This window comes from Rattus norvegicus, chromosome 11 (genome assembly GCF_021556685.1).
Source record: "Rattus norvegicus strain SHRSP/BbbUtx chromosome 11, alternate assembly SHRSP_T2T, whole genome shotgun sequence".
NCBI lineage: Eukaryota > Metazoa > Chordata > Mammalia > Rodentia > Muridae > Rattus > Rattus norvegicus.
Genome location: NC_141544.1, coordinates 25864168 through 26152525, shown reverse-complemented (window position 1 = coordinate 26152525; position 288358 = coordinate 25864168). Strand labels below are relative to the sequence as shown.

At 37.8% G+C, this 288358-nt stretch overlaps 1 protein-coding gene across 39 annotated transcripts in view; it reads left to right on the top strand.

Moving 5' to 3' along the window:
- Positions 1-12624, top strand: part of Robo2 (roundabout guidance receptor 2) — a 1571587-nt gene extending 1558963 nt beyond the window's left edge. For 12 of the 39 annotated variants that reach the window (XM_087577065.1, XM_087577057.1, XM_087577047.1 and 9 more), the window contains 3 exons: positions 5354-5626; positions 7496-7696; positions 8639-10113. In XM_087577065.1, coding sequence (XP_087433191.1) covers positions 5354-5626; positions 7496-7696; positions 8639-8640 — 476 coding nt within the window. In that variant the 3' untranslated portion in view covers positions 8641-10113. 39 annotated transcript variants of the gene reach the window in all.
- Positions 12625-288358: the final 275734 nt, after the last annotated feature.

Sequence of the window (288358 nt, the reverse complement as noted above, 5' to 3'; positions counted from 1 at the left end):
ATTATATTTTATTTTATTTTATTTTGAGAAGACAATGAAGTGATCAGCTAAGGTTTTGTGTTCATGAATTTTAGAACCAATAGGCATCCATAGTCTGTTGATATAAAGACTTTCTTTCTTCCAGGTACTGCAATATGTGATCACAATCTCATAAACAATAGAAAAATGAAAAAGAGAAATTTTATTTCTCAGTCTTAACGTCTAGGGAGTGCAACACTTGGTGCCAGTTAATAGGGTCCTTTATGGCTACAGGAGGTGGCTTCTTTTGGTAATCTCAAATGATGGAAGGAGTCTCTCTAGTGTTCTTTATAAGGGCCCTGAGCCAACATCATGATCTAATGTCCTCACAGTGGTTCACAACTCAAAATACTATACCAATAAACAATAGGATTAATTTCAGTATATGAATCCTATAGGCATAAAGATTCAATGCAAACGAAAGGCTCAATATTTGTTTGTTTTCTTTTACTTAAGGTCCAAAAATAAATACTTTTGACTTTGGGGAGCATAGGGCTTATGTTCTAAATCCATTCCTTGTCATGTGAGTATACGTATGGAGGAACAAATTTAAAACTGTAACTGCAGGTGTGTCTCAGTGTATAAAATGCTTGTCTACCATAGAAATGTAGCCATAGATTAGATAGCCAAAACTCCATAAACTGGGCTTGTTGGCACATGCATATAATCCAAATACTTGGGATGCTGAGTCAGCAATATAATAGTTCATCTTAGATGAGGTGGCTGAATGTGAGCAACAATGGTTTACGTAAATCATTTTATTTACACATAGCATCTAATCTTTGAGCATTTCACTAAATACTGCTCTCTTCAAGAAGCAATATTACTGAAAGACATACATGATCTGTGATGAGTCTATTTTATTATTCCTCTTAGTTCTAGTGTTTTTCAACTCACTTCTCATATTTTCTGAATATATAAAACTTCCCTTTCAATGCTCTGCAACTTAATATATCTTCATATTTCTTAAAGCTTTATAGGCAAAGAAAAATTTCTCCCTACTTCTCAAAAACACCTCCTTATGACCTCCCAAATTTATCATGAGATCAGTTTATTGAATATCAAGAGGATTAACCTAGCCAAGGTGAAGGTTAGAACCATTTGGCAATATCCTAAAACATGGCCTTCTGTGTCTGATGTAATTATCAGAAGTACAGTCGACTTTCTGTGCATTTCTGTAACTCATATTGGAAAACCTAGATCTAGTCCTTGGGCCTCAGAGTTAGTAGGATACGGTAAAACCTTAGTGGTAAAACATTATTGTTTTTTATTCTTATTTTTGCGAGAAGGAATCCAGCTGCCATCTTTGTACTTTCTGTGAATGCCAAGACTCAAAACATTGAACGTGTTTGTTTTAATGTACCTTGGGTTCATACTTTTTCCAGCTTTCTGTGTTTCTTTGGGAAGTGTTTCCATGAAATATGAATGTTAAGGGTACAGATGTTAACACAGTGTTTGTCCACTCTGAATTTCTAGCAAGCTCCAACTCTTGTTTGATCCTCCTAAGACTGGTATTGTAGGTGCTCACCATAGAACCTGCCTTTGTTTATATGTGGGTGCTGGAGGATTGAAATCAGGTATTAATGCTTGCAGAGAAGGCATATTACACACGCACGCATTCTCTCTAGCCCCAAGTCCCACTAGTTTTAAGACTGGGCTTTGTAGATTCTGAATATAGACTGACAGATTTTATTGTTGATGGTAGAATATCCTAGTACCAAGTGGCATATCCCACTTTTCAATCATTGTTATGATTACTGTATCCTTGTGTCAAGCTACTTTCTGAAGAAAGGGAGTAATTTTCTCTGTATCCACTGAGAAGAATTTGGAATAATGAGAAATGTCAGTTTTTCTCCCAAAAGCAATATAAAAAGTCCATACACATTCATAGACATACTTGTTTCTCTTATGGAATATCTCTTCTAAGCAGGGCTTGTTGAATCCAAGTCATGTATCCTTGAAAGAAATAGCCTGATCAATTCTGGACAAAAGATGGTAGACAGTTCCCCCTCTATGAGTTCTCCAGAGATTATCCTCTCTTGAACTGTACTGTCTTTGACCTCGTCATTAATTCCAAGTTAAGACAAAGATTTCTTCTCTGCCACAATATAGTTTTCTGAAAATTCATGAGCTCATTGGTTCCTTCATTTAAATATTTAGTGAGCATATATTATAGGTATTATCTCTCAGTCTCCTGTACCTTATATTCTAGTCAATAAACAGAGGTTCAGACCAATATGCATGCATAAATAATAACATAAATTATACTAATGGTGATTGTTGCCATGGAGAGAAACAACAGAAATTGTAAAGTATTTCAGAGGTAGAATTTTAATGTAGGGTTATCAAGGAAAGCTCAACAACAACACGAATATGATAAGAGGCAGGAAGAATATAAATAAAAGAACAATGTTGATGTTCAAGGAAAGGTTATCATAGGAGCTGATGTCAGCAATTAAAAGCCCAGTGTTTATTTGATATTTTTTAAAAGGAAAGTAAGACTATAACTAGAGCAGAGAGAAAAACAATATGGACTATGATGCCGGGCAGGTAAGAAAGGAGTAACATTGAGGGAGCTGTAAGCTGAGGATCTACTATGGGCTTTTATAGTGGAAATTTCCTGGAAGGATGTGTGTGTGTGTGTGTGTGTGTGTGTGTGTGTGTGTGTGTGTGTGTGTGTGTGTTTGAATTCATGTTAGTATATTTTGTATTTTTAAATTTGTATTTTTAAGGTAGGAGAGTGGCATAATCTTATACTTTTTATTTCCCAAATGTCAGTCTAGATTTTGTATAGGCAAGAATAAGTGGCCCTAATATAAAAATAGAGACAGTTGGAGGATCATAGAAACAATAAATGGGGGCGGGGTGCTTCATGGCATCCTCAGTGGATCAGTGAAAGCAATCAATAAGAAAGGTAAGATATTGGAGATGGAAGCAATGGGATTTGAAAATGTAAGTTAATATATGCCACAAAGAAAGGGATTCAAAGACAATGTCATAGCTTGGGCGAAGGTATAGAGTGGAACTGTAAAAGGAGAAACACGACAGTAAAAGCGTAAGTCTTTGTATGATGATGCAAAGCTATGTTTCAGTATTAAGCATAAACTTCTGAGCTGGCCTGGTTGCTGGGACACAATGGCATGAGTTGGGTCGTAACAAAAGAGAGATTCAACCTGGAGACGCTTGATTGCTCCGCCTTCATCCATCCCCATCGACCCCCATTCACTTACCTGAAACATAAATGAGAATAATAAGGTACCTATGACATTGGCCTGTCATCGATTGACAATAGCTAACCCCCAGCGGGCCAGGGAGATACTCTAGTGAATTGACTTACTTGAAATAATTCCACGAAGAATGGAATAATAAATTTAATTTAAGTAAATGCATTGGATTAAATAGTTTTATTTTTTCCACAGCCATTTGTAATTCCAACCCTTTCCAGTTTATTTCAATGTGCATGCAATATCCTTTATTCTTAGAAGATAAAATCTCCAAGGATATTATACAATTACCAAGCTATATAATTTCAAGTCAAATTAAATAGGCATCAGAATTTTAGCTGCCATAAGCAAATGCCATTTTGGCCATTCTAGAAATTAAACAGCTCAGATGGTGAATAAAAATCAATGACAAGATATGTTATTTTAGAATTCAGTACAATCCTTCCCCTCACTGACAGACTAAGCCCAATACTGAAATGAAATAATTAATTTGCATTCATAAAACACACATCAAAGGAAACCAGTATTAAAGGTAAAGGGAACACCAAGCCCATTAGATTACCATGCAAACAGATAGCATATTATTGCAGTAGATCTTCATTTTGAAAGAAGGGTTCCAAATGCATCCCTTTTCTCATCAATGATTAGCAGCTCTTAATCTAACATGAAGACACTCACAAGAGCTGAGAATACTACTTCAACTTGCAACGCCGAGAGCACATGCTCAACAAACCAGTAGCATCCTTCCAGTGGAAGGAAGTATTTTGCTTATAAAATAAAAGATAAAGCTTTAAAAAAACACAAACATTTTTAAAGGGGAATTGGCTTCTTGTGTACAAAACATTTGGTTCTCCCTTTCTAATTTAAAAAAAATATTATTAGAAAAAAACATGTTTATAAAAGTGGAATGAGAAATAATTGCCCACATTGAGTAGAATATCCTTAATTCATTTAATAAATGTATATTGCAGGATGTATAAGTTTTATAAATAAGGAATATAATTGTCTAATCTAAGGGCAAGCCATGAACTTCACAGTATCTCATAAGAAAAATCAGATGATAAAGACACAAATGAATGCTTAGAAGAATTGAAAGTCCTTAACCATGGCATTTTAGAAATCATATTAGAAAGATATAACAGGAAATGCAATCTCCTAATTAATGACATTCAAAATATAAAGATGACTATCTGAAGAGTTAGCAAGGGGAAATGAAAATTAGCTCATTTTCAATTTTTGTGTTTTCTTCATTTCCCAAGTTTAATTTTAAAAGCTCTTTCAAGATGAGTTAAACCACTCCGGACTTGTCGAATCACCTCTAAAAGTTCTTTCAAAAATGTATCCGGCCCATTTCAAATTTCCACAATGCACTGTCTGCATGACTCAGCACATAGCACATTCAATGCATGCTCTGGATATTAGTTATTACGTGTGAAAATTAATACAAGGGAAGATTATAATGTATTTAGTTGTAACTCATTAGGCGGGATCAGTTGTCAGACAAATGTTAATTGCATTTAATGATGTTAGCTTAACCCTGTGACCATTGCTCCGTGTGGCACACACTAGTACAGAGAGAGCCATATGCTATACAGGATGTGGCCTGTGGTCCCTTATTTACAGAGCGCGATCTCTCCCGAGGAGATCTTTAAGAACGCTATTGTTCTTGGTGGTGTTTACTAGCACAGCTGCTAGAATCTGTAGTGATTTTTCCCCCTCATAGTATTCTTACCTTGAAAAGATAGAATATTTATATAAACCACACACCATCCTTTACCTTGAATGCCAGCCCCTAGTTTGCTGTTGAAAATATGGTCCCTGTTGAAGAGATACATGAAAAAAGTCGATTTTATCTCAAAGATGAGATGGCAAGAAGGTAGAAGACAAATCAATACATGCATTTTGAATAGCCATTAATTGACTTGCACTTTCCACAACATTTTGCATGGGTGATACTTGTAAGGGGGCAAGGGTTTTTCAGTGTTGGGCCGGAGGGGTGGGATTGTTTTCGTTTTTTTTTTATTTTGCTCATTTTTTTTCAACTTGAACTTAAATTTGTATTTTTTTTTATTAAATCTTAGTCCATTCTAAACATTATTCAAAATTTTTAGATCTTCCCCCACCACCAGATCCCCCACCAGGTCAGGGTTTAAGGCAGCAGATAGGCCTGAGCCAACACTCTGGTAACGTGGAAAGCTCAACAGAGAGGAAAGGAAGCTCTCTAGAGAGACAACAAGCAGCCAACTTAGAAGACACAAAGAGCTCATTGGATTGTCCGGCTAAAACTACTGTAGAGTGGCAGCATCAAACCCAGGACTGGATAAACTCTACAGAGCGCCAAGAAGAAACACGGAAAGCCCCACACAAACCAGGGGTTGGATCAGGTGTGTGCTGCACAGTTCCAGAAAGTGTGACTGTACTCACTTTTTGTTTCCTACCGGGTATATTAGGAATGGCAACTGTTTAAGGGCATCTGGATTTGCCTCAAATAAGTTCAACCTGAAATTCTTCAGAGGAGTGTAACAGCACACTTCAGTAGAGGCCTATTCCACAAGTTGATCCGGTATGAGGTCTTTGCATTTAGAAACCTCCAGGTTTCATCTGGAGTGCTCAGAACACAGCTTAATGTTTTTAATCCTTTAATATCCATATTGAGTTTTTTTAAGAACACTAAACTTCTCATTTTATGTCAACTTAATATCAACTTGAAACTGATGGTTGAAGTAGGGAGTCATTTGAAAGGGAGTTAACATCTTTCAAAAAGGGAGAATTCTCCTTTTCACAGAACTGCAGAGATGAATAATCAGATATCCCAAAGTTAGAAAAGGAAGATTTGAGCTGGTATGTTGTTCTTCGTATGACTAAATGAAGTTCAGTGTTAACACTTGGATGGGAAGGTCACTTATTTATAAGAAATACTTTCCTTAAATAATATAAACTTCGTAATTCCTGCTTAGACATTATTTGGTGGAGGGGTAAATCTGTTGTAAAAACTATGGTTTGGGGGGGGCATTCACCCCTGCTTAGTGTCTACTGGACGTGAGCACACAGACACATTCAGAACAGTGTCCTTTTCTACTCTCTATTCATTTGTACTCAGTCATGTCTAGGTTTGTTCTCACTCCATGCATTTCTCTTAATTACCTCATGTCACCATGTGATGTTAAAGTCTTAGAAGGTTTATTTTGTCAAGGGACCAGAAATGACAATGGCAATATCTAGATCTACTGAGACATTTTGGAAGGTTACCAGCTGTTACAAAACACTATGTGCCCTGTCTCATTAAATACTATCTGAGGAGCAAACGGATAGATTCAATCAGTAGGTTTTATTCACTTAATCACGACGTATAGCCAGAAAATTGGAAGAAACAATAATGGATGTGGAGGGGACAGGACATGGTGAACAACTAGAATAAAGAGAAAAGCAGATCTGAGTATTAACATACGGATATAACACAATTTGGTTTTTTGGAGACACGATATCTAAAAGGAACATTAATATATTATAATGAGTGTTTTGTTCTCTTTTAATGAAATGCAGAACTTTTTACACAATGGATTTCTGACTCAAGAAATATCAAACGTTTAGGAAACTTATTTAATATATATTAATATAATATATATATTCTTATCTAATTCTATATCCACAACCTAAAACGATTTCTATATCTATTTCCATAATTTAAACTAAAAATAAAATCATTTTTCTTTGGTCTTACTGGGAAAAATTAAATTGAGCTTCACTGACTTCCAAAAAGATTTCTCAGACACTGTTTTTGTTATGCCAACTATGGTTCAATTCAGCAGCCCTCTATTACAATGACTTTAAACCTTGCAAATACTATGCTGCCCTTATCCCCAAATCTCTTTTGATTTAGTCCAGTCAGCATGCATTGTAGAAAAGTTGCCTGCATGTGGAAATTCCTCTAATATCCAGAACAAATTAAACTTTACCCCCATCCCTGAGCTCCCAGGGACTAAACCATCAACCAATGAGTCCATATGGAGCGGCCCATGGCTCCAGCTGGGGGAGGGAGGATGGAAAACGAGAAAAGGGGATAACATTTAAAATGTAAATAAATAAAATACCCAATAAGAATTGTAAAAAACAAACAACAACAGAAAATCAACTTCCCACTTCCCATTTTGCTGGAAAATGGAATAAGACAGTTGTCTTTGAGGACTGGGTTTGTGCTTGGCACCCGTGTTGCCGTTCAGTTCAGTCCTTTATGCTTGGTTTTCTTTTTTTAGAGGAGTCCCTGGTGCCCTACAGCAAGCCCAGCTTCCCATCTCCAGGCGGGCACAGCTCATCCGGAACAGCCTCCTCTAAAGGGTCCACTGGTCCTCGGAAGGCTGAGATTCTGAGGGGCAGCCACCAGCGGAATGCCAATGACCTTCTCGACATTGGATATGTGGGCTCAAATAGTCAAGGGCAGTTTACAGGTGAATTGTGTAAGTTTTTTGGTTCCTTTCAAAGGCCGTTGGGATCTCTGTATTAAATAAACTGAGTGATAAAAATTTATATCTGCTGAGAAAAACAAATTCAATTATTTCACCCAGGATTTGCTCTAAGTTTAAGGATAACTGTTTAGAACAGTCTATGATATAAGCATTTCATTGGCATCTCAAGTTGATTTAAAGTGTATAAAATTCTTTTAATGTAAGTAATTAGTCTTAATACTTACAAGTAACATATTTGGCAAAGGGCTCTTCACCCTTTAAAACTGGGTGAAATAAAGAAAAGGAAGCAAACTGCCCAGTTGAGAATTTTGGGTATTTATTGTGATTGGAGCTGAATGTACCGTCTATGTCTTAGTCCTGACATTAAAAAAAATTACATGTTCTTAGTACCTTTTATGAACCTTTTTAGAAGATCCTTCTACTCGAATTAGTTGTTATTTTATTCTTACATTTTAAAAATGAAACAAATGTAAATTCTTTGTAAATCTACATTCTTCCATGAAATGTCAGTTTACTAGTGGACTCGCATCAGTGTTGGGAACTAGTTCATCCTGTGAGGACTGCAAACTACCTAGAACACTGCAAAGTTCTACAGGAATCTGAGTTACCACCCACTGGCTACTGCTAAGTTTGCTACCATGGTTCATTTGTAACTTCTGTTTTGACTCACCTACATTTAGATTTTTTCGTAACTGACTTTGTGGTATCTGTAGCTGGTACATCCTCTAAGAAAACAAACATGTGCATCCCATGCCTGCAGGCTTCCATTTCCCCTCACGGCCTTCAAAGGAGATTATTTAAACTCACGAATGCAATACTTAGTTGAGAATCTTCCGTTACTCTCTACTTGCTTTGATTTTATTGATAGTCAGGATAGAGGAGTATTTAACACTCGAGAAAGCTATGCTTAGACCTTTTTCTTCTCTTTTGCAGAGTAACTGAGAGGAGACATACAAAGACGCTCTGAGGACCATCAGGTCCAAACTCATGGAAGTGATGACATTTAACAGTGCAATGAACAATTTCTTTATTTATGTACTATTAAAAAATACTGTAAATGCAATGTAAAGACACAGCCACACATATCCCACAGTTCTTTTCTTGTGTCCTTCTCTTACTTACACCACCCACCTTAACTCTTTCTTGTCAGGAGTATATAAGAAAAAGAAAGAAAGCAAAACTCGCCCTCCAGGAAGAAAAGGATTTTCCTCTGTACATAATTTCTTTGGTGCATTGCTATGCAAGCTCACTCTTTTTAACTCTGTTCGTATTATTGTCTGTTCTTATTGGTCTGTTGTACTATATGTGAATTAATGGGCTGTGGTACCATATATTAACTTTTAATTGTGTAACTTTTTATGTTTAAATTTTGCACTGCAATTTTATTTGGTGATAAGCACAAATCTCTCCTCCTCATAACATGAAGAAAAGATTGAATGTGAAGGGAGTGTTCTGTACTGTAAGCTAGGTGGACAATGCTGGTGTGACCAATCCTGTTAGACGGTTTTCAGTTGGGGGTGTAGAAATAGGAAGATGCGAAGGAATGATGGGTGTTGGCAAAGTCTTCTTGAACCATCAGATACTGAGTCAATTTTAAGAAGCAGAAAGATGGATGCTATTGACTATAGCAGGGGTCAAAAGAAGGGGCTTTGAGTCTAGACAGAATATGTAAGAAAGTATGGCGGTGGCAAAGATGTACTAACTTGCTTTAAAAATCTTATTAAAGTTTTATTTAGAATGAACTTCACTGGCCATTGTAATTAACCCATCTTAGAATTACAATGAGCAAAATAAAATCAAGGTGGTTCAAGAGATCTGTATTTATATATTCCAGCTTTAAAAAAAAACAGCAGTTTTGAATTACCATAATTAATCTCTCCAACTCATTAAGTCAGACTATAACATAGAGTTCCCCAAGGAAACAAAGAAAATGAACTCCAGAGATTCCAGCAAATAGTTAAAGGAGCCACTTATTGTCAGGGCACACTCGGCTGCTCTGGACTATAAGCTCAGTTGTAGTATTGTGTTCGTCTTTCTAATACACATACAGTACATAATAGAGGATGTAGTCACATCACTTCGGTTCATTTCTTTGCTTTTTTTAAAAGCAAACCAATGCATTCTACATACAATTTTGTGTTTCTTCTGATTAAAACGTGAAACCAATGCTACCACATGTATAGCTGAGTTATCAGTGCCTAAGGGCAGTGCTCGCAGTGTGTTCAGTTTCTGGTTAGTTGATTTACTGGGCTCAATATTTTCTGGTACAGTCTCAGAAATTGGCCACCAACTAAAACCTGTTTGACCCATTTTGAATGAGTAAATCGGAAAGAACAGTCAAAAGGGAGAAAAAAAATGCATGTTTATACACTTTTTAAATAAAACCAAATCTTGTACGTGGACATTAATGACAGTGTCCTGCCTCATTTGTTTTCACGACTTTGAGAACAAGGAGTTCCTGAACATCAATTATGTATGCTCAAGATAAATGTGACTTTGAAATGTATGTTAGCTACTGTACATGTATGTAAGTCAAGTAGATGATAGCCTTCCTAAAATTACCACTTATGATATTTTCCCATGTGCTCCTTACAGAGCTTAAGTTCTACTTCAGCCGGTAATTTTTATTATTTCTCTTATGATATATTCAATAGATGGTACCTTAAAAAATTCTCAGTGTGATGGGCAATATATTGAGTTTTCAAGTAGGGGATATTTATGTTGACAGTACATGCCTTGCATCATTGGCTCAGATGCCAATTCATGGGACATTATTGTAGGGAATGGATAATGTAAGTACACGGTCCTAAGGGTCCTTCTCCACGGGCAAGCATAGAATTTGAGGTTCTTCATGGGTTCCAACATTTTCTTAGTGCTCTATCCTTAACTTCACTGAAGTAACAAAAAATTCTGACACACCCTTTAACAACTTTCTACCATCAGTGCCTGAATTTTATTGAAGTTTCGTATCTCTGGTACAAAGAAATAGGAAAAACTGAACAGTTTCTGTGGGGAAAAAAAGATTTATGTAATTATTGTCAATTCTAAGTTGTGATGAATTTAACTTTTCGTTTATACAGTTCCTGATATCCTGACCTCTATTTAAAAGCATGGGATCTTTTAAAATACATATTTTACTTGTGTTTTCACTGTATGTTCACGAATAATATAATTTAGTGGAAAACTTCAGTATATCACATGTATGGCAACTGACATTTGCAGATTATTATCAAACCAAATCATATGAATTGATATCTGTAGATCACTTGATGACTTACAGAACAATTTCAGGTTTTAGCACCATGTCATTCTGATTGTTCTCAGTATATGATCATAATTATATTGTGTTTATACAGATTGCAGACTGTGATTAGTGCAAAATCTTGTATCTGATATCTACTGTAAAGGTGAACTAACATGCTCTGGTGATTTGAATTCAGGCATAAGCAAGCTAACAGCAATACAAAACTTTCCTCATCTAGGTATTGGACAAATCCATTCATCATCAACCATCAGATGGTTAACTGAGAAACATATACCTCTCCCCCCATGAAAACCCCATCTCTTTTCATCTTGTCGTTGATTGAATGTGATAGAAAATCTACTGAGTTTACTCTTCTGTGGGCCTGAGCAGAAACATGCATAAGCCATCAAGAAGGAAGTCTGGGTGGGAATGAACCCTCATCTTTTACTCATAGGCAATACTGCTGTGCTGTCATGGCAGACCCAAGCACAGCTTCTTTCAGAACAGGCAACATCTCCTTAGGGAATGTATATATCAGTGCTCAAACTCAGGTATGCCAGTATAAACAGTAAGGCTCCCTTACCCCCCCTTTTCATGCCCTTTGACATAAAGTAGGTTAGAAGACTATAAAGCTATGAAAACCCTCGATTCCTTCACAGGATTTGGAGCAAGTTTATGGAAGTATATGGGACAGTCAAGACCAATGTAAATACAACCGAAGTAAAGAAAAGCCTTGCAGAAACGCACACTTCCACTAGCAAAACAGATTTACCATGTTCTATGTGGTAGTTTAACGCTCTCCATGTTTAAATCCCATCGTCAATGGGATTTAAGTTGTAAGTTTATATGTGGTTTCACATCCAAGTTCTAACTTAATAAATTTATGCAATTTGTTTCATTGATGAAAACACAATATTCACATCAGTGAGCTCCCAACTGAGGATCGCTTTTCCGAAAAAAGCAATCCTGTCAGTATTAAAGATATGCAGAACCATAACATTCACTACTAATGTTATTTTGTTCAACTACTTCTGTATAGTGTGAAAAGGGGGTAGGGGCACAACCGTTTCCACATTATCTGAGAGGTAAAACTATTTTTGCGTTGCTTGGTCCTAATGGATACTTCAAATGAAACACCATACAATTTTAAATGACATGCAATTTATGAATATTTTTTACTCTTATAATTTTAAAACCATTTGTTGTGATTTTAAAGTGTTACAAGATAGGAGATTTTGTGGTTGTGGGTAGACTTTTTATACTTTGTTTTATAGCTGAATTTTTTTCACTGTAGTTTATTTGAGTGAACAAACACTATTCCAAATCTCGATGTGTTTCATTTGATATTGTTAGATGAGCAAAGAAATTGGCATAAAATTGATTCATAGTATTGTCAATGAATTGTGTATTGTGTATTCACTGGGAAAAATAAAAATATATTCACATTTCAATTTTGTAAAAAAAAAAAGCCATTTATGTAAAACCAATTTGTCTGTAGACAAACCAAAAATAGATCCTGTGTCACTTTCAGAATTCTGTGACTATTTTGTGGCCCAATATTCCTATTTCTTTTTTCTATTCAAATATGGATCAGAAGTGCTAAGTAGGAAATAATGTTGACTAGTTAGTCATGATTAAAAGACAGCAATAAAGACTGCAAGTATTTGAAATTATATATCCTACTCTGTCAGCACTGCTTTCCAGACCTACTGCCTGCACCACAATGAAGCTTAGATAGGCAGTAAACTGAAGGAAGTGATTTGAGAAGCAGGATTACTCTAAGTTATTTTGAAAGGTAAGTCAATGGGATTAGAAGCAAGCAGCCCTTATTTGTTTGTTTAAAAATGTTAAAGATGCATCTCTGTTAGAACATATATTTGTTATCTTTAAAATAATGACGAAACAACAGAGAGAGAGACAGACAGACAGACAGACAAACAGATGTATAGACAGACAGACGTATAGACAGACAGAGAAAAAAATCATTTAACCCTGAAATACTCACTTAAAAATACCTAAGGAGCACATAGTAAGAGGACCATGTAATTCAATTTCATTTATTTTATCTAAATAAGGAGAGAATTCAAAACTATGAGAATAATTATAAATAATGTATACAGTACAATGAAGTGATATATATATATATGTATATATATATGAAAATATACCAGTTGCCTGTCTGTCAAAGATGGAAGGATGGGAAAAATCACCATCGTGTTGTTGAATATTTACTGTGAAAAAAACTAAGACAAGGAAAATGTACAAGAGTATTGAAAGCGTACACACATGCTTTCTCTATTATTGTATGTACTAATTCAAGAAAATATATCCCAGAGCTACAAAAAAAGCACACACACAAACGATAATCTTGTATACCTTCAATTTGTGAAAATATACTTGTCTTCTTTATATTGAGAATAACAATCTCCAGTAAGATTTACTTTCCAGAAGAAATGGGAAGTAAACCAAATTCTAACCCCCCCAAATAGATTTTAAGCATTAGAAAGGAAAGAAAAGCTTAAAAGTTTAGCTAATAGGTTCAAAGTACACACACGCACACACGCTGTTAGTTTAGCTTTCTGCTCATCAACATTGAAAGCATTGGAAGATAGGTGTGTCATAGATGTATTTAGTGCTATAGCTTTATGCTTTATTTAACATGAATCAGGATTGTACTAATCCTTTTCCTTATCTAGTAAACACATTTTGGTTTTATAGTAGATGACTATTGAAAAACATGAGTGTGTGTGTGTGTGTGTGTGTGTGTGTATTAGTACACATACAATATTGTATATTTCCAAGATATATGTTATTACCTAGGTATCTGATGATATACTCGTACATATAATTTTTATATATATGCATAACTTGTATGTCACATATTTGAACATGTGCATTATATTACATAGAAAAATACTGCAGTCTATGGCCTTGAGCTAAAATTACCTCAGACCACTGCAACTGGTATTACCCCATGAGAGTAGCATGGCAGCACCCTTTGACTAAATGCCATGCCTTGCTACATAAAGCCTTTAGATAAGAGGCAACATCGGCTAGACAATTTATTCTGGTGTGTTTCTAGGCAATATTTTTCAATAATTTTCACCTGAGTAATCTGGTTCTTTGTTTACTCATTCAATTTGCAAACAGAAATAGTGGTTCAGAGCTTAAATTGAACATCCAGAGCACTTGAGAAAAAAAATACCTTTGTCTTCAGAAGTAAATTAATATCTTCTGTTAAATCTTGCCCTCATTTCTAGGAAATCATCATTTGATTAATGGTTTATGCTAAGAGAAAAGACCAATAAATAAAGCTTTCAGACACATTCCCAAGCAGTAAACTAGGCCAACTTTATTCACATCTCGCACTACCTTCATATTATCCATGTTTCTAGTCATTCCCAAAACAGCCTCTCCCACATTAGTAAAAATTTAAATATAAGGAACACAAGGAGTTGAAACTCCATGGTTGAACATGTGAAGATATTTCTATACTCCTTAACTTCTTTATGATGGCATTCAATGACAGCATGCAAATGTTTTTAAACAATAATTAAAAATTACATTTATTTATTTGTGTGTGTGCACACGTTGCATACATATGTGCAAATATGTATGTATGTATGCCCATGCCATGGCACATAAGTAGAGAACAGAAGACCTTGAAGAGTCAATTCTCCACTTCTACCATGTAGCTTCAAAGATCAAATTTGGGTTGTCAGATTTGACAGCAAGTTCTCATTTCCTACTGAGCCACCTCACCAGAGATGGGTTCATCTTCTCTGACAATGAATTCTTTTTCTTCAAGCACCTTATGACCTATGTGGAACACACTTTGAAAAATAATCACTTAGGAACTGCCTTATTGTTTATGGCCCTAGATATCACCCTAGAGTGTTGAAGATACCCATTTGTGGGTTTCCCTTCTTCCCAGGGTCATTGGCCACCAGTCCATGAAGAAGACGGAGCAGACTTGATGCTCAGGGTTTCAGAGTGCCCATGAGTACAGTAGAAATAAAAGACTTATCTCGAGGATCAGTTTCAGGGAGACATCAACTTTAATCAGAGTGAATCAAGGGTTTTTTTTGTTTGGGGAAGCGGGTAGGAATATCCAGGATGGGCTGAAAGCTAATGTTCTGAGATGGCTCAGTAGCATGGGGAGACATTCCAAAAATCTCAGGTGTTGGCTGAACAGGTTCTTATTTCGAGAGAGAAAGCTGAACCTGTAATCTAACCAATGCTATGTGACACTCCACAGTTAGAGGGAAAAAGAATTTAGAACTTCCCAGACAAGATCAAAGAAGAATACACTGGTAAAGGAGTCCTCCACTTTGCTCCAGGCTCAGAAGGCTGACAATGGCAGGCTTCTTCTACCTTGCTAGTTTTTGTTAAAGCAAACTCTAAGACATGAGAAGAAGAAAAGATGTAAATATCAGCTGTTCTGTGGAGATCGTGGAAAACCATATTCAGTGGGAAGATAATTCTTTAAGTTGTTTCTATGACTAAGACATCTGTTTACTGCTTTAACCAAAGGTAGGATGATGCCTTGTTCTTTGGGCATCTTGCATTCTTATGAGTACTATTGAGTTTTAAGTTCATTAGGCTGAAATTCAATCACTGAACTGCACCTATTATTTTTCACTAAGCTCAACTCACAGTTTCCCCAGAAGGATTTTATTTTTTTAAGACTAGTGTCTCATCATTCTCAGATTCTATGTCAAGTAGAACTTTGCTAAAAATAATAGTCTGCAGCATAAAATTTAGAACCAGAATGTTATCTCAGCAAAATAAATACAGCTAAGTCTCAATAAAATTTGAAAGAGGGCAATTTAGTAAAGGCAGACATCTGAATACTCAGACATTTGTAAAGGCAGATGCACAGAAGAGAAAATGGGGAGCTATAATTATATGGACTTTTACTGTCCATAAGTAATGGGTTAAGAAATAAAAGTAGAATTGCAGGTATAGTTACTTGAATTTACCAAAATTGTTATAATAAAAACAGATCAGTGAAAAATAGATTTAAATTATTCAAATGAGTATGATTTGAGGAAAAGGGGATACTGGACCATATTAGCCTGAAAAAATTATGGGTCATGGAAATGGACTCGGCATAAGGATAGAGATACATAGGAGGAACACGTCATAACCTCAAGAAAACAGAGACTCTGACTTTCTCAGTAAGTATGCAAGCACTCCCTTATGGATTTTAGCAAATGAAGGAAGAGCAGAGAATCTCCATGGTTCAAATGAAAAGGAGTTGAAATTTTACTTGAGCCCATTATAAATGTGGCTAAATTATACATGCTCTATTAATATGATATGTACTCAGGTTAGAATACCTTTGTGGTGTATTAGAAAGCACCTGTTCTAGTTTTCAGAATTCAAAAGAAAGTTTAAAATATACAATGAGGCTAAAGAGGTATTTTCTTCAATGATATCCAAATTGAAAACATGTTGTATATATTCTAATAATATTTAATGTAAAATAAACATAATCCTTACAAAGTATGACACAGTCAAGAAATAAAGTAGAAACAGAAATATTTACATTTGTGTACACACACACACACACACATGCACGCACGCACGCACACACACACTCCTATAGGAGAAAGGGCCAGAGCAAGCAGTGTTGGATGAGTCCAGTGAAACAGCACCTTCTGTAATTAACAGGTTCAATGTGCATATAGATCGACAGGAACTGAGACAATATGAGCAAGACTTGTAAAAGATGAAGCCAAACAAAATCCCCACACTGAGAAAAGGAAGTGTACACATATTTCTACTCCTATCTAAGAAAATATGTTCAATTTGTATATTCTGAGAGAGAGAAAAATAAAATGGAGTGACTGAATATATCAACCACATTGCAGGCAGGCCTCATGCTCAGTAATTGACCAACAGGTTTCGTGTGTGTGTGTGTGTGTGTGTGTGTGTGTGTGTGTGTGTGTGTGTCTGTGTGTGTGTGTGTGAGAGAGAGAGAGACAGAGACAGAGACAGAGAGACAGAGTCAGAGAGAGAGTGAGTGAAAGAGAGTGGGGGAGATGGAAAAGGAGAGGGAGAGGGAGAGAAGGAAAGAAAGAGAGGGAGAGGGAGAAAGGGAGAGGTAGGGGGAGAAAGTGTGTGTGTGTGTGTGTGTGTGTGTGTGTGTGTGTGTGTGTGTGTATCTGTCTGTCTGTCTATCTGTGTGTGTGTCTTTGGCTATGGATTTTTGGTTTTGTCCTTTTAGCTTTTGTTTTGTTTCTGGGGAACTTTGTTATGTTTGCATGTGGGCAGAAGGAGAGAGAAAGAGACAAAGTTGAATGGAGAGGCAGGTAGGCAGATTTAAGAAGGACTTGGGCAAGGGGAAAGAATGTGATCAAAATACATTATACAACAATGTTAAAATAAGTTTTACATGCAGTAAAATAGAGAAAAGAACTTTAAATCCTTCAAATTAGGATAAATATAATCTAGAGCATAATAAAAAGACACTTTCCAAAACCTATGGTGGTTAGAATAACTATCACAGAACAATTTATGTTTAAATAACCTGTTTATCATACATATACATACGCATGCATGTTTATACATGTACTTACACAAATATCACTATTTTACTGCTTAAATGACAAAACATTAATTTAAATAAACAAATATTTCACACAAAGTTTTATGTTTAGAGAAATATAATAGAGCATACTTAGACATATAACAATATCATGGTGTTGACATGAGTAGAAGAAAGTCAAGTAAAACATCTGAGATGACAGATGCTCCCAAAATAAATTTTGAGAGTCAATAAATGATTAAAGAAACAGAAAAGGACAGTATGGAGCCCAGCCCATGAATACAAAGAAGGTTGATATAACAGGTGAGAAATGTGTGTTACAATTGACTGGGCGCTAATCTTATTGAGTGTAAAGAACTGATAAGCAATGTCTCAGCACAGAGGAAGAAAATGCAATACAAAGTGTTAAACAGTAGTAAAATGAACTCTAGTGGGTAAGCTAGTTATTGGTGTCAGCCTTTGCTGTTTGGAGAATCTAACCTATGATAAATACATAATATGGTGCTCCACAGAGTAAGGAAAATAAGTATCTTACTCAGGATATGAGTCAAGTCAACATCTCAGACTGAACAATGTACTCAATGGAGTTATCTTTCTCCAGGATAAGAGAGTTAATGGAGGTTTAATATTCCCAATGTAAAAGCACCAATCCATGAGGTCAACTTGCATATTAAATACTGAATAAGTATAGAATAAAAAGTAGTAAATAAGAAACATAAAAATCCAATGGTAAAGAATGTTTATCAGATAACTGTGGAATATAGCAAGTTTACATGATAAGGGTCAGAGCTGAATGGACTATAGAGATGGTGCCATTAATGCCCAAAATGTCTAAACAACAGATGAGATTCAGATGTAGTTTGGCATATCTACCAGACTTGCTTCTTCTCATTTTCTGTGGAAAAAAAAAGAAAATCATCTTCATACTCAAAGGAGATGCTAATATTTGGAAAATAATCAATTCCATCAACTCCTACATAGTTAAACTTGCTATTCATGTGGCCAGATTCAAAAGAAAAAGTGCTATGAAAACCTAAATTTGTAAACAAAATAGCACTAATAAGATGACTGTGAAACATTTGGATGGAGGATAATTTCATAGAAACCTCTACAGGAAATGCCAGACAAAAGCATAATGTGACCGACTCGATGAGCACAAAGTCAGAGAGACTTTTTATACATGTGCTGTTGAATGCAACAGAGGCAAACCAGACCCTAAGGCTCAAATAGGAACTTCATTAGAGAAAATTAAGGACAAGAGACAATGCTTATAAATCTTGCAATAATCTGCCCACGGATCAAACACAAAAGGAACACAGACAAATAAAGCTAGATCCTGGAAAGAACAGCTGAAATGACAACAAAGATAACAGCAGATAATAAAACTTCAAGAGAAAAATGGCGTGGAAAAGAAAGTGTGGTCTTTCTTTCTCTGTCCCTTCTGTCACATCTCCCCAAAGACCATAATGAGTCATTGACTCTGTTATTAAAGACCAACAACAGAAAGGCTTGGAAACATGAAAAATAATTAGAGTTTATGAGTAAAATATGGGTAATTATGAAGTGGCAAGATATAATTAATCATCCATTCCCTGAAAATAATGCTACAGTTATAAAATGGACAAGATATGTACTTTTATAATATCTCTACACACTCTCAGACATGGAAATTAGATACACACACACACACACACACACACACACACACACACACACACACTCCACAAACAAAATTACTGGCCTATGGTATAAACTTCCTATAAATCTTAGGGGAATAGCCAACAAACCTTTGAACATGAGTTTGTTAGAATAGCTCTCCAGGTTAAAATTACACCTGTTAACCCTTCACTTGATTTCTCTATACATCATTACAGTAGTTTATTATTGGAGATTTCATTTTTCCATGTTGAAATTCTGTGGTTTTTAAAAGGGCTTTTTAAAATAAAGTCATGTCAATTTATTTTCCCAGACAGTAGAGTCTAGGAACGCTTTATAAATATTGTGTATTATTAAAAATGTACAGCACCTGAACCCCTGCCCGGCTCCCACTCCCATTCATTCTCCTACCTGGATCCATCCCTCCATCTACCTCCAAAACCTCTCAGCATCCTCTACTGGACTCTCCTAGTTATTTGATTTTTGGGGTCTGTGGCTTATACAGCATGGTTATCCTGTAGCCACCTGTAAGTGAGTATATACTATGCATCAGTCTCACTCAGGATGATTATTTTCTAGTTCTGTCATTTGCCTGCAGAAGTCATGATGCTCTCATTTTTAACAGTTAAGTAGAATACACTGTTAGTGGAATACACTGTGTAAATGGACCACATTTTCAGGCTATGACTGAAGTCTCAATAAATATTGCCCTATCCAATAAAATCATGAATAATTGAAGACTTAGTAACATATTTATATATTTTGCCTATAGAAGTTGATGTGTCTAAGGAGGGAGCAGACAGAGAGAGAGAATGAAGACTTTCTTGTGAGGATCTTCAGACACTCTTTTTTTGTGTGAGTTATGTATTCAATGGAAGAATAAATCTTTGACTTCAAAATTGTTCCTCATTGTGGTGGCACTAAAGAATTCCTTCCTAAAACAGTACAAATCAGAGTTGTTGACACATGCCTGTGTTCCTCGCCACTATGGAAAGATTATTTCTCAAAAATTTCCAACCAAGCCAGCCAAGCATTTGAGTCAGGCTGCGACAAGTATTTCAACAATGTGTTGAACTCGCCAGATGTTAACCAACATACTCATTAATTAATTAATTAATAATTAATAAAAACAACTTCTCAATTCAATGAGTGCATCTAAGACATGTGGAATGTATAATCTGAGATTATGAATAGTCTGGGGCTACCTCTGCCACACTAATGGAAACAAAACAAGCACATAGGTTGGAATATAGAAAGACTTTGGGCATGTTTTCCTATTGGAGAATGCCGCCCAAAATGGTTTGGAGTTCAACAGGCTCTTTTCTCATGCTCAAGACCAAGACTTTCTGACACTATTTCGGTAAGACACAGAATTCCCCAAAGGGTCACATACAGCTACACATCATCCTGCAGAGTCATGTGTAGTTAAACAAAGTAAATACATAGAATAGAATAGAATAGAATAGAATAGAATAGAATAGAATAGAATAGAATAGAATAGAATAGAATAGAATAAGAATGGAGGTTGTTCTGTCAAACTTAATAATCATTCATTGCTTCTCTTCTTTTGTCCTTCTTCTAAGAACAGGAGCATTGGCTGCTTGCTTTCCAGCCATTGCAATCTGAAAGCACACAACTTCTAATTCCATGGCTTCATGACTTGGGAGAGATTATACCTTAGGATATTTAAATGAAACTTAACGAGACTTTAAATTCTAGACTTTGAGTTCACTGACACCAACACCAGAATGGTGCTGGACTCTTTTGGCGGTTGGTTGGAAATGAATACATTTTCAATACATTTAAGACAGGAAAGGGAACCTGAGTTTGATCTTCAATACCAACAAACAACCAAACCTTGGCCACTCAGGCATGGTGACTTGAATTTATGATCCTAATGACAATGGGGGAACAAAGGTGAAAGTGTGCCTTGAAGGGCATGACCTTGGTGGAGACAGAATGATACAGTTCCTGCCCTTACAACAGGGCCAGCAGAAGTGGTCCTCCAAGAGAGAAGATAGCTGCCTTCGACATAAGACTTGCTTGTATAATAATGTATACATTTCATATTCCTCCAAGGAATGTCCTCTCTGTTAGTGTTAATGACTTCATGATAATCTGAGAGCATGAGTCCAAGAGGCAAAAGTATAGCTAATGTCTCAGCAAAATTGTAAAGGCTAGAACCTTCAGGATAACCCTTTAGGCTGCAGAAAGCACTCTTAAGAATTTGAGTTCAAAATACACTTAATTCTTTTCTATACAAAACATACAGATGCAATATGAATTATGAGAGGCTTCAAGAATCTAAAGGAACAAAGGCAACTGCATTAATCAGCCAGCTTCTCTGAAAGATACAAAGGCAGGCAGATTCCTGAGTTCAAGGTCAGCCCAGGTGTGATAGAAATGGTCGTTTCAGGACAGGCTCCCACCCAGCTAGTTTAGCACCTGTACATAGTGGAGGCAGGCAGATCTCTGAAATTTTTTGCAATGTTAAAAAGATGTGTGCTTGCTGCTTCCTAAGAATTGAGGGGCTGGGGTCATGGGATGCTGATTCATAGGATGATCAAAAGGAACCTGAAATAAATGAGTGGGCTTTTGGTCTGCCTGAGATGAGATAGCAGAAAGGCATCTTCTTTTTTTTTTTTTTTTTTTGTTCTTTTTTTCGGAGCTGGGGACCGAACCCAGGGCCTTGCGCTTCCTAGGCAAGCGCTCTACCACTGAGCTAAATCCCCAATCCCAGGCATCTTCTTTTTTAAATGTAATAATAATATTTATTCATCTTTAAATTAGTTTTATTTTTTATAGTCCAGTTCTTTACAATTTTCTCTGGAGAGAGCTAAGCTGTCTGGAGATTTCAGGAAAGCAAAAACAACTCTTCAAGAATTATTCAAACACGACTAGGTCAGAGGATCCAATAATTTTTTATAGTTGCTTTTCTGACTTTGTTCAGAAAACCCATGAGCTATCCAATAGCTTTTAGAATTTTTTTACTAGCCAAGAGAGTTGTGCCGACCAGAGGGGTTTTAGAATAGCAAGGAAAGCCACCTAGAATAGAGCACAGCGTACAGAGAGATCAGTCCAGAAAGCCATCTCACAGAACCTAGGCTGCCCGTTTGGACCCACAATTTGACTTTGAGTCATTTGTTTTTCTACTCCCAGTCACCCCTTCCCTCAGAACTCCTTTGAGGACCAGTGGAGGCTGGTCCTTGGCAGAAGTGGGGAAAGAGGTAGAAATGGGAAGAATCATGGGGACTCTGGCCTGCCACATTAGCTTACCTGGTGAGTTCCAGGCCAATGAGAGATTCTGTCACAATTAAACAACAACAGAAACAGCACATAAATAAATAAATAAATAAATAAATAAATAAATAAATAGGGGCTGAGGAATAACAATCAGGGTTGTCTTCTTGCCCCCATATGTGTCGCATGCATACACACACAAATGCACATACACTCACACAAACCAGTACACATAGGCACACACAAAGGCATGTGCGCACACAGACACACACAGGAACTATAAAGTTGTATCCTAAATTATGCTTTCTTAAACTCCTGTGTTGAAGCTATAAGCTTCAATATCCCTGGATTTGGAGACAGAGGCTCCAGGAGCTAATGAAGTTTAAATAAAGCAATGAGGATAGAACACTAATTAGATAAACTTATTATAAGAGGAGGAGACAGCCAGGAATGTGGTTGATGAGTAGAGCTCTTGTTTGTCTGGCACAGGGCCTGGGTTTGGTCTTGAGCTCCACAAAAATTACATGGAGAAAAATAAAGAAGAGGAGGAGAAAGAGGAAGAGGAGGAGAAGGAGGAGGAGGAGGAGGAAGAGAATCATATCTTTGGTTATTATGTTATGGCACAAATCAGAGGCTAATTGAGAGAACAGCAAGGCAGCAATGAGGAGGCAGAAATGGCCCTGTGGACTTTGATGTGACTCCTCCCTGGGATGGCGGTCTTCTGGTTTCATGTATGCAGTCAGTCTCCATTTATTTGCTTATTGCTTTTGTAAGGACAGTTTGAAAAGTTATATGTTAAAACTTAAATGGTGGACAAAGACATGGAAATGCCTTACCTCCTTATGCTTAACCCACCCAAGGTAGATTTTTGTTTTTATTTTATTGTTAATTGTCTCTTTTACCAGCTTAGGTCAGAATCCTGGGTTGGAGATTAGGAGGAATCATGAATAAAATCACACATTGCTTTGGCACTGCAGTGCACTCCTCTTCTTTAAGCCAGATGGCTAATGGCGCTATTGCAGGATGCTCAGTGAAGACTATTGTCACCATACGCATCATTTGGCAAGTAGCATACTTCCCAACCACCAGTTGCCAGGGCAACCCAAGTATTGATTGCCGTCATTTTGCTTCTGTTAGCTGCCTTTATTATCTGAGTTTGCTGAGATATATTTATAGGGGAGTATAATGTATGTGTATAGTGTGTGTGTGTGTGTGTGTGAGAGAGAGAGAGAGAGAGAGAGAGAGAGAGAGATTGAGATGCACATATGAAAGTGAAATAATTTTCTGTGCTCTAAACGTACCCTCTCCCTGTTTGCTTGTTTGTTCTCCTCATCACCGTGAGATCACAACAGATCACTAACTCCTAGATTTAGGAGACTATACACAAATCACATGCAGAGAAGGCAAACCTCCTCTTTCAAAATAGAAGTGCCAGATTTAGCTGGACAGAGACATTCTCATTTGGAAAAAAGATCGAGCCACTCAAATTCTCATTACCATTCCACTAAGGAGTAACGGAGTTGGAAGCCAAAGTCCAGTTCCCACACTCACAGTAACTAGTTGGGCAGCCAGGGACACTGCCACACTGCCTCTCACAGTCTATAAAGATCCTATAAAGTTATCATATAATTTTGGCCAATGATACACTATAGTCAAGTGCTGTACTGGGAGATGGAAAATGAAAATAAACAAATAAACCAACACAAAAACCAAGAGAATCAGAAGTTCCATGTTCTAGAAGAAAATTACAACTTTGTAAGGGGAGCGGATAAAAGAGAAGACATTGATGTCTCAAATGGCATTACTCAAACTGGGAATCAACGCCTGCCTACGTATAACGTGAGTGGTGTGTGGCCACTCCTCCAGGTATACACGTAATAAAGAAGTGGCTACATAGTTTATGGAAACATTAGAAACTAGCATCATTCCCTAGTACATCATTCTTGTAACTAGCATTCTTGATACAGAGACAGGAGGATTGCTGTCAATTTGAGGCTTACATGGTCAAGTATAGACCAATTGAGGCTATGTCGATAGATCCTGTCTCAAGAAAACACTGCAGACACACCCACAATGTAAAGAAGGTCTGTGGCCAGGAGACGATGAATAATAGGGAAGAAGAGTCAGACTGGAAACCATTGCAGGACTGGATCTGGTAGGCAATCAGAGGACACTGCACAATTGAGGATGGTGCTAGCCCTTGTGAGCAGAATGAAATTCTTTTCATCTCAGAGCTCTTTTAGTATTGGGCTGCCCTAGTTTTCTGAACCAAGAGCAAACAAAACATTATTCTCCCTGGAAGACAGAGATTTATGGGAAGCAGAGCCAACAAGAAGGATAATTCAATAAACGAAGACTGCGCATGTCAGCAGGAGTGGTATGAATTTAGGGTGGCCAAACCTACAGACAAGTTCTGTTAAATGTACTGTGCCCAAACTATTAGACTGATGGACGAGATAAATTGTTTTCCCAGAAATCATCTTTACAAATACAGAGGTAGGGAAATGAATGTTAGGATTATTAAAGCCTCAGAGTCTGTGAGGTCTGGATTGGGACATAACATTATATTATCAAGTGTTAACGAAATATAAAATAAATCTGAATATCATGCATATAGCTTGGAAAATGTGTAAACGTATGGGATCAATAACATAAAAATATAGGTTAAGTATATCCTTAAAGGTAAAGTAACTCACTTACTTATTGGAAAAGTGAAGCCAATTTTAATTGGTTAGAACATGAAAAAGCACAGAGAAATAAAAAGTATAACTGGTTGCAAAGAACAGAAGACATAAAGACAATAACTTAAACACAGATCTTTCTATTACACAAGAAAAAGGCTCACAAAAAGTTACTGTTGGAAATACATTCTTGAATATTCACACTGCTTCCTGGTAATGTGATAGTTACCACAGCTTGTTATAGGTCAACCAGAAAACAGAGGAAAACAAACAACATGAAAGACAAAGTGTTTTATCTGGAAAGGTAATTCTTTTCCAGAAACCCCCCTCCCCCATGATTTCCACAAGCGCTCACACTAGCACAGTATATCTTTCTTGTCATGTTCTAGCTGCCCACTCAATTCCAACAAAGGGAAAGGGGACACATGCACACAGTCTTTGGATATGGATGGTAGGAAGGGACATCAGAATGATTCTGAACGTTAGGCACTGTGCTTGAGGTCCTTAGATTTATTTATTTTACAATAGGATTGTTTTCCCTGTATGTATGTGTGCTTTGCCTGCAAATATATATGTGTGCTTTGTTTGTGCCTGGTGCCAGGAGACAGCTGGATGGGCCATGAGACCCTCCATAGCTGGAGTTATCGGTGGTTAGAAGCCAGCAGTTGGGTTCTGGGAACTGAACCCGGTCCTCTCCAAAAGCAATAATCACGGAGCTATTTCTCTAGGATATGAATTCTTGTGCTTTGAGCCTTAAAGGAAGAAGTAGATAAGTTTTCTTTTAACTTAATACCAGTACAGTCCCTTATTAGCAATGAACAATATGGTGTTTAACTAAAAACGGTCCCCATGGCTCCATAGGAAGTGGCACTATTAGGTGGTAGGGGTTAGTTGGAGTAAGTGCAGCTTATTGGAGGAAGTACATCACTAGGGTTAGGCTTTGAGGTCTTAGATGCACTCACTTCCTGTTTCCTGGTGATCAGGTTGTAGAACTCCTTTACCAGCCAGTGCTGGCACATTGCCATGCTTCCCACCATGACAGTAATGGACTAAACCTCTGAAACTGTAAGCAGGCCCAATTAAATGTTTTATTTTACAAGTGTTGCTGGGGTCATGGTGTCTCTTCATAGCACTAAAACTCTAATTAAGCCAAAAAACATTCCCTATCATCCTCACTTGAGAGATGGGCTCACCCACCCACCTCAAAAATATTAATCCAGAATTCTTCCCGTCAAAAGGAAATGTAGGGACAAAGATTGGAGTAGAGTCTGAAGAACAAGCCATCCAGAGATGGCCCCAGCTAAGGATCCATCCTATCTGCAGACACCAAACCTAGACATTCCTGCTGATGCCAAGAAGTACTTACTGACAAGAGCATGGTTTAGCTGTCCCCTGAGAGGCTCTGCCAGAACCTGACCAACACATATGCTAATCCACCCAGCCAAATGTTGGACTGAGCACAGGGACCCCAATGGAGAAGTTGGGGCAAGGACTGAAGTAGCTGAAGGGGATGGAACCTCACAGGAAGAACAACAATATCAACCAACCAGACCCCTCAGAACTCCCAGGCACTAAACCACCAACCAAAGAGTACACATAGAGCAACTCATGGCTCCAGCCACACATGTAGCATAGGGTGGCCTTATCTGATATCAATAGGAGGGGAGGCCCTTAGTCCTGTGGAGGCTCAATGACCCAGGGTAGGGTAATGCTAGGCTGCTGAGGCAGGAGTGGGGGTGGGTGGGTATGGGAGCACCCTCACAAAGGGAGGGGGATGGGGTTACAGGGTCAGGGGGTTTGTGGAGGGGAAACTGAGAAGGGGGATAACATTTAAAATTTAGATAAATAAATAATAAATAAATAAATAAATAAATAAATAAATAAATAAATAAAACAACCAATATGAAAAAAGACAAAAAAAGAAAGAGTATTTGTTGTAATCATAAACTTCTTATTTAACTATGCTTATCGTGGAACTTAGTATATCTGAAGCTTTTGTTTCCTCTTTCTTCACGGGTTTTGTTGGGGCTACTGTTACTTCTAGTGATGTATAAAGAAAGGCCTTAGCCTGGCACCTAGGACAGGGTACCTTGTGAGGAACATAAACAGTTACAAGTCCTGACGCTTAGACTCTGCGGCCTCAAGCTACTCCTCAAACAGGCTAATATCATTTAGAATAAGCAGAATAATAGTGTTTAGCCACTAAAATGATGGAGTCCCTCATAGTCATATGATTAATGATTAATTTATGTCCTTCCATCCCTCTCAGCATGCACTCATACCACAGCTATATTTTAAAAGATTGGCAGAATGGCATTTAATGGAAAAAAAATCAAGGCAAAAACAAGACTTCCTTTATTAGATATATAGATCCCTAACATGGCTAGATTTACAGTCCTTGTACATACAACAACATAACCATAATGGAATCCATTGGATAACCTTTCTCGGCCCCACTGGGAATCCTAAAACTACATGAATTCTGTCTATTTCACCATCAAGAGTTTTGAAGTCTTAGGTTGTTGGTCAATTCTCTTATTTCTTTCAGAGGACATGGCTGTTCATTAGGCTTGAAGGTACGGCCTTCATGTTTCGAGACAGTCACACATATCTTTAAATGTCATTCAGGCATGACTGTGTGTATAAGATTGAGGAGGTTTTTGCAATTGGGTTCAGGGAAATGATGACCTTGCTGTCATTTATCATCAATAAGCCTCGCATGATGGTTCGTGTCAACCTTCTACTGGACAGAGATGCTAAGCCAGACTGTTTTACCAACATTCAAACAGTGCTGCAGATTGCTCTTACCAGACAGTCTTCTCTCCTTAAGTTTGTTAAATGACTAAAGTTAAAGACTATATTTACTTCTATTGCGAGTGAGGACAAACAATTTGTTATGTGCACCAGTTCTGTGAATTCGGGAAATACTTCTCAGCTCTGGGGACTATAGACAGGAATGTTCACTGAAGAAGGAAATCTTTATTACTGTGAGAGCAGAGCAAGCTGTTGTACTGTAGAGTTGTGACATTTTTCTAACTGGATTGCATCTGCACATTGAAAAGACAGGCAACTAGACTGTTGCTGGAGATAATAGAATGGGGACTGAGAAGCCTTCATATTTTATTAGGGCTACATTGATCCCATTTCTTTAAGCCACTGGAGTGTTATTTCACATTCCAGTGTCTGCGTAACTGCATTTCCTTTGTTTCTCAGTTCCATTTAAAATTCCCTGGCACATCACGGCTAGTGAATGTCAGCAAAGATAACTATCAGCATACAAGTGTTTCCAACTACAGCAATGTGAGCTTGAAAGCCTTAACAGTCTCTCTGTAATAAGTGGGAACCAAGGGAGAACAAATGAGTTCCAACCGCTTGGTATCTATGCCAGGTTTTATTTGCAGTCCGACTGTGCACAGACATACACTAATATTTACTATAGATGGTCAAGGAATAGGAAGAGATTCTATAAACAAGGCCATCTAAACTAAACAAAGGAATGGTATCCGCTATACACATCACTGAAAACCTTTAACAAACCCCCAAATCATGCCAAAACTTGGAAAATGATGGAGACGCAACCACAGTCACATTCTGCAATGAGAGTTCAGTAACCTCATCAACATTCCTGTTTCTACTCTTGTACAAAAGGCTACGGCAAATGCGTCGGTTTTGAAAAAGTAACTCCTTACCTCTACTGAGCATGAGTTTCACATAAGATATAAACTACATCTGGAGACTCCCTAAGGTTTGAATAATTTAGTTTGCAGAATAGTTCTTTTCATCATCTCTCAACCATCTGCCTGAGATGACACAACCCCAGGCTCTCTAGGCATCTCCATGCTTATCGTATCATGGGGCTAGCTAGACTATATCAAGATGCTGGATTTCCCTGTAGCAAGGGTTTCTAAGTCAGTGAGGGGTAAGCATCTGTATGATACATTATGAAATACAAAGCAACATTATCTCTTTCACCAACTTTGTTGCCAATAAAACATAGGATCAGCCTAGAACTAAAGGAAGAGAATTATATAAGATCATGTAAATTGGACAACTAGATTATCTGAGTTCCATCTAACAGAAGAGCTGTAAGAATCTTGACAGTACTATAGCTCAAGGAATTGTTACAGTGTACGATGAGCTGGGTGCCATTCTATATCCGAAGCTTCTTTATCTATGATATAGGACATGATCCGCAGAAACATCACAGAATGCAGAAAACAAGCCAGTAGCATAGTGCACTATGGAACACGTGTTGTTTACTTTGTGGTTATGTGGTTCCCTGGGACACATGACTCAAGGTCACTGCCAACAAACCAGAAAATCATATGACCCATCACTAGCCTAGGAAAAGATAAAAACCCAGTATTTATCTTCATATTATAATGAATGTATCTTGACTACACACTTTCATAAACTGGAGGGTTTTTTTTTTTTTGAGTCAAGCCATTACAAAATGGTGGTGCCTTTATTTTCCTTACATGCTCACATTTAATCATAACAACAATCCACTGAGAGTTTCTTTATACATGACAAGTTCTATTAAATGAATGCACATTTTTACCACATGGCACTATTATAAGCAGTGGATAGAATTCTAAGATGGCCCTGGTGACCTCTGATGCACATTGTACCTTCCTTGACTGTTACATGACAAAAGGATTTTGTAGATTTAATTAAGGTTTCTAATTAGTTGACCTCAATATGGAGAGATTATCTAGGTGGACCTAGCCTAATCAAGCCTTTTAAAACCAGGGGATTTTCTCCACTGAGGACCAGAAGAGAAAGTGAGAGAGATTAAAAGCATACAAATGACTCAAGGAGCCACACTTGACTTTGAAGATAGAGGGGGTATGCAAATCACCACTGATGGCTGAACAGTTGGGAGTAACTATAGGACAGTGGCCAACAGGGAAACAGAGACTCCAGTGCTATCATTCCAACCCGTTTGAATGAACTTTGATAATAATTCATCCAGAGTTTTCAAGTATAAGCCTAACCAGGCAGACCTTTGATTTTGAATTTATGATATATAAGCAAAGATACATCTACAATTTCCTGGATTTCCAGCTGATACATTTGAGCTCAAAAGTGAGTATTTCTTTGACACTAAATGTGATAGTTACATAGTAATCGATTCAATATTTATGTAGGAATTTTCATGACCATACAGTCCTCTTATCTTTTGTATTTGTGTTTGTGTTACCATATCAAAAGACCACTGAGTGGGTGGTTTGTAAATAATAAAGATGTGTTTTCCACAGAAGCAGAGGCCAGCAAGCCCCAGTTTTAAGGTTCGTTTAGTTTTCTGTAAAATGTATATCTGTTAAAGAGAAGAACAGCGATCACATGTGCGACCATGTAACTACGGGAGAGTTGGCATCTTCATAAGGACCTTAGTATGGCTCATAAAGGAAAAAGGCTTATACCTTAATCACTTCTTAACAACTTCACCTTTTACTAACAATATATGGGCAACAGTTACGTTTTGGAAAAAAAAACATTCAGACCACTGCAAGGTCTATTCTCTCTCATTCATATTTCCCCCCTTTTTTTTTCTCCCAAAGGGGCTCATTCTAATAAATTCAGGTCATACAAGTTCTTATGTGAATTCTGTTTAGGCAAATTCAATCTGAGTTAACAGAGCTGGCTTTAGAAACTTGACAGATGGGATAGAATTCTGGAGTGGAGTAATTTAGCAGCCTGGTGGCAATGTGAATGAAATTGTTTATGGACATTATAATTCCTTGTACAGCGCTGTACACAGCCTTTGCTTGTGGCAAACTTCTATGGTACAAAGACACGAAGGGATGGTTTAGCTCATGTGATGTGTCATACACCTATGCAACATAGGGATAAGGCTTACTTTGGAGTTATGAGGATGATTGGTTTGTGTTAAGTATCACATGAAAATGACAAGCTCAGGTCATGATGTGAAAGAGAAATGACCTCGTTGGTGACACAGAGACTTACAGGCAGAGAGCAAACCAAATAGGGAAGCAGACTGAGAATGGGGTGGCGAAATTAGCGGAGTGAGAAGAATGCTAATTCAGAGAGGCAGTCTCTAAAATTAAAATCAAGGAAGTAACGATATTCTCACACCACACACAGAGATACTTGGGTGACTGTACTTGAATATATTGAATTAAAGATTATTTCTGTGTCATGGAAAAAGTAGCCAATTAATTCTGACTAAGTTTTTGTCTCCAGACTGTAGTGAGCCTTCCCCTAAAGTCACTCTCCCTAACAAAGACACTTACAGAGTCAAACCTTAAGATGTTCACCTAAAATATATGATCACAGGGAGAAGACAGAGATAATTTGCCATCAGGAACCAATAGGTCTTGGGCAGTATTCAACTGTTCAAATCAGGAAAAATATTTCTGGCCAGTGGAAGATGGTTGTTTCATCTTTGAGTTGGAAAGAGCAGAATAGGAATAGGTCCCTGGAAATGTTCAATTTATAGATCTTGGTATTTCGCATTATTTCACATTAGACAGCAATATACTGTCTAAAAAGTACTGAAGAAACAGAGACACAAGATGTCTCACTAGTCTAAATTCCCCTCTTTTGCACTTCTTGCCGGTCTTCACAGAGACCAGTTGAGTGTCCGTGGTAAAGGGGGTGCTGCCTAAGCCTAGCTCGAGAAGCATTGCTTGCCTCTAACCATGCTGATGCAGTGACTCTCTTTGCAAACTCTTTGACTTGTCAGCAGTAGAGATGGATGCTGTGTCTTTGCTATGTTATCAGCTCTCCAGGGGAATCAGCTACTTGGTGGCAAGTTGATTATATTGGACCCCCTCTTCCCTGGAGTGAATGATAATTTACAGATACGTTCCTATGGGTTTTCCTTATCTAACATTAATGGCTTGGTGTATTAGGTAATGCTTACCATATGTCTGAATGTCATTTTATCCTCTGTAATATTTCACTTAGACCAAGGTACACATTTTAGAGAGGACTAAGTGTAACGTTGAGCCCAAGAAATCAACAGCTGTAAAATTTTGGGCATCATCCAAAGCCTGGCAAACAAAAAGAACGGTGTAACGGCAACTGATAAGGTGAGGTAATGTTAGAAAACATGTGCTGATTTTGCAGACCGCCTGCTGGGGTATGTATATTGGTAACATTCTGCCGAGCTAGGGAAGATCTGCATACATGGATGAAAGCTGAATTGGTGTTGTCCATTGGTCCTGTGACTTCATTAGAGAAGGCTACATTTCCCTATCTTTTGTTCAAGGTCAATTATGCTCCCATGTTGAGTTTTTTTAGAGCTTATTCTAAAAGAGCCAAAAATACCATTGAAGAGATTTCAGTATTTTCCAGGGTACAAAGGCGGAAAGACAAATTCAGAGAGCTGAATTTGGGGGGAAAGGCTGATAACTTATAAGCATGTGATGGCCTGAGAATTTGGTCAACTGTGGATAGACTAGGGATCTACTGCTGACAGGTCTCAGATCCACTGATTTGTTTAAATCAGATTAAATGTGTTAATTTATTTGATTAATTTAAAGTGCCTAGAAAAAATAATGGAAGATGTAGAGACTTTCTTAGCCTTCAGCCTGGATTATTGGCACAAAAGTGTCATGCCTGGACACTGCCATGCTTCCTGCCATGATGATAATGGACTGAACCTCTGAACCTGTAAGCCAGCCAAATGGAATATTGTCCCTTCTAAGAGTTTCCTTGGTCACAGTGTGTCTTCACAGCAATAAAACCCAAACTAAGACAGTCCCTTAAAGAGAGAGAAAATTTGTATTCATATTTGGGTTTTGGCTTATTCTGGTTTGGAAATTATCACCACCACTATAGCTTTCCTGACACAGCTTTTAACCATCCTGGGTAGCAGGCATTTGGGATATTGCTCAGCAGGAGAATGCTTGCTTAGAATGCACGAGGCCTGGGGTTTGACTCCTGGCACCAGCAACATAATCTTATAACCCATGTATAAATTCAATGCTTTTCTTTTCCATTCCACAAGTTAATAAACGTCTGTCATATTTCTCTATTTGATAAAGTAGAGGTATGATTATCTTCTTGCAGTATTCTTCATGTATATAAAATCTTAATATAAATATGTGTTTAACTTTCTCGTTAGGCTCTGGCGAGTGACATCTCTCTTCTTAGCATCATATTCATTCTCTCTGTAGCAGTTGCTCTGATCAAAAACAATTAGTCAACAAGAATATAGTCAATATTGGTTGATCATCTGTCCCAGGCAAACTAATGTACCACTCCAGTTCTCCAAGTCAAGAGATATGCTCATGATGCCCACAGAGTATTTATTATTCACCTGTAGTTAAACTGTTTAAAATAGGTTTAGTGTCCATAATAATAAATCTGTTATTGCAAAATCTTATTGAAAGCAAAGCTTCATAATTCAGAATTGAAGAAGCTCACAGTTGGCAGAGTTGAGCCACGCAGCATATGTAGTTACCAATGCTGTCCTCTACTGTAGTTGCAGGTCAATCCGCAGGAATTGCAACATGGCAGCAGCCCTCTACATGCATATGCACTAAACTGGAGAAATCGCAGCATTTGTTTAGCAAAGAAGTAAACAATTCCTATCTGAGCAATTTTAATTTGACTTGTTTATTTTTAATTAGTTTTCATGCAGCAAAGTTTGCACTCATTTGTGTATGGAAAAATCCGTAAATTGTGGAGAAAACCTAGAACAAAGAAGTAATGATTACATATTGTCTATTTGAGACAATCATACATAACAGGATTATATTCTATTTGTTCTTATTTGTGTAACCTTCACTGTATGGTAGTCTTGGAGATTACTTAGCTTTTAAATGATCTCATTAGTAAAAAGACATTTAGGTGAATTCTAAACACAAACTTGGCATTATGATTTTTGCAAACACTACATAGTTCTGTACGTTAGGGATTATTGCCAGCATATGAGAACATCCATAAGTTAAGAAGTTATATTAATTAGGGCTTCTCATTGCAAGTAAGAGGATTCTCATTTGAATTAATGTGGTAAACTAGAAAGTCTTTTAACTCAAGGAACTGAGCAATATCCTACAAAGGACAGACGTAAGATTGAGACTAGGAAAACCTAAAAGTAAGGCTTAAAGGGTCCAGACTCTCACAGAATATAGAATTCAGCGACAATTCAGTTTTTAATTATTAACTGACACCATTTTCCCAAATATATAATGTTATAAATGTTGTTGCTCTATAGTGGAAATATGACTCTGGTTCTCTTCTTAAGACTTTAAGTATTTATAACTTTATCTTGATTAATCTCATATGGCCAAGTTGAGAAACCGGACTCCATCCTGTCTGTCTATCTACCCGCCTGCCTGCCTCTGTGTGTGCGTGCGTGTGTGTGTGTGTGTGTGTGTGTGTGTGTGTGTGTGTGTGTGTGTGTGATATCAAATATTTTACCAGGTGTGTCCATGTTCTCATACCTGGATGAATAGTGCTTAGAAAATGGGTTCCCCAACATGACCACTCTAGAGAAAATTACACATACAGGCAATTCTAGCAGCAAGTTAGACAAAACAAACAATAGAGAGCCAAGACTTGGGTATTCAGGTTCCAATGCAAATCTGGTAACCTTTTCCATATGGCTCAGAACAAACCTTGAGTCATAGCACTCACCTCCAAGCAGGGTCTGTGAGAGGTCGGACTGGTAAAGCATTACTGTCTTAGAGATGTTTATTCTCCTTTCTCACAAAACAGGCAATTTCGGTATTTACGACACAATAAAATGAAATCATCTATTTGCTCTGCACCAAACACAGTGTTAGGTATTAATTAACCCCTATTGTTGTTACAGAGACAATAACGAGACTTCTCTTTTATTACTGAGATTATAATTTAGCAGCATTTTTAGCCCTGAATTCCTTTGGCTAATAGGCAGTGACCTTTAACAAACAATTCCACACAACAATAACACTTTCCTCATCCTCACCATCTCGACTCAGTCTCCTCACTCGAGCTTACTAATCGCACTGGGTCACGCAGAGGACACATGCTAGATGTTTGGATTCCAGAACTTCAAGGCTCACAGTTAATGTGTATCTGCAGAAAGCAGACTTCTGTCTCAGACATTAGACACTCACCAGTATTCAGCCTGTCGACGACTTTACTGTTCATTTCACCATCCCACATAAACTTCCTCTGAAATCGCTTACATAAATTTCAGCAGTATACAAGTGGTACACTAGAGCCTCTCCTCACATCCCACGGTGGTACATTGTTTATGATTTGGAAACAAAGCATGATAAGATCTGATTGAATATTTAAGCCAGACATCTGTAGGGATAAAAGTAGAAGGGAAGGAAGGGAAAATCCAAGTATTTTATTTTGATAGGGATGGTAAGTCAGTAATACTGTCAAAATTCCTAGGTACAAATGTGACAGGATGGTGGAAGTGCTGTGTCTGGGTGAGGCTGCCCACTGTCTATATTACCTCAGACAGATAAACACACCTCTTATATAAAGTGTGTTTGCCTTCCCAGGTCCATTCTCTGATTTGTCGAACCAGCTAATGTGTTACTCCACATGCGAAGATTTATACTGGGATTTTTCTTTTTCTTTTTTCCTTTGGACCACAGGAGCTATTGAGCCTGATTAAACTCAGTCGCTCAATAAACAACTTTGCTATCTCCAAAAATACACCGTATTGAACAGCAAGATGTTTGGAAATGTTCCAAGAAAAAGGGGTGGGGGGAGAAGGAAGAAAAGAGCAAGGGGAAACCTGGCCAATAGAGAGAAGGGACCACAGTGTAAGGTATGCATTTCTCTCTGCAGTCTGGTCATAAATCATTAGCCACTGTGGCATTGATTAATTGGCCTTTCTCAAATCCTCCAGGATTCTTATGAAAATCCAAGGTAACGAACAATTCCACTCTGAGCTGCAGACAGAGAGAGATTCGTTTCAAAAATGTTGTCTGGAGATAACAGTCCAGATACAAAATTCTGTCACATGTGAAGTTGATCTCTCCTTATTTATATTTGGGGTTGATTTAGTTTCCTCTGCCAGAGTCTTCATTCACTCCTCTCTTATCTTTGGTCTACAAGAGAGGGGGAAAAGGTGAGGGGCCAACAGGCTAATATTCCACCCGCCGGCATAGCACCAGACCATCCTGGACCGTGGAAAATGTTCACGCTGCAATGTCTAATTCCTCAGAGTTCGTTACTAAGGATCAAGTTGTGCTTTGCTAATTGAATCTAGTACCTTACATAGAGAAGTGGGTCATGCCAGATGTTTGAATGTCACGTGTGGTCAGCCTCGTGGAGAACAATCTCACAATTCTAACAATAGTTTCATCTTGAGATTCAGTAAGCTTTTAATTTGACTGTGAGTGTTCTCTCTTTCCTACCTCCCTTTCTTCTGCTTCTCTGTGCCTCCCTTCACTCCTCAATGACTTCACTCTTTCCTTCTGTGCTTGTTGCTTTTAAGAAATGTCTGTTATCTCACTCCCCGTAGTACCATATAGTAATTGATATGTATTACTCATTAAAGAATGGCTTTACTGCATATTTGTAAAAATAAAAAGGCACACGGTGCTGGAGAGAGGACTCAGCCACTAGGACTACTTTCTGTTCTTCCAGAAAATCTAGGCTTAGCTTCAGATGTGTGGTACACACACATGGGCACTCACACACATACTTTGTACATGCGCACACACACAAACACACACTCCAAATAGAAATGAGTTCTTTGAAAAATTAAAAACTCACATGAAAAGAGAAAGACATAGATGAAGAGATCACATTTCAAAACCTAGCTACCAACTCTTATATAGAGATGCTAGATGTTTGACAGAGCTAATTCTGTATATGGACAAGTTAGCAGATGGTATTCAGAAGACTGGCTAATTATACAAACAATAAGAAATCTATATTCCTATTTTACAGTAAATGAAACTTCTATATTCAAGTGACATAAAGTAGGATTGAAATGTATATCTAATCTAATATCTAATAGCATATATCTAATGAAAATTTAGGACTAGACTTTTTCCTTCCAGACTGGTCCTTCATTCACCATGCTTAGGCCTTGGCACACATTAGCCCATCCCAGGAAATGACGTTCCATTAGGGTCACATCATGATCAGACACTCTTCTCATTAAACTTCAGAGAGGACTAAAAGTTCCTGGGACCTCAAAAGAAAAATGGGCAACTGAGGGAAATATTACATCTACTTATATTAAATTATTTAGGTAGATTGGATTTCAATGGTTGGATTCCAAAATTATGAACTTTTTATTGCTTTGTTCCAGTTTTGTTTCTGGGGTGTTTGTTCCTTTGTTTGTTTGTTTTTTTTGCTGGTGGGAGAGATGTTGTACTAGGTTACATGAGCACTTTTCCTGTCTTTGTTAAATAACTGCCCTTCTCGAAGCTAACAAGCAGAGTTAGTTCTCAGATTATGATTGAAAGTTTCCTAGGAAAATACTTTTCCATAAGCCATTCCTGTCAAAAGTATTTTCGTAATGATACCACGGCATCGTTTTTTCTTTGGTCTTCATTCTGACAAGTATAGATAGCCAAGTAACCTAAATCTTTTAGGAATCAATACCATTGTACAAAAATATTCTAGAGTTAAGGCTACAGTTGCCCTTTGGGTCTGAAATGGCGATGAATTTTGGATGTTCTGGTAGTCATTTAGTGAAGTATGTGCGAGGTGGGTTGACTTAAAAGATGAGTCAAAAAAGAAGAAAAACCTTTTTATAAGGAAGAAAGGAATGCAGATGTGCATTTCCAATGAGGGCAAACCTTTTTTATTCCACACATTTCAAGGGAAGACATGGGAGCTTCTATCAGGAAAGATAGAACTTGCACATCTTTCAGCTCCTTACCTCCAGATGGGTAAAATGCCTGAGAGAGAATCTGAGTCTGTTAGATGTTCTATAGGCAATGGGTTACATGGATACATAGAAACTTCAATCGGCTTAGAGCAGATGTGAGAATCCAGTCACCCGCCATAAATCCAGATGTTAAAGAAATTTGTAAAAAACATGAAACAAGACACCTTTTCTCACTATTATTAAATTGGTTACCATGTTTGTTCGACGCTTGTCCATGTTTTAGCATTCATGAAATTCAGCCCTCCCTTTTAAATAAAATGCTTCCTATAACCCCGGGTAGCTCTATACATTTGAGAATTTCACATCTTTTTTTTTTCTTTTTGCTAATCTACTTTTGTTGAGTTAATTCATAAGGCCCCAGTAAATAAAGATACAAGATGATCAGTTTTTTTCTTTTTAACAATTACTTATTCTCTTTATTCTTTTTAATAGCAATTGCATAGAGATTTGAAAGTGTATGCCGATTTTTCCCTATTTATTTAAAACCTATATATATATAATACTATGAACAATAGGAGGAATCCAAGATACTAAATTAATATATGTCCTCTGTGAACTACATGTGATATTAATTCTAAACCTCTTGAGATTGGAGTAAATGTTCATTACTCAATACTTGGAAGAATTCATGTTGTGGCTCTGTAAAAGCATGAGAGAGGACCGTGTGTGTGTGTGTGTGTGTGTGTGTGTGTGTGTGTGTGTATAGTGTGTATGTGTGTGTGTGTGTATAGTGTGTGTGTGTGTGTATAGTGTGTGTGTGTGTGTGTGTGTGTGTGTGTGTGTGTGTGTGTAACTTGGTGTCTCCTTCTCTCTTACCTTGTTTTTGGAGACAAGTTTTTTCAATGAATATGGAGTTCATTGATTCTCTAGTTAGCAGCAGGGACCCATCTGTTTTGCCCTCCACCCACCTTTTATGGGTAATGAGCATCACACCTCAAGTCCTTATGCTTGTGTAGCAAGCACTTTACACCAAGAGAACATTTTTACATTGTTTTTCAATGTCCATACTTTACAATCCTTTATATATTTGGTGTGTTTTATAAGATTAGTAATAAGTGATATATACATTTCATCCTGATTTTTGCAACTTTTTAATACTCATTTAAAACTCCATGCCAATTTTAATGATTATTTTGAGCACATAAAAATCTATTGAATACACTGGTCTTTTTTTGAGGCATAACTTTTCTGATTTAATCGCCACAGTCCTTGGCTTACTGAGGTTGCTGTACTTAGCTTTGATTATCTTATACCTGGGCCATTACATATTTGTTCATCTCCTGCTTTTCAGGACAATAGAACACTGCTTGGGCTCTGAAAGTAATGATTTTCAGATTCTCTCACTTTAAAAAATGCATATCCTTAGACTGAACCAGAAAATCTGTTTTCAGGTGAACGCCTGTCATTTTTATCCCAGCATTTTGCCACAGGCATTCTTGTTATTCCAGCCCTCCTCAGAGGTGTAGACATCCCACTCATTTAATCCTCATAAAGCCATCTTAGTCCTGTTTCACAGTGGTGGATACTGAAGAACTAACCCAAGGTCACGCAGCTAGTAATCTCCAGAGAAGAGAATAAAACTAAAAGCCTTGTTTGTTTTTCTCCCTCTTCATGTCTTACAGGCAAAATAAACACCTGAGGAGTACTGGGAGTAGCTTGATAACCAAAGTAACTCTCCTTGGCGCTGCTGCCTCAGAGTCTGAAGCCCTCAGTATTCTACAATTCTAAGCTTGTTCCATTAAGGCAGCTGTTTAAATGCAAATTATCTTTGGTAAGGGTGTCACATTAATAGCTACTACCAGCTATTAACTCCTAAACACAAATCAATGTTCTTATTCTCCAGTTCTCCAGACTAGACAGGACTCAAAAAAAAAAAAAAAAAAAAAAACAACCCGTGAGGACTAAGGAGATTTTTAAATTTGGAATGGATAAGGGTGTGAGTGTAAGGATGCTGTCATGGTAAGGGCCTTGGACAAATGACAGATCACAAGGGCTGGGCGATGGGCAGGACCTGACAACTGAGGCTACCAGGGAAACAGCCTAAAAGCACCATTAGAAGAGGCAAGGATCGCAAAGATTGCCTGCTTTGCATTTTCACATAGGACTGTTTCGAATTCTGGCATACATTGTGAGCGTGCTTCAATTTGTGTTCTGATAAAACTCAGGAAATTACTCTTCCCCTTGAGTGTACGGTGTATGCTAAAAGTGAAGAATTAAGCCAAGACTGCCAGGCCTGATTCACATAAGGTCCCAGCACCAGCTTATGTTAACATTTTTAACCTATGCCTGAATGTATGTAACAAATAAATGTCTTCTGTCCTTATGGGACAGTTGCCCCTTTTGTTTTCAGCATTGTGGGATATGTTGCCCAAGGATTTCATTTCATAAGAGAGTTCCTCATGCTACCTTGTTGGGAGAATCATAACTAACACCTTGATCCCAGGAAGGAAATACAGAAGCCGGAATAGGTTTACACTCCTTCCCATAGATGGGTGTTTAGCATAAGATTTCTCATACCATGAAGTGATTCTGAGACTGTATACGTTACTTACCTGTTTTTAAAAAGGGACCATTAGTTAGGCCACAGTAGTGACTGTTCGTGGCTAATACATTTGTTATAAAATGTTACAGGATTAAAAACAACAACAACAACAACAAAAAAAAAGGATCATCGCTGAGGATTGGATTAACAATAGAAAGAAAAGAGCTTGTCCCAAACCTCTAGGTGAACAATGGCTCTTGGAAAAGAAATACTGGCAAATTGCCTGTCTCCTGTGGGAAAAGCAGGAAGGAGGCGGCAGGATCTTTGTAAGCAATCATACCGCAGAAGGCAGGCTTCTTCCTGGGGCATTAACAACATCTCAACAGGATTCAGAGATTTTTGTCAAGAGCTACAATTTACACAATAATTACACTCATTGGAGGAAACACTGATCCCAAATTGCCTTGACTTCTTTTTCTCTCCCCAAATCAACCTTTCTGTCCATATCCCCAAGCTGTTTTATAAAGGATTCTTTTACTAGCATTTCCATTTTAACAAAGAGTATTTTGTGTCTGTGTGTTTTATTTTTTTCCCAAACACTTCATAGAGCTGATTTCTTTCTATTAATGGACTAAACGAGGAAAAAAAATAGAGAGTATCATTTCAGAAGCTTTTTGACATACCTAATCATACCTCTCCTGTATTCAGAAGGGAAATAGGTATTTCTTTTAAGTGTGGTTAGGCATGCTAATCATAATTTAGTAAGGAGTACAAACCCAACTGTGATGAAAGACAACCTAGATTTATGTGGAAATGACAAAGATTATATTGTGCATTTCACATGACAAAGGTAGTTTTTCCAGACTATTAGTTGCTGGTTTTGCAACGATAGCTGTAAAACTATCATTTTTCCCCCAGATGAATAGGACGAGGGAGAGAGGCACATTTACTGTGGCGAATGTTCATACACTTGCTGTGGATATTCACATTGTATTCACACGTCTGCTTGTCTTTATGACATGGGAATGCAGGGACCCTATGATCACCCTCTGCCTTCATGGTGCCATGAAAGGGAGGTGATTTTTGTCCACTACAGCTCAAACTTTTGATGTCTGGGCTCATTATGCATTATTACGTTCTCTCTGGTGTTGGGACAGCAAAGAGAGATCCTGTTAAGAAGCAGAGAGAGCCAAACAGGATCAGTGGGGGATTGTAATCAGGTGGAGAAGGAACTAAAGTGCCTGAGAAAAGATCTCCAGATGGTGATGAAAAAAAGATGACCTCCAATGGAGACGCTACACACACTCCTGTAGGGGAGCCCATGGCCACATGCTGGGAGTGGGGTTAAAGAAGAAGAAGAAAGAGCAGCCAATTTCCCCTTCTCGGTAGCTATCAGGGCAAAAGCTTCTATAGGGATAAAGGACAATCCCTTCCAGGGAAAGAAGTTTGTTATTATCTATGAGTGTCCATCATTCATGCACACTCCCCACTCCTGCCTGGCAAGAATTATGTGATATAATATATATTTGTGAAAATAGACTTGCATATGTAGTATGCATTAATTTTTTGAGTGCTGATGTTTCCATATGACTCGGCTGGGCTCTGCTGTTAGTTCAGTGCTCTGAAGAACTACATAGAAGTTACATTCCATTGTTTCTTATTGAATGTGTTTATCAGATAGGCTTTCTATTGCTGCCACTAGAGAAGCTCTAATGATATATAGTTTTGTGGTTATGACAACTTATAAGCATTCTTAATTGTATCCTCTCATGAGTTGATGAAAGGAAATAAGTTCAATTGAATTGACTGTTAAAGTGACATACAAATAAAAAACTTATTTTTTATGTTGTTGATGTGAAAAATGTATGAAGTAATCAATTAAGAAACAACCAAGTTATGTGAAATGATAAAGTAAAGTCTTAATATTGGATTCTTCCACTGTATTTGTCATTTCTAGTGCTGCAAAGAATAGATTCCATAACTATAAATCAGGCTAAAGTTTTAGGAGTAGTCAGAAGGGTTGAGATGAAATGATTGAAATTTGCCATCAATGCCACTGCCCCAACCCAAAGGAAACTATGAATAATAAGTAGAGGAATTTTAAGACATTCTTCAATAACATTGTTTTGTTCTGATCTTGCAATGTAACTGACCTTATTCAATTGCAAACAAATATACATTATATGCAAACTAAAACAAACAACTTAAAGTAAGTAGGATAAGTAGGCTTTAGCAGGAGATAGTTATAATCACAAGATTTAGAAACATGTATGTTCCGTGATAAGGATGTGTTTGTAAAATAATGATGTAAACACAGTCTTCTGATTTGTGAACTTGAACCACATTTGTAGAGGAACTTTAATCCAGCAACATGGCTACTCTGGCAAGGGATCATATTCAAAGACCTAGACCTGTGTAAACAGGCTGGAATACAGACACGTCCTTAAAACCTTTAATTCATCTGGCTGGAATACACACTTTAGCATACACCTTTAATCCCAACCAATAACTAATTAAGGGGAAGCCAAAGTGATAGAAACAGAGAAAGATCTGACAGAATGAGTCAAAGAAAGGCTATTCCAAAATATCATGAGAACTGGCAGGAAAGAGGCTACTTAAGAGCAATGCAGAAAGAGAGGTAGGGCCGAGATCAGCTGAGCTTAATGAAGTTCTATTGAGTGTAGTTCAGTTGAATTCAGGCTATGGTGTGGTGTTCAGTTGAGTTTAGTTCAGTGCAGTTCAGCAGAAAACAGTTGAGTTTGGTTAAGTTCAATTAAGAAACAGTTTTTACCAAAACAGTTTGCAAAGAGAACAAGCTAGACACAGGTGAAGATAGAATGAGCCAGAGAAAAAGGAGACAGAAGATTAGAACAGAGTAGAAACAATTGTTAGTTTGAGGCCAAACAAAGCATATACAGTGAGAAATAGAAAGAAGTCATAAAACCTACTTGAAAACCATTGTAATGCACCATGAAACAAAATAAGTGGAACCCTTATTACTCATACAATGTACACACTAATTCTGGGAAAAGGAGATTGTTTACAGAGATAGGAGAGGGCTAACAAGGTAGAAAAGGGAAAGGATACCAAAGGAAGAAGCATGTTGTAAATCTATTTTTGTCCATTACATTACAAAATCATCTCTGGGTAAATCAAACAGGTAAGAGGTGAAGGGATGTGAGCTGTGGAGATCCACAGCCTTTGGCAGTTTTTGTACAAATGCTTCACAGATGAAATCTGAGCTACATTTCACCTGGTATAGACGGAAGCTAAGGGATTCCATCACTCTACAAGTCAGCACGCCCTTTCCCTCCTTACAACTTAGTGCTTATTTTTATAGGAACATTGACTATGTCTTCCCTCAAATGTAAGAGACTATTGAATCACAAGTAAATAAAAAACAAAAAACAAAACAGATAACAAATGGCTTGCAGCAGGGCATGTATTTACAAAGACAAAACATATCTTGAAAAGAGAGCAGGCATAGCCATTAAAACAAGTCTAGATGATTGCCTAAACATTAAAGGAGAAATCTATGTTAGCAAATTTCACTAAGGAATCTTTATTTACCTTCCCACAGATTTTTTTTCCACCAACTCAAACACCTTTTCTTTTGTCTTGTCATTTCTCTAAAACATTTGGCATTCTTTGTTGAAGATATAGAGGTTACAATTCTAAGTAAAACTTATAATTGCTTACCGTCTAAGTATTTCCTATGTGTACATGGTGTCTGTTCACATATTTGCATCTGCTTTTCATTTCTTTAGATAAGCACCATTTCCCTGAAGAACTTAAGAAACTGATTCGTTTTCTCTCCCATCACCTTATGTGATTGATCCATATATGTTTATCCAATTATTAATTTATCAAGGCCAATTACTTTCTCGTCTCCAACCTCTGTTCTTAGCGCAGTACTTGGAAAGGCTGACTCTCAATAAATAGGGAAAGTAATGGTTGCTGGAAAGGATGAAGCCCAAACCTCGGGCTAGCATGTCATCCCTTGAGGATAGCAGACTCTCTCTCCCAGGACATAGAAAAGACCTTTCTTTATATCTCTGTGGGTAAGTGACTTTGTGGCAAATAAAGACAAGAGTTTGGAAATGTAAACCATGGCCTTGGTACAGAATTACCCCAGGCAACTGGCAAACGTCAGCTCTCGGGGGCCACCTCTTGTCTTAAGGGAAAGAGATGTGGAACTCAAGTCACTATGTCTTTAGTCTCCGCCATCTCTGACATAGGAAGGCTGTATTTGATTGAACAGAGGTTGAATGCAGAAAGGAATATTGATGTTTAACAATTCCATTAACAGAACTCTCATTAGGGTGGGAGCTAAAAATGAATCTCACCATTCCTTAATAACCAGAAGAAAAGAATCAGAAGTGAGTTTAATTTAATTTGACTTTAAGGGATTGCAGGGTTCTGCAGCAAGCTGTGAACAGTCTGCTTTAGATCACTGCAGAAGGTGCTGTGTATCCAAGCAGAGGAGAGAGTATCTGTGCTGCGTCTTCTGTGGGTTTTGGATCAGTGCGGTCATTAGCAAAGCTTTCTGCATGTGGCGGCTTTGCATTACAGAAGACTGCAAGGTCACGCGCTGAAGAGGCTCAAAATACAGCCCAGCAGAGCCATTCTAGAAACAGTTTGGGAGTTTCTCCTTGAACTCCTGTACTTTCTGTATTAGACTATTTACATTTGAAACACACTGTGTCAGTCAAGGGAAAGGAGATAGACATCAAGTGGCTTGAGGGCCCTAATACACCACTTAGAAGTGAGCCACCAGCTGTGGCTCTGACAGTGTGAGAGAAGAAGACAATCTTAAAAAAAAAAGAACTCCGAAACATAAAAGAAAAATTACAGTGTGCCTGTCTTGATTGTCTACTGTACAGAGGCAACTGACACTGACTAGAATCTGTGGCCTTGTAGCCCAGGAGCCTTCGAGATGATCTAAATTACTCAGGCTTGAAATGAGAAAACGTAGGCCTCGGCTTGTGTGTAGACAGACACAAATACTTTGTTTTTGTCAATCAAACTTGAATACTCGTCCTCTCTGCAAACCAGGATCTTAAAACCAACACAAAACAAGGTGACATGAAAAATATAATCTTCATTCTTGGTGAACATGGAGAGTTGAGAACTATAATCATAATATCCATAAAAAAAAGCATACTGTTATATCCCTCATGATCCTAATATTATCAATATTGAAGCTCAGTGCTGTCATTTTGATGGTTGACAGCGGGTGTTTGTAATCCTTTGGCAGAATTCTGATTTGCTGCTGCATATGATCAAGTGTTGCTGGCAGAACATTCCCGGAGGAGATGATCCCCCTCTCTCCTTCAGCCTTCAGCTAAGAGGAACATGTCTGCCTCATCCATTAAAAGCTGTTGCCAACTTTCCTAAAGAAATAAAATAACGCTGTTAATTTTGATTTTGACTGGGTGTGTGTCATTTATAAAATGAAAGTCCCCAGGCTTAGAGGCACATACCTTTAATCTCAGTACCCGAGAGACAGAGAAAGATTTCTGTGAGTTCAAGACAAGCCTGGTGTCGCTAGCAAGTTACAAGACAGCCAGAGATACACCGTAAGGCCATAACTCAAAAAAGATGAAAATTATTTGTGTACGCTTCCCCAACATAATAAATAAAAAATAACCCTTCCCAAAACCATAAAAACAAAAACATCAACATTTTTTTAAGGCAGGGGCTCATATTCCTCAGGCTGGTCCACAATGCCTCTCTGTAGGCTAAAAAGGCAGGGAAACACCTATTACATTCATTTTCTGAGTGTTGAAAAGGCAATTGAGGCTAGGAAACAATTCCCAGGCTTCGTTTGTATGAGAAGTAAGCACTCAACCAATTGAGCCAAATTCCCAAAACTTCCTAGGTAGTCTAAGTTCTGCTTACACCGTGGACTCTTCTACCTCCACAGCTTATACCAAGGCTTCAAAAGTAGTGTTTAAATGGGAGAAATTCTGTTTAGTTGAATTTGAATGTATGGAGAGTTGGTAACTAATCTTTGTGGAATGGTCCCCTGAAATCCTACTGGAGACCGGCTGCCAAGCATGCTTTTGTCCCTAGGGAGTGGATTAGGGTTAGGGTTGGGGTTGGGTTAGGGTTAGGGTTAGGGGCTAGGAGTTAGGGTTAAGGATAAGGGGTTAGGAGTTAGGGTTAGGGATAAGGGGTTAGGAGTTAGGATTAGGGATAAGGGGTTAGGAGTTAGGGTTAGGGTTAGGAATGACAACCACTCCCTAGGGCCAAACAGGTTCTGGGCCTCCTTCTATTTATAAAGTCAGAACTTCAAGAAGTGAGCCTGCATCTCTGTCAGGCAGACTGATCAATAGATACATAGAGGTGTATTCAGCTCAACACTCCATCCCTGGCTTATGATCTACAGTTTATTTAATTGTAGAATCTATCAGTATGGTGTTATGTCCTAGATCCATAAGCAAACTTAGTTTGTTTTCTTTATCTTAATCTCTAGCTTTATCTGATGTGTTTCTCATTTATCACTTTAGCATTTACACTTTAGTTTCTTAATCAGTAAAAACTAGCGAGAATAGTAAAATACTCTTTTTGTCTTTGAGAGCCCATATACCAACAGAACACAACTAATTCTTCAGGTTCTCTTTGAAAGTATTTCAGCATTTCAGCATTACATTGATCTGGGGCTGGTCAAGGTTAGCCCAGATCAAAATCAGGGACTGGCAAAATAAATAAATAAACAAAAATGGAATCACTATAGACCTATCAATGAATTGCATGGGAAATAAGATAACACCAAACCCCCAGTCTAGTAAAGATGAAAAAGACAGAGGGGTCAGGCCCTGGTCATTTCTACTGTCTTTTCCCAATTTAATGTTTAAAAAAAAGAAAAAAATGAAATTTTAAGTTTAATATTAAAAAAATGGAAGAATTTCACAAAAATGTATCTGCCCTCTTCCAAAATATATTCATTAAGCTGTCTGTACCTCAATAGTTTCAACTCTCAGGTTTACAGCTAATTTTTTTATTATGAATGAATTATTATTATATATGGAACCACTAAAGTTATTGTCAGGGAGATAGATGTGCAAGCTGCATTTATTAAAATTCTTGAACATTTTAGGTATCAAAACTCCACAACCGCCATTTAAGTATAAAGAATATTCTGGGGAAAATATTACTTTTGTAGTGTACCCATATATGTCCCTATTAGGACTTTATATATCATCTTTGCATGAATGGGGGAGGGAGCATTTATAGGTGTGGTAAAGACATTAGAATAATCCATATTCTTTAAAGTTATTCTCAATTTTGTTAGGATTTTTAAAAATAGTTTTAGAGTTTATTTTTCAACTGGCATCATATCAGATAGTGACACTATTTTTTGTTTTAAAAGAGTTTCAAACTAGATATTTGGCAGTCCATATCTGGGTTCTTTTCACACCTGTTCAGTCCCCTGTTGTATTATGTTTTTAGAGACCTAAAGCCATGCCCCAAGGGTAGATAAGGTGTGCCCTGGAAGCCACTGGCTTAGTAAATTCCCTAGAATCTGCAAACATTAATTGTTGGCTAAATTTAGACAGCTGAGGTGGGCGAGTCTTTGCTTTTTTATGTATTTTTTCCTGCATGTGGTTTCAGCCATAATTATAGGAAAGTAGATGGTATGTGACATTAATAACTGGGAATTCATTTTGGGGAAGTTTCACTTCTACTGTGTTCAAGAGGAAAAGTAGTAGTCTCTTTAATCAGTGATCATTGTAACTATCAAATAGACATAATTACTGTGTTAAATATCAATAATGATGCTATGTGAGTAAAAGAATTAAATACTAAAGTATACGCCTACATCCCTGAGTAATGTTGAGAAAGCTTTCAAGGTGTAATAGAGAGCAAGGGCTGGCAACTCTAACAGATGAAAAAACACTGCACACACATTTTTTAGGCATGAGCGGTAATTTGGTGCTGACTAAAAGTGAGATTTTAAGAGACAAATACCTGTAGAGGCAGACATATATTTTAGTGATACCAACACTCTTATTATCAGACATCAGGGCAACATGTCCTACAATTTTGGAGTACACAACACTTCAAAACTAGTTGTTATGAAAACAAATGAGTCCATGAAAAATTCCCTGCGTTTTTGTTTTTTAAGGCAGGGCTGATGCTTTGAAGAAGACAGGTTCTTCACATTCTGATCATCTGAGATAGGTTTCATCTGTTGGTTATTTATATTCTTTTAACAGATCTATTCGTTTCTTTCTACAATTATTTTTAATTGTATTTTGGCACACGGGAATGAATGAGTGTATGTGCATGCCCATGAAGGGGCCAAAGGCATTGGAAAAGACCTTTCCCTGGAGCTGGAGTTACCAGCAGTTGTTCACCACCAGATATGAGGTCTGGAAACCAAAGCCAGGTCCTCTTCAAGAGCAGTGCATGCTCTAAACCACTGAGCTATTTCTCCAACCCTAGAAGACACATTTTTCAAAAGTATTTTATTTATTTATTTATTTATTTATTTATTTATTTATTTATTTTTAATTGGATAGAGGAGACAGAACTGTGCAAGGAATGAGTTAAGGTATGGTTCGTGCAGTCTTCATAAGACACATGTCATGTCTCTCATTTTGCAGACTATACGCCTAAATCTTGAATGTAGTGGGCCAACTAGTCAAGGCTGTAAGTGGCAAGACTATTTGACACATTTTTGGAATGGGATTAAAAGGCAGAAGGAGTGGCACTGAAAATACCATACAACTTCACATAGTAGACTATTGTGTAACTAAATGGTACACACACACTCCTGATCCCACACATATTATCGGAGACAATTTTTTGGTAAGCTTTCAGGTTTTACATTATCGGCAACCAACACACAGAAATCTAAAAGGACCTTCATGGACCTAAACCGAATCAAAAAATAAAAAGTATAGGCTTAGACTCAGAATAGTGCAGATTAAGCAGCTGCAGAGTTTCTAATTCACTTTATGACTCAGTTCATTCTCTTTCTCAATTCTTGGAAAAGTGGCCTAATACACACAGAGGGACTCAAATCCTGTCAGATTACTTTTATGCTGTAGTAAAAGTGAACGAAGAGGAAACCCTTGAAAGTACAGTATTTTATCCGAGCATAACGATGTATCTAAATGAATACATATATGGTGGCCATCATAGAAATGGATTCTAAAGTTTAAAAAGGATTACGACATGAATAGATGAAACAGACAAGACCAAATATGCCTTGTTAGAATGATAAGAAGTTTCATGTTTATCTATGATAAATATTCTTTAACTTCAGTTTATAAGTTTTTGCCCAAATAATGCTCTGAGATTTAACATAGTCTATCAGCTTGAAATATTTTCAATATAAAATTCATTTCTTCTTGTCATTGTTTTACAAACAAAATCTTCCTTGGTCAATTCATATGAAGTTTATTTTTTGTTTATCTATTTTATTGCTTCGTTGACAGGTTTATAGCCTGCATTCATGATAGTAAAAAACAAAACAAGACAAACAAGCAAAACCCCAAAACAAAACAAAACAAAATAACATAACAAAATGAGACCTTTCCTAAACAGTATGTGCTTGTGGAAAGACAAACAGAAGCATAGTTGAAGCCTTGAGACAATCTCTTGTCTGGTAGAAGGGCAAAGAGCCAACTCATCTGGCTCCACTAGGTTGAGTTTCACTCAGAAAGAAGAGAATGTTGCCCTGCACTAGCTTTTCATGGTTTCCATGCATGGAGTGGCTGGCCTAGTGCTGTAGGATACTGTGGACACTGGGTACTTCGTCATTGTATAGCCTGACTAAGAGTGAGCTCTGCTTAGCTTTCCCTGCTTCTTTGGCTCGCATCTTGGAGTTCTAACGTCCACAGTAGAACTGAACTTAAACTCCACATCCCACCATATTTTAGAGTAGACAAACAACCAAGGATCACGTTCAGCTGTGTGACTCAATCAGCCATGAAGATATTTGTGTTTAGTATCAATAACTGGTTACAACAGTTTCTTAAACCAGAAAACATTTCTTAGGGAAGATAATCCACAAGAGTTCACAGATAATGGATTCAGGTGGAGTAAGATTTTCTAGGTACAGCTATTGGACAACTACAGGAATGACTCACAACCTTCAGTATTATTTTAGGAATTAGATCCTAAACACATAATCTAAGTCCTCTAGATAGATTTCTTTAACAAAAAATATCGTTAGAATCCATAGGAAATGCTATTGATTGTACCATATCTCCATTTCCCTTTTGGATCCTCAGGAGCTCTGATTACACACGGGGATTTTCACACAGGATCCAATTAGTGATTTTTCATGGAGAGTGAAAAAAAAAAACTCAGATAGTCTCAAAGTTAGCAGAGTTCCTGGCAGGAGAGAATTTTCTTTAGTGATTCAGTCATCTTTAGATTGCCCATAGTCCTATAAACTTCCTCTCTGCTGTGGCTCCTTTAAGTGATATCAGTTCCCCAATGAATACACTCATTTCTTTGACTGTTAGAGGGCCCTAGTCTGGGGTGAACACATGCTTCTTTATATAACCAGGAGTAGTTTATATAACACTTGGGGCCTGTCTTAATCAAAGTTGAGTTTGAGAAGACTACATGCATTGTTCCTGCTGTGTAGTACAAGATATGGAACCGACACTAAACAATTTGAAGGTTGAATATCCACTTTGGAACTAAAGATGTGGTGGTTTGAATAAAAATGGCCCCTATATCGCCCATCTAAGGGTTGTGATGATTTGTATGTGTGTAGCCCTGGGAGTGGCAATACCAGGAGGTGTGGCCTTGTTGAAATAGGTACATCACTGTGGGCATGGGCTTTAAGACCCTCATTCTAGCTGCCTGGAAGCCAGTGTTCTGCTAGCAGCCTTCAGATGAAGATGTAGAACTCTCAGCTCCTCCTGCACCGTGCCTGCCTGGATGCTGCCATGTTCCTGCCTTGATGACAATGGACTGAACCCCTGAACCTGTAAGTCAGCCCCAATTAAATGTCCTTATAAGAAAAAAATGGCCCCTATAGACTCATAGGGCTGATACTATTAGGAGGTAAGGCCTTGTTGGAGTAGTTGTGCCCTTTTTGGAAGAAGTGTGTCACTGGGGGTGGACTCTGAGGTTCCAAATGTTCAAGCTAGGCCCAATGTCTCTCTCTCTCTTCCTGCTGCCTGCCAATCCAGATGTATAACTCACAGCTACCTCGACAGACCATGTCTGGCCACATACCATGCTCCCACCATAATAATAGACTAAACCTTTGAACTATAAGCTAGCCCCAATTAAATGTTTTCCTTTATAAGAGTTACCATTATCATGGTGTCTCTTCACACAATAGAAACTCTAAAACACACGACATGGCTGGTATTCCTATGTGGTATGGAATGGCAAGCCTTTTTGCTACAGTGCCAGTTGGACTGTATTTTGTATGGGTAAGAAGACATGTAACTAAGTTTAACCTAGAAGTACTATAGGTACATTTCCAGAGATGCTGTGCTCCATTGTGTGGTGAGGATTAGCACATCTCCTCGATGAAGTGTGTCTGCTGTTTGACCATGGCGACATCCTTAAAAGGGCTGAGAGAATAGAGAATATTATTACAGTCCTTAAAAAGAGCATCCATGGTATGAGATAAGAAGGTTGCAGCATCAGTTACATGGCCCTTGCTTTGTACAATAAGACATTCAATTGATGCTCAGCTGTCTGCCCAGAAAGAACTCGCCTGGAGAAATTATGAGAAAAAGACACTATCCTACTCACAAGCCACTAAGTTGTCAGACAAAGAGGACAGAAAAATGGAGAATAAATGAGAGGGAAGTGGTGGCTTGTCATTTCTTGTAGTTGGGGAGAATAGGAGAAAGAGTAGACAAATTGGATTTCTGCTAAATAGCTCTTCCTGGGATGCCAAAACTTGGTACTGATGGAAAGAATCAGACAGTGAGAAGGACCAGAGTGAGCTACAAGGGATAGATGATACCCGTTAGGTCTGACCTTTAGTACAAAGGATGGGAAAAGTCCATGAGAAAGTATGCAGATGCAGCCTAATATAATGGCTCAGTATGGGAAATGATATTACACTTAGACTTCCAACTACTAGAATTGGAAATGACTTTTAAATAAGAGTGAAAGAACCTCTTATAGGCCTGTTCTTAAGCTTGTGAGACTTGAGGAAGGATAAAATCACTCTGCATGGTATGGAAGCCAAGAACTGAGCAGTATACACACTCTTTCTCTTAAGACAAAGGCTAAATAATCTGAGGTAGAATAAGGGAAGCAGTCCTCGATTGAGAGATTCCTATGGACCATTAGAGATACTTGACTTACACTTGCTGAGATCCTCATGGTTACCAGGTACAAGAAGACAGCAAAGGAGAGCCAGGCATTTCTGAAGGAACTGGGCATATGAAGGGAAATGTTTAATGATCAGCTCTCTACACCAGACTTGTATCTGTGTCCAAAGGAGAAAAAAGATAGGAGAGATGCTGGCTGATATGACTGCTTTAAACTGTGGTGTAAATTAATTTAACAAAGTGCTAGAAAATAAACAACGACACAATAATCACACAAGCTGAAAAGAAAAATACAAAGGGGTCTCTCTCAGTCACGTAAACACCCGCTATCTGTCAAGCAAGAATATCTATGGGGAAACATGATCAGAACACAGAATACTGTGTTTGTGAATCTCTGAAAGGCTTTAAGATCTGACCAGCAGTTTATGGAAGGGATCAACAATAAAACAGCGCAGGTAAAACAGACTAAGATTCTCCTTCTCCCAGAGCGGCCAATAAAAATAAAATGTTAAATTAAAAAAAAGAAAGAAAGAAAAAGGAGAACTGAGGGAGCCAGAGGAAGCAAGCCAGTACGCTGCTGCTGTTCCTCCAGCTTCCTGCCTTGGGTTCTTTCCCGGATTTCTCTCAATGACAGGGTGTCACCTGGGAATTGTAAGAGGAAATAAATCCTTTCTCCCTTGTGTTTCTTTTTGTAGTATTTTATAGCAACAGAAAATCAAAGCAGGACAACAATTTACTGTTTAATTTTATGATAAATAGTGGAGAGTTTGGCTAAGTATGGTTGGGCGAAGAGCCTTTTAATCTATTGACAATCACCTGATGGGAGCTTCACATGGACTTCTTGTTCTGATTATGTCTGCATCTCCTGGAGGTCTCATAATTGGAGAGCAAAGAATAGGAAAAAGGCAGAAAGTAACCACCAATATGCTTTTTTCTCATCTACCAAGGTGCTTATCTATTAATAAAATGTGTCCTGAATCCAGCTGTTGCACTCCAGACCTTGGGCGTGCATAAAAACAATTCTGGGCCACAGCAACTTTGAATATCGGTGAGCAGTGTTGAAAACAATGAAAACTATGAGGCTCAGACAGGGAGGAGGGTAGAGTGATCCTCATTTAACATGTGCTCACTGCTACTGACTATCTGGCATGTTTAAAAGTCAGATAATTAGTAAGGGATAAAAAAATAGAAACAAACCGTATCACTTGAATATTAATCACATTGTGGTTCCCCAAAATAGATCAGCTCTATATTTTCATATTTTATTTTTAGAATGATAGGCATACATCAGAGTGGGAAAACAACTTCTGTGTATTTATTTAAAATTCATGCTATTGATGGTTTGTGTGTGTATGAAATATATGAATTTAAAAATGTTAATCATTTGAACACTTTCAGCAAGAGGGCCTACATGGAAAGATTTTAAATTGTGAAATTATTTGTTTGAGCACAGTTTGTGTAGTTTAATGTCTTTTTTTTTTTTTTTGCTCTAAGGAGGAAGAAGGAGGAAGAAAATTGAGAGGTCATTTAATATATTCATGAGAGAGACTTTGATTTTTCCTAGCAGTGTAGTGAGCAGCAGTTGACAGTGGATGACTGTTGAAGAAGATAAAGTCACTTTTGGGTGAGATGGAGCCAAGAATAAATTCCCCATGCCCCACAAGAAGGCCCCGTGCCTATATGTATATGGTCAGGACAAACTGGACTCAGTGCCAACCACCACTGCTCCCATCAATAGTGATGATTGATGATGATGATGATGATGATGATGATGATGACAATGGTGACAATGGAGTGGGGAGGGAGATGGGTTGGTGAGTCCTGGGTGAGTTGGAAAGAAGTAATGAGAGTAGATGATTTTAGAACACATTGTATGGATATGAAGTTATTTAGATCACCCCTACCCTCCTTCTTTGTGCTATACCTCCTCATGTTCTCACATTCCCTCTTTTCTCTCCACACTGGTTTTGCATCACACGCATAAACGCATACCCCTGAAAGCATACTGAGCCCATTTATTGTTGTTTGTATGTAAATATGTTTAAGACTGATCACTTGGCATTAGATAATTTATTTGGGGGCTCCTCTCAGAAGACTGATTCTTCCCTTCTCTGCGGCCATTGATTGCCTATAATTCTTCATCTTGGTGGGGGGCCTTACAGTATCTCCTGTCTATAATGGTATATTAACTAGTGTTGTTATTCAGATCTTATTTGGGCAACCATAAGGTTGAGATTAAATGGGTACAGAATCTCGATCCTGACTAGAAGATGCAATCTAGGAACAGGCATCTGATCCCCTTTATGAGCTTTCCTCTCCTCTGTGATTTTACGTTGAGTCTTTAGTAGAGCAGTTACGTTGCCGATGTTCCAATTGGAGTGAAGAAGCCCTAGTCACTTACACTTTGACAAATCGTGGCATTCTGTCACTGCTATCGCCTGCTACACATGATTCTTTGATGAAGGGTAGGAACAACACTTACCTGTGCACGTAAGGAGTTGTACTTAGAATACTATTAGAAATTATATTTACTTTAGGAAAATAGCAGTAGTCATGTCTCCTCTAGAATCTATGACCTCTACAGCAACAGGTATAACAATACTAACTATAAGTTCCCTCTTATTAAACAGATCTTAAGTTCAATTAGATAGTACTTAGTTATCCTTTTATAGCTGTTGTTATGGTTCATAGATTTACAGCTGGTTAGCCTTGTTGTTTTGGGTATTTTGTTTTGTTTTCTTCCTTGGCCAATGACATAGTACCTTCTGGTGTTAGGAGAGTTATTCCTCAGGAAGGAGGCTTTCAATTCAATTCTGGATCCATTTTTCAAATTTCTCTGTCAAAAGTGTCATGACGTTTTCAGAAACTGTCTTGCCTTCGATTTCTAGGAAGCAACCAAGGGCCCTGGCAATATCGTACATTATTCTGCACATTTCTTGGATCCCACTAATCAGCAACATGAAGAGATGGTTCTCATATCTATCACTAAGATTCTTGCTAGTCTATTGCTTTTGCAGATTCAGGAGAGCATTAGTATACAATATATCATGATTTTAATTTAAAAACACATATGTAAAAATTATCTTAAGTCAGCTTATAAAATATTTTCTCCTATATGCCTTTGGTCAGCCTTGGAGTTTTTCTTTCCTTCCTTTTTCTCTCTGTGTACTCCCATGTAATTTTCTCCATTCTACCTCTGAGTCACCTGTGTCTATATTTTAAAGACAGAACGGCTCTCTTAAATAAAATGAATCATTTTTTTGTTTACTCAAAATGAGTTTGCTATTATATTTCTCAGGGACATGGTTTTATAATATGTTCATTTTTAATGAGTTTGTATCATAGTGAATACAAAGCCTATGATATAGACAATGCATATGAATAGAAAAAAAAACCTTACTAACTATAGCAAGAAAGGAGAACATGGGAGTTTTCCTAAAAGAGTGCCCTCTTTGAAAAGAAGCAGCTCATTAGTTGGTAGTTTAGTCCCTGGGAGTTCTGGCAGGGGCCGGGGTGGGGAGTCTGGTTGGTTGATATAGTTGTTCTTCTGTTCTTCCTATGGGGTTGCAAACCCCTTTAGCTCCTTCAGTCCTTTCTCTAACTCCTCCATTGGGGTCCCCTTGCTCAGCTCGATGGTTAGCTGCAAGCATCCTCATCTGTATAAGGCTCAGGCAGAGACTGTCAGGAGACATCCACATCAGGCTCCAGTCAGCAAGTTCTTCCTGGCATCAACCATAGTGACTGGGTTAGGTGGCTGCATATGGGATGGATCCCCAGATGGGGCAGTCTCTGGATGACATTTTCTTTATTCCCTATTCCACTCTTTGTCCTTGTATTTCCTCCCCTGAGTATTTTGTTCTCCATTCTAAGAAGAACTGAAGCATCCACATTTTGGTGTTCCTTCTTTTTGAGCTTCATATGGTCTATGAATTGTATCTTGGGTATTCTGAGCTTTTAGGCTAATATCCACTTATCAGTGAGTGCACAATGAGTATACATGGAGGGACCCATGACTCCAGCTACATGTGTAGCAGAGGATGGCATTGTCTGGTATCAGTAGGAGGAAAAGCCTTTGGTCCTATGAAGGCTTGTTTCCCCGTTTAGGGGAATGCCAGGGCACTGCGGTGGAGTGGGTGGGTGGGAGGGGAAGCATCTTCATTGAAGGGGGGAGGAGAAAGGGAAGGGGGAAAAAGTGATAACATTTGAAATGTAAATACATAAAATATGCAATAAAAATAAAATTAAAAAAAAGAAAAGGAGCAGCTTGGAGGTTTAATCCTTAGGATGTACATATCTTCAGTCAGGAAGGACTCTAGGGAACAGATACAGTTCAACTAAGAAGTATACTCCAAAGTATTCTTAGTCTAAGTCCATCAGTCAAGAAGTAACATGGTTGAAATAGTTGGGCATGCTTAGCTTAGAGCAGAAAGGCAATGGACAGGACCGGAAAGACTAAAAACAAACAAAATAAGGAATAATTCTTTATGGTTGGTTAATTTAATAATTGCTTTAGGGGAGGTGGCTGCTTTGTTTAGTCACTAATATCCTGTTCTTTCCAGACCTGTAGTATTTGTTCTCTAAGAAGACCTTTTCATCACGGCACTGTCACGTCTGTCCTTTTCATTTTCAAAATGCAAATTAAATCAAGGCAATAACGTCCATCCCTTTCTCATTCTGGTTTATTCCTTGGAGAACAGAGCAATGAGGCAGACTGTGGCACAAACTGTTTACACTGGGAAATTGCTAGATTTCATAATCATTTCTCCATTGACTCACACTTTTCTAATAATTTTGACATTCTTCAGTTAAGATCAACACTCATTTTTTGATGATATTTTTATAATTGAGAAGACACATACATATATCCATATGCATGGCTTTGTGTATGCAGTATTGTTTCCCTATAGTAGATGCTTGGGATCCAAATTTGACAATAGTGTTTTCTTAACTAGTCTAAATAGAATAAAGCTGACCCTTTTCATCTGATAGGTACATGAAAATAAAATAAACTGCAGACCCTTACCTAGTGGAAGAAAGGAAGAAGGAAATCTCTTCCTGAGCAGCAGCCATTTTGCTATGAAACAATTTCACTCACCAATAAGAATGACTGATAGTCTTGCAATGTTGATTTTGAATCTGCTATGAAAATTGCCTTCAATGCATTCTTTACTTACAAAGATCTGTGTCTTTTCAAGTCTCTTCTGAGAAAATAAAGAACAAAGGGAAAGCTTGACAATGGAGGATGAAGTTGGAGAATTAGACACAAGACCTGAAAAACAAAATTCCTTGAGGGACTCCAGTAGACATTAGAAAGGCACAAAAAGAAAAAAATAATTAAAGAAAAAGAAAGCTCCAGGAACACTAGGAGCACAGACTAAGAAAGTTTGTGCCGCACAGAGGCATTAATTAAGTTGTGTTAATCAGTAATTTCCCTATTTTTTCCTGACACTGACATACATTGAACATAATAAATAACTCTGACCATCATTTTGAATTTGACCACTTCATCCAAAGCCTGATAGAGTCAGAAGAGTCGATTTGTAAAAAATTTACCTGGGATTTCCTTCTGGCAGTAATGGTATAATAGAAGGAGTAAGATACCATTGAAAGCCCCTAAGGAGCCACATCCTACTGCAGAGGGATGATTTCAGTAACCATGGTAACTAAATAAGTACTTTGACCATGCGTTTAATGAGTGTATCTGAGAGGCACAAATATCTGTCTGGAGGTATCAAGTTTATACTGGAGAGTATAGTATTTGAACTGAGAGTTTTAAAGTTAAAAAAATCTTTGGTTAGACTCTCAAGAGAAGATAATCTTGGTCAGTGTATTAATGTTAGAGGGCAGAGGACCAAGATTTTCCTCTGGCAGTTACATGGAATTCAAATAAAGTGGGATTAAGCGATGGCGAATGGAAGATTGTGAAAGGCACAAACCCAGGATGGAGATTCTAACAAGATATCTTATGATGTATTAAGATTGTTTAGTTTCTTCCCTTGAAGATCTGTCAAGAAATAGCACTAAGAAGTCTCAAATGGAAAGAGCATGTAGGCATCTGCATTTTCTGTGGTAAGTGGATTGGAGAGACCCTGACACCTTTACTAGACTTCCATGGAGCACAAATCTTGTATGACTTTCCTCAGCATAACTGCATAGGCAAATACGTTTGAGGAAAACATGTTCTGCCAGCTTAAACTTTCAAGCTACACTGTGATTATCGTAAACTTTTCTAATTAAAGGGAAGGAAATGGCAGATTAAACCATGGCCTTACAAAGCTAATTTTATATCTCCTTGTTCAGTACTCTTTATCACAATAAAAGGAAGCCACCTTGGCCAATACAAACAGAAGAATGGTTATATAAAAGTACAAAGCAAATAATTGATTATCTCGGGATATGCAGGACAAAGAATATTTTCTATCTGCTCTCCTCAAAGTTTAATAATTGAACCTATGAGTTATAATTAAAATGTAATGATTAATTGTACACATACACACAGATGCTTACCAAGAAGGAGAGCAGAAGGAAGGCTAGTGAGTGATATCCCTTTACCCTCAAGCTTCAGAAAGGGATATAGAGGAGACTTCTGGCGAAAAGGTAACAGAACGCCATGGAAAAGAGAAGAGAAGAAAGTTCTGGTAAGTTAATATTGCAGCATTGGTTCAGGTAAAGCCCCTCAAAAACTAAAGTTCTCCTGAGCAAGGTGTCAGAATAGATGAACATGACAGAGTCCAAGTAAATGAACGAGAGGCATAGATGAAAACAGAGTGGTACAGTCCATCTTGCTGGAGACACCTATTATAACTGAATTGCCCTCTGGTGATACTAATTCTATGGCAGATGAAACCAATTCAATGGATGCTCTTCAGTGCAGAAAGAAGGGCCAGAGACAATGGGGCAGGTAAGCTCAGATCAAACTAGGTTCTGTGGTTACTTCACAGGCCATCTGGTCTTCAGTGCAAAGAACTCAGCTGGACCATCCATCCTACTTTGGGTCTCATTTCTGGCCACAATTCTAAATGCTGCGATGAGAATAAAGTAAATGAAATACAACCCAAGGTTTCATCATAATGCATCTCTTCATGAAGAACATGATCATCACTGCAACCGTCTACCTCAGGTCAGGTCAGTGTGAGCTGAAACTACATTGTTTCCTCAGGGAAACTTCATGTCCACTGCTAAGCTCTGTAAATAGTAAATCCTGTGGAATTTTTTCTACATCTAGTGAGAAGATCTTAGGTAAGTTCTACTATTCTTGATGCAAGGAAGACTAAAAAATTGAATTTAGACTTTGAGAACACAGTAATTAGATTGTAAAACATCTAAAATACAGATTATTTACATATATTAAGTAGCCATAATATAGCACATACCGAGACAGACAGATAGACCAATGGAATAGAATTGAAGACCCAGAAATGAACCCACACACCTATGGTCACTTGATTTTTGACAAAGGAGCCAAAACCATCCAATGGAAAAAAGATAGCATTTTCAGCAAATGGTGCTGGTTCAACTGGAGGTCAACATGTAGAAGAATACAGATCGATCCATGCTTATCACCCTGACAAAGCTTAAGTCCAAGTGGATCAAGGACCTCCACATCAAACCAGACACACTCAAACTAATAGAAGAAAAACTAGGGAAGCATCTGGAACACATAGGCACTGGAAAAAATTTCCTGAACAAAACACCAATGGCTTATGCTCTAAGATCAAGAATCGACAAATGGTACCTCATAAAACTGCAAAGCTTCTGTAAGGCAAAGGACACTGTGGTTAGGACAAAACGGCAACCAACAGATTGGGAAAAGATCTTTACCAATCCTACAACAGATAGAGGCCTTATATCCAAAATATACAAAGAACTCAAGAAGTTAGACCGCAGGGAAACAAATGACCCTATTAAAAAATGGGGTTCAGAGCTAAACAAAGAATTCACAGCTGAGGAATGCCGAATGGCTGAGAAACACCTAAAGAAATGTTCGACATCTTTAGTCATAAGGGAAATGCAAATCAAAACAACCCTGAGATTTCACCTCACACCAGTGAGAATGGCTAAGATCAAAAACTCAGGTGACAGCAGATGCTGGCGAGGATGTGGAGAAAGAGGAACACTCCTCCATTGTTGGTGGGATTGCAGACTGGTAAAACCATTCTGGAAATCAGTCTGGAGGTTCCTCAGAAAATTGGACATTGAACTGCCTGAGGATCCAGCTATACCTCTCTTGGGCATATACCCAAAAGATGCCTCAACATATAAAAGAGACACGTGCTCCACTATGTTCATTGCAGCCTTATTTATAATAGCCAGAAACTGGAAAGAACCCAGATGCCCTTCAACAGAGGAATGGATACAGAAAATGTGGTACATCTACACAATGGAATATTACTCAGCTATCAAAAACAACGAGTTTATGAAATTCGTAGGCAAACGGTTGGAACTGGAAAATATCATCCTGAGTGAGCTAACCCAATCACAGAAAGACATACATGGTATGTACTCATTGATAAGTGGCTATTAGCCCAAATGCTTGAATTACCCTAGATCCCTAGAACAAATGAAACTCAAGACGGATGATCAAAATGTGAATGCTTCACTCCTTCTTTAAATGAGGCAAAAGAATACCCTTGGCAGGGAAGGGAGAGGCAAAGATTAAAACAGAGACTGAAGGAACACCCATTCAGAGCCTGCCCCACATGTGGCCCATACATATACAGCCACCCAATTAGACAAGATGGATGAAGCAAAGAAGTGCAGACTGACAGGAGCCCCATGTAGATCGCTCCTGAGAGACACAGCCAGAATACAGCAAATACAGAGGCGAATGCCAGCAGCAAACCACTGAACTGAGAATAGGTCCCCCGTTGAAGGAATCAGAGAAAGAACTGGAAGAGCTTGAAGGGGCTCGAGACCCCAAAAGTACAACAATGTCAAGCAACCAGAGCTTCCAGGGACTAAGCCACTACCTAAAGACTATACATGGACTGACCCTGGACTCTGACCCCATAGGTAGCAATGAATATCCTAGTAAGAGGACCAGTGGAAGGGGAAGCCCTGGGTCCTGCTAAGACTGAACCCCCAGTGAACTAGACTATGGGGGGAGGGCGGCAATGGGGGGAGGGTTGGGAGGGGAACACCCATAAGGAAGGGGAGGGGGAGGGGGATGTTTGCCCGGAAACCGGGAAAGGGAATAACACTTGAAATGTATATAAGAAATACTCAAGTTAATAAAAAATATATATATATATATATATATATATAAATCACATACCCCAAAATAGGACTATAGACTCCCATTTCTATCAACTGTCTAATTTCTGTTTTTTATCAACTGTTTAATTTTTATACAATCATGCTTGGAACAAGTAATCCATTGAAAAACACTGAATCAGGTCAATGGAACGATTCAGAGGGCCATCAATGGACTGATCTACTTGGCTCTCAACAACTTATGCACGTTGACATTTTCTTCCTAATGAGATGTTTCCCCAGCCTGATGGTGTCTAGATAAATCAAAGACCATCACTGCATTCTATGTTATTACAACCATCTCAACAACCTCTTATGAGGTAAACTGACTGTGAAAGTATATGGAACAAAAGAGAATTTTAATTGAAAATAGAAATTTCTAAGTTTTAAAATTTCACAATGTAACACTAAATATCAATCATGTATAGACTGTGGCCTATCCACATTGAATCATGAAATTACCCACTGTTAGTGTAAGATTCTACAATAGTTGATGCCAGCAAACTTTGCAGAAAAGCCTAAGACATGTGGGGTTTGCTTACATAGGAAAATCTAGACAAGCATGGGACATATGCTGCAATCTCAGAACTTGGGAGGCAGAAGTACAAGGATTGCCGTGAGTTTGTTCCCATCCTGTTCTATATATTGAGCTTCAGGATAGCCAGTGATATGCAGCAAAATGAAATAGGACAATTAAAATAAATTAAAAACATATAAATTATAATAGATAAATATAAGGCCTGACATGGTGACAAGAGACAAGGAACCTCCATGAGCATGTGGTCTACAAGTAAGATTGGTTCCCTACTGAGACTCCTTTGGAGAAAACAATTTTCATTTGCAAGGGGTCTTCAGTTGACTGTAGCTTCTGTGTTCTAGCCCAGCATGGGGGCATGAGACTACCTCTCATTCCAACTTTAAGAGACTCTGTGCACGCTGTGCTGTCTCAGTCTCTGTGAGTTCAAATGTGCATTTCCTATTGAGTTAGATGACCCTGTTTCCTTGGGGTCCTCTATTTTCATGTGCTTTCTGTCTCCTCTCCTGTAGCATCTCCTAGGCTTGAGGTGGATTCTCTCTCCCATTCATTCATATTGTCTCCTCTCTCTCTCTCTCTCTCTCTCTCTCTCTCTCTCTCTCTCTCTCTCTCTCTCTCTCTCTGCCCAATAGGTCCTTTGCATACTTTGCATATACACTGTGATTTTCAGTTTGTATTTTTATGGAATTTCTGAGTGTCAGAGTCAGAATGAGTGGATCTCTTCATCTTTATCTGTTTCTTACGACTTTTCTTGGGTTCTTTTCCTTTTATTTGTTTTCCGTATTTTGATGTTCTAGTTTGGCTTATTTTCTTTTTCTTTTATTATTATATTATTGTTTATTATTTTATTATTTATTTTATTATATCCCTTAGAAATCTGTTTATTCTATAATGAGGAAAGGAGCGGGTCCAGATGAGAGAGGTGGTATGGAGGAACTAGGAGAAGCAGAGGGAGGGGAAATCTTAGTCAGGATATATTTTATGAGTTTAAAAGTATATCTTCACGACTGCCCAACAAGCAGCTGAAAGAGTCAGATGCAGATATTTACTCCCAACCAATGAACAAAAGCTGCTGACCCCTCTGGTTGAATTAGGGAAAAGCTGAAGAAGCTGAGAAGGAAGGCAACCCTATAGGAAGACCAGCAGTCTCAACTAACCAGTCCTGGGGATCTCTCGAACACTGAGCCATCAAAAAGGCAGTATACACCAGCTGATAGGAGGCCCCCAAGACATATGCAGTAGAGGACTGCTGGGTCTGGATTCAGTCAGAGAAGATGCACCTAACCCTCAAGAGACTTGGGGCCTGGTAGAGTGGGGGTGGGGGTAGGGACATCCTCTTGGAGACTGGAGAGGGTTGGGGGTGGTGTGGAGGAGGAGGTGTGGGATGTGGAACAGTCAGAGGGTGGACCGGGAGGGGAGTAAAGTCTGGATAGTAAAAAATGATTAATTAAATAATCATTTAAAAGTTAATAAATTTTTAAAAAGTATATTTTCAAAAAAAGAGGGAAAATTAGATAAGAGCGTCCGGAAAGCACCTTCCCCTTTCGCACTGATAATTGTAGGATGTCGGAGAAGATGACCCACCGTGCATTTTCAACCTGCAAATGATGTGCAGGAACTGACAGTCCGGCTTCTCAGAACCAAACTGACAGTATCAGTTTGAGGTCAGCACTTGCTTTCCACATAGCCTTCTAACTCTAACCTTTTCGAAAAAATAAATAAAACCTAGGGATTCTAAAAGCCACAGGAAGCTGACACTGTCTTTGCAAAGGACATGATAGCATCAGGAACTATGGTCAGATTATATTGAACCTAGAACATGACACCTGTGTCCTACTCAGCAGGACCAAGTTGCAGACCTTAGCACCAAGGACCTCTACCGGCAAGAACCAGATTTAGTGAGAATAATAATAATATACAACTGAGTAGTATCCTAGTTTTAATTCCAATTGTTTTTGACAAAAATACCCTAATATAAGCAGTTAGTGGAACAGGGGCACACTTTAGTTTATAATTTAAGGTTATAGTCCATGAGTACCAGAAAGTCGCTATATCAGGAAATTGAGCCAGATGCATTGAGACATTATATTCATAATTGAGAAGCAGAGAGGAAAGAGCTAACAGTGCAACATGCTAGTTCTAGCTCCTTCAGTTCCTGACCACCTTGTCAAATCCTGCTGCCACCTTTACTCATCCTTCAATTAATCCAGTTATAAAAATCCTTCATGGGACGCTCAAATGCTAACATCGTCTAGACAACTCCTTACTGAGACTCCTCAAAGTTCATTCTAGATTGGATGATATTGACAATAAAACCTCCTATGGCAAGCACCGAGTCTAACCTTCCCCAATGCTGATAAGATTGCTATCCAAATAAGATTTTATTTTTATTATAAGACACATATTTTCATCACTTTAGAAAATCTAAGTACTCAAGATGAATGGAGGTTCATGGCTGAGGTGTGCTATCTCCTTACATTTCAAATATCATATAAAGTATGTGGAGCATGATGAAATGCTGTCACAGAGAGCTGTTTCATCATATAAATAATATTCATTGTATATTTTGATCAATTAAAAACTAGAAAATATGTTGCATTATAAGAAAGCATTATTTTTTAAATATTGTTATAAGCATTAACTACATAAAATAATTTAAAATATACATGAAAAGATTGGAAGGACTTATTTAAATATTTTTAGTTGATCTTAAGTTTATTAGAGAGCTGCTGGTTACTGTCAAAGTATGCATGCCACTGTACCATGTTGGATGATGTTATCGTTCACAGACATAGATATGCTGGATTGTTTTCCCTCCTTTGGAAGCTAACATAGTACTTTGGTATGCTGAAAGCTAGTCTCCAAGGAAAAAGCATTCAGGTCAGATGCAAGCTGGTCTGAGTCCTGTGTCTGAAGTGCAGAGTATTTTCAGCAATAGGGACTTACTTTCCACTTTTTGAGGGAGGGCGTAGCAATCAAGTGCAATAGTCAACTACACAGGGCTAGAGGATTCATGGACCTTATAGGTAAACCTCCAATCACCACCTTAAAGAATCAGCATATTCCCTAAATATAAGTGTTTATTCTTAAACACATGCATAAGTGGATTTCTTTACATCTAGGAAATGACTCTTTGCAACAAATGGAAACAATTAAATAAAATCAAAAACCTACATTGTGGAGCCCAGTCCCAACTGCTACATCTACAACACAACTCTTGAACCTAAGAGTTTGAGGAATACCTTGATAGAAGCAATAAGTAGAGAAGGGGTATAGGTGTTAAGTTCAAGGAATATGAAAAAGATTGTAAGACCCCGAGGAGTAGGCAGCGCGCTCTGAGGTTGTATCTTGTAGAAATGTCTGAAGCGACACCTGTCTAGTATCAGCAAAATGTCTATTAACATCATCTGAAGAAGGATGACACTAACAGTCATGCTAACATCAAAGGTGGCAAGCTCAGGAGACTAACTCTACACAAAGAATTAGAAGCAACTAAGTAAAGGGAGGAACAGGAGAGGTAGCCTTCCCCAGGAAGGAGGACATTAACTAGTTGTCCAACGCTAAACAGTTAGCCCTAAAATATACATACAAACAACATTATATGGACTCCACAGGTTATACTTATGGATTATATCTATGTATGCAATAGAAACTAATGAAAAAAAACAGAGGCAATGGATTTGAAGAATTGTAGAGGAAACTATATGGGAGGGCTTGAAAGGAGGAAAAAGGCAGAAATTTTAGATTTAAATTATCTCGAAAAATAAACAAAACTAATTAAAAGGGAAAAACTACAGGCAGCTAAGTAATGCTGGGGAAGGGGGAGTCATGCTCAGGGAACGAAATATCGATTAGTTACCTAATACCAAATACCCTGACAATATATACATAATATATATGAATGAAAAAATTCATGAATTTTCAAGTTAATAGTTGATCCTTACACGGGAGGACTTGGGTGAAGGATTCCAAAGGCAGATATACCATAATTACATTATAATATAAAGAATAAATATATTTTTTAAAAAGCTGAAATGGAATTAATGTTTTCCATATTTTTTGGCCTACCTGAATTTCCATATGAACTAGTTGTGCATTGGAATTAAGAAGGGAAGATAGAAAAAGATTACTTTCTTCACATGCAATTATGGAGTTAATAAATTGTCCTACAACTTTAATTTCCAATCTCCTGGAAATCATTGTGTTTAATTGAGTCTTTGATTCCTATTGTATCTTGTGACTTGTTAACATCTAGGTGTGATCAAACCTTTTCCATTTTCTGATGAATATTCTAGCACCCTGCCCTTCGCTGGGATACTGCTGACCAGAGACAGCAATCGTAGACTATCTTCAGGTCAGTCTCTCCTGTCTTAGCAGCCTCAGACAGATGTACTGCCTGCCACAGGCTTTGCTTGGGATGAAGCTGGGTTTGAAGATTACTAAACCACAATCCCCTTTCAAAAAGGCTTTTGTTATGCCTAAAAATGCTTTCTACTTTTTAAGAGCACAATTTTAAGCTGTGTAAATCTTTGATTTAGTATACCTTCACATGTGTTTTATTTTCATAGCTGTTTCTTATATTAACGGATATTGCATTTTTTTTTCATTTTTATCTTAAGCTTCTGTTGAGAACATAGCCACATGATCTATTGTCCTCAGGAATGACTTCAAATTTTCCCATTACTACAAGACATTAAGTTGCCAAGATATGATTTACTTTAGTAAGTGTCTTTTATGTCATCTATGTTCAAGAGTTTTTTTGACTGTTATTTAAAATTCATTTCCCTTGTGTTCAGTCTCCTGTTGAAAACAAAGGACAGACTATGTGTTGGAATGGTGACGTATGTGAAATGCAGGCAGAAACCACCAAGGCAGACTCCACACTCAGCCCAGGAAACCAGAGTAGCCGCCTGGAAACTCAGTACAAGGACTGCTCTTTGGCACTTGCCGTTCCAAATATGTTCCTATCAGCTGCACACATTTCTGAATAGTGGAAGCAAAGAGAAGACCACAGAAGTGGAAAATTGGAAGGCAGGAAAAAAAATCCCCTTAGGCAAAGATTTAAAGTTAATTTTAAAGAATGTTAGGTGGAGAATGCGTGCTGGAATTTGATAAAGGCAAGGAGCACAATGCAAGGCATCTGTTTGGATGCTCAGGGACCGAGTGAACTGGCTGATAAGAAAATGAAATCGTGTAAACAAATTGAAAGCAACATGGAGGAGTTCAGTCCTGGGGAAGAATTGCTAAACAGAGCTCAGAAAACTGTCACCTTCTATCCAAGGAAGTGATGTTTTATATGTCTGCAACTACACATACACACACACACACACACACACACACACACACACACACATACACACACACGTATATATTTATATATGTGTGTGTGTGTATATATATATATATATATATACAAACACGTGTGTGTATGCATACATGAAATAGACACTGTCTCATTTAAATCATCACTGTGTATAGTGACAATATATTCCAGTATTTTTATGACATGCATTAAGCAACAGTGAGTGATTTAAAATGCAGGGTTATAGGAAATGTCTCAGAGAAGAGAAATAATGTATTTTATATATGCACAAGCTTAAAAGTTACTAAGATAATAGTCATATTTGGTAATAATGAGTGAGGCCATTCTTTTTTATCTCTTTGATTTATAATGTGCACTTAAATTTAAGGCCTCCAGGCACATGTAAATTGCAAAATCACAAATGATTTAAACAATGGCGTAAGTAACAATGGCACTTAAGAATAGCATTACCAGCACTCTCACTGTTACTCATATCTGCAGACTGGTTCTGTTACCTCAGAAATGGCGATTCTGAATTATTCTCATTCTTGTCATCATATATTCTAATTCAATAGCATTAACTTTAAAACCATTTAACGGTAAATCACAGAAGTTTTACAACTGTGTTTTCCAGAAAACTCTTTAATAATAATTTTATAGTGGCATCCGTTACTTCCTTTTTCTTTTACTCTGATGGTGGTGTTGCTTGTATTTAAAAATAAAGCAGGAAAACCTGGAGACGTGATCCAGTGATTAAGTGTTTAAAGCCCAGGTCCTTGGATTTGGTTTCCAGAACCCACGTGGTGGCTTTGAACTCTATTACCTGTAATTTCAGTTGCAGGAGGTTGCCCTCTGCTAACCTCTGTAGGCACTAGGCACATACATGGCTCATATATACTCATGAAGGCTCATGCAATTGAAAATAAAATTTTAAAATGACCCAAAGGAAGATCTTATGTGCTAGAATGAACACTTTACACATTAACAGTTCTATGGGATAAAATTATTTATATTTGTTTATATTTTAGGAGAAATCAAGAAGGAAAAGGTTTTTTTCCTTATGTCATATTGTTTACCTATTGCACAACAAAGTTCAAAACCAAGCTGCGTTGCTTTGAATGAGAATGGCCTCGATCAGCTCATGTACTTGAATGCGTGGTCCTCAGTTGCTGGACTGCTGGGAAGGAATAGGAAGTGTGTCCTTATTGGAGTAGGTGTGACCATGTTGGAATGAGTCACTGAGGGCTGACTTTCAGGTTGAAAAGCCTATGCTAGACACAGTCTCTTCCCCCCCCCTCTGTTTCTTCCCTTTCCCTTCTCTCTTCTTCCCCACCCCCTTCTTTCTTCTTCCCCACCCCCTTCTCTCTTCTCTCTTTCTCCACTTCAACCTTGTACCGTCTCCTCCTCTCCCTTTCCAAGCATTTGTGGTTAGACAAGAGAGAAAATTCAACCAAACAAAACCACGAGGCAGGAAATTGGGAAATGTCCTTGAAGCAGGCAAGCGAGTCAGAGTTGGTCACCCAAATGTGCTGCAAGTGAAGTGGCTGCAGGCTAATGACCTGGCAAGTGACCAGGGTGGATGGCAGAGACTCATACAGACACTAGCATGAGGAAGTTTTTTTAAGAAGCCTGAAGTTTTGGCCCTGTTTAGTGGTGGTGTGGTTTGAGAAAAATAGTACATCTGAATAGAAAAGGAGGATGAGGAGGAAGCCTATGGATCCTAGTAAGGCCTTGAGATTTGTAGCTTAGACTTTCCTAGAACAAGGACAAAGGAAACTCAAAACCACTCTTCTATTTTGCTAAAGGAATACCAACTTTCCAATGACCATAGAGACAATGTATCAGGAAACGTATAATCTGATGGAATCATTCCCAAAGATAGAGCCATATCAGAAAAGAATTGATGTCATTTTTGTTTGTGTTGTTTTGTTGTTTCATAATGTTTGCTTTTGTGTTTCATTCACATCTTGAACAGAGATTATCGAAATACTCTTTTGCAGAACTTAGTCATTTTTGAATACATGCATTCCGGCAAAGGAGTATTCACTTCCTCACTACTCAGAAGCAGAGAGAACAAGCCTAAACCACAGAGCAAATTCTCTTCTCTCCCCTCTCCTTGCCCATGTTCCCCTCAGTAGCTGGTGTGTGTGTGTGTGTGTGTGTGTGTGTGTGTGTGTGTGTGTGTGTGTGCGTGTGTGTGTGCAATCCTAAGTTTTGGGAGACCAACAATGCCAGCTCTGTTACATTACATTCATATTTTCTGTCACTTTTGGACTAGAGGTTTCCAAGCCAACAAAGAACAATTCTAAGAATAGGTATGCTTGAACAAATGAACCTTGCTGCCGCTGTGACAGTGGCATGTGTTAAACATGATTGAATTAGCCTTTGTTCAAGAGGCTTTGGAAAAGTAAATTTTGAATTCAACACCCTCAGTTACAATTTTCTGAGAGGCTGAAAGACAGGAAGTGAAAAAGATAAGTATATGCAAATGTTAAATATACCATAATTCAAAACCTTGTTAGTTCATTTACCCATAGTGATAGAGAATTAAGATTAGATGGTCTTTGCAAAATCATATAGAATTATATGTTGTGTTTACTTGAATTTAATGTCAAATATGTGATGAGATACACACATATGTATACATATACATACATAAGCATATACATATATAAATGTACACATACATATACATGTGTGTGTGTGTGTGTGTGTGTGTGTGTGTGTGTGTTGGGGGACAGAGAAGAGGAAGAAGAAAGGGAAACTTTTCTGTACCAATACGCTTTGTCTTAGTCAGGGTTTCTATTCACATGATCATCCATGACACTGGCATCTACAATACACTAGAGTCTTCCTCTGCAACTAGGCTTCACCAAAAGCCTCTCATAGTCTCGCTTCATGGTGACAGGCCTCAAATCCTTTGCATGAGCGCCTCAGTCCTGGACCTTCAACTGCAACTGAGGCTGCACCTTCACCAATGGCCTTCATGGCCTCTCACAGTGCAGAGCCTCAGCTGTTCTTCATGACCCCTCGTGCTGTCAAAACCAGTACCACCTGGGTGACTCTTACACATTACCAAGTACAGCTGCAGCAAGAGGCACAACCTTGGCTATCTCTGAAACATAGATCCTTTGTGCTCTCAGAAAACACTTCCCAGAAGATTTCACCTCAATGATACTGGTCTCTTTTTAATCACCACTAATTTCTTATCTCCAGCTAACCAGCATCAATAGTTAGTAACACAAAGAATTTACTTTAGTAGTTTTGGTACCTTGTTACCACAGCTGATCTTCAGCCCCACCTAAGCAAAACCACAAAATCTTCACAATTAAAATAACAACAGCCTTGACAAGAGTCTTTAATCTTCCCTCTGAAATTTCACAAGCCTGGCCTCCATCTTCTGCACTGTTCTCAAAATTATCTTCCAAGCTCCTACAGAACATCTCACAGAGCTCTTAAGATTCTAATGGCTCTTCTAGCTCAAAGTTCCAAAATCATTACACAGTCCTCCCCAAAACGTGGTCAGGTTGTCACAGGAATACCCCACTATGCTGGTACCAATTTGTCGTAGTCAGGGTTTCTATTCCTATACCAACATTATGACCAAGAAACAAGTTGGGAAGAAAAGTATTTATTCAACCCACATTGCTTCCACACTGCTGTTCATCACCAAAGGAAGTCAGGACAGGAACTCAAACAGGTCAGGAAGCAGGAGCAGATGCAGAGGCCATGGAGGGATGTTACTGACTGTCTTGCTTCCTTATAGAAACCAGGACTACCAGCCAAGGGATAACACCACCCACAATGGGCCATCCCACCCTTGATCACTAGTTGAGAAAATGCCTTATAGCTGGAGGTCATGGAGGCATTTCCTCAAGGGAGGTTACTTTCACTGTGATAACTCCAGCTTGTGTCAAGTTGACACAGAAAACCAGCCAGTACATGCTTTCAAACTCTGCCATTGTTTTAATCTATAAATTGGGATTTATCATGTATCATCTTTGTCTGAAACCCTGCCTTGACCCATGGACAGTAGTATTTCCTTTTGTTGTAAGTTTCCCTTTGCTTTGTGGACTGTTTGTACTGGGATTGTGGCACAAACTCTATGAGAATAAGTATTTTACAACCTTTTCTAAACCTATAATGAAATCCACCTCAGAGTCTAATAATGATTTGTTTAAAGCATCCCTGTTTACTGAAAAAGAGTGAAAAGAAGACGAAAGAACCTATCCTCATTATAAATCCCTGAGTAGACAGCAAGGGTGCAGCTGCAAGCGATTCATCACCTCAACACAGCTTTGTTTCTATTGACAGATCATTTTAATAACCACAATTCTCCAGTTGATGTAAAGTAGTCCCCATTTCTGAGCTGAAGCAATTTATTAAACTGCCTGTAACGGGAACTCTTATTTTCTACACTTCTTGGTAATTCTTCTTTACAGTATATTTTTTTCCTCTTAAAAGTACACCTGAATAACAGCACTTGCCTTTTCAGAAAATACTATCAGCAGTGAGCTAGCTAGACTTGATAACATTCAGAGTTATTTAAATAGGGAGACCCCGACTACATTGTATATTATTTGCTGTGATGGTTGGCCCTATTAACTGAGATCATCTGACTAAAATTGTGGAATATTCCAGCTGAACAACATTTTTAAAGGTGGAAAACTAACAGATAAATCAAGGCCAATATGCAGTGCTGGCTAGAATAAAGAGGCCAGCAAGCACCCAGTCAGTTCAGACTAACTGTCTATTTGCCGAAGTTCACTGCCAAGTCCTCTATCTATTCTGTTTAATGAGAAGTGAGAACTTGTGCTAACTCTTTTTATCATGGCTGGTCTAAGAATCAATACTGCTATGACATTATTTTTAACAGTAAGCCATCTCTCCCACCTCATCCTCTAAGTTAATGATCTGACAAGATCCCGGGAAAATACCGTCCAGCCTTACTTAGGACAACAAATAAAACTTGACTTGTCAACTTGCTTGCTTTATGTGTTGAGTGCTGAAGCTAGAAAAAAAAATAAAAACTTACCCATGTAATAAGAAAGCAGTGTTTTATGGTGATGAGCTTTTTCATGCCATTAACTAGATGAATAGAAACTCGTGGGAGAAGAGATAGATAAAGGTTATAATTTTAGCCTAAGAAAATATAAATGACAGTTCAAAAGGCTGCTTTCCCTACCTCTCATGACTTTGTTCTTCATTTCCTTTCCCTGTTTCTTGCCAAAGCTATTTTGCCAAAGGCTACAATATACTAAGAATTAGAACTAGTGGAGTGTAAGGAAGTCAGCTTTGATGCTAAGTGGCCAAACTGCTTCCCTCTGGCAAAAGAAAAAAAAGAAAAAGAAAAAGAAAAAGAAATCTCCTTATGATAAAGCAAGATTCCTTTATAATAGGTCTGGCGGTCTTCTAAGGACTGTCTAAGTGTCAGGCCCAGTTCAGAATGTATTTAGAACACCATTTTGAAGGAGAAAAATACCATGCTTGTTCAAGTAAGCCTTAAAAGTAATACACAGGCTTTTCTTGCTTTCATTTTCTCCTGCAGGAGTGGTGCAATAAAATTAGGGACAGCAAAGCCCCATGGTCAGCATCAGGGAGAGAGCTCATGACTAAGTGGTTACAATTTACAAAAGAATTGGTGAGACCTAACCATCTGAGCCTTTTACACAATCACGTGCCTTTTCCATATTAAGCTGCAGTGGCCTACAGACGGCATCTGTAGAGCTGAGGGAATCCCTTCTCTCTCACCACAGCTTCTCTCTCACCACAGCTTCTCTCCCTGTCATATTCTCAATACCCCTTAGAGCTTATTTTGAGCATTCAATCCCTTTTCCTGTCCTTGGGAAGTCTCATTAGAAGACTCCGTTTCTCAATCACCTTATTAAGAAGCAGGGAGAATTAAGACCCATCATGGATTATGTTTACTAGCAGAGTTTCTGCATTTTCCCAGCATTCCTTAGGGGCAACATCATGAGGAATCATAAACGAGTCACCTCCTTTGCTAGCAGGGATTGTTGTTTTGCTTCCAGTGTATGATTCTTTCCACTCATGGAGACATTAGTCCAATGAACAAGAAAAGTCGATAGTGTAAAGAGAATTCTCCACCAAATTGCCGTTCCCCACCCCGATCCCAGCAAAACCAAAATCTCAGGTAAAGATTATCACGATTCCATTTTAGGTATTTATTTTAGGTTAGTGAGCTTGGGAATAGCTCAGTGGTAGAATGCTTGTTTCACTTATACAAAGGCGTAAGCTCCATCTCTAACATCCCACACACAGAAAATCCAAACTTCCTACTTTTAAGGATGTTGTTTGGCTATCAATAAACCGATATTTGTGTAACTAAGCAGAATTATTTATCCCCATTCCAATCTAGTTCTCTGGTTTCCTTCTTGACTGATAGGCATATGTGAACTCTTTTGGAACAAGGCATTCATGCGGATTCTCCCTGAACTGATTCTGTGTGTGTAAAGGAAGGATCTCCTCAACTGTCTCTTCAAGCAGAAGAAAATATGTTGCAGGGGTCATGCTACATCCTTGAAATCTATACTGTTTGGCATGTCCAAGAGAGTTACTTTATTAAATGTAAAAAGGAAGTCGACATTCAAAGACACATATCCCTTAATTCATCTCCACTTAGTTTCTGTCTGTATCTTACGTATCTATCATTTAGCACTTCAAATTTAGCATCTTGATAACCAACATATGTACACTGCTGCTGGGTATAATTTTAGTTTGGAATTTTAGAGAGGAATAGTTTTACATTATTTAATACATATATTCATTATTTAATACATTATATAAAAGCATATAATTAATATATTCTCCTTATGAGATATCTTCACTGTTTCTGTTTTTATCATTTCTCTTTTGAAAACCTTCTTGATGGCAAATGTTATTCAGCATAAATATCAAATGGTAATTAAATAAATTCTAACTCTTAAAATGCTAGATGGTGTATTTAAAATTCATATTTTCTATTGATTTGCACCAACTGCTCAGTTTTGATTAAAATTTTTCTATCTATAAACAGACATTTAACGTGAACAAATACTTTTTCCTCAACATCAAGACTTGCAGGGAGAAGTCACTGGAGTGTTACATTCAGGTGCATAGTGGAATCAGAGTAGGAAAATGCATGCTAGTTTTCTTCTATGAAGGCTGTGGTTCAGCATAACTTCATAGTTTGCAATTTAATTTTTCTAACTGCTGTTTCTTTCAGAATAAGTAGCTGACTAGCACCCTTTCATACTTACAAAATGAAGCATTTTCACACACAGCAAACAACTTTCAATGTGTCCCTTTCCTCAGAATGCAGATAAAGTGGGATATTCAAAAGCCAATAAAAAATATTCTGCTTCCATTCACAAGTGAAGAACTCATATGCTTAGTGGGCTAACCTGTGGTTATTAAAGTAGCCTGCTAGGTGACCAAGTATTCTGCTAGACTTAGGAAATTTAGTTCCAAAGATCAATCAGCTGACAGCCATTGTTTGCCCAAGTCACGTGCACGTGGGTAGCAATGATTGAACACAGTGATTATCAAGGAAAAAGAGGACGTGAATTTTGGCAGGATACTTCAGGGTCTATAAGAAATTTGCTCTTTTATGGACTTCTAGTACAGGTCTTAAGTCATTGTTGTGGTTTAAATATGAGCTGCCCCCATAAAAGTTTACTGGTTGAAAACTCACCACTGCTGTGGCGCTGCTGTTGAGTGCTAGGTGTATCAAGATGTCCACACCTTCTGCAGTATTTAATGCATTGATAATTTATACTGGGCAAACTGTTCCAACATGGCTTCATACATAAGGTGTAGACCAATTCTGGATAGCTTTGGAAGTTACACTTTTCCCTGTCTCCTTCTTGTCTATCTTTCTCTACTTCTAGGCCAACATGACATGAGCCAGAGTTCTGCTGAGAAGAAAATAAAAGGAAGATTAAAGATTATTCAACCTTTTCTTCATGTCTATACTTCATGACTATTTTGACTTGCTTCTTCTGGAAGGAGGAGCACTATGCAGTTGTAGGGATTTATTAGGATAGAATAAGAGAAAAAGAAATTATAGACTCTAAGAGAAAACCACAAATAACATCCATTTTATTAAATGAGACAGAGAGATATGCAGAACTGCCATTTCTATTTAACATTTTATATAATCAGAACAATATTCTCCTTAGTTTTAAGTTTAAAAGCTACTGTTCTCTATTTAGAATGATATCCTCAATACAAAACAAAAATATCTCAAGGATATTTTAAGTCATATAAAATAAGTTTTTGCTGTAATAACTTTACCACAACATAGGAATGTGTTTGATTTATCCCAAGGAAATTAAAATTATTAATATGAATAATAATTTTATTTTGGGAAAATATTTTGTCCTACTGGAGTGATTTTCAAGATATTTTCTATTCATTAATGTCCTCACCATTGGGTGATGCTGAGAAAGAAATAGAATGAAAGAAAGTAATTTGGGCTAAAGGGGATGCTTGCATCTCAGCAGATGAGCTACAGGACTTGCTTAGTACAAGAATAATTCAAAGGCTCAAAAGCAGACAATGGTATATTTTTACCGATTTAATTTGTTTCAATTAAATTACATTTACTATAGCTTATCTTATTAGCCTTTTTAAGTATACTGAGATATTTGTGGGTCTATCACTAGATGATAACAAGTTACAAATATTCTGAATTTGATAACAACTTGGATCATAATTGTTTTGCATAGTCAAATTTTCAACTTTTCCCCATACAGTTACAAACTTTTGATGCAATTAGTTTAAATTCTGTAATGTTTCTATAATTATTAATTATTTTATGTATTTATTTTTGAAATTAATATTATATGAGTTAGTATAATTCCTGCCCCAGAAGTTAACATTGATAATAAAGAAAACAATAGTAATTCTTTTAAAGAGACATTTGTTGATTTCTTACATACAGCATTTCCAAGAAAGATTGAAATATATTTTCCCAAAATCTCTCTTTTGGAAAATAACACCAGCATGTCTCATTCTAGATCATAGCACCATTTTGCTATAGTAAAATCATTGTTGTATTCATCTCACTGTCTCTGATGTTGCCAAATTTTCCCTCATCCCTTGCACCTCTCTCTTTCATAGAATACATACAATCTCCAAACCATAGACATTTATCAATTACATCTTCATAATCATATTTTGATTATTTCCTTGTCTTCCCCATGTGGTCCAAACACAGAATTTATTATGCCTTGTCAAAAACCATCTTAGCACATTTCTTCTAGCAACCTCTAGTCCTACCAAGTTTTTGTTTCGTTTTTTATTATTTTTTCCTATCCATGCTACAAATTGAAGCCAATGTGAATGGCCTAATGTTGAGTTAGTGTGCTGTCTGTCTTTTTCTGGTAAACCTCAGGTCTTGACCCCACCATATGAGTCTGGACTCCTGACTGCAGGCTCAGAAATCAATCCTAGTTCTCCAGCAAGGAAAATTGAATGTAATTTCAGACTTAATGTGAGTCTGGAGTGCTCGATTTGAAAGATGCATGGGGAAGGTCAGTAAGGAAGGCTTTCCTGCAAGTACGATAACTGTATTTTAGCAGGAATGTATTGTCTAGGATATTGCTACTGGTGCTGCAGGGCACCATTAGTACATGAAGAGAAAGGGACATTTCCATTTAGCGTCTACAGTGGGAGAAGATGCAGGGTATCACAGAGAAAGCAAAGGCCAGGAAACTACAGAATAATTTCTATTATTATACACATTAACAATACTCAAACTCTTTTCTGAAATGTCTCTTTTCCCATTATGTGCATTGTCCTGTTTACTCAACTCAGTTTCTCAACTCACGATACTTTCACTCGAACCAGACTCATTCTTCTCTGTATGTCACTGTCTTTGGATTATATATGATTTCTGATGGCTCTCTGTCCATTAACCAATGTATACCAGTTACATTCCCCAGTTGGAACAACCCATAATGTCTACAGATATTGACCAATTTTTATAGGGAGTAAACTCATCCTAGGCTGAGGATACTAAGAGAAATAATTAAATGAGACTGGAATTCAAGACCAAGAATACTTGTGGGAACACTTGTGAAATTAAATGACCTTCTAAATTCATAGTGTCTAGTCAGTATGACTTTCTGGTTTTGGTCATTTAAACTTATCTCTATTCAGTGTGGTTTGAGAAAATCCTGGATGTGGGATACACACGTGCTATTTTTGCAAGTCGTTCTTGTCTGTGTTGTTCTCAGCAGTTGCTCGAATTCACTGTTTCTTTCTGTTTAGTTGTTTTGAATTTATTTTGGATAATTTTAATGGATGGATTTAGTGTGTTTTATTTTTCTTCTTACCTCAATTTTCCTCTCCCTGGACCTTTTCTATCCAGTAAGTATCCTCTCCACTTTCATATTTTTCTGTATGTTTTTGGCTTAGTTATTATTTTAATTAACAATTAGTTCCAGTAGGGTTTCTTGAATAAGCATGGTATGGAACATTTTGCTAGAGGATGGGTAATGTTGCCATGGCTACACCACTGAAGAAAACAACTCCTGTCCGCCTTTCCTGACTATCATCTGCCAAGAACTTCTCAGGGAGGGGTGTGGCCTCAGGAATGACTGCCCTATCTTTCCTTGATGGAGCGGTGATGGGCTCCATCTCCACTCTCTGAAGCTAACTGTAGCTGGTGTGCATTCTTAGCCCAACAACAGCATTTTTCATCTCATTTCCCCCAATCATTGCACTTCCCTTAACAAGCCAAAAGCCTTTTGAGAGACTCTTCTAATTTTCTACTAGATGAACTTTTTATACCACAGATAAACTCTGAACTCTCATGTGCTTTGGGCACAGCTATGTTTTTTACTAATAGGCAATTTTTTCTTGTTTCTTCCATTAAACTCTATATACGGAATACCTTTTATGTTAAATGAGGTTAGTACACCAATGGCTACTGGGAAGTGGTGTAGCTTTGATCCCACAGGTCTAGTAAGAAGTCATTTTATTGGATTCACACTATTGAAAGGGATATTGGGACCTCAGATGGGATGTGAGAAGCTTCGTCTGCCATATGTTGCATGGCTCTATATGCCTTGTAACCAACAAAACCAGTAAAGCTAAGTGATCATGAACTGGAAATCTTCTAATATACAATATGCAAAACAAACAAACAAACAAACAAAAACAACCTCTTCTACTTTATCTCAGCTACATAACCACAGTGAAAAGAGACTGTCTAAAAGAACTTCTCACCATGTAGAACTAGTTTTGGCCTCCTTTGAGAAAACACACTGTAGTGAGAAACAATGGTTCTTTCCTCCAATGTTCTAAAACTGTTTATGTCTACTCAGACACAAAATCTTAAACCAAACATTGGTTGACCACTGCCTCAAATTCTGAGCCACCATTCCCCAGCACACTTTGCTGCAGGAGAGATGATAGGTCTAGAGTTTTCCATAGCATGCATGGTACCCTCTCATGCCAAAGACACTAGAACAAATGAATGAAGCTGTATTCAGGCACCAGCTTAACCTCTCATTATTCAGTGAGCTGTGTGGTTATTCTTCTCAGCTCTTCTGTCCATTCAGAGAAGCTCCTACTGTGCTAACATCAGCCCAAATTGTTTGGGGATCTAGTATTTCAAAACATGATTATAGTAACAGACATACAGTAAATGCTAACTTCCTCTGTTTCTCCCTCTCCTGTTCTTGTAAAATTATAAAAAATATCTTTCATTTACTCCCACTAGATCCGGCACCACAGTGCCTCTGGTAGATATCTTGCCAGAAACATACATCTCAACTCCCTGCCGCCCAGTGTCTCTGCTGCCACATACTCTCCCAAACTCAATTGTCCACAAGAAAGAACACACAACACAATAACCTCTGATCCAATTTATAAGATGTAATTGCCCACCTAAACATACAAAGCCCTGTACACATCCATCCCTTAAGAATATTCATAACAACCTGAAAATACACAGAGTGAAATCTAATGTCAGCCTCCGTGTTCTCTCCACGGCTTCTCTTCCAGTCCCTCCAGTCTCCCATCCTTTTCATTCCAGACTTCTCTTCCCTCAAACTTTTTTCCTGCTCATCCTTCATTCTCATCCAATGACTGAGTCATCCAATGACTCATCCTCATTCTATCTTATACCGACCTACACCTGCGTGATGACATCATCCCACACTGTCCTCCTTGTTTTTATAACATTCTGAATATATTCCTTGATTGTCTATGCATTCAATTCTATATACATCCTGTTGTCTAAGTACATTACATTGCGGATGCCTGTATAGATTTGTCAACCCATCTGTTTCCCAGTTGATGAAAAATCCAAAGGAATTTTCGTTTTAGTAAACATTATTAAAGGCTGCTAAAATACAGAATAAATGACAAAGATGATATCCTAAATGTTTAGAAAAATTGAGAAAAATATATTATCAGCATAAATTTTACTCTGCACCTCTTTTTTTGATCTTAGGAATAGACAATTACTAGCAAATGTTAACTTATAAGCCAAGCAGAAAAGATAGCACCTCAGATAAGAGAATGTTCCATTTTTCCAGTGTTCTGTCTATGACCACTGACTTCTATTTCATGGTAAGTCTCCCACCATATTACCCAGGAGTGTTTTAACTCTTCTCTGGTTCTTTATGTATTCCCATAGATTTTACCATATAATTGGGCATATAACCACATAACCTTCTTGAGTCTATTTATAGTTGCATAGTCACCCACTGACATGATTGACTATTATATGAAGAAATACTTCTTTAAAAAAAAAAAACGAAGTCAGTGCTTCAAAGTCTGAGGAGTTCCTTCTAACTAATAACCCTGGGTCACCAGCCAGCTGGAGCTGAGGTGACCTGAGGGAATGTGAGCTGCTGATAAGCTGGGGGAGTTCAGGCAGTTGTCATTCAGAGATCAGATAAGCAAAAGGCATCAAGAAAACATCCACTCCAGTGGGCAGACAGAGAGAGCTTGCACAGAGTCCAGGTAAATAATTTGACACTGCTGCCAGGCAGCAAAAATAATGTGGAGAGGCAGGCTGGAGGGATAAAGAAGAAAGATAGCTGGTGTGGGAAGAGCGCTTAAGGAGAGCTTGACCCAGAGATGGGTTACTACCTCCCTCAGTTTTATATTCTCTGACTTCATAGCCCCTCACTTGGGCCAGACTCCATTGAATCTGTCTCCGAGCAAGGCCTTTGGTAACAACTAACAGGTGGCTTCCTGTCTCTGTGGCAGACACTGAATCTCTACTTGTTATAGTAGAGGGCAGATGTATTTCTCCAGCCTCGGCATTTCTCCGATGCTGGCGTTGAGATGAGACCACGCACTCTGCTCTGCCTAATGTCGTACACTTTGATCACTGTAGCATCATCACCCATTTCCTATTTGAAGGTTGACAGGCCCTTCAGCCCTTTCCCATGTGGAAATCCTTCTTCTCTTCAAATAAATTTAGGGTTGTTTATTTCAGTTCTCTACACCTCCTTCAATTCCAGTCTTCACTGAGATGAGTCAAGGATATATGAACCTCACCTTCCAGATGTGGATTCCCTACTGTTTAAAACAAGAGAAAATAATATATTCTACATGCCTATAAAATTCCTTTCTGATTTTAGCATGATGTTGGTATCAAATGCACACCCATTTATTAAGATGTTTCTTCCATTAATGTGCACCTGAATTACTAGGGGAAGTTGAGAAAGTCTAGATGCTAATTCAGTTGAGACGGAGTATCAGAACTGCACAACTAGCATGTAGACCACAAAGCCAGTAGTTACAGATTCGTGTGGGAGAGTGTATAGAGTGTAGACCATTCTCTGTGTCGGGAGAAAAACTTTTGAGGGTAAAATGTTCCTCTAATTCTATCTGTTCCCAAATTCCTTCATTTTCTATGTTTCAATACTGATATAAAGTTATACATTTTCCTATACAAATAAATCAGCCTTAAATTTACTTCAAGCATTTACTAATGTTTATCTGACATTAATTTTTCTAAATTTAAATTTTACATACATAATAGTTGCAAGAATTTATTACTTGTTGAAGATATTTTGATTTTCTTACATGTTTCTTATATATATTTTGAGGTTTGAATGTACATAGAATAAAGTTAGCAAAGAAGGATTATTAGTAAAATCTGTAGTATGGGATATTGTGGTTAAACATGATACTCGGGAGTCATGTGAGTAAACATGATGGCCAGAACAGAGTCATGTGAGTAAACATGATGCCCAGGACAGAGTCATGTGAGTAAACATGATGCCCAGGAGAGAGTCATGTGAGTAAACATGATGCCCAGGACAGAGTCATGTGAGTAAACATGATGCCCAGGACAGAGTCATGTGAGTAAACATGATGGCCAGAAGAGAGTCATGTAAGTATACATGGTACCCAGGAGAGAGTCATGTGAGTAAACATGATGCCCAGGACAGAGTCATGTGAGTAAACATGATGCCCAGGACAGAGTCATGTGAGTAAACATGATGGCCAGAAGAGAGTCATGTAAGTAAACATGGTACCCAGGAGAGAGTCATGGCACTAAAGATGAAGCTATCAGATGAAGTTCATGCTAGTCAATATCAACAGAGAGCAAGGAATTCAACTCTTTTTTATCATAGCTCCAGAAAACTCTGTAACAAGACAATGAGAAAAATGAATGGCATACCAGTAACACAAAGAAATGAAGGAGACAGTTTATATTTTAAAACAAAGACACTGAAAATGACAAGTAAGACTCATTATTACAACAAAAGTCCAAAACTAGAGTCTAAGCTAAACAAGTTCAGGACCATTTCCCTCAGCCCTCAGAAACAGAGAGGAGGGAATAGATAATGAGCTCTAACCTAGTATGACTGGGACAAATAAAAATCTTCATCAAAGTTATTTTAGTATTTTACAAATGTCTGTGCTTCCTTGGATCACTTTAAGGGACTGCAGAAAAAGCAACTGCTCTCTTGTATGAAACATCCTTAAAATAGGTTAACATATTGAGAGTTTGTTAGGAGAGACTAATATTGCTTTGGCCATTAGGACTCTTCATAATTAATATGACTATTTTCTATGTTCTTTTGTGCCCAATGTTAATGCTTTCTGACTTTTAACACGTTATTGGAAAAACCAAACCACTCAAGAATACTACTTTTTAATAACAAAATTAATTATAATTGAATTACAATTACTGTCCTCTTCCCCTTGCTCTATAAAGCCTTCCTTGTTTAGCTACCGTCCCTCGAAACCCTCTAATCCCTGCCTTCAAGTTGATTGGCATTTTTCTTTGATTATTGTTGGTCCATATTTTATATACACATATGCACACACTCCCCACACACAAACCTCTTGCTAATATTGGTGGTTTGTATATGGCTTCATAGTTGACTTCTCTGCATTTGACAACCAATAGACCACTTGCCCCTGCAAAAGAAAGACTAGCTGACTAGCTTTCCTTCGCCCAGTAGTAATCATTTCCTGTAGTTGGATTTTTTTTTTTTTATCTAGGAGTTCGAACCTATGAAATTTCCCCCATTCCATGTTAACGGGTCCATGGATACGGCTGTTTCTCTGGTCTTGTTTATGTACCCATTTTTTATGACAGACTGTCTCACAGATGTCTTGGCATTCTGTCTCTTATTTAAAAATTTCCCCTACTCTGTAATGTTCCCTAACTCCTAGACGCAAGAGATGTGATGTTATTGTTGGCTCCCCCATAATCTGTTGATCTTTGCATTGTGTCCAGTTGTGGTTCTCTTTGATGGGTTTCATTTAACAAAGAGAGGCTTCCTTGATAAAAAGGCAATAGCTACAGTCCTCTGCAGGTTTATGGGGAGGAATTCTAATATAGTAACGAATTATGCGGGTCTATCAAAATGGCTATAGCAGATTCATTTCTGAACTCCATAAACCCACTAGCCCCTGAAAGCTGACTGTATTTCATATAAAAGGCATAGTGTTCCTTGTGTTCAGTGGGTCTTGAGTCAAATTAGTCAGCTATAGGTTGCCACGGACATGTGGATGCCACTTATGTACCTACTCGGTATAGTAGAGAAGAACCATTTCTGTCTCGATATTTGAAGTTTCCTCCACCCAGTGTAGGATCCCATTAGTAAATGCACTTAACCTGCTCTCTTCCTTCTCCTTCATCTAATTGTATGGATTGGGAAAAAAATCTCAGCATGGGAACGTTGGCATTTCTGCTCTTTATAGAATACGCTGCTCAGGGAAGCCATGCCAACAAGTGAAAGATGAGGCTTTGAAAATGAAGGAAGGGTACAGAGGTCAAGGGCTTAGAAAATCTCTGGGGCGATGTCTTTCTGATTGAGGAATCAGTTATAGGAAGTGGATCAGCATATGTAAAGCAATGATTTCCATATAGAATGCAGTAAAGGTAAGAGTTTGTGTTGTCTGTGGGATATTTTGTCAGTATTGTTCTATTTAATAGGGATACCTTTGAATCCAAACATGACTTACCTTCATTCTCTATGACAACTTGAGAAAGCTTATTCTTACAGGAGACATGTTGATGATTATGTATGCATGTTTTACAATATGCATAAACAATTGTCTCAAAAAACAGTAAAAGGGGGAAGTTGACCCTGAAATTTCACAATCTCCAGCTTACTCTTTCTCATACTTGAGAACACAAAACCTCTGAACTTATACTACTCAAGCTTGAAAATTTGAATTATGATGTGTCCTTCCTGATAAAAGCAGCTAGAATTAAATCCATGTGACAATGGATTAGGAAGCATAAAACACATCAAAAAAGTCTGTCGGTACTGTCCTATGTCTATGAGTATATTTAACATTGTTTGATAAGGTATATTTGCTGAGCATAGTGGCAGAGGCTCAGAGTTCTAGAAATCAGGAAGCTGAGCAGGGAAATCACAATGAATTAGACTATAGTCTGGCCTAGACAGTGAGTTCAAAGCCATCTTGAGATACAAGGTAAAATTCTCTCTTAAACATCAAAACAAGGAAATAAAAGGAAGAAAGAAAGGAAGGAAAAGAGAGACAATAAAAATGAATTGTTTTCATGTACACGAATTGTGTCTTTTTATAGAAAAGTGGAATTTAAGTAATTTATACTATCCAGAAGCATTATTATCCTTTATTTACTGGGAAAATTCTTATTATATCTTACAATACACATTTTCTTCTGGAATAATAAATTTTGCCGTGTACACTAAGAATGGAGCGATTTTATATCTAAGTTCTGTGATTGGCTAAAAGTATGTGCTTGTCATATAAAGACCTTTAATTGTGAATTATATGCATATCACTTAGGGAGTTTATCTAATGATGTAAATATCACCTTTTGTTGTTGTTACACATTAAGAGATTTATTAATTTCAGTTATATGTAGTTTTGAATAACATTTGTTAGCCTATTTCAGTGAAAGCACCTTTAAAATGTCAAGCAAGCAGATGTTCTATCATAACCATGAATAAAAATGAGGGCATAGCAAGACTAAATATAGGGTAGTTTATTATGTTAATATTACTTAACATTCAGTAGCATTAAAATTGTATATAATTAATGAGATGACAAGGAAAGACTTCCAAGTTCATAATTTACAAAAAAGTTGGAATGCTGTTAATGATTTTTCAAAGTCAAGTGATTTGTTAGCTTTAAATAATTTTAAAATAAAGGTAAGCAGATGTTGTGAGTAACATTATTTAATAATGCCTGATCCTGATGACAGCCAATACCATCTCAAGTCTAATATTTCAGTCAGTGCTACTATACTTTTACTACAAAGATATTTTCCTCATCCACAGAGGACAAAATTTAAAATTCCCTCCAAATTTGTTAAGGTACAAATAGTGCTAAGACTTTACCTTACTTTCTCCTAGCTGTAATAAAATTATCCCGACAAGACAACTTCACGAAGAAAATTTATTTTTAACTTAATCTTGCAGGAAGATACAATATAGTTCATGATGGCAGAAATGCCCTGGCAGAGAACAGTGAAGGGAGACGTGCAGGTAATACCACCAGGTTAGAGACTCGCTTTGTATCTGTATTCAGGAGGCAGGAGTCACCAGTGCGCATACTCTGCTGGCTTTCCTTTTTTTCTACAGCAGCACAGGGAAGCATGTGTCCTACTTTTAAGCTGGGTCTATTATCTTCAGCCCTACTAAAATAATCTCTTATAGGCCTGGCTAGAAAGTTGTCTTCCAGCAGATTCTAGATTCTGTCAAGTTGACAAGTTAACCACTACAAATTTACATATGAGCTGGTGTAATGGTGCAGACCTTTAATACCAGCACTTGGCAGGTAGAGGTAGAGGCTATTTCTGTGAGCTCAAACTTCAGGGCTAGCTTGGTCTACACACTGAATTTTAGGGCAAACAGAACTACACAGAAGGAGACCAACCACACAACAACAACAACAACAACAACAACAACAACAACGAACTACTCACATATGTTCTTCATCGACATAAATAACTTTGGGATGTTCAATGAACAGATTAGGCACAGTAAAAAGGCAACAAACGCGTAACAATAACAAAAACACATTGTAATAAACTTGTGACTGTGTCTTCTGTTTCTAAAATTTCTATTTAATATTTTTAACTGTGGCTATCTGAACCCATGAAAAGTAAATCTGAGGCTAAGTGCTGTGTGTGTGTGTGTGTGTGTGTGTGTGTGTGTGTGTGTGTGACAGTCATGTCACTATTTGAATATCTGCTTATTATTTGGGAAATTGCTACTGGAATCTGTGAAAGTTTATCATATATAATCTTATATATGTTTTATATATTATATATTTGTTTTAAGTTAAACATAAATAAATTGACAATAATCTTAAACTATATCTCTCTAACTTAATATAGAAAATTCATAAAATGGTGCTTAAAGTGTTAATGAAAACTTCAGCAATATAGAGCAAAGAGTTCCGAGATTATTAATGACATGTATTCTTATGAATATTCATTATGAACTAAATATAACCGCTGCACATGGTACAGGCAACTTTTAAAGTTAGAAACTACATATATAGAAAGAAAAGTTCTATTCTAGACAATGTCTTATCTTTTCAGCTTAAATATCTGTAAATATCATGTTGACAGAATTCTTATCATCATGACCTGAAGGAGGCCTTGTTCAATTCTTTTTTAAAGTAATTTAAAACAAACCCTCTCTAATAAAATATGTAGGTATATATCAAAAAGATTTTTGTAAAATAAGAAACATCTATCCACAATTGTTACCAATTCATACAGAAAGGTTTCTTGTTATTCATTATAATGAAAACATTTTTGAATGATGAGAATATTACATCTATTTACATTATACCTGAAAACAAATCCTGATATAAATATCTCTTCTTTTCTCATACCTTGTCATACAAAGATTTAAAAATATTTAAATAATGGGAATATAAAATAAAAAGGTCAATGTGATAAAAGATTAACATTACTATTATTTCAGAATTTTGAAAGACGTCATTTTAGGCACATAGTTATCTCATAAATCAGGTTTCATCACCATCCTTCTATGGACATTTATAACATAAATATCAAAGAAGAAAGCAACATGCATGAGGCTTTGATCTAAATGAATATAGTGTGCTTAGAATTAAAAGGATAACCAAATTTTCATTCCAACAAGGGTGAAAATATGTCATGCAAGGCAAAAATGTCCTTTCTCACATCCTACCAACCTATAAAATTTTCCAGTGTGTTATATAAAAACAAATCTGTAAAATATATTAAAAGCTTTTTTCGGCATGTCTTCAGTAAAAGTAATACCTATCTTTAAAACATTTGGACAAATAACCAAATATTAACACCAGATTATAAATGGTTTTAAAACATATCGATTGACTTCTAATTGCTGTAGGAAAGCATCACTACCAACCTATTTGGCTAAAAAAATTTTTTAAAATGGTTCAAAGTACAAATTGATAGGAAAGTACAGAGATGGAAAGGAAATTTCCTGTAAGAAACACACACACACACACACACACACACACACACACACACACACACACGTTACGTTAAACCATCCCACTACTCTACCTCCGGCCCCAGCAGTCTCGCTGCCTCCAGGGCTAGCCCCACGCAGCAACTGCGCATGTTACAAACCCCTGTAACCAGGTAAAATCAAAACTCTAGAGGCTGGTAATTTATCAGTCAGGTTTGTATCTGTCAATTCTCACCCCACAAAATGCCCAAACACGGAACTCAGAGCCAATTGATATTGATATAAACTGCTCATCTAGATAAGACAAATTGTCTTGAAATAATCCACCCCTTATAAGATATTTATAGCTACCTGCAGCTGTTTAAAACCACACGAATCTGGGTTGTTCTTCTCTTCTTCCATATTCCCTCCTTTTCTCTTCTCTCCTATCTCTCCTGCCCCTCAAAAACCCTCATATATATGCACATGTCTCTATCTCTTTCTGTGAGTGTGTGTTATATGTGCATGCTTGAGTGTGCATTCTTGGATGTCAGAGTAGGGCACTGGTATCATCCTCTATCAAACCATACTTTATTCTTTTGATTCAGTGTCTCTCACTCAGCCTAAATCTGGGTTGACGACTAGCAAGCTCCACAGACCCTCTTACTCCTTCCTCCACAGAGCCTACCTGAGAAGGTTGAAGGATAGCTAAACCTTCTATTTAACCTCTTGACGTAATTAAATTCATGCTAGTGTATAAAAACATAACATGCTGAAATTAGGCGGACCAAAGTCGATACTTCTCAATGAGTGATATATTGAAATATGCATTCAATAGACAAAGTATAAGTTCCAGCATGACCTTCACAGCTTAAGTGATTTCTTACTACCAGAATTATTAGCAGATGTATTTGTGCTAATAATTTGAACAGAACGATATACACATTTTCTTTTATGTGCTTCGTAAATTTTTCCTCCATTCTTTTCTTGATACTAAATACAGATCCTAAATCTTCTTAGGTTATTTTTTGTAATAGCACTCCACCACCAGCTAGCGATACATTTGGATAGCTTCCATAGATGTTTCTAAGGAATTATGGCAGAATGTGTAACTTGAAAGATACCAAAAGTTTTTTTTTATAGTTCTGAATGTCGTAAGTTCCAAATAAGTCTGTTGCTAATGTCAGTGAATTTGGATGGATGATTCTTTCCACAGACTACAGGAAGTGTTTGTTCTTTGCCTCTTCTCACATCCACAGCAATCCCATTGCGTCTCCACTGTGGCCATCCTTTTCCACAAATGCCTGTTTGTCTCTTACTCAATAGCTCATTAGGACATTCTCTTCTTCTTTTCTTTTTTTTTTTATTTATCGGATAGTTTATGGATTTACATTTCAAATGGTATTCCCTTTCCCGGTTTCCCCCCTCTCCGATCCCTCCTCCCCTGCTTCTATGAAGATCCTCCCCTTCCCACCCACGCACTCCCACCTCAACACCCTGGCATTCCCCTGTTTTCCAGTGCACCCTGCCAGAAACGCTATCCCTACTTAGATAAGGGCCGTGAGTCCAGTACATCCCCAGTCTGGGATTAATTGCTTTTTTCCTTGTTTACTATTAACTAAGAAAGATAACGTCTTGTTTTTGAGGAAACCTGATGCGCTTGCTTTATATTTGCTCAACACTATGGCAACACCGATGGGGAGAAGTCAGAAAAAGTGTAAGAACCTACGCTAAATGCCAACAGGTAGTTAAAACACACACCTGATGCCACTCCAAAGCAAACCAGCTCACAAACTTAGTGATAAGCAGCAGTGGAATGATGGGTTCAGTTCTTCACTGAATCTTGGGACTTAAACCAAGTCTCACTTCTGTCCCAAGGGGAGCTTCACCACCACCAAAACTGCTTCATTTTAATTTAAGGCTTAATTGTTGGGATCAAATCAACAGCTACTAAACTAGTGTCCCCAGCAAGGAACTTTGGTAGAGCACTATTGTAGCTAATTGGCACTCAGTTTCCATTCCATTCTTTCCCACAACCACTAAACTAATTAATCCTGTGATTTTACGATTCATAACTATTCCGCAGGAGTGAGCTGGAGAGATGCGTCTTCATTTTTAGACAACTTGTTTCTCTTCCAAAAGATCTGGGCTCCTTGGGGCAACAGATAAGCAGGTGGTGAACAGACATTCATATTGAAAAGATAAATAAGCACACATACAGACAATACATTAGAAAACAAACATTTAAGTAAGATGCTACTTAGCTACCCTTTTCTTTTATGATAAGCTCACTTTATTATTTTTTTTTTGTGGTTCAATGCCTTTCTTTTTTTTTTTATTAACTTGAGTATTTCTTATATACATTTCGAGTGTTATTCCCTTTCCCGGTTTCCAGGCAAACATCCCCCTCCCCCCTCCCCTTCCTTATGGGTGTTCCCCTCCCAACCCTCCCCCCATTGCCGCCCTCCCCCCATAGACTAGTTCACTGGGGGTTCAGTCTTAGCAGGACCCAGGGCTTCCCCTTCCACTGGTGCTCTTACTAGGATATTCATTGCTACCTATGGGGTCAGAGTCCAGGGTCAGTCCATGTATAGTCTTTAGGTAGTGGATAAGCTCACTTTAAATTCACATCTTTCTTAGACAAAATGTAGTTTTCCTAATATGCTAATTGAGTCATGATCCTTTTCTAAATTAACAAAGCTTAGCAACATTTTACACAATAAGCTTAAGTTTAAATCCAAACTCTTTAACTCAGTTCCCACTGATATAAAAATGGTGCATGTCATTTCTTTTTATATCCTGTTTTCCTGATCACTTTAATGTAAGAAATAAGTGCCCCTCCCCCAACCTTCTCTGTTTAATACTTACCACAGTTCGTCTCTTTGGAGATAGTCAGGATTGCAAGCGATTTTTAAAAACTGATCTGATTTATTTATTGTTTTTGCTACTTTTTTCTTTGCTTCAACTACACTCAATAGATTGGCAGCCATTAAAAGCTAATTTGCAACATACCCAAATTGGCAGTAGTTTTAATTGTGTAAAAAATAAGGCACATATCACAAATCTAGTGACTTACTGAACGAGTTTTTCCTTGCTAGTTTTAATGTCTATACTTGTGGAACTCTACTGAAAAAAAAGAGTCATATTCTCAATGTCCCTAATTTGTCAACAGATCCTGATGTCTATAAAGCCTTCTTTGAATAAATTATGTATTTTTAGACTTTTAATTTGTTATTTAGATATTTTATACACGTAGATGTTATATTCTGATCACTCCCAATTTCCCAATTAGTCCTTTCCCATATTCATATCTCTTTGATACATTATAAGTCCAATTGAGTTTCAGTAGGGCCATCTGCTTTAACCGACCTAGAAACATTTACATCAGTGTTCATGGGCACTGTGTCTTGATTATGATTTCAATTGTTATGTTACTAAAACTCTTTCATGAAATTGCTTCCACCTAAGAATCTGAAACTGGGGATAACCTAAGAATGTGTTCCTAGGCTTAGGCACTCACATTTGACTTCAGTGTCAAAATAATAAACTATCTCTTGTCCCCTCAAAAGGGACAGTTATATTTTGTGTTCATGTTACTAAAAGCATCATGTTTTCATCTTAGCATTGTTCTCAGCCCTCTCTATGCTCAGTAGAGAAAGGAAAAGTGTCCATCATAATGACATACTATTCTTTCTAGAACACAGATATGCTTTCCTTTAACTCTTTTGGTCAATTACATCCTTTGAAATCTATTTTTCTCTGTCTAACAGCAGTGAGTTCTACAATTAGGTGTTGAAAGGGACGTTAGAGAAAGGCTAAAATCCAACAAGGGGAACCCAAGTACTAAGTCTATTGCTTAAGAAATGACATCAGCATATTTAGATATGGTACATAAACCTGATCACCACTATTTTCCCCCTAGTATCTACATTTTTAAATTACACAAATTTCACTAGCTATTTTATTATGCTTTGAGGAAATAGCCTGACTCAATTACAGATTTTATAATTTATAGCCCACTTCATGTTCAGTTGTGTGTATTTTAGAACATTAAGATGACAATAAAACTTACTAATACGTATAGAGGTAATATATATAGTCTTTCAATATAGGATTTCTCTTTCCTGGAACTTGCTTAGTAGACAAAGCAGACAAGGTGAGACTTGAACTCAGAGATGGTTTCCTCTGCCGACCAATGCTGGGATTTTAGGTGTGAGCCACCACTACTGTCTTAATAGCTGAGTATTTGTGAAGTGCTCTCATTGATTACCTACAAAGGTCAGAAAAATTTATTGGAGTAATCTCTAACAACAAAATGGGTTGTCAATACACAAGGGGAAAAATTTGTTGTTCTGCAGGAAAAGTCTGAGGAAATGTTCAGGTAAAATTGGGAGGAACTGTGGCTGTCTCAGTTTTTCTTTGTGTTTAGTACTGAAGCAGGGAGGTGAGTGAAGAACACAATGTCAGTTTACCTAAGGAAGGTAGACATTTTAGTCAGGCTCACGAGTCCAATATATTCTGTGTGGATTTTGTGCATAGAACTAGCACACTGTACAAAAAAATTAATAAAACCAAAGTAGAACCCAAAGAAGTTAAGCTCTCATATATAGTTGCAGAATAACATGATCTGCAGCTAGTTCTGGACTGGGAACAGTCTTGTAGGCTGGTTCTCTTCTGTGTAAGATGTTTCTTTATGCCCATGTGTTTGAACCATGTGTTCTATGTATTGCAGAAAATTAATCTTGTGATTTTTTGTATTTTACATAATATGCAATATTTATTTTATAGACAGACTTCTTTCCTAGAAAGGATTTTTGGCTAGAAAATAGAGAGGCTTATTCTCTTTGTGTTTCCTGTAAGTTGGTTTGCAATAAGAGTAACTGTAAAAGCGTGTGTTTATTATGACCCAGAAAATTTGGAACCGCACACAGAGAGTAACGGGATTAAAACTGGACACAACAAATTACTATGAAAAATTAATATTCGTTTTCACTGTTTAAAAACTTTCCTACTTTCCTACTTTCCTACTTTCCTCTATTTGCCATATCTCGGTGCCAACAACCATCCAGATGGTTGGTAGATCTTTGGGACTTGACATTATTTAAAAGGTCACAGAGGAAAATGACAACGGGCACCTTGTTCTTATCAGAGACCGAACATCTGTGTTCTCGCTCCAGTTTTGAGTCATCAGTGGACCAGGTTCCCAGAGCAGCTCTTTCCAACTTTCTTTCTATATGAACTATGTACACTACTTGACTTTTCTCTTTAAAACCGTCACGTACACGACATGTACCACAATGCACAAAACATGCTGTCACTTACATTTTGCATTAAGTGAAATGAGCCTTTCAACTTAGAAACATGACATAGATTCATATCATGGTGTCAACATTTGAGCAGTGTCCCTGTAGAAGGTCTAATCTTTTGCCTATACCAACACTATAGCTTAGATTTACTGTGGTGCCTTAAGAGTATAAGCTAATAGATAAACAAGCTGTCCTGTTTGCACTACTGCTTAATGGTTAAGTTCTGTGGCTCAAAGGCTCTTTTCGTATTCAACTTTAGAACATAAAAATGCTTTAAAATTATTAGTCCAATAGACAATTTTACTATCCTCCAGGATTCTTGCCTCTATTTGCACACCTCTAATTTTTTCTCTTGTACGTAGGCATTTTTAAATGTAGATGCTATGGGGAGGCATATATTGGGGAAAGGAAATCTTTCTTTTCATCATCTAGACATTTGCTGTCTCTGCCAAGGCAATAAGACCTAGGGCTAATATTGAACAGTCAGCGGCCATTAATTAGGAAAGAAAGTCTATGTTATGCTTATAGATGTTTTATATTTAGTGAATTGCATTATTTTCTTCTTTCCATATATCTATTCCAATAATTACAGAAACCATATTCATCAGTAGGATCTTGTGCTTAACTTTTTCCTCACATTTAATGTCTAGATTCCTGGCTTAGTTTGTGTTAATTAACTCTCCCACAACTTGTGAAAATATGCCAATATTTACTTAGGCTCTTGTCCCGTTAGTATGCTTCCTTGATACAGGCAGTTTATCTACTTGACATTTGAGGATAATTCATATTCTGTGTATCTTTTGGGGTAAGTACTTTAAAATTAAACCTTGGCATTCTCAAGTGTCTTTAACTGTTTCTTGATTGGAATTGAGAGATCTCTAGTGTCAGAAATGTTGAGAGAAGATACCAATTAGTTTGAACGTATGAAGGACTAAGTTACCATTGAGCCTTTGTTCATGTGGATATGGGAAAAGGCTAATGGGGGTGTATATGACTTACACTGCAGTTGTTATATTAACTCGTATGTATTTGTGTATTACCATAATAAATATAACCTCTAAATGTACTCAGGAAAAGATAACCAAGAGGATTTTTTATAAGAATAATTGACTTCCAAGTTTAAGGATATGAATGAATACTTGATACAGAAATCTAAACTTATAAGAATGTTATTAGAATAACACATGCCTGTCTACCTCAAGTGGCAAATTACTATTTAGAATCAGGAGATAGCTTGATTCATTAACATATGATTTGTAACTCAACTAATTTTTTTGAAAATGTCTTTATAAAATTAACTGTATAACAAAACGCAGAATGGTCACTTTTTTTTTCTTTTGAAATTACCCAACTCATAACCCTTTTTTTCTTTTTGAATAAGTTAATTGCGTGTGTGTGTGTGTGTATATGTGTGTGTGTATTGTTCGAGTGTATCATTTCGTGTATGTGTACATATAAATGCAAATGGATTTATAAATGCAGAGTAGGAAGGCAGGTCTATTTTTCTATCATTCTTCACCTCATTTTCTTGGATAAGATCTTCTTGTGAACCCGGTGCGAGTCTGGTACCCTCAAAGCTCAACTGATCCTTTCATCTCTGACCCTTACAGCATTAGGATTACAGAAACATTTCCAGCTTTTAAATGTGTCTTAGGGATATGAACTCAGGTCTTCATGCTAGTCCAGCAAGGGCTCTTACCACCTGAGCTATTTCAATATATATCTTAGTTACTTTTGTAATACAACCTCTAATATAAATGCATACCTGTCTATAAGACTGAGCTATACTAGTCAGCCCTTACTTTTATGCTCAAGTTTGGTGATCATTGATAACCATGTTCCAAGTTAGCTAATCAAATTCTTTTTCTTAGATGCATAGACTTGGGGTTTTGAGACACATTGCATCACTGTGGGAGTTTTACCAGATAGAAATATGTCTCATCCAGAAAGAATGAAAAACAATGTTCCTAGAAAGAAAAGGCTAGAAAAGAAAGCAAAGAGTAGGTGTCACTTGTCACCGAGAGGAAGAAGACAAACAATGAAAGCTACCCAAGTCTTCTCTCTAGTTGAGAAAGTTTGCTTACTGTCATTTTTATGGATTTTTGTAATAGATGTTCAGCTTTTATTCTAATTACTTCAAATTGAGTTGTATTTCCTGCAAACTATGACTCTGAATAATAATAATCTTGTGCAAATTCTTTTCTGTTTCCAGCTATAAGTCCTCTAGAGCCCTTTTATGGCTTCTTTTACAGGAATGCCATTGAAGACATCATATCTTTTTTACATTTTGCCAGGTATGTCATTATGCATTTCTACAAATACCACCTTCAAACTTGATCATGAGATTAATTAAGTTTTCTCCAGGCTTTCTAGTAAACTACCATTATTAATTACTCAAACATCATCATTTAATATGGTAAAATTTTTGTATTTCTTTAATTGTGACTGTAGACACATTTATGCATGTATGTGTGTTGGTACATTGTGCGAATGTGCTTGGAGAGTCTGTTAAACAGTATTCCTTAGGAACATTGTCCATCTCCTTTGACATAGAGATATTCCATTGAACTGGTATTCAACAATCAGGCTAGACCAAAAGCTCCGGGGATTCTCCTATCTCTGCCTCAGTGATAGGATTACTAAATCGTGCTTTAGCCTTTATGTGAATTCTGGGGATCCTACTCAGATGGTCATGCGTGCCAGGCAGAAGCTTTACCAACTGATCCATTCCATGAGCCCCAAAGTCAACTTAATGCATGTCAATAGCAAAGTTTACCATTTTGGAAATCATCTGTATATACTTTACCAAGGCATATTTGTCCAGAGAAGAGTTTGATGTCCATTTTTAATGGGGCAGTTTTTATTGGTTACTTTTTCTCATACACTATAACCAGAAGATATCTTAAGGAACAAAGGTTCATTTTGGCTGTTTCAATGACATCCATTCTATCATGACCTGGAAGACGTGATGTTTGCATAATGAAGCAAAAGGTGATGTATATTTCTCCTCCACTCACTATCTCTTTTGTATCTCTCCAGAACTGTAGCTCATGAAATAGTGGTAACAATAACTGAAGGGGGTGATCTCCCCTCTTCATTTAGTCTTTTTTAGAAGCACCCCCAGAGACACATCCAGAAATACGTATCCTTGGTAATTCTTAACCCAACCAAGCTGTAAATAATCATTAACTATCACCCAGTCTGAAATAGTCTCATTTGAGAGCCATTATTAACCCCTCCTAAAGTACAAGCTCAGTAAGTGACATACAGAGAAAAAAGGGCTTTGCTGATATGTAGCGACCTATCATTTGCTGGTGCATATCACTGACTTCAAGGCCATAGATAGGCCATAAAAGTAGGCTGTAGACTTTGAACTATAAGAAATCAAAAGTTCATTTTCCTCATCAAATGGTCATCAAATGGTCATTTTTCTGTTTAGGAAGACCACTGCCTTTTTTTCTTTCTTTCTTTTTTTTTTTTATTAACATGAGTATTTCTTATTTACATTTCGAGTGTTATTCCCTTTCCCGGTTTCCGGGCAATCATCCCCCTAATCCCTCCCCATCCCCTTCTTTATGGGTGTTACCCTCCCCATCCTCCCCCCATTGCCGCCCTCCCCCCAACATTCACGTTCACTGGGGGTTCAGTCTTAGCAGGACCCAGGGCTTCCCCTTCCACTGGTGCTCTTACTAGGATATTCATTGCTACCTATGAGGTCAGAGTCCAGGGTCAGTCCATCTATAGTACTTAGGTAGTGGCTTAGTCCCTGGAAGATCTGGTTGCTTGGCATTGTTGTTCATAAGGGGTCTCGAGATCCTTCAGGCTCTTCAAGTTCTTTCTCTGATTCCTTCAACGGGGGTCCCGTTCTCAGTTCAGTGGTTTGCTGCTGGCATTCGCCTCTGTATTTGCTGTATTCTGGCTGTCTCTCAGGAGCGATCTACATCCGTCTCCTGTCGGCCTGCACTTCTTCGCTTCATCCATCTTGTCTAACTGGATGGCTGTATATATATATGGGCCACATGTGGGGCAGACTCTGAATGGGTGTTCCTTCTTGTCTGTTTTAATCTTTGCCTCTCTACTCGCTGCCAAGGGTATTCTTGTTCCCCTTTTAAAGAAGGAGTGAAGCATTCACATTTTGATCATCTGTCTTGAGTTTCATTTGTTCTAGGCATCTAGGGTAATTCAAGCATTTGGGCTAATAGCCACTTATCAATGAGTGCATACCATGTGTGTTTTTCTGTGATTGGGTTACCTCACTCAGGATGATATTTTCCAGTTCCAACCATTTGCCTACGAATTTCATAAAGTCATTGTTTTTGATAGCAGAGTAATATTCCATTGTGTAGATGTACCACATTTTCTGTATCCATTCCTCTGTTGAAAGGCATCTGGGTTCTTTCCAGCTTCTGGCTATTATAAATAAGGCTGCGATGAACATAGTGGAGCACGTGTCTCTTTTATATGTTGAGGCATCTTTTGGGTATATGCCCAAGAGAGGTATAGCTGGATCCTCAGGCAGTTCAATGTCCAATTTTCTGAGGAACCTCCAGACTGATTTCCAGAATGGTTTTACCAGTCTGCAATCCCACCAACAATGGAGGAGTGTTCCTCTTTCTCCACATCCTCGCCAGCATCTGCTGTCACCTGAGTTTTTGATCTTAGCCAATCGCACTGGTGTGAGGTGAAATCTCAGGGTTGTTTTGATTTGCATTTCCCTTATGACTAAAGATGTTGAACATTTCTTTAGGTGTTTCTCAGCCATTTGGCATTCCTCAGCTGTGAATTCTTTGTTTAGCTCTGAACCCCATTTTTTAATAGGGTTATTTGTTTCCCTGCGGTCTAACTTCTTGAGTTCTTTGTATATTTTGGATATAAGGCCTCTCTCTGTTGTAGGATTGGTAAAGATCTTTCCCCAATCTGTTGGTTGCCGTTTTGTCCTAACCACAGTGTCCTTTGCCTTACAGAAGCTTTGCAGTTTTATGAGACCCCATTTGTCGATTCTTGATCTTAGAGCATAAGCCATTGGTGTTTTGTTCAGGAAAATTTTTCCCGTGCCCATGTGTTCCTGATGCTTCTTTAGTTTGTCTTCCATTAGTTTGAGTGTGTCTGGTTTGATGTGGAGGTCCTTGATCCACTTGGACTTAAGCTTTGTACAGGGTGATAAGCATGGATCGATCTGCATTCTTCTACATGTTGACCTCCAGTTGAACCAGCACCATTTGCTGAAAATGCTATCTTTTTTCCATTTGATGGTTTTGGCTCCTTTGTCAAAAATCAAGTGCCCATAGGTGTGTGGGTTCATTTCTGGGTCTTCAATTCTATTCCATTGGTCTATCTGTCTGTCTCTGTACCAATACCATGCAGTTTTTATCACTATTGCTTTGTAATACTGCTTGAGTTCAGGGATAGTGATTCCCCCTGAAGTCCTTTTATTGTTGAGGATAGCTTTAGCTATCCTGGGTTTTTTGTTATTCCAGATGAATTTGCAAATTGTTCTGTCTAACTCTTTGAAGAATTGGATTGGTATTTTGATGGGGATTGCATTGAATCTGTAGATTGCTTTTGGTAAAATGGCCATTTTTACTATATTAATCCTGCCAATCCATGAGCATGGGAGATCTTTCCATCTTCTGAGGTCTTCTTCAATTTCTTTCCTCAGAGTCTTGAAGTTCATATTGTACAGATCCTTTACTTGCTTGGTTAAAGTCACACCGAGGTACTTTATATTATTCGGATCTATTATGAAGGGTGTCGTTTCCCTAATTTCTTTCTCGGCTTGTTTCTCTTTTGTGTAGAGGAAGGCTACTGATTTATTTGAGTTAATTTTATACCCAGCCACTTTGCTGAAGTTGTTTATCAGCTTTAGTAGTTCTCTGGTGGAACTTTTGGGATCACTTAAATATACTATCATATCATCTGCCAATAGTGATATTTTGACCTCTTCTTTTCCGATCTGTATCCCCTTGACCTCCTTTTGTTGTCTGATTGCTCTGGCTAGAACATCAGAACTATATTGAATAAGTAGGGAGAGAGTGGGCAGCCTTGTCTAGTCCCTGATTTTAGTGGGATTGCTTCAAGTTTCTCTCCATTTAGTTTAATGTTAGCAACTGGTTTGCTGTATATGGCTTTTACTATGTTTAGGTATGGGCCTTGAATTCCTATTCTTTCCAGGATTTTTATCATGAAGGGGTGTTGGATTTTGTGAAATGCTTTCTCCGCATCTAATGAAATGATCATGTGGTTCTGTTCTTTCAGTTTGTTTATATAATGGATCACGTTGATGGTTTTCCATATATTAAACCATCCCTGCATGCCTGGGATGAAGCCTACTTGATCATGGTGGATGATTGTTTTGATGTGCTCTTGGATTCGATTTGCCAGAATTTTATTGAGTATTTTTGCGTCAATATTCATAAGGAAAATTGGTCTGAAGTTCTCTTTCTTTGTTGGGTCTTTGTGTGGTTTAGGTATAAGAGTAATTGTGGCTTCATAGAAGGAATTCGGTAGTGCTCCATCTGTCTCAATTTTGTGGAATAGTTTGGATAGTATTGGTATGAGGTCATCTATGAAGGTCTGATAGAATTCTGCACTAAACCTGTCTGGACCTGGGCTCTTTTTGGTTGGGAGACCTTTAATGACTGCTTCTATTTCCTTAGGAGTTATGGGGTTGTTTAATTGGTTTTTCTGTTCCTGATTTAACTTCAGTACCTGGTATTTGTCTAGGAAGTTGTCCATTTCCTGCAGATTTTCAAGTTTTGTTGAATATAGGCTTTTATAGTAAGATCTGATGATTTTTTCAATTTCCTCTGAATCTGTAGTTATGTCTCCCTTTTCATTTCTGATTTGTTAATTTGGACAAACTCTCGGTGTCCTCTTGTTATTCTGGCTAAGGGTTTATCTATCTTGTTGATTTTCTCAAAGAACCAACTTTTGGTTCTGTTGATTCTTTCTATCGTCCTTTTTGTTTCTACTTGGTTGATTTCAGCTCTGAGTTTGAATATTTCCTGCCTTCTACTCCTCCTGGGTGTATTTGCTTCTTTTTGTTGTAGAGCTTTTAGGTGTGTTGTCAAGCTACTGACATATGCTCTTTCCTGTTTCTTTCTGCAGGCACTCAGCGCTATGAGTTTTCCTCTTAGCACAGCTTTCATTGTGTCCCATAAGTTTGGGTATGTTGTACCTTCATTTTCATTAAATTCTAAAAAGTCCTTAATTTCTTTCTTTATTTCTTCCTTGACCAGGTTATCATTGAGTAGAGCATTGTTCAATTTCCTCGTATATGTGGGCGTTCTTCCCTTATTGTTATTGAAGACCAGCTTTAGGCCGTGGTGATCTGATAGCACGCATGGGATTATTTCTATCTTTCTGTACCTGTTGAGGCCCGTTTTTTGACCAATTATATGGTCAATTTTGGAGAAAGTACCATGAGGATTTGAGAAGAAGGTATATCTGTTGGCTTTAGGATAAAATGTTCTATAAATATCTGTTAAGTCCATTTGGCTCATGACTTCTCTTAGTCTGTCTACGTTGCTGTTTAATTTCTGTTTCCATAATCTGTCCACTGATGAGAGTGGGGTGTTGAAATCTCCTACTATTATCGTGTGAGGTGTAATGTGTGTTTTGAGCTTTAATAAGGTTTCTTTTACGTATGTAGGTGCCCTTGTATTTGGGGCATAGATATTTAGGATTGAGAGTTCATCTTGGTGGATTTTTCCTTTGATGAATACAAAGTGTCCTTCCTTATCTTTTTTGATGACTTTTAGTTGAAAATTGATTTTATTTGATATTAGAATGGCTATTGCAAATTGCTTCTTCCGACCATTTGCTTGGAAAGTTGTTTTCCAGCCTTTCACTCTGAGGTAGTGCCTGTCTTTTTCTCTGAGGTGTGTTTCCTGTAGGCAGCAGAATGCAGGGTCCTTGTTGCGTATCCAGTTTGTTAATCTATGTCTTTTTATTGGGCAGTTGAGGACATTGATGTTGAGATATATTAAGGAATAGTGATTATTGCTTCCTCTTATATTCATATTTGGACATGAGGTTATGTTTGTGTGCTTCTCTTCTCTTTGTTTTGTTGCCAAGACGATTAGTTTCTTGCTTTTTCTAGGGTATAGCTTGCCTCCTTATTTTGGGCTTTACCATTTATTATCCTTTGTAGTGCTGGATTTGTAGAAAGATATTGTGTAAATTTGGTTTTGTCATGGAATATCTTGGTTTCTCCATCTATGTTAATTGAGAGTTTTGCAGGATACAGTAACCTGGGCTGGCATTTGTGTTGTCTTAGGGTCTGTATGACATCTGTCCAGGATCTTCTGGCTTTCATAGTTTCTAGGGAAAAGTCTGGTGTGATTCTGATAGGTCCGCCTTTATATGTTACTTGACCTTTTTCCCTTACTGCTTTTAATATTCTTTCTTTATTTTGTGCATTTGTTGTTTTGACTATTATGTGATGGGAGGTGTTTCTTTTCTGGTTCAATCTATTTGGAGTTCTGTAGGCTACTTGTATGCTTATGGGTATCTAATGGGGTTAGGGAAGTTTTCTTCTATGATTTTGTTGAAGATATTTACTGGTCCTGTGAGCTGGGAGTCTTCACTCTCTTCTATACCTATTATCCTTAGGTTTGATCTTCTCATTGAGTCCTAGATTTCCTGTATGTTTTGGACCAGTCGCTTTTTCTGCTTTACATTATCTTTGACAGTTGAGTCGATGATTTCTATGGAATCTTCTGCTCCTGAGATTCTCTCTTCCATCTCTTGTATTCTGTTGGTGAAGCTCGTATCTACAGCTCCTTGTCTCTTCTTTTGGTTTTCTATATCCAGGGTTGTTTCCATGTCTTCTTTCTTGATTGCTTCTATTTCCATTTTTAATTCCTTCAACTGTTTGATTGTGTTTTCCTGGAATTCTTTCAGGGATTTTTGTGACTCCTCTCTATGGGCTTCACTTGTTTATTTTTGTTTTCCTGGAATTCTTTTAGGGATTTTTGCGATTCCTCTCTATAGGCTTCTACTTGTTCTCTAAGGGAGTTCTCCATGTCTTTCTTGAAGTCCTCCAGCATCATGATCAAATATGATTTTGAAACTAGATCTTGCTTTTCTGGTGTGTTTGGATATTCCATGTTTTCTTTGGTGGGAGAATTGGGCTCTGATGATGCCATGTAGTCTTGGTTTCTTTTGCTTGGGTTCCTGCGCTTGCCTCTCGCCATCAGATTATCTCTAGTGTTACTTTGTTCTGCTATTTATGACAGCGGTTAGACTGTCCTATAAGCCTGTGTTTCAGGAGTGCTGTAGACCTGTTTTCCTGTTTTCTTTCAGCCTGTTATGGGGACAGAGTGTTCTGTTTTCGGGTGTGTAGTTTTTCCTAACTACAAGTCTTCAGCTGTTCCTGTGGGCCTGTGTCTTAGGAAGACCTGAGCCACCCTTTCCGGGAGCTTCCGTGCACCAGGGTTCCAGATGGCCTTTGGTGTTTTCCTCTGGAATCAGTAATGTGTGCAGAGTGCAGTCTCTTCTGGTTTCCCAGGCGTGTCTGCCTCTCTGAAGGTTTAGCTCTCCCTCCCATGGGATTTGGGTGCAGAGAACTGTTTATCTGGTCGGTCCCTTCAGGTTCTGGCGGTGTCTCAGACGCAGGGGACCTGCCGCTCCTTGGCCCTCCCCCACGGGAACCCAGAGGCCTTATACAGTTTCCTCTTGGGCCAGGGATGTGGGCAGGGGTGGGCAGTGTTGGTGGTCTCTTCTGCTCTGCAGCCTCAGGAGTGCCCACCTGTCTAGGCGTTGAGGTCTCTCTCCCATGGGGTCTGGGAGCAGAGAGCTGCTGTGGGCCGGGATCCACGGGTGTGGGACTCCCGCTAAATACCGGAAGTGTCTGGTCCTAGAGGAATTTTGCCTCTGTGTGTCCTGAGTTCACCAGGCAGGTCGCTTGCAGCAGAAAAGTTGGTCTTACCTGTGGTCCTGAGGCTCAAGTTTGCTCGTGGGGTGTTGCTTATGAGCTCTCTGTGACCACAGCAACCAGGAAGATCTGCTGTCTCTTAAAATTTTATAATCCCCCCAAAGTGTTTCTCTAGAACTCCTGGCGAGCTTGGCAGTTGTTGCCTGCTCCTGAATTCAGGACCCCTGGATTCCTCAGTGCTCTGTGTGACCCCAGCCACGTTCAGCATCCGCCAGAGGCAATGAATTAGGATGTTGCCTTCTTTCACACCAGCTGGTCACAACTTCTCGGCAAGTCAGCCGCGCCCTTGAACTGGGCGAGGTGAAGGTCCAGACCACCCCTAAGGGAACCTGGTGTCCAAGGCCACCTGGTCTGAAGCGCAGGGGTTTCCGGGATCTGGAGATGAGATAGGTCCTCTCAGATCTGCCCTGAGCTGGAGGACGCTTGGAGTTGTCTGCTCCGGACGCCAGGGCGGGGCGCGCGGCTGTCCCCTCCAGATGCGATCTGCGTGACTCGCTGGTGGTTTCTCTGATCTGTGAGGCGCACACGTGGGTCCTGAGGCTGGTAGAGCGCCCCCACTCTTCGGCGGGTGCAGCTGCGTCTGGCGCGATGCAAAGAGGGAGGAATTCCCCCTTGACTCTGAGTTCCCCTCCCAGCTACCTTGTAAGGACTCCTATCCTTTTTTTCTTTTAAAGACTTATATGTGGCAGGGGTGTGGGATGGGGTGTACTTGAAACCATGGTTAACCTAAATGCTTGAAAGGCCTTGCAGTAATGAAAGGATGCAGCTAAAACTTGGTAAGATTGGTCTGTATACATATTAACATTTTGGCAAAAGTACCAGTATTTGTCTTTAAATAAAGGACTAAATCTACTGCCTCTTAGAAACTAATTTTAATTTAATGTTTATGGATGTATTTACTTCATTTTACACACACACATATATATGTATATGTATACATATATATATATATATATATATATATATATATATATATATATATGGTCTGCACATATGCATATGCACTAGTCATGTACAGTGATCCCATGGGACTGTTGTGGTTGATGGCTGTGGGCCACCTTATGGGTGCTAGGAACTGCTATTGAGCCCTCTGAAAGAAGTATAAGTAGTCTTAACTTTTGAATCAATTCTCCAGCCCAATTAAAAGATAAGTTTTAACAAGCAGAATGATGTTTTAAATGAGCCTTTTTTTTCTATCTTCCAACTGAAGTCATAATTGGTTAAGCTTAGTTTGTAGGAGAAGGAACCTACAACAAATGGCATACTCCTTATTTAAGGATGTCCTAAAGAGTCTTCTACATTAAGAACAATCTTTGAATACAATCCACATTCTTATAGCTGTATATTGATATTAAAATCTTGGACATGGCCATTTTTAATAATAAAATTAGATATCCATCTAACCCTTGGAAAAACACTTTTGCTATTATACTTTAATAAGTAGTTTTGGGATGAATGAAAGTGGTTTCCTTTATTAATTCCTTATGTGTGATGATTTTGAACTCCTTAAAACTATGACTTCATTCAATTAAAAAGAATGAATCCGTTTTCTCCATAACTTATGCCTGTAATTGGAAGACAGGTAGGTTACTACATATTGATAACAAATAGTTTTGTGAATACATTATTTTTTTGCATTTGGCATCCACTCAACTAAATTTTCAAATCTGTTTTTATTTAAAAAGGCATGAATATCAGGATAGAAATATATATGTAAAATGTATATTTAACTTAGGAAGTCTAAAAATAATATTAATGAAATAAACCTCAGAATATTTTGGCAAAATTTAAATGCTTGACTAAAAGCAGAAATATATCATTTTCTATTAATTCTATTTTTATTGGGGAAAAGTGAGTCACTGTTATGCATAATTCATAAAGAGATTAGGAATATTACACTCTTCCTTTGGTTTTATTTTCTTTTCAAAGAAGAAAATATTTTTGGGATCTTTGTGATCCAATGAATTTTGGAGAAACTATATAATTATTCTTTCTTTTGTGTGTGTGTGTTTCTTTGTGTGTTTCTGACTTTGTTTCTTTCTTTCTCTTTCTTCTCTTTCTTTTCTTTTTCCTCTAGTTTTCCCCCTTCTGTCTACTTTCTTATACTTCTCCCTTTCCTCCTCTATCTCTGCTTCTTTATCTTTTTCCTTCTTCTTTACATTAGAAATTAAATTTAGGGCTCTTTAAACACATGAGGAACCCATTCTGTCAGTCAGCTACACCCCAGTACCAGGCTTATTTCCTTAGCACAATTCTCAAAATATTTAAAATATTAATGTAATATGTCTCTCTGTATGTCTCCCTATATCTTGTGGGAAATGGACACACACACACACACACACACACACACACGCACACACACACACACACACACACTCAGAGAGAGAAAGAGAGAGAGAGACAGAGAGAGACAGAGACAGAGAGAGACAGAGATAGAGAAACAGAGGCAGAGAGACAGAGACAGAGACAAGACAGACAGAGACAGAGACAGAAACAGAGATAGAGAGGCAGGGGACAGAAAAAAGAAGAGATCCAAAGTTTCAAACCATGTAAGTACATGTTTTCTTTCCATCAAGTTTCTCATGTACACAAAGTATACATAAGGATACAGGTATACATGTCTCTCAGTTTACTTGAAGTTTTAAGGCTTTCTTTTTGTACTGATATTAAGAAGTGAGTAGAAGTAATCCTAGCATCTAATACTAAAGTATGTCAAGTAAAGGGCTGATACAGTGGTTCACTCTGCCTTACCTTTTCTTTTGTACAAGTCATGGAAAAATTTATCATTAATACCACATTTCTTCTTAAAATAAAAATCATTGTCTTTCCACAGGGGGAAATATAGCTTTATTTCTACATTGAAATTATACCAAGCTATAACTCTAGTTCATAAGGTTCATAAAATACTTAGAATCTTGATGAAATAAATCATTACAATAGCAATATTCATCACCATTATTATTTCTTTAGAAAGAAAATTGGCTTTGGGGTATTCCTTGACTAATCCCATATGCCACCTCAAAATTTGTGTTTTAAAGAAAATACATTAGGTGTTTCCTGGATCACATCCCTAGACATTAAAATTCTTGATTAAATACAGAAGCCCTCTGCAGCCTCACCTCCCACTGGTTTAATATAGAAAATCTTGCAGTAAGTACGAAAATTATATTTACATTTTCAAACTCACAATTCCATTGCATAATATGTGAGAGAAACTTGAGGTCACCTCTACCCTGACTGATTGTTGACGAAGTTAATTGTTTGGATTCAACTTCCCTCTTTGCCTGATTTCAATTATGAAAATAGCCGAACAGAACCAAGAAACAGGAAAACATTCTAAAGTCAGTTTTCAAGCACAAATAGCTGGCCAGCATCCTATGCAAGGCAAACAGATGATGCCACTGAATGCTACAGCAACTTGAACTATTGATATCTTGTGATATATCACAAGACAGGCAAGCAAACGCTAGCATAAACAGGCATGTGTGTTGACAAATACACTGGAAATCTCAATGAGTTGTTGCAACACATTTTAAAAATTTTGTAACACTAGTAATATATACATTTAACTTAAGAGGGAAAACTGGGCCAAACAGAATTATTTTCTTTCTGCCTTAATGTCTAGCCTGCTTTAAGACTCTGAAAGTCAAGACCAAAGAAGAAATGCACATGCCTTTTAGAGTCATCTCATGTCACAGTGGTGTTCATTTCTCTCAGCAAACATTTAATAGTAGTTTTGTGATCTGTTTTATAATTTCCTCCAATAATTTGTGAAATGCTTAGAATTTAATATAAACAATCTAAAGCTTGTGAGAAAGTTAGCATTTCTCATGGCCTGTGTAGACGTCATGGTCTGTGACTACCAAGCAACTGGTCAGATATGGAATCATGAAAATATCCTGGTGCTTGGGTGAAAACATCTCCTTTTGTGATCATACTGAAAGTGTGTTATGATGGGAACTTTACTAGCTAAACCTCAAGCTTTTGTTCATCTCTTTTTTTGAATCTCATTATACTTGACTAAATGTGGACAGCTAACCTTATCAGCATTCAAAGGGTAAAAGCCTCTTTACAGATCAAATCAGTAGGTGATCTGGTCTTGACTTCATAATGAAAAATCAGAGTTTTTTCTTAAGGTAACTAGAGCATGAGCTAAAAAGAACATAGTTTGATAAACATCATGCCATTCGATTACATTCATCAGTACATCAAGAGAACTATAACAAATCAAGAAATAAATCATAGATCTAGACATTTTTCTAACTCATATAAAAAAGGCTTTAACCTAGAGGTTTACTCCGCAAAATGTTGGAAATACTCCATAGAATCCAGCAACCTAATGAAAAATGGCAAGTGATTCGACCCGATAGCCTTTTATTACGTAAGATTCCAGCGTCCAACCACATGTGTTCCTAGAGGATATTCAGAGAGTGCTGCCTGCTCATTCAGGTCTTCAGAAGAGTGTGGCTCTTAGAGGTGGTAGAACTTAGGTTTCCATTTTGTTGTGACTATAAATAGAGTCTCAGGTTCAAAGCTAACTGTTCCTCTAGCAGCAGGCATTCTCCCTCAATCTCCATCAATGCCAGCAGAAGTAGAGGTGAACTTTCCCACAATGTCTATCTCTAATTTCTATGGCAATTTTTTATGTTTTCAAGAGTTCCTGTGACTGTATTGGGAAAAACATAATCAGGTAGTCTTTGATACTAGTGATGCCTGCAATTTTTTCTTCCATACATGATAATATCTAGATAGTTTCTTCAATATAGTCTTGAATAGATTGGAAGCAAGACCACATTATCCCTGTATACCATAGCTCATAATCTTACAATAGCTACTTTAAATTAATCTGTTGCTAGAAATAGCATCAACTATTGGCTACTCAATTTATTGTGGTCCCAGTTTCATAGGTTTTGGTCCATATGTTTTAGTTCTACTCAGGTCCAAGGTAAGGCAGACCATTATGGCACAGGAGAATATAACAATGTGTTTTCATATCAGGATGGACAGAACCAGAGGGAAGAGAGGTAGGAAGGGACCAGAAATGAGATGGCTCCCAGGGACACAACTTTAAAGAATATCTTTCTCTTTGCAGTCCTCAAGCCCATTTATCACTACTTCCCAATAATGGTCTTACAGTATAAATCCATCTAGATATTAATACATAAATTAGGTCAGAGTCCTTGAATTCTATCCTTGTTGTAGGAGCTCATCAGCTGGCTTCCAAAGTGTGAACCCATAACATTATTTCATCTTCACATAATGATATACATATTATGCTGTGTTTATATTCTTGTAGATATATACTTGAACTGTTTTAAAGTAAAAGCTATCTTAAATTCACAATTATTTCTATGAGGAGAACTAGAGATAATATGACATTATTCAATGTTTATCCACATATTTTTAACACAGGACCACAGTATATAAAGTGAAAAATATTAATTATATTTATTATGAAATATGAGGTGAATTCTATCTTACTTGTTAACCTGTCTATATAAATTATTATCTAGAATTTGTCAAAACCTATGAAAAGGGTGGCTTCTTTATACCATAAATCATTCTCAAAGTATCTTTAATTGCTTAAATCAGGGACTGGTAGCTTATGAGTGACAAGTACTGCCTGATGACATCTGATTTAAGAAATTTCCATTGAAAAACTCAGGGTTAGTGGAATTCCTACTACTTTTCTGACAAAATTCCAGAGCAATCATTTAAATGAAAAGCCTAAATATTCATTATCTGACGTTCTCTTCTCCTTTTAGCTTAGGAAATCTACCTCAATAGAATGGACTGCATCTGTGCATTGAGAGCCCATATCCTAAATACGTGCATTAAGTAAAACAAGCAGAGCCCGGAAAGAAATGATCCCAAGTTATGACTAAACGTAAGTGTGAACAGAATGACACCAGCAAGTGCATCCTTGTCCTCAGTCACAGGCTGCCCCACTTAAACGTACAATCAGAAGGTAAACACTGAGTCTGATCTTTGGCTTGACATTAGCTACTCAATCAAATCACCATTCAATACCATATTCACTTAAAGCCTGTACTTAATTTTTTTTAAATGAATTTTTTTGAGATAATAATATAACTATCATTTTCTTCTCCCTTTCCTTCATCCAAAGTCCCACAAACTGCCAATTGCTATATTGAAAATGTTTGGCTTTTTAAACTTTTATTGTTGTTACACACACACACTCCTAGTTACCACCTGCCCAGAGAGTCGATAAAATGTATGATGATCTTTGAATATATTTTATCAGGGGTGATAATTTAGTATTAGATAATGAACCAGTGTGCTCGTCCATGAAGAAGACTATTTTTCCTGGAATCACATCTCTTAATTGCCAGTAGTTAGCTTTCCCTTATCTGTGGTAGGATGTCTACTGATATCATCCTTATTTGGGTCATGTTTAGGTAACTGTATTGATGAGACTCCATGGGAGTAGGGTTTGACATGTCTAAGAGACTCAATCTTATAGCAAACGTCCATCTCCTTGATGTGGGGGAAAATTGCATCTAAGTGTGGGTAGAGATCTTTAAAATGCATTGGGGATTGCATGCATGTAGTGTAGTTATAGATTCTCCTCCAAGATCCAGGACTTCAGAATCCTTAAATGGTTGGCTAGGTTTCAAGCACCAGCCATGATTTCACACTTTTATGTAATCCTCTGTAGTTATGTTTCAAAGATGGGACTATCGAAATCTCTTATTTTCTGCAGAAACTGCTGTCATGAATATTACATGGATATATCTGCTTAATGTTGGACATAGAATGCTAGATTCCTCTCAGTTTCTGTGGGAATAGTAATCTCTTGCAAGAAGAAACCGTTTCTCTGGTTTCCTGTTGATGTTCTAGAAATAATGCTATTAAGGTTTTAATATGAAAGAGTTCTTTGTCATCAATCATCCCACTGATTTTTCTCCTTGGGGCTTAGACCTGACATTAGATGTTCAGATGGCAGTGAATTGTTCTGTTATACAGCATAGCACTGTTCATGAACCTGTAATGAGTAATATTGTAGGTAAGAGAGCAGATAGTGTACAACCATCTCTTATGAAAATTATACTTAGGGTCTGTTCTGACCTTTCTTAACATCTTGTTTTTCTTTACTTTTTCCAATCTGTGATAATCAAAGAGAAAAGGGGAAAAAAGTTGTGGTTCCATTATACTCAGAACATTATACTAACTTTCTATAATTTGGACATAATTGAAAATTGTCTTTCTAACATCTCTGAAATTAGACCGGGCCTTTATAAAAGGAAAATATGAACAGACAGAAGGATGACACAAATCATGTTTAAATACTGGATCCCAGCTTCTTAAATATAAACATAAATATATGTGATCTGACAGGTAATTTTAACACATCAGATTTTCTAGGCATGATGTATAAATGTTGGCTAGGTACTCAAGTTGTTTCTATGAAGGTGTTTTAATGATTTGCTTAGGTTTAAACTGGTAGATTTTTAATAAAGCACATTTTTCTAATACACTGTGTATATTGTTTGGGTCATTAGTCGACCCAACAACAACAACAACAGCAACTCCTTGAAGCAATTACAAATTGTGTAACAGGCAGCCTTAGACTTGACCTTCAGCACTTGAGTATAATGGTCTAAATGATTGCATTCTCCTTCCCAATCCACAGACTATAATATACAATCCACATGCCTCACATCAAGGTAACAGCATTAGGAAATAGCTAAAACTGTCGTGAAACAATAAGGCCATGGTGGTAAGACTTCATGAGTGAGATCACTCCCTATACCTGGGAGAGATTGAGTGGGAAAAATATCACACTACAGTTCCTGCTATAGACGGGTTCAAACACCTGGGAAGGTAGGGAGTGGGAGGAAGCATGATGTAACTGACAGAAAGCGTGACTAAGGCACTGCTTGTCAGTAGAGCTAAGGAGGTGCAAGGGCCCTGCGTTAGTTTTGTCTGAAGACCTTGGGCAAGTAAATCGGAAAATGTTTAAACTTCCTTACAAAGAAGTAAGGACATTTATAAATATTTTAATAAGTTAAGTGTGGAAATACATAGAGTGAAGGCTTGGATGTATTTCTACTTTCATTGTAGTCTTTTCCTATAAGCTTAGTGGCATGACAAGATCAAGGTAATGTGACAAGATTAAAGATGGGGTAGGTGTTACAGTGTAAGCTCAATGGAGACTCAAAAGAAAAGGTGGTTGAAGTGATGGAGAATAGTGAAAAAAACTCATAAAAGAACTTAGTTTGGGTTGAGGTTTGAAAAGGTAGACAGAAATAAGCAAACATTTTAAGAAAGATTAAATCTCAGGGGTCAGCAATAGTAAGAGCATGACTCATAAAACAGCAAGTAATGAATTATAGCATTAATTCTGTGCTTCAACTATATTTAGAGCTTTAAATTTTGAAATAATATCTAAATATATTACATGTGTGTTCCAATGTACTGAATGTCCATAAAATTATATAACATCCCATGTTTTTAATTAATCATTGTATTCATTTAATTTCAAATGATATTCTCCTTCCCAGTTACCCCTCCACAATCCCCCATCCTTTCCCCCCCCTCTACCCTTCCCCTTTGCATCTATGAGAGTGATCTTCCACCCACTCACTGACTCCTGTCTCACCAATATGCTGGGGCATCAAACCTCTACAGGACCAAGGGTTTCCCATCCCTTTGATGTCAGATAAGGCCAACCTCTGTATTTGGAGCCATGGTTCCCTTCATGAGCATTCGTTTTTGTTGGTGGTTTAGTACCTTGGGAGCTCTGGGTGGTCTGGTTAGTTGACATTGTTCTTCCTATGGGGTTGCAATCCCCTTCAGCTCCTTCAGTCCTTTGCCTGGCTCTTCCATTGGCGTCTCTGGGCTCAGTCTGATGGTCAGGTTGATTGGTCAGGTACTGGTAGAACCTCTCAGGGAATGGCTATATCAGGCTCCTGTTGGCAAGTGCTTTTTGGCATCAGCAATAGTATCTGGGTTTGGTGTCTGCAGATGGGATGGATCTGTAGGTGGGGTGGACACTGAAATCCCATGTTGTTAACCTGGGATGTATTTATTACTTTATTGAATGCTGGTGGCCATGCACACATTCACATGTCAAATGACTAATTGATGGCTACTGCAAATCTGGCTTTCTTATATATCAATTGCATCTTGATCATAATTATATATGATTGAAATGTTTGCATCAATGTCATAAATACCATTTTTGACAAGAATAACTAAGTAAATATTGGCTGATCATTTACTTGTATACTTAACAAATATGTGAATGAACATTAAGAAGAAACACTCATGATAAAGTTTAGTTCATAAGTTAAGTTCTTCAAGGAAACCAATGTTTATTTTTGCTCAGTGTTTGTGGGTCTAGTCCTTCCGGCAGGGAAGGCATTGTTTCAGGGACAATAGCATCTGCAGTCAAGAGTGGAGGCGATATGAATATTGGTGTTCAGCAAAGGATAGTTTTGCTTACATTTGGGGTGGGGCATTCTGTTCAATTAAGCCTTTCTGGAAACACACCATAGATACACTGAGAGCTATATGCTCTTGCCAATTCTCAGACACTTAAAGCTGACAATTAAACTCAACTCTCAAGACTGGTCATTTTTCTGACTCTCTAACCATCTCTCTAGTGTTGTCAATGCCTCACTTTCAATAGCAGAAGAGTGAAAAAGAAATCCTCATTGGATTTTGTTCTTCGTAAAGAAAGGAGTTGTATTTTATTGCGGGTGATTTTATTGCGGGGTATTCATTGTTCAACCTACACCTGTATGCTCATATTATGATGATTATGCGTTGCTCATTGTTCTTTCGATGTAGAGAATTACTTGAAGAAAATCTGAATATGTGAGGTTACCTCATAAAATAAAGTTTAACTTCACATTTCATAAGTGGCATTTTAGCTGTTTGTAAAGATAGGAGAGAGAATTATAACTTTGTAATGACCTTTAGTTCTTCAAACCATCATTCACCAGTGAGACCCACAACCAGTCTGCCCTTTTCCGATCAGGAAGCAAAAATTTATGCCTATGTAGCATCAGAGCTTCTTGGTTATAATCAAGAGGAACATAAAGGTGAACATTTTCATTAGTGTATGTCATGGACATTGTAGAGCAAAAAATCATTACCAACCCCTGTCCCATTTGTCTTCCCTGAGGAGCCATTTAAAGAATGTAGTAGGGGAGTAGGGGTCCACCACGTTCTTGAAATAAGTTTTAAAGTTTCATAGAAAGATTCTCAAGTAATAGTGTGTTTCTCAGCATTAGAGACCATGCAACAATGGTAAGCCAGAGATAGATGCTTCAGGAATAGTGCCTTCCAAATTAGGGCTGTTGATTGAAATCTAAGCAATAGATGTGAGCCTTAAGCTCATGTAAAGAGAGTTAATAAAATGTTCTATGTATTTAATTAATCATGGTCATTACAGGGCAAAGAATTAAGAATAATGGATCATGTGTCTGGGCCTATCGAACACTTCACAGTTGCACAAAATCTATATGAGAATTCAAACATTTTGATTCTGGATCACTAAGAACTTTGCAGTTGAAGTTTAAGGATACCAATTAAAAGTTGTTGGGAGACAATCAATTGTTGGCTGAACAAAAATTGATCACTATTTCATTAAAGACCACAAAATTACCTTTTAAGCTAATGGATTCATAAATGAAGGTCCAAGTTTTAATTGTTATTTCCACAAAGGAGTAATGTGTAAACTGTCGATCTCTAAACTCGACATTCTGCAGGAAATCAGTTTTTCTTAACTTTCTGCAAAATTAAATGGACATGCATTTCTGTTACATAGGACATGGCATTCCAGTTCATTAGACCCTGATGAATACTGATAGGCTTGCCAAAGCGTGCATATTTGTATTATAGTTTAAAAAGCATTACGTATCTACACTCTTCAGTATATTAGAGATGACATGTTTCTGGCCACACATTTTTACTAATGAAGGATTATATATGAGTGGGTGCTGTATTCCAACTGCCTGGTGGATGCCTGAAACTACACATAGCACTTAACCCTACATATGATATTCTTTCCTGGACATACTTATTTATGATTCAGTTTATTTCATAAACTAAAAACAATACTGTATTAATGGTATAACCAATACCAAAATAGAATATTTATAGAATTTTCTATAGTAAAATTTCTATAAATATGGACTTTCTATCACATTGTCTCATTACACTGTCCTCATCTTTTCTCCATTAAGAGCAAGTCATATAGACAATGCCTATGATGAAGCAAGCTGAATGACATTGGCACTGAGCAGAACGTTAGGTACCATTGGTCTGTGATATTACATTTGAAAGCTACCAGCTGTTTGTGAATAACTGAATATAGAGAAAGCCAAACTTCCTAAAAGGCAAGATTACTATAAGAATATTAATTTACTGTTAGACACTACATATTTCATAGTATGTGATTTAACTGTGCTAATCGCACTAATAATTTTACATACCAACCATCAGGTCACAGTTTATAGCTGATAAACAGAGAACTCAGGTTTTTATGGTTGGTATTGAATTAGGATATTTAAAACCAACTTTGTCTAAATCCCAGTGATCGGTTGTGTATTTCCATTAGAGTCTTCATGACTCTCTGGATTTACTACTTGCTAAGTACCTTGCCACTGTCGCTTTGTGCTTTGATGGTTTGAATGAGAATGTCTCCCACAGGCTCATGTATTTGAATACCTAGTCCCGCAGTCTAGTCAGTGGTGCTCAAAGGAGACATTGTAAAAGGTATCATTGGAAGAAGTGTGTCACTGGAGGAGGGTTTTACAGCTTAAGGCCTTCTTTTTTGTTGCATTTCTTTGCTTTTTGCTTGCGTTCAAAGATGCAAAATTTCAGCTTCTGTTCCTGTTGCCAGGATGAATTCTTATTCTTCTGGTATCCAAAGCCCAAATAAACTCTTTCTTTTGTATGTTGCCCTGGCCATAGTGTTTTATTATAGCAATAGAAAGCCAATTAATGGTGATCTTTTCATAAGTCTTGCTTAAATCCATGGAATTCCTAAGATGTGACACAGTCTAGGCCAGAATTGAGTTTGCACGATGGGATGTGGACTGTCTTGCTTCTCCACTGCCATTAGATCTAATCTCAGTCCAACTCCTGGTTCCACATGAATATGAAAGACATGGAACAGAGGCTTCCCATTCCTCCTGTCTGAGGCAAGGAGGTGAAGAACGACACTCCGTCTGCCAGCAAGCTGCAAATGAGCAAATTCACTCAAGTTCAAATGAGTTCAGCCTAGACCCACTGTGTTAGAGATGTTTATGGCTGTGAGGGCGGAAAGGATAAATGAATGCTGTTCTGTAGGGTGGAGCATTTTCTAAGCTTGCAACTAAGAAACCTGTAGCTCATTCCCTTGCCTCTCGCTGATGACGAAATTAGGCAGAATGTGTATAAGAGGAACAAAAACGATAGGTTGATGTGTCTATGCTCTTTAGGGATAAGAATAGTGTAATGCTTATCCTGAGAGATGATGTTGGCTATATTAAGGTAGATGAATGATTTTTTTCATCTGTAAGCAGTACTTTCTGCTCCATCGTGGCCTAGAGAACATGAGAACAAAGAGGAAGGAAAGAATGTCATCTTAATCCTTGGCATTGAATCTTAACGTTGAAACATAGACAAACATGGCTACCAAAGACACGCCTTAGTCTGTCCCTTTTCTTCTGTAATCACTGCTGAAAGAAGGATGAGCTGGACTCAACCATGGGAGTTTGGAAGTTCCACTTAGAATCAATGAATACCAGTTTAATGCCAAATCTAGTCTATTTATCTAGTCTGTTTGATTTATTGCTGTAAATAAAGTTTTACTGAACACACTCATATCTGTTCACTACACATCGTGGACTGCTTCTTGTGCTCTACAATTTGTCATGTACAGAGGTAAAATACTGAGATCTCATAAACATAAACAATCCTACTTAGGAAATATTTACTAATCCTTGTATAGCAGTTTTCAACCTGTGAACCACAACCTGCTTGGGGGTTAAATGACCCTTTCACAGTGGTCACCTAAGACCATTGGGAAATACTGGTATTTATGTTATGATTCATAAAAGTAAGAAAATTACAGTTAAAAATATAAAAAAGATATGGCTGGGGTCACCACAATGTAAGGAAATGTGTGAAAGATCCAGCACTAGGAAGGCTAAGAACCACTGTTCTAAATGCCGTGACTGAGGGTATGGCTTATGCTTTCAGAGTAGAGAGTAGTAGGAAAGTATAGCTGTATCGAGAAAGGGGAGATTATAGGCAGCATTGCAATTGGAGTTGTATTAATGGTAAATGCAAATTAAAATGGGAAAGGAAACATGGTGTCTGGGAATTCTCACCTCCCATTTGAGATTTGAGGAAATGATTCATTCTGCCATTTGCTAGCTGCACAATACTATTTAATAGCTTACTTACCTCAGTAAAACTTTTTTCTGATACAGTATATTTTACAATATTAATGCCATCTGAAATTTTTAACTTAATAAGTAGGTAGAGATTTGAGACAAGAAAAAAAATATGGGGCATTCCATAAAGTTAACCCAGGCTGAATATATTTTTTATGAAATGTCTGGAATGTGTAGGCCAGCATGTATTTTAAAGATATTTATTATTCTCCAATTTAGATAGATTATCTATATATAGATAATATAGATAGATATATGATAATAGATAATATGCGATTGTCTATAAATGTTTAAAGACATTTTTCACTGCTCCCATTGTGTGTGTGTGTGTGAGTATGTGTGTGTGTGTATGTGTGTGTGCATATGTGTGTGTGCGTGCACATTTAAAATTATTTCTTAGCAATTGTCCCAATAGTAATATGTTTGGATCTGGGAGAGGATACATACATTACTACAGAGCATATGTTATCTATTCTGTGCACCCTCCACTCCTGGCACGTCTCAAAGAACCAAGTAATTGCTGTCCTCATTTCAAAGTTTGTCTAGTTGTTACCATTCAGATTACAGTGGTGGCTGCTTCCCCAATCCATTTGCTTGTTCTTTGTCTGTTTTCACACCCCTCCTCACTGTGTAATCACTCATTCTTTCTCATTTATCACAGCCTTTCCCAGTCCTGACTACACTATCTCCCTATTTTTGTCATGGTGCACTGGTACATTACAAATACAATTAAACCTCTTACGATACAGCAGCTTTTGGCCAACGGAGCCCAGCTTCAAGGTTGAAAGATTTCTGATATTACCTCTGATATCAGTTCTTTCCCATTTATCGGCAATGTCCGGACTAATGCAGCAGTGTTGCATTAATTAAAGGAAGCATCTAGTAATACTGCTGTTTTTGCTGGGCTGACACGGAATCAGGAGGCTCATGCCTGCTCATGTTTTAAGAACCATTTATCACCCATGTCATCCCAAAGCAGCCAGCTGTCTGAGCCAAGCTTCATTTGCATTTCATCAACCCCAGCTTTTTTTCCTTCCATCTCACTCGCAAGTCTTTGTATAGCAGCTTTAATTTTTTTTAAATGCACATTTCCAAAGAAATAGCTTAGCTAAATTTAGGATGCTATGTAGAAAGAGGATTTGAATACCTGACATACAGCTTCAATAGATGATGGCCAAAGAGGTCTGAAAAATTATGCTTTGATTTTGTTCTGTTCCTCGATGAGCTGGTAGAGTGATGGCGAGGGCTGTAGCCATAATCAAACTCCCTACACATGCTCATGAATTTCATGTGGATGTGTACTGTCCAACAGCAAGCATAAAGTTTCCACTTCACTTCTTGGTCATGAGAACGGTTTATTAGAATAAGAAGTGAAGTGTACTTGATTCATTTTCATCATTTGTTCTGCACTTGGCTTGCTATCCTCTCTACCGCACCCCCACAGTCTACACCCGCCTCTATCCATCAAAGCATTTGTACATGCATTTTGGCAATAGATCAAATTTCCCCAATGCAGAGGAAAATCAACTTACATAGCTGTGTAATTTGAAACTAGTTTGAAATGAGAGGTGCATTTGCTTTTATCATTCCAAAGCATGTAAAATGACTATTCCTATATGCAATTTTTGACTATCCCACTCCTTTGTATTTGAATTGTAATGACTCTAGAGAAAATGTAAAACTTCCATCTCAAACCATATGCAGTAACTGACCATGAATCATCTTTGTGGTAAATCCTTCAAAGGTTTAAGAGTAGCAGGGGACTTGTGTGTATAGAGAAAGTGTGAAAAAGAGTTCTTCCACTCAATTCTGTGGACTTTCTGTGTCCTCAATGTTGTTTCCAAACCAAATCTCTCGAGATCACTTTTGGGGTCAATTACACTGTTTTATGTCTTCCTTCTTAACCCAGATGGTCAGCAACAGTGGACGCCTGTCTCCCTCTGAGACCACTTGAGGAGGGTAATTTAAAGGACTTTCTGATAAAGCCCTTCAGTAAGTGTGGGGGTAGTTTCAGATTCCATTCAGTGACCTAGAAACTTGGAAGCTCTGTGCCTTATCTAATCCCTCTGGATTTCTCATCTCAGTAGTTAATTATTTCAACAAGTTTTCTCCCAAAGAAAGTGATCTTTTGAAATTCCTATTAAACTGGGTAGACAAAGTAGTAAATTTAGCTTGTATCCAGAGCACATTTTGAGATGCATATCATTTAAAAATGTAATTACCAATGAATCATTTTGAGCAACCCACACAAACTGTCTAATACTCTCAATATGAGTTTGATTACCAGGATGCATTTCTACACTTGTTGGTATGCGGAAGAGATCCTTACTCTTCATTATCAAGCTACCATGCATCACTGGAGCAGTAACATATGTGTGAGTGAGGAAAGCTTTGTATTCTACAATCATGTTTAATACAACCTGGATACTATAAATTATATATGCGTATTCTATACACAATGTGTGCTTGATTTTCATTGATTTGAAAACTGGGAAACTCACAACCTTTCTTCAAAAGTAAATGTTTTCATTCTATACTATTTCTATTGACATCTTTTCAAATATTCAGAAGATATTAATTCTCCCTTACCTTTCCATATTTTCTGCTCATGCTTCTATTTTGTACCGATTTCACTTTTGATTCATGAGGTAAGGCTGCCATGTTTTGAACAGAGACCTTCCCCTTTCACCATTGTGGATGTAAATCTGGTATATTACAACTCGGCCACATATATTCACGATTATTAAGTCAGGCTCACCTTTTTTTCTAGCAATATTCTTAATAACATTTTTGTAAATGTTTTTCTTGTGGCTACTTTAAATTTCCTTTCTAATTTTTCAAAATCCCTGTAATATCATGGATTTTGAAAGAATGGAGTCAATTCTACTGACACTCATAAGAGTATATTTATTGAAACCAACTTATTTAGTTTCTGAGTAAATATATATATATACTCTTGATATATCCCTCTTTTGAAAGATAAATAATTTTCCCTTGATAATAGGCTGTGGTGTTTAAAACACTGCCTGAGTATGTATATCAAACTGTATTTTGATATAAAAATTATATTTTAGAATAGCTTTTGATTTCTATAAAAATTATATAGAATATTGCTATGAATCTCGGACCCAATTTCTCATCTTTGAAGTATTCCTTGACCAGAACTAAAAAGACCCGATATTAATCTTTATATTAATTAAAGTTGGTACATGTTTCAAAATTTCTTTCTTTTTAAAAAAATGCCATTTTGTTCTGGGAAAGATTTGTGGGATGTTCCTACATGTTGATTACTTCCTGCAAAGAAATTGGAAAGGACAATGACAACTCGAAGGACAACTCACTCCTCTTATGGTTTCATGTCTGTTGCTGTGTTAAATACTTTGATCAAAAGCAGTCTTGGGAGCGTGAGGATTTATTTAACAGTACTATTGAGAGAGTTCAAGGCAGGAACTTGGAGGCAGGCATTACCTGCTGCTAAGGAACTCACTTTACAGCCAAAGAAGCCCAGCAAGAACAATAGAGGATGCTGTTTGTTGTGCAGATCTCATGGTCATGTCATGCTGAAATAGTTCTCTATATAATTCACGATCTCCTGGCTGGGGAATGGTGCCACCAAATGTGGGTTGGGTCATCCAACATCACTTTACAGTCAACTGAATCCCTCACAGGCCAGTTGAATCTAGGCAATTCCTCAACTTAGATTCTCTTCCCAACTAATTCTATGATATATCAGGCTGACAGTTAATGCTAATCTGGACAGTCTCTAGTGTCTTAGCTGTAACTATGATGTTTACACTGTTAAATCATGACATCAATAGAGTTTGTTTACCATGTGTTTTAAAATATATACATATGTATGTATGTATGTATATATACATATATGCTGGTACTAAAAACTTAATGTCTTTAGAGAAAAGTAGGCAAAACAATAATTGTTTTGTTGTTGATTGTGTAGGGGCATTAGATTAAACTTTGCAGATAAAACCCATCTGGGGTTAGGGGGAAGACTGAAGGAGCTAAAGGGGATAGCAACCCCATAGGAAGGCCAAGAGTGTCAACTAATCCAGAGCCCTGGTCTAGACCCCTGGTACATGTGTAGCAGAGGACTGCGTTGTCTTGCCTCAGTGGGAGATGATGTGCCTAATCTTATAGAGACTTGATGCCCCATGGAAGGGGAATTCCAAGGGTGGAAGGGGGAACAGCCTCTCAGAGGCAAATAGGGCGGGTGGATTGGGTAAAGAACTCTGGGAGAAGACCAACATTTGGAATTTAAATAAATAAAATAATTAACCCTAACAAACAAAACCCCTACAATTTGGGATATGGCATGTTCTCAATAAATACTGGTTATTTCTCATTACTACTAAATTATAAGTATATGAAACACAGGAGTCACAAGACTAATGAGTACATTCACTGAATGAGAACAGGTAATATGACTCAGTAGTAAACACGAAATTAGTATGTGGGAATCTATGACTCAATTCTCTCTCTCTCTCTCTCTTTCTCTCTCTCTCTCTCTCTCTCTCTCACACACACACACACACACACAGACACAGACACACACACACACACACACACACACACACACACACACACACACACACACACACACAAAGACACCCGAACCCAATTAGCCCTTCATTTTGCCTGTCTGCTTTTAAGACACAGTCTCAATACATCCTCAGATTCATGATCCTGCTTTTCAGCCTACTCGTTTGTCAGGAACAGATTCCCATATTACATGCTTACCTTACATCTTTGTCATAGGAAAGCCTTCATCTATCAAATAGCCCATCAAGTACTGCACACAGAACTGAATTACACAGCCAAATTCTTTGTCTAATGGCTTTTTAATTGTCTGCGAATCCTTCTATTTTAAAATAAAATAGTAGTGATTTTCAAAATCTTATTTACCATTTCCAAAACAACTGGGAACACAGGAATTAAAAATTAAAATTTTGTTGCAACATGAAAGTGATTCTCCTATATTAAAAATTATGCTTTAAGATTTGGGTACAGAGGGAAGTAGAGTTCAGAGATTTCCAAAATGTCCCATGAGGGAACAAATCTTTAATCTTACCCTTATCCTCAGCTTTATGATATAAGAGCTCAGTCTAAAGATTCCCTTTCATGTCTACTCATCATTGAGAAAATATAAGAAAGAGATATAAAAGGAAACTAAATGAAGTTTCCAATGGCATTGGGATAATAGAATCGGATTAAAAATATAAACAGATTAGAGTGAACCTATAAAACTCAAATAGCTGCTAAGGTTCTAACAAGTAAACAAGTAAAGCCATACAGACATGGGTTGAGGCAGGGGTTTCTAGCATGGAGATGTTTTTCTAACAGAAGGGGTTTTGTTGTTTGTTTTTTTAATTATTATTTGTACATTTAGAAAGGAAGATCTGTAAATTAAGAAACCCAAATGCATCCATCCTTGGATGAATGCTGTTATTTACTCATAGAAAGATGCCTGTCCATACATAGCTCCATATTCTGTTGATCTTTACAGTGTTTCATAGAAAATTGTATATAAGTCTAAACCTAGCTTCTCTGTGTTAAAAGGAAAATATCCTAGTTAGGGAAAAGAAAAGTCTATTTCTTTACAAAAGAAGTGAATACAATCAAACACTGGATAAGATTTTTGTATATTAGAGCTGTACATTGATAATTGTATAAAAACACATTATTAAAATTTCTGTAGTTTCAAATTCAATTGCTCTTGCTACTGGAAATCTCTCGAAGCTTAAAGTCTCTTGAAGTAGGTCCTATAAGTTGCTGTGTTTTGTTACAGGGCAGACATTTTTTAGTAGAGGAAAGTGCTTTGAATAAACTGTGCTGTAAGATCTACCCTATTTTGGGTTGGGGATTTAGCTCAGCCGTAGAGCGCTTGCCTAGCAAGCACAAGGCCCTGGGTTCGGTCCCCAGCTCCGAAAAAAAGATAAAAGAAAAAAAAAGATCTACCCTATTTTAATATGCATGGCCTTTATAGGTATTCTTTATTCTTTAGGGTAGGCTCTTTTAAGAAGTAGCATCACTCCTGTCTGCAAATGTTACCAATTGGACATTGTATTACTGCCGTCACAGATAAAGGAAGCAAACAGGCAGGCTAGCAAGCAAACAAACAAACACACAAACAAAAAACAGTATGATCTATTCCCAGATGGGCGAAAACAAACAAACAAACAAACAAACAAACAAAACATCTCAGGAGAATTGGGTGTCACACAGAAATGTAGTTACTATTTGCATAAATTAACATAGTTATAATTTAATCAAATTTATAAATTTTTCTGATGGCTAGGATCAATCTAAAATATAAATTTGTTTAGACATGTTTGAGAAATTAGAAGCCTAAAATGATGTAGTAGTGACAATCACAGAGTGGCCGCCCTGCTTTACGGTTCCGAGGCACTTATCTGTCTACTATTTTAGTGTGGCTAGGTAGTTCAGTGGTCATCTCTGCAATAGTTACCCAGAGAACAGTTTCCTGATGCCTAGCCATTGGTCTATGTACAACTATCTTTGGCCTTTTTGTACCCTCTGCACATTATTTAAAAGTCTTGATCAGGAGTTCTAATCATACAAATCATAGGTATTTTTTTTCTTTTGTATATTTAGATCATGCACACACACAAAAAAAAATTTGCATTACCTAAGTCCCATGTACTTGGAGTATGGAATGACAGAGCCAGCCATTAATGTAAGTCACTGCAAGTATGATTGGAGGAGGCAGAGAATTTGGTTAGTTTTTCCTTATTAATTTTAACTTGACTTTGCTAACATAGGTCTTATGTATTATTTTTAACTATATATCAAAAAGCTCATTGACTTAATGTCCTAAACAAAGTATAAAATAAAAATATGAAAACCTATTGAACCAGACCCCAATAAAACAGAAATGTCCACAAAATTTTACTATGATGTTTATACAAAAATGAAAACTATTAGCTCACTTTTCTCCATTTCTTAGTTGTTGAGACAGTGAAGTCGCCTCACAGCTCTTCTCCTCTGTCTGATATTCTTATAAGTATTGAAGGGCGGGGAAGATGGTTACAGAGAGGATACATACCAAAATCCAGAGATTGTTCTAGAAGTTTCATTTTGAAACTCATCCCGCATCACGTTCCTATTAAGCACGATTGTCAGGATTTTAACTTAAGTGAATGTGACGTGGCATATGGACTAAGTTTCTTTTAAGTTTCTCATGGATTTAAAATATAAGGGAAAATTGATCATTTGGCCAATATGTTTTTGGTTTTGAAAAACTTCCAAATGTTTAAAAAAGAGTCTTCCGAAAAACCAAATCCATATGCACCCAGGTTTTCCCATGGTTACTACTGAATGATGAAAGGAACTAGAACTGAGGCAGAAAGGGTGGGGAGCATGGTGCATATGTTGTGAGAAACTCCCTCCATGGATATTCCCCAAAATTGGCTAAAAATTAAATGTGGTCCTTATGGCAACTTAACCAAAAGAATCTAACACTTCTATTTTTAGCTATGTGATTATAAATAATATTAGTCTGTCATGAAATGATCCCATGAACACACCAGAAATGGGAAAAGTTAGAAATTTAAAAGACACCCAGTTTTACTTCTTCTCCAGGTTCTCTTGCTGTCTGTGGAGGAGGTGTTGAAGGTTACAGCATGCAGCTGAATTATAACATGACTTATCAGTTTCAGTTCTTTGGGCACAGGTAAAGCAGTCGAAACATCTGGCATCACCATTGCAAATACACAGCAGTTTCCTTCACAGCATCTACAGACCTTTAGAAGACAGTGTACATTATAAACAATATTACGGCATTCAGTTCTGTCAGAGAAGTATTTGAAATGCCATACTGAAAGTGAGGAGTATAGTTCTAACTGAGAGGACAGGAAGGTGTGAGGGTGCAGTGTTGGGTGAGTCCCGGATAGAGAATAAAGAATGAATATGGAGTGCATATAACCAAGTTACATTTTGTACATGCATGGATTCTTAATTAAATAAAATACATTTAAAAATTTTGAACACATAGCATATAAGGATCACAGTAAGTTCAAGTCCAGCCTGGTCAATAAAGTGAGTTCTGGCCTACATGGGTTTATACATTGTGATTTTGTCCTTAAACAAATAAAATAAAAGTCTGTATTTGGATAATTAGCTGTGGGTTGTTTTCCTGAAATTATGGAACAAACATATTGTGTTTTATTTACATATTAAAGTTTTTGAACATATATAAATAATGTTTTACAAAGTAATGTTGAGTGATTGAGCACACATGAATTTGATGAACACCTAAAAATTGAAGAGGCACATTAAAAGTAACACAGCATTCAATTCTATCTATTCATAATCTATAAACCACCTATAAATCATTTTTTCAAATCTCCATCTTTCACCTATACATATCTATACCAACTTTGAAAGATATAAAGAACAAGATAGGAAAACTGTTAGTTAAACATATGTAGACTTTGGATGAACACAGTAAAACATGGTGTATAAAACGAGAGAGCCCTTGCTCAAGCCAGGGTGTGTTAGAGACACTGACATACATACTTTATTCCAAAATTACTCTTTTATATATGGGAGTTCATACAATGGATCTACTACCATTTTAACAATGTAAAATCTCTTCTCTATAAGTAATGATATGTTTCCTCAAATGCACTAACACTACACCAGAAAACTGGTACCCGATCTCCCTCTTGATGTTTTAGATTCTGTACAGTTGGTGGTTTAAAATACATGGGATCAAGCATGACAAATAAAACCATGAGTAATTGGCTAATTGCAAGTGATGTTGGCCGTTCCCCTTTTAATGAAAGAGTGATTAATTGCATTTGTGAATACCCCAGGAGAACAAATTGTTACACAATTATGGAGCAACATTTATTTGGTAGCACGTATATACTCACGTGACAAGAACGTAATCTGATGGAATTAAATTCTGTCTGTCTACATCTGTCTGATCCTCATCTGGATGTGTTCTCTCGTAAAATATCCACGGAGAGTTCTGGAAATGATTATAGCTCCCCTCCAAATAAAATTAGGAATAAGACCAAAGCAGAAAAGGGCAACATAAACAATGAGTCTGACATTCCCTTCAATTCCAAAAGACAATGACCTGCCTTTAAAATGAGGAGAGTTGTCATGATGCTTTAACCACTGTCAGGCAATAGTCTGCCATGCCTTTAATCTCGGCCTTTAGGAAACAGAGGTAGAGAGAGAGATCTTCAGCGCCAGGTCCTGGACAGCCAGGGTATACATAGAAAGCGTCTTAAGACCACCCCAAAAAAGTTAACTGAACACTGAACATCAAAATGAATATCAAAAGTAACAGATTACGCATCAACAAATACATTAGAAAACTATAAATCTGTGGTAGTAGATTGAATAAATAGAGTGGTTGGAATTTTCATTAGATTGTGAGAAGCATGGGCATCACACACATGAACAGGACAGTTGCTCTCTCCAAAACTCTTACTAGAAATAGAAAGACTATAATGTTTCTAATATGGAGAATTTTGAAATTGTTGTCATAAACAAGTGGTCAAAATTAATCTTCAGCAACAAGATGGAAAAAGGAAAATATGAATTACTAATGTGAATGCTCCAAGGAAAGATTGGTCCTACTTCCATGATACTTCTGCCAGGAATATGTAACCTAATTAATAATAAAAACTAAACAGAAAGTGCAAATGGAGAAAAGTACAGAATAATTGAGCTAGGACTTTTAAAGGTATCTAGGTCAAGAAACCAATGGAAATGGAAAAGTTGTTTTAGAGTAAAATCCAGTCATGATGTCTAAATATAATAACTACCCTTAAAAATTTTTGTTTTAACTATGAAGTGTCACAGGATTCTTAACAAACAAATGCTCTTCATAAGAGTCACATACCACATGAAGCTCAAGAAGAAGAAAGACAAAAGTATGGATGTTTCAGTTCTTCTTAGAGGGGAGAACAAAATAGTCACAGGAGGAAATACAGACATAAAATGTAGAGCAGAGACTGAATGAAAGACCATCCAGAGACTGCCACACATGGGGATCCATCCTACATGCAGTCATCAAACCCAGTCACTATTGGGGATGCCAAGAAGTGCATGCTGACAGGAGCCTGATATAGCTCTCTGCTAAGAGGCTCTGCCACAGCATGACAAATACAGAGGTGGATGATTGCAGCCAACCTTTGGACTAAGAACATTGTCCTCAATGGAGGAGTTAGAGGAAGGACTGAGGTAACTGAGGGAGGGTTGCAACCCCGTTGGAAGAACAACAGTATCAACCAACCAGACACCCCAGAGCTCCCAGGGACTAAACCACCAACCAAAGAGTACACATGGAGCAACCCATGGCTCCAGCTGCATATGTAGCAGAGGATGGCCTTGTCAGGCATCAATGGGAGGGAAGGCCCTTGGTCTTGTGGAGGCTCAGTGCCCCAGTATAGGGGAATGGCAGTGCAGGGAGTCGAGTCAGGAGTGGGTGAGTAGGTGGGGGAGCACCCTCATGGAAGCAGGGGTGGGGTTCCAGAGGGGAAACTGAGAAAGGGTATATTTGAAATGTAAATAAAGAAAATATCCAATAAAAGAAAAGAAAAACAAATAAAAGAGTGTACTCTTGATTCTCTGTTGGTGATTACATCTCTCTTCCTCCCCTTTAAGTGTTAGCCTATCTTGCCATACTTGTAAGCATTTAAAATGAGTGAAGAGACCTTAAAACCCTGGTCATTTCATCATATGAAGAAATCTAACCTTCAGTGATATATTGAAACAGTTTGGGGTAAGTATGAATTTTATTGGAAATAATTGAGAATCTTGAATCTGTATGTAGAAAAGGTTGAGCTACTTATGGCTAAATCCTCACTATTTTGGAAACGGCTTACAAATTTTAAGCTGACCAGTTTTAATTTAAGCCAACTAGGTAAAGCTGGCTGTTTCATTAATACCTAAGACAACAGCATCCACTCTTTCACCGGTTCAGAGACTGTTGATTGAGTATTTGTTTTGACCCAGGCAATGGGGATAAGATAGTAAGCAAAGCCAAGCCAGATCGTTGACTTCATTCTGCTAATATTCTAGAGGGAGAAAGAAGAGAAGTGCTAAGGAGATTCCGTTATAGATTGGTATAGGCTTCAGATGTTGTTTACACAACAGGGAGAAGTGAGTAAGAAACAGATAAGACTCTTGATGACCTACGCCATTGTCAATGGAGTAGGGAAAGGTCACAAAACATTTTGTAGAATAATTTTTTCTGGCTCACTGGGAAGAGACAATTCACACCAAGCCTGATGACCTCAGTTGTTACTCTTTGCCCTCCACACACCAGTTTGACTTTACATGTGCATGACAACGCACATGCCCACACATACACATGCCCACGCCAATTAGTGAGAGAATAAATACACGCAAGGAAACATATTTCATTCTTCTTTTCATTTTTGTGGACTATTTAGTCATGGAAAATAAAACTCTTGGACCAGAAGAGCTGGAGTGATGACTCAAAAGGTAACAGTTCTTGCTTATTCTGCATAGGATACAAATGTGTTTCTCCACAGACAGGTCAGATGGCTCACAACTGCTTGTATCTCCCGTTCTTGGGGATCTGATAACTTCTTTGGTCTGCATGGACACCTGGATGCATTTTCACACATGCATAGACATGCAGCAAGAAGAACAACAAGCACACACACACACACACACACACACACACACATTTAAAACTTAATACTTAGATTACAGATGCTACAAAACAATGATCGTACTTTGCAGATACCAATTGAAGAGTATAGAAGAAAGCATGTCAGTGAGTAAGTCTCAGTGGTTAACTTTGCTAACATGACAAACTATTAGTTCCATCATCATGAGCAAGCGTCCGTCTGTCATTGTTTCATCGTTTTAATTAATGGGGTGAGAAAGCTCAAATCAACAAACATCCAACTGTCTTCTCGAAATCACTATAGTATATGTATCTTCTCGCTCTTTCTTTTTTCAGTTTTACTATTTACAAAAGTCTCTTTGTGCAACTACTTTTCACCCTGTTGATGTGGATGGTTTTCCTTTTAAATGCTTGAGGGACCTGGGGTCACTATATTTTCAGTTGTATTTTTCCAGAAAACCCCTGAAAGGACCACTATCAAAGGTGGCGATGACCTGAGAATACAGCCACTGAGGATGCCGGAAATTTGTTTCTGTTTAGGGAGCACAGTGAAAATCCTGACTCCTGAAAGTTTGCCTCATTCATTCTAGTTTAGATTGCCTTGAGAAGGCAGGGTGTTGAGGTCTGGCTTTGGATTTGTGAACATGTGTTTTATATTGGAGCAGCTCTCCTTGCCTGGTTTTGGGCACAGAAGGTATAAATGCTGACTTGGCATTTAACTTCTTGGAGTGATTTCAATTTTCTCTATTTGGTGAGCGATTGTTGTGTAATAGCATTTTCCCCACTTTTAGGGGAAAATACCCATAAAGGTATGACATACTGTTTAATGTTAGTTATGTGCAAGAGAAGGGATTTTTTCTGAAATCAAAACAGAATCACTGGGCTACCTTCATAAGTATGAAAGGTACGAAGTTATGACGGAAGAGTATTGTTCATATTTGCCTGGTAGGAACCATCGCAAAGGCTTCCAGAATCACAGGGACCATCATGGGCTTCTACAAAAGTTGTTAAAATTTTCCAAGAATGAATTTTTTTTTAAGTTTAAGGTCTTCTACAAGAACGTCTGGACAGCAACTCTCTGTTTAAATTGCATGTCTAAGCACTCTTATACATGTTTTTGACTTTTTATCAAAAATTATTGTTTCAACATATCAAATATAATCTTCATTTTGCTTTTAAATCTTAACTTTGCCCATCTCCTTGTCGTCGTATCTGTGTTTCATATGGTGAGGATGTTCTATTGTATCATCCTGACATTCTCAGGTATATTTAAAAATGAAAAAAATTTAAATTATCCTTACATATTTCATGGGACATGTGTGTGTGTGTATGTAAGTCAGAGGATGATGCTCAGGGTTGACTTCTCTCCCTCTAGCATGTAGGTTCCGGGAATGGGGCTCGGAATGCAAGTACCTTAACTACTTAAATCATCTCAGTTGCCAAATGGATTATTTTCCAACAGCACGTCCTTCTGGCTGCTGTTTAGATTGATGCTTCTACTAAATACATGGCAATGTCCTATAAAAATACCAAAAGACTGTGCTATGGAGACAGTGATACCTTCCATTCTATGCTTCCATGGAAATTTTGGATGCTTATTTCCTGTCTTTGACTAGTAGTGAGTGGGAAAGGAAACTTCATCTCAGAACTTACCTGCAAAACATAACTTATCATGGAGTCTTCAGCTATCCTATTAGCTTAGTTAAGGAGGGAAAGTGATAGACAGACAGAAAGAGGTAGAACCAGGCTGACCCAATTTTCCAGCCTTTCAAGCTCAGACATGATACAGATGATTGAACTCCCTCAGCCCAGCGTCTCAAGGATTCACCTGGTTCTGAAATTACCAAATGCTCTCCGAGGTGCAGCCAGCTGAGGATATGCCAGAAGAGAGAAAATGTTCAGTCATGTGCACTCACCACCTGACTTCCTGAAGTAGAAATGTTATGCCAATAAGGGTTTCTTAAGTCACGGTTGGTATATATTGAGCAAGAGGAGATAAGAAAAACAAACTTGACGTTAAATTTCATAGTGATCAATTATAGAACACCTACACTTAAGATTCACGCACAGATTGCTTTGTTAAATGGCTGCATTATATTAAAACATTCATAAGTCTATCATTTTCCAACTACATACCTCCCTGATTTTAAATGTCCACTATTCTTTAGAGAAGGTGCTGGCTAAGACTGGTTAAAAGCAAACATAACAAGGGAGTAGCATAAATCAAAGTATAAATCGCATTCAGCAAATAAAACATAAACCCATTGTGCTAGTTCATATTTATGACTATCATTGGATTATAATGTCAATAAACATACAACTATTATATATTATTATGTAAAATGTTCTGATTACATTAATAAATATATTGTTTAAATAACAGGTATATTTGAAAAGGAGAGAAATTTCTAAATTCATATAATATGAATTATTTTTCCATAATCTGAGTATAAAGTAACATTATGTGAAACAACTGGAGATACAGGATTTTTATTTTGATCATTGCATATTTGAGGGCTCGGCTAATATTCCCTTGCCGCTCCCTCCTGGAGACAAAAATAAATGCGAATAACTACTTAAACAGTGACACAAATCCATGTTAATAAATTAGTACATTCATGAAGGGACTCCCAATTTTACTGGCTAAAAGCGCACCAATATAGACTACATTATGTAGTTTCAAAGGCTCACTGATAAGTGCCTGTATTCAAATCCATTTCTTTGCCCTTTGTGTTCTTATCTTCCCTGGGCCAGCAGACAATCCTGCTTTTCACTAACCTTTGGCACTCCACCATCAGCAGTAAGCCCTGCTCGCCCTCAGCCCTGAGCGCTGTTAATTAGCATCACCTGTGGTATGTGGCATTTGAAGCTGGCCCATCAGCAGCACACACCCGCTTTGGTGTTTGCAGGTAGCACAAGACTCGGTATCGCTGAGCCCTGGGGAGTCCAACTGCTTGCCCTAAAGCAACAGCTAAATGCCCAGCATCCTCAACCAGCTTGCTGGAGCCTCTCCTGGCAACTGCGCTGCAGTAGCATCAGAGTGCAGTAATAACAAACAAGAACTGCACAGGTCGAGATCATGAGGCCATACCCAGAGAGAAAAACGATCCCTCCATTTTCAAATTAAAGAGAAATTGTTGGTATAAAAAAAAAAAACCAAGGAGCTATTTTCTGCCTCTTTAAGATGAAATGTATTTGTTTTTGTATTGAGAATTTTACATTTTGAACCTCTTGTAGCTATGAAGTTTTACACATGTTCAGCTTTTGGCATAGTTTGTTTTTAACCCGTATCCCTTTAAAAAGCCTATCAGGGTGTGTTTTCCCATAAAATATTTTAGTAGTGTAAAGCATTTCATGCATACATTAAGAGGATACAGTTGACACATTTTTAATAAAAAAAAACCATAGCAATGCATAACAAAACATGTAATGAGTGAATTTTACTGAACAATGGATAAAACCTAGGAAGCTAAAGCAAAGGGACTTTAAATGGCTTCGTTTCTGTTCTTATAAAATTGTACCATTTTCATTTTCATTCCCTTTTCCTTGCCAGGAAGAATTTAGCTGTGACAGTTAATGGTTATATTTTGTTGAAGTGAAGTTCTTTTAATGCCAAGCTATTATATCTTCGACATACATAGACGGGAAGGTGCCAAGATTTCTAACAAGTAGGTACACATTCCTCTTTAAACAGAAAGGCACTAAAGAGCCATTGTGCTTCCAGATTGATGTATTGAGAGATATGCAACTGAATTGTCAGTCTATTAAAAACTCTCTCTAAGGAAAATGATTCCATAGAATATATCCTAAAATATAGTCTTTGATCTCCTTGCTTGATTAGAATTAAACAGAAAAAGATACATGCTTTATTAAATAATATTATAAATACACAGGTCAAGCAGAAATGTTGGCTCTGATGGACCAGGTCTCACTACCAAGGTATCATGTTATAGCCTGCTTCTTTCCTGTACTTTTTACATATAAATATAAAACTTAAAAATATATAGGGGGCTGGGGATTTAGCTCAGTGATAGAGCGCTTACCTAGGAAGTGCAAGGCCCTGGGTTCGGTCCCCAGCTCCGAAAAAAAGAACCAAAAAAAAAATATATATATATATAGAAATATAGGGTTCGAATTAAATGATTTCCTTTACCATGAGATGACTCATAAGTATCAAAAGGCAATAGCCAGTGCAATAGAGTAATTATTATGATTTAATGTCTCTTCTATATTTAGAACATGTAAGCCATTCATTGTTCATCTTGGATATCATATGGAACAAAGTGTTGTGCCAGGCATAGTCCTCTCACTCAGCTCCACTCTCTTGGTCCTGTAATGCTATTTTCTCTACATTATGGCCCTTCCTCAAAGAGCTTGAGTCCCTTAATGTCAAAAAAAAAAAGAGTACGCTTTAAGAATGAGTCTTCACACCTGCATGTGTTTCAGCATCGGTAATGGGGTGCACTTCTTTACCAATGTGTTCAGAAAGCAGCTGGAGTCTGGGACTCCAATTTCTTTGCTGGAATGGCTTCAACTGACATAATTTTAATTACAACTGCTCATTTACATATTTTAGATAAGACAGGACAACTCACGGGACACTTCAATTCTATAAATAAATAAAAGGAAAATAAAATACCTAAACAAAATAATGCATAAATCATATAGCTACACATGTTATCAAAGTACTGAAAAGAATTTAAAATATAAAATTAGTCACTAAAGGATTTTGGTTATAACTTCAATACAATATGTAGGTAGCATTTTTAAAAACAGGACTTCTATACTCTTAGTTCCTCAGCATAATACAAAATTTGTATTTTAAATAGTGCATGCATGATTGTTAAACTTGATTGTCAAATTAGTGATATTTATAATCACCATGGAATAAACTTTTGCGCTTACCACTTAGGTCAACTTCCATAAGAGGCTCACCTTAAGTGTTGATGGAGCCATTCCCTGGTTGTAATCCTGGATGGAATATAAAGTCTATAAATGGAACACATCTATGTATCATTCTGTCTCCTGACTGTGGCTACAAGATGACTAGATGACTAGCTGCCTCAAACTCTTGCCGCCATGACTTGCCTGCCTCAATGGACTGAGTTACCAAACTATCAGTCAAAACACTTCCTTCTTCCCTTCCTCCTCCTTTCTAGTAATGTTGTTATCATCATCATCATGATCATCATATGCATGCATTGCGTTATGTTTGCATATGGATGTCAGAAGATAGTTTCATGGAGTTCTTTCTGTCTGCACACTGTTATGTGGACTGCAAGTCATAGTGACTAAGAGAAATTGCTAATCAGTAGTGAATTTCTTAGCAAAGTGAAGCCTTGGATAAAAGGTTGATCTTGCCAGCTTTAGGGACTTGTAGGAACTGCTATCAAGCAGCTAATTCCTACTATAGAGCTTCAGTCACTAAAATTTCTCCTACAATGTTAGCGTTGAGCATTTTGAATCCAAAACATTCCTTGTTAGTTTCTATGAGACTGTATCTTTATTCCCATGCCTAATGCACAGGACAGAGGTAGAAATGAGGATTGTCACCTGTCTAGACTGAAAAAGTTTCCTTTTGTTAAATGATGGTGAAATGGACAGAAGAGCTCAAACCTGAATTCAAATGCTCATTGAGTCAGCTCAAATCTAATACAGAAACAAAACACAAGGTAACAGAGAAATGTAATTAAAGCAAACATTACCAAACCATTAAACAATACCTTAAGAGTGCATTACAATGCTCAGAGCAAACAACTCTAGTGACAAACTACAAGTTCCACTATCACACACACACACACACACACACACACACACACACACACACACACACACACGAGACACATATACATGTATATACATATGTATGTATGTTTATGCACACATACACATCCTCAACAATTCATTGGAGTCAGAGCTTTGTATAATGCACAATGTGACCATGTGAAAAATACAGTCACTGAAGTGGAAAATATTTTTTTGCATTCTCCTACGTTAGCGCTGCCCTTTTCTGTCAGGTGGCGCATGCCTGTGTCCCACAATGGGAGCAATATTTACAAGGTGCATTTTACATAATTCGAGGGAATGACTATCTACTCTTCCAGTGAAAAGAATTCCCCCAGCACTCCTGCTTGCCATTCAGCCTGCTGCTTCGTTTGTTCTATTGTATATCCTGCAGAGTGATACATTGCAGTGGCTTTGCCTGTGGTACGGAAGTGGAGTCATCCATCATTACAATCACGGGAACTGAGGACCTTATGGACTGAGAGTAAATTATGAAGCTATGAGGAAGGCGATCATTTGTGCAGAAACAGCTATTTTATGTTTCTGCACTGGGAACCATCTTTCCTTTCTTGTTTGGAGTGAAAGAGTAAACGCCACAAGACCAGTTCTTTTTTGTCTTTGGATTCATGCTGAAGAAACAGAATGCAATCAATAGAAAATACACTTAACACATCTTGAATGGAATGGTCTTTTTCTTGTTTATTTTGAATTTCAGATGTAATTCTCTCTTGACCTGCTCTTACTGCTTTGCGGCTGTGGGTCCTCCAGATTTAAGTGTGTTATAAATGGATAAATTTCACCAGGAGGAATAATTTAAACTAACTGATTTGAGATCCAGGCTAGGCACTACAAAGAAAAAAGTTGTCAATTGTCTTTGTAGACTTCAGTCATCTACAGTCTAACTAGCTAACTCGTTGCTTTTCTTCTCTTTTATTTTAGTCCTTCTTCTACAATGAAATATCAATGACTGAGAATATGATCTATATTCTGAAGTTAGTGGAAACTTCCTTTGTCTGTTAGTCTTTTTTTTCTTAGTGAATTAGAACCCATTTATCACATAATATGCAAAAAAAGTGACTGAGTAATTTCTACAAAAAACAACTTACTTTAGGATTAAATAATTAAATTGAAATAATCTTTGTTACAAAACATGGCTCTGCAGGAAGAAAGAGAAAGGACCTGAGATCAATGTCCTAGCACCCTTCTAAAAATCTTGCCACAGAAACAGACTATAATCTGAACAATGAAGAGATAGGGATAAGAAGTTCCTTGGGGCATGAAGGACAGACAAGGTAGCAAAATCAGTAACGTCCATGTTGACTGAGTTTTTCTCAAAAACAAGAGTGCAGCATAATTGAGGTTGACATCTACCATTGTCACTTGCATAAACACAACAATAGGACACACATGAATACAGTGTTTTCTTTTTATTTGTGTAAATATGCATTTGTGTTTGAGTGTTTATATTTGTGTGGATCCAAGTATGCGAGAGTATAAATAGCACAGATTTCTTCATCATACAGAGGCCAGAAATTCCCACTTTGATTCTTGAGATAGAATTTCTTGCTTTATCAGGTTCTCAACTGTTCAGTTTGTTAGGACCTAGATGGAATGTTAAGACCTAGTTAAATATTAAGGCATAGGTAACAGTTACCTGAATAGTCTGACATTAAGAAGAAAACTTTCTCATATGTTTCTGCTGTTACTAGGAAACTTTTAAAGAGCCAAGTTGGTTACATATTCTGTTATGTTTTGTGTCCTTGGAAACTAATCACAATAGGGGTCAGTAGAACTTATTTGTATAGTTACCCACAATACGCTTGGACCCAAATCAACCACCCAACATCCTGTCCTGTGCTTGTGTAAAAACTTTTATGGTATAAGCTGCCCCTGGGATGGACCCCAAGATAGGAGAGAGACATGCCTCAATATAAGAAACTATTTGGAATAAAATTTCCATTTTGAGTAGGGGTTGACTAAAGTTGAAGTTTCTAAGACCTCCCTGTTAAACTGACATTTTACTTCACAGAAAGAGAGATGTAGGTGTGGAACTGACATTGTGGTTGACAAGTTAAGACATGATTGTTATGCAAGGCAAGTCCCATACCACAGTTGAATACTCCATCCAATGGAAAGATGATAAATGTATGGCAGGCACTGTGTGCATGTCAAATGTGGCATTTACTGTGTGCATGCTGTGTGGTAGGAACTCTGCATGTCACGTATAGTAGGCATGCAAGCCATAAGGTCAATGTGGAGGTCTAAGGACAAATCTGTCTAGTTGGCTTTCTGCTTTCTCCTTTAAGTCATGTCTGGGAATCAAACAGATTTTTTGAGCCCAAGAAGAAAGCACCCCTTTAAATAGATAACAAGACTTTAAAGAAATAATGTTAAGAAAAATGTAAAAATCTTGAAAAGTGGATTAATTTATATTGCATTGAAAGATTCCTATATGAGAAATAAATATTCAAATGAAATTAAGCTTGTACTTCTTATGACAAATGTCTATCTTTCATATTGGGTAAACACACACACACAAACTTTGCTACTCTAGATACTGGATGTTGAAGCAAAATTCCAACAGATCAAGTTCTAATAAAGTATAAATGTTGGAAAAGAAATCAAACTTCACTGCATGGTGCAAACTGTTATTACTTGTATAGGTATATATAGCATTACCATGTGTGAATGCAAATTTTGCTTAAACAAATCAAAGGCTCAGAATGGCAGTCAGATTAGCTTTCGTTTTCAAAAGTTTATTGGCTTCAGCTGTCAGTTTAAATGGACCCAGTCTCTCCTGCTTTATTGGCACCAGTCTCTACTCTGCCTTTCACTCAGCAATCCAAAGAGACCTTCTCTTGCCAAGTTGGTAAAATTATGTAAACATTAGTATAAAAATAGATGTGTGTGCACTTTTACTAAAATCTTGAAAGTCTGGATGCTTATAAGTATAGGAGTGACAGGAACATCAACTAAATATAGATAATTCTTGAAATTCTCACAAGTGTCATTTGTGCCCATGATTTTCCGTTGTGAGCAGGCTGTTCATCACAGGAAGGACTAATGGTGTGCTTGAAAGTTTCTCTGACAGAGAGGCAAACGCACCGAAGTTCTAGAATTTCACATAGCCTCGAAATGAAATACTGTGAGTCCAATTTCAAAGACAGATTTATAGGCATGATTGTGTAACCTAGGTGGCCTGGATTTCACATGCCCAGTCCAGAATAGATTAAATTCACATGGCTTTCCCAAGGAGCTAAGCAGCTTTGGATGCTTGGTCTGCCTTTCCTACAGGCTGAGTCATACGATCCACAGTTAGTGACTACTGAAGCTGAGGAAATAGCTTTATAGTGTTGTTCTAAGACCTTTTTCAAGACTACACTATAATTTAAAAACAATTTGTGTAACTGACAGAGCACAAGATCTGCATGCAGTATTTTAGTGACACTTCTAACAAGGACTTTAATGTGACTCGATTTTCTAGTTGCATAATTTGCTGCATGAATAATTATTATAAGATTCTTTGTGGACTAGTTGAATGAGGAGAGTAAGATAATCTAGTGTGTGAGGCTCATACACTAAACACATGTAGGATATAGAACATGCATCTTAATCACATAGTGTGGCCGAATTGTATATGCCTATGTTTGAGCCTAAGAAGACTTAGAATTTTTCACTTAGAAAAACTTCCACATGTAAGCAAAGTACTAAACAATTGAAAAGTCATGTGACTTTGGAATAATACATGTGATTCTATCACCAGAAAAAAAATCAAAATAACATTGCCCAGTCTTGTCTGCTGCCCCTTTCTTGATCAACATCCAGAAGTTTCACTTATCAGATTTCTGGGCTCTATACTTTTCATGTACTGGAAAATAACTATTTTCTCTCTTAAGCTCTTGTTCACCCTTATCCTGTGTGTATGTGTGTCCCTAATCATATGTCTGAGAGTCTGGGTACATGTGCCATAGTGTGGATGTGGATGTTAGACGACAACCTTACGAGTTAATTTTAGCCTTCCACCTTGTTGAAGACTGGGTCTCTGTTTTGTTTGCTATGGCAGGGGGTAGCCTAGCTGGTCTGCGTGCTTCTTGCTTCCTCTGTCTTAATTTCCATTTTGCTCTAGGATCACTGAGACAGTAGACAGATACTACAGCAGACTTCACATGGATTTTGGGGATTTCACATTAGGCTTCCCTGAGTCATCTCTCCATCCCTACGCAGCTATTCTTATAGATACCAAAGAGACACACGTGGCTCTTCTTACATCACCTTCCTCAAAAATGTCTTTACAAAATGCCCTTTAACTGTTGTACAAGTTGACTTTTTGCATTGCTAAGAGGAATCCCATGTCTCTAGGAGAGTAATCATTGTGTCTTAAGCATCCTATGGCTTATTGGCTCCATTTGCATGTTCTAATATGTGTGTACTCCTTTCCTGTCTACTGAAAAGACATCTAGCACCAGACAGTGGGGAATTAAATATCTTTTGTTTCAACAAAAAGGTCCTATGTCTTTAATTCAGAGAACACTTTGTTGTCTATTTTTTTTCGAGTCCATTGAGAACCTTATGTAAGCTATTTTTGGTGGATATACAATTTTTATCATTTATTAATAAAAAGGAAAATTTACATTATAGACATGATTTTGGATGATATTTTTACCTTTTAGATTATGAATATAATCACATCTTTTCTTTGTTCACTTTCTACCCTTTAAACTCTCTCCTTTTTAGTTTACTTTTCAAAACTAAAACAATACATAAACTATAAGTAAGAAAAGAAAAATAACTTTCAGGAGGTTGTATTAGCATTTCTCCTTCTATTAGCTAAACATAAAAATAGGTTTTTGGAATATCTTTTTCTTCAGGCGACTCATTTTTTCCTCAAAATTGTCATCAACAGTATAGCTAAAAAACAAAAACAACTAAACAAAGCAAATGAAAAAGCCTCATCTGGAGTAAGTAACATAAAGCTTGCAAAGACAGAAGCTGGACTGGGCCTCAGGACATCTACAGAGGATGGCCCTCCCCAGCAGGTGTTCCTGCAGTATGGAAAAGCCTTCATGCTGATCCTAACAAGTCAGAGTTTTGCCAGTATGGAGCTCCAGTTTTTTGGATATTTTTAACAATTTCATGCGGTCTTGACTGAGTTCCAGTCATGGTTTTAAAAAAAGAAAAAAACACAAAAACACACCCTGTTGTAAAAATATAAAAATAAAATGGTAATGTTGGTCTTTATCCCGCTATGTCCGCACATCGGTGTCCCAAGATATCTTGGCGGAAACACGTCCCAGCCACACACTTTCCTACACTCAAACCCTCACATAAAAGAACACACAACACAATAATCTTAGATCCAATTGATAAGATATAATTGCCCACTTATACATACAAAGCCCGGTACTATCCATCCCTTAGGAACATTAATAACAACCTGTAAATACATAGAGCGGAATCTTAACATCATCTGCCATCTTGTCCTGCCACGGCTTCTCACCATCTCTCTCTCCTGTCTCTTCTTCTCTGTTCTAGTCTCCTCCTCTCCCTTCAGACTTCTCTCCTGCCCATCCTTCCTTCTCCTCCAATGACAGGCCTCCTTCTCTCCTGTACCTGCCCCTCACCTGTACTTTACAAATTCAGTGGGGAGGTGGTTCTGGTGAAGTCACCTGAGTTCTGAATACTTGACTAGGCAGCTGTCCTTGGGGCAGTGGAATTAGCATCAAAATACAGATAACTCCAGGGCAAACCACAAAAACACCCCACCACCCAGGGGGGGAAAAATAACACTGAAAAATCAACCTCAGAATTCAGGCAAACATTCACTCAACCCTTTCTTGGTTCTCATTTTTGTCACTGTGTTTTCCATGAGGTTGGAACCTGTGTTATTATGTGACCAGATCTCATGTATTTGTACCACCGAATATTTGAAGAAAGGTAGCAAAGGAATGCATTGAGTTTAAAATTTCAGATAACAGAATCAGATCTACAGCCATGAAGAAACCCAGAAATCTCATTCCAGAAAGCTTACATATGGACGAAATAGCAGTCAGCATTAGAGTTTGGAGTCTCGTCATGACTATAATCAAAGAGCAGAGTTGGCACATAATAGATATTAACTTAATGGGTGTATGTGCTGATGATACACACCACATAAGTGCCAACTAAAAGGCATAGCAGACACTGTTGCATACTACCATGGTAGAAAATTAAGGATGAAGGCTAGACATCAATTCTATTAGGCAAAATAAACAGCATAGGCATTTAGAATTATGAAAAAAAACCCCAAAAAACAGAAAAGTCCAAATGGTGAAATACAGACAAGAACCTGACAAGCACAGAATAAAGGGATCTTTCTGAAGATTAACAATGTGTAGCCTTGTGCCTAATTCTCTAATATACCTCATATACTATTATATTATCAACTTGGCAAGATCTACAGTCACCCAGGAGACAAATCACAGAGGCCTGGATGAGGGTGTTTGTAAATTATGAGTGGCATCACTGCCTGAACTCCAGCCTAGGACTGAAGAGAAAGGAGAGAGCAAACCAAGTACCAGCATTTATGCCACATTGCTTCCTGGCTATGAGTTAACACGATCAGCAGCTTCAAGCACCTGAACTCTCTCGTTCATACCATGATGGACTGCACCCCTAAACTTTCCTTATCTAAGTTGCTTTTCCAAGATGTGTCACTACCGCAATAAGAAAATTAATGGATGCAACTTCTCACATCCCATCGTGTCTAATTATCACTATGCTATAGATGAAAAAATACTTTACAGGAAAGTTTCGTTTTGTTTTCTGTTTTGATAATTTAAGTCACACTGCGTTCATAGAGACTGGCAAAATAAGCAAAACAGTGGATGGGGAACACTGGAAGAAAATGTTGTTTTAAGCCAAATATCAAGGCAAGCCAAAACAATTAGTGAATAGGATTACTCTTTGGGCAGACAACTAAACCTGAAGCTTAGCTGACCCAAGGGTTCAGGCTAACACAACATGTAGAGGCACGCAGCAAAACATGGCAGATTATGATCGCAGATGGCTTTCGTATTCTACTCATTTCTCAACCACTTTAATTTTTCTAGTCCAATAATTCTGAGTACAGATTAGACTATATTTTGTACTTTGTCACAAGAACTTTACTTATATTTACCTACATTTTAATACTTGCTTTAATACTTTGTTTGTCAATAAAATATATATGACAAACAGTCTGAGAGATAAACATAGTTTTCTTTTTTGTGTAAGAATGTGTGTGTACGTGCGTGTGCATGTACGCACGTGTGTGTGCGTGCGTGTGTGTGTGTGTGTGTCTGTTGTTCTTGTTGTTGCACGTCTATGCATGCACTTATATGTGCTCGTTCCTTTTCAGTGGTTTGCATGTACTCCTGGAGCCCTAAGGTTCATGTCAACTATCTATCACCCTGGACTACTGCCTACCTTATATTGAGTCAGCCTTATCTAGATAACCCTGAGCTTGGTCTCTTGCCTAATCCAGATAGCTAGTCTGATCTTGGTATTCCCAGTCTCTGCCAATCGTGCACAGAGATCACTCGTGAGCCAGCACATCCAGCTGGCTCTTAAATGGGGTTTGAAGAGTTGAATTCAAGCCTAATGCTTGAGCAGAAAATGATTTACCTACTGAACCATCTCCCCGTACCAAAAACTATATATGTCTAGGCATTGCATTTTGTCTTTTATAAGAGTATCTACTTATATTCAAGGTTGAAAATTCACGCATCTAAGACATATTCTTTATGTAATTGGGAGACATACTTCTGCAGCAGTTGATAATTGGCAACTAGATGAAATAAGATGACCAGAGAGTGTTAATGGAAAGAGGCTACTTCAATTTCAGTCTACATTAGGATAATAGGTAACTAACATTTACTAAGGGCTTAATTTTTATGTGTTCATAGTAATTATAACAGTTTCTCTTAACTTTGATACTGTTATTATTTTGAGTAATTACAATTCCGTGATGCACTGTACAGTGTTTCATTTCTACTTATTTTATAAGATTCAAAGTTTAATATCTTCTAGGTTACATCTCACTTAACACTACATATACGAACAAAATAAAATGCCCCTTCAGACTCTAGGAAATGATTGTCAACAGATACAATGTTTAAAAGGGGTGTTAGTATTTTTTAAATACACTAGAAAATTTTCATATGCTTTCAATTATGTAGATGTTTGTTTTCCTTCATATAACGCCAGATACAAAATATTTGCCATGTCTTTCCCATGTAATGACTAAGTTCTTCACACATTGGGCTTCCTTCAATCTAGATCCTCTGAATTTCTATGATCAGTTGGAAGGCAAATAAGAATCTTGTGGAAAGCACAAACAATTTAAAAGGTGAGCTTTATGCATGTAAGACTCTATCCCTCATTCTATGGACTTGAACTCAGTCATATGATGAAGCCAAAGAATTCTGCACAATGAAGTCTATTTTGTGGCCCATATAAAGAGGAAATACATATTTAATGAACAGCTTGTACAAATACCCCGGAGAACATAGAAGCAATATCTGTGTGAAAGGAAGAGAACTCCCCACACTACAAATAATTTAAAAGCATGTTTACAAGAAAATGAATAAGTAAATTGAGTCCATTTGTACAAGTGAATAAATGCAGCAGCAGCAAAACCAAATGAACTACACTTGTTAGGACAAGAGGGATGGATGTGTGGAAGCATAGGTGAACAAAATAGCAAGGCCTGGAAGAGCATACACAATGCAATATTTTCCAATAGAACTTGCAATTAATAAAAATTCAAATTGCTTTTAAGGTACATGATAAATATAGAAAATCATGAATCACTGGTCACAGAACATAGAATAGTGATTTTCTCTAAGAGTAAAACATGGTGTGAGTTTGGTGCAGAACACAAAGTGTCTGCATACTTTTTTAAAATGATCCTGTACAGTGGCTGGGTGCTCAGTTTCAATGTTAATCTTCTAGTTATTCAACTGTGTAACTCATGCCATTATTTATAGCCAAAGTATTGCATTCTTGAATAAACTTTGACAATAGACAAAAGCACAAGAAGGATATTAGTATTTATTTATCATCGAATATTACAGATTTACCAAGCATCTGGTAGTGGCAAATTTTCCTAATCTTTGAATGCTTTGGGACTGTGCTGCTGGTTATTTTAAACAGCTTCTTAAAGCAGGACAAAGCAGTTAATTATATGCCTGTGGGTGTCTTGTGCTCAATTTCATTTTTGCTTTAATTACTGTTATTTTGTGATTTATTTTGATTACAATATCTAAGTTTTAACATGAGGATTTGCTAGTAAACTGCTTTTGAATATGTTGGAGGAAACTGTTTTCCATGCTAATATGCATTTGAAAAAAATGTTGTTTTTCAATTTCATGGGAGAGTTATGTTTTCTATATTTTACATTTTTAATGAGACTTAAGACTAAGACATAAAATAGATTTTATCTTAAAGTCTACTGGAATAATTTATTTTATGAAATGGGAAACAGTAAAAGAAAACAAATAACTTTATTGAATATGCTGTTAGAAACACCCCATCTATGCACTGGAAAGCCAATTTTCATTGGCTTGGAAACCTAAGACAGAACATTTTGGAATATAGATGTATAGACAAAGAAACAGTTTACAATATGATGTTACTTGTCTTTGGTTCAGGTATTAAGCTCAGAGCCTTATTATATTCAGAAGTTCTCAATGTAGAAAGATGGAGGATGTCTAAGCTAAACCCCTCTACTAATCCTGAAGATAAAATGTTTAAAATAAAATAAATAAAACTCACTGAATCTCATGGTACCCCTTTTTCATATAACACTCTAGCAAATGTTATTTCCCTTCATTTAAAGTATATCATCAGGGAAACAGAGCCCTGATTTAATGAGTCCACATTAACATGTAATACATGCAGAAGTATAGTTTTAAAAATTTAAGATGAAGCCCCAATGTCCAATTAATCTCCTTCTTGCACTGTTTTCATTTAGGTTTTAGCATTTGTGGATATGCATATTGTTCAAGCATCTTATTTTGACAAAGGTACACACAGAACCTCAAGCAAATACATTTGCATGAGGCTAGTCATGATATTTTGACAAGTTTAGGATGGATAAATATAAAACTAACTCAGGCACTGTGATGTCTGACAGCCGCTGGAGTTGGCTTCATTATTGTCATGGAAATTCTGTATAAAAATAAATTTGACAAGCTTTGTTGTGTTTGGTGCCATTGAAAAAGTTGTTTGTGTAATTTCTTTGATGATTAACTGGCTAGAGTTTTAATGATGCCATCGAAGAGCAAAACAACAAAGCATCATTCCCAGAGATTGCTACCCAGCCGCTCAGAGAACAGCACATTTGGTAAGCTCACCTTAAATACAAGCTGTTAGGTGAGCATAACATTTCAAAAGTTGGAAAAAAATAAAAGTTATAAGTTAGAATTTATAAAGAATTATCAAACAGTGAAATTTTATTCATTTGAACTAAAACATGTAGCTTTTTTATATTAATTCATCATTTTGATTAGTCCCTTTAAGGCTGTACTGTGTCTAATGAATCCATTATAACACAAACTGCTCTGAAGCACAATGATGCCTCCATCATTAGAGGAGGAAGAGAGGAACCTTTCTCTGAGGAGAATGAGATGGGGGATGATGGTAAGACCTAAAAGTGGGGGAGGTTTACTGAGAGAACAGGGGGGATGACTTGGGACGTAAAGTGAATAAAAAATAATTTTTTAAAAGCAGGAATGAGCCTCATTGTATACTTTTCTTTAAAAAAATTTTTTTCTCCACTATGTAGCAATGCACCCACTCTCTTTTCTGGCTGTCTGGTTTGGTAAATTGGGGCTTGCTACGTATTAGTCGTGCAAATGTAAAAATATAAAATAATTTATTTAAGCTAAATTTACAGCACAGAACCAAGAGATTAATAAAAAGAAAGAACATGAGATAATCTGAATGGAGAATGGAGGGTATTAAAAAAAATGAAAATCTCAATCTCCATCTGTGCCTAGAGCTGGGTCTATCCCACAGCTCTCAGACCCAAAACCTGCCAGCAGGGCAGAGTTGGTGTGCCAGGAACTCTCTCCTTCTTAAATCCACAGACCACAGGCCCACTTTCTCTCCACTGACTGTCCCAGAAGACAACTGCCAGGAGCACACAGGGCTCAGGCAACACAAGGTGGTCTTCGCACCCACAGCAAAATCTGTCCCATAGCACTCCAGACCCAAAACCTTCCCTGAGCTCCTCTCCCATAAGCACTTTCACTCCTAAGATACAGGCTCAAAGGCGGACAGGCCCACAGGATGGAAAATCTCCAGGCTGAGACAGCAAAACCAACTAACCATGGAGACAACCATGGAGATAGAAAACCTAGGAGTCATAGATACAAGCATCACCAATAGAATACAAGAGATTGAAGAGAGACTCTCAGGGGTAGAAGATACTATAGAAAACATTGACATAATGGTCAAAGAAAATGCAAAAAGCAAAAAGCTCCTAACCCAAAACATACAGGAAATCCATAAGCTCTAGAACAAAAAGAAGCAAATTTATCCAAGAGGAGCAGGAGCCAGAAATAATCAAACTCAGAGCTGAAATCAACCAAGTTTTTTTTTTTTTAAAAAAAAAGAACTATACAAAGAATAAAAAAATAAAAAGAATAAAAAATAAAAAAAATAACCCAGGAGCTAGATATTTGAGAAAGTCAACAAGACAGATTCACCCTTAGCCAGACTAACCAGAGTACAAAGAGACAGTATCCAAATTAACAAAATCAGAAATGAAAAGGGAGACATAACAACAGAAACTGAGAAAATTCAAAAAATCATTAGATTCTACCACAGAAGTCTATACTCCACAAAACTGGAAAATTTGGAGGAAATGGACAATTTTCTAGACAGATACCAGGTACCAAAGTTAAATCAGGATCAGATAAACTGTCTAAACAGTCCCATTATCCCTAAAGAAATAGAAGCAGTCCTTAAAAGTCTCCCAACCAAAAAATGGGGACGAGAGGGGTTTAACAAAGAAGTCTATCAGACCTTCACAGAAGTTCTAATACCAATACTCTTCAAACTATTCCACAAAATAGAAACAAAAGGAACTCTACTCAATTCATTCTGTTTTGTGTGTGTGTGTGGGTGTGTGTCTAGTTTATTTCACATAGCATAATCTTTTTTTTATTTATTTTTATTAACTTGAGTATTTCTTATATACATTTCGAGTGTTATTCCCTTTCCCGGTTTCCGGGCAAACATCCCCCTTTCCCCTCCCCTTCCTTATGGGTGTTCCCCTCCCAACCCTCACCCCATTTCCGCCCTCCCCCCAACAGTCTAGTTCACTGGGGGTTCAGTCTTAGCAGGACCAGTGCTTCCCCTTCCACTGGTGCTCTTACTAGGATATTCATTGCTACCCATGAGGTTAGAGTCCAGGGTCAGTCCATGTATAGTCTTTAGGTAGTGGCTTAGTCCCTGGAAGCTCTGGTTGCTTGGCATTGTTGTACATATGGGGTCTCGAGCCCCTTCAAGCTATTCAAGTTCTTTCTCTGATTCCTTCAATGGGAGTCCTATTCTCAGTTCAGTGGTTTGCTGCTGGCATTCGCCTCTGTATTTGCTGTATTCTGGCTGTGTCTCTCAGGAGCGATCTACATAGGGCTCCTGTCGGTCTGCACTTCTTTGCTTCATCCATCTTGTCTAATTGGATGGCTGTATATGTATGGGCCACATGTGGGGCAGGCTCTGAATGGGTTGATCATCCGTCTTGAGGTTCATTTGTTCTAGGCATCTAGGGTAATTCAAGCATTTGGGCTAATAGCCACTTATCAGTGAGTGCATACCATGTATGTCTTTCTGTGATTGGGTTAGCTCACTCGGGATGATATTTTCCAGTTCCAACCATTTGCCTACGAAATTCATAAAGTCGTTGTTTTTGATAGCTGAGTAATATTCCATTGTGTAGATGTACCACATTTTCTGTATCCATTCCTCTGTTGAAGGGCAGCTGGGTTCTTTCCAGCTTCTGGCTATTATAAATAAGGCTGCGATGAACATAGTGGAACACGTGTCTTTTTTATATGTTGGGGCATCTTTTGGGTATATGCCCAAGAGAGGTATAGCTGGATCCTCAGGCAGTTCAATGTCCAATTTTCTGAGGAACCTCCAGACTGATTTCCAGAATGGTTGTACCAGTCTGCAATCCCACCAACAATGGAGGAGTGTTCCTCTTTCTCTGCATCCTCGCCAGCATCTGCTGTCACCTGAGTTTTTGATCTTAGCCATTCTCACTGGTGTGAGGTGAAATCTCAGGGTTGTTTTGATTTGCATTTCCCTTATGACTAAAGATGTTGAACATTTCTTTAGGTGTTTCTCAGCCATTTGGCATTCCTCAGCTGTGAATTCTTTGTTTAGCTCTGAACCCCATTTTTAATAGGGTTATTTGTCTCTCTGCGGTCTAACTTCTTGAGTTCTTTGTATATTTTAGATATAAGGCCTCTATCTGTTGTAGGATTGGTAAAGATCTTTTCCCAATCTGTTGCTTACCGTTTTGTCCTAACCACAGTGTCCTTTGCCTTACAGAAGCTTTGCAGTTTTATGAGATCCCATTTGTCGATTCTTGATCTTAGAGCGTAAGCCATTGGTGTTTTGTTCAGAAAATTTTTTCCAGTGCCCATGTGTTCCAGATTCTTCCCTAGTTTTTCTTCTATTAGTTTGAGTGTGCCTGGTTTGATGTGGAGGTCCTTGATCCACTTGGACTTAAGCTTTGTACAGGGTGATAAGCATGGATCGATCTGCATTCTTCTACATGTTGACCTCCAGTTGAACCAGCACCATTTGCTGAAAATGCTATCTTTTTTCCATTGGATGGTTTTGGCTCCTTTGTCAAAAATCAAGTGACCACAGGTGTGTGGGTGCATTTCTGGGTCTTCAATTCTGTTCCATTGGTCTATCTGTCTGTCTCTGTACCAATACCATGCAGTTTTTATCACTATTGCTCTGTAATACTGCTTGAGTTCAGGGATAGTGATTCCCCCTGAAGTCCTTTTATTGTTGAGGATAGTTTTAGCTATCCTGGGTTTTTTGTTATTCCAGATGAATTTGCAAATTGTTCTGTCTAACTCTTTGAAGAATTGGATTGGTATTTTGATGGGGATTGCATTGAATCTGTAGATCGCTTTTGGTAAAATGGCCATTTTTACTATATTAATCCTGCCAATCCATGTGCATGGGAGATCTTTCCATCTTCTGAGGACTTCTTCAATTTCTTTCTTCAGAGTCTTGAAGTTCTTATTGTACAAATCTTTTACTTGCTTGGTTAAAGTCACACCGAGGTACTTTATATTATTTGGGTCTATTTTGAAGGGTGTCGTTTCCCTAATTTCTTTCTCGGCTTGCTTCTCTTTTGTGTAGAGGAAGGCTACTGATTTATTTGAGTTAAATTTATACCCAGCCACTTTGCTGAAGTTGTTTATCAGCTTTAGTAGTTCTCTGGTGGAACTTTTGGGATCACTTAAATATACTATCATATCATCTGCAAATAGTGATATTTTGACTTCTTTTTTTCCGCTCTGTATCTCCTTGACCTCCTTTTGTTGTCTGATTCCTCTGGCTAGAACTTCAAGAACTATATTGAATAAGTAGGGAGAGAGTGGGCAGCCTTGTCTAGTCCCTGATTTTAGTGGGATTGCTTCAAGTTTCTCTCCATTTAGTTTAATGTTAGCAACTGGTGTGCTGTATATGGCTTTTACTATGTTTAGGTATGGGCCTTGAATTCCTATTCTTTCCAGGACTTTTATCATGAAGGGGTGTTGAATTTTGTCAAATGCTTTCTCAGCATCTAATGAAATGATCCTGTGGTTTTGTTCTTTCAGTTTGTTTATATAATGGATCACGTTGATGGTTTTCCGTATATTAAACCATCCCTACATGCCTGGGATGAAGCCTACTTGATCATGGTGGATGATTGTTTTGATGTGCTCTTGGATTCGGTTTGCCAGAATTTTATTGAGTATTTTTGCGTCGATATTCATAAGGGAAATTGGTCTGAAGTTCTCTTTCTCTGTTGTGTCTTTGTGTGGTTTAGGTATAAGAGTAATTGTGGCTTTATAGAAGGAATTCGGTAGTGATCCATCTGTTTCAATTTTGTGGAATAGTTTGGATAATATTGGTATGAGGTCTTCGATGAAGGTTTGATAGAATTCTGTACTAAACCCGTCTGGACCTGGGCTCTTTTTGGTTGGGAGACCTTTAATGACTGCTTCTATTTCCTTAGGAGTTATGGGGTTGTTTAACTGGTTTATCTGTTCCTGATTTAACTTCGGTACCTGGTATCTGTCTAGGAAATTGTCCATTTCCTGTAGATTTTCAAGTTTTGTTGAATATAGGCTTTTATAATAAGATCTGATGATTTTTTTTGAATTTCCTCTGAATCTGTAGTTATGTCTCCCTTTTCATTTCTGATTTTGTTAATTTGGACACACCCTCTGTGTCCTCTCGTTAGTCTGGCTAAGGGTTTATCTATCTTGTTGATTTTCTCAAAGAACCAACTTTTGGTTCTGTTGATTCTTTCTATGGTCCTTTTTGTTTCTACTTGGTTGATTTCAGCTCTGAGTTTGATTATTTCCTGCCTTCTACTCCTCCTGGGTGTATTTGCTTCTTTTTGTTCTAGACCTTTTGGGTGTGTTGTCAAGCTGCTGACATATGCTCTTTCCTGTTTCTTTCTGCAGGCACTCAGCGCTATGAGTTTTCCTCGTAGCACAGCTTTCATTGTGTCCCATAAGTTTGGGTATGTTGTACCTTCATTTTCATTAAATTCTAAAAAGTTTTTAATTTCTTTCTTTATTTCTTCCTTGACCAGGTTATCATTGAGTAGAGCATTGTTCAACTTCCACGTATATGTGGGCATTCTTCCCTTATTTTTATTGAAGACCAGTTTTAGGTCGTGGTGGTCTGATAGCACGCATGGGATTATTTCTATCTTTCTGTACCTGTTGAGGTCCGTTTTTTGACCAATTATATGGTCAATTTTGGAGAAAGTACCATGAGGAGCTGAGAAGAAGGTATATCCTTTTGCTTTAGGATAGAATGTTCTATAAATATCCGTTAAGTCCATTTGGCTCATGACTTCTCTTAGTCTGTCTACATCTCTGTTTAACTTCTGTTTCCATGATCTGTCCATTGATGAGAGTGGGGTGTTGAAATCTCCCACTATTATTGTGTGAGGTGCAATGTGTGTTTTGAGCTTTAGTAAGGTTTCTTTTACGTATGTAGGTGCCCTTTTATTTGGGGCATAGATATTTAGGATTGAGAGTTCATCTTGGTGGATTTTTCCTTTGATGAATATGAAGTGTCCTTCCTTATCTTTTTTGATGAATTTTAGTTGAAAATTGATTTTATTTGATATTAGAATGGCTACTCCAGCTTGCTTCTTCTGACCATTTGCTTGGAAAGTTGTTTTCCAGCCTTTAACTCTGAGGTAGTGTCTGTCTTTGTCTCTGAGCTGTGTTTCCTGTAGGCAGCAGAATGCAGGGTCCTCGTTGCATATCCAGTTTGTTAATCCATGTCTTTTTATTGCGGAGTTGAGGCCATTGATGTTGAGAGATATTAAGGAATAGTGATTATTGCTTCCTGTTATATTCATATTTGGATGTGAGGTTGTGTTTGTGTGCTTTTCTTCTCTTTGTTTTGATGCCAAGACGATTAGTTTCTTGCTTCTTCTAGGGCATAGCTTGCCTCCTTATGTTGGGCTTTACCATTTATTATCCTTTGTAGTGCTGGATTTGTAGAAAGATATTGTGTAATTTTGGTTTTGTCATGGAATATCTTGGTTTCTCCATCTATGTTAATTGAGAGTTTTGCAGGATACAGTAACCTGGGCTGGCATTTGTGTTGTCTTAGGCTCTGTATGACATCTGTCCAGGATCTTCTGATCTTCATAGTTTCTAGCGAAAAGTCTGGTGTGATTCTGATAGGTCTGCCTTTATATGTTACTTGACCTTTTTCCCTTACTGCTTTTAATATTCTTTCTTTATTTTGTGCGTTTGGTGTTTTGACTATTATGTGACGGGAGGTGTTTCTTTTCTGGTCCAATCTATTTGGAGTTCTGTAGGCTTCTTGTATGCCTATGGGTATCTCTTTTTTTAGGTTAGGGAAGTTTTCTTCTATGATTTTATTGAAGATAATTACTGGTCCTTTGAGCTGGGAGTCTTCACTCTCTTCTATACCTATTATCCTTAGGTTTGATCTTCTCATTGAGTCCTGGATTTCCTGTATGTTTTGGACCAGTAGCTTTTTCCACCTTACATTATCTTTGACAGTTGAGTCAATGATTTCTATGGAATCTTCTGCTCCTGAGATTCTCTCTTCCATCTCTTGTATTCTGTTGGCGAAGCTTGTATCTACAGCTCCTTGTCTCTTCTTTTTGGTTTTCTATATCCAGGGTTGTTTCCATGTGTTCTTTCTTGATTGCTTCTATTTCCATTTTTAATTCCTTCAACTGTTTGATTGTGTTTTCCTGGAATTCTTTCAGGGATTTTTGTATCTCCTCTCTATGGGCTTCTACTCGTTTATTTATGTTTTCCTGGAATTCTTTCAGGGATTTTTGTGTCTCCTCTCTATGGGCTTCTACTTGTTTATTTATGTTTTCCTAGAATTTTTTCAGGCATTTTTGTGATTCTTCTCTGTAGGCTTCTACTTGTTCTCTCATGGAGTTCTTCACGTCTTTCTTGAAGTCCTCCAGCATCATGATCAAATAGGATTTTGAAACTAGATCTTGCTTTTATGGTGTGTTTGGATGTCCCATGTTTGTTTTGATGGGAGAATTGGGCTCCAATTGTGCCATGTAGTCTTGGTTTCTGTTGCTTGGATTCCTGCGCTTGCCTCTTGCCATCAGATTATCTCTAGTGTTACTTTGTTCTGCTATTTCTGACAGTGGCTAGACTGCCCTATAAGCCTGTGTGTCAGGAGTGCTGTAGACCTGTTTTCATGTTTTCTTTCAGCCTGTTATGGGGACAGAGTATTCTGCTTTCGGGCGTGTAGTTTTTCCTCTCTACAGGTCTTCAGCTGTTCCTGTGGGCCTGTGTCTTGAGTTCACCAGGCAGGTCACTTGCAGCAGAAAAGTTGGTCTTACCTGTGGTCCTGAGGCTCAAGTTCGCTCTCGGGGTGCTGCCCACGAGCTCTCTGTGGCGGCAGCAACCAGGAAGATCTGCGCCACTGTTTCTGGGAGCTTCAGTGCACCAGGGTTCCAGATGGCATTTGGTGTTTTCCTCTGGAATCAGTAATGTGTGCAGAGTGCAGTCTCTTCTGGTTTCCCAGGCGTGTCTGCCTCTCTGAAGGTTTAGCTCTCCCTCCCACGGGATTTGGGTGCAGAGAACTCTACTCAATTCATTCTTTGAAGCACCAATTATGCTTATACTTAAACCCACGAAAAGTCCCTACAAAGAAAGAGAACTTCAGACCAATTTCCCTTATGAAAATGAACGCAAAAAATACTCAATAAAATTCTTGCAAACATAATTCAAGAACACATCAAAATGATCATCTGTCATGATCAAGTAGGCTTTATCCCAGGGATGTAGGGATGGTTCAATACAAGGAAACCCATCAATGTAATCCACTATATAAACAAACTCAAAGATTAAAAACCACATGATCATTTCATTAAATGCTGAGAAAGCATTTGACAAAATTCAACACTGCTTCAGGATAAAAGTCTTGGAAAGATCAGGAATTCAAGGCCCATACCTAAACATAGTAAAAGCAATATACACCAAACCAGTAGTCAACATCAAACAAAATGGAGAGAAGCCTGAAGCAATCCCACTAAAATCAGAGACTAGGCAAGGCTGCTCCCTCTCCCTACATATTCAATATAGTACCTGAAGTCCTAGCCAGAGAATTTAGACAACAAAAAAAAAAAAAGGTCAAAGGGATACAAATTGAAAAGTAAGAACTTAAAATGTCATTATTTACAGATGATATTATAGTATACTTAAATGACCCCAAATTCCATCAGAGAACTCCTACAACTGATAGATAAGTTCATCCAAGGGCTGGATATAAAATTAACTCAAAGCCTTCCTCTAATCAAAGGATAAACAGGCTGAGAAAGAAATTAGGGAAACAACACCCTTTACAATAGCTACAAATAACACAAAATACCTCCGTGTGACTCTAACCAAGCAAGTGAAAGATCTGTATGACAAGAGCTTCAAGTCTCTGAAGAAAGAAATCAAAAAAGATCTCAGAAGATGGAAAGATCTCCTATGTTCATGGATTGGCAGGATTAATATGGTAAAAATGGCTATCTTGCTGAAAGCAATCTACAGATTCAATGCAATCCCCATCAAAATTCCAACTCAATTCACACATCATATGAAGCTCAAGAAGAAGGAAGACTAAACTGTAGATACTTCAATCCTTCTTAGAAAGGAGAACACAGTATTCAGGGGAGGAAATACAGGGACAAATAGTGGAGCAGGAGTCTCTGAAAAAGTCTTTCAGAGACTGTCCCAACTTGGGATCCATCCCATATGCAGCCATAAAATGCAGTCCCTATTGCTGTTGCCAAGTGTTTGCTGACAGGAACCTGATATGGAAGTCTCCTGCAGGGTTCTGCCAGAGTCCTACTGATACAGATGAGGATGCTTGCAGCTAACCACTGGACTCAATCGGGGACCTCAGTGGAAGAGACTGAAAGAGCTGAACGGGTTTGCAATCTTATAGGAAGAACAACAATATCAACCAATCAGACTCCACCACAGCTCCCAGGGACTAAACCACCAGCCAATGGGTACACATGGAGGGACCCATGACTCCAGCAGCGTATGTAGCAGAGGATGGCATGGCCAAGCATTAAGAGGAAAAAAAGCCCTTGGTCCTGTGAAGGCTCTTTTTCCCAATGAGGTGGAATGCCAGGGCGGTGAGGATGGAGTGGGTAGGTGGGAGTGGGAGCATCCACATAGAAGTAGCAGAAGGGGGAGGGAGTATGGGAGAAGAGGAAAGGGGGATAACATTTAAAATGTAAATATATAAAATATTCAAGAAAAATAAAATTTAAAAAAAGAAAATCCTGGTTTTTAACCTTGTTGATATTCAGACCTATGACGTTAGAGCCTATGATCTTTAGACTTGAATTTAACTGGCATTAATATCTCTCTCAGGAATAATCAAACATCCGATTTTTAACACATAAAAAGGAATCTCAATCCCATGTGATACACTCTGCTTAATTTCCACAATTATAAATGGGGCATTTATAAATCTCAGGCTATGGTATTAATATAATACATATTATATTATAATTGCACAGTGTATTTTATTATTATTATTATTATTAATTCCTTTGTTATTAGAAAATTTCAAATTTAAACTTCCAGTTAGACAGCTGGGAGTTATATTAAGAAATGTCTTAATAATTAAATAATGCCTAAAGGGCATTGCAAACTTTTCATTTCTTAGTGCTTCTTACTTTTAAAATTTTTATTGTACCTTTATACATAATAAGCAGTTTGTCAGTTGTATTTGTTTTAAGGACATAAATGTGAGACCACAGTGTAACCATTCTTCAGAAACACATTGATTAATTGTTCTTGTGATTGTTCTATGTTTTTCTGGTTTCCTTTCAATCATTGGTTTACAGAGTTTCATAGTATTCCATTACCTGGATGCTCCACAAGTTATTTACCCTTCTGCTATAAATATTTTTCCTAATGTGAGCAATGTTGTCATCCTGAACATGCTAATTTTTCTCTTAGATACATATATTATCCTAGGGCAGTGATTTTCAAATGGTTGATCATGAGACAGAACAAAATACTTCAGAAATCTCTTTTGTTTTGACTACTAAGTAAACATACTTTCTCAAAAGTTCAAAAACAATACTCATTTGAGAAAGTTTCATAGTTGGTTTTCTATTATACGGTTCTTATGGATAGATATTTTATTTTAATATGCAAATCATTTCATCATCTAAGTTTTAAGATCACAAGATTAAGAGAATAAAGGCTCTGTTTCATCAAGTTTGACTAAGGAACTTAGTTTGAGATGGCTTCAGTCTTACCATCATGTCTTTGAGTGATCCTTCTTTGACTGAATGGTGGATCGTGCAGGAGCAGTGAGATTGGCATCTCAGTAACAGCATCATGGACACACATGTCAGCTTTGAAAGGCACTCATGGGTTCTGATGTACAGTATTACTGAAAATGGAAATACGAAAGTTTATTAGGTATTTTCAGTGATAGCAGCAGTGGGGTGTTTTATTTTTTAATAAATCACATATTAAAATCAAACATCAGTTAGACAAACTATTTTTTTAATCCACAAAGTTGCATAAACACCAGAAGTCATTGAAAACAACCTGACACTGCTTTGAATAGGATTTTAAAGAAGCTCAAGGCACACTTTTTTTTAAAAGAAGAAGCTGTACATGTTTGTTGAAGTTTAAAAATTATTGGTTTATTTGCAAGCAGCACCATACAGGGCACAGGTAACTCAAGTGGAAACACACAAATAAGTATAAATGGTTGTTGACTATGTAAATCAATGACAACAACAGGTTTGAGCAATATGTATATTGTATATAGTGCAGTGTTCATGCATATATCATATGAGGAATTTTTTAGGTAGAGAGAAAATACATCAGTGATCAGTTTTCATGTTTTCTAAGAATTTGTAATAGTCTTAATTTATATATTGTTTCAAATGTCACTGAATGTGTCAGAGTCACTGGGGTAACCATAAATAGACAATTAAAGAATTGGTAGCTTTTCAGGCAAAGAGAAAATGTAAAATTAAACAATAAATTGTACCACCCCCCAGAGCCCAGCAATCATCATAGTTACTGATGAAATACTGAAGCATTTTGCATGAGCTAGGATGCCTATTATTAGCAGTTACTAAAAACATTACAGTTCATATTGTCAACATCTTCTCAGAGCTTCCAAAGAGGAGAGTAAAGAAACAGTATGAAAGGAAAAGGAGGAAGTGAATGGTGCTTACGTACTTATAGATAACATGGTGGGGCAGAAGGTCAAAATGACTTCAAGTGAATAAATGTGCTTACCAGGTTCAGTGGAGAAAGGTTTGGTATACTTCCAAACAACAGCCATGAACAAGTGAAATTGTTGGAAGTTATACCATTTCCAAGGAGGAGAAAACTATACAATACAGTAAAAAATTAACATCATTAACTGTAAGTCTTTTACCATTTGGCAAATCCACTATTATGACAAACATGAACAAGATAACAAAAGTCATTTACAATGAGTTTAAATCAGCAACATTTGTAACAGTTCAAAACTGAAGAGAACTGAAGTATCAACCATAAACAGTTAATAACTCGAAATAAATATATTGTGTGACATATTCTTCACATATAATCATAGACAACAATAGGAGTGAACCCATTAGTGTTACAAATAATAGCATATATTAATCTCATAAAAATTAAATTAATATCCCTAGTACAAATCCAAAATTGATCCTACATTTTATTTTATAAAGGTGAAAAAATTTCCATGACAATAGAAGTCATATTAATGGCTTACCAATAAGAAGGTTGGAAGTAATAACTGTGGGAGGGTATGACAGATGCTTCTAAACTACCAACACAATTATTTTTATTTTTATTTCATTTATAGATACATGGAAGATGTGTTCTATCTCTTCTGCATTCATATAAAGAAAAGCAAAACATAACAATTTACACTAGTTGAAATTGTATATTGTATATTTGTTTTTTCTTCAGTTCCATTCCTAAAACTTACAAGTACAAAAGAGTTAATCTACACATGTCAGTATCAGGAAGTAGGAGATATCAATATTTGGGGCCTAAAAGGAGGTCTTTGGATTATTGAGTGTCTTCAAGACAGCTTGTGGCTTGTTCTGTTCGTCTCTGTCTTTGTCTCTTTTCTGTCTCTGTCTATCTTTCTGTCTCTATCTCTCTATCTCTGTCTGTCTGTAGGTCTATCTGTCCATCTCCCTCTACTTCATTGCTTCCCTCTCACTTTCCACCTCCCACCTCCTCTCAGCAATGATAATTTTTTCTCAGTATGTTCATTTTCAAGCTTCCATGTGTTTCGTGCAGAGTCTATACATATATGTTTACTGTCAACCCCATTGTATACATTGACTTCCCAAGAACCAGAATGAACATCTCCACATAGCAAACCCCAAAATATAAAGACCCTTTTCTCTCTTTGCTTTCGATTTGAAAATTATTCTTCCTTTCCTCTTCTAGTTTGACAAATATTCTGGGATCTGTCCTCAAATAAAACAGGATGAAAATAAGGGGAGAGAAGGGGTGATTCTAGGAAATCAAATTCAGAGCAGAGTAGGAAGAGAGTTGCTGTATTTCATAATCAAGTTTTATCAGTAATGTAGACAGACTCTTATCTGTTTGTGTGTGTGTGTACTTTCAGGGGATCAAATTAAGCTGGCAAATTTTTCAGCATTTTTTCCCATTCAGATGGAGTATTAGAGTCTTACTGCTGTGAACAGACACGATGACCAAGACAACTTGTTTAAGGGCATTTAATTGGGGCGGGCTTACAGGTTCAGAGGTTCAGTCTTATCATCAAGTTGGGAACATGACAGGGGCCAGGCAGGCATGGTGCAGGAGGAGTGGAGAGTTCCAAATCTTCATCTGAAGACTGTTAGGAGAAGACTGACTCCTATGTGGTTAGGAGGAGGGACTCATTGCCCACCCTCACAGTGACACCCTTCCTCCAACAAGGCCACATCTACTCCAACAAGGCCACATCTTCTAATAGTGCCACTCCCTTGGCCAAACATATTTGAACTAGCTCATGCCCTTTACACTAAGTTGGAAACTGATGAGACAGTGTCTCTATGTAACAGAAAGCAAATCTCTGAGGTCTCTACTTCCTTCTCTTAGGACACTCATAATGTCTTCTAATAGATATCTCAAACCCAATTGGCCAGATGGAAAAAAGGCACACACTAAGCAAGGCTAGGTAAGAGCATCCAGCTAACTATACTAAGCCCAGGATTGAGTCATCCATCACAGGCACCACATGTATTAGTAGAGATGTCTTCATAAAATTAAAGCCTCAAAGTACCTAAGTTACCCTTCTCTTTCAGTCTGGTTAGCTAAAGATCTGAAGTCAGGTAGCAGACACTGGCCTGAATTCCACACAAAGAAAATTTGTGAACATAATCAGATATAAATTTTTTATATCATATAAAGAAGACTTTAAATTTGGTCATGTTGGATAAGGGAAACTGAAATTTTCCTTCTCTCCTATATGTGCAAAAACAGATGGGTTACAATAGAGAAAAAGACAATTCTTGGGGAAAAGAACTTTGGTAACTGTAATTTTTTTTTAAAAAACAACTGATCCCAACTGTTCAAAGCACTAAAAGGAACTTTAAGAATACAATGTTCGGGTGAGAAGCCATGGCAGGACAATGGAGGCTGGAGGTAAAGATCTTACTCTGTGTATCTACAGGTTGTTATCAATGTTCCTAAGGGATGGTTGGTACCAGACTTTGTATGTTTAAATGGGCAATTATAGCTTATCAATTGGATCTAAAAAAAAAAGAATACAATGTTCATGTGGCTGAAACTCGAATATGATAAAACATAAGTATTAGTTACCTGGCCATTTATCTATGTTCTAAAATGCAAATGTGTGTATGTTACTTGAAGAAATTTTAAGTTATATGTAGTAAAAATGTTTGGATATATATTTATACCATGGTTTGGATTTAGTAATGCTTATTCATCATCAAATATTTAGTGCAAAACCTGTTTGACTTCTCATATTTTATTAAAATATGTTGGAGAGGCAAGTTGATCCAAGAAGTAATGTACAATATATAATATATATGTATATGTATATAGTATATACAATATATAATATAATACAATATATAATAATATATAATACAATTTAGATTATATATGAGCATAATAATGGATACTGACTTTAAGATCATGAAATTATGAAATATGTAATTATTTTACTATATACTACCAAAAATATTTGCTAAAAACTAAAACCTTTTGCTGAATGTAGTAGCAAACTTATTTTTATTTTGTTAATTTTATATTTAAAACTTTTTTCATGCAACATATATGTGTATATTGATCATATTCTTACCCCTCCTTAAATTATCCCTGGTCTTCCTCATTTCTCCTTCTACTGAATTTCGTGTTCTCTCTCTCTCTCTCTCTCTCTCTCTCTCTCTCTCTCTCTCCCTCTCTCTAAATATATATATATATATATATACATACATACATACATATATAACAAAATGAAAATATGTATATATATATACTACAAAAAAGTAATGCGAACAATACTATCAAAACAAACAAAAAGAAATCATACCCACATGAAAAAAACCTGAAGTACATTCAGTGTTGTCCAAACACTCCTCAGGATATGTATATATGGATGAGGGATTTTCCCAAATATTCCTGCCTTTGATTAGAGTTGATATGCCCAGTGACACTGTTTTTGTGAAAATTGGCTTCTTGGGGGGCATTTTTAAAACACTACCCCTTCTCAGTGCTGGGATTTTATCTTGTTTAAATGCCTTACGTATGCTGTTACAGTGTCTGTGAGTTCATATCTGTATGAGTCCTGTTTGTGCAGGATAATGGTATTTCCTTTTGCCATCCACCACATCTGGCTCTTAAGATCTTTCTGATTCCCCTTTCACAAGATCATGAGCCTTGGGATAATGTTTTCATAAAGACATCACAGTAATGAGGGTTCACCCTGCACATCTTCTAATTGTTTTGGATCTGTATGTTAATTACTACCTACTGCAAGAAGAAACTTTTCTGGTGAACATTAAGCAACTCTCTCATATATAAGAAGAGCATATATGTCATCAAGAATCATTTTATTGCTATGCTTCTTTAGCAGTATAATGATATTTTCCCCCTAGGCCCAGGATCTATCTAGTCTCAGATTCTTGGACACATTAGTGGTGCCAGCTATGAGTTCCGTCTTGTGGACACGGAGTGGGTCTTCAATCTAAACAGAAGTGCTTGGTTACTCTCATATGTGTTCCTCTATTGGACTAGTATATCTTACACACACATCTCAGTTATAGGCTGAAGGCTTTGTAGTTGGATGAAGTCGATAATTAATTTTCTCTTTTGGTAGTGTGCAAAGTGCCTGACAGCACCATGAACACTGATCAGCAGGAATGAAGATTCTAATTGGGCACCAGCTCCATTTCCCTACATTTGATCAAATAAATTAGTTGTATCATCAGCAATAGGGCATTGCCCTCAGGTAATGGGGAGGCAAATAACCTGCGATGGTTAGGGTGCTCTATGATTTTTTGTTGGCCAATGACTTGACAAAACATAACCCATTCTTTGTACCAAAGTATAAGATGTCTAGAGAGGGCACTGTCTTCGCATTCATAGGGCGCCTTCATTTAATTTCCTTTCATGTATGCATAGATTTTAGAAAGCAGCTACAGTGTTAGATTCTCATGTGCATTTTAAAGCCTATAGTATTAGCTTTCCCTTCCCATATTCCTTCATTTACCCTGCCCTCCTTGTCTGCTTCCCCATATTATCCTCTTACTCTAGTTTTCCCGTTATTATTTCTTTACAATGCTATACTCTATTTTCTCTTCCTTGGAAGGACGTTTTTTCCTACTGGTCCTTGACTCTGTGGTTATGGAGGTTGAAACACTCACCAAAATTTGAAAGCTAGCATCCACATATAAGAGAGAACAAGAGAACATAATATTTGTTTTGAGAGATCTGAGGTATCTCATTGGTATAATTGTTTCTAGCTCCATCCATTTACCGTAAATTTTGTAATTTTACTTTCAATTATATATGAATAATATTTCATTGTACACTTGTATCATGTGCTCATTTCCCATTCATCTGTTGATGGGTATCTATGCTGCTTCCAATTTCTGACTTTTACAAATAGAGCCGCAATTAACATGAATGCACAAGTGTTTCTGTAGGACAATGAGGAGTTCCTTGGCTATGTAGCCAAGAGTTGTACAGATGGATTTTGTGGTGGAATGATTTTCTACTTTCTGAGGAACCCTCACCCTGATTTCAACACTTACATTCTCACTAGCAATTCATAAGTGTTCCCCTTTCCTCACATCCTCACTGGCATCGCAACCATGTTGGTGTCTTATTGATTTTAGCCATTCTGAGTTGGATAAGATGAAATCGCAAAGCAGTTTTAATTTTCATTTCCCCAATGGCTAAGGAGGCCGAACAACTTTTTAAATTGTTCAGCTAGTTTTGTTCAGTTTCTTTGTTTAGTTTTTCTATGCACATTTTAATTGGGTTGTCTGTTTTCTTCATGTTAATTTTCATTGTTTTCTCTATATATCTTATCTACTAACCTCCTATCAGATGCTAGATTGGTAAAGACTTTTTCTCATTCTGTATACTGTCATTATGCTTAGAATGATGTCTAGCTTGTTATACAACATCATGGGCTTCATGATGGCCCGTTTACTAGTGTTAGTCTTAATACCTGGTACAACTGTGGTTGCATAGCAAAGACATTCTCAAACAATACAAAAGAACTAAATATTTCAATAACAAGAATGAATTCATAAGGCTAGTTAGTAGCTTCAGCCACAATGACTATCTTATTATCAAATCTTAACAATAAAATATATTCCCTCTTTTGTGATTGAGAAAAATAGACTGCAATATTTGATTATAGATTCTCAATATACCTTTCATGTCATCTTGGTCCCTCTTTTAAACTAAAGAGTCCTTGACTTCTTGGAACGAAATTTTGTGTGTCTTCATGTTATTATTAGAACTCTAACTTTCCAATTACTGATAAAAATATTAAAGACAGCTTTAGCAGCATGGTTTATATATTATAGTAATGCAAAACTATGTGAGAGTTGTACAAACAATGTCAGTATGTTTCTCTAAAACTAGAGACAGGAGACAGGAACACTTTAGGCACCTCTTCCTGCACGCCTTGACCTTCCCCTTTCTAAGATAAAAATACTTTAAAAAAATCCATGAGCCACAGAAGAGTATTCCTCACCCCTGAGTTGACACATTGTACCCCAGAACAGTTGAGTGTCTCACCCAGCTTGAATCTTCTACACTATGACTGGTTTAGATTCAGCGGTTATCTTTGAGGAAGGAAATCCTATGTACCTACAATGCCTGGCTGGATACCAGAGTCATATACCAGCGAGCACACTGAACTGACTGTTGCTGGGCTGTGCAGAAGCATTGAAAGCATCCGCTGTGTAAGAGTGTCTGGGAACTGAGCTGCCTGAGTGCATCCTAGAAATCCACTGTGAATACTGAATTGTGAACGTGAATATTGTAGCTTGACACCTATGGCAAGTTCCTAGGAAAGCAAAGATGCTATAATACATAAGAACTCTGTCTTCCCTAGCAGGCCCACCCATCCACCCAAATGCTGTGAAATGCATCTGCCTGGTATATCGATCTCTTCAAGAATCCTCAAAATAACTGCCAGCTTTTTATTGATCTTGCCAAATTCTATTTACCTTCCAATGACTATGTAGTTTATTTACAAGCCACTACTGCCTAACAGTCTATGAGGTAGCCAATGGGAGGGCCCTACACATCAGGTACACAGTACACTGTGTAGCAGCAGTCAACATATCATGAGTCCTCGGCTAGGTGAACTTGACTTGAAATCAATTGCCCTGATGTTAGAATGAAAATAGATGCAACAGGTTCAACAGAGAGCGAGGAACTATGGCAAAAGTATTTCCTCAGAGCTCAGACAATACCAGTTCCTGAAGAGGTGACCAGGAGATAATGGTTTTCATAATGCTATCTAATCTAATTATCTAATATATGATAATGGATCAATAATGCTATAGTTGTAGAAAAAATCTGCAGTATACTTCCAGGTCTAGGGAAGCTTCTAACCACTTCCTACACTCCATAGGCATTATTACAATAAAGCCCTAGGACATGAGGAAAGGCATGATCTAAGTCTGCAGGACAGAGAAGAGGCTAAGTGACGCATTTACATTGGGGGATGCAAACAGCAAATCTGACAGTGAGTGGGATTGAAATGATAACTGCCTTAAAAGTAAGTAATTTGGAGAAAAAGGATTAAGATGGCTACCAAGAGATTCTCAACATTCACCTCTCCCTCTGCAGGACAAACATAGCAAGTAGCTGTGTGGCCGTATTTGAATGTCCTGACCCTACTTGGAAATATCAGCGCCATGTCACAACCTGGATCTAAGTGGAGGGAGGGGATACTTTGAACCCCCTCATGATTGCTCATGTTGCCCTGGCAAAGGACTTTGTAAGTTGCAGGCATAAAATCTGAAGTAGGTGAGGATATAGACAATGACAGACAAGGAACACCACCCCTGTGGAAGGAGGAGCTATACAATTAGATTCCCAAAGCCCCTTCTGCCTGAACTACACTTGGCATAGCTGCTAGAGAGTCCAATCCCTGTATGATCCATGAAGACAGCAGGTCTATTCAATTCTGCCACACTATTTTCTGTGCTTAAAGTAATTTATTACAGCCAATGAAACTGTAGAAATCCTATAATATGCTGTTCAGCAGAAATTAAGTTAACATCAGAAAGAGAAAAAAAATGCCTAACAAGAATCTTCAGGGGGAGATGGTTTATTAAAAATGTTTCCTATAAAAAATGTCACCTATAGGAGTATTAGTGATACCTGAAATATCAGACTCTTAGGTCTTTGTGCCGGAGCATAAAAGTATGCAAATTGTGTAGAAAACTCAAAACAAAGATACATGATTCATGCAAAAGATCAAAAGTGGAAGCTAATTTTATCAACAGATTCCAAAGAAGTAAGTATGGAAAATATTTAATTAAAAAATTTAAATGGATGTTTACAAATATCTTAATGAGATTCAAGAGGTTCAGATAGAGCATAAAAAAATAGAGAAACAATGTAGTCTATGAATTCTCATTCATTTAGCAGTGACTTAGAAAAGGAACAACAACTGTTTGAAATGAAGAGCTCTACAAGAATCCAACCCTGTCATCTGAGCACTGCGTGCTCTGTGGGCCACCCTATGTAGAAACCTCCGTTCTCACTACCTGAAAACAATGAACCCCTTTCCAAAGTGGGAACCCTAAATCCTGCTGTCACCTTCATTGCTACCTGAGGACCCAGTGGGCTTCTTGACACTTCCAGACAGAGATCTCCATTCATGCTGCCTAATGATCACATGTGTCAATATATCCCCACCAAACCAATTTGATACCGTTCTGTAATGTTCATCTCTATTGGCTTGTTTTCACAGTTCTAAAAGGTGCTCTGTGCACTATAATGGCCTGGCATGATGTACTCACAGGTGCAATGACAAGGAGAATGCTAACAAAAGGAATCTCTTCAAAAATACAGAACTCATGCCTAGCAGCGATAGGAGGTTAAAAAACCTGTGGCTAGTTAGATTATAGACCCTATGCTATTATTCAGCTGTATGAGCTTAATATGAAACTGACTCTTATTGACCAGCAGTTTAGTACAACCACAAGCAGAGAACTTTTTGCCATAAATGATGATTAATACCAAGACCTACAACTGGTCAATGTGTAGAGCTATGAGACTCAGGATTCTTCAGACCAAAATGGGGCCTCAATATTACACTTCACTCATCCATTATTCGGGGATCATCACGTAATTGGGGGCAGAAAGATTGTAAGAGATAGAGGATATGGCATTTTCCAGACATAGTAGGGAAGTTGTACTTACAAACTTGTAGCAACGATAATGACATAGACAAAAGGTATATGAGCCTCAGTGGAACCTCTCACAGATGAATCAGCAGATGGCTGCTGTGAACCTCAGTAGTGCAAATTGCTAGCACAGGTTTTGGTAGGCCCCCCGGAGCAACAGCAGGGTGGTCTGGAAGCTCATCAGGGCAGACTCTGAGCTGTGGAAGTATGGAGCTGCAACAAAGTTTCATCCACAAGAGACACCAGACATTCCTCGCTACAAAGGCATCTATTCCTGTCTATTCATGTGCATATGTATTTTTTTCTTTCCCCCATTTGTTCACATTAAGAATTATCTGATTGACTGTGTTGGTCTGTGCTGATTAAATTTGATGTGAAATCAGGTTGAGAAACCATCTTGTGTGGATGGCAGCTTTGCTCATATTTCCCAAGGGGCCATGAGCCACATTGAGAAGCTGCTCAGTTAATTTGTTATAATTGTTTTTATTCTCAAAATTATAGCTCTAACATTTGCATATAACGGAAGTAGTTATCATGTTAGTAATACCTCTAACACTATAAACCCCACCCCCAAATTAGCCAGTAATCCTGTAGGAAGGGACTGAATGATCAGATGTTGATTCATATGAGTAGAATGTAAATGTATCACTGAGCACTGTTTTCTAGTGTATCAAGTTCTTTTACGCATCATCGCTCACTCCCCTATGCTGTTGTCATGATGTGCGTAACAGGGAGTGTGGCTAGTGACGGAGATAGACCTGGATGCACTGTAAAGCTCAGTGAAGGTCTCAGAATTCCCACTCCGGTTGCCTCTTGTAATGTGGACCTCTTCTCACATACATAGGGCTAATATAAAGACCTTTTTCTGCACTATATGCACACAGGGTAACTAAAACAAAGCAACTTTTAATACATTCCTCATGGAGAGCACAGGTGATGATGTTGCTCCCACCCGTAGCTCAACCTGATGGTTGCTGGAGAAGAAGATTCAGCTCTCTTTAGGACTAAGGTCCCGGAGATGCTACTCATGGTCCAGGAGGATACACCTGTATTCATGTACATGATAACAACACTGTGAGGACTCAGTTGGCTTAAAAATAAAATACAGAAACTGAGGAAGAATACTTCTGGAGGAGTAGGAAAGACATTAGGGACAGATTTGATCAAAACAAATTATGTGATTGGGTGAGTAATATATGCTATATGGACTCATTAGAATATTATTTGACCACAAAAATAATGAAATTCCACATTTGCATAAAATGCACACACATGATAAGAGAAGGCATTTTACCAGATTGAAAAAAAAAAACCAAAATAGAATCAGAAAGGCAAATATATATATATATATATATATATATATATATGTATATATATATATATTAGAAAGCCAACTGATAGTGATATTGATATGATATAAACATTGGAGAGGATAGAAAATGGAAGAGGATGTATTTATAAATATAAATGTGTTGGCTTTGATCCAATAATATTATTTATATGTTAAAAGATCATACTGTACTTAATTTATCTACACAATTAATACATTTTTTATCCACAAAATAATTCCTAAATTAAAATATATGTTGATAGCTTAGAAAAATATTTTATTATTAATAATCACTGAAAATATTAATATAATGATAGTCTTAGATAGTTTGACCTGAAACCCTAGTAGCGTTTCTAGGGGAAACACTTTACGATTTCATCTTCACATAATGGTCCTACGAGGGAAGACTAGCTGACTTTATTCTTTCTCAAATGAGAGATATGAGATGTTAAGTTATAAAAATCCCACAATCAGGAAATAATAAACTAAAAAAAAATATGGTAACAGGACCTAACTCCTAATCATTTTCTGAACTGTTTCACCTGTGGGTTTCTTAAATCTTAGAATATTAAGAACACATTGCGAATTCGTCTTAGAAACCAAGTAAAGTCTATTATAAAGACACTTGTGTGGAGGACTCCCAGTAGCAACACGTGGTCACCTTGCTGCACACTTCCTGCAGTATTTGCTCTTGCACTAATCCTAAAGTATGTCACCATCTGGTACAAATCATGCCTTTTGCTTTATCTGTAACTGTACTACTTTATGTCATAGCATCAGGTCAACACGTGTTCTTCATTATACTTTATTCTCTTCACATTGAAATAGTTATTAAAATAACATGACACAGTTTCTCCAGTTTCTGTATTGACTCTTCTTACAATTTTAGTAGCAAATAAATTGCCTGAAAAAAAAAAACATTGAGAATTTGACCGACTTTATTTTCATTGGTTTTTCATTGGTTTCTTTGAGGACGTATGAAAATGCTGTAAGCCAGAATTTGTTAAAAATAAGTCCTATCCCAAGAAGCCTAAAATGCCACATCTCAAAGACTATTGATTACATTAAAAAGACACTAAGAACGTTGAGAACAGCTTTTCTCTGCTCAAGATTTCAGAATCGAACAGACTTTGGGAAATAAAATTTTTCCTTCATGTTCTCCGCTCGTTTCATTTTGTTCTACTCATTGGTGCTGCTTCTCGTTTCTCTCCTGTAACGTGATTGTTTTCCTTTAAATACACATAATTTTATTTCAGTTAATTTATGTTCGGAACTGTGCATCTGAGGGTGGGTGTCTGCAGAAGCCAAAGGAAGGCTTTGTTACTTCTGGAGCTGGAGATTCCCACAGTTGTGAGCTGCCTGACACGGTGCCGAGAATTGAACAAGACCTATATGTTCTCTTAACTACTTTCCAATCCTACCATTGTCTTCCACTGCAGTCTGTCACCTATGTGGTTGGGTGTTGCAGTAAATATTAAAAATCGTAACCTTTTATCCCATGCAAGTGCCGGTACCATTTGGCCACATGGCATCTGGCAGGTACCTTTATCTCACCGGCGGCTGGTTCCAGTGTGGCACTACTCCATGTTACCTTTTGCTATCCTCTAACCTCCGCAGTTTCTCAGCTCCCAGTGCTCCCTCTCCTGGCTGTCTCTCTGCTAGGCGGGAACTCTCTGGTCCCTGCTACTTCGTAAAATCAGGACCCTAGAGGTCCAGCAGTGGGTGGCCTATCACCGCTCTCTGTCGCGGACTCTGCGCACACTCCAGCAACTGCCCCCTGGTAGTTAAAGTATAAACTCCCAACAACCCGTTAAAATCAAGACTCAAAGAGCTGTAATTTAGCAATCAGATTTATATGTTAAATTCTCAATCCACAATACGTCCACACAATAAACTCACAACCAATTGATACAGATATAAACCACCCACCTAGATAAGATAAATTGACCTATAGAAATCCATCCCTTAAGAAATATTCATAACTACTTTTGGCCATTTAAAGCCACCTGAATCTGGGTCGTCCTTCTCTGTCTCCATCTTGATTCTTCTCTCCTTTCCTCTTTTCTCCCACCTCACAAAAACTTTGTCCCCGCCTTACATTTTACTATCCATGGGCCTTGACTCAGCTTGTGCCAGACCTCACCTGCATAAAGGCACCAACCTACAGTTGGGCTGTTCTGTTCTCATCAAAGAAAAACACCTGCTGCTGTAGTGGTTCCAATGAAAGCCATACAGAGTAAGCCTTGCTTCTGGAATTGGACTTGCTAGGAACCCTTTTCTGTTTCTATACATTGGTTTTCCCTTGTTGGTTATACAACATGAATAAGATCATGTAAGGCACACTGAGCTCAAAGTAATATACTGGGACTGGGAAATGGTTCGTGTCATTGCCACAAAAGGATAAACACGAGAGTTCAGATATTCAGAAGCCCAGAGTCCACATAACTGCTGGGTGGGTACAGTGGCTCTCTGTAATTTCAGATTGAGAAGGTAGAAGCAAGCAAGCTTCCCTGCATAAGTGATCTCAGGGTCTACATGGATAAGGCATAAGAACAACATTGGATGATTCCCAGAGTGAACATCCACACATACCAGTGCTCCCATGAGAGCAAACAAGAATACCCATATGCACCACTCGCCAACGAATGATGTGGTGGTGAGGTATATGACCTCGATATTAAATAATGTATAGTACAGCAGGGGAACATATCCAGTAACGTTCATAAAAATCTGGAGATTATCGTTTCAGGACATACTAATGTCAAGGAAGACAGGAACGAATGTATTTTAAAGGTTACGATATGCTGTGACCTAAAGCAATTGTGAATACAATAGCATTGAATGTGAATGGGCTAGTACCTCTACGCTGGGAAATATAGTTCTTGGGGTATATTCACAAAGCCCATATAGCTGAATTATATGGTATATAGTGTATCTATTTTTAGCTTTGCAGCAATATCTACACTAATATCCATAGTGGCTTTGCCACTTAGCACATCCCCAACATGGGATAAATGTTACCTTTTCGCCAAACTTGTACCAGCAATTAAAAGTTTTTAAGTATAGAATTTATTTGACTTTCATTCCTTAGTAAAAATCCTGAAAATGTCACTTCGTTTTGATAGCTAGAAATTTTCTTTTCTTAAACCTTTAGTTTGGGTTTCTCCTGAAAATGAAATGATCTGGCATAATTTCATTTTAGTTTAAGTGAGGGAAAGTAAACGAAACCTCTGGTGAATATATTCTGTACAACTGTGTTACTTGCTACGCTATAATACACACCTTGAGAATGATAAAAGTCTTAATGAGTAGGTACGAAACATTAGAATACCATAAGTATTTAGATACCACCTAAACTAAATCCAAGAGGTGTCAGAGTCACGTGGAATGCTTTTGGAACCATAACATACCCGAGTAAGCTATAAGCCAGGTCTTTATTACTAATTTCATTATCATGAATACTGAGTTAGTAGAAGTGCAATGGTCTTCGCTCATACCTGTCATCCCCTTTCTCTTCATTGCTTTCTAAATATGTTCCCCGCCCCCCCGAACAGATAAACAAAAGCACTGTGATTAAACAAACAAAAGAATGCTCACAAAACAAAATGCCCAGTGATGAAAGAGGAACTCAGATAGGTTGAAAAATACATGGAGTTAAGAAATATATATCAAAAATGATAGCAAGGAGCAAGATATGGATAAGAGAAAACTTGGAGTCAGGAGAAGGGTAAAAGGAGAGGAGGGATAAGGAGGAAGGGTAGAAATTGGGAGAGGGACCTTGAGAACAGGTAATGAGGGGTGTGTGTGGCTGGAAATTGGCATTGTTATTATTACCTCAGGCAAAATTGTTTTCTATTCTCTATTGCCCTGTGTGGTGTCAAGTGCCTAGGTACCTTACACAGCTCAGTACTGTCCCTGGCTTCCCAATAATCATTATCATGAACAGTAGTTTGGTATGGGCACATCTTCATCAGAAACGAACCTTCCTTGGTTTTATATTTATTTGTTGAACGTAAGTATTTTTGAGCCTCATCTACAGAGCCGTATCATAGCAGCTTCCTTACCACTGTATCTTGCAACTTGGCAACTTGCATATCGTTGCCAACCTGCATTCTAAGTTAGTGCTGTTCTTTTGGTTCATTCTGCCCTTAAACCTCAAGAGTTGCTTCAGCAGAGGCCCTCTGTATCAACAGAGCAAGATATTGCTGGCTTCCAACACATACCTCGTTTTGTCAAATATGTATATTCTTTTTGTCTTTTGTTATACTATTTAATTGAGTCATGGTAAACATCTCAAAGAAAACATAGACAACACTTTTGAATTTCTTTGGTGTACTATTTTCTTAAGTAATGATGGACTAAAATTCAATGACATAAAAACAAATGAGAAACAAAGAAAGAAAGAAACCACATCTACATCAGCACTCAGCCTGGAGAATGGAAACAAACTAGGAAATACACATGTGTATGACATTTGTAACTCAGATGTTACCAAAGCATTGAGAGTTCTTTGGGTTTTATTTTGAGGCAAGATTTTTACATTTCCTATGAATGTGGAGGGTAAAACACGCATGTGTTGATGATTTGGTTAGTTCTTATTCAATCTGTGTAAAAGAATTGTTCTAAGAATCTTGGACATTATTCTCAAGTGAGGACAGAAGGGATCAAACACACATTTACACAAATGTGCTCAATTTTAGGGCCATTTAAAAATGCAGCTTTTAATGTTTATCGAATCATTTCTTTTAAAAATGCTGTTGGGATTTTAATCCCCTTTTCTACTTCTTTCGGACTAAACGTAGGTCACATATAACAAAAGTATGTTTCTAAGGAAATTTTCTAGTGCAGAAAATTCCTCACAAAGCCCTTTGTATTCCATTAGATGATTATTATCTATAAAGCAGTCTCTTCACTAAATAACTTCTACATTAGAGCTCCATTGTGATATTAAAAAGAAACAATCAGCTATAAATCTCAGAAATATACCATTATTACATTGAACATACATCCAAAAATGATACAGGAAAACTTCCAGTGTCTAAAACCATGCAGATGCTAAAGATACAAAGTACTCACAAGGAGCAGATGCTGATAAGCAGAGTTCAACAGGTAGCAATGCTTAGTGACTAGACATACACAAACGAAAGCAATGGCCGCTGAGAGAACCTGCCCTTTGGACCACCTCCAAACTGACTACGAACTTAAAACTAATACCTTCAAACCACATAGTATGAAAATACACACTAAACTTTATGTAACTTTTCAAGACAACAAACTTTAAACTCAAGGAAAATATTTAAATAACATACATATCAAAATCTGCTTGAATGGGAACCAAGTAATTATCTTAACTTTCCTGAGATTTGGTCCAAGTCATGCTTTGCCCTCATTAATCAATTTTATTTCTTCTCAAAAAATGTCTCAGTTGAACCATTATACAATGTTTATGTTTGAACTGTCAGTGTTCTGATAACATTTGAAGGTACTCTTGTGCAAATATGTTTTGTTGAGGGCTCGATAAAGAGTGAAAGTGATTGGGAAAAATTCAATGAAAAGCATGGATTTCAGCCTTGAAATGGCCTTGCCCTCAGAACAAATAAAGGTCAAATTGTGACGCATGTCCGCATATCCTCTAAAGTACATTGAAAGTGCTGAATTTAGAAAAGCTACTTTGCATACTAAAATTGTGACAAGAACAGAAGTTGGCACAAAAATCAATATATTCATGTGACAGACACTGTAATAAAAATAGAAATAAAGTGGGAGAATTTTGAACAAATTTATTATAAATTTGGGCTAACATGCTAATAGCAAAGAGTACCATATTCATAAATATGCATTTTCAAATATGTCCTTTAATTTGGAGTTTTATTATTCTCAAAAATAATAAATAGAACATTTCTGATTCCCCTGTCTTTATGTGAGCCCTAATACCAGTGTGCATCTTAAAACAGCTGTTTCTTTTGATGTGAGGATAACCAGGCCTCGGTGCACCTCGTGAGATTTCCCTGACCGTGTGCTTGATGCTACATTGTGGAATCCTCACTATGGCTCGGCCCCATGGGACTGAGCATGATTTCATCTTTATGCTACATTTCACAAATTAGGAAACTGAGGCATAAAACAATTAACCTATTTGTCGTAGGTCACAAGGAGCATCTGCAGTAAATATCCAATTATGATTCAAAGACGGGACCAGTAGAATTCAATATTTTCAGCCGCATGACTTCCTATTTCTTGGGTCACGATGCCATGCATATAACTGCTTCTGTACATGGGTATGTATGTATGTATGTATGTATGTATGTATGTATGTATGTTTTCAAAGACAGGGAAAGCTACATAAAAACATAAAGTACATATAAAAATTTAGGACATTGCAATGACTTCCTTGCAGCTATGAAACCACTCTAACCATCTGTGGAGCTAGAACAATGACAGAAACACCTGTAACTGCATATTTTAGATTATTCACAAAACTATACTTTTAAGAGAAACCACTTAATTCTAGATATGTGCTTTTCAAAAATTTGTTGTCCTTATGAGAGTTCTTTACTAGCACAATCTATTAATCTACAACCCAACCTCCACAAATATAAATGTATAAATTTCTTATCAGAACGCCGATTGCAGTTGTATAGTTTATCAATTGTGGTTTTTGAACTCACTGTATGTTACTAAATATGGTATTGCCTTGAATTTGAAAGCAGAACTCAAGAAATGTTTTCCTATTATTGAAAAGCAACTGAAATTCATGCAAACATTGTATCTCTATAATTTCTATATGTACGTTATTGGAAAGTAACATCTATCTACAGAAAAACATAAATAAATAAATGATAATTTTCACAGTTTATGTTTATAAAGCATGTCTCGCTCATGGTTGGTTTATAGTATACAGTAATTAAATTTTATAATTTTATACTATTGTTTGATGCATTTAACATAGTAATGACTTTGTCATTACAGCTGCTTAATCCCACCTGAGCAGATTTAAGTACACAAAGAACGAAGGAAATTATAAAGCTAGCAAATGTCACCCTGTGTTTCTAACAGCAGGTTACTCTGCTTAATTCCCAGCAAGGTCACCATCTAATCTGTATTCGATTTGGAGTTTTGATAGATTCAAGAATTGGAAGCGTGCCCACTGCAAACGCGTTTTACATTTCTAGTGGAAGGTTGGCTTGGTTCTGCGTCTACTAACATGGCCAGTCACTGTCCTTACCCCTGCTCCTACATGGGGCTGTCGTCACACTCCTCTGTCCACTGTGATGAACCGCTGCAGCAGCACCTGCTGTCTGTGGGACCTGTGCTTCAGATTCAGTGTCGATGACTTCTTACTCAATGTTACTAAAACAGTCAAAGTGGCAGGGTAGGGAGATCAGAAGTGTGCCTTGTCTCTTCCTTATTCCTCTGGTTCCACCTCCGCCTCATTTTCTACATCCTCAGTCCCTCACGTCCCACAATAAGAGGCAGCAATAGAAGTTGTGCAAACTGACCAGTAGTCCAAGACAGAAACAGATGGGATCCTCAGAGGACCCTCAGAATTCAAAGCCTCATGTTCCCAGTGACACAGGTTTCTCTGACATATTCCCATCCCCGCCTCCTTCTTTAGGTGACAGCACCTTGCTTCTCAATGTTGCTTCCTTTCGTTTTCAAACACCATATTATTATTTTGCACTTTGTTCAAATTTAATGTAATTAATCATGTTTAAAATACAAAGTTTGTAGTATCTTCAAATCATCCCTCATAAAAATATTCTTTGTATTTTTCTTATAAAATGAAGTAAAGATACACATCAATTCTATTGTGATGCATTAAATATACTCTGTAGCCTCAAATTGATATTTTTAAAGTTTGCTTAAATATGGAATCAAGAAATATGAATTCTCATCAGATATTTGTGGCTTACTCTTCTGAACACAAATCTCTCTCTCTCTCTCTCTCTCTCTCTCTCTCTGTGTGTGTGTGTGTGTGTGTGTGTGTGTGTGTGTGTGTAGTATTTGTCTGTCTGTCTATCTCATATCTCTGTCTATCTCTCTGACTCTGTCTCTTTGTGTCTGTCTGTCTGTGTGACAATATATTTTGATGTAGGACTCCCTCAGTATGAAGAGCAGTAAGAAGTGGAGAAAAAAATGGGACTCAATTTGCCAAGCTGTGTTCATCGCAGTGACCTTGGAACTGCTTTTAGCATCTGTATGGATAGGCACTGCATGAAGCCCTCCAATAACCTAAGTGAGAAAGTGGCTCACATGGGAATAACCTTATGCAGACTTATGCCATTGATATCTGTAGGCTAGAAGAAGTATCCTAAGTGCAAAAATTAGCCTTCATGCCAGACATAAAATAAGTGTTAAATAAAAGTGTCTGCTGGATTTTAAAGGAAACATCCCTCTCCAATGCAAAAAAACAGAATTTAGATAACAATTCCCAGTCCCAATTTTTTTGTCTACATAAAATGAAGAAAGACATATATTTTCAATTCCATTCCTTAAAATATCCAATATCCTTCCAATAGCTCATGTCAGTGCTACAACACAGAAGGAAACACTGATGCCCACTGAAGTCTGTTTGATTTTATTTTAGCCAACTTGTCTTTAGCCTTTTCAAAGAGAAAGGAGATAGTTTACAAATCCTCCAGTAAAATCTTTCATATTCCTTTGACAGCTGCATTTTCCCTCAAGCAAAACAAGAGGCTTCTTTCTGTCCCCAGAAAGCTCACACTCTAGACACACACACACACACACACACACACACACACACACACACACACACACACACACTATACACACAGGTAAGAGTGACTCAGTCTTGAAACTTCAGTTCAAATGTCAATCACCCATGGTTAGTGTGGAATAACATCTTGTCCCAATTTAGTGGTTCGTAAGGCTATTTCTCATATATTTCCTACATTGGTCACTCATCAGGATATTTTGATTTTCCTCTCTGTTTTTCCTTTTTTCTTGGCACTTTCTGGTTCTATGCATAGGCTCCTTGCTTGTCCATGCTGTATTCTGAGTGTTTACCACTTATCTGGTAAACAAGAACAGCAGAGTAAATACCATTTAAACAAATTACTGAATATAAAGAAGGAATTTTTTTTACTCCTTACCTGCTTTTATTTTCACTTTTCTTTTTTTCAAATCACTGATTCAACTTAAAATTGCAAGGTTTTTTAATTGAAATCTGGAATAATTTTACTGTATTTCTAATTTGAAAATTAAGTGACATTAAATTTTTCATTGTCTAAAGCAAACAAACGGATATTAATGGGGTTTTCTTGTTTTTGCTCATTGTCTGGGACTGTGTTATGATAACGCCTATTCTCACGTGTCGAGTGCTCAGCCCTTGAAGACAGAGGGCTTCTTGCTATGGTTTAAGTCTTGCTTTTGATGTAACAGTTACCAGTTAATCAGGGACACATGAATTCTTCTGCTGTGTAGCATTGGCAGCCTTCCCAGATGATCTGATAGTGTTCTCTTAAACTGGTGGCTGAGATTACGTCTCAGCCATTGATAAAGTGTGTGAAAAATATCAGGCCTTGAGACTGACCTCTGTGGGACATTTCTCAACATGTGATCCTATGTTGTCTTGTAACAGTTGGGCATCCCTTTGGGATATAACCTTCTTACAGATATAGGGTGACTTACATACATCATTAGTAAAAAGTGATGTGTAAGTCTGTATTAGAAGCATTATTAAGACCTACCTATATTAGATCTCATTGTCAGAGAACTAAGAAATTAAATTGTAAGGGGGGAGATTACCTTTTATATAATCATATTACCTTATGGTTAAACACCTGTGTTTTTAAAGTACATAACAATTTTATAATTATATCTAGCAGCAAACCAAGTATCAAAATTATGTAAACTAATGGTTACTTAAAAATACTTTTCCTGGAGGAGTCTCTATATGTTATGCCTTATTATTCAACTGCAAAATCTCCACCTCATAGCTTCATATCCTCATGTTTCCTCCCTGGACTAGCCAGATGCCCTCTTTCACCTACTCTCACTGAAGATCATCTTGTCTACATGTATCCATTCAGTTGTTCTTAACTGTTCCTTTTGTTTCTGTTTTGAGAAGAGAAACATTTCTTCACACGTTGTAGATTACTAATAGGTAGAATGCCTTAATTAGTAAATGCACACTGAAGGAATTTACTATGAAACTCCTCATAAGATACTCTTTCCATATTTTGCCTTTCTAGGCTCACCAGAAACACACAAGAACAGCATGTGTCTATTTTTCTCATGACTGACCAGAATACAGTGTTTTCTTCAGTTCATGTTGACTGTATTTGGTTTCTGCCCTTTTGTGCACTCGAAGGTTGCCAGGTGTTTTTCTTCTTTCCTCAGTGTATTGAGCATCTGGTTTCATTTCCACTCTGCCCTCTGTGACACTTATGACTACATGGTTTAATCACCTTACTGATTCCTCAACTTCCTTGTCTCTGGTAACTTAATTTCTACCAACTGCAAGCACAACACAACACCAAGTTTATGCACATTGAAACCTTGTAGGGGAATTTTAATTCAGAAACATGGCTGCTGTAAGGTCAGTGGGATCTGGGTGGAATACAGATACACCCTTGGTACACACTTTTATTCCAAACAATAGACGTTAGTTTATTGAAGAAGGGAGCCGTGGTTGAAAGTAGCTTCTAATTGAGGGGCAGACAAAGTGACAAATCCTAGAAAGATTTGACAGAAAGAGTCAGAGATAGGATACATCCAACTCTTTAAGAATGGACAGGAAAGAGAGCCCACTTAAGAACAGAATGAGTCAGGAGTGCAGAGCAGTTCAGTAAGTACAGTTGGGTTCAGGCAGTGCAGTAGAACTGAGTTTACATGAGTCAGTTCCACTTCTCACAGTCAGTGCAGTTCAGTTTGAGGAGAGCATGGACAGGTTTTTAATTAATTAATTAATTTTTATTCTTACACTCCAGATTTTATTCCCCTCCAGTCCATCCCTCCCCAAACTGTTCCACATCCCAAACCTCCTCCCCGTCCCCCGTCCCCATCTCCACAAGGGTGTCCCCACCCCACCCACCCCACCAGACATTTAAACTCCCTGGGACCTCCAGTCTCTTGAGGGTTAGCTGCATCTTCTCTGACTGAACTCAGACCCGGGAGTCCTGGGCTGTATGTGTTGGAGGCCTCATCTCAGCTGGTGTATGCTGCCTGGTTGGTGATCCAGTGTCTGTGAGATCTCAGGGGTCCAGGTTAATTGAGACTGCTGGTCCTCCTACAAGGTTGTCCTCCTCCTCAGCTTCCTCTAACTTTTCCCTAATTCAACCAGAAGGGTCAGCAGCTTCTGTTCCTTGGTTGAGTGCACATATCTGCATCTGACTCAACTGCTTGTTGGGTCTTTCTGAGTGCAGTCATGATAGGCCCCTTTTTGTAAACACCTCATAGGCTCAGCAATGGTGTCAGGTCTTAGGGCCTCCCCTTGAGCTGGATCCCATTTTGGTCCTTTCACTGGACCTTCTTTTTCTTGTGCTCTTCTCCATTTCAACTCCTGCATTTCTTTCAGACAGGATGAATTATAGGTCAGAGCTTTGAGTGTGGGATACCACCCTATCCCTCCCTTGATGACCTGTCTTTCTTCTGGAGGTGGTTACCCTCTCCCCACTACAGGGCATTTCATAGAGGGTCTCCCCATTTGGTGTCCTGAGTCTCTTACTTCTCAGATCTCTGATACATTCTAGAGGGTCCTCCCAACCTCCTTCCTCCTGAGGTTGCCTGTTTCTATTCTTTCTGCTGGCCCTCAGGCTTTAGTCCTTTTCCCCCATCCAACACCAGATAATGTTCCCCTCTCCCCACACCCCTATCCTCTTTTGCTCCCCTGTCTCTTTCTCCCTCCCCCTTTGTGGTTGCTTTCTTCTCTCTCCCAAGTAGGACTGAGGCATCCACACTTGGCCCTGTCAGCTTGTTTACCTTTCAGAGTTGTGTGGACTGTCTTGGGTATTCTGTACTAGGATTATTTTTTTTTTGTTTTTTTTTGTTTGTTTGTTTCGTTTTGCTAATATCCACTTATTAGAGAGAACAGACCATGCATGTCCTTTTGGGTCTGAGTTACCCCACTCAGGATGATATGATATTTTCTAGTTCCATTCATTTGCCTGAAAAACCCAGGATGTCCTCATTCTTGATAGCTGAAGTAGTATTCCATTGTGTAAATGAACCACATTTTCTGTATCCATTCTTTGTTGTGGGACATCTGGCTTGTTTCCAGCTTCTGGCTATCACAAATAAGACCACTATGAACATAATGGAACATGTGCCCCTGTGGCATGGTAGGACATCTTTTAGGTGTATTTTTAAGAGTGTTATTGCTGGGTCTTTAGGTAGGTCTATTTCTAGTTTTCTGCAGAACCTCCAAATTGATTTCCAGAGTGGTTGTACCAGTTTGCAATCCCACAAGCAATGGAGGAGTGTTCCTCTTTCTCCACATCCTCGCCAACATCTGCTGTCACCTGAGTTTTTCATCTTAGCCATTCTCACTGGTGTGAGGTGGAATCTCAGGGTCGCTTTGATTTGCCTTTCTCTGATGACTAAGGACTTGGAACATTTCTTTTGGTGCTTCTCAGCCATTCGACATTCCTCTGTTGTGAATTCTCTGTTTAGTTCTATTCCCTATTTTTTGATTGGGTTGTTTGGTTTTTTGGTGGTAAGCTTCTTGAGTTCGTTATATATTTTGGATATTAGCCCTCTATCGGATGTGGGGCTAGTGAAGATTTTTTCCCCAATCTGTAAGTTGCCAATTTGTCTTATTGACTATGTCCTTTGCCTTACAGAAGATTTCTAGTTTCATGATGTCCCATTTATCAATTCTTGATCTTAGAGTGTGAGCCACTGTGAGTTCTGTTTAGGAAATTTTCCCCTGTGCCAATGAGTTCAAGGCTCTTCACCACTTTCTCTTCTATTAGATTCAGTGTATCTGGTTTTATGTTGAGGTTCTTGATTCACTTAAACTTGAGCTTTGTGCTCAAAGGTGACAAATGTGGTTCTATTTCATTTTTCTACATACGGACAGCCAGAACAGGGACAGTTTTACAGAGACACAAGTGACAGAATGAGGCAGAGAATAAGAAAAAGCCAGAAGATTAGAACAAATCGCCAGACTTAGTTTGAGGCCAAGCAGAGCAAGTCACTGAGAAACAGGTAAGACCCCAGGTTGAATCAGTCAACTTGGAAGGGAAAAGTTTGAACCAGAACAACTGAACTGATAGCCAGAGTTCAGAAAGAGCTAGAGAGTTTGAGTATATTCAACAGTAAGCCTTTAAGAGGATAATTATACCTGGCTAATAAAAGGTACCTTTAAAAATCTTTTTAAAAAAAAGGTTGATTTATTATGTGTACAGTGTTCTGCCTGCATGTATGTTTGAAGGCCAGAAGGGGGCACAAGATTTCATTCCAGATGGTCGTGAGCCACTATGTAGTTGCCTGGAATTGAACTCAGGACCTCTGAAAGAGCAGCCAGAGGCTTCAACCTCCAAGCCATCTCTCCAGCCCCACCTTTAAGCACCTTATAGGTCTCCATATTTTATCTATTCTTACTCATACTAAACATCACTACTTTTAGATAATTTGTAGCGACTCATAAAATGAAGTGTCCATACAGAGTTTAGATCTTCCCAGATCCAGTGACTGCAATGTGTAGGAATTTTATCAAGAAAGATCGAAAGGCACGTTCTTGTCAGTTAGGGCATCAAAAAATTCCCTTGAATTCATTCCTTTTTCTTACCCTAAACTCCACAGCCAATGAGTACAAACTTAATTCAGTGAAATTCAGTTTAGTCTCACACATTATCTAGCCTCCTTTATTTACAGGAATAGTTTGAACAATTTGGCACAAGTCAGTAATCCAAACAGAAAAAGCTCTCTGCCAATTTGATACTTGGCTCCGTCACTCGAATTCTCTTGTAGAATGTATAGCTTATAACCTTATATAATACATGCAAAATATTTCTCATTTTATAACTTAGCCTCTAACTTTAAAGCACTTCATCTTCCATGATTGCAGCATGTGGTTTCATAAACTTGTTTGAGAATTTCCTAAAAAGAGATATTCATGTCAGGGTCTCAGATTATACTTTACACATTGTAGGTATTTTGAACCTTTTCATTAAAATTATTTTCGCTCATTTTAGAAGTTGGATGATGATACTCTATTCAAAATTATAGGTACTGATAAACTGTAATTACTTTTATTATGAAAATTTTTTCATGACTTTCATGACTCTTTCTAGTGATTGCTAAATGCCTTGAGAAGCATGAAGTTAAATATCAAAACCTGAGCAAGGTCAAGAAATACTAAACCAGAGCTTGGAGAAGGAGAATCAGGCAAAAGGACCTACCTTAACAAAGAATCTATCTGTGACTGAGGAATACTAAAAGAGGTAACATCAGTGCTCTTCAGTGCAAGCACACTGTGAGGGTCAACCATACTTCAGGGCAGGCCTCATGTCTGGAAATAATTGACTAACATGAAATGGTCAGTGTATGTGTGTGTATTGGGTATGTCTGTGTATGTATGTATATGCATGTGCATATGAAGTATGTGTGTGTTGTGTATGTGTGTGTTGTGTATGTGTGTGTATGTCTGTGTAGTGTGTGTATATGTGTATATGTGTATTGTATATGTGTATGCCTGTGTATGTGATTGTGTATGTGTGTGTGCTATGTATGTGAGGTCATATCTGTGTACTGTGTGTATATCTGTGTGTATCATATACATCTGTATGTATATGCATGTAATATGTGCATGTGCATATGTGTGCATATGTATTGTTTATGTGTGTGTATGTTTGTGTATATGTGTGTATGTGTATATGTGTGTTTGTGCATGTATATTTTAAAGAGGACAAAAGAAAAGTTGAGTGGGGAAGGAGAGAGTGACCTAGAAAAAATTAAATGAGGAGGAAGAATATAATCACATATATTATACAAAATTCTTTTAAAAACTCTCTCTACTCTCCCCCACTTCTCTATGATTCTCCAAGTGAAAGATGTTTACCATTAAAGTTTGCCTGTTATGCTGAACTTAATAAGGGAAGCGCAAATACAGACAGGTTTCTTTCCAAGTCTCTATACACCTTAATTTTTAAGACAGAGTCTCTCATTGAAGGGGTGCCTCAGATATTGTCTGGAATAGGCTACACACATTGTCTTACCAGTGAGATCCAGGAATAGACCTGCCTCTGCCTCTCTAATGTAGGTTTTATGTATACATCCCTGCACCTGGCTTTTATGTGAGGGTGGGGATCCAAACTCAGGTCCCAGTGCTATGAAGCAATTCCTCATCCACTATGAGAACAGTAATGATCAGTTCTTTGAAATCAGAAATATTCATGACACAGTTTCATGAACAGAAACACAAATCCAGTAAATAAGAACAGCCCACACACCCTTTAAAAAAGGTAAGAATCATTCAGTCAGAAGACTGAAAAAAATAAAATCTAGACTCCAGCCTTTCCAAAGCCTAGATTCTCCATATTTTGTATGCTAATGACTAATCAAATCACAATCAGTATGCATTTTAAACCACAATGCAAATACTGAACTTCATTTAATGATGTAAATATGTGATATAATTATGGAAATTTCCTTGGGTGAAGGGCATCAAAACGTGAGTAATATGGTACCTATTTGTTTGGTCCTAAGTGCCTCCACATGCCAAAATCATGCTAGGGAAACTGTCATGTGGGTCTCAGGGTTTCTGTCTTGTTTTTGTTTGGTTTGGTTTTCATTATCATTGGTGCAAAACCATATAGGAGCAGTTATTATGAACATGTTAAACTACTTAATGGATGTTTGCCCGTTTTGCGATACTTTCTTATAATTCTTTCCAACCTCTGCATGGCTATGCCTAGCCAGGGTTTCTTTGTTTCAGTATTAGATCTTCCACATTTAAAAGGCTCTCTCATTCAGATAAAGAGATCGAGTCAGATGACCGTGGCCTCCTGGAAGTGTTTAAGTTTCTCAGTTACCCAGCCAATGAGTTTTCCGATCGAAAGTGGGAGTGATCACTTCTCCCAATACCACCTGATAACCGTAGCAGGTTTCCGAAGGAGTTAAGTCTAGCTCCTCGGTGGGTGAGGCAGTGTTTTTTATCTCTGCAAGAGCCTTCCTGCAGCCATTCCACCTTGAATTAGAGGTGAGCAAGATAATCTTATCAATAGTTCAAAGCAAATCCAGCCTCAGATTTCAAATTAGGAGAAAAGCACTATATACTGCCTAGTGATCTCTTATGCATAATTTAAATTATTCCTACAACTCTGCTAAGCAAATTTAGAGGTTTTTTTTCAGATGAAAAAAACCAAGAGACATATGGTTTTGTTATTTTGATTTGTGTTAATGAAAAAGCCACAATATTTACATATTTTTGTTAGAAAATGTTTTCTTATGATATTAATACATTCTGCAAAATACAATATAACTTTCAAACAATAGATAAATACATAATACACATCACAACAATCTACTACAAGAATTTTACTTAAGTTTCTTTAACTTTTTCTGTGGATAATTGATATATATTTTCTTTATATATTTGATATAGATATTTTTCTGCTGACACAAAGCAACTCCAGCTATGCAGAAGTCAGAATTATAGAAAAATGTAAAAACATAGGCAAGTGCCATTAAACAGTGGAGCATGTTCACAACTACCTGCTCCTATATGGTTCTGCATTGAGAATTTTAAAAAAATCTGAATACTTGAAATACAATAGTAAATAGATAATATTTTCTTCATACTATCACTAACATTATTTCCTCTCCCTTATAATTATGCTTATATTTTTGTGTCATAGCAATCTTGTTGGTATATTTTTGTCATCTTTCAATTTTTCACTATTATTAAAAATACTATATGTAAGCATATTTGTTTATCTTGTTCATTCCCAGGTAGTTTTATATATTATGTAATATAATAGAAATTAATTAGTAATATAGACTATTGGATTTTTAATATTTTTGTCACCTTGTTTAATCCCTGAAAAGAGAGTAAATACTGTTTAAATATATGTAGGATCGTAAAATCCTAGATATTTTCCTTGTGAAAGTGCCACTGTAGACCATCTTAAGGTAACTGATAAATATGTGTGTTTAACCGATAATCTCATTGAGTAGAACAATATGTATGATATTCATGTTGAAAAACATGTAAGGTATATACATGGAGGAAGGAGGAATTAAAGAGAAATAACAGTTGTTAAAACTAAGCTATTCTGCCATCATTGTGTGAGATTTTTCTTCACTGTTTTATAATTGCTGAAAGTGACATTTTACCTTATCATTTTTATCAAAGTTGATATATATTCTTCACGTGGTAGAGTAAATGAACATATAAATAAGGTAGTCCTATTTACAAAATATAGTAACAATAAATTTGAGACTTGAGCTAAAGTCTCTGACTCAAAGTTTCTGCCATTATTATTCTGCAACATTTTCTCATTTTCATGAGAAGACAATGCATTCATGTCTCTGGTCTAGTGTGTATTATCCTGCTTGATTATACATGATATATCTATATGGAGAGATAGATACAATGTATGGCCTATAACACAGTGGGGTCTTGTGAACCTAATAATACATTTTCCTGTAAACAGAATATAATTCAGCTGATTGATTTCCCCCCATGGGGCACACTGTATAGAGGTGTCAATGCTGCGGATTTAGAAAGAGACATCTTAGAATCCAAATATTAAGTTTCTCTAAAAAGCTAATAGCAGGAACAGTATCTTTTCAGTAAATCTAAGTCATTACTGGAGTTGTGGAGAATGTTAACAGGGGCGTTAATAAAACACCTCATAGAGCAAACAATGATGGAGGATTTCCCAGTAATTGAAGAAACATGATGAAGCATACACAGTACAGATAGAAATCACCCCTGTTACTCATTGCCAATATCTGGGAGTGGTCAAGGAGGACCCTATCATGTTCTCATAAAGTTGGATATATAAGTCCAGTTGTTGTGTTTTTAGTCTAGATCTGTCTTTATCACCAGTGCATCCAGCCTTACGAATACAAATACTGCACTATTAACTTTAAAATGTGCAGTGAATATTGAGAATTTAGTATGCTTTTTTAATCCTATTCAATTGTTGTTTGGGGCTCTTTAAGGAACTGTATATTAACTTGGTCATAAAGTCCACAAACTCATCCATGAGAGTAAACTAAACATGGATATTAAATGAACTATACCATCTTGAATGCAGAAACTTACTGAATAGAGTTTCTGTGAAGTATGCATTTGTTGCAAAGTTGTGAACAGTTTGTTCCCTGGAAACTATTTATTTATTGCAACATCAGGAGTTTTATTGTACCAATTGTACCTTTATTAGCCTAAATTACTCTATTTAAAACAAAATTCCAAGAGCAGTCATCAAATAGTAGTAGTAGTAAGTCATAGGTTTGCTTTTTAAAAAGGCAATAGATATTATTAAACTATGGCAGAGACCCATGAATTCATCAAGGTTGGGCAGAGCTTTTGATACATGCTCTTATGCCTTGAAAGCAATGGGGTCACCACAATCGTTAATGTTGCTGGATCTTTGTTTCTCTCTCTCTCTCTCTCTCTCTCTCTTTCTGTGTGTGTGTGTGTGTGTGTGTGTGTGTGTGTGTGTGTGTGTGTCTTTGAAGAATGTTAAACATTGATCTAGGATATGCACATTTTAGAATGGACTTTCCTGAGCCATCTGAGATGGTTTTGTATATAACATGAACCTATGATCTGCAGGGCTCATTTTGATTTTGTAAACCACTTTTTTTTTGATCCTCAAAATAGAAGGTTCTGGAAAACTTCAGAACATGTTAAAGATACCAGGATTTTGCAACATACTTTAACACCCTGGAAATCTGTGTCACTGAAAAATGCTGCAGAAAGTAAGAGTGAAGATAGGAAATGGCACACCAGTACTGCCCATTGTGTTTCTTTTTCTCTTTTGCATTCTTCTTCGGGAACAATATGTCAAATATATTACAGGATTTCAGCTTTTTATGTAAGGACAGGCAATCATGGGCATGAGAGGGAACACGTGCAGCAGCTGGCCGGAACTCGGCCGCTGACCATCTGATAGCCATGAGCGTGTCCCTAGTATCTGGAGCTGCTGACAGGTACTACTGCAGCCTACACGTGGAAAGCCCCGATACACCTTATTGCCTCATGTAAATGCTCTCAGTACACAACCGCAACGAACTGGTTTTGCATTATATGGCATTATGAACATTGAAAGTGTATTTCTGAAGTATATGTTGAAAATATTTTAATAAGAAATCTTGTATTGGTTTTAAAAAGTCCTTGATGGGCTGATTTAGGAGGACATTTTTTTAAAGACTTGGGAACTATACAATTAGCTGCATATAATTATGATGTAAATTATTCATCAATAAAATTAAATATGCAATTGTTATCAGATTAATTGATTATAGGAGAGAGTTTCTTTGAACGGATATAATAACTCTGCTACTTTGGTTTCACTTTGAGATTGTAGCTATTCAGTCACATCTACAAACTTCACTTGACTTCCTGGTAAATTAGCACATTTGAAATTTCTTCAGCCATCAACAGATAATTGAGTCCATTCAAAAATTACATAAGAAAATTGCATCAAATTCTCCTAGTTCCCCATATTGGTCATTTGATAAGCCTCGACTGTCTTTTATGGCATTTGGAAGGACAAATCCTTCTCAAAAAAAAAAAAAAAAAAAAAGAAAGTCAATTCACTTTGAACAAATCCATTAGTGAATCATAGTCAATGGCAGCTAAAATCTTACAAAAAGTATTTCATAAATAATATGGGTTGGAAGGTGAAACTGAGCCTTGGTCCATGGTCTAGACAATAAACAGTGCGTTAGCAGCTCGCGAACAGCATCCATCTAGCACACTTGCAGGTGAATGTTAGTTACCAGCTTCATTGATGATGAGTACTAATGTGTAGGGAGGACTCTTTTTTTTTTCTTCTGTGCACTGAATTCAAGAGTGGGATTAAAATATTCAGCAACCCATGTTGTAAACAGATGGTTTGCCACTCAGGCTTTGTCATTCCATTTATAGAACAACGCAGAGCAGATTCAGTATAATTCTTCAAGGCCCTGGGGTGTTCAGAATGGAATATGAACACTGTCTTCACCTAAATGTCACCAACTGTATTAGTCTCTAACAGGAAGGGCTCGTCCTCTAAACATAAGGCTTTCTCATCTCATCCATCAAAGATCTAGACGTCATCATTTTCCCACATAAGGATGGTTCCTTTCCTTCGAAGATCTTGTACTTATTAGAGCCACTGTCATTGATGAGATTAGCTAGAACTCCTGGGGAGTGAGATAGAGCTCCACAAACTTGCTGCCTCAGATTGTATCTTGGAGACAGTGCCTTTCCTTAAGCCTCAGGAGACTTCCTCTCCTAGTTTCACACAGTTCCTCTTTATCCTCCTCTTCTTCTATCCTATTCTTCTCTTTAGCCTTCATTGAACTGAAGAAATTGGGGTTGTGTTACAGTTTGGGCTTTCCTGTTTGAGAATCTATAACTACTGGTTTCATTTTTGTGCTCAGATTGTAAAATCTTTCTTTTCAATATCCTATAAGTGTACCCTCTTCCCTAAAAAATTTCTGTGTTAACGACAGTAGCATTATTAATTTGTCTCAATGCAATATTTTGTCTTTGTATTCATAATTTGGTTAAATTTGGTGAAGAGACTTAGTTTTCTGCTTTGATATATACCTTTCTCACTAAATCTGTTTGCATTTTCGTTTGGACTCAGGGCAAAAGACATGGGATTCTTATGGATTTGGAATGTGGAGATTTGACTGCAATTATTAAGAATTGTCCTAATTTGCAGCTAAGGAATAACAAGGTGGGGGGGAGAGGGAGAGAGAGAGAGAGAGAGAGAGAGAGAGAGAGAGAGAGAGAGAAGAAGAAGGAGGAGGAGGAGGAGGAGGATAATGACGAGGCAGGCAGAAAGAGAAAGAAAGAAAGAAAGAAAGAAAGAAAGAAAGAAAGAAAGAAAGAAAGAAAGAAAGAAAGAAAGAAAGAGGGAAGGGAGGAAGGGAGTTAAGGAGAGGGGAGGGGGGAGGATGTAGAAAGGTACAGAAAGGAGAGAAGGTGAGAAAAAAGAGAAGAAGAGGTAACGGAAAAGGAGAGGCGGTAAGAGGACAGGAGATGGGAGGAACTTCTTCTGACAGTAGGTTGCTCCCAGGCAACTTTTTTCTATCAAGTTTACAAGTTATATGAGAAAAGATCAAGAGGCCACCAAGAGACATACATTGTGGTAATACCCAAGATCATTGACTATAGATCACCATAACCAATATAATGACACGTAAGAACTTTGACTAGTATAGACTGTCCCTGGAGCACAAGGCTGTGTCACCATGGTTGAGAATGGGCCCCTAGTGTTGAAGACATTATACACTTAGGACAGAGGACTGAGATCATTCGAGTTGGATCGGACCTGAAAACCTCTTTCCTGTGATCTAGCTTCCACGGTTCCAGAAAATACTATGCAAGCTGTCAAGGTATGGAAGTCATTACACTGCCATTCAACTGCAAAACTGTGAACCATATCAATGACCGGCATAGCAACACATGCATAAAGATGCAGTAAGTGCCATTCACATGTCAGTGGTCATCAAAAGCTGTATGCTTGGATTTAAAGCCCTCTCAATAGAAGGGAAACCTGGCCATGTCCCTGAGACTAGTGAGGTCAAAGATATTAGAAAATAATCTCCTGCTGCCACTTTGCTAGACCAACGTGATTCCTTACTATAGTCTAAATCTTCTCTCTGTATCCACGGATTAGATACTGCCCTTTGTCAATGAAGCTTCTCTTGACAGCAAATAGAGACCGTCACAAAAATACCACAGCTTGACACAAGGTAGAGATCAACAGATCATGGGCAGCCCAGCCCTATATAGCTCCGTGTATAATGCAGCTCCTGCAGCTGGCTCAGAGGACAGCACAGAAGAAAGGGCGAAAGAATATGAAGGCCAGAATACCAGGATGTCCACTGTAAAGCAGTCTCTCCTTCCTAGAAATGGTTGCATAAAGACCAGAACCGTGGCTGTATCAATGGATGTGTTAAAGTAGAAGGGGAAATTTCTCTCAGTGTCAGACTACTAGAAAAAGAAATATAAGCAGTTGTAAGTGACTAGTGAATGCTGGGAGAAGAAATAGCTTTACCCAAAGACTACTCCCCCTATTGGTTGTCCAGTACAGTTTTCAGCCCAGAAACTGTACATAAACAAACAACAAAACAGACTCAGCAGTATACACACCCACACACACACCCACACCCACCCACACACACACACACACACGCACACACACACATCACAATATAACGGGGGGGGTTGTAATCTTGTCTCATTTAAAAGCATATTAAATGTATTATTATCTGTAAATTGACACAAACAAAAATAAGTACACCTTTAACAATGAAAAACATGTTAGAGTCTGCCTTCTGGCTTCCTGTGTTGTCTGTATAAGACTAATAGCCTTGGAATGGCATCTCCCACTGATCCCGGAGTCCAAAAACTCCCAGTAATGTATTTGTCTTTATCTCCCACCCAGCACCAAAGGAATAGGTTCCAACTTTTTACATTTGTGCTGAGGATTTGAACTCAGATCCTCATGGCTGAACAGCAAGCAATCTTAGTCACTCAACCAACTCTCTAAATCCCTTAACATTTGAAAAAAGATTACAGATATATGTATTGTAATCTAATAATATTACATATGCTTATATACATGATTTAATGGTTCTTTTAGTATTATTCAGTAAAAATTAAAGTGCATGGAAATTACAGTAGGTTAATGATGTGCATTAATGATGAGGAAAGGAGGAAAAGAATGAGTCCATAAGTTTTAAGCTTCGCTCTACAGTTTACTCTCAAAAATTTTTCTGTAGATCGAATGCTTATTTGTCTTGATATCGCTGTGTTGAGATCTCCTTCTAGAATGGTGTTATTTCAGTATGGGACTCTGGGAGGGATCAAATAATGAGATTATGAATGGGGCTGGTGTACTCATAAATGTGGTCCCAGAGAGCTCCCTTGCCTCTTCTCCTGTGTGAGGTGAAATCAGGAATCGAGACTCCAATGTACGATTTCCCAGCACTTCACTTGAGGACATTTCAGCGTCCAGGGCCCTGAAACTGTTGTGTAGAACCACTGTATTGTATTTTGTTACAGTGACGCAAATGGACTAAGACAAGCACAGAAAAGTAAAAGAGAACTAGTAAATTGTATTAGTTATCGTAATACAGTTCTAAGTAATTTAATAATAGCGATACTCTAAACAGGCCATTAGGCAATGAATTCATTGTATGAATATCATAGAGTCAACTTATGCAAGCCTCCATGACACAGGCTACTGTTTACATTGGCTATTATGGTCTAGCTTACTGACCTTTGTATACAAACTGACACACACATGGTTATACATTTGAACACTGGAATAGAAGGATAACACTTCACAAATAGGATGCTGAAGTAGAACACAATGCTTACGGTGAAGAGCTGGCTAGCCGACCTCTGAATGTTGATGGAATGCGAGCAAAGGCCTGGGACTATACTGGTTTCTAAAGCGCACTTCATAACGGTGTAGATTTAGAATATGCTAAATTAACTTCTGCATTACTTTTCCATTAATAAAGTAGTCTTAGCTTAGGTTAACAACTTAAAATTAAGAACTTTAAAGGCATACAAAGGATTTTGAGTATGTTGTAATCACACGTTATTAATGGACATTATATAACTACAAAGCATTATTTTCTATAGTATTTAAGCTTTTGGCTAAAATCTGAGAAACAATCACTCACACTCATAGACTAGGCCATGTAGGTTTAGAATAATTAATATCATTGTTTTCATTTTCATTTGTTATCATTGTTTTCATTTTCAAATCTTGTATTATTGAAAGATCTTCACAGTATCAGCTAGACAACTTTCATCTCTTCTGAAAACAGTGTTTCCTTCCAAAATACCCTTGAGGGACCAATGTGAGTGAACTCTCTGGTACTTCTTAATAAGGAGAATGATAATACCCTAACATAACAGGAAAATGTATTATATTATGATAAATAGCATAGAAACTAGTAACATAGCTAATTACTATCATTGCCAATTATTTTATATAGTATACAATTATCTTTTTCTGTTTTTCCATATACATAATTGACAGGTATCTTATACCCTCATCAGCCTTATGAATACATTTTGAGTGTACATGAGTAATATATTATTACTAACACCTGTGATAGCTAGTACATTGTCTAATGATGGGAACTGCAACCTTAAGGGACCACTGTTGTTTATTAACCTGTTATTTTCCAAAGCATAATTTCTTATATGACTACACTAATTTCTTACCATGGATTTTACTTAAGTAATTTTAAATAGTTTCAAATTTTCTGTACTCGGTATTTTTCTTCAAATGTCTTAATTCAGTTTCCCTAAAAATTACAGATTTGAGATGAAAATACCAAAACCTATGTAATAAGTTTTAGGGCTCATAATATTTGTCTTTTAAACAAATATACTTATTTCTATGTACACAATATACTTGTAGCTGAAGCTATAAGATACAGCTGTATGTTCCTGTGTATCATATATAATATATTAACTATATTATATAATATATAATAACTGCTATATAATTTTGTTGTGACTTGATAGATTAACTCTCATGATCTATTTGGTCATTCTATTTATATTTACATGTTTATGTTGGAATATGTACTATATATGCAATGGTGTATAGGAAGTCTGTAGACATGTATGCACATATATGTATATGATACATTACCAAAAAACTGGGACTGCAATTTAGAGTACTAGAAACCAACTTCTATTTAAATTAGTATACATAGCATGGAACCAAGATAATTAGAGGGCTATTATATCAATATATAGAGCTGTAAGGCATGAAAAGCATGAGTTTTTACATTTTTCTCCTGTATGGAATTTCTCACTACAATCACTTTTTAACAATGTAGAAAATATTAGCCAATATTATTAAAAAAATCCAACTTTCTCAAAATAAATCTCTTAGAAGAAATTCACTTGCTCAGCTAAAATGGAGAATTACAATGATGTAAGCCATACCTGTCCGTTCAGTGTTTAGACAATATTGGTGGTATCCAATTACAGTGACCAGGGAAACAAATCAAAACAACTTCTGAAGAAAGTGTTGCCATTGCGGGGGCTCTGGGTCTGTGCCGTGTGTCCCCAGCATCTTTGGCTTTCATCCAAAGAACTGAAGAGAAGGCTCATGCAGCTTTGCAAAAGGAGTGAAAGAACTTTATTTGGGTCACAGCAATAGTTCAAGTGGCACAGAGAGCCACTGTCGAGTCCACTGCATCTTCATAAGTAAGGGTATACAAACATCCAAATTAATTTTCAGGCTCCCTTTATGGGATTCCAAAAGAGAAGGGGTGAATAAAAGACGTAGTGCAGGTAGGTTTTTATCGTGATTGATAAATGGGGTCATACCTTCATTTCTCCTACTCTGCGTGTTCCTTCCCACAATGCTTCTGGTTTTAATCATAGGTATAAAATGCTCTATCGCCAAAAAAGGTCATGATTAGACAGAGTTTTGCCTTACTATGAACACTCCCAAAATGAGGTCAGGGTGAAGTGGCTCTTTTATTATTCATACCAGGATGACACTCGGATAGAAACTGGCCAAATGTGATGCTTACTAACGGTGAGGAAAATTACATACTTTTCCGAGATAAGGGTATGCGTAGCCCAACACAGATGTGAGGTTGCAAGGTACGTTGTCTGGCAAGATATGTGAGTGTCCATTGTTTGTTCAAGTGAAGGAAACAGGCTGCCAAGAACCTGTTATGGAGGGTGTGGATGTGTATAGCCAAAACCAAGCCAGGGTCCCCAGATAATATTTTTTTTATTAACCTGAGTATTTCTTATATACATTTCGAGTGTTATTCCCTTTCCCGGTTTCCGGGCAAACATCCCCCTCTCCCCTCCCCTTCTTTATGGGTGTTCCCCTCCCAAACCTCCCCCACTTGCCGCACTCCCCCCAACAATCTAGTTCACTGGGGGTTCAGTCTTAGCAGGACCCAGGGCTTCCCGTTCCACTGGTGCTCTTACTAGGATATTCATTGCTACCTATGAGGTCAGAGTCCAGGGTCAGTCCATGTATAGTCTTTAGGTAGTGGCTTAGTCCCTGGAAGCTCTGGTTGCTTGGCATTGTTGTACATATGGGGTCTCGAGCCTCTTCAAGCTCTTCCACTTCTTTCTCTGAATCCTTCAACGGGGGTCCTGTTCTCAGTTCAGTGGTTTGCTACTGGCATTCGCCACTGTATTTGCTGTATTCTGGCTGTGTCTCTCGGGAGAGATCTACATCCGGCTCCTGTCAGCCTGCACTTCTTTGCTTCATCCATCTTGACTAATTGGATGGCTGTATATGTATGGGCCACATGTGGGGCAGGCTCTGAATGGGTGTTCCTTCTGTCTCTGGTTTTTTTTTTTTTTTTTTTTTTTGGTTCTTCTTTTTTTCGGAGCTGGGGACCGAACCCAGGGAATTGCGCCTGTCTCTGTTTTAATCTTTGCCTCTCTATTCCCTGCCAAGGGTATTCTTGTTCCCCTTTTAAAGAAGGAGTGAAGCATTCACATTTTGATCATCCGTCTTGAGTTTCATTTGTTCTAGGCATCTAGGGTAATTCAAGCACTTGGGCCAATAGCCACTTATCAATGAGTGCATACCATGTGTGTTTTCTGTGATTGGGTTACCTCACTCACGATGATATTTTCCAGTTCCGACCATTTGCCTACAAATTTCATAAAGTCATTGTTTTTGATAGCTGAGTAATATTCCATTGTGTAGATGTACCACATTTTCTGTATCCATTCCTCTGTTGAAGGGCATCTGGGTTGTTTCCAGTTTCTGGCTATTATAAATAAGGCTGCCATGAACATAGTGGAGCACGTGTCTCTTTTATATGTTGAGGCATCTTTTGGGTATATGCCCAAGAGAGGTATAGCTGGATCCTCAGGCAGTTCAATGTCCAATTTTCTGAGGAACCTCCAGACTGATTTCCAGAATGGTTTTACCAGTCTGCAATCCCACCAACAATGGAGGAGTGTTCCTCTTTCTCCACATCCTCGCCAGCATCTGCTGTCACCTGAGTTTTTGATCTTAGCCATTCTCACTGTTGTGAGGTGAAATCTCAGGGTTGTTTTGATTTGCATTTCCCTTATGACTAAAGATGTTGAACATTTCTTTAGGTGTTTCTCAGCCATTCGGCATTCCTCAGCTGTGAATTCTTTGTTTAGCTCTGAACCCCATTTTTTAATAGGGTTATTTGTTTCCCTGCGGTCTAACTTCTTGAGTTCTTTGTATATTTTGGATATAAGGCCTCTATCTGTTGTAGGATTGGTAAAGATCTTTTCCCAATCTGTTGGTTGCCGTTTTGTCCTAACCACAGTGTCCTTTGCCTTACAGAAGCTTTGCAGTTTCATGAGATCCCATTTGTCGATTCTTGATCTTAGAGCGTAAGCCATTGGTGTTTTGTTCAGGAAATTTTTTCCAGTGCCCATGTGTTCCAGATGCTTCCCTAGTTTTTCTTCTATTAGTTTGAGTGTGTCTGGTTTGATGTGGAGGTCCTTGATCCACTTGGACTTAAGCTTTGTACAGGGTGATAAGCATGGATCGATCTGCATTCTTCTACATATTGCCCTCCAGTTGAACCAGCACCATTTGCTGAAAATGCTATGTTTTTTTCATTGGATGGTTTTGGCTCCTTTGTCAAAAATCAAGTGACCATAGGTGTGTGGGTTCATTTCTGGGTCTTCAATTCTATTCCATTGGTCTATCTGTCTGTCTCTGTACCAATACCATGCAGTTTTTATCACTATTGCTCTGTAATATTGCTTGAGTTCAGGGATAGTGATTCCCTCTGAAGTCCTTTTATTGTTGAGGATAGTTTTAGCTACCCTGGGTTTTTTGTTATTCCAGATGAATTTGCAAATTGTTCTGTCTAACTCTTTGAAGAATTGGATTGGTATTTTGATGAGGATTGCTTTGAATCTGTACATCGCTTTTGGTAAAATGGCCATTTTTACCATATTAATCCTGCCAATCCATGAGCATGGGAGATCTTTCCATCTTCTGAGGATTACTTCAATTTCTTTCTTCAGAGTCTTGAAGTTCTTATTGTACAGACCTTTTACTTGCTTGGTTAAAGTCACACCGAGGTACTTTATATTATTTGGGTCTATTATGAAGGGTGCCGTTTCCCTAATTTCTTTCTCGGCTTGTTTCTCTTTTGTGTAGAGGAAGGCTACTGATTGATTTGAGTTAATTTTATACCCAGCCACTTTGCTGAAGTTGTTTATCAGCTTTAGTAGTTCTCTGGTGGAACTTAATATCATCTGCAAATAGTGATATTTTGACTTCTTCTTTTCCGATCTGTATCCCCTTGACCTCCTTTTGTTGTCTGATTGCTCTGGCTAGAACTTCAAGAACTATATTGAATAAGTAGGGAGAGAGTGGGCAGCCATGTCTAGTCCCTGATTTTAGTGGGATTGCTTCAAGTTTCTCTCCATTTAGTTTAATGTTAGCAACTGGTTTGCTGTATATGGCTTTTACTATGTTTAGGTATGGGCCTTGAATTCCTATTCTTTCCAGCACTTTTATCATGAAGGGGTGTTGAATTTTGTCAAATGCTTTCTCCACATCTAATGAAATGATCATGTGGTTTTGTTCTTTCAGTTTGTTTATATACTGGATCACATTGATGGTTTTCCGTATATTAAACCATCCCTACATGCCTGGGATGAAGCCTACTTGATCATGGTGGATGATTGTTTTGATGTGGTCTTGGATTCTGTTTGCCAGAATTTTATTGCGTATTTTTGCATCGATATTCATAAGGGAAATTGGTCTGAAGTTCTCTTTCTTTGTTGGGTCTTTGTGTGGTTTAGGTATAAGAGTAATTGTGGCTTCATAGAAGGAATTCGGTAGTGCTCCATCTGTTTCAATTTTGTGGAATAGTTTGGATAATATTGGTACGAGGTCTTCTATGAAGGTCTGATAGAATTCTGCACTAAACCCGTCTGGACCTGGGCTCTTTTTGGTTGGGAGACCTTTAATGACTGCTTCTATTTCCTTAGGAGTTGTGGGGTTGTTTAACTGGTTTATCTGTTCCTGATTTAACTTCGGTACCTAGTATCTGTCTAGGAAATTGTCCATTTCCTGTAGATTTTCAAGTTTTGTTGAATATAGGCTTTTATAGTAAGATCTGATGATTTTTTGAATTTCCTCTGGATCTGTAGTTATGTCTCCCTTTTCATTTCTGATTTTGTTAATTTGGACACACTCTCTGTGTCCTCTCGTTAGTCTGGCTAAGGGTTTATCTATCTTGTTGATTTTCTCAAAGAACCAACTTTTGGTTCTGTTGATTCTTTCTATGGTCCTTTTTGTTTCTACTTGGCTGATTTCAGCTCTTAGTTTGACTATTTCCTGCCTTCTACTCCTCCTGGGTATATTTGCTTCTTTTTGTTCTAGAGCTTCTAGGTGTGCTGTCAGGCTGCTGACATATGCCTTTTCCTGTTTCTTCCTGCAGGCACTCAGAGCTTTGAGTTTTCGTCTTAGCACAGCTTTCATTGTGTCCCATAAGTTTGGGTATGTTGTACCTTCATTTTCATTAAGTTCTAAAAAGTTTTTAATTTCTTTCTTTATTTCTTCCTTGACCAGGTTATCATTGAGTAGAGCATTGTTCAATTTCCACGTATATGTGGGCATTCTTCTCTTATTGTTATTGAAGACCAGTTTTAAGCCGTGGTGGTCCGATACCACGCATGGGATTATTTCTATCTTTCTGTTCCTGTTGAGGCCCATTTTTACCAATTATATGGTCAATTTTGGAGAAAGTACCATGAGGAGCTGAGAAGAAGGTATATCCTTTTGCTTTAGGATAGAATGTTCTATAATATCTGTTAAGTCCATTTGGCTCATGACTTCTCTTAGTCTGTCTACGTCTCTGTTTAATTTCTGTTTCCATGATATGTCCATTGATGAGAGTGCGGTGTTGAAGTCTCCTACTATTATTGTGTGAGGTGCAATGTGTATTTTGAGCTTTAGTAAGGTTTCTTTTACGTATGTAGGTGACCTTGTATTTGGGGCATACATATTTAGGATTGAGAGTTCATCTTGATGGATTTTTCCTTTGATGAATATGAAGTGTCCTTCCTTATCTTTTTTGATGAATTTTAGTTGAAAATTGATTTTATTTGATATTAGAATGGCTACTTCAGCTTGCTTCTTCTGACCATTTGCTTGGAAAGTTGTTTTCCAGCCTTTAACTCTGAGGTAGTGTCTGTCTTTGTCTCTGAGGTGTGTCCTGTAGGCAGCAGAATGCAGGGTCCTCGTTGCATATCCAGTTTGTTAATCCATGTCTTTTTATTGTGGAGTTGAGGCCATTGATGTTGAGAGATATTAAGGAATAGTGATTATTGCTTCCTATTATATTCATATTTGGATGTGAGGTTATGTTTGTGTGCTTTTCTTCTCTTTGTTTTGTTGCCAAGACGATTAGTTTCTTGCTTCTTCTAGGGTATAGCTTGCCTCCTTATGTTGGGCTTTACCATTTATTATTCTTTGTAGTGCTGGATTTGTAGAAAGATATTGTGTAAATTTGGTTTTGTCATGGAATATCTTGGTTTCTCCATCTATGTTAATTGAGAGTTTTGCAGGATACAGTAACCTGGGCTGGCATTTGTGTTGTCTTAGGGTCTGTATGACATCTGTCCAGGATCTTCTGGTCTTCATAGTTTCTGGCGAAAAGTCTGGTGTGATTCTGATAGGTCTGCCTTTATATGTTACTTGACCTTTTTCCCTTACTGCTTTTAATATTCTTTCTTTATTTTGTGCGTTTGGTGTTTTGACTATTATGTGACGGGAGGTGTTTCTTTTCTGGTCCAATCTATTTGGAGTTCTGTAGGCTTCTTGTATGCCTATGGGTATCTCTTTCTTTAGGTTAGGGAAGTTTTCTTCTATGATTTTGTTGAAGATATTTACTGGTCCTTTGAGCTGGGAGTCTTCACTCTCTTCTATACCTATTATCCTTAGGTTTGATCTTCTCATTGAGTCCTAGATTTCCTGTATGTTTTGGACCAGTAGCTTTTTCCACTTTACATTATCTTTGACAGTTGAGTCAATGATTTCTATGGAATCTTCTGCTCCTGAGATTCTCTCTTCCATCTCTTGTATTCTGTTGGTGAAGCTTGTATCTACAGCTCCTTGTCTCTTCTTTTGGTTTTCTATATCCAGGGCTGTTTCCCTGTGTTCTTTCTTGATTGCTTCTATTTCCATCCTCAATTCCTTCAACTGTTTGATTGTGTTTCCCTGGAATTCTTTCAGGGATTTTTGTGACTCCTCTCTATGGGCTTCTACTTGTTTGTCTATGATTTCCTGGAATTCTTTCAGGGATTTTTGTGACTCCTCTCTATGGGCTTCTACTTGTTTTTTTATGTTTTCCTGCAATTCTTTCAGGGATTTTTGCGATTCCTCTCTGTAGGCTTCTACTTGTTCTCGAAGGGAGTTCTTCACGTCTTTCTTGAAGTCCTCCAGCATCATGATCAAATATGATTTTGAAACTAGATCTTGCTTTTCTGGTGTGTTTGGATATTCCGTGTTTGCTTTGGTGGGAGAATTGGGCTCTGATGATGCCATGTAGTCTTGGTTTCTTTTGCTTGGGTTCCTGAGCTTGCCTCTCGCCATCAGATTATCTCTAGTGTTACTTTGTTCTGCTATTTCTGACAGTGGCTACACTGTCCTATAAGCCTGTGTGTCAGGAGTGCTGTAGACCTGTTTTCCTGTTTTCTTTCAGTCAATTATGGGGCAGAGTGTTCTGCTTTCGGGCGTGTAGTTTTTCCTATCTAAAGGTCTTCAGCTGTTCCTGTGGGCCTGTGTCTGGTGTTCACCAGGCAGGTCACTTGCAACAGAAAAGTTGGTCTTACCTGTGGTCCCGAGGCTCAAGTTTACTCGTGGGGTGCTGCCTACGTGCTCTCCGCGGTGGCAGCAACCAGGAAGAGCTGCGCCGCCCTTTCCGGGAGCCTCCGTGCACCAGGGTTCCAGATGGCGTTTGGTGTTTTCCTCTGGTGTCAGAGTTGTGTGCAGAGTGCCGTCTCTTCTGGTTTCCCAGGCGTGTCTACCTCTCTGTAGGTTTAGCTCTCCCTCCCACGGGATTTGAGCGCAGAGAACTGTTTATCCGGTCTGTCCCTTCAGGTTCCGGTGGTGTCTCAGGCGCAGGGGTCCTGCCGATCCTTGGCCCTCCCCCACGGGAGCCCAGAGGCCTTATACAGTTTCCTCTTGGGCCAGGGATGTGGGCAGGGGTGGGCAGTGTTGGTGGTCTCTTCTGCTCTGCAGCCTCAGGAGTGCCCACCTGACCAGGCGGTGAGGTCTCTCTCCCACAGGGTCTCCAGATAATATTTCTTATACTTGTTTATATTATTTTGGTGGACTCTGGGCTTTTTCTATGCATAGAAGTCTGTCATTACAAACAAGGTTTTTTTTTCATACATATATCTTCTTTCTCTCTTGCCTAATTGTTATGGCTAAAATTACCATGGCTATTGTGATGAGAGTAGACCTTCTGGTTTTATTACTGACATTGGAAATACTTAAATATTCTTCCAATTCAATATTCTTTTGTCTAAAGATAAGTCACATATAGCCTTTATTATAGTCTTGTTTAATCACACACCAAGACATAAGCTACAGTCAAGAATAATTTTCAAAATGGCTTTGTCTTTGGTAATTTCTAAAAGATTTCTAAGTTATGAATTTGGTATGTGAACAAGAATTACAGAGATCAACACCTTATGAAAAATATATCCAAGTACCAGAAAAGAAAAAAAATGAATTCAGCAAAGGATGGCTGAAATCTGGCCTTGTTAAAACAGGCACAGAAGAATGCTGTGCTTAACTCATTCCATGCTACTTCTCTATTTACAAACTTCATAGAAAGAGGCAAACTTGTGAGATTCTGGTATTTTCCCATAGAAAAGTTGACTCATCAAGAACTATGATTCTAATCCCAGAGTGGGCACATTTAACTTTTCTAGTGAAATAAGGATATGACAGGCACTATGTGTTGAAACAGCTGGGCATACTTCAAGTTTAAGCCAACTCGATGGGCAGGAGAGTACAATTGCTCCTCGGACTGCAAATCTTGTTGGAAAGAAACAGCAATATCTCGAGTGACAGGAAGGTGGTCCCATACTTAAGACAAAGAAGACATTGCCTTTGCTCCAAAAATGAAATCAGATTTTTTTTTGTTAATTTATTTTAACCACCTGATCTCAGACCCATCCATTTAGTGCTTCTCTACTTGATATGCCAGGGTGGGTTGGTACCAATGAAGGGATTCCCCTTCTCTGAGAACAGGGGAGGTGAGGCAGGAAGGAGTGGAAGGATGCAACCTCGAGGAGAGAAGAGAGGGGTCTGAGATCTCCCACAAGTCTCTCTGAGCTTCACCTACTGTGAGTCTCTGCATCTGTTTCCATCTGCTGCTGGATGAAGCCTCTCAGAGGACTGTTATCCTAGGATCATTTGTGCAAGTATAGCAGAGTATCATTAATAGTGCCAGGGGTTAGCTCTCTCACATGGGATGGTTCTTGAACTGGGTCAGTCACTGATTAGGCATTTCCTCAATTTCTGCCCTATCTTTTCCCCTGTACTTATTGGAGCCTGAACAAATTCGGAGTCGAAGGTTTTGTGGGTGGATTTTTGTCCCCCTCCCTCTACTGGACGTCGTGCCTGGCTACAGGGAGTGGACACTTCAGGGTCCATATCCCCTACTGTTAGCAGTATCAATTACAGTCACCCCCATAGACTGACTCCCTGCCCTCCCATCCCTTTTCTGGCACCTCTTAGCGATCTCCCTTACCTCACCCACTGACAATTTCTGTTTTCTTTCCCCTACTCTCCCTATACCTGATCCCCTCCCCTGTAGCCCAATTCCTTGCCCTGTCCTGTCTCCCACCCAGTTCTCTCCCTCCATCCACCTCCAATACCTAATTTCTCCTTCTGAGAAAGATTCAAGCATCCTCTCTTGGGTCCTCCTTGAACTTTTGGCTTCTTTGAGTTTATGGTTGTAATGTGATCATCCTGTACTTTATGGAGAACATCCACCTGTAAATGAGACATACCAGGCATGTTCTTTTGGGTCTGGGCTACCTCACTCAGGACGAGATTTTCTAGTTTTATCCATTTGTCTGAAAAATTTTCATGATGCCCTTGTCTTTAATACTGAGTAGTACACCATTGTGTAAATGCACCACATTTTCTCTAACCATTCTTCAGTCGAAGGACATCTAGGTTCTCTCCAGTTTCTGCTATTGGGAACAAAGCTGCCATAGACTTAGTTGAGCATGTGTCCTTGTGGGATGGTTGGTCATCTTTTGAGTATATGTCCAGGAGTGGTATAGTTGGGTCAATTCTCTGAGAAACCTCCTCTAGATGGAATTCCAAAGTGGTTGTACCAGTTTGCACTCCCACCAGCAGTGAAGGAATGTTCCCCTTGTTTCACATCCTTTCCAGCACGGGTAGTCATTTGAGCTTTTTAAGCTTGCCATTCTGATGGGTGTAAACTGGAACTTCAGAGTCATTTTGATTTGCATTCCCCTTATGGCTAAGGATGTTGAACGTTTCTTCAAGTGATTCTCAGCCAGCAGAGATATTTCTGTTGAGAATTGTCTGTATAGCTCTGTATGCCATTTTAAAAATTGGGCTATTTGGTTTGTTGGTGTTTAACTTCTGGAGTTCCATATATATATATATATATATATATATATATATATATATATATATATATATATATATATATTGGATATTAGTTCTCTGCCAGTGGTATAGTGTCAACTTTACCACTCCTGGGCATATGCCACGTTGGTGGAGATATTTTCCCATTCTGCGGGCTGCCATTTTGTCCTATTGACAATGTCATTTGCCTTAGAAACCCTTCTGCTTCATGAGGTCCCAGTTACTAATTGTTGATCTTAGTGCCTGAGGTTTTGATGTTCTGTCCGTTATTACAAAAACATGAGAAGACATAGCACAATGAAAATTAATAGTTGTAAGAATTACAACTTAAAAAGAATGCAGTGGTTATATGGAGGGTATATGGGTCTATTACAATAGACGCTTCAAGTGACTGATACTGTTTGGAAACTCAGACTGTACATGTCGATTATACACAGTGTATAACTCGGCAACTATCACAGGCATTCTGGGAGTCCTGGTAACAGTGTGCTTTCTATTTCCTTTGTAGCATTGCTCATGCTCTTGTATCTCTTGGCTAAGTCAGTTTCAAACTATAGGCCCCATTCTGGCTTGCAAATAAAATTGTTTTTTGGGAATAACATCCATATTAATATTAGTCAGCATATCAAACATATACTTATATATGTCTTGAAAAGCATATGCATTTTATATTTTTCATTGCTTTGAAGATTAATTTCACTTTTTTCCTTTGTGTCACAAATACATAAATAAGCCACATTTATTTTTGACGGGGATTTCCTAAGGTCAAAAAAGTTAAAGCTAAAAGCTATTTTCCTCTCTTCTTTTTGATTCACTGAAAGCCCCCAAAATAATATTAATATTGATTTGCACAAAAAGGGATAGACAACAGATATTTCAAGCAAATATATACGTTCTAAGTGGTCTGTTATTGATGCTAAATGTGAAAACATTGCTGGTCTATTACTGATACATGATAAATGTGAAGACATTGCTGGAAAATGGAATCATAAATCAGGCCTGAAAATAAGCTAGAAGGAATTTAGTTTTTCAAAGATTCGATTCCTAACTAAATCAAACTGTTTTTCTTAGTGATGGTTCCTACAACATCCACAGTCAGTCCAACTTTAGAATAACCTATCCAGTCGTGGCTGTACTTAACCAAATTCCTTTGGTTACCCTTTGCTTACCCTTTCAGCTATGGGCCGTAAACCTAGTAACAGCCATGATAAAGGAGTTCCACTCTTTCCAAGGCTGTCAATGGGTGAGAGTTCTGTGGAGAGGGGGACTTAATTCGACAGGGGGAACTAGGTTTGTAAACAACCCTTTTTAAGTGGCAAGATCATCCTAGATTCTCTGGATAGTCTCAATGTAGCTGCCAAAAACTTTACCAGTTGATGAAAGAGAGAAGTGGCAAATTGAGAAGGAAGAAGTTGACATTGCTTGGTCTGAAGATGTAGAGAGAGGAAGGCATGTGTGAAGGAAGTGACCTTCCACTCTAAAACCAAGAGGGGGCAGGGTCTGGCACCGCCTTTCAGAAGTATCTTCCTGACACTTTGATTTCAGACAGTGAGATATGTATAACACTCCTGAGACTTAGAATTGATAAAACTGAGTTTGAATTGTTTTAAAATGTTCCTTCTGTTATTGCCTCAACAGGAATAAAATTCTCACAATGACCCTTACTAAACTTTGAAGCTAAACAATAGTAACGGCCACAGTAGGGTGTATATGAAACAATTATTTTTGTATGAAAAACCTAAAATACATTTCTCACAAATCTCTGGGGAAAAAAATCTTATAAGGAAATTAAGATGCATGCAAACAAACTTTCTGTTAAGAAATAACTGAACAAAGGTTTGTGTACCTATATTTCAAATTATTTCAAAGTCTGAACACTTTAAACTGTTACTGTCTCTCAGATCAGTATCTTCTTAGGTCGGAAGTATAGCTATTTCTTTAATTGAGCTATTGAAATGAGTGTATTGATAAGTATCAAACAATGAGGTATGTACTTGTGCGATTTTTTCCAGAAATTAGCTACAAAATTATTTACTAACATTATAGAATTTGACAAAAATCTGTGCAGATAAAAATTGAGTAAATATGTACCCATATATTGAATATAATGGACTTTGAATTCACAGACTATTAATTGGACTAGAGTCGAATTATCATTTCATATGTAGAACAAATTACTAGAAAGTTCAGATTCACAGATTAAATACTACTTTTGTAATATTCCCACATACTTCTTTTGTGAGAAAAAGAAATATTCCTCCCTAACTATTAGAAAGTGAGTGCCTCTCCTCGGGAGAGCTTTTCTCCTGTGATTATATAAAATCACCATAATGCACTGTTATTTTCTGTAGTAGCACACACACAGCGGCATGCCTAGTACTCCTCTGGTTTATGGTGGCCTTATTACTTGGTAAAGCTGCAAACCTGGTTTTACAAACTCTGTATTTTCCCTTTACACTTCTATAGCCCTTGGCAGGGTTTCTAGGGGGTTAAAGGAGCAAGGGGGAGACTTGGGAGTCTATTCCTGGAGGTAGCTGCAGATTGCTACAATGAAAAACTGGGCACTCACGTTTCCAACATCGCTGTTTTCTGACAGCCACCCCAATAGCTCAGCAGGCGATTTTTAGTGCCATCTTGCCAGGTGTATGATTTACACTTGATAAGTAATTTGGATCTTGGCCTCTCATTTCCTAAGCTGTCAGAATGTGGGCTTCCCAGAGCAGCAGCTCGCTCAGATCCTAGAGGGTGAAGAGTGATTCCCATCCTTCAACTGACCATTAAAGAAACTGCCCCATCTGGTACACTCAATCCCTCTCTGCAGACGTGCAGGAATCAGGAGGGCAAAGGTAGGGAAGAGCAGGGTGGAAAAGTAATGAGAATTCAATAGAACGAGTCTTTTGATGCTAACCAAATAGAATACAATGAGAATAGAACATAACCAGAAATAATTTCTTTATCCTATGAAATAAAATAAAAATTTAGAATGAGATTAACTTTTAATTAAATTCTTCTAATTGAATCTGTTAGCTTAATGAATATGCTTGGTGCTGGTTACTTTTTTTTCTGTTTATTTTTGAGGAAAGAAATCTATTTTATAAGCTATATCGAAATTAGCTTTGATTCTGACATTCTATATTTAGTTGGTTGTCGAGGGTGGATTTCATTATTCAAATGCAAATGTCTCATAAGTGGGATATATTTAAAATATAAACAAATAAAGCAGTCTTTGTTTATGGGATTCAGAAAGGGCTGAAATATTCACATGATTCTATGATGCCTAAGAAACAGACGATCTCTGCTGTAAATAAACAACAACAAAAAAGTTCTCATGCAACATTTCATATTTACGTAGGTTTGGTTTTAAAAAAGATCCTTTCTTAAAATGTTGGACAATAATCACTGACATTTTGAAAATGTACAACTTCAAAGATTACTTCTGCTCAACTTTATTTGGCAAGCAGAGAACAAAGATAGGAAATATTACAGAATTGGCGTGTATCTTGGTTTACCAGAATAGCTGGTAAGAGAGCAGCAGCTGAATCGCCACATCTTAAAGTGGCTTACTCATTTTCCCACAAGGCATGCTCCAAGTCAATGCACAATTTACGTTCTTAGTGCACAGGTCTTAACTTACTATGTTTTACAGTTAAAATGGCTCCCTTTCCTAAAGGGTCGTGGAAATAAGGCAGAGACTAATTTGTATCCATTAGCACTCGGAGATTCACTTCTGAATCTTACAACAAGCTCCCCTGTGTTCCGGTTTTGTTTATCTGTGTTTGTTTCTTTGTGTGAATAAGATGTGCTTGGAGAATTCTCCATCCTCACAGCCTCGTGACATTTTTTCCCCAACATCGTGTTTTTATTGATGATTTGAGAATTTTATACAATGCATCCGGATCACGCTCGATCTACCCTTGGGCTCCACCCCATGATAAATATATATACCGAGTATATCTGGGCTGCCCATATACTCACTGGAGCATGGTCAAACTCCCAGTGGCCATTGGGAGTCCTTGTGATATTTAACTCCCTTGATTTTCATCCAGGAATCTCTAATTGCCCTGGCCTCGATTGCAATGATGATTTGAAAGCTGATTATCTACACATTGCCTATGCCGTCTTTGCTCCTTGCCGCGTGCCTCAGCGCTTGCCCTGAATGTTTCCATGTCCCTTCCCTCTGAGTTTCGATGTTCGGACCCTGGTACTCTGCACTAGGTGCTTTGTGTCTGTTAAGAAAAAAAGAATGTACTGAAAACTCACGTCAATCCTTTCATTTTCCTTTAATGATTTTGTGAGTGAGTAAATTGGATCTTAACACTGCTGAAGGAGGTTTCCAGGCAGATGTTTAATGGTGTAACAGAGAAAATATCTCAGGGGAAACTCTACACTCAGGTTAGCTGCAAAAGTAGACGTGTGTCTCTTTCTGCCAAAGGCATGGGACAAAGAGAATGGTGTGGGGGTCGGGAGTCAAGTGACATTACTCAGGGAATTCAGGGAACTCAGGGAACGCTGCCTTTAAAAGATCATTCTTTTAAAATGCACTAAAGAGAGGTTTTCCAGCCCCCACCCCCAACCCCACTTTTCCTCTCACTGTCTTCACAGAGATGTAATCAAGCAAGCAGGATGTGAGCAGGTCACCATGATGGTCGCCGCACATACATTCCAGAGCAGAATGCTGATAAAAGAGCTCGGCGCAGCAGCTCTATCTGACTTAGAATTTTCATATTTGACAGGAAAGGATTATCGATTTTTGTTGACGTTATCCATTTGTTAAACCTTGCAAGAATCTTGGGGAATTTTTAGAGACCCCACTTTCCTTTCTAGACATCATTTTGATTTTAGAAAATAAATATTTCCCTTGCTTTATTTTAATTTAAATGAAAATAAACAATTTGAGTTACTTTTCCAATTGCTGTGCATATATGTCATATGTGTTACTGTATTATATAAAGACATTGCCATGCAAGTATACTAATATGAGTTGAGCTTGAAACTATCTCGTTTTTCTCCCTGTTCCCCTCTCCACCTCACACATCCCCTTTGCTTCCTAGACAGTTTGCTTTTCCTTTCATGCCTCAAATATATACAGAATTTATGTTTCTATAATAAATAAATACAGGGTGCTCAAATGAAAAGAAAAGAAAATGTTTGTTTTGACACTCTGACTTAATTCAGCTAATATGACTATTTTCCGTTCTATCTGTTTTGCAAAAACGAAATGCCTTCATTCTTCTTTCAGGCTAAAAACTTCCACTGTAATAATGCGAGTTTCACTTGGAGGTCTAGGATAGCTTTAAGTGTCCAGTGTCATCCAGCCTAGCCTCAAATGTGAGAACCTTCTGCCTCAACTTGCTGAATAGCTATAACCATAAGTGAAAAAAAAAATCTGTAGCTAGCGTCTTCCTAGTTAATTTTAGAAATTGTTTTAGGGGGCTGAAATTTAATATTGCCCTTGGTTTTCATTATTGTGACAAATTACCAAATTTACAAGGTGGAAAAGATTCCTTTCTGCTCTCAGTCCCAGCGGAATCAGTTCTTCATGTTCTTAGTCCATTCCAGTAGGTCCAGGGTGAGGTCAAAAGTCACTATGATGAGAACATAATCAAGAACGTCAGCTTATCTCGTGCTGGGTAAGTAACAAGGAGAGGGCTGAGGGTAAAGTCGTCCTCCAATAATCTGCTTCTTCTAATTCTACCCTGTCTCCAGTGTTTTAGCATGTGGCAATAATGTCACCATATTTCGAATTCCTCAGGGAATTAGCCCATTCTTTAGGACAGATTCCTCATTTGTCAGTCAGTTTCCCAAACCCAGCTCCCAAGGTTGACCTGCGTGTGACGTTTTATATTTACAGCATGATAGAGATTTCATCAGAACCACATGCATTTATACATGTGTCTTATTCTGTTTTTGTAAGAGGAAATGAGAGGCTTCTGTTGATGGTTCATAGGAGCTGCTCATAGCAAATCTATGTCTTGGTCCTTAGGATAACTTACTCAGGAAACAAATGCTGCAGTCAGGAATGGTTTGGCAGTGTTGGCTTCTTGTTACCACACCAGCATGGCCATGGCGTCTCCTAAATACTGACATGAAAGTGTATATTTCTTTACATTTGAATCTATCTGCTATCCTTTACCTTAGAAGAGATTTCAAAAATTTAAACACAAAGATGCTCATCGGTTGTCAAATTTACAGCCTATTCCATGCATCGATTTTGGTTTGCATATATAAATATATAGAATGGGTATTTGCAATCTGTAAATATTAATTATTAAAATGACAGTGTCTTTGACGCAGCATTATTTATCAGGATAAAATAGATAAATAGGAGGAAAATTATTGCCAACAAACAAAGGTGATAAAAATGAAACAAGCAAAAACTCAAAGAGAAGAAAACATATAGATCCTCATGACTCAAACTGCAGAAAAAAATCTAAGCATGATACTGCTATTGGAAGCGATTATAATATATATGTCTAATATGACAAACCGTGAATGGCTGTGTATAGCCAACAGTATGGAGAGTGAAATTAGCCTCTTCTTTGTTTTGTTTATCCTTAAAGTGATAATAGAGGTAATTTTCTATTGAATTAAAATAAGCTGTTGGCACTTCTTCACGGACCATAGTCCTCTTTAATAATGAGGCCTATTATTGTTAACAGGGGAGAGTGATTCCACCCAATAACAAACTGATGTATCCCTTGGTGCTCATTTATAGTGGTTAAATGGGATTTAGTGAATTGTTAACAAACCAGTATAATTTGTAGAAATGTATTTTACTGCCACTATTGAGATTTAAGAAAAAACATCTCTAACTTTAATTTCTGGTATTTTAATCAATGGGATCTTAGATATTATCAGCAAACTAATCCAAGAATAAAAAGATGCACATGGTTGAAATCATAAGGTTTCGGTGGATAATGAAAACCCTAACAATGATCAAAGGTCCACCAAAGTGGAATGTTACTAAAGTGTAGTGGGCTTCCTGCTCCAAAACTCACCAAAGCTATGCTAAAACTATGACTGTGGAGAACTGAAACCCTGGACAGTCTGCCCTTCAATGTGTCCAGTAGAGGCAGAATAGGACCATTTCATGGTCTAGGACATCGGAGTAATTTTTGTGAGATTGTAATTTCAAGAATTTTATCCCAAACCTAATAGGCTTAAAGTTGAGACAAGGTGACTTTGAAGAGGAAATAAAGTATTTTTTTAAAGTGTCCTCGTGAGGTTGTACAGGGTCTAAAAGTGTTGGCTTCCCAAGCCTGATAATCTAAGAGAGATTCCAGGTAGAGTAGTGAATCTACACTTAAAAGCGATCCTCAGATTTTTCACTTGGGCACTATTGCTTACACACATGTCAACCATCACACACATGCACAAACACATGAAAACCATCTCACCATCATATATGTATATATAAAAAAACCTATCACACAGACACAAACACACACATAAAGACACATGAAAACCATTTCGCCATCACATTGTTCCACAAGCATGCACACAAAACCCATCACAAGCACACACACACACACACACACACACAACACCACACCATTAAATCATCACACACATCCATAACAATAGTAATAATAATACGATAATTGATAAACATGGTTGTATGAAGCTGATGACCCTTTCAATCTTGGTATTTGGTAACATCTGGGTTGTAGAGGCAGAAATGTTAAGATAGAATAATTTACTTAGACCCATTTTCTGTATTATATTTATAAGTACAAATGCCTCTTGTTGTCCTGCCAAGAAAAATAATTAAGTCCCTGTCACTTCCCATCTGCTGCCCTCAGATTTCCATGAAACACTGGTACTTCATTCTGACTACAGCAGCCATTGTTTCTCTGAACTTCCTTCCCCCTCTGTCAAAGTTTATCCACTTTGATACATCAACAAAGCAAATATTCTCTGGCATTATTATCATTTACTCCTTTTGTGCTTTGCTTATCACTTCTAGATATTGAAAATCAATAAACTCTGATTTCAGTTTTATTTCTCTTTATACATCCTTCACAACAACTGAAGAGAGTGATTGAAACAGAAAAGAAAATTATGCTCTCCGGTGGACTATTCAGAGGGGATGCTGCAAAGTTCAAGGTCAGGTAGATATAGTTTATCCTTTCAAATGCTCAAAATCATGCTGATTTTGGAGACCAAAGTGCTATAATTAATTTGTTCCTACGAAAGCAATAAAACTAAGCAATTGCTAAGGAGTATCTATTTTTATAAACCATAGAAAGATTTATTCACACGGTTCCTGAAACAGCATTAAGTATTTCTTAAGGCTGATAAGAGGCAAGAAGTTGCATGTAGTTCGTGTAAAACATCAAATTCTCTATAAATATCACGTTTGTTTGTGTTTATTGCCCATGGATGAATAAAGTTCTATACAGTGACATCACCACAAAAGAGGTCATGGGCTTGGATGTTATGGCTTCATGATTAATGCTCCAGGAAGTGACAGCAGAAGTTAAAATCATGTCTCTGTTTCAGAGAGTTGATGGGAAATGCCCTATTGAGTGTCCTGTGCCATTTTGGACTTACACACTGAAAAGTGGTTCCATCAACACAGATAATATCACATAAGCATATTGAATTTCCCGTCTCCAAACAATTAAGAGGTTTTACTCTATCATTTTATCTATATAAATATACACTCACATAAAGTAATTAATATTTAGGGAATAAACATATTCTTAAAGTATTTTATAAATGACTTTTTGAAAATAATCCACTAAATGGATTTTAGATTTTATATTGTCTTTAATTTTTCACTTTTCACCTTCAATGTCTATGGTGGTTTGAATATGCCTGGTTCAGGGACTCGCACTATTAGGAAGTATGGCCTTGTTGTAGGAAGTTTGTCACTGTGGGCTTTGAGATCCTCTTGCTAGCCGTATGGTAGACTGTCTTCTTCTAGTTCCCTTCAGAATAAGATGTAGAACTTTTAGCTCCCTCATTACCATGTCTGCTTGGATTTTGCATGCTTCCTGCCTTGATAATAATGGACTGAACCTCTGAACCTGTAAGCCAGGCCCAGTTAAATGTCCTTTATAACCCTTGCCTTGGTCATGGTGTCTCTTCACAGCAATGAAAACCCTAAATAAAACAGAAGTTGGGACCAAGGACTAGAGTATTTCTGTGATAGGCCTGAATATGCTTTTGTTTGGAGGAAATGTGGAGTTTCAGACTTTGAAAAGCTTTAAATGGGTATTAATGGGGCATCCTAGTAGGAATAAGAAGACATTGATGCTGGGCATGATTTGAACTGTGCAGACATGGTCCAAGGGGTTTCAGTGGAGAAGATTTTTAACATGTAGCCCAGAGATAGTTTTCTGGTGGTATTTGGTGAAGAATGTGTCTGCTTTTTGTCTTTGTCTGAGCAGTCTACCTAGGCTAAGGTAAAGGGCTTTATATTAGGTGCATTGACAAAGAAAGTCTCAAAAAAGCCCAGCAGGGACTTTGCTCTCTGGTTTGGTCTCCTGAAGAACATTTTGGTCAATCATAGCAAGCTTCGAAAGGAAAAGCACAAAATGCATGGCTCAAAGAACAAATGGGACCAGGAAGTAGAATAGAGCTGAATGCTATGTTCCAGGAAACAAACAAAATAAGGGACTGGTGACCCGAGGGCAAGATCCCACCTAGCTAAGCTTACTGTTTATGTGTTTGCCGGTGAACAAGGAAGAGTTATATCATGCTAGGCATTTTTACCTGGCTATGTTATTGTTTTTATTTGTTTTCCCCCCACTCCCAGCAGCTACAGATTTCCACTCACTGTCTTGGCACTCTGGATCTCTTTCCTATCTCTCCCCATACCTGGTCCCCCATTCCCCTCCCCCACACCCAGTTCCCTACCTCCTTCTGCCTCTTATGACTATTTTGCTCCCACCCCCCACCAAGTGTGACTCAACATCTCTTGGGCCTTCCTTCTTGTTCCGTTTCTTTGGGTCTGTGGATGTATCATGAGTATTCTGTGCTTTACGGATGATATCCATTTAACAGTGAGTACATACCATGCATATCCTTTTGTGGCTGGATTACCTCACTAGGAATGATATTTTCTGATTCAATCTATTTGCCAGCAAAATTTATGATTTTTAAATTTATTTTTATTTATTTATTTTTATTGGATATATTATGTATTTACACTTCAAATGTGATCCCCTTCCTCCCTCTCCCATGCTCCCTCCCATTTCCCCCTGCTTCTACGAAGATGCTCCCACTCCCACCTCAACATTTTGGCTTTCCCCTACACTGGAGAATTGAGCCTTCACAGGACCAAAGGCTTCTCCTATTGATGCCAGACAATGCCATCCATCCTCTGTTACATGTGTGGCTGGAGTCATGGGTCCATCCATGTGTACTCTTTGGTTGGTGGTTTTGTCCCTGGAAACTCTGGTGGAGTCTGGTTGGTTGATATTGTTGTTCTCCCCATGGGGTTACAAACCCTTCAGCTCCTTCAGCCCATTGGGGTCACCATGCTCAATCCAATGGTTGGCTGTGAGTATCTGCCTCTGAATTTGTCAGGCTCTGGCAAAGCCTCTCAGGAGACATCCATTTCAGGCTCCTGTCAGCAAGCACTTCTTGGCATCAGCAATAGTGACTGGGTTTGGTGTCTGCATATTGGATGAATCCCCAGGTGGGGCAGTCTCTGGATGACATTTCCTTCAGTCCCTGCTCTTTTTTTTTCTTCAGTCCCTATATTTCCTCTAGTGAGTATTTTGTTATTGCTTCTATAAAGGACTGAAGCATCTACCTTTTGGTCTTCCTTCTTCTTGGGCTTCACATGGTCCGTGAATTGTCTTCTAATCTGAAACAACCTGCAGTCCTGAATTGGAGGGCACAGTTGTGATTTGGATATTAAGACTGGAAGACAGCCTTTTGATCTAGATCTCAAGGAATAGAGGCCATGAAAAACTTTGGATCAGGCAAGCAGCCTAGAGTTCAAGGCCAGCCTGGAACAGAGAAATTTCTAGGTGAAGAAAAATTCTAGGTGAAGAAAAGTCCAAACATTGTCATTCAATGCCTTTGATCCCAGATAAGGGGACATAGGCACACAGTTCTCTGAGTTGAAAGTTAATCTACAGTGCAAGTTCCAGAACAACCGAGCTTAGGCACTGAAGGAGTAGGAAAAAAGAACTCAGCACCTTCAGTATTGTGGCTCTGGCTTTAGAGTCAAGAATTGAAGGGAGTACTGGGACAATTGAAGCTGATTAGCTGGAATTAAGAAATTAGTAGTGATTAAGAAGGGACCAACATTACTGAGGTGAAATCTGCTGGGAAATATTTTCTGAGAACACGAAGAAGCTGTGTTCCAGAGATAGCCAAAATTGTGCCTTGTAGTCAAGGTAGCCAAGGTAATGTGTAAGGATCACTCAGGTGGTACTGTTTTTGAAAGCATCAAGGGGTCAATGAGAGCAACTGATGCTTGGCACAGTGAGAATCCATAGATGGCCATTGCTGAAGGTGCAGCCTCAGTTCCAGTTGACAGTCCGGGGTCTGAAGGGTTCATGCAAAGGATTTGAGGCTTGGCACCATGAAAGGGGCCTATGAGAGACTTTCTTGTGAAGCCTAGTTGCATCAGAAGACCCTAGTGTATCACAGATGCTAGTACCACAAAATGATCATCAAGAACAGCAGCAAAAGTGAAGTGGAGTCAACCAGAGTGCTACAGAGAACAAAGCTGGTGAAGTGACCCAAACCCATTGCAGGAGCCCAGAAGAGCATGTGTGGATCACACACATTGAAACAAGAATCTATAAAGTTGAAGTTGCCTTGGATACTCCAAGATGTGAGAGATGACAGAGCTATGGGATATCTGCCAAGGGAAGGAGCTAACAGTGTGGAACCAGCCCAAGGGGATGAAGTTTGTTGCTTCTGAATGCCAGATGTGCCAATAGCACTCAACGAGGAGGGAAGGAGTTAGAGATTTGAGATTTGGAGTGCGCTTTGACATTGGACATGGAGATGTGGAGTTTGGAGTTAGCCCAGCTGAATTTCTGTGTTCTGTTGGTCCAGTATTTCCTCATTATGATGTTTTGGAATGGTAATGTATACCCTGTATGATGTTGGAGGTATGTGATCTGCTTTTTGATTTTCACTTCTTAAGGGATTACACTTTAGAGAGTTCATGAATCTCAGAACAGACTTTGAACTTTTAACATTGTTGGGACTGTTATAAACTATGGGACTTTTGATGTTGGACTATGTGTATTTGCAATATGCTATGGCGAGGTATGCCCCCATAGACTCATGTTTGAACAAGCCTGTGGAGGCCAGGAGTGGGATGTAATGGTTTAAATATACTTGGCTCAGGAACTGGTACTGGTAGGAAGTGTGACCTTGTTGAAGTAGGTATGGCCTTGTTGGAGGAAGTGTGTCACTGTGAGGGTGGACTTTGAGAACATCCTCCTAGTCACATGGGAGACAGTCTTTCTATATATAAAATGTAGAACTTTCCGCTCCTCCAACACCATGTCTGCCAGGACTCTGCCATACTTCCAGTCTTGATGGTAATGAACTGAATCTCTGAACCTGTAAGCTACCCCCAATTTAACATTGTCCTTTATAAGAATTTCTTTGGACATGGTGTTTCCTCATAACAACAGAAACCCTAACTAAGACAATGCCAAGCCATTAAATGAAAGAGGGGGGACATAGAATTCACATATGCCTGTGAAGAAAAGCATTAAAGTGAATAGATATTAAATTAAAACTTTGAAAACTCCACAAACTATTTTTGGTTAGATATTACTGATATTATTCATATGGTGAAGATGAAGAAGAAAAGTGGCTCTACCTTTTCCCCAAGGACTCTCTACTGATTCCATACTCTCAAGATAAATGGTAAATTTGCAGAGACTTTTACATGAAAACATTTATATCACTATACTTATTATTCCTTTAAGGAGAGGAAATTTCTCAGGCTCTATACAGCCCTGTACTTGAAGGTATATTGTTTTACATTAACGACTGAGAACTACAGAAACATTTTATAGAATCAAAATAACAACACCTTACCTTTTTATTTTTGGATTTTTTTCCTAACACAATCTAGCATGTATATTTGTGTATCTCTCTCTCTCTCTCTCTCTCTCTCTCTCTCTCTCTCTCTCTCTCTCGTGTGTGTGTGTGTGTGTGTGTGTGTGTGTGTGTGTGTGTGTGCAATCATGAGGTGAAGGAAATATTTAGAGTTATCCACTATCCACATTAACATATAGCAGGAAACTCCTGGATGTTTCCTATTCACTATCAGCTGAGACAGAGGTTGAATCGTAAAGATTTAAGCTTACAATAAACTACTAGAATATATCATTTGCAAAATTATTCTTTTTTATTGATTTCTAGGATCATTCTTTCCAGGTTCTCCTTTTGCTGAGACACGTCATTAGATTTTGAGATCACATGTCTGTCATCTGGTCTCAGTTAAGCCAATTTTTTGGCTTGTTCACTATTCAGCAAAGACAGTGTCTTTTTCTTGCTTTTGACCCACTCTGACTACTCTGTGTTTCTATAGTAGTTTTCCATTAAAGTAATATGACCTAAAATCTTACATTTATGATTTAACAAAAATGGCTGCAGTTATATTTCTAGGTCACAATTAAATAATCCCCAGTGATTCCCATGAATGCTATCGTGGGGAATAAAAGGATTTTTCAAGAAATTCCTTGGACATCGATCGTATAAATGGGTAACAAGTCAGGAGCAGCAAACGTGTGTAGCAGGTACAGCTACTAGCCACTTGGCCTGCTCATCTGAGTTTGATTCTCAGAATCCTCATGGGGGAGAGAAGGAACTAACTCCCAAATATTGTCCTCTGATTCAGTGCATGAAACTGCATCACCCTCCTATAAACACACAAATATATAAATACACAAATTGTATTTTAATCGAAGAATAAGCAGTTCAGTGTTAGTATTCTGCTTACCAAAAATACATATACAAAATGCAAAAACAAAAGGCCTGTCAAGTCAATCTTTACTTTATGGACAGTGTGTGTTGTATACATTTTTCTTTCCTATCTCTCTTTTCACCTAACTGTTAGTGAGGTTGTGAACGTGTGCAGATGAATCTTTAATTAAATATTGAAGCTGATCGTTTTAGAGCATAATTTATTTCATTTCTAGTTCATATTACAAGCCGGTTGCAAATTTCAGGATCATATTATAATGAGTTTCTATTTTATTCATGTATGAGATCAAATGTGGAATCATAAATTTTAGAGAACTGAAGATGACATCATCTTACTTTCAATAGATATTCTACTCAGGTCAAATTCCATAGGTTCACAGGATACATGAACACGTAATTATTTACAAGAGTGCACGTAATATGCAAACTTAGAATGAATGCTGAATGCAAAACCTTAATAACTGAAAAAATGCCCCAAACTAATACATAACTTTATAAATCAGGAACTCTGGTCCTTGTTGGTTACAAACACACTAGGAAAAAGAACTCTAAGACTCTTATTTACATGCATTATAGATGAGAATATAAAACCTGTCTATAAATCAGGTTTTGAATTTTAGTATAATTGTGCTTTTCAAAGTAGATAATTAAATTGCTATGTCTTTGGGGAAAGGTCAGTCCATTGGGATAGCATGGATTAATCTCTCTAGGGCATTTACTCTTAATAACCATGAATGATTGTTTTATAAGTTTGAAGGTTTGGCAAGAGTCCATCTAGCCTAAACTACTTTGAAAATGACAGGATTTCCCTGAGAAAGACTCTCATGGTTTTACTTAATCACCAGTTAACCTGCAGATGCACCTTTCCTTATCATGTGCTGTTACCCTGCACTGTGCTCAGCTATGAACCTCCTGGGCTTCTTTACTCTTCTCTGGGTTTAGTTTGACATCTGTTCCTTGAACTACACATACAGGGAAGAGATAGGAACTCAAGTTCATAAAGAATAATGCGATAAATTATTTTTAATTTATGTCACCTGGTTTTGTGGATTTATTTTATATAATATATTATACCATAATAAAAATCATTAAGGATACTTTTTGATTTAACTTAACTAAGAAAGAACCATCTCTTTTGAGCTATAAGGACATGACTGTGAATATCCACACAAGTAAAACTAAAGTCCTTTAATGGGAAAATATGTCTCAAACCCTCCTTAAAGAAGTCAAAAAGAAAAGACAATAGCCAATGTGATACCAAATTATATATCATAATTACCCAGGATCACCTAAAAGTAAAAGACTAACTTGATGAAAAGTTAAAAGTAAAACATGTTAGTTTCTAGGAGAATAGTAACAAACAGGTTTATATTACCTTACAATTCTAACATTTTGCAAAATTCTACCAATATTATCTCAAATTACAAAAGAAAGTTATGAATCATAGTTGGAAAATTTTTGTGGGGAATTGTCAGTAAATATTTTATCACTGTTTTTCCAAAGTTAATTTATCATTCTTGCTTGAAGTAGTTTCCTTTAAAACAATGATACCCATCGTTCTTCATTTTTACTAACAGCTGTGTTTTCTAATAATAATCTTTGAATATTCTAGAAATATCCAATTGGCTTGTCTTCATACTCCCATGTCTTGTTATTATTGCAATATATTGTTAATATATGCAATATTTGAACCAAAAAATGTAATCAATTTTCTTGAAGGAAACGATTAATGATTTTCCAATTAATCTTCCTTGATAAAAGCCATAACAATAAACAAATACTCTTTTCTTTTTCTTTTTTTTTACTTTGGATGCACTTCACGGATAAGTTCATTTGAAGAATTTTAAGCAGTTAGCACAAATACTAGACATGTATTTATAGCTGTTTCATAGTCAGGAAATATAGTACAAATGTCTGAAGAGATTCACTGTTAGTTGAGTGCTTATATCCTATTTCATAGATAACAATTTCTGATTATGTTCCCATACAATAGAAGTGGAGTGATTTTCTGAATTTTCTTTATAAGTATATTATGAGTACTCCTGAAATCTCTGCCCCCAAGAACTAATCAACTCACAAAGGCTGGTCCTACTCCTACAATCACATAAAAACCATTGCAAAGACTCATAAAAACATAAAAAATAAAGTTATCAGCTCTTCCTTTCCTCTCTCTTCTGCTTCTTACTCTTTTCTTTCTCTCTCTTCTCCCTCTCTTGCTCCCCGCCCCATTTCCACCATCCTAATAAACCTCTCCATGTGGAAAAAAAACATAAAGTTATCAATGTATCTCAGTTTAATTATCTTTCCAAACCAGCATAGGTTGTCAAACTGAGATGACCAGTTTTTAAGTGATTACATAAATCTAAAATCTCTACTAATTAGCTTACTTTTTACCTATTAAAACATTTGTTCTGAACTATTAAAACTTCATTGGCCAAGGTACAGGCTATTATATTTCTTATCAGCAGTTGATCAACTAATCACATTTAATTTTTAGCATATTACATCATTAGTCATAGTGTTAAGAAGGTACTTCTATCAGCTGCTGACAGATATTTTAAGTGTACATTTACTTTTTAAAGCTGTATCCTCTGTCTGTTGCCAGTCATATAAAAAATATTCTAGATAAAGTCAAGAGCATGAATTCAACAGAATTTATGTAGCAATACCAGGGAGCTGTCCTGTATTACTTAGTTATGGTTACTGTTATACTGGAAGTCTATACTCTGTTGACTAATATTTTTATTACCCCTTAGAATTTATTTTTCTAAAATTAATAAAAAAAGACCTGTGTTGTACAGTTCAAACTTATTAAAATCATACCAAGTTTATCATCTATCAATGAGTAAGGATCTAAATAAATATAATATTCACTAGGTTCATAAATCACATATATAATTGTGTAAGGTAAAGAATACATATATACTGATAACATATATAGCAACTCATATGACATTTGAGATGTGTTCATATATTTTATGTTTCTCCACTCAACTGTATTTGACTATAATGAATCCCTACTTTTGTTTACTGTTTATGTAACGAGCTACTTTGTAACATTTAGTCTAGTCTATAATGTCTAAAACCATGGTAAATGTTACTATACCCAAAGGCTGTTAAGAATCTGAAATGAATTTTATTTCTTAGCTAGATCATTTAATACTAATTCCTTGAAGTCTCTCACCCTGTTCCAGATCATTTGTTGCTTGTACCATTAATAAACGTATAGCCTAGAGTGTTATTGTGTTATTGTTTCAAATGCGCTTCCATTTAGAAACCTACAAATTATGTGTTCATTTTCATATTCAAAATGCATTTGTTACCAAAGAAATAACAATCTACCTTTAATTATGTTGTTCTAGAAAGGCTTACAAAGGCTTTGATTCTTAACAGAGCATTCCTTAAAGCAATTCAGCTCAAACTATTAAACTGAGAAATTAATGGGTCTGTCTACTGTGGCTGTTTCTGGCAGATTACTTGAGTAAGATAAAGTTTGCTATAAAGTACATTCCTTTTTCTCTCTCTTCAGCTTGCAATCCATCATGAATCTTGCCGACCCTTTTTAAACTCATCATTCTGATCAAAATTTTCCTCTTGCACACAAACTCTAGCCATTCTCTGTGGACTGTAGAAAGTTCATGAGAGAGAAGTGAAGAGAAAAAGAGATAGAGAAAGAGGGAAAGAGCATGAGAGAGAGAGCATATATCTATTTGGGACACAGAGGTTATTTTATGAAGTGTAGTCTTATCTAGTCGTGAGACTACATTTAGATAGAAAAAAACTAACTTTTTACTCTTGGCTTTAAATTTGTATCTAGAATACTCATTGAAAATGTTTACCGTCCTCTTTCTCTGATCCATCCTTGCTCAATCTGCTTTTAGATAGGAATCCTATTAATTCATTCATGCCAAGGTATAAATGATGAAAGGTTTTTAAGTTCCCCAGGAAATTCAACTCCAATCTTAATTACACAGTACATTAGATTTTTTTTCAAAAGTAGCATTGATAATGATCATGGTATTTGCTTTATAAAAATAAATGCATACATAGTATGAAAAATATAAATATATAATACATATTCCCCTTTAATATTCTTATTTACTTTGTTAAAAAATCATTTTTGAAGGCAGGGTCTCATGTATTCCAAACTGGCCTCATCCCTGGGATGCAGCTGAAAATAACCTTGAATTTCTCTGTTTCCTTCCTCTATATTTCACATGTTGCAACTTCAGGGGTAAACTATGATACCCAGTTTTATCTGATGGTGAAAATCAAACCCCAGTTTCTTGAGTGCTTAACTCCTAAAGACTGACATACATTCCTAGTTCTAATATCTTCATCTTTAATAATAACACGCTGATCTTGCAGTCTTAGTTTCTATCTACTGCTATAATAAAAATCTCACAAAAGCAACTTAAGGGAGCAGGTTTATTTTAGCTCCTTAGTTTAAAACACAATGCATCATAGCAGGGTAACCATGGCAGCAGTGGCCAGAAACAGGTGGTCACATTCATGAATACTGAAGAACAGAGAGTGATGAACCTTGAGCTTGTTGGCCTTTTTTACTTTTAATCCAAGACACTCGCCCCCCACCCCCTGAGAAAATCACTCCATCTACAGTGAGGAAGGGTATTCCCACATCGGTTAACCTGATTTCCAAAGGATTTGCCCAGAGGTCCATCTCCCATATCGTTCCATATCTTGTCATGTTACCAGTTGAGACTAAACATAACAATGAATATTACTGTTTTTATTTTATATGTCATCATATTCCTGAAATTTCTGAAATTTTATTACTGAGGTGACTATCAAAATCTCATAAATAACTCGAGATATCTTGTTGACAGAACTGAGGACTTCATTCCTTCATAGTTGTATGTGTGTGTGTGTGTGTGTGTGTGTGTGTGTGTGTGTGAGCGTGCGTGTGTGTGTGTGTGTGTGTGTGTGTGAAGATATTCATATGATCATTAACTTATTTAGATCTTAAAGCAAATTAGTGTCTAGAAACTCTGGGAAAAATATTGGCTTCCAGGCAGCTACAATGGGGGTCTTAAAGCCCATGGCCACATACTCCAACAAGGCCACACCTACTCCAACAAGGCCACACCTATTCCAACAGGGCCACACCTTCAAATAGTGCCTCTTCCTGGGCTGAGCATATACAAACCATAACACCTTCCCACTGAGGCCAGACTAGGCAGTCCTCTGCTACATATGTAGCAGGTACCACTGACCAGCCCATGTATGCTCTTTGGTTGGTGGTTTAGTTTCTGGGAGCACTGAGGGGTCTAGTTAGTTGGTTGTGTTGTTCTTCCTATGGGCTTGCCGTCTCCTTCAGCTCTTTTAGTCCTTCCCCTAACTCTTCCATTGGGGTCACCCAGCTCAGTCCAATGTAAGGCTGTCAGTATCTGCATTTATCTCAGTCAGGTAATGGCAAATCCTCTCAGAGGACAGCCATGCCAGGTTCCTGTCTGCAAGCACATCTTGGCATCAGCAATAGGGTCAGGGTTTGGTGTCTTTGCATTGGATAGATCCCAAGGTAGGGCAGTCTCTGGATGGCCTTTCTTTTGGTCTCCGCCCTATTTTTGTCTCTGCATTTCCTTTAGACAGGAGCAATTCTGGGGTAAAAGTTTTGAGATGGGTGGGTGGCCCCATCTCTCAATTGGGGGCTATATCTACTGGAGGTGGTCCCTTTAGGTTCTATATACACACTGTTGGGCATTTTGGCTAATGCCGTCCTCAGTGGGTCCTGGCAGCCTCCGACAGACAGCCCTGTTCCCTATGTCACACTGCTGGATATTTCTAGTCTTTCTCCTGACCCTTTGGACTTCTCTCCTGTCTCCCTGATACATGAACCTACCGCACTATTCCCCCTCCCCTGCCCATCTCCCACCCAGATCCCTCCCTCTCTCTACCTCTCATGATTATTTTGTTCCCCCTTCTAAGTGGATTTGAAGCATCCACACTCTGGCCTTCTTTCTTGCTAAGCTTCATACAGTCTGTGACTTGTGTCATGGGTATTCTGAACTTTTTGACTAGTATCCACCCATCGGTGAGTACATACTGTGCATGAGTCTGGGTTACTTCACTCAGGATGATATTTTCTAGTTCCATCCATTTGCCTGCAACAGTTTTGATGTCCTCACTTCTAATAGCTGAGTAGTACTCCACTATGTAAATGTACCACATTTTCTGAATCCATTCTTTTGCTGAGGGACATCTGGGTTCTTTCCAGCTTTTGGCTATTATAAAAAAGGTTGCTATGAACACAGTGGAGCATGTGTCCTTGTGGTATGGTGGGGAATCTTTTAGGTATTGGCCCAGGAGTAGTATAGCTGGGTCTTCAGGTAGAATTATTTCCATTTTTCTGAGGAACAACCTGATTGATTGCCAAAGTGTTTGAATTACACTAACAATTCAGTTTGCAATTACACTAACAATCGTGGAGTGTTCCTCTTTTTCCATATCCTCACCAGTTTCTGCTGTCACCTGCGTTTTTTTATCTTAGCCATTATGACTGGTATCAGGTGGAATCTAGGGTTGTTTTGATTTGCATTTCCCTGATGACTAAAGATGTTGAATATTTCTTTAGTTGCGTCTCATTCAAGATTCCTTGAGAATTTTTCGGGGGATGGGGATGGGGATGGGTTGAGCATTCTTTTTTTATTTTTTTATTGGATGTTTTTATTTATGGACATTTCAATGTTTCCTGTCCATAAACCCCCTATGCCATACCCCTCTCCCTTCTTCTATGAGGGTGTTCCCCACCCATCCACAAACCCCTTTCTACCTCCTGGCCCTGACATTCTCCCATACTGGGGCTGGGGGTGTCAAGCTTTGACAGAACCAAGGGCTTCTCCTCCCCTTGGTGCCCAACAAGACCACCCTCTGCTACATATGCAGCTGGAGCCATGGGTCTGTCCATGTCTTTGGGTAGTAGTTTAGTCCCTGAGAGCTCTGGTTGGTTGGCATTGTTGTTCTTATGGGGTTGCAAAGCCCTTCAGCGCCTTTGATCCTTTCTCTAACTCCTCCAATGGGGACCACATTCTCAGTTCAATGGTTGGCTGCATCCATTCACCTCTGTATTTGTCATGTTCTGGCAGAGCCTCTCAAGAGACAACAATATCAGGCTCCTGTCAGCATGCACTTCTTGGCATCAGCAATATTGTCTGGGTTTGGTGGCTGTATGTGTATGGGCTGGATCCTCAGGAGGGACAATCTCTGAATGGCCTTTCCTTCAGTCTCTGCTCAAACATTTGTCTCTGTATCTCTTCCTATTAATATATTTGTTCCCCCTCCTAAGAAAGACTGAAGCATCCATACTTTGGTCATCCTTCTTCTTGAGCTTCATGTGATCTGTGGGTTGTATGTTGGGTAATCCAAGCTTTTGGGTTAATAGCCACTTATCAACGAGTGCATACCATGTGTGTTTTTCTGTGATTGGGTTACCTCACTCAGGATGATATTTTCTAGTTCATTCCACTTGCCTAAGAATTTCATAAAGTCGTTGTTTTTGATAGCTGAGTAATATTCCATTGTGTAGATGTACCACATTTTTTTAATCCATTCCTCTGTTGAAGGACATCTGGGTTCTTTGCAGCTTCTGGGTATTATAAATAAGGCTGCTATGAACATAGTGGAGCATGTGTCCTTGTTATACTTTGGAGCATATTTTGGGTATATCCCAGAAGTGATATAGCTGGGTCCTAAGCTAGTACTATGTCCAATATTCTGAGGAACTGCCAAACTGATTTCCAGAGTGGTTGTAGCAGCTTGCAATCCCATCAACAATGGAGGAGTGTTCCTCTTTCTCCACATCCTCAACAGCATCTGCTGTCACCTGAGTTTTTGATCTTAGCCATTCTGACTGGTATGAGGTGAAATCTCAGGGTTGTTTTGATTTGTGTTTCCTTGATGACTAAGGATGTTGAACATTTCTTTAGGTTCTTTTTGGCCATTCAGCATTCCTTAGCTGAGAATTCTTTTTTTTTTAGCTCTGTACCCCATTTCTTAATATGGTTGTTTGATTCTCTGGAGTTTAACTTCTTGAGTTCTTTGTATGTTTTAGAAATTAGCCCTCTATCAGATGTATAATTGGTGAAGATCTTTTCCCAATTTATTGGTTGCTGTTTTGTCCTCATGGCAGAGTTATATTAGATGTATTTGTCAGTTCTATATTAGATTGCCAATGAAAATGTTATAAGGAACAAAGCAATATTCAGGGTTTGTAATGGTTTGTGTATGCTCAGCCCACGGAGTGGTACTCTTAGAAGATGTGTGGTCCTGTTGGAGTAAGTGTGTCACTGTGGGTGTGGGTTATAAGACCCTCATCCTAGCTGCCTTGAAGTCAGTATTCTGCTAGCAGCCTTTAGAAGATGGAGATCTCTCAGCTCCTCTTACATCCTGCCTGGATGCTGCCATGTTCCTGCCTTGATGATATTTGACTGAATCTCTGATCCTGTAATTCGACCCCAATTAAATATTGTCCTTTATAAGACTTGCTTTGGTCATGGTGTCTGTTCACAGTAGCAAAACCCTAATTAAGACAAGGTTTATTAAGAAATACAAGAAAAATATCTACAAAACAGTAAAGTTATAATTGGTCAGAGTAAAAGTAAACAGTATAACAAACACAGAGTCCTAAACACAAACACTATATGCTCTTCCCGAGAAACAATGATGAAACTTGTGATGTGCAAGGAGAAAAGAAAGTGCTGAGAGAAAACAAACAATAAACAAGGAAGGCTGTGTTCCCACATCTGTAGCAAGAGGTATTGACTTCAACAGAAAATCACTTTCATGAAGGAAAATCAATCAAGTGCAGACTTGAAGAGATAACCATAAGGTATCAGACAATATCAACTGTTGGCCAGCTCTAATAGAAAGGCTAGAAGCCTTATAGAAGCCCACATACTACCAAACTCCATAACTGTGAAGGATATATACAATCTGTATATATTTATCTTTAATTTCCTATGACCTATATAAGTTTTTACCAAGAAATGTGCAGTTGCTAGATGGTAACATGTAGGAGGATTATGCAGAAAAGGGAGAAGGATAAGGTCAGGAAACTGCTTGGCTGTGCGTTTCATACATTGTAAATGAAGCAGGTACAGCTTAAGCACTGAATGGAGTTTGAAATATTAAAGATTCATAAACCTGTTCTGCAAGAACCACTAGAAAATACGGTAGTGTCTACCTGGATTAAATACATCAAAACAATGAGGAAAATTCGATTAATATAAAACATGGCAAAACATTGGGCAAAGTGAATTAATTATTTGAATATTCAACATACCAAAATGAACATCACATGAATAGAAAAATTTTACTAATATGTGTATAACATTAAGTTAATTGGAAGAAACCTTCCAGAGAGATGGCTGAATCTTTAAATGGCTTCTTGCTGAACTTAATTTAAACATCTGGGAAAGGTGTAATACAGGTCTAATACATATTTTAAATAAAGAAGAAAATTTGAGATTAATTTAACAAAACAATGACGTTCCTATTAATGAACCTAACGTCAGTAGTGGGAATTAAACTAAATGTATATTTCTTCTGAACTGCACACAACAACCCCCTCAAATAATTAGTCAAGAGAATTCAACAATGTAAGTGATAGTAACTTGATAACCAGGTGAGACTCATAATAGAAATACAAAAATCTATCAATGTTTTTCAAAGCAGCACAACATTATATTAACAGATTAATAGGAAACATGTGATACTTTAAATAGTTGAAAAAAATCATTTTGAAGGCTTTTCCCATTAGCACCTGAACAGCGAAGCCCATGCCTTGAATCCTAGCGCTATGGAGTCAGAGATAGTTGGATTTCTGAGCTCTACAGGGAGTTCCAGAGCCAAACAGATCCTATGTAAATCAACCCAAAACACAGAAACAAACATACAAAAAGCTCAAAAGACTATTTGGCATTCACTTATTGAACTAACTTTAGCAGATACACGCAAAGAGGCCAAACTCATTTGATGAATGGAACATAGAAAACTTAAGAGCTAGAAGGGCAATGGCCAAAGATTGACCATTTTTCCTGTAAGATTAGTAATAAGGCAAGCATATCTGCTGCCGGTCAAACCCACACTAAATAATTTATGGAATTCTGTCCCATACACAATTATTCCATTGTGTTTCTTTGTAATATGTAATAAATTAACATATAAATAAGCAAAACTAGTAGAATGAATAAGTGCCTTATTCATCATCATAAGACATAAGCCTGCCAGAAAAGTAATTTGAATTAAACTAGAAAATAATATTGAAAAAAAGAAAAAATGTAGTTATGGTAGTATCAAGAGTAGGCACCGTCTCCTGGCATGGGAAGGGTCTGGGGAAAGGGTTGGGATAGGAACAGGAGGGATTAGATGAGGGGAGGATGGAAGATAGAGTACGGGAGAGACAGCTGGAATTGTGGGGTGGGTAACTCTGGGACAAGCTCAAAACCTAGTGTAATAGAAACTTCCAGGAAGCTAAGAGTCCTAGAGATGGGAGATACTGAGCCTGAACCAGAAATCTGTAACCAGGCAAGATTTCCAACCAAGAGGCATTGGGACACCAACCCAGCCACCAAACCCACCAACCTATAATTTGCCCTGCCTGCAAGATGTGATAAGGAAAAGATAGTACAGAACTTGTGGGGTGGCCTGAGGCCCATGCTGTGCTGTTTTAAATCACTTTTAGTGTTTTAGGTTTATTTACTACTGCCATAACTACATTTTTTGTTCAGTTTTATTTTCCAATTACCACCAGGGAGCCTGCATGGGACTGATCTAGGCCCTCTGAGCATATGCTACACCTGTCCAAAGGTCTCAATTATCAGGCAAATGCATTTAAAACTAAATTAGATACCATTGTATGGCCTCGAGCATCATTAGATATCAAAAGTTTGTAAATGTCACCTTTTTGTGAGGATAATGAACATCTACAATTCATGACAATTCTTGAGTCCTGTTTGTCATGTTAAGGAACATCGAAGATGCCTTCAAAGGAATCCATAATTTCTTATAATGCTAAGCACCTTCTGTATTACTGGACCAGGTGGAATGGTAATTACAGCTCTTGTTTATCCTTAGTAGCTTAGAAAACTTTAAACTCAATGTTGTCATCTGCTCTTATACTTCACAGTATCCTCCAAGTCTCTTATCTCCCCATCCTGTGGCTGCTTTGACTGACATGGAGTGATGTCTAGATTATTTCATCAACAACTTTTCTCCTTTGAGCTATTTTTGTTATTGTGCTTAGCAGTTAAACCATTACTTGAATAATTACAGGGTATCCTGGCAGCGCAGTCTTTACCTCCTCAACTCAACGGCATTGGAAAATAGACTGCTATAATAACACACCATGAGCAGAACCCACTGAAGGAAGAAAGCTTATTTGCGTGGTTGGCTCTACGAGAAGAGTCCATAATGTCAGGGAAGTACAGCCATGCGCTGTGGGAGCCGGAAGCTGAGCCAACATCACATCTACAACCGTGGAAAGTAGCGAGAAGACCAGAAACATGGCAAGGCTATAACTTAGATAAGCCCACACCCAGTAATACTCCTCCTCTGACAAGCCCCCACCTCCTAGAAGATCCACCACCTCCCAGACCACAATATCAACTGAGGACAGAGTATTCAAATACTGGAGCTTAAGGAAAATATGTTTTTTTATATTACCATAGTTTGTTAAATGGCAAGGCCTTGCCCATCACAGATGACTGACAATGGGTAATTAAATTATTTTTCTGTGAATCACAATTGTTTAGTCTCTCTATTTTGTACCTTTAGGTTTCTTGCTTGGATGATTCTTGGCTCTCAGTATGGCCTGTCATTCTCCAGTAACTGCTCTTTTCCTTTCTTCACATACTGGGGTACAGTATTAACCCTGAAACTGGAGCTCTCCCAGAAGGGTTAGCTATGTCAAATTGAATTCTTTCACCTCCTTGACTTGGCTGTAGTTTGTGACCTTCATTTCTTGCTTAGCTTTACACCACCACAGGCTGACTCATCCCCTGGGACTGAGTTTTAGAGACACTTAAACTAGGACAGCATCAGTTTTTCCTGTTCTACCTTCCAGAACAGGAAAGTTGATGTGTAAACCCCCCAACCATGACTTGGTATTACTGTAGCCAAGGACACAGAGCAACCCTGTAGCTCGATCATTTGTTCATTAATTTTGTGCTCAATTATTTCTCTGTCCTTCCCAGCAGGTATTTTTTAGGTAGTCTTTATTTTCTTTACATACTCTCATTCTATTTCCTTGTTTCTGAACTTTAAAGAGGTCTCTCCTTCTCTTTAAAGGAATAATATGTGAGTGCATGGTCCACCGTTATTCTGGAGTCTACATAAGAGCCCAGCTAATCTGTATCTTCCCACTGCTCTCGCATTTCCTGTTCATTTTGCATTTTTCCCCACTTTCTTCCACTAGCTTCCTTAGTTTTCCTCACTCTAAGAGGAAAGACCATTTTTTTCTCTCAGGAGAAAAAAAACTAACATTGTTTCCATGGTCTCTCTCAAAAGACAAGTCTGTAGTCACCGTTTACATTTCAAGTGTGAAGTCTTCGTCCCTGGCCACCTTAATATCTTAAACCTTACCACAGCTCACATGAATGCTGCTTGTGACCTTGTGCCAAAATCAATATGTGGGTTTTTTTTTCCTGTTTTTTTTTCTCATTTGTGAAGAGGTAAGGTATGGGATGCTGTAATACCTTCTCTCAAAAGCTTATCTTGGTTTTCTTTCTTTTTTTCAACATAATATTTTTATTGTTTGAGAATTTTACATTGTAAACCCCAATCCCACACATTACCAATCCTTGCAGGTCCACCCTCCTACCCTCATGACCTCTCCCACAAAAAAAAAAATGAAAGAAAGAAAAGAAAATTTACAATTTGTGCTGCCAATATACTCACTGGAGTACAATCACGTTCTCAGTGAGCAGCACCTTAAGGAAATTGTCCTTCCCTACACACTTTCTCTCCAGAAGTAATCTAACTGTGGAGAGCTACACCTCATCTTCCTTATCGCAATGCTGAAGAGTTCTCTTCAATGGCTTCCTGTCCAGTCTGCTACTTTGGTGGATGAGGATGCGGCTTGTCACAGAGAAGTTCTATATACCTCTTTATCTTTGACATGGTTTTCATTCTCTGGGAGTCTTGGATAACTACCAATGTTAGTAACCTCTCCCTAAACACAGCACCATTCTTCACTCAATGGAAAACTCATTTAAATGCAGGAAGAAATTAATTTAATATTTAGAATATTTAAATGCATGTATACATATACATATATTCCTATATGCATTATACATATACATTCCTATATGACTACACACATATAAATTAATAATAAAAACTCAGTAGATTATAAATTGTATTTAATTACAATGTCTGAATGCCTCAACTACCTACAGCTCACATTGGCAACAGCAAAATATCCCCTTATTAATATATGTGCTTACATTTTGTATCTTGATTTTTCTGTTTTCTCTTTCCTGTCCCTGTATCTTATCTACTTCTGAGAGCCATGCTACTTTCAACTCATTTAGAGCTCTTTGTAATTTACAGACACTCAACACACACCACAGTCTTCCCACATCTCACAACTCTTGTGCCATTGCTATTTCTATCTACAATTGCTAATGCAGACATCTAAGAAATTGTTTCTCTGTCGTTTTCCAGTTCTCAGTTTTAAATCCTCAGTTATAAAAACTAAAATGTGTAACTTATCTACTATAATAAAATGCTGCCCCACTGGCTCTTTTCTGCTAACCACAAGATTAAATTATCAATATTTCATGCACGCTGGATCAAATTTATTCCTATCTATTCATGACATCCACTCTAAGTTGTTTTATTGGTTATTTTATGTATTTAGATTTCAAATGTTGTTGCCCCCTTCCCAGTTTCTCCTCTGCACACCCCCTATCTCACCTCCCTCTCCCCTGATTCTATGAGGGTGCTCCTCTGCCCACCCACCCACCTACCCAGACCCACCTCACAGCCCAAGCATTCCCCTACACTGGGGCATCAAGCTTCCACAGGACCAAGGGCCTCCCCTCCCACTGATGCCTGACAAGGCCATCCACTGATACATATGCAGCTGGAGCCATGGGTCCCTCCATGTGTACTCTTTGGTTGGTGGTTTAGTTGGTGGGAGCTCTGGGGAGTCTGGTTGGTTGATATTGTTGTTCTTCCTATGGGGTTGCACACCCCTTCAGCTCCTTCAGTCCTTTCTCTAGCTTATCCGTTGGGGTCCCAGTACTGAGTCAGATGGTTAACTTCCAGCAAGTGTATCTAAAACTCTACATAAATTGGTCTAAATTTTTATCTCAATCCTTTTTTTTAAACACACATAGCACCTTTGTTATACAGATTGTGATGCCCAGAGCCATGTAAGAATTGCTTCTTTAATAGGATTGACTTCACCCTACTTGCTTCCACCTACAAATACTGCGTGTTACTTTCAAAGGCAAGTTTCAGTTTTTAAAGGCACCATTAGCTACCCTGTTCTTAGCTTCTTTTTTCCTAGTTACATTTATTGTCCAACATCTCTAGGAATTTGCCCAGGGTGTGGTGAATTCATTTTTCAACTAAATTGCCAAATTCCTGCAGTCAGGTCCATTATTAAATAAAATATTTATTGACAGATGTGCAGTAGTCTTATACTCTAACTGCATATTTTTACCACCTGAAATATTATATATTCAGAGTGTTGCCTGGGTGCCAGATGCTATCTTAAATACATTTAATCCTCCCAAACACACTTGGCTGTCATTGTTATTAAATCCATTTAATAAATGAGAACTGAAGTTCAGAGAGGTAAAATCTCCAAGGTCATATTGCTAATCAAAACCAGATATGTTTGATTGCAAAGCCCTATAATCCTTCCATTAGACCTGGAAAATTCCAAACACTTATGAAATGATTGTTTTGAATGAGAAGAACTTTCAGTGGATTTAATATGATGTCAGGCATTTTTATATAAATTCTCTACTGACTTTGAATTTTTCTTTGAATAATTGTGTTTGTTAGGTCATTTTTTGTTTGTATTACGTTTTATGATCTATTTTTTCCCAGCCACTAAATGCCACAGGAACATTTGAAGTTCATCATAATTCAAGAATTATTATTGATACTATTGTTGTTATATGGTAATGAAACCAGAAGATCATATGCCTGATGCTGAGAAATTGTTAAAATGGACTAGAGAGATTTTTCTATCAAAATGACAAGCACCAGTATATTAAAACTGAAGCATCTTTTAAAACCCACTGTTGTTCGTTGGGTGTTGCAAATAAATTGTGAGTTCTTTAGAAACCTGTCTTTTTAAAGGTATATATTGCAATGTTTACCTCATAGAGAATATTTTATATCGTATGTTATATTATAATATATATGTTATTAAAATAACAAATTGGATTAAGCCTCAAAATGTCACAATTGATTCTCTAGGTATACTCTGTGCAAGTGAGATATATCCTTTTATTTTCTGGTGAAAAATACCTGAAAATTTTGCAGTACAAAAATAAAAAGGAATAAAGAAGACTTGTAACTAATCAATTAATCCATGAGCAGATCAGTCAAAGAAATAGGTTTTGGTTTGGTTTAGTCTTATTGAACTGAAAACCCTCCTCTCTCAGCTTCTTGTGTGCTGGAATCAGAAGCATGTTGTATTTCACATGGCACAATGTGCAGTGTTTATTCAGCACTAATTAGAAATACCACTGAGGAAAACCTGTGACATTCAAGCCATGAAGACTAGAAATATTTTTGTCATGGAATTATTAAAGAAAATTCCCTTGAACTAGACTGCAGCCATACATCAGAATGGTATTTAACTCCACCCTGCTGACCAGAAATAGAATGGGTGAACAGAAGAACTGAGGTTTCTCTCGCTTATATTTGAGAACCTCCAAGAAAGGTTGGTGTCTGAACACAATGGCATCAGAGGGTTTTAAAAACAGTATGTTGTTGTTGTTGTTGTTGTTGTTGTTGTTGTTGTTGTTGTTGTTGATGATGATGATGATGATGACGACGACGACGGCGACGATATTTTTCTTTCCTTTTGCTATTTGTCTCCTAATATCACTAAATTAGCTTGAAGTGTTTGGCCTTAGATAATCTGAAGGAGCATGCTTGAAAGATGTTCATTTTGTTTGGATGTATCCTCGACCTGAGAAACTGGGCAGGGTCAGTCTGGTACCTGAAACACTGGGCATCAAGGCACCTCAGAAAACTGCCAGTTGTGTTCTGTTTCCAAAACACAAGGAGTACCATCATTTTTGGATGGTGGGGAGGATTTCTCTTCCTTTTCCTTCAAAAGGAAGAGAAAGCCCCAAGTTTTAAGAAAGAAAACCAACCACACTGACTAAAGGAATTTGAGGCAAACAAATCCTTTCTCTGACAATATGGAAAGAAGAAACATGACAGAGTTAACAAAAAGACCCATCTTTCTGTCATCAGTCTTACTTTCGTTCCGCTGAGATCCATTAGCAGCTGTGAAGTGTGAAAATTAGGAGCGAAAGCACAGATGATATTTTAAGGCTGCAAATGCAGTCAGCTTTCACAATCCCTTATCACATCGCCACTTTCCCCCACCAAACATGTGATCGGCGCTCTTTTTCCTTCCTTAATGATTGCTCAACAGATTCAAATATTGTCCCAGAAGTCTACAAAGGGAACTGACCTGGCACAGAGTGATAGCATCAGGGGCCCGTTTCCCAGGAGAATCAGCCAAGGGGACAGGGAAGGGAGCAGATGTTTTTGATCAACAACAACGTTAGTGAGCTACCGTTACTCCCTTCCTAACCACATGCTCAAGGCCGTAATCATGTACTCCCTTCTTTTGCTTTCATAAACACAGCAGCATGTCATACTTCAAAGCCCGTCTTGTTGACACAGCTTGCTTCAGCTGTTCACATAGCAAATTGTTCGCTGAAACCAAAGACACATCAGCTCTTTGCCGAGTGACTCAAAGAGGCTGTAGACGATTCTCGAAGACGATTGCATTCCAGTGTGCCACTGCTTGGGGTTCTACACACGCGGCACAGATTACTTGGCACATTTTAGGTCCTTGCGATGTATGAAGTTTTTCCACTGCTACATGAGCTAATACGAAGTCTCTGCACCATTTTGCTAAAGCTTCAGAGCTCCGCATCAATTTTCTCTCTGGACCAAAATTCCTTTTCCCATGTGATACAAATATAAACAGCAGAGATACCAAGGAGTATTATGTAGGGTGTGAACAAAGGCCGTACTTACTGCTGGTATCATTTTGCCTGAGCTGACTGCTTTCTATACATATCTTTATTTCTATGTACCACAGTTTCAAGTGGCTATCCCTCCAATCCTGACCAGGTAGATACACAGCGACATGCTTGATGGGCAAAAGACTTCCCTGTCTTAGATTCCACCAGCTACACCCAGTCCTATAGTCTAAACAAATTCCCTCTAAGACCTAGTCCCCTTATCTATAGTGACAGATCTAAAGTAGCCAAAGGCCCATTTAAGTTTTTAAATCCCATTTTTCTACGTTAATGCTTGGCAATCAAAGCTAAAATCAACACAATTGCAATCTTAACATCTTTCTAAATGATGACAAATACCTTTAAAGGAAATCCAGGTGGCTAATTTTCTCTGGTCCTCTAAAGAGAGAGTTTTCTCATGAAAAAATGTCCAATTTCCCACAATCTGCTCACTCCCTCTTTCTCTTCCACTGGGATCAGTGAAGTCCAGGATACTATGATACACATTTCCTTCTTATTTTGCTTTTTAGTTGGTTTGCCCAGGCTCTGTTTCCCTACACAACTGTTTTACATCACAATGAGAGTGAAATGGAAAGCAAAAGTGTATCATTCCATTCACATATTCTTGGTATAATTCCCCCCGGCCACCTGAACACAAATAGTTTGTTCTAGCTGTTAAGGTCTTCATGGTTTTCCAATGAATAGTTTTATTACCTAATGCTAAGGATCGAATCCAGTGCCTAACTGTGCTAGGCAAGTGTTCTACCAGCGAACTATGTCCCCAGCCTAAATTCTTCATATTTCCCTAATTAAAATAGATTCCTCATAGCTGGGTTAGATTTTTCAAGGGTGTTTTTTGTGTTTCTACTTATGTACCTCGTCCCAAGCCTATTACTTGCTTCATATGAATTCTGCTTTGCTTACTTTAATCTTCCAGGTTCCCAGCATCCTTCCCAACCCAGTTCACACCTCCTAAGGCCACTTTCCTCTGTGTTTTCCAAGTGTTCGCAGCCTCATTCCAGATTCATCGATAGTTCACAGATATTTCACACCACACTCGGCAAAAGCGAGTGTGACTTCCTCCCTTCCATGATTGGAACAGAATAAGAGTAATAGAGTTGGAAATAATAGCAGTACACAAAAAAAAAAAAAGAAAAAAAAGGGATAAACTAGAGGTTTTACGTTAGAACCAATCCAAAATCAGAAAGCACGAGTTAGTCTGACAGGAAGCTGACCTCAGAAAACTCACCCTGTCAGCAGGCACACTGGAAAACATGGAATTCCAGCAAGGAGAAAGCTACTTCTAAGTGTCCAATCAGAAGAGTCTTTTTGCTACCTCCATGAAGTACTTCAGAACTTGTCCTCTGCTTGATTGCTTAAGAAATTCAGCTAATACTAAATGCTGGCAAGGAGGTAGCCAAAGAGAATGTGGAGGCAGTGCTGGTTCAGGTGTCAATTAGTTCAGCAAGTATGGAGATGCTCTGTGCTTCCACAAAAAGCTAAATTAGAACTAGAGTATTACCCACTCCCAGGAATAAATGCTGAACGTGGTCTAATGGCCACACCAAAGCCTCTGTGCCCATGTTTTTACCACATTATTCACAATTACCAAGACATGGAATCAACCTATATATCCATCAACACATAAAAGGCTAAACAAGCATGATTTACATTGATAAAGAATACAAAATTGGATGACAGATGACAGAGAGACAGACAGATGATAGGTAATAGATTCAGAAAAGCAAATATGTATTCTGATAGGTGGGGGTATTACATTTATTTATATATGCATAAAACCATTATCATGTGCCTATGACAGAAAAGCAGAATGGGAGACTATCCGAAGGAAGGATAGTAATGAAGAGAAAATGGGATGAGAGAGAAAAAGAAAAGTGTGGGAGAAAGAACATAGTAAAAATATATATCTTACTTGAAAAAACTCTTTGTGAAACCTAACGCTTAAGTAATGATTATATACCAATAAAGCAAACATGTGAGAGAGAAATAGATGCATGTGCACATGTGTGCGGAGGCACAGTTGTCTAAATATGCATCTATGGAATCTGGAGATTGACATTGGCATACTGAAGATAAACAATACATGAAATTATTGATTTTGAGAAGGCTCTATTTCTGGAGCCTCTTGCTTCTAGCAAAAAGGAGGAAATGGAGAAGGAAGAGGAGGAGGAAGAGTAGCTGCAGCAGTTGCAAAGAGTAGCTGTAGCAGAAGCAGCAGCAGCAGCAGCAGCAGCACCACCACCACCACCACCAATGCCACAACAACAACCACCAGTACCAACAGCATCACCCTATTTTGGAATTGCCAAGTCCAGCATGTGGCCACAGAAGGGATGGGTCACACAGCTCTTGCCCCTGGAGCCGAGCCAGCAGCGCACAGGTCTTCTTGAGTGCTGATGGTTGCTGTAGGCCTAAGGCTTATTTGTATACTAATGTTTATTATTTTACTTTATGCTCCTCCTTCAGGGAATGTTTTTCCTGTCCAGATTGGCGATTCCATGATAACCAGAAACAACAGGATTCCAGGAAGAGGAAATGTGTCTGGTGTTCCTCAGCAAAATGATAATGCTGTGACCTTCAGGACAGCCCTTAAGGGTGTGGGAAAGAACCCTGAAAACAAGAGTTCAAGAACATATAAATCAACATCAGAGCCATCCTTTACAGGACTTCACATCTATGCAAAATATAAGGGTGTAATATGAAATGTATGAGGGGCTTCCTGAACCAGAAAGAACAGCGACAGCTGTGCTAATGAGCCAGCTTTGTAAGACAGATATTAAGGAAGGAGATAAAGAGATCTAGGGATAGTCTTGGGGCAAGAATCCACCCAACTAAGTTTATTGTTGTGTTTACAGTTGAATAAGCAATAACTTGGACTTGTAATCTGGAATGAACTATAATCTAGAAATAAAGGGCACTCTTGTGATCTAGATCTTGGGACTGGAAAACATAGGCTTTTGATCCTAATCTTGAGGAAGAGTGGCCACAAAAACTTAGGCCCAGGGATGGTGGTACATACCTTTAATCCCAGGAGACAAAGCAGATTTCTGAGTTGAAGGACAGCCCAGGAAAGAGCAAGTTCTAGGTAAAGAAAAGTTTAAGTCCAAGTGTGTGTGGTCTCTAAAGCCTTCAATCACAGCATTCAAGAGACAGAGCCACACAGATCCCTGAGTTCAAGGTCTGTCTACAGATCAAGTTCCAGACAGCCAAGCTTAGGCAGTGAAGGAGTTGGAAATCAGAAACCTGGTAATAATGTAATAGAACAATGGGGCAATGCTCCAGAGCCAGCAAACAGCAGAACTCAGCAGCTTTGGCCATGTGGCTCTGTCTGTAAGACTCAAGGGGCTAAGGACATAAAATGCTGGTTTCTTGGGTAATTACAGAGGAACCTAGAGTAAAGGATTGAATGGATATGCAAGTCTTAGTGAAGTAGCTTATCCAAAATAAAAGAATGGGCTTTGGTCTGCAAGAGAGAGTTATGTCAAGCACAGAGGTATTTCCAGCAGAACACATAGATGTCAACTTGCACCCATCGTTGACTTGGAGTCATTCATCTACTGCTCCCAAACACCTCTTCCCCAGGACTCTCTCCTGACTGAGGCTGATCCTTGGCACGTAGCTCTCTGATTTAAGGAGGAAAGTCAAGTGGATCATCCTCCTAAAAACAGTCTATTTTGCTCAAACCTTGTGAAAAGCCGCGATAGCATTCGCCATTACAAGATGGCGCTGGCTTCCACTGTGCCCCACGTGGAAAGCCACGATAGCATTCGCCATTACAAGATGGCGCTGGCTTCCGCTGCGCCAGCCAGACTTCCTTTCAGGAAACTAGCTGTGTGCGCATGTGCAAGAGTGTGTTTGCGCCAAGTCTTTGCCCACCCGGGGGCGTGCCAATGAGATCATGGGTAAGCGACCAATCAGGCGTGGACACGCCACATTAGGGTGTATATAAGCAGCGCCATTCTGGGGCCCCAGCTCTCTCCTCTTCAAGATGCAATAAACACTTTGCTGCAGAAGGATCCTGGTGTCCACACATCGTTCTTGCTGGCGAGACATTGGGCGCGTGACATTTGGTGCCGAAACCCGGGACAAACGCCTCACCATCGCTGGCGCCGAAGAGAGCCTCTGCTCGCGGAGAGGGTCCAGAACTGCAGGTCGAAAGGTAAGCTCTGAGAGGCATGTTTGATCTTGCTCTCTCTCATCTCTCTCCCCCATTAGAAGATGCGGTGGAAGCTTTTGTTATTGTTTTGGCAGCGCTCATTCTTTTTCTTTTGGTTTTTGATTTTGCGGCTGCCGCTTGGCACAGTCAGAAGTCGTGCCTAGAAGATGGGAAATGCCGCCCAACAGTAAGAGCAGGACAGGGAGCGCTAGGGGAGTTACAGAACAGCATTTCAGAAACAGAGTGGAATGAAAGATTAAAGAGCTCAAAGAGAAAAGGTGCATCTAAGAAAAAAGGCCCTTCCAAGGACCTTGGATCCGAGGAAGCAAGAGATAAGGGAAAGGACGCCCTGGGAGAGAAACAGGAAGGAGATAAAAGGAACACAGTATTTTGGGAGAAAAATTTTGTCTTCGTGCTTGTAAAAGGTGTGATTAGGCTCTGGAAACTTCACAGAGTCATACTGATCAGATTTGATAGAGGTAGACCACCTGAAACATTTATTCAGGAGAATCAAACAAAAAGATATCTCAATTCTAAACTTTTGTCTTCAGAGTTGTATTTTACAGAGTGTGCCTACTTGGATTCCTGGTCTCAAGGACTTTTAGCTGGGACCAGTCAGAACACATCAGCTACAGCATTAGTTTCATTTTTCCTATCCCCTACCCCCAAGGACATCTCCACGCCCATGCACAGCTTGATGGAGTTAATGTAATTGGGTTGTGAGTGGAAATATTCAGGACTGTGTTTCACTTCCATACCATTTGTGAATGTCAGTCGTGCTGCTCAGATATCCCGTAATATATCTCAGTATCTTACAGGAATTTGGTTTCAACACGTTGATGGACTAGTCCAAGAATTGAGACAATTCATCATCCATATCAACTCCACTCGAGTGGATGGTCACCGTGGAAGTGGTGGGAAAGGGGAAATCCTACCTCTCTGCTGACTCCCATTGGAATCTGGGTCCCTTTGGTGGGACACCATCTAGTTTTTTCCCCTTTGTCTATTGTCTGTCCTTGGTGCACCAAGCTGTCCATGTCTGTCAGTTTATGTCTGTGGTTTTTGTTTCTCGTTGTTTAAATGTTTTATGTTTCATGTTCAAAAGAAAAAATGGTAAAAACATTATCTGCCAGTCGTTCACACCTTGATTTGGTTTTAACTCGTTTCAAAAAGGAACAAATGAATAAAAAGCAGTTTCAATCGGCCTTTAGAGCCCTGCACCTGAAGCCAGGAGTCTAGGTCAGCTGGAGAAGCTGAGCGTCTACATGAGCTGATCTTAAAGGCGCCAGCAGCTCCTCAGCTTCTATGTTACTTAGCAGGTGACAAGGTGCTTCTCTTAATATTACAGCTAGAAAAAGTAAAAATGGTGCTTGGTGTAAATATTAAAGATATGTGTAGCCAATTCAATTTTGTTTCTGATTGGTTTTAAATGTATAAATATGCTCTACACGCCTTGGTTATGTACTATTGGCTTTTAAGTTATTGGATATGGTTAAAAAGGTATAATATTGGTAACAGAAAGCTGACATAAAACTGGTAATTTGTATGGAGTCATTCTAGACAACATATGGCATGAGCCAACCTAGGGAAACAGGTCTAAATTGAGATAATATTTTTATGGAATTCTTACTCTAGAAACCAGGCTTCTAAAAGAATTTAGGGCAATGTCTCTTTGTTGAGGTATCGGACGGGTTGGGGATTTAGCTCAGTGGTAGAGTGCTTGCCTAGGAAGCGCAAGGCCCTGGGTTCGGTCCCCAGCTCCGAAAAAAAACCAAAAAAAAAAAAAAAAACCAAAAAAAAAAAACCCAAAAGAGGTATCGGAGACCGCACCATCGTGTGTTCATATGTAGGAATTGGCAGTCAAACTTTGTAGCATGAAGGATAGACTCAGCGTTTTGGAGACTGGATTTTGGAGACTAGGTTGTTGGAGGTTGAGTTTTGCTTTCCAAAGTTGTGGTTTGCCCTGAAGTTATCTGTATTTTGATTCTAATTCCACTGCCCCAAGGACAGCTGCCTAGTCACTACTCAGAACTCAGGTGACCTTGTGGTTGTGCTCTGGTGTTACAAGGAAAACATAAGGATTGTGATTAAGGATTGCCAGTGTTGCATTGACTAACTCAAACTTATTTAAAATTGAGAAAAAATCAAACAGAGAGATTGTTACAGGATTTACGAAGGATTGATGAGGTTTTAGAACTTGTGAGAGCATTACAGCCAGTTTGCTTACTCCAACTGCCATTTCAAGACAGATTTAGAGGATTGATTTTATGCAATTTGTTTACGTCATAGTGATTGTGAGTTTTCATTTTGTGAGCTTGCTTATAATTTTAGAGAGCCCATGAAGTGATATCATTAAAAATTTTTACAAAAGAATGGCTAATAGCCTTATATTATGTAATTTTGTGGCTTCTTCTATGTAAGAAGTTAGAACCTTAAATCTTTCAGTGTATATGGAAATTTTTACTACAAACTTTTGCTCTCAAATTGATCTTTAATATTTGGGGAATAGCTGTTACACTACTCCAGAAAAGAATATTTAAAACTAATTTTAAGCTTCTAAGGATATGTTAATTGCCAAAGTCCCTCACCTTACCAGAGGACTTAGGTCTTTGTTATCCTCATTGGAAATAAAGTTTGTGAGGTGCTAGAGAGATGGCTTAGTGGTTAAGAACACTAAATACTGTTCCTTTAGAGGCCATTTAAGAACTCAAACTGGATTGCCTAGACCCCCTTAACGAGGGAGGACAATGATACTAGACAGTTTATATCTTAATAAATAAAAAGGGGGAGTTATCCCTGTATGCTAAATAATACTCCTTTTATTTCCAATTTTAAAATTTGTATGCCAAGGAACACTGAGTGTTTATGGCACCCTACAACTAGGCATACTTCTGCCTAGGTGAAATAGAAAGATCCACATATTGGCATGATCCTGTCCAGGTATTTTTATAGGGAAGAGGGAATCTTTGTGTTTTTTCTACAGGATGCTACAAGAGTATGCCAGCTGCCTGAGTGGTTGGTGAGACTTGCTGATCCTGGTTGCATGAAGATTCAGCTTTCGTGGTTCGGGTCCCTGGAGTCATTCCTCTGCCCTGAGAGGAAGATGGAAGATCCCCCCTCATCTTTTGTCAACCACTGCGTGTGTCCCGTCCCACTGTGGCCTATGCTCAGACCCTCTGTGCACTGCTGCTTGCTGGAGAAGACGGGACTCTGTTACCCTTGCCCCCCTCATTCCCCTGGTGACTCTTGCTGCCTTAACTGGTGTTGTCATTTTGCAGTCTGTAGTAGCTTCACAGGAATGCCATCTGTGTGAAGCTGCTATGGACTGGGGAACTCTGCCCTGGTTGTACAGATCTCAGACATGGTTCCATTGCCTGCTGGTTGTTCCAGAGAAGAATGACCGATCCTAAACTGTCCTGGGAAAGACCTTGTTACTTTCGCTGCTATTGTAGCAGCCATTACTGCTGCAGCCATTGTGTCTGCAGTGTCTAGAGTTTCCCTCCCCCTATCTATTGTTAGGCAAGCACAGTGGGTGAACTTTCTGGACTAGTTGTTAACAATTGGGAATTCTAAATTTTTATTATAGGAGCAGCTTGACTACGGCCTTTGGTGGTAGCAGCTGAGGAGAACCAGATGAGGTGCCCACTACTTATCGGGAGTGGCTCTGTTTGGTACAGCCCTATGCTGTGGATTAGTGTTCATGCTATGGTTGGTTTGCAAACTCAGATCTCAACAGAAATGTGACAAGGTTGTTGTCACTCAAGCACTTGTGACCATTGAACAAGGGGCCTCCCCTGGAATTCGGTTATCTATGCTCAGGAATTAGTTGGCATCTGAGTTCTCTGCTCTTGCACCCCATGGATTTGTGGATCCATTGCACTGGGATGAGAGAGACTCAATGATTCTTTGATCAGCCCTTCTACATCGCTGAGGTTTCCTCATTGCACGCGATAGGGTGATCATGATTTCCCCACTAACTCATTTTCTGGCTGGCCTCTTTTGTAGAGTTCGCCCTAGGTCATTTAGCAGTTACTGTCACACAGCACTGAGGTATCCAGAGACGGGCAACTTTCCTCATGCACAGACCAATCTAAGACACGGGGCCCGGTGGCGATAGGGTTACCCTATGACGGATAAGGCTGTGACATTAGAGGAACGACCTAAGACAGGAGCCACAGCAGATGGACGTAACTGCAGAGGCCTAGACCAGCCTCATTCTAGTAAAACAAAAAGGGGGAGATGTGGAAAGCCGCGATAGCTTTCGCCATTACAAGATGGAGCTGGCTTCCGCTGTGCCCCACGTGGAAAGCCGCGATAGCATTCGCCATTACAAGATGGTGCTGGCTTCCGCTGTGCCAGCCCGACTTCCTTTCAGGAAACTAGCTGTGTGCACATGTGCAAGAGTGTGTTCGCGCCAAGTCTTTGCCCACCCGGGGCATGCCAATGAGATCATGGGTAAGCGACCAATCAGGCGTGGACACGCCACATTAGGGTGTATATAAGCAGCGCCATTCTGGGGCTCAGTCTCTTCCTCTTCAAGATGCAATAAACACTTTGCTGCAGAAGGATCCTGGTGTCCGCGCGTCGTTCTTGCTGGCGAGATTTTGGGCACGCGACAAAGCCTTGTGGCTACTATTGAGGAAGAAGAGTCATTTCTTACCATGGTGGTAGACTCTTCTCATTTCACAAACTAGATATGAACCTGGAGAATGGGAATTTTTATTGATAATTTTGCATTGTTATTACCATTAACCATTACCTCAAGATTTTTAATAAAGTAAAACACAAAACAAGAAAGGTTTTAAAGTGGTTAATAAATCTCTAAGTAATAAAATTATGTGGCTAGAGTGGCTAATTAATTGTAAATTCTTTGTTAAATTCCATGACAAGCTGCATAGATTTTATTCCATTTTTATTATGTCATGCCTTATATTTTGAATGTTCCTGAAATATATAGTAAAGGAAACAGATAACCTATAATGTGTGTGTGTGTGTGTGTGTGTGTGTGTGTGTGTTTGTATATTCCTGTGAGCATTTTCCCTATGTACCAGCCTTATGTTCTTGAATAAGGAAGCTGTTTCTTTCGATGATATTTTTGTCCTTGATCACGATATCTATTTACTCAGCAACATTACATCAAGTGCAATGTGAGCAACTGAGTGCTGAAGAATAGAATCCATTCTTCCCAGAATGGAGTCCCAGGTCTTAGGTCCTTAGACCTCCATCATGCATAATAAAGGGGACTCTAGTATGTTGATCCAGTAAGCACAAGTCAGCTTCAGGCTGTATTCTTACTGAAGACAATACCTGATTCATTGTCTGGCAGTGAGTGGATACAAATTAAGTGAAATATACAGGTATACAAGGTGTCTTAGTCAGGGTTTCTATTCCTGCACAAACATCATGACCAAGAAGCAAGTTGAGGAGGAAAGGATTTAATCAACTTACACTTCAACACTGCTATCATCACCAAAGGAAATCAGGACCGAAACTTAAGTAGTCAGGAAGCAGGAGCTGATGCAGAGGCCATGGAGGGATGTTACTTACTTCCTTGTTTCCTCTGGCTTGCTCAGCTCTCTTTCTTATAAAACCCAAGACTACCAGCCCAGGGATGGCACCACCCACAATGGCCCTTCCCATGCTTGATCACTAATTGAGAAGATGCCTGACAGCTGGATCTCATGGAGGCATTTCCTCAAGGGAGGCTCCTTTCTCTATGATAACTCCACCTTGTGTCAAGTTGACACACACAACCAGCCAGTATGTAAGGCTATGGATAAGTTTTTCTCTGTGCATCTTGGATCGAGAACGATGGTTTGAGTTGATTTTACATTAGATTTTTAAACATGAAGAGATACTTTCCATTTGGAAGTAAAATTTCTCCTTGCAGCAATACAAAGGTTGCCTTCTTGGACTGACCTTACATACTTCAATGTTGCTAACAATATCTTAATTCTACAAATTCCTTTTTGTGTCTTCAGTACTACGGACGCAAGCATTTGTGCTGTCTGTGAGCAGACAGTGTTGTGACTGATCCATCTGGCTGCTTATCTGCAGTTTCTTTTGCTGCCTTACTTCATTGTCTAGGACTTCCAATGTTTTAATGGGGACTGGGGAGAGCAGGCATTTCTATCTTTCTTCCCATCTTAGGTATAGAAAAATCCAACTCTAAAGATGTTGCTGGCACCAGATCTTTTAGAGAATTTACTTCTCAGGCTCAAGTCTGATGTTTTAGTCCTAGTTGATGTAGAGATCAGTAGTGGAAAAGGTTTTTATCAAATGCTTTTCAACATATCTTAAGATAATTCTATTCATAAGGTTTCTTCCTTCCCTTTGTCCTTCAACCTTCGTTCCTTCCTTTCTTACTTCAGCCCATCCATCCTTCCCTTCTTCCTTTCTGTAGTCTTTACTTCTCCACCTCTATCTTGATCTTACTTTGTTGCTTTACTGTATTTGAACTCATAGGCTCAAACCAAGTGCTCTTTCCTACCCTACTTTCAAGTTATCAGTCGCCACAGGCATATCTTAATACACCCTGTCGAATGATAGTACTGGACTATCTGAATAGACTGTGATGTTCTTTTATATATTTTGTAGTGCTGTTCTTCAAACCAAAGATTCCATGTATACTAGACAAATAATGAAACTCTGAGCTGCTTCCCCAGTTGATATGGCTTTTTTTCTACTTAGTATGCTGCTAAATTGAGTTCTCTAATTTCTTGGAAACTATTTGGTCTATGTTAAGGAGTCACAAAAACAGTAGATTGTAACTAGATGAGAAGGTAAAGATAGCATCCAAAGTTGTATTAGGGCTAGGTTACTTCCCCAGCCCTACCCAAGGCTTGAATCACAGGATACATTTGTTTGTTTTAAAAGGGAACTTGGGTATGTGTTGCTAGAGTTTGATCTGTTCAAGTCCACATCATCCAGGGCTATTAAAACGGCAGTGTCTTATAAGTTCTATAGCCTAACTGAAATTAGTTGATGCAGGGAGAGGAGGTGGTTTATTGAGATATAAATACATTTTAAAGAAGACACAAACATACATTTGTGGGTACCAGGGACAAATGCCATTGCAGGAATGATTTTGAAACCTAAACATATGGTAATATAATTAGGAGATGGGTCTTAGAATGAATAAATAATGAGACCAGAACCCTCATAGTTTTCACCACAGAAAGCTGCCCTTTTTATTCCTTTATGTAAATACTAAGGCAGAGTAGGGTGGCTTATGAATGTGGTGTTTGTGAGTTTATATGAGTGTGTATATTTACCAAATGTCAAGCATACTGACAGTTTCATTTGAAACTTACTAACCTCCAGTCTATATGAAATAATGTCTATTATTTATATAAACAATTCAAAATCCTGGCACGTTTTCTTGTTGTATCTCAAAGAGACTATGTTAATCTCAAAGATGGGAGGAGAAAGGTCACCGAAACAAGTCACCATGGAAAAATTTACTTAAAGCAGGACTTTTTAAAAAATCATGTACAGTGCCTTTCTCTAAGGCAGGGTTTGAGATGTCAGCATTAGATGTGATGAAGACAAGGATTTTATAGCTCAGAGGTAGGGGTTTTCCAAATGGGGGATTTGGAGGACAAAATAGAATTACAGCAGCAGAACATAATCATGACAAGTTAGTCATAGTCACCTCCAGGAAGAAAGACACGATTGCAAGGTGATCTTAACAACAGGTGGTCATAACAAGGTAGCAACCCTTTTGAAACAAAGGGAGGTCTTAAGATGGTTAACTTTTTGAAACAAAGACATAGTTTCCGTTCCTGGAACAGGACGTACAGAGAGTCACTTGTAGTTAAGGCTACAGGTGTGGCATATAGCTCAATCCATGAGAAACAGAAAATTAATCATAAAAGGGAAGGAACTTTCTTTGTTTTTACTATAAAATGACTTTTAAGTCTAAAATGAATACAGAGTGGTTCTTCAACTAAAAGTGTTCTCCTTCGGTGTTTTGGAGGAATTTAAGAAAATTGATATCCATTTGGTTGAATTTGACAATGAAGTAATTAGGTCCTTCCAAGAGAAATTTTATTGCAGACTTCTTCTTTGAGCACCGTATTTGTTTAGATGTTTTATTTCATAATATTGAATGCTCACTTTTTTAGACATTTATCCATTTCTTCTATATACAGTTCTGTGAGAACAGTTGAAATATTTCCTTTTTCACGTACAGATTTTTAACTCTCCTCTATTTTTCTTAATTTATCTAAAATTTTTCCAGTTTGTTTTCTTATTTGAAAACCAAATGTAACTTTATTTCATTCATCCTTTATATTGTTTGAACAGACTGAAGCTCATGTTTTCCTTCTTTGGTAATTAGTCTTCCATTCTGCTAACTTCTGGTTAAGTTTGTTATTAATTCTCTGGCTATTTTTGGCACAAGCAATCTTATTTACAATAACACCAAAAATAAAATTAAATAGTTACATATAAATGTATTCAAGGAAATAAAATATTTATATACTGTAATATGTTAAAACACTAAGAATGAAATATGAGGAATCCACGCATGGAAAATACCATTTGGAATAGATTGAAAAAAACGCACCAACTATCTAATCTATAGAGTAAAAATTATCCTTACTAAAATTACAATGGTACTTTTAAGTTCACATTCTAAAAAGTCCCAAATGTTCAAAGCAATTTGAGCAAAACGGAAGCTGGAAATTTCATAGTTTCTGGTTTTGTAGTACAAGAAAGTACTTGTAAAGTACTTGTAAAGTAGCAAAAGTATTTGCATATTATGACATATGGCATCATGGTAATCAGTGGTCAAATGGGACAAAATGGATAGCCTAGAATTTATTCAGAGTTGTTTCATCCTTTTGCAGGGTGTCGAAAACCCACAATGGGATTAAAACAATCTCTTAAAGAAGTAGTGTTGAAAATGTTAACTTGCACATACACAGAAAATGGTATTTCCTGGCTCCAAGCCAATGATTGGATACCGATCGTCTCAGTCTTTAGGATAACCTAGGATTCATGATGTATTTTAGGACACGCAGAGTACAGAGTAAAACCTGTCTTAAAAACAAACAAAAACATAAAGGAAAGAGAAAAGTTTTGAAAAATTCTTCCCTCCAAACCTATGAATTTACCAAAAGCTATACAATCTACATATCCTGTTAATCAGCCTTCTGGGCATTGCATCGATAGGAAAGAAAGCTAGTATTTATAAGAAATATCTGTATTTCATGTCCAGTTCAGTATTGCTTGTAATTGCTTTTAATTCAAAGCATGAATTAAAATACAGTGTCTATTGAGAAATGAATGGATGATATAAATAAAATTATTCAACCTTAAAAATGAAGTAGGAGTAGGGGGCATTTTGGAAATGTATCTTTGTGATTAAGAGCTCACACTACTCTTGCAAAGGATCAAAGTTCAGAGTTCAATCCCTAGCACCTACCTTGAGCATCTTACAACAGCCATTAACCCCAGTTCTAGGAGAATCTGATACCTCTGGCCTGCACACATGCTTACACACATAAATGCACACACACACACACACACATACACACACACACACATGCACACATGTACACATGCACACTTAAAACTAAATGTTTAAAACAAATGAAGCAAGGTTTAGAGATATACCTCAGTTAAAAGTACTTGACCTATTTAAGAGGACCTGAATTTTGTTCTCAGTATGCATTTACTAGAGTTCATAATTGCCTATTACACCAGCTCCAGGAGATAAGACTTCCATGAGTACTCACACAAAACTAGTTCTCTCTCTCTCTCTCTCTCTCTCTCTCTCTCTCTCTCTCTCTCTCACACACACACACACACACACACACACACACACACACACACACTCCACGCACACATATGTCTGAACCTGAATCGCACTACGTGAAAAACCCAGAACACAAATACTGCATGCTTTCACTTGTAGATGCAAACTGAAGGAGTGGAAGTCACAGCAGAGGATAGGAAGGAGATTTCCATGGGCTTGAAGTGAAGGAACTGTGGTGCTGTTGGTTAATACAAAATTTCAGTCATGCAGAATGAAAATGTTCTGTTCTAACCTATAGGATCCCACCTGTAAGTAATCATGCTTACTTTTTACAGGGGCTATATACTGATAAATCCATCATAATTTGACAATGCTATAAGTAAAAGTTTCACAGCTAACCTAACCTATCAAACATAGTAGCCGAGTAACATACAGCTGTGGAGTTTTAGTTGCTTACCTGTCCTCATGTAGATGCAGTGGCTCTGCACGGTGAGTACCGGAGCACATATGTCTAATGGGACAGAGGATTGAAATCAGTGTTCAGTGTATGCTTTCTATCACACCCATCCCACCTCTGACCCGTCAATATAAGTATCTATGTATACAGATGTAGACTTCAAATCATCCTAGAGCAGACACTACACTATGTTGTGTTCCTAAGGTTTGCTAAGCTATAACTTAATACCCTGACTACACAAATATGCATCTGAATGACTGCTACAGGAGGCAATAAGATTGTTAATTAGTATTTGTGGTACTTTACCACATGTAGAAATGATAAAATATAGAGTTGTATACTTTAAACCTATGCAATTTTTATGCTGATTTTACCTCAATAAACTTGGGAAGAGGAAAACTCAAAGGGAACAAAAGAACAGCTAAAAACATGAAAAACTGTCCTCGGTCAAGAAGGAGGAGTGTTGTCTTCTTCCAGACTTCCTCAGTAAAGAGTAAAGCAGAAGAATCCACTCTCAATCCTTATTTTTATCAAATATACACATTCAATTTCAAATATTGGCATGAGCACCCTTTAATTCAATAATATATGTGTTCCTTTGGGAAATGTTTACATTATGTATAAATGACGAGTAATTTTAAAATCAATATGTAAGCTGAAATGCATTTGTTTTGTTTCTTGCTGGTTGCCAACAAACTTCTATGAGCGTTGGTCTAAGGGGAATGTATTTCAACTTGTCCTACAAATTAGATTATGTCTTTTCTTGCTTTTTTAATATTTTCCTGTTACTCATTAGAATGTGGCACTGTTACAGAATCTCTTCTTTTTGGTTCTTCTTGAATGTGAGCTTCAAACAAAGTCTTTAGAATCTCTAAGCTCTGGATGAGTTGCTTTGTGCTTTATTATGACTGGCTCATTTCGCCTTCTTTGCTTAGCCAGCCAAGTCTTTGCCTTCAATTGGAATATTGGCCACTCTGGATCCCATTATTTTGTGGTATCATTTGTATCAATTCTTTTGCTCTCAAGGTTGTTTGTATCAAGTGCACTGGCAGCAGAGAAATCTTCAGTGAGGGAGAGTTCATTTGTGAGGCTGAACTGTCCCTGTAGTTCCCACTGTAATGGCTGCTGATTATTTTTACGTTGTAATGAAGCAATAATGATCAAAACACAAGACATTTCTTAGGGATTCATGACTGGCTGACTTTGCCTCGGGCCATTAGCCCTGTCATTAATTCCCCTGGAAATGTATTGTGTTAAGGTCATTATGGTTAATAACAGGCTGCATAAAAACACTTGCACACACTCTGGAGTAAAACTGTTGATTATTTTCTGCTTGTACAAGTTTTGTGATTGAAAAACTTGAGTGGGAAAGGCAATAAAGAGAAGAAAATGAATTATTGTTCAGCAGAGGAGGATGATAGATAGTTATTGCGTGCAATTTATCATATTACATATGATGCATGTGTATAGATATTTATCTATATAAATATTATATATAACACATTACCAGATGTATTATATTTTATCTGTAGGCCACACACACACTGATTTACAAAATTTATAATTTGTAATTATTATATCATATGTTTAACAATTTAATTAAACTTAATATTTAAATTATTAAACTCATCCTAATTTATAAAACTGTTACATATCTGTTAAAGATCACCCCTCTTATTCATAGCTGCTTTCTTAATTATAAAAAAATACTGAGCAAATGTACTATTTTTCTTTGCTGTGTATCAGTTCCTTCTTAATACCACTGACATAATGAACATTCACGGGTTTTTTTGACGGCTAGAAAGATGGATCAGCTGCTAAGACCTTCTGCTTCTCCTGGAAAGGATGTGGGCTTTAGTCCAAACATTCATGTGATGTCCCATAACCACTCCTAACTCTCATTTTGGGAATCTGAAGTCCTCCTCTGTTCTCTCTCTGGGCAGCAAAAATTCATGTACGTACTTGCAGGTGAAACATCTATACACATGAAATGAAACAAAAAAATTCTAAAAAGCTTTTGCTTTGAAAAGAATTTACCTGTTGAGTAACAAATCAAAATGTCTACATTTTCCCTTGTAGCCACAATCACTTACCAGGAAGACATGGGCAGAACTGCTTGCTTCAGTCAGGAAACATTTTCTTTCCTTCTAAGTACCATATGTGTGTCCATGAGCAACACTAATGTGCTTAGAAAAACTGTTCTAGAAAAATGAATTGGCAAAACAACCTACAATCCCCCCTCAAGAGTTCAAGGACGACTCAAGAACCAGTGGATGCTGGTTGAAAGTCCACCATTCAACTCCCTAAAAACCAAAACCCCTAGTAAAGCATCAAGAGGCCCCATACACAACTAAGAGTCAAATGTCCCAAAAGACCCATCTTTCTTGTCCTTCAGTGAAAATGCCATGTGTCTGTAGCTGATGTCAGTCCTTCCTGAAGTTCAACTTGCAGAGAAACATAACTTACAACGATTAGGAAAGCTGTGTATTTCACAATGTTAGAACTGCCATTCGAAATTACTATTTCACGTTCTTCCTGTATTATCTTCTGATTTACATTTAAGTCATGAGGTAAATAAACAAAAGGGGGGGTGGCTAGGGAAAGGCTCCACGAATCAGACTGTATGCATGTAAGAAAAAATGGCTTTAGGGAGCAAGGATGTTATAACTTAAAATGTCAGGGGCTGTAGAAATATAAATGATTGAATATTAGCAACACCAAAGCAGCTCAGCGAAGCTACTTTTAGAGGTGCTGGGAAGGGAGTAAGCGAACCCATGTGTCTAGAAGAGGGGCCAGTCAGTAACAGGTGAATTAGAGGCAAGAAGAGCCATCCATCTTAATTTTTCAAATGAAAAAAAACAAGAGTCCATTAAATCGACTGCAGATCAGCAGGAACACAGTCTGAATTAAATATTGTAATTGACATTAATTCCTTGGTTTCACATGACTTCAACCCAGAAAAGCAATTGCTATCACCCCCTTTTTAAAATTTTTTCCAGGGGTGCTCCCCCTGAGGAATCACAGATTACGATTTTCAGTATCTGCAGTGATGGTGGACTTCCGATATAAACCTCTCCCGAGCACAGTGCCCAGATTACTTAAGTAAATATCCTCATGGTTTCTGTGAGGCTACTTTCTGGGCGACATTACCATTTTGAGTCTTTGGACATAAAATAACGCACATTACCTTGCATATCACAGCTGAGCCTTGGTCAAATAGTCAAGGCTTTAACAGAACCGAGTTAGACTTCCGGTGAGAACCAGCCCACTGGCGGGCAACCTTTAAACTGTAACTGCAGCTTCTCCTGCAGATTTTCAGGCTCTAGCCTTCTCTACATTTTTGTTTTCACTTACTAAACATCCATAATTGTGGGTTAATGCTTTGGAATAGTTTTCTTTACTTTATCAAACTGTAAGTTCTGGTTCTCCAGGACCATGTGGACAACACAAATGGGAAATACAAACAGAAACAGGAAATTGTGTAAAAAGTCAAAACCATGTGGAGAAAAAAAAAATGATTTGAAAGATACAGTTCCATCCTGAGAAGAACACACGAACTGGTCCCCAAAACACACCAGACACAAACAAAATTCCATCTCAAGGTTGAGCCAGGGGGCTGATAAGATTTATTAGTGCTTTCTTTTTCTACAGGGCTATTTTAAAAAAAAATTAGAAATAATACATCTACAATCTGCTTTCTTTAAAACAAAGAACAAAACCAAAAAAAAAAAAAAAGCCAAAACAAAACTGGAATTACACCTAGTTTGAGAGTTTAAAGAAATACCCAATAAATGCTTTTTCTGGAAATCATTTCCAGCAGAATATACATAAATCAATTTATGCATATGTGTATGTTTGAGAATGATATTTAGGTAAATTTGGAAGCTGGTGAAGTGCATTTTGTTAAGATAAAAATCACATATAGCCCAGGGTGGTTGCGAGCTCACCAAGTATTAGAAGCCTTGAACTCCTTATTCTCTGATCTCTACCCACCACAATCGCCTGAATGCTGAGATTCTGGGAATGTAGTACTACACCTAGAAAGATTTCTGTCCTCTACAAATTGGGAAAAAGAAACAATTTTAACAATGTACCATGTTTCATGCAGACTCCGTATTGTTTACAATATGTATAATTAGATACACAGATGTGCATACACACACACACACACACACACACACACATTCAGGTATATACCATGACAGTCACTTGTAGGAACTTCATTTTATATATTATGGTTTTAAACATGCAATCCATGTACATCATAAATAGCTCTGCGTTTGATTAATGTTTCTTCTTCTGTTTCCATCTTAACATTAGTGAATGTTTAAGAGCAGAGTAAAGCAATCTAATGGCAGTGTTCAGAATGAGTCAGAAGTCTTGAACCCTGAACTTACGATGAACAGACTTGAGAAAGCCAAGCACACAGAACAGCCATTTGGCACTGTGCTGAGCTCGGGTTATGGACGTACCACCTCTTCTAATAATGCACTTGGCAGGCAGATGCCCTTTTCTGCACATATTAGGAACATGCACCCTTGTTCAAACAATGCACTTAGCAATCCATTGGTAACCTAAGACCCCCACCTGAATCAAGCTGCATATGTAACTCTTCTAAATGGCGGATATAAGTTAATAGTCCGTGATAGTGCCCCTCTCCCTCCAGATACCTAGAACACATCTGCAAAGCTCTAATGACGACTAATGGATCCTGTAGACCCCTGTCACTCTTGACACATAAGTAACTTTTTTTTTGCTTTGAATTAAACTTTTCTTGCTGCTCTGAAACTCTGTGTAAACTTTTGTTTCACTTCCTCAAATCAAAAGACAAGAACCTGGAAATACCCCACCTAGATCCTGACACCAGTAACAAAAATATTCTGTCTTTCAACAGAAATTACATTCTCATCGTTGTCACTAAGTCTTCAGTCTCTACATTAGTAATAGTGTTCTAATAGTGAACTCTTCTTTTATTTATAATAATTATTATTATTTATAAAATTATTGTATTTTCAATTGCATTTTTAATTTACATTTTATATTTTATCCCATTCCCCGGTTTCCCCCTCCAGAAACCTGCTATCCCACCCTCCTGCTTCTATGAGGGTGCTCCCTTACCCACCCACCTACTCCCTCCCACCTCCCCGTCCTGACATTCCTTACACTGGGGCATCGAGCCTTGACAGGACCAAGGGCCTCTCCTCCCATTGATGCCCAACAAGACCATCCTCTGCCACAAATGTGGATGGAGCCATAGGTCCATCCCTGTGTTCTCTTGGGATGGTGTTTTTGTCCCTGGGAGCTCGGGGCAGGGGCAGGGGGAGTCTGGTTAGTTGATATTGTTGTTCTTCTTATGGGGTGGCAAACCCCTTCAGCTACTTCAGTCCTTTCTCTAACTCCTGCATTAGGGACCCTGTTCTCAGTTCAAATATCAACTATTCTTTGTATTAGGGCAAAAAAAGGCTGAATGAGATCCCTTAGAAAGAATGCAAACTATAACAGAAGACATTAAGGACCTTTTATGGCAAAATGCTTCCGACCATGCTTACACACAGAAAACATGACTTAAGTATTTAAGCGATATGTTCTAACACCCGTATCACCCAGTATCTGTGGGTATAGGAGGGAGAGTCACATTGTATATTGCCACTTGATGAGTCTCCTCTGAAATCTCTTTCACTGTAGCATTTTAAGAATGAAAGACGAGCCTGGCATTCCTTTGGAATAAATACAGAGAAGCAATGCCGACAGGTGAATTGCTCCCCTGCAATTATTTCACAGAATGAAAAGTAGCACGTTCATCCTCGTTATTTTATTTTGTGTCGTGCCTTTTACAAGAGCTCAATCTGATAATTTTATCAGGAGTTATGATAATTATCAATTAAAACTGAAGCATTATTCAAGATGATTGAGGAATGGAAATGAAATGTTATTTCTGAATGGTGCCAGAAGCAAAATTTTACATAAATAGCATCATTAATCCTTAGCATAAGATTCGCATGCACTTCCTCTGAAAAAAATTTTCACAACTTATTCTTGTTTAATTTTTGTATCAATTATAAATTTAAGAGCTTCTGCTTGCATATATGTCTGTATACCATGTGAATTGGATTTACAGATGGCTATGAGCCACCATGTTGGTGCTGGAAACTAGCCTGAGATATGCTGCAAGAGAAGCAGCATATTCTTACCCTGTGGTCCATCTATGGAGCCCCTTACAACGTATTCTTTTGATTGTCATTCAAAGTTAACAAAATTATGTACAACACTATGTCAGGGTTATGTTAATATTTCTGTACATTTACATACTTATGTAGGATGATATTAAAATGTATTTGAAATACACTATTTTACTCTTTTAGACATCATTTAGTAGAAGTGTAATTTTTACTTCAAAGTCCTGAAATACTTTTAGCAATGTGTTTGAAAAACGTACTGACGCCTTTGGCATGGAGATTTAATGGGGCCATTTGTGCCAAAACTTGGACAAACATGTTACTTCCTTTCCCTTTTCTCATGACAGCATGGAGCCTGATTCAATGCCTAGAATATCATAAATGTTCAATTGACATTGAGTGAATGAATGATTCAAGTAGAGCTCTGAGGAGGAGGCAACATTCGAGTCAGACCTGAAAAGCAAGGTTCAGTTTCAGCCTATGGGAAGGAAGAGGAGCAGGGAAAAGTCAGCACAGGACCACGACACAAACTGGCTTGGTTTGGAAAAAGCTGGTACATGGGTGTGGAGACTGGCAAAGAGAGCTAAGTCACGGGAAGGCGTTGTGTCCAGGAGCGAGGGACTTGAGAAGTCACTCAGCAGTCACCAAGCCAGGGCAAAGCACTCATGGAACTTCCGTAAGTCGACAGTAGTGATAAAGGGAGTTCACAAACTGAGCTGGGGTCAAAGACGGACGGTGAGGTGGAGAAGCTGTGGCTCCTGATGCCTTTTGTATCACAAGTACACTATAGCTGTCCTGGAACTCTGAGCGAGATGAAGAGCAACAACAGGCCTTCTCACATGATGTGTGTTTTTCTGGAAGACAATTGGCTTGGCAGGAAAACAACTGTTCCTAAGTCACTGGAGGGAGAACATCAGTATCACCATTTCCGAGCCATCTTCGTTTAGAAGGCAGCACCTACTTCTTCAGCCTTTCACCTGCTCCCGGGTACAGCTCGGTGTGGACGGTGAGCAGAAACATTGCTGCCGTTGCATCTAGAGCAGAAGATGCCCTGGGAACCTCTACGGCAGGGCAGCCATTGTGATTAAGAGTGAAACTTTGAGGGGAAGGACTTGAAAGCAGCCCCTGGATCCACCACTTAGCAACTGTGTATCTCTGAGAATCCCCCTCACAGCTTTGGGCCTCTTCAGAAACCAACTGGGGGTGGGGGCAATGCTGAGATTAAATGACTTATATACAGTTCCGAGCCCATGAAACAGTGTAGCTCCGGAAGTAGGGGCTGTTATCAAACTGGTTTTCTGTTGATGTAAAATTATAAAAAGTATTTCTTTCTTTGCCCCCACTAGATCTGGCACTGCAATACCCGGAGATATCTGCTAGGTATCTTGCCAGAAGTACACATCCCAATTCCATGGCAGCCCAGTGTCTCTACTGCCACATACTCCCCCAACTCAAGTCACCTCACGAAAGTACACACAACCCAATAAACTCTGATCCAATTGATAAGATATAATTAATTGCTCATCTGAACATACAAATCCCTATACTCATCCATCCTTTATCGTAACAACCTGTAAATACACAAACTGGAATCTTAACGTCAGCCTCCATGTTCTCTAGGCGGCTTCTCCGCCTTTTCTGTTCCAGTCTCCTCTTCCCTCAATCTTTTCTCCTGCCCATTCTTCTCGCCCAATGACAGGCCTTGTTCCATCTTGTACCTGCCTCACCTGTATGACATCATCCTGCATTTCACCATTTTTGTCTAATTTAAAAACTTTTCTCTCAAATGGGGTGGAACTCTCTGAGCAGAGCATGGCTTGTCGCTTCTCTTCCACTTTCCAAAGTTTCTACTTCGTCTACATCATCTGTTATCCTCCATCATCAACACTGTGTAATAGCATCCCTCCTTTTACTGCCTGGAGGTTCTGATAGTCTGGGCTTGGGTATCATCCACTGCTTCCTGTGCTCAAAGATACACTCTTTAAAATTCAAATATAGGCAGAGTGTAGATAAATGTCAAATAAACATAAACAAACAAAGGATCAGAACAACAACAACAAAAAACTATGAATGGAGAATTGAGGAAGAAATGTCAACCTCGTGATGGGCATTAGTGACTGAAAGTAACTTGATTTAAACAGGAAAGTAATTGGGAGCCTGGTTAACTCATAAGAAACCACTGCATTGTTTTCTCAGCACTGAGGTGTGGATGAAACTCTTTCATTTGCATGTGGTGTAATTATAAAAAGAGTCCTTTGACATTGGACATTAAGTCTAAGGCAGCACGTGGTGATATTTTCATTCTTCTTATTTTGAAACTATGTCTTATCTGGCTTTAACACCAAATATAGGTATGGTTGGCAATTTGTTTTGTTGTATGAAGCCTCTAAACTGGGTTCCTATATCACTTTCTTTTCTTTAACTTTTCCTTTCTTCCCTTTCCTTTTTTAATGCACACTGAAGAAGAAATGAATTACCTGGCCACAGCTGAGACCTTTTTTCAAGATCTGTTCCCCATTTTCCTTGATTCGTTTGCACCTGGACTCTTGGGTCTACATCTTGCATTCAACAAACCCCACCTTTCATTCATACAGGGTAAAATGTGTTTTCTAGCTAGCTAGACAAATAAAAACACTAAATAGAGAAAGTCCAGTTATAAAGTTTCATTTTAGAGTAAACAGAATCCTGAATTAAAACCTTGTTTGTAAGCAGGTTCCACACAGCAGGTCTGCCCGGTTCTGACAGAGACCAGCTTGGCTGTGGTAAGATACCTGGAAGACAGCCTAATCGGATTTAAAATTTCACTGCATTATTAAATTAAAAAGGGTATTTACCTTTTGCTCATCTCTATGATTTATAATCCAGTATCCACATGCTGAGTTAGAAGAATGCACTTCCTCAGTTTCTCACATTGTGATCTGATGCAAGATGACATCAGAAATGTATCAGTTTCTTAACCTTGTCACACAATACCAGAAATTTACAATCTCCCGATTTCTCTGGTTGAAGACTGAAACTGGGTTGTCTAATGGCATCTTCAGAGAGGCATTTTTGACACTTGGTTGCCTCTTCTTACATCCTCATGGATTTCAAAAATTATTGACAAGTTTTGATTTATTCAGATCTAATACAAGGTCAGTAGTTATCAGGTGAGAATTTCATGCATGAAAACTATATTTACATCATTTATTCTCTTCTGTCTTCCTCCCTAAACCCTCCTAGTGTCCTCTTGTAGCCCTCATGACCCCTTCTTCATTATTGTTTTACACACACACACAAACACACGCACACACACACACATGCACACACATGCATGCACCCACACATACGCGCACATGCACACACACACATGCACACACGTGCACATGCACACACCTTGCATAATCCATTTAGTATTGCTAATATTTACATGTGTTAGGACTGACCCCTTCACACTGAATAAGCTATCAGGGAACTCTTCCAAGAGAAAATTGATTCTCCCTCTCACAGAAGCCATTGATTACCTAGCAATCATCTTGGAGTGAGACCTTGTGAAATTTCTCCCTTCCATGTTGGCATGTCACCTGCAGTTGGCATTAAGCAGCTCCATTGTTGAGGATTCATGGGTGCAGCATCAATATCACAGATAGAATAGACTACCTCACAAGAGAAGTCGCTTCCGTAGTTCAAATAAATTTTAATTTTTAAAGCTGTGATTTACAACACTGAATTTTAGTATGCAGGGACTGGATAGATGGCTTGAGGGTTAAAAGCACTGGCTGCTGTTACAGAGGCCCTGAGTTCAGTTCCGAGCAATCACATGGTGGTTCCCATCTATCTGTAATGGGATTCAATGAGCTCTTTTGGTATGTCTGAAGACAATGACAGTGTACTCCTACAAAATAAATAAATCTTTAAAAATAATTATAATATACAGACAGATAGTTAAATTGTTGCTATTATGAAGTACATCTTACATATTTTTTGATAGAAGGTAAAATCTACATACTTACATATTTATTATGTATATACAGTCATACAGTATTATATGAAAGAAGACAAAAATAAATCACCCACTGAGTTTGATGATGGCAGCACTGCTCTTCATTCTCTGTGTAAGCAATGCACTGCCCTCTCTCTAGTTCTTGCTGTTTCTTATGAGAAGTATTCTAGAAGGTTTGACAGAATATAGCTGTTGCCTTGATTTGCATTGCCTTCATGTTCAGAAATGTTGAATACCTTATCAAGAATTTAGAGGCCATTTCTGCATCTGAATGAGAGAGATGTACATCCTGTCATGATTTTAAGGATTTTTATTAACTTTGCAAATTATATCGTTTAACACATTTGCAAAAATAAACATTAACCCAGTATGCAGAAAGCTTTTTAATTTTCAAAATTGTATGCTTTGCTGAAAGATGTTTTTACGTTTGGTGTCTCCTTTAGTTATGCTTTCTTAACCAAAGTTTTTCGTTAAATGTCCAAACATTCATTTTCAAGGCCAAAGAAAAGATTTGACAGCCCTGAGGTGCCTTAGAGTTTCAGGTCTTACATTCAGTTCTTTTGTGAATTTTCAATTAGTGTTCATATTTGTTGTTAGATAAGGTTTGGTTTTATTTTTTGTGTGTATGTATAGGAAAATGCAATTTCCATAGGATAGTTTATGAGGAGAATATCTCTGTCTACATTTGTCTCCTTAGTGCCCTTGTCTAAAACTAATAGCAGTATTAGAGAAGTATTGACAGTAGAGAGAGAAAGAGAGAGAGAGAGAGAGAGAGAGAGAGAGATTTTGATAACCTAATTCAACACACAAGTAGTATCAATAATAACAGAACCTAAAAACAAATTTACTGCATGCCAGGTAGTCAGGTCTTGGTCACTCTGATTCCCACAACTGCAACTGTACTGTTTTAGGTCCAATAATTTTACAGGCCTATTTGCCATCCTCTACTCAAAGTATTTTTGCATTGAGGAATCTTTGTCTTAGTACATTTGAGATATCTGTGTAATATATTCGTACCTAAATTAGCTTCATTTTCTTCTGCTTAAGGTAGATCAATCACTGGATAGGAAAAAAACCCAGGATTATTTCAATTACTAATACATTAGATTTTCTTTCGCACACAACACATTTCTAACTATGCATACAGAAATCTATAAGCAAATCTTTTCTGTTTCTACATGGGTCAGGCTTCAGGATAACTTAGAGTGTCTTTTTTCCTCAGACAGGGGTACCACAGAAGCCAGTTTGCTTAGTCAGATTAAAAAGGGTTTCGGATCCCTGCCCAATGTAGAAACACTCACCAGACAATATGCTAAGATTTGAAGAATCAATCAATTCAAATTTGGTCTTTGTAACCTCAGGCTTTGAGATACACAACTCTGTGGGTCATCTGTGCTTATAAGATATTCCAGTTTCTTCTCTTTTGCTGCTATAAAACAATCTGAACAAAAGTAACCAAAGGAAAAGGGGATTTATTTTACCCTGAAATTCATGTCGGGAACTCAAAGCAGAAACCCTGAAGGACCTCTGCCTTGCTCCGAGGCTCAAGCTTAGCTAACGGTCCAGGGGTTGTACCGTCTACAGCTCAGAGGAACAGATCTTCATACATCAAGTAACCATCAAGATAATCCCTGACAGACATACATAGTCTGAGACTCAATTGAAACTCCTTCTGAGATGACCATAGGTGGGTTAAAGTTGACCATCAAAGCTAAGTAGGACATAGAGGACAGAGTTCCAGTTTCCTCAATATCTCCAATCCCAAAGGGAACAACTACAAGTGTGGGATGACCTGCCCTGGGTATCATGTTTGTCACCCACTCATGCCCATTCTAATCGAAAGTGACCAAAGCATGTTCATTTGTTCTGTCATTTTTGGAGTTCACGAATTATGAACATTAACCGAATTCCCAAGTCCTTAAGTTGAAAAATTTGTTGTTCAAAAAGAAAAAATGTCACAGTATGGTTGTTAAGAAATAATCTGATTTTTAACATCTGACAAGAATATAGTGGATAGTCGTGGTATGACTCAAAGTCATCATCTCATAATATGCTGCAATGAAAACTGAGCAAAGGTGGACTTACCCAGTTTGATCCCTGACCTCCTGCCTCTAGTGAAATTATGTCTTGTGGAAAGTAGGTCAGAAACCTACAAGCACACCATCCTGGACATGTATGATATTCTGATACTTTCTGAAAATAGGACATAGAGCCCACAAATGACAGGTGTCTTCTCTGATATAGAGAAGTAGATAAGATGAGATAGATCGTAATAAACACAACTCTGGCCATGATATTGCAACCATTATATCATACCTTCTTGTTCAATTATATATTTGTACGTAACTGTCTGTTTTCTGTCAAACTGAAACATAGAAATAGTTTTCCATGGTTCCTTTGATCTTTGTTTCTGAAGGCATTGCTATTTAAAACGTTGGTTAAATAAAATTTTTGTTTTTGCTTTTGTTGATGTGTCTTCCATTATAGTGGCATTAGCCATGGACTTTGGAATGAGTAAGAAAAATATATTATTTTTTTCCTCCCCTACAGTTAATGAATTTTAATTTCTCCACTGCCCCCACAAACATCACTGTGAGCCAAGATTTCCTTTAGTAACATTCTACAATGTTCTGCTTCAGGCTAGGATTTTATGGTGTATTGAGATTTATTTTCCTCATGATTTTGCTGATGATATTCCAAGGAGCTTTCTCAACAATATGAATTTGTTTACACAGTGTTTTGGTTTCCTCCTATACCTCAATTAGTCAGCTATGTCTGCACAGGTATTGTGAGCGAGACCTGTCAAATGAACAGACTACAACACCGCCCAGCATGAGAGGAAGCATTTGCTCTTTCTTTTAATTTTTAAGAATGGTCCGTGAAATTCCAGTGTAAGAAAACCTGGAGGCAAACTAATATTTAAAATATGCAAAAGTTTGGCATTTATTGGGGAGGGTTCCTCTTTTAAGACGTACAAAAAAATAGCAAGACCATATCAAAATTAAACAAAAATCTATCTCCAAAAATCAGCTGAAGATGGACTGGTCTCCAATTCATCATCAGAGGGTGACAGTATAATTCTCAGATTGTCCACAACTTTGAAAGAAATATGTACAAGTAGAGACCAAGTGGTCTCGTTTCTTTAAAATGGAAAGTTCATGGTAATATAATTGGTATAAAATGAGGATAAATGTTAAATATACTTATCCACATTGAAGGAATATGATGCACGAGAGCTTACGTCTTAGTTGATTTTTATGTATTTATCTTGTGTGTATATGTAGTGTGCGCTTATGTGGTACATGCATATATGCAGGTACACATAAATATGTGTACACATGTCATGTGCAGGCCAAAGCCCAATTTTTTGTGTCATCCCACAGGGGCTATTTACTTTTTTGATTGGGAAAGGATCTCTCATTTGGCCTGGAGTTTGCTGTACAAGCTACACTGTCCATTGAGACCCTGGGGTCCAATGAGACAAACAAGGCTTCACCTCCCAGTTCTTCTCCACTGCATCATGACTAAGCAGTGAAGTGTATTTGAGCCCGTAGAGCCCACAAGAGAGTTCAAACTTTTAGAGAATTTAATTTGGTTATCAATATCCTGTGTAACATTTTCTTCCAGAACAAAGCCATTTATTTTATTGGTTGCAATGCTTCTCAAGTTTTCTTTATTGTGGAACATTCCTTTACTTGTCCTTTGTTTTATAATAGACACCATTTTAGATGACACAGGTCCTCCTGTTTCTGGTTAACTGTGTGTTTTAATGAAGTTGTTGAAATTTTCCTCATATTTAGATTCTTTCAGGCTTCGCAGATATTATGCCATTCCACAATACCATATTAGGAGCCCCACAGTAATTCTTTTGCAGTTTAATGATGGTGCCATTATGAATTACCTGAACAAGGAAGTGCCAACACTCTCCAGTCCAGACTTCCCATGTTTATTTTTGTCTTTTATGAGTAATTTGGGGTGACCACCTCTAAAATCATCAATTCCTTTTCTTATCAAAAATCTTGTTGGGGCTGGGGATTTAGCTCAGTGGTAGAGCACTTACCTAGGAAGCACAAGGCCCTGGGTTCGGTCCCCAGCTCCGAAAAAAAGAACCAAAAAAAAAAAATCTTGTTATTTAATGGAGACACTTTTTAACTTCAAGACTTTCTGTCCCTTTACCATCAGGATTCTAAGGAATTTTATTTAGCATTTTTTAATTTGTTGGTTGGTTGATTAGATGAGCGATCATCTGTACAGACTCAGACTCTCATGAATTCCTCTGTTTACAATCCATTAAGCTGTCTGCGTTATTACCTTCTCCCTGGCCTGTGGAACGACTTGAAAGCCGGCGAAGTCATACTTTTTATATGTCTCCATCAATTCATTCTGACATTTTCGGCTTTGAGCAGTAATAAACAATTGTAGAATCGCCTGATTTCATCCTATCCTAAGCCATTGTTTGTTGAAATATCTGAGGATTCCTAAATACCTTTTCACAATGTTGTAGCAGTGTCTTTTCTATACATGTTCAATGCTACTGTGTTTTCTTCTTAGTCTTTATAATAAAAATAAAAGTTTATAGCATAATGTCACACACCCAGGTTCATCTGCAATCACAGATGCCATTTTGACATTAATCTTTCTTCTACATACCCCATGTTTATATTATCCTGATTGATGGAAGGCACATAGCTCTTGTTTTGTATAAGTATGTATGTATGTATGTATGTATGTATGTATGTATGTATGTACGCACGTACATATATATGCATACATGCATCCATGCACTCACATTAGTGAATTGTTTCATCAATACCATTTTTCCTCTCATGGTATATTATATTTCTAAGCTGAGTCATATGCTACATTTAAATGTTACTTTGATTTAATTTTCTTTTCTTTGTCTTCGGACACTTTAACAATTAACTGTGAATGCCAACTGAATGATTCTAGAAAATTCTAGGAAGTATTATCCGGAATAAACTAAAAGTGGCAGTAGAGATTCTTTGATTATAGACAGCATCATTCTGTTGGCTGGGGTTGTAGACTGAGTAAAAGGAATAAAGCTCGCCAAGCACAAGCATTCATTGCTCTCTTGCTCCTGTGTGGATGCAATGTTACCACATGCTCCTGCGACCATGCCTCTCTAACCAGGGATCTTTGTACTCTGAAACTGCCGGCCAAAATCAACCTATCTATGTTACTTTTGACAGAGCATTTTATCAGAGACAAAAAATGAATAAAAATGGATTCCACCCATTTTATGTGATTATGTTATATTCTGAAACACAATTGGTTTCATTCATGTTAGTTTTAGTTTTCCCTCATTATTTTGAGATACTTATGATGTGGAAGTATGGAAAAAGGTAACATTTCTATGAATAGAAGTTATGCTTTAACTCTACATTCAAAATATTAAAAATAAAACTGTTTCTCTTCTCCTATACATCTTACCAGTAAACGTTTTCTAACTTTTGTTTGATTAGTTTTTTCCTAGAAATTAGATAGAAAATGGATAGATATAGATGTTAGAAAGATAAATGATAGATAGAAATAATATATAGATAATAAAATTTAATTGGTAATAGAGATTGAGGTAGAGAAATAGAGATAGAGATGGATAGAAGGATGTCTTTATACAACTGTATACAACAGTGCTTCTCAACCTGTAGGTCTTGACCACTTCCCAAACCTCAGTCTTACATTAAAGGTCTCCCAACGAAAAAGAGCCCAGGTCCAGACAGGTTTAGTGCAGAATTCTATCAGACCTTCATAGAAGACCTCATACCAACACTATCCAAACTATTCCACAAAATTAAAACAGATGGAGCACTTCCGAATTCCGTCTTTGAAGCCACAAATACTCTTATACCTAAACCACACAAAGACCCAACAAAGAAAGAGAACTTCAGACCAATTTCCCTTATGAATATCGACGCAAAAATACTCAATAAAATTCTGGCAAACCGAATCCAAGAGCACATCAAAACAATCATCCACCATGATCAAGTAGGCTTCATCCCAGGCATGCAGGGATGGTTTAATATACGGAAAACCATCAACGTGATCCATTATATAAACAAACTGAAAGAACAAAACCACATGGTCATTTCATTAGATGCTGAGAAAGCATTTGACAAAATTCAACACCCCTTCATGATAAAAGTCCTGGAAAGAATAGGAATTCAAGGCCCATACCTAAACATAGTGAAAGCCATATACAGCAAACCAGTCGCTAACATTAAACTAAATGGAGAGAAACTTAAAGCAATCCCACTAAAATGAGGGACTAGACAAGCCTTCCTACTCTCTCCCTTCTTATTCAGTATAGTTCTTGAAGTTCTAGCCAGAGCAATCAGACAGCAAAAGGACATCAAGGTGATACAGATTGGAAAAGAAGAAGTCAAAATATCACTGTTTGCAGATGATATGATAGTATATTTAAGTGATCCCAAAAGTTCCACCAGAGAACTACTAAAGCTGATAAACAACTTCAGCAAAGTGGCTCGGTATAAAATTAACTCAAATAAATCAGTAGCCTTCCTCTACACAAAAGAGAAACAAGCCGAGAAAGAAATTAGGGAAATGACACCCTTCATAATGGACCCAAATAATATAAAGTACCTCGGTGTGACTTTAACCAAGCAAGTAAAATGAAGTAAGAACTTCAAGACTCTGAAGAAAGAAATTGAAGAAGATCTCAGAAGATGGAAAGATCTCCCATGCTCATGGCTTGGCAGGATTAATATAGTAAAAATGGCCATTTTACCAAAAGCAATCTACAGATTCAATGCAATCCCCATCAAAATACCAATCCATTTCTTCAAAGAGTTAGACAGAACAATTTGCAAATTCATCTGGAATAACAAAAAACCCAGGATAGCTAAAACTATCCTCAACAATAAAAGGACTTCAGGGGGAATCACTATCCCTGAACTCAAGCAGTATTACAGAGTAATAGTGATAAAAACTGCATGGTATTGGTACAGAGACAGACAGATAGACCAATGGAAAAGAATTGAAGACCCAGAAATGAACCCACACACCTAGGGGCACTTGATTTTTGACAAAGGAGCCAAAACCATCAAATGAAAAAAAGATAGCATTTTCAGCAAATGGTGCTGGTTCAACTGGAGCTCAACATGTAGAAGAATGCAAATCGATCCATGCTTATCACCCTGTACAAAGCTTAAGTCCAAGTGGATCAAGGACGTCCCCATCAAACCAGATACACTCAAACTAATAGAAGAAAAACTAGGGCAGCATCTCGAGCACATGGGCACTGGAAAAAATTTCCTGAACAAAACACCAATGGCTTATGCTCTAAGATCAAGAATCGACAAATGGGATCTCATGAAACTGCAAAGCTCATAAAACTGTAAGGCAAAGGACACTGTGGTTAGGACAAAATGGCAACCAGCAGATTGGAAAAAGATCTTTACCAATCCTATAACAGATAGAGGTCTTATATCCAAAATATACAAAGAACTCAAAAAGTTAGACCACAGGGAGACAAAAACCCTATTAAAAAATAGGGTTCAGAGCTAAACAAAGAATTCACAGCTGAGGAATGCCAAATGGGTGAGAAACACCTTAAGAAATGTTCGACATCTTTAGTCCTAAGGGAAATGCAAATCAAAACAACCCTGAGATTTTACCTCACACCAGTGAGAATGGCTAAGATCAAAAACTCAGGTGACAGCAAATGCTGGCGAGGATGTGGAGAAAGAGGAACACTCCTCCATTGTTGGTGTGATTGCAGACTGGTAAAACCATTCTGGAAATCAGTCTAGAGGTTCCTTAGAAAATTGGACATTGAACTGCCTGAGGATCCAGCAATACCTCTCTTGGGCAAATACCCAAAAGATGCCCCAACATATAACAAAGACACGTGCTCCACTATGTTCATCGCAGCCTTATTTATAATAGCCAGAAGCTGGAAAGAACCCAGATGCCCTTCAACAGAGGAATGGATACAGAAAATGTGGTACATCTACACAATGGAATGTTACTCAGCTATCAAAAACAATGCCTTTATGAAATTCATAGGCAAATGGTTGGAACTGGAAAATATCATCCTGAGTGAGGTAACCCAATCACAGAAAAACACACATGGTATGCATTCATTGATAAGTGGCTTTTAGCCCAAATGCTTGAATTACCCTAGATGCATAGAACACATGAAACTCAAGACGGATGATCAAAATGTGAATGCTTCACTCCTTCTTTAAAAGGGGAACAAGAATACCCTTGGCAGGGAATAGAGAGGCAAAGATTAAAACAGAGACAGAAGGAACACCCATTCAGAGCCTGCCCCACATGTGGCCCATACATATACAGCCACCCAATTAGACAATATGGATGAAGCAAAGAAGTGCAGGCCGACAGGAGCCGAATGTAGATCTCTCCCGAGAGACACAGCCAGAATACAGCAAATACAGAGGCGAATGCCAGCAGCAAACCACTGAACTGAGAATAGGACCCCCGTTGAAGGAATCAGAGAAAGAACTGGAAGAGCTTGAAGGGGCTTGAGACCTCATATGAACAACAATGCCAAGAAACCAGAGCTTCCAGGGACTAAGCCACTACCTAAAGACTATACATGGACTGACCCTGGACTCTGACCTCGTAGGTAGCAGTGAATAGCCTAGTAAGAGCACCAGTGGAAGGGGAAGCCCTGGGTCCTGCTAAGACTGAACCCCCAGTGATCTAGATTGTTAGGGGGAGGGCGGCAATGGGGGGAGGGTGGGGAGGGGAACACCCATAAAGAAGGGGAGGGAGAGGGGTTAAGGGGATGTTGGCCTGGAAACTGGGAAAGGGAATAACACTCGAAATGTAAATAAGAAATACTCAAGTTAATAAAAAAAATTTGCATTACCATTCATAACCATAGCAAGATTACAGGTATGAAATTGCAATGAAATAATCCTGAGGCTGGGAGTCACTAGTACATGGGGAACCGTATTAAAGGATCGCCACATAAGGAAGGCAGAGAATCACTGCTATAAAATACACATCCTGTCCTATTTGTGTATCCACATCTTAGGTATCTCTCCACAAATGCTTTTCAATTGTCCTCATGTATATCAGAATCTTGGTGAGAAGAAGGGAATTGCTATTTTACAAACAGCATCAGAGATTTGGAATGTGTAAATACAACATAGATGAAGAAAATTGGGTGGACAGAGGACAAGTGTTGGTAAAGAAGTCGAGTGCCTTGAACTAGCTCCTAGGTGGGAAGCCACACTGGACTCCATCCACACCTCTGCTCAAAGCATACAGGAAATTCAGGACTCAATGAGAAGATCAAACCTAAGGATAATAGGTATAGAAGAGACTGAAGACTCCCAGCTCAAAGGACCAGTAAATATCTTCAACAAAATCATAGAAGAAAACTTCCCTAACCTAAAAAAAGAGATACCCACAGACATACAAGAAGCCTACAGAACTCCAAATAGATTGGACCAGAAAAGAAACACCTCCCGTCACATAATTGTCAAAACACCAAACGCACAAAATAAAGAAAGAATATTAAAAGCAGTAAGGGAAAAAGGTCAAGTAACATATAAAGGCAGACCTATCAGAATCACACCAGACTTCTCGCCAGAAACTATGAAGGCCAGAAGATCCTGGACTGATGTTATACAGACCCTAAGAGAACACAAATGCCAGCCCAGGTTACTGTATCCAGCAAAACTCTCAATTAACATTGATGGAGAAACCAAGATATTCCATGACAAAACCAAATTTACACAATATCTTTCCACAAATCCAGCACTACAAAGGATAATAAATGGTAAAGCCCAACATAAGGAGGCAAGCTATACCCTAGAAGAAGCAAGAAACTAATCGTCTTGGCAACAAAACAAAGAGAATGAAAGCACACTTACATAACCTCACATCCAAATATGAATATAACGGGAAGCAATAATCAAAGCAAAAATCATCTAAAACCTGCCCTATTCAGTCAGTGGAAAAACTGTTTCCCCCTCAGTAGTCTTCCTTTTAAACTTTGTTTCTTCCTTTTAGTCCAATCATTCTATTTTTAATTAAATTCTTCTCTCCTTTAGATTATCAGCTTTATAATGCAAACAGCTCCCATCACTTCTCAGCTTTCCTTCTCCAGGATGCACAGTGCCTTGACCAGCATTTTCAGGCTTCTGAGAAAACCTCTCAAACAAAGCACTTCTGCTTCCATGACCCTTCCTCATTTTGCATTTGCCATATCCTTCATTCCATTTTACTTGTTCCCTGTCCCCAACCAAAGATCATTCTTCTATGTAATATTTTCTCTTTGAAGTAAAATATGACATCACTGTCTCTCTTGGCTTTCCTCCTTCTAACATTTCCCCTATGCCTCCTCCCACCTTGTTCCTCACGAAACCATAGCCTCTTGCTCTAGGTGTTCAACAGGAAGAAAATTATGCCTGACACTTGAAACGTACAAGGCCAGGGGCTAGTGAAGTCATGGAACTTAGAGTGCACCTGTTACAAGCATTCTATGAATCCAGTATAAATTGTAACTTCTTTTTAATATTTATCCTTGTACCCACAGATAAGTGTGACTCATCCAACTCACAAAAGAAACTTTTTGCAGTTAGAGATGACTAGTGCAGAAAACTACAAGTAATTAAAGGACAAAGAACAAGTGACCAACCCTTCACATCTCCAGTTAATACATCGACAACAGAACTTTTGTATCTAAAGATCTCAGGAAACAATGTGGAAGAGGGTGGAGAAAGACACTGCAGAAATGAGACTGCCAAATGTTTCTTTCAAAAGCCACTTAAAATGATTGTTATGACCTTCTATCCACGCAATTCCAAAGGTGGTCAAAGACCTAAATGATCAGCATTGCTTAGGATTTGACTTGAAATTTACCTCAGATACTAATGGCAGAAAAATAAACTGTCCTTGTTGGCAAAAAATTGCCCAAGTTAGAAGCAGAGAGGCAGACTAACCAGAGGAGCATTCATTCTATTTAACAGAGCTCATGTAATTGTGTCCTCAGCTCAGTCTCACAACTTAAGTCATGCATTCACAGCTGTAATTGTGTTCTTCCTGGTTGCCTAAGGGTAAAGGTTCTACTAATTTAGGGAAAGGAATTCACACACACATGAAGTAACACTCTTGTTCAACAAAAGCTACCACAGATTTACTGGCTTAGGCAATAGAAAAATCTAAGAATTTGGAAAACTGGTAAGTCTCAAATCCTTCAAAGGGTGTGGCTATGCTCTGATTAAAGGGGCTCCTAATTGTGTTAAAATACTGTTCTTCTCTCTATGTAGAGAAGTGGAGAAAAATAAGTATCATAGAACACAAAGAGAAATACCAATAAAATATCCGATGCCATCATTTCCTTTCAAGGATTATACTTGTAGTATTTAGGCTCTATCCTCCTGACAGATGTAGCCCTAACTGCAAGGGACTCAACTTCAAATGTGGTAAGTCAAAATGAGGGTTAGATTTTCAATATATGAATTTTAAGGGAACAAAGAAGTCATTCAATACAACTAGTAATATTGGTGCCCTACAATATTCAATAATTTTCATCTTCTTTCAATACATTTCAAGCAGAAAACTTTTTCTGTTCCTACTGTTTCTCATCTCAGAAATCTGTCATTGTTCAAATCTGTTATTTATGGAACATACAGGGAAAAAATCAATAAGTACTTGCTGAATGAAAATGAATTAACTGTTTATATTAACTGTTTGAATATTTCTGTAAAAGAACATCCAGGTTACTAAGTTTTGGCTGGACAACAGTCAACACTGGAGCCAAGATATCTATTTAAACAGGCACACGGTGCAAGGAAAAGGTTTCCAAACATAAATGTGAATGTTTACGTGTGTGTATACATGTGCGAGTATATGTATGTGTGAATTTATATGTCTGTGTACATGTGTATGTCTTTGTATATATTTGTCTGTATGTGTGTTCATACACATGTGTAAACATTTTGTGTTTATGTCTGTGTAGACCAGGGGTCTGTCTTAGGTATAGATGATCAAGAATCAGAAGGTCCTCACCTTGTTTTATGAGACCTGAGGGCTCCAGTTTGCTGAGCTTTCTCCCCACCCTTTCATTGTGTCTTTCTTAACCAAGCACTTGCTTTAGAGACATTGATGCTACTTTATTGTTTGGCCCTTTGAGGGCATTTCCCAGCATCCCTTCTCATTCTTCCTCATTGTTACACATCTTTACTTACCTTCTACAACTCCACTGCCCTTATCCCTCTCTTTTTTCATCATTCATAAATAAACTACCCTTTAACACAGCTGTTGTATAACTTCACAAGTTCCTATCATCTTTCCCTCACTTGACCCTTAGTTTTACATATCAGTTGAAGAACTTTGATCAAACAGCCAAGGGAATACGTAAATTCTTGGAATTCATTTTCTGAAATTTATACCCAGAACTCACTGACTTCTTGATTCTTGTTAGAAACCATCATGTATGTAGTGTGTAGCTGCTAACTGAAGAGTACTTATGCCCATTATTAAGGAGTGGTTTGCCTCTTGTTCCTAATCCCATACTGGTTCTCTGCTTGGTTCTTTCTCTGTAGAATGCAAACCCTTTGAAGACCATTTAGTAAGTCCTTAAATGTGTGTTCCAAGAATCTGATGTTTAGGACCAATCCCTTAAGCTTGACAATTTATTCCTGTGGCTGTAATCTAAGTTGTGTTTTCTAAAAGTAGAAAAAGCTGCTTGGGAGGACGAATGACTTAGAAGGAGGTGAGTTAAACAAGCTGTTCAGGAGGACCACCGAGTTCGAACAGTGTTGGATACATGATCAAGGTAAATGACAAAACATGGTCATCAATGACCTTGCAAACAGAAAACAATAGAACACATTTCCTCAATAATATGATGCTAAGTCTTCTACTAGCTCCCTAATTTTTTTTTTCATATACACAGCTTGTTTTTCTTCTTCATACACACAGTTTGCTTTTTGTTTATTTGAAAATACTCTCTGGAAACACAGAAAATTAGTTATCTTCTGGTTTAAGCACAAAATACTTGTTAAAACTTCAGAACTTCAATTATATATTCCCAATATGATATAAATTTACCTTTGATTTCTTTGTCTTTTTAACCTTAATTGAAAAAATGTTTTCATATAGTCTTATCATGTTATTCTCCTCCCCTAACTTCACTCTGTCTTACCTGTCTCTCTGCCCATCCAATTCCACCCATTCATCCCTCTCAAACAAAAAAAAGCACGCACTTCCCAAAAAAACATGAGAAAAATTATAGAAGCAAAAACCCAATAAGACGGAAAATAAAAAAGTCCAAATTAAGTAAAATGCCCACAAAAAGGCCACTGAGTTTGTTTTGTGTTACTTCCTACATCTGCATATGGGATCTCCCCTGAAGTGTGGTTAGTATACCATTAGAATCCATTTAAGGAAACTATTTTTTTCTTTATTCTTTGCCAGTGGGTATCAATTGCAAATAGCATCTTCTTAGAGGTTGGATCCTGTGTCTACTTCCTGCTCTTAGCTCTGGATCAACCCCAAAGCCCTTGCCTGCTTCAAACCTGTGAAGACCCTGTGTGTGTTGCCACAGAATCTTTTAGCTTAGATGTACTTCAGTCCTGTTGTGTCTAGAAAACACTGTTTTCTTGGTATAATCCATTGCCTTTGACTCATAATTTCTCTGCCTCCTTTCTTCATAGATGAGCCCTGAGGGGAGGGATTTGAAGACAACCCATTTAGGACTGACTACTTACTGTAAGGTCTCTCACTCTCTGCATATAATCCATTTGTGGGTTTCTGGTTTATTTTTAATTATTCTCTGAAAAAATACATACAATCTGGGTGTTGTGGTTCCTGGAAAGTCTGTGTCTTTGTGATTGAAATAAATTGTGTATTGAAGCCTGCAAGTATTTTTCGTTTGATGGGAATTGGAATCTCTGATATAAGACACTGCAGGTTCTAAATTCCAACAGGCAAACATGATGCTTCTGATTCTTCTGACTCTCATGTCATTATCTCAGTTGGTGTAAAGTACTGAGCAGTGCACCACCAAATTTGGATACAGGTTAAATAAGACAGTAAAAGCCATGCTGTGAGTGATTAAAAGCAATTCTTCAATCAATCCATCTATTACTGAGGACTTATGGAACACTTACTTTGCATCAGCCATGTTCAAAACCCTATGCCATAGGGAATGTGTGCTTTGCCTTTAGGAAACTCAACTGGGGAATGACTAAACAATGAAGTGAATAGTCAATGGAGAAGGTAATTTTAGATGTTAAAGGAAAGAATGATGTGAAAAGGATCAGTGCAGGGGCTTCTTTATTTTAGGTAGCCAATTAAAACCTAGATGCTATAGCTGTTAGGTTGACGGCTATTCACAGGCAGAGCAAACACCCCTGACCCTCCATGCAGAAGAGAAATAAGGTCTTTAAATGTATGCCTTGATTTGCCTAAAGAAAACAAGTCAGCATGGTTGATGCTTGGGAATAAAGTGAACAGTACACAGCATTCAAGTAGGGGAGGTAGGAAGGCAACAGATTCCCCAGGCCAGTGGAATCCATTATGAGTATTAAGAAATGATTTTAGAGGGAATGATAGCTTTTACTGGGATGTGATATCCCACTGTGACTGCCTTTGCCATATTTCTCACTGGTGACACATTGGTAACACAGTAGCTATGACTGAAGGCACACTTCTTGGCAATTTTTCTCACTCAGGTTGGCAATGAATACAATTCCACCCACTGCCCAAATGAAACAATGTTAGAAAATTCTTTGTACTTAAACTATTTTCACTCATGGTTAAAGAGGCCTACAATCCTGGTGTCTAAAATGCTTCTAATTTGGACACTCCGTTGTATCTTGAGAGTCAGTCCTTGGCAGGTCATCAGTGATGACTGATTTGAAAATGTAATTACCTAAGGATTCTTAATTCTTATTATCCTAATCATCTTGCTTCAAAAATAGGAACAGTGGTAAAGATATAATTAAGAAAACTAAAACTAACCTATGAAGAAATATTATGATTTAAAATAAATCCCATTGTATTAAATAATGTTTTACCTCAATTAAAATCAACTTTAGAAGATGATGAATTTGTAGTATATTTGACTCAAAACTACAATGCCATATTTCTGAGAGAAGCCTCAGAGCTAAGGATTCTCATGAGCGGTGATGTAATGAAGTGAATTCTCAGGTAATTTTGACAGTAAGTGCAACAATTGCAAACCTTCATGAACCGAATGAACAGTGTTAACTTTTAAGAGCTTCAGAGACATCAAATTATCAAAAGCAATACCTTTATGGAGAAACCCCTTATTGGTATGTACACCATTCCAGACCTTACTGTTTAAATTTATTAAAAAAATTACATTTTCTAAATATATGTATGCTTCCCCATATATATTCCATGTACATATGGACTGGTTTCCTAACCCATAAGCAATGATCCATGAACTAGTTAAAAAAACATATCTTGATTAAAAGTCACTCTTGCATCAATTTCCCATTTAACTAAACATTTAAAACTCATAAGCAGCAGCAAGTCGGGGTTTTTCATTTCTTTTTATACTCGGTGATTAAAAACTAATAATTAATACATTTGTAAAACATATTTAGAATCTGTACTATCTAGACTATAAATCATAGTAAATGTAAGTAGGAAAAAAGACATGCTCAAAGTATAGAAAAATCATCCAGTTAAGGTAAGTATGTCCAACCCACAGCCTGCAGGCTGCATGTGGCCAAGGGAGCTGTGGATACCAAAGAACACGAAATCATAGGTTTCCCTGAAACGTTATGAATGTTTGTCTGTAGTAATTCCTTCCCTTTCCTCTGGAACATGCACTTTGTAGAAGACTACAACAGTTAATCTTGATTTTGGACTCAATAGGATTTACAGTCACCATGGAAATAATTCTCTAGGCTTGTCTGCAAAGTTGCTTCCAGAGAAGTTTAACTGTAAAAGGAAGACTTATCCTAAACAGCATGGTACCATTATTTGGTGCAGGTCCTGGAAGAAAGAGAACAGTGATAACAGAACATGGTCTTTGTCTTTGTTTCCGGACTCTGAGTGCAACAGTGTCTAGCCACATTATACTTTCTTTCCCTTGACTTCTCCATCAGGATGGACTGTAATTAAAGCTGTGAGCTGCTACAATAAGCCCATTTTTTCCTAACCTGCTTTGTCAGGTATTTTGTTTGTCACAGTAACAGACAATGTAAAAATTCGATTGTCTGTGCTTTGCATTAATATTACAAGGTCAGACACTTGAGGCAGATGAGGAAATAACTGAAAGTGAAGGGTATTTTAAAAAAGAATTACAAAATGGTTATCTTACACGTGAATTTGCCCCACCTCTGTTGGATTGACACAATAGAATTAATTTTAGAAATAATACAGACAAAGGTATTAGGACCCTCTATGTGATTATTAAAGGAAATATGAATATTGAAAATTCTACATACTGTTACAATGTCTGTCTTAAAGGACCCTTCATATCTACCCTCAGAGATTGGCAGATGATGCAGAAGGAGCGCATTCCTCCCCTGCAGTCCTTTCATTTCCTCTGCTGTCCTCACAGACTGACCTTTGTCGCTCTAAACAATGTCCTTTGACTGGTCTTACAACCTTTCCTCATACATGTTGGTTCACTTCTTAAGAATAAAATTATTTTTAAACATTCACTCCTAAGTGTGGGGAACGACTCGTCATCTAAATTCTCCACTTTTTTAAAGGAAAGTTTATAAGGTAGAACATCTAGTAAATTATTGAAAGTGTGTAAAGCAGGATGATATACATGGATTGCAGATGGTCCGGGGCTGCGTTTTAATACAGGAGCTCCTGTGTGACAAGGTGGACAGACTTCAAAACTGTAAGAGGCAAGATGACTTCTCTCTGTTTTTCTCAACTCTGTCCTACAATGAATGAATCTGGATGAGACAGAGAGAAAGAGAGAGAAGAAACACACACACAAGAAAACAATTATTCAGATTCATACTACAGGTTTATGGTGTCTTTCAGACCCAATTATGAAATACATGAAGCTCAAATTTGAGCATTAAACATTTAAGAACTTCCCTCACAAGCACACAAGACCTGTTAGCTCTCTCCATTTATATGACCCATTTTATATGGAAAGAAATCACCATAGGTTCTGCTTCTCAAGTTAAAATGGTTCCTCTTTTGCTTTCTTATGGGGTTCTAAGTTGACTGATGTGATTACCGTAGGGTTGTTTGTTTATAGAGAAAATAAGGTAAACATATTGAAGGGAAAACATTCAAGAGCCAAAGGTGCTAGTTAACTGTAAAAAAAAAATAATGTTACCGCCCTGTTTCATTATTGGTATTATTATTTTGTTTTGTTTTCTGAGTTACCTCAATTTCTTCCAGTGAAAGTGTAGTTTCAAATAGATGTTGCAACCTTTTCCTCTTTGAATTTTCTTGATATTTGTTAGTTAAAATTTCTTGTCAATGATAGGATTATCATATAGCTTCAAAGCAAACAAACAAAAGACATAAAAATAAGAGTAAAGTTGTGAAGGTGGTCCTGTATGGGTAATTTTGTTCTAAAAAATTTTGAAAAGTAGCCTGCCAGTTTTTAAATCACAGATAATAATAATTTCCAGAATCAAAAGTGCCAAGCAACCATCTTTGCAAGAACAAACACACTTATGTCACTATGGTGGTTTTTGTTTTTAAAGGTATTACTGGGATATTTGTAAATTTAAGAGTTCTAGATGTCTTTTGTTTTTTCATGATAAGCTCTCCAGCAGAAAGTAAAATTCACAAATTGATCTTTCTATCACTACCCCTTTCAGATTCAGCTACGAAATGTTAGTGTCAGCTGTTTACTGTGATGATAAGAGACTTTCATTGATTCGTTATTCAGATGTTTTTCATGCAGTGTATTTTGCTCTTACTCTTTGCGCTCTCAATCTCCTTTCTGACCTACCTCATGTTCTCAACTTCTCAATAAAAGATATTTCCTATCAACAACGTTTCTCAACCAAAACACTGAGTGCAAATTCAGTGGAAAGTAGATAGAAATCAGGCTTTGCCACCGAAATCTCGTACAAGTAGTAAAATCTTAATCAAATATTTAATTTTTTCCATTTTTGTGGAAGAGTACAACTTTTTGCTGAGTCATTCAGTCTACATGCCAATCTTGGTTATAGGCTTAATTATATCTTATTAATGATGGTCCATTTCAGCTCTCTAGGAGTACATAAAGGTGTTCGATTAATACCCACATTGCTTTGTTAATTAATTTCCTGTGATAAAACTTACAAATGGAGATATTTTTCCATGGTGTGCTGACTCCACATAATAGGCCTTCCTTCTGTGGAAACCACATAATTCTCAACAAGCTTGGTTATGCTCACTGGGTTTCTGCTATTAAAATATTTAATTTAACCATAAATTTTACTGACAACACATTCTAATTTTGAGGCAGACCAAATTAAGATTCCAATTTTAATAACAATCAAACTGGTTATGAAATCTGTCTTAATTCAGTCATTCGGTAAGAATTGAATAATAGAGATGATGATTCTACAATTAAAATATTTTATTGCTTTGGGTTTTTTTTAACAGTATAAAGTGGAATGTTACTCTACACTTAAATTAGAAACAGAAAAACATTCAGAGTTAAAAATTACTAATGGTATGAATAGATCAGGGTATCTTTTAGGATAATTTTCTTTTCAAGTTTGTGAGTGTGTAGGTTTGTGCATGTTTGCATACCTATGCATCATTTTGTTCTAGGTTTACTTTTAAATTTTTTATGCTCTCATAGTTTTGTGTCAAAGATGATGAATTTCAAAGACAATTGAAGGCTACCAAAAATGACTCTCATTACCTATGAAAGATAATAGTTTTTGTGAGATACAGTGAAGGGGGAAAATGTCTCATCTTGAATATTAACAATCATATTAATATTTAAATATGTTTATGTCCAATTAAGAGTTTTCATTTCTTTACAAATAAACTGCAGGATATTTAAGAATATGGTTTTTCAACATTATGATTATTATTATTCATAGTTATCTAATGAGAAATATATTTTAAAGTACATTATGATTAATAAATTTGTTACTAATAAATAATATAGTAAGCATTTTTCAATTTTGAAATTTTTAAGCATACAATTTGAAAAGCAAAATTTCTACTTCCTATCCAGCATTAAAGTGCTTAGAAATTAAATTAGATTTAATTTAATTTTGTCATTCTATTGACAAAAGTTCTTTTAAAGAGAAAATGAATATTATATTTTTTTTCAATATATCACTTGTCCTTCTTCAAAGGAACCTGGCATTTTCTTCATTCCATACTTCTGGTTCGACTCTGAGAACTGTTTGCCAGTCTGTGACTCTACTACTTTGTCATTAAAATTAGTCTTTTATTAAATTAATTCTTCTTTTTCTCATAAAGATTAAGAGTGTAATAGTCTAAGCAATGAACCAAATGTTCTCTGTCTCCATTTCAAAGATGAAATGTTCAACTCAAAGGTGAAGATGTTAGAGTTAGGGGTAAAGACTGGGGACCTGATTAGTTCATGAAGTCAGAGAATTCATGAATAAGGATTACTTGCAAAGAAAAGCAGTAAGAAACACTCCTCCTCCTAGATTCATGTGAGGTTAAATAAGAAGAAAGCCCTCTGGAATAGAGCAGACAATCACTGGACATCAAAATCCTCCAATGTCACAATATTAGATTTCTCAGCTTCCAAACTTATGAGAAGTAACATTTGTTTCTTATAATGTACACAGGTCATATTGTTTTGTTATTGCAGTCTTTCTGTTTGATTTTCTGATGCTTTGATAAAACATTGACCAAAATGAGGAAAGAGTTCATTTCGATTTATTGATTGTAGTCCTATATCCAGGGAAACTAGGAAACTCAAGGCAGAAATCTAAAGGCAGGCACTGAGACAGAGATTATAGAGAAACTCTGTTTACTGGCTTGCTCTCCCAGGCTTGACACATACAACCCAGAAGAACCTACCCAAAGGAGGGGTGACTCACAATAGGCAGGAACCTACTTCATCCACTGTTAACCCAGAAAATGCCCTGTAGATTTGCATGTAGTTCATTCTGGTGGAGGCATTTTCTTAATTGCGGCTCTCTCTCTTCCTTCATGACTCTATGTCAAGTTCATGTAAATTAAATAGCATATAACATGAATGGCAAGTTCCTATTTTAATTTTTAGAAAATCCATCACAGACAATGTGGTGATAAACCTGGATGAATTCAACTTTTATGCTGATCATTTTAGCTTGTACTTCCAACCTTCTCAATACTGTCCACATTTTGGTCTATTTCAGGCAATGAATCTAACATTTCCAACCCCCTGAGCTGCTGTATAAAATGCAGATTCTCGACTTATGGGGTCTAGAATCCCCACCATCCCACAACTTTACTGTGCATTTCCACACAGGCTCCCTAAGATTCTCAGTAAAAATAAGAAAGTTCAAGTAATTATATGGGAGCATAAAGTTATATCCTTATGTGTTACCCTTTGTCTAGTAGTAAAGAAAAGTTATGAATGTTCTAATCTCAAGTGTTGCCAAATTCTCACCATTAATGTCTTTTGAATGGAATGATACATGGGGAAGGGGTATATGAGAGCAGCACATTTGGTAGGAATTCAATTCATAAATTATAGTTACACAACTCTTAAAAATGAAGGAAGGATTGGATTACAGCAGACTGCTTCTGGTCTCTGTCTTTCTGTCTGTCTGTCTGTCTCTCTCTCTCTCTCTCTCTGTGTGTGTGTGTGTGTGTGTGTGTGTGTGTGTGTGTGAATAATGCACACAGAGAGAGCATTATTCATACACATGTGCTCTCACTCATGTGTAAGAATAATGGAGCACATAGGTAGCACTTGTATGAAGATTGGGTGAAGCAGGGTCTATGTAGTTTTTCTTCTGATTGTGCATATCCAGTTGTTCACTGGCTTCCAAGGATTTTCCTGTCTCTGTCCTCCATTTCCTCTTAACAGCAGTAAAGTTAAATATGCTCATGTCTCCAGCATTTATGCATGTGCTGGAGGTTCAAACTTTGGTACTCGTACTTATGCGCCATTCACTTTTGCCCACTGAGCCATCTCCCCAGGTCTGATATTACTCTCTAACAAATTATGTATAAATCTTATTTTTAAAAAAACCCACAAAGAAAAATTCAGATGTACTGTGCTTCATCCTAAACTTTCTGAAGTGATAGAGAATATCATTTAAAAATGTTCAATCTGATTAATTGATTTAAAATAGCCTTCCTCATGCTCCCCTAATGATCTAGGTGAATTGATGAGAATTTAAAACAGAGAAAAGAGTTAGAAGTAGACATATTAGGGTCTAATAACTGTTGATAGGGAGTTTAATATTCTTTGTTATTAACCAAAAATAAGACCCCAATCAACTTAAATTTGAAGATATTTCCATGTGATATATCAAAATTGATATAGAGAGATGTTGGTAGAGATGATATGTATTGATTCCAGTTCACAGAATTTCTACTGTGTTATATGTCTCAGCCTTTTGTCTTTTTGGCCTGAAATAGTAAATTAGTATTTCTTATTATAAAATGGTTGCTTTTCTAGCCAATCTTGTCTGTGATGGGATGTATAATTAAGTATGCTAGTTTGTATGATGTTGCTACCCTAGCAAGATATATACAGTTGCACATGGGTCTGTTTGATTGCTGTCACATTGATTACTTGGCTGAATAATCTATGTAAATAATTTCCTCTGGTTCTACTTTATTTAAATTCTCAGATATTTTTCAATAACTGTTATTATAGGGGAAAATCATACTCAATGGTACCCCTTTCTAAGTGGACATATTAGGATTTTATCCTCCTATATATTTTGAAAGGTCAGAAAAACTCACTAGGATTATTGTAAAACTAAGCAATCATATTATTTCCAGGAGCACACATACTGAAACAGCACATGCCAATGATCTCTCTCTTGCCTAGAAATCAAAGACCTGGGTAAAGAGATTCATTTTACAAGATTCCTAAATAATGTTTGTATTGAAATTAAGCTCTCAGTAAGTAATAACACACACACACACACACACACACACACACAATTTGTTGGGATAAAAAAAAACATCTGATGCTTTGAAATAATACATGATTTGGTAATGTTTGTTTGTTTGTGGTGAGTAGGAAAAACATATTCTAATGATCTCTTGTATCTCGAGAAATAGAAAAAAAGGAGAGCTTTTTCATTTTTCAAAGTGGTGAAACAAAAGATTTACTTAAAAACATCTTGAGAGGATTTGAGGGTAACAGGGAAATAAAGTGCACAGGGGTAAGCTCTGTTTAGGACAACCGCTTCTGAAGCCTAACACAGAATATAAACATGAGAGGAATATTGATCAATGAAAGCTTATTAGAATTCAGCATCACAACTTATTTAAATCAAGGAAATAGCCAAGGACCTTATTGATAAATAATTTGACTTGGTTATGGAATTCTAGACTATAAAATCAATAAGTAAGATAATTTCAGTAAGACAATTTCAAATAAAAATATAATCCTCTAAGAAAATTAGATTCTCACCTGGAATACACCATACTCAGGGTTTCGTTATAACACTAAGGACACAAAGGAGTGATGAACATAAAAATTGCTCTCACCTTGGTGGAGATCAGAGGTTTATTCTGGTGTCAAATGTGAATGACCATAGCTTGGGAACACAGATTTACTCTACTTTCTTTGTTTCAACATATTAACAGTTTAGTGGAATTTTTATAATAGCAAGACAAAAATTGTCAGAAATACACTTTTCAAATACATTAGCGGAAGCATCAATATGACCCGGTAGGGAAGAGCAGGAGGCCTATGCTTTCTGATTACATGTTACATTTTGCACTGGTGAAAACCAGTGGACTGTTAATACATTCCAAATTGTTTTTTGTAACAATCACAAAGTTGCTTGATAATCCCAAGGATACTTGATCAGACACAGAGTGGGGCAATGATTGTATTTTAAGAGAAATAGGATTATCTCCAAATACTTTGGATCTGGCTCTGAACATTAAAACTTCTCCACGAGCACTGAAGCTGTATTCAGTCAGGTTGTCTTTACAGAACATTCATGGAGCTGGGATTTTTTTCCCAGAACTTTAGATCACAGTCATGATACATGAAAAACTATTGCTTACAAAAGATCTTTGTTCATGGATTTTGCTACTTGGAGTTGCTACAATCTAATAAATGAGAATAATTACAAAGTGAGGACTCAGTGGTTAGTAGCATTAACTGCTTTTCCAGAGGACCCAAGTTCAATTCCTAGCACTCACATGGCAGCTTACGACCCTCTGTAATTCCAGGTTCATGATCTGGCACCCTCTTTAGTCCTCTTTATGCACTGACCACACAGGATACCCAGGCATACATTCAAGCAAAATACCAGTATACATAAAAATAAATACTTGTTATAAAGAATAATTTAAAGCGGTATGGGCCATATGTCAAAAGGGAAAGATGATGGGACAGAATGCCTTATAAAGACAGTTAATATTCTCTCTCTCTCTCTCTCTCTCTCTCTCTCTCTCTCTCTCTCTCTCTCTCTCTCTCTCGGAGCTGAGGACCGAACCCAGGGCCTTGCGCTCTACCACTGAGCTAAGTCCCCAACCCCGACAGTTAATTTTCTCAACATGAGCATATCCTTCATCACCAATGCTCGATGACACGTGACTGCTGATAACCGTAAGCAATGTGTCCACAAGGGGCCAAAGATGGAGTGATGTAAACGGAACTATACATGCACACTCCTCACCCTCTCTCCTGCAAACGTCTCCTTAAATAGAACAAAGGGTGTTCTTAACGAGCCGATGAACATCTTCTTGAAACCGATGAAATGAAAAGGGGCTGTCAGTGCTAGCACATTTTAAAGTCTGTGTGACTCTGGGGAAGATGACTCCATCAGTGCGGTGCTCGGCTTTCAAACACAGGACCGGGGTTGAGGTCCCTGTTCTCCATGCTAAAAGCTGTACCCAGTGGAGCAGGCTTAAAACCTTAGTGCTAGGGAGGCTCACAGACAGCCAGATTTGTGGAGCTTGCTGGCCAGCCAGTCAAGCTGAATAAGTAAACTCCCCAGTTGATTGTTAGACATTGTCTGAAAATAAATACCATGGAGAACACCTGAGGAAGACATGGCTTCCATGGCAAGTTCATGCATGTGTATATGTACATACACATATCCATACTGTGTTTCATGAAAAGATATGGAATTTAGCAACCGCTAAATCTGAACAAACCAATAACTTGATATGTGTATATTCTAAAGTGATGCGTATTCTAGAAATGTGTGGCTGCCATTCCCCATGACTGCTACGTGAACATCTTCAGACTCCTTTCATATTCAGTCCTCTTCAATGTCAATGTGGGCTACCAATTTATGTTCTGCTCCTGCTGAACTGAATTCTTTGCCATCTTCCCTCTTTAATCTTGGAACTCAATAGCAAGTTTCTGTACTTTCAGATCCATCAGTCATTCTGCATGTGACACTTCTAACCTACAGATTGCTTTAACAGTCATATTTTACAAAACGGCTGGCTTTTGTCCTAGCTGGAATGACAATTACCCACATGCTGTTATTACTAATCTTCTCCTATATGTTCATCTGCAAACCTATTTTAAAATCCCTAGTTGTTCAACACCAAATGCCTTTTCTACCAATTCTTAAAACATGGTTTTTCACTCTATTACTAACAGGATTTGTATATTTATACATATATATATATATATATATATATATGTATGTGTGTGTATGTGTGTGTGTGTGTGTGTGTGTGTGTGTGTGTGTGTGTGTGAAGGGATCAACAAAAAGTATGCCTATAATAAACCAGGTAACTATTCTCTACCCATGTGAGCCTCTATTAAATCTTTTTATTTATATCCCTGGCATCAGAAGGAAAAAAAAACTTTAAACTGTGTATTTCAAAGGATTTTTTATTACAAATGAATGAAATGAAAGTGAGACATAACTGGTATGTTGTTAGTACATGAATCATGAAATTGACTATAATCATCAACTATATGTGTGACATATGTCATTTATCTCATGGCATATTTATATAGTATTAGGTACACTGATATGCTCCATGCTTATTCTTCTTTGCTAATGGTCTTAATCTCAAGAACTAAACTTCTTTCCTGAGTCTAGAATATTAAAGTTAACTTTACCTTGAAAATTAACATCTTATAAATGGTAATTTTATGTACTGAAAAAAGAAGTAACATTCATTAGACATATTTAATTATTCTTAAATATGCGTTAATGGCTAAACATGTCCTTCATTTGTAACTATTTGACATTGATAAAATAGAAACACAGACCATAATTAGTTTTATTTTATAATTCATGTTATCTGTGTGAGTTTATGCCACATATGGGGGCGATTCCCAAAGAATCCAGAAAGGGGCAATAAATCCCCTGGAGCTCCAATTGCAGTGGTTGTGAGCAGTGTCATAAGGGTTCCGGGAAGAACAGGCATTGTTTTCAACCAAGTCATCTCAGAAGGCAATTATAAAGTGGGATTGCAGTTGTGATAAAAAAGCAGTGTAACATATGAATGATTTTTGAAGTAGAAATTACAGTTCCACGAGTTCAAATGTTTTATAATCTGTGTTCTGACATATGCAAAAAATGATCTCAGATAATACTGGAAGAGTTTATTCATGCTACAGTGTTATGATAATTGAAAAGCAGTTGCTTGTCACTTGTGGTAAAAATAATTAAATTCCAGTCTTTAGTACCAATCTCTAGTCCTGATCTGATAAGTTATTAATTGATAAAAAAAAGAACATTCTTTGGTTCAGCAAAATTTCTATATATTCAGTATAATTTGTAATTATAAGTTCCTTAGTTAATAATTCTAAAGTACTGAAATGTTTTTGAAAGAATACTTTCTAGAGAGATTGAGAAGCCTGCCCATGGCCCTTTGTAATTTAGAATAATCACATGGGAATGGGTCGAATTCCCAGATGGGAGAGAAACAGTGATGGCTCTGAAGACAGTAGAAAAGAAGGATTTGCCACGGTGGAGCAAAAAGCAATGGAGAACAGTGGGGAGACAAAGTAAACACAGTGTCTTCGCACAGAGAACCCTTTTTGGGAAGAAGGCTGTTCATGCCTTCCCTTCCTGATCTCAGAACTTGTGTTCTCCTGCCTTAGTCCTCCCTGTCTTCCTCTTTCTAAGCAGGATGAGTAACTTTGATATCTATCTTCACATGTCACAAATATAATGTAATTATTATAGTATACTTATTCAGGCTCTATGAAACATTTGACTAAGAGGAAAGAAAATAAAAAACAACTTTTCTGATTAATGTAACCTTAAATATGTGGCAACAAATTTTAACAGGTCTCGCTAAGGCTAGGAAATCATATTGACTGATGTCTCTTATGCTCAGTTTCACACTCAAAGAGAAGCTTTACTCCCCCTCCACTTAAACGTGTAAAACCTTATCTGGCAGCTTATGGTTCAGTGATGGGAAATCAGAGACGAAAAGAAACTCCTCTAACTCCTCCATGTGCAATCTCACCGTAAAGGACTTTTCTTAGTCTCACATTCTTCCATTGCTTCTGACTGATGAACCAGCCTTCTTTTTATCAAAGGTTAGCATCCCCGTGAAAGTAGGTAGAGGGAGGTCTAGGAGAAGCGACAGGATGGAGGCCAGGAGAGCAAAGGCTTTGGACAAACAAAGGGATGATATCCCGAAAAAGTGAAACAAAGTGACAGGTGAAATGAAATCAAGGTAGCAGAAAAACAGCATGCCAGACCATGTGAAACACATCACTGAAAAGATGCTTACAGAGAAATTATCCCCCAACACAGTATTTTGTTTCTCTAGAGAAGATAGATAGGGCTGTAGTGATGTTTCTTCTAGACTATTAATATATCTCATAAACATTTTTAAGTTCATTGTATGCTGAAATTTGTCTTTTCTTTCAAAACCTCTAGAAAAAGAAAACATATATCCCAAAGAACGTTCCATGTTATAGAGACCAAACGGCAGCGTTAAATGAGGGCTAGACAGTTGCAGTCTTCTGGGAAGACTAAATGAAGGCGCATGCTTGTTTTCTCTTCCTTCTTCGTTATATTTTCTATATAACCTCCTGCCTTCCTAGCCTCTTCTGTACTGAGTTAACTGGAGTAAGGTGGAATTTCTGCCGAAGAAATATTCGTGGGAGACTGAAGAATGGTTCAGTGGTTAAGAGCACCTGCTATGCTACAGAAAACCAAGGTCTCACACCCAGCACCCACAAGGAAGCTCCCAACTGTCTGCCTCTCTGCCTGCTTCTCTCCGTAGAGGCTCTGCACATCAACCATTTCACATACCAGCCTCTCACGAGACGTACCTGGACATTTTCTTTAGCATCGACTGCAAGTGGACCAAATACCCGATTACCAAGTCCAGCCTCTGAATCCTGCCACTATGCCCTGTCCTCCTAATTCCTTCTGTTCTCACCTTGCACCAACTTGCCTTATCTCTCCAATGAACTACTCAGAACACGTCTCATGAATTTCAGGCCTTCAATCTCTTCCTTTGTATCCATCACACACGCTAGACAGGAACTAGGCCTAACCCCAGTATGATGAAAAAAGAATGGTACATAAAAAGAAATAAAATTATGACCCAGATAAATAAATAAAACAAAACCACAGAATATATAGATATGAAACACACATAAATGTAGTTTTTAAACCACTTTAATGCAGTGGTTATTTCTACAGACAAAATAAATACCAATTTGTATTGTATGAATGTGAAGAAATGCTATATTTTATTCCACATAACTATGTATTATTTAATTATAATGACACAATATCCATGTAGATTTTTATTCTATGTCAGAGAGCAAAACAATATCTGGGAATCTATAAAGCAGCAAGCATATAGTAAAGGTGTCGTTTGTAATATTTAGTGGACTTTCTCTTGTTCTTGACACAAAGTGGTCAGGAGGCAAAGGAGAGCAACACCAAGCACTATGGGAAAGAGAGAGAAAGTCAGAGCACATTTGCAATCGGAAAACATCTGAATTTATCACCCAGCCTAACAGATCAAACAGAATTAAATATCAAAGGCTACATCAAAGTTTCCCTCTGAGTGCTAATTTGCAAGCAGCATTGATGCTTTATCTGTGAAGTTGACATACTTTCCAAAGTTGTTTTTATTTTCATGTCAGCTAGCTGAGCTTTGAATGGAGACAGGACAGCGAGCTAGAGATGCTGTATTTATAGTTACAACGTTAACATCAGACGTTAAGGTGGGAGGCTTGGCTATTTCACTATTGAATAGAAAGGCCAGAGTTGGGATCCATGAGTCCTGGTGGGGAAGGAATAGAGTAGACGGAACCAAAATTTTGAGGCCAAGCCTATAGAGGGAGTTATGAAAGCGCTTGAAAGGATACAATAGGAGCAGCACACGTGAAGAATTTAGACTGTGCAGTCAAAGGACTCAAAAGAAGAAAACACTGCACACACAGCTAGGGGATTAGTAATAGCAGATTTTATAGTGATATCAAAGTTGGAGGACTCATAAATACTCAACTGAGAAGTTATGAGTAATACCAGAGAGAAAACCTATTCTAAATATCATTTTCTTCTGAGAGAATATATTAAAATATGCCACATTGTCTGACTAAACGTGCATTTTATATCAAACTAATATTCTATTAAAAGAAAGCTACAAGGAGCAAATGATGAACAGGTGAAAAATATATACAGAAACACAAATACTTAGTAAGTTCATAAAGACATGCCAAGCTCTCTGGTAATTGGAAAACTGAAATGAACATGAAACCATTCATCATTTCATAACCATGTGATTGGCAGAAGTTAGGCAGCAGAATAGTTAGAGTAATTAGTGAGAAGGTGAAAAAATCTAGACTAGCTTATGCTCTACCACTGAGCTAAATCCCCAACTCCAGACAAGCTTACTCTTACTCAAGAGCACTTCAGCCGTGTTACTTACTCAGATAAACCTGCATATACCTTAGGACTCTATATTCTTCTTCCCCTTAAAATTATTAAACATATTCTCTGAAGGACAGTGAAAGGCCATCTGTGATGATTGTCTACTCAAGAAATACTGAAGATGCCATGAAACCACTCTAGCTGCAACAGAACAATGTTGGCATGCTCTGGTAACACATATTCTGAGACTTTTCATGGGACGAAAATAGGAAGCGAGTTTGAGTGAAACAATTAGAAACAGATGAGATCTGGGCTGTGCAGACGGCTCAGTCAGTAATGTGCTTGCTATGACCACATAAAATGCTATTTCGGTTTCATAGGAGCTTCGGTTTCATGCGATCTAAGGACTGAGGGCAGGGGCCAGAAACAAGTGGACCCAGGAGCTCACTAGCCTCCCAGGCTGGCAGAATATTGTGCTTCAGGTACAGTAAAAGATCACATCTGAATAATATGGTGGAAAACCCATTGAGAAGGAGATCTAGAGATCAGCCCTTGACTTTACATGCATGGACTCAAAATTATACCACACACACGCACACATACATGCACTCACTCACAGACCAAGAATTTGAGGAGATATGAGTGAAGACTGCTCATGATGAGGAAACTGAACTGATGTGTACCATGTTTGAGGAAATGGGTGCCTTTTACAATTTTTGAAGAGACTTGTTAGACTAACGGGAGAGCGAATTCTAGGAATAATAGCCCACAACAGGGAAAGACCTTATCAGTGACTGGTTATTAAAGTTTAAGTTTATCAAAGATATTAAATAACTATTCATGTTTTCTTTTTTAATAAGGCATGCTTAAGTAGATAAATAGGAAATCTCTTTTAAAATGTCACCTGTTTAGAGGACCCTGCCATAAAAAGGAGGCTGTGCTTAGAGGTGTAACTGCTTCTTCTCAGTCTGTCTCTATTTACTCAGAACCCACTTTTCCTTCTCAGATTTATGACACTTCTAAAAATACGTTACCTTGTCTATGATTTGATTCATGCCAGGATACACCACCTACTAGTCTTTTGCCTTAGAAGCAAGCATTTATGAGAGCTACTTGATAAATTTCAACCTGATCCCGGTCTGGAAACAACCACCCTGTCAGTAATTGGTCTCCCTTCTCTGCTGATCCTATGACTTCTGTACTCTCAAATTGCATGCATAAACTTACATGTATATGTGTGCATACACACACAAAGGCAGACAGACAGACAGACAAAGTCAGAGAAACAGTCTAGATATTGTTTCTCTCTCTCTCTCTCTCTCTCTCTCTCTCTCTCTCTCTCTCTCTCTCTCTCTCTCTCTCTCTCCTGGTTCTATACCCGGATCAGAAACTTAAATGAGCATTAATGTCAAGCTAGGGACAGTGAGCTGCAGCAGTGACATCGTTACAAAGCCCAGCAATAGGCATGGGTCTTACCATTGTCTTACTTCCTGCACCACGGTATTGTTACTTTTGAAAAAGTACTTTTAAATTTATATGTAGGGTATCTTCTGAATTTTCTGGTCAAGTGGAAGAAAGATAAAATTAGCAAGTTGATGAAACTGTTGTGCTGAATAAAATCTGGAAGGGATTTTTGTGGTTAGTCCAAGTTTCAGAGAACTCTTTTGGGAAAAGCATGACCTCTGTTTATAGATCCAGAACATTATGCTGGCTGGAAATGCAGCAAGACAGAGGAGAGAGAAGGAAGGTGAAGTCCTCTGCTTCCAAAGACAGCTCTTTGCCACTTGAAATTAAAAAAGAAGAAAACAAAACAAACAGCTACACTTTAAACAGTGTCTGAAGTAAAACTATGCTGAGTAAATTCTAACATTCACCTAAGCCTTAATGATAATTTTTAAATAGTTGCACTTGCTCCAATTCAGAGCTCAAAGTGATATTGACACCAGAAAATGTGCTATTAAGTAAAGATGCATATGGTTTCCAGAGGAGATTATAATAAAGAAACATTGATTTTGTTGTTGTTGAGGTGAAGATCAAGGAAAAAAATCAATGTTTGCTCATTTCAACAATATCTTAATATTACCCGCATCAAAACCCAGTATTTCTCTGTGCCCCTTTTAGTGGGAGGCCTCTGGGAAACTGCAGTATCTCCTGGAGAAGTAAAAAATTGATCCCTTATAGCTTTCCCTATATCTTTCTCTAGCCACAGCCCTTTCTCCAGATGCAAAACCCTGTCCAGCTACCTTGGCCTGAAATTACACGCTTCTTCAATAAAAGAGAGACACCTCTTCCTATGGTCACTGATTCAAGTAGGTATAATTGCATTCCTCCTAGACATTTTAGAAAATAAAAGGAAATTGTCCTACTGAATGAGCAGCAGAGGAAGCCCCGCTTTCATAAACTTCACCCAAAACCTGAAGAAATTTAACAAAGTTTTCATGTGCATTACTACATCACAAGACAAGCCTTGTAAGAATCAACTATGCTGGGAAAGGGAATAACACTTGAAATGTAAATAAGAAATACCCAATTTACTAAATATGGAGGAAAAAATTAACACACACAAAAAAAGAACCAACTATGCAAAACTGATAGACTTGGCTCTTACAAGTACAGTGGCAACTATGTCTACCTTTTGAAATTAAATAAAAATATCCCAGGAAGCAAGGAATAGAGCTACCTCGATTCAGTTATAGCACTCACTGACATATACCCATAGAGAACTTCATATCCTACTACACAGTCACTTCGGTGCCCTATTCGTAATAGCCAGGAACTGCAAACATTCTAGATACCCATTAATGGATGAATGGATGAAAAAACATGGCACATATACATCACAAATTATTACTCGGCTGGTAAAATAAAATGAAATTGTGAAATCACAAGCAAATGGATGGAGCCAGAAAAAAATCAAGTCAGGTAATCCAGACCCCAAAAGATGAGTATGGTATGTAGTCTGATGTGTGGATGTTAGCTCTTAAGTTTTTAATAACCAAGCTACAATCAATATAACCACAGATGATAGGTGCAGGGCTAGGGGCTAAGGGGGAGGTGTGCATCTCCCTAGACAGGGGAATAGATGTGTATAGACAGAGAAGGGGGACTTCAGTGGGAGAACCAAATGATAAAGGAGAGAGAAGAG